At 41.5% G+C, this 288,358-nt stretch overlaps 1 protein-coding gene and 1 long non-coding RNA gene across 2 annotated transcripts; one reads left to right on the forward strand and one right to left on the reverse strand.

The window, feature by feature from the left end:
• Positions 1 to 13,362: 13,362 nt before the first annotated feature.
• On the reverse strand, positions 13,363 to 131,843 carry ATP10A (ATPase phospholipid transporting 10A (putative)). Its single transcript, XM_055702287.1, has 21 exons — positions 131,228 to 131,843; positions 88,118 to 88,322; positions 66,283 to 66,368; positions 59,706 to 59,812; positions 59,469 to 59,600; positions 56,931 to 57,064; positions 55,088 to 55,340; positions 42,590 to 42,807; positions 40,933 to 41,127; positions 38,957 to 39,515; positions 34,364 to 34,467; positions 34,069 to 34,195; positions 31,598 to 31,782; positions 29,929 to 30,250; positions 27,923 to 27,999; positions 23,728 to 23,853; positions 18,374 to 18,574; positions 16,102 to 16,182; positions 15,907 to 16,011; positions 15,361 to 15,548; positions 13,363 to 14,681 (listed from the first exon to the last, which is right to left on the reverse strand). Exons 1-21 carry the CDS (start codon positions 131,665 to 131,667, stop codon positions 13,976 to 13,978), a joined length of 4,551 nt encoding a protein of 1,516 aa, XP_055558262.1. The 5' UTR covers positions 131,668 to 131,843; the 3' UTR covers positions 13,363 to 13,975.
• Positions 131,401 to 148,182, forward strand: LOC129735369 (uncharacterized). Its single transcript, XR_008730925.1, has 3 exons — positions 131,401 to 131,537; positions 140,631 to 140,740; positions 147,606 to 148,182. It is a non-coding gene; the product is annotated as an uncharacterized LOC129735369 (long non-coding RNA).
• The last annotated feature ends 140,176 nt before the right edge of the window (positions 148,183 to 288,358 follow it).

Below are 288,358 nucleotides of genomic sequence, written 5' to 3' on the forward strand. Positions count from 1 at the left end.
AGGGCTGCCCCAAATAGTGATGGTGCTCAGGAGGATGAGGCGCATAACAATAATGGCAGCTCTGGTGGAGGAACGCAAAAAACACCCAAATTTTAGTAAATGCTTATCTGGAGATACAGAGGGCTGCCCAGAGGGATGGGAATTTCCCCATGGAGCAAGGCTTGAACTACAGTTCACTGCTGTAACAGGAGAGAATAAAACAGGGCCCTAATTTTTTGAGAGCACAAGGAAGGACCCACTCCACAGACACAGGTTTTCTTTCAATAACTGAATATGAAAACAGACCCAAAACAAAATAAAAAAGGGAAAAAGAAGGGAGTGGCCAGGCTTAAAAGCAGTATTTGTGGTAGGATGCCTTGCAGTCATGCACAGCCATGTTCTGGGTTCCTGATCTACATCACGGGTGTTTTATGGCCAGTAAATCTAGAAGTACCTCAGCTAGAAACTAATAATAATAATTTAAAAATGCACAGAAATCAGCTAGCACCTTCCTAAATCAATACAGCTGACAGCAATCAAATTATGGGAAACAGAGGGTACTGGATTTTAATTGCTTTTAGATATTTTCTAGGGAAACAAAAACTTTAAAAACTTTATGGTCTTTTACTGAGTAGATGAATAGATATGTAGTGGGTTGACCCTGGTTGGATGCTGTTCTATCACTCCCCTCCTCAGCTGGACAGGGGAGAGAAAATATAATTAAAGGATCATGAATCGAGGTAAGGACAGGGAGAGATTATTCACCAATTGTCATCATGGGCAAAACAGATTTGACTTGGGAAAATTAATTTAATTTATTACCAATCAAATCAGAACAGGATAATGAGAAACAAACCAAATCTTAAAACACCTTCCCCCACCTCTCCTTTCTTCCCGAGATCAACTTCACTCCCAATTTTCTCTCCGCTGGGGCTGGGGGGTCCCTCCGGCGGTCCCTGCCGCTCCTGCCCCCCGGGGGAGGCTCCCCACACTCTGCCCTGCTCCAGCCCGGGGTCCCTCCCCCGGGAGCGGCTCCTCCGCGACCTTCCCCCGCGGGGGCCCTTCCCCCGGGCTGCAGCTCTTCACGCACCGCCCCGGCCGGGCCCCCCCGCGGTGCCGCCCTTCAGGCCCAGCCGGCTCCAGCCCGGGCCCCCCGCGGGGTCACAGGCCCCGAACCCGCCCCGGCCCGGGCTCCCCCCCGCGGGGCCACAGGCCCTGCCAGGAGCCGCTCCGGCCGGGCTGCCCGCGGGTCGCAGCCTCCCTCGGGCACCCCCTGCCCCGGCCTGGGGTCCCCCGCGGGCTGCGGGGGGGGATCTGCTCCCCCGTTCGCCGCCATGGGCCGGGGGCACGGCCTGCCCCAGCGGGGGCTTCGCCAGGGGCTGCCGGGGCATCTCTGCTGGGCGCCTGGAGCCCCCCCTGCCCCTCCTGCCCGGCCGGGGGGCTGCAGGGTGCTGCGCTCACACCTCCTCGCCCCTCTCTCCGGCTGGGGTTGGCTTTCCCACTTTTTAAACACGCTGTCCCAGAGGCGCTGCCACCATCACTGCTGGGCTCGGCCTTGGCCGGCGGCGGGTCCATCTCGGGGCCGGCTGGCATCGGCTCCATCGGACACGGGGGAAGCTTCTGGCAGCTTCTCACAGAAGCCACCCCTGTAGCCCCCGCACTACCCAATCCTTGTCATGCAAACGCAATACAAAATAAAAAAGAAACATGGTTGTTCTTAGACAAACAGGCTGTGTTCCTGAATTAATCAGCAGACTTGAGGACAGGCAAATTAAAGTACTTGTAGTTTAATAACAGAAGTCATACAACTTTTCATGACCTGTGGAAGAAAATTGTGGAGTGCCCCCAGGTGAAGGCAGCCTGCAGAGTAACAGAAAAACAAAGGTTTGAGCTTTTCCCAGGCAGCTTCAGCTTTAGCCACATGGTTAAACATGTCCCCAGGCTGGTGGAATGAGATGGATGGCTGTGGAAACAGGGTGAGAACAGAGGTGTAAGAAGAGGGGGTGTGGTGTCTCCACAGATGCAGAGGCTGGTTACTGAGCATTAAAACTTTAATTTTAGGGTAGTGTCACTCTGTGTGTCTACTCTAGCCTTTCTTTTTCTTATTTGTGCCAAATCGCAAGGTGACAGTTGGCAGGTGAGCCCAGGATCTGCTTTGATGCCAGCCTTGTCACCCTCTCCAAGCAAGCATATGTGAAAGCAGCAAGAAGGAGCCACTGGCGGGTGATTCCCAGAGGGGAACTTCTGGCTGCAGAGGTGGTTGGGGCTTTTTGGCAGCGGGGTGGGAGGCAGCAAGGGAGCCAGGAGAGCTGCTCTGTGCCCGCTGGGTTTCATTTCACAGTTTGGATGGGAGTTGTCAGTTGGTTTTCCTCCTGGGCCAGCAGCTGAAACAAGCTGGGAGCCTCCGTCCTGGTAGTCTGATAGATGATCAATTCAGTCTATAATTCTTAAATGGGCTTCGATGCAATTTGATCTGGCCTGTGAATACAAGACACAGCCACGCTTGGTGCCAAAATGAGATGTCAAGTTCCTCTACCTTTTTAAGTGACATGAGAAATACGCCTCGGGCATTATTGCGTTGTCATGGTTTAAACCCGGCCAGCAACCAAGCACCAGCAGCCACTCGCTCACTCCCCCTCACCCAGAGGGATGGGGAGGAGAATCGGAAAGGAGTGTAAAACTCGAGGGTTGAGATAAGAAAAATTTAATAGGTAAAGCAAAAGCCGTGCACACAAGCAAAGTGAAACAAAGAATTTACTCACCACTTCCCATGGGCAGGCAGGTGTTCAGCCATCTCCAGGAAAGCTGAGCTCCAGCACATGTAACGGTTACTGAGGAAGTCAAACATCATAATGGCGGATGTCTCCCCCTTCCTTCTTCTTCCCCCAGCTTATATACTCAGCATGACATCCCATGGTATGGAACATCCCTTTGGCTGGTTCAGGGCAGCTGCCCTGACTGCGTCCCCTCCCAGTTTCCCGTGCCCCTCCAGCCCCCTCACTGGCAGGGTGTGAGAAACTGAGAAGTCCTTGACTTGGTATAAACATCACCCAGCGACAACTAAAAACATCAGTGTGCTATCAACATTGCTCTCACACCAAATCCAAAACACAGCACTGCACCAGCTACTAAGATGAAAACTAACTCTATCCCAGCTGAAACCAGGACATGCATTCATCTTGGAGGCCTGCCTGCAAACCCCCTGGGTGTTCCTAGTAGAGAGTAAACCTGATGTCTGTGCGCTGAGCAGGCTTTCAAATACAGGCACGTGTGCTGGGCTTTTATCTGTGCACCAGGAATTTGCATGGGGAAGCTGGCAGCTGCCTCTGCATGGGTGACCTTCTACCCCTGCAGGCTGGTGAGACCATGGCAGCATCTACAGCACAAACATATCTTGTGCCCTGCCAGGTCCTGCTGCATCTTGCGGCATCCTGTAGCATCCTGCTGCATCCCACTGCCCTGTCACTGAAGTAGAGCTCCTTTACTCTGGAAACCAGCTGTGCTGATGCAGAAGAAAGATTCTCCCTTCTCAACCAGTCCTCCCTGGCTCATATAGAGATGGCACCTAAATGTAAGCAGTGTGGTTTATGCAGTTTATACCCTTTGACTCAATATATGTCACTGAGGTAATTTAGGCCAGGGAGATGGCTCAGTCCCCAACCAGTGTATAAATGCATCTCCTCTTTGGTTGTAAAGAACTGGAGAGAGGCACACTGAATGCCAAGACTTACAGAGCCCTATGTGTTGTCAAGGAGAGGAAAAGAAAGAAAACATCTTACTGAAACTAAGCAGCATTGTGGCTTCTTTTTATTTTTTAATGTTAGAAACAAAATTAATCCCATCCACTATTACTCTTTCTCTGCTGGTGTGTGTGCTGTTACTTTATTGGGTCTAAAGCTTGGCTGCTTACCCTGCACTGCCTGGGAAAAGCTCTAGAAAAGACCAGCCCGGCATGGGAAACTGTTAAATCACAGGAGGGAGGGAGCAGACAAGCTTGCCTTTGTGCGATGGTTTGTTTTGGAGGTTTGTTACAGCCTGACACACGGCAGCACCCACCATGCCCAGGCATCACCCAGCCCCCGACGCACTCATGCACGCAGCCAGGACCCCAGGACCCTCAGTGCCCTTGGGCTGGGGACAGCTTTCCCAGAAACCCACCCCTTTGAAAACAGGGCGGGGGGGGGGGGGGGAAGTAGTAATTAGGTATAGGGTTAGCTAGCAGTGTGCATGCTTTTTTGAGAGGCATGAAAAACAATTTTCAATACAGTAGGGGCATTCTTCCAGATTAATGGTGGTTTAAAAATATCCTGACCTTTTAGAATGTCTTCATAAACCTGTCTTAAATGGGTTTCTTAAGGATAAACCTCACACAAATCTGAAGCAAATATAATTGAAAATATTCCAGATTTTAGTTCACACTTTCTTTTTTAGTTTTGTAAGGAGCAAAATGGGATTTTTCCTACTTGGGCACCCTTGAAGCAGAGCTTTCGCATCAGTGCACCATGTTTACAGGTTTAAAATCTCCACATTGTTTTCAAATAAATGATACAGTTTTCACTTTTAAGTACTTTCTTTTCTCCCCTTGTGCAGAATCAGTTTTGGTTTGTAGGCAACAAGTGGCTGAAAACAAAAGCCAGTGCCAGCAATAGAGGGATACAAGGGCTTTTTTAGACTTCAAGCAGTTGATAAAAAAACACACAACTAACTCCATACTGTGATAATACAGCCACTTATATTTCTCTTTGGTTTTTTTCTCCTGCTCCCAACAAACAATGGAAAATGTAAATTACTCCTCTCTTTAGACATCACTAAATTACCTCTAAGAAGTGTTCAAGAGCCTATTATTGAAACCTGAAGAAGTCTGCATGCTTCCTTCTTCTCGCTTTCAAAAATAAAAATGTTATCCTCTTCAAAACCCAGCCTGTGGGCTCTGATGGCTCCCGAAAGCAGAGCTGCCCCTGGGCTTGCCTGGCTGGAGGTGCTGACCTCTGGGCTGCACTGGAGCTGCCGTCTGCGGACTCGTCCATGAGGATGGACAAGGATGATGAACTGAATAGCTGTCCCTGGCCCAGGGCTGCCAGGCAGGAGAAACCCCATACTCAGAGACCAGTGGTGAAGGAATGAAGGAGGTGGACTGAATTTTAATCTTTTTCTTTTTTGTCAAACAGCATTTCCCCCCATCCTGTTACAGGATGGAAAACAGTGGTGGTGCACCTATGCCTGTAAAATTATTTCTGTGGTAAACCACTTCATGGTGCACAAAGCCTTGGGAGGACTCATGCCCCAGAGCTGTGCCCTGACAGCTGTGCCCTTTGCTTACAAAAATATTATATTTTGTATTTTATTTTTATCATGGACGTCTGGGACAAAGAATGAACCCTGGCTGCAGAACATGAGATGGAATTGTGGTAGTGCGACACAGAGAAGTACAATTGGCTGGAGCAAGGTCCCAGTGAATGGTTATATAAGACTGAGAGAACAGGGGACTGGGGACAGAGAAGGTTCCATGGGTGATGGGTGCTTGTTTGGAAATGTATGTGGAAATGCGTTTCCTCTGCTTGTGCTGCTGCCCCTGGAAGGGGACATGCAGGGGCTGGAGGTGCCCTGTGCAATGGGGAAGGTGCAGGCCTGCCAAAGGCTGGGAGAGGGTTAGGAGCCCCCACCCTGCCATCACCCCTTTTCTGTGGGGGCAGGTGGGGGCAGAGGTGTCCACTGAAACCTCTCGGTATTTGATGTGTCCCCAAAACCTCAAGACAGGAGACATCACTTCTGTCTTGGGTGAGCAGGAGCCATCTGGCAAGGGGGCGGTCACTGGTGGGCTACAACAGCAGCCAGCTGAATGCAGTAAAACACCCAGGGTATTGCTTAGAAAAGCTGGCACCTCTCTCTCTCTTTAGCACCAAATAACCAAAAAGGCTGGCTTTCTTGTGCCATGGGCCTTGGGCTGCCACTTAAACCAACACTCAATAGGCAGAAAATGCCGGGATTTGATGGTTGCACACAGCACCAGTGTGTTTGGATATAAATGAATGAACTCACTTTTAAGCTTCAAAATTCAGACAACTTCAGATGAACCACAACTCTTGGCACCTTTGTTGATCTTTATAATTTCCATAGGCACCCAGGGCAGAGGAGCCTTTGCCTGCAATGCCTCCCATGGTGTCATTGTTTGCCCTCAGTTTCTGGATGATGCTAAAACAAACTTTCTATTTCCATCATTTTACATGGAGCTGAAGATTGAATCCCTTTCAGCTATAATGGTTTTATTGAGTTTTGGGGGGTTTAGCAAAACAAACCAGCTATGAAGATAATTGTGTGTGCAAAATGACAGAGATCTTACAAACTGCAAACACCCAGCCCACTCGGGATAAAATTGGTTCATGCAGCTCTAACAGTACACATGGCTGATTGAAAGACTTTGTCGGAAACTTGGGTTTTTGTAAATATAACCCCGGCATTTTCATCGGGAATTTAATTTTTAAAAAAGGATGTTTGCATTTTCAGGTTTTTACAGTGAAAATCTCAAAATCCCCGTTCTTGTTCCCAAGTTTTGGAACATTTGCACATAAATAATAGTACAAGAGCAGTGTCAGCTGTTGCTGAACTCCCTTCAGGGGGCAGTTGTGGAGGGTATGAAGGACGTATCTGCCAAGATGCTAATCAAACCAGAGGCATCTCTGTTATTTTCATTAATAAAAGGGCCCTGGAGGCCACACTCACCTTTTGTTTCCAGGCATGGAAATGCTGAGCAATATCTCTGTCATGGTTTGGGTTTCTGAAGGTCCAAGGTGCTCTTTGTGGCCTCCACATTTTGGGGAGGAAAGTGGGGAAGGGTGGAAAGGTAGGAACTGTAGCCATGCAAGCCTTGCCGCAGGGACAGTTTGATGCCTTCATGCACGTAAAACAGGCCATCTGGGAAGAAACTGGAGACTTTAAAACCTACCATTTTGGAAAACACGATGGCCTAGCACAAGCAAGATACCACTGGGAATTTCAGGCCAGGAGCTACCTACCCTAGCTACAGCAGTGCAGTGTTGGGTTTTAGCACCCAAAGGGCTGTGGGGCTGGAGTGAAAAGCCCCTTTGCTCCAGCTCTGAGCCTACACCACCTCTGGAAACCCACACCCTGCCCCAGCTTGGGGCAACTGCCCAGATAATAAGGAGGAGTTGCAAGTCCAGGGACAGCTCCTTGCAGTGGGAACCAGGCACTCCACCCACTTTGAGCAGCTTTTATTTCTCTTGTGCTAGCTCTTTATTGACACCTTTTCCAGTCTGTCAAAAGGCTCTTTCAAGCATTTTGTGTTCACTGAGAGATTATTTCCATGCATGCCCTATGCATGCTGCAGCAATACCAATGACCATGCCGAATGCTGAAGTCTTTAATCTGCTTTTAACAAGGTTCCTGTTCAGTCATACCTCTCATGAGACTCCATCACAGGCAGGCGTTACACAAGACAAGCTGATGAAACAGACTTTTGACTCAGCTGAAGTCCTTCCAGGAGCAGAGGTGGCTGCAGGACCTGGCTGTCTTTGCCCGCCTTGGCTAGGATATGCTAAACCTCCTCTTGGAAGGATTTATGTGGTGCTGCACTTCATCGATCAAGGGAGATGTTACTGCATGGAGCAAACAGCCATATTTAAAACCACATGGAAGCTGCTGCTCAAAATTGAGATCGTTCCTCATGCAGCTATATAGAAAAACCTTCCTTAGAAGTTAAGTCCTTTCTTTTAACTGTTGTTTTTCCATGTAAATAAAATACAGTCCTCATGGCACTGCTACTATTTTCAACAGTGGCTTCTAAGTCTAGATTTTTGGATTTGGGGGTGGCCAGCTCCCCAGGAAACCCCAGGAAATTTTGAAGCACATAAAGCACGAGAGATGCCTCTGAATGTGTGATGTACTGCAAGGTTTCACAGCTCAGGACAGCTGGGAAACATTCATCTTGATCTGGGTGTCCAGAACTAAAGACACTTGTAAATCTTTCCCTGTCATGACCCTCTTAAGTCAGGGCAAAAACATTTTGCTGTGTTTTTGTTGGTTTTTTGTTTTTGTTTTTTAACTAAGACACATGGACTGTGACCACATAGTGTCTCCTTTGCCGTGAAGGAGCCTCAGTGAGCAGCACACATGGTGACTGATGGAGCTATTGCTAGTGGCGACAGTGCCCATCAGCTGCTGCAGCGGCCCTGGGTGCTTCAATGGGCCACTTCTGGTGGCAGCAGCAGACTCCCCATAGCATCTTCAACTGCAGGAAGCACAGCCATCCCAGGGGCTTTCTGATGGCCAGGATTCATATTGGAAAGCATGGAAAAAAACCATGGAGGCATTTATGCAATGCTGCAGGAGATTCCTGATGGAGCAGGAAGAGTTTCCCCATCATATTATCTGTTACTTCTCTTTCACGTCACTAAGAGCCCAGAGTTGTCCTGGACACTGCAAACAAATGTGCGGTCTCAGTCTAGTGAGCAGTGGAGGGTTTGCATCCTGTGTGCACGGGAGGACAGTGGAATCCTCCCTGTTCTGGCTCCTGCCCTGTTTTTTGATACAGGGAGGCTCCCTGGGACTTGAACTGGGACTTGCCCTGGTCCCTGGCTAGGGAGCACTCCTCACCAGGGCACTGCCAGCACATTCCTGTTTGCAAAGCAAGTGCCAGCCTACCTCCATGTGAGTCAGTACAGCTGTATTTCTTGACATTAGCTGGGCCTCCAACCCCACTATCCATGCTCAGCTGCAGATAACAAGCGAAATTCACTTGTGGTGTAGCTCTAGTGAGGTTTAAGGTTGGTGCAAATAAGTCCACCAGCAGCAGAGGGAGAGTGCAGAACCTTTGCAAAAGAACTTTGCAAAACACTATTGGAAAGCTCTGAAGGTCTTCTCATCTCTCCACCAACCTTGGGACTTCAGAATAGCATCTAGCAGTGCCTTTCCTTCCCAGCTTTGCTACATCTGCATGACCCTGTCTCTAGTGGCCTCCGCAGTGTCTTTGACATGTATCTGCTACCACTCCATCACAGCACATGGCCTGTTGTATCAGCATCATTCTTCTGAACTGCCATATACACTCAAAGCACATTACTGAATTTAATGCTGGACTGAATAATGCCCATGGTGATGATCAGTCTGAATCAAGAACTAGCTGCTGCAAAAATATGAGACTTTTTTTAAGTTCAGTTTTTGATGCAGATTTTCAGATGGCCAATTCCGAGGGCAGGATTTGTCACTCCTAGATGATTCAACCACATACAGTTCTGATGGAGTTTATTTTAAGCTGAACATTTTCCATATACTGCAGCCAGTATTCGTGCAAAACCCTTTCGTGTAGCATCTTTAATGGATAAACCTCCTCAAATCCTCTGTATCTGCTGTATGTGGATCGGGTGATCAGCCTACAACGGTTGGGATATATCAGTGTGGAGTGGAGCCAAATGTGAGCATGACAGTAGAAAGCACAACGAAGTGGCACTCATTGACTAAGTGAGTAGAGCCTGCAGGAGATGTACTGGGCTCAAGCACAGACTGAGGCCCTAGGCAGCATCGGGTGTGAATAAATGACAAGTCAAGGTTCAATGCAAGGTAGTTGAGGAAGTCGTATAATGGATGCAAGGGCTGTCCCTGGCTGAATAACCTGAAAGGGTCCGAGGAAATTCTACTGGCTAAAGGATGAGCTGTCGCCATCAAGGAAGCACTTCCATCAATACAGGGTGCCACTGGATTTGGCCGCAGGGAGAAGTTAACACTGTCGTAAGCTTTCCAGTTTATGAAAAGCATAGCTCCTCATTTAATGGCCATCAGGTGGTAGGGCCACGGTTCTACAGCCAGCGCAGGAAGGTGGCAAACAGGTGCATGACTGTCTGGGCACACAGAGCAGTGATGTATAGCTGGAAAGTCTTGGAAGAAATACCGGAGTGTTGTTTCGGTCCTGTTTTGACATTTATATGCCCAGTTCCAGTGCAGTGGCATATGTGGGAGATATAATTTCTGAGATGAGAGTGCTAACCTGATAGACGAGTTCTGGCTGTTTCTCAAAGACATTCACACATCCAAGAGATTTATAAAATGGATAAATCACCAAGAAGTTAGTTCATGTAAATAAGAGTAAGAAACATGGAACGCTGTGATGTTTAATTCACAACTCTCTTCTTCTCAGTCTTAATTTCAGGTGGACTTCTTCAGCCAGCAACATCAGGCAGATGTAGAAGTGCTTGCAGAGTTCAGTGCAAATATTTCAAAGAGTGTACAGGGGGCTGTTGTTGGTAATAGACCAAACCTAAGTATTGTTTTACTTGCCTCACGGAATCTTTTAATACACATTTGCATGCTTTTTTGGGATTTGTCTCATGAATTTAAAGCTTTGGTTTGCCTGAAATGACAACTGCTCAACTTCACTGACAGGAATAACTTTACAAGTTTATTTCTCTTTTATTAAAATCAGTGTATACAGCTTCAAAAAGCCATTAGTATTTGTTTAGTTAAAACGTTTCAAATATTAATAGCAGCCCCAAAATGTTGATGAGCCCTAAAGCCCAGCAAGTAACATGCTTTGATGTGTTTGTCTTCTGGCAGCTGAAGAGAGAACTGATTTGAAACAAAAAGAATTAGTTTGCTTAATATTTTCTTCCCAAATGTGAAATCTGTTTGTCTTTTTTTCTCCAAACTGTGCTTTAAATTACATTTTATTTATATTATTTTACAACGTATCTCCCAAAAGAAAATGGAGACCTCTTGCTTGCTGACATCCTACTGACCTGGTTCTGTGCCCCCAGGTATCTCGCTGTGTGGTTTGGCACGTAGAGGCCTCAGTGTGGCACATCTTCCTATCGATCTGTAAGCAGGCAAGCAGTCCTGCTGAGGTCACTGCTCCATCCAGCAGGATTATTTATTTGGTTTATTTAAGACTAAAGTCATACGTGTTTGCACGACTGCCACCATAATAAAGGTATTTTCTCTCTTAGTACAAAGGGAGCATTTACACTTTAGGCATATAAAAATATATCTTTAAGGATTTTTTTCTTTTTTCTTTATTTTTTTTTTCCCCAGAAAAATACAGCAGTTATTGAGGCCTGATTCCCAGCTGGGGTAAGTCAGCTTGCAGACATCGGAGGGGCTGTGATGGTTGTAGCAGCTGAGGATCTAGATCTACAGTTTCCCTAAATATATGACACAGATGTACTACTCTCACATTCACAGAGGCAACTTAACACAACTATCTGGCAGCACATGAGCACCTCTCAGTCCCAAAGGAACATTTTTATCCCTTACCTACACAGTCTTTGAAACACTGAAAGCCCAACAACTAAACTGTATCACAAAGGCACAGTTAGCAAGGAATTTAGGTTCTTTTTGATGAGAATATCATCAAATACAGCTCTGAGCCAAAGCCAGTGATGTCCCAGCCCTTTCTGCTCCCAGCACCAGGCAAGTCCTGTGAAGGCCTGCAGGACACCAAATACACTATGGAAAGATGTGGCAGAGTCAATAAGCTCAAAGGACCCTCACCTGCCTGCTGGGCTGCTGCAGTAACTGAGAGAGGGCACACACATGTGACATCCCTGGCAAGCTCCTGCTATGACCCCGTGACACTCTCAAACTGACAAAATTTAACCTCTTGCAAACTTGTGAACTCTGCCTACCCGAGTTCTGACACTGTGTCCTTCTATGACATCCTGTTTTACAAGCAGAGGAGCGTTTCTAACCAGATGGCAGCATCTACACGTTTCAACACGTTACTCGATTTCCTCTCTGACATTAAGACACTGCAGTTCCACACAGGTGAGTTATTTACAATGGCAATCTCTGCACAGTTTGTGTTAAATACTGCCAGCTAACCTTGCAAAGAGTTACGTGCAAAATCATCCCAACAGAGTTACTATCAACACTGAGAAGGTTGGTAGAGCAAGCAGAGATGTCCAAACTTGGAGCTGTCTCACCCAACCAGAGACACTTGCAAAGGTTTCTCCACCTGAGCTGAGTCCCGCAGGCTCCCTTTCCAGCAAGTGGAGAGGAACAAGTGCTGTGAGGGCATGGGACCCTGCCCTGCTTTAGAGGTGTGTGTCAGAATGCCCACTCCAGTGGTGCCCAGCTTGTGTTGGCACTGATGGGGCAGATGCTGATCTACCTTCATGGAAACCGAGTGCCCACCCTTGCCACCTCACTTCTATGGCAATTAATATAAAGCACAGAAACGTCAAGACATTTTCAGCCAGTAACAAATGAGTCAATAGATGTGCTTTCCTCTGCTAAAATCTACACACATAAAGCCACGTTCCCCTTTAACCAGAGGCTTAAAGGGAGAAGTTGTGCTTCAGGTACATACATTTTTTTTTAATCAATTGCATGCCTAAAGCTGTTCACAGGAGACTGAAAGAGTAAGTCCCTTAGCACCTTTTCCCTCTCCCTAGTCAATTCTAATCCCCAAATGCAGTTTGGCTACACGTGGGTGTGTCACGTTCCATGAGGGTAACATATTTTACAGGCTGACACCTCTTACTTAGAATGCTTTCATCTCCTCCTTTCATTGGCATTTTACAGTTTCATATCATCAATTCTGTCTTTGGGAAAGAGGCCAGTGTATAAATCTTTGAAAAAAAAAGGATCCCGAATGTATTAGCAAGTGACACATGGTAGGCACTGTAGCTTAATGGGCTGAAGCGATCCATTACACAGAGCGTGGCACAGAGCGTGGCACGAGCAAGTCCTGGCCTTACACAATGTGTGGCAAGCAAGGCAAAGGCCATTCAAAAACCTGCGATACAGAAACAAAGAAGTGCAGCAGCTGGTTTGTACGAGGTCATGGTGACTAGGTATGAAAGAACCAAGCAGCCTTCCAAGGCTAAACCCTTCTGAGACGTGTCAGGCCAGCACAGTGCAGCCACACACGCATGGACAAGTGGCGTTTTGTGATTTACAACCACATAAAGTTGGATCAGGCATAACCTCAGAAAGCAGTGCAGCTCCCTGCTTTCAGGACTGGGCTAGCCTGTCTTAGACCAAGCTCAAGTAACTCTGCATGGCACTGCACCCTCACAGCTGGTCATGCCCCTTCCTAATCACCAAGGACTTGATTTATCCTGGCTGAAACAACAGTGAAGGTGCCTAACAAATCTCCACCCTGCCCGTCCTCCACTCCCCACTAGTAAGCAGGGATGACTTCTTCAGCAAAACCAGCCTACTCATGGTAGTGCTCCAGCACAGAAGATCACAGACCCTCCCAGCTCAAACTCTACAGATGACACAAGGCACCAGCTCTTTGCCAACAAATCATTCCTCACAAAAACCCAGCAGCTCTTCTTCAGAAGCTGAACAGCCTGATATGAGGCCATGGCTGGCCAAATGCTAGCTACACCAGGTGAAGGGCTGAATTACTATTAATGCCAGACTGGGATGTCACTTTGCAATATGGCTGGTCATTTATTTATTGTTTTATCATGACACATAAAATGCTATGGCTGCAATATCAAAATACAGTGCCACTTATAAAATACCAGTATTATTAATGCGGTGGTAAGATAATGTTAACATTTACAGAGAGGTGTATAATAATTCGATAGTCTTGCCTAATGGTTTGCTCCAGTGACAAAACACCCTGACAAGCAGATGATGGATGGATAACAGTGCCTATTTATTATCACAGTTTTTGCTCCTTGATTACTGAATGGCCTATAATGATACCAATAATTGTTGCTGAATCTAATCCTTTTGAATATGGTAGAGAGGTCTTTTTCTTTTACAGTATGTGTCAGAATAAAAGAGAAGCATCTGAAAAATAAAAGAGACGGCATTTCCTTACAAAATGAGATGAAAAAATAAAACAATATAAATGGAACTTTCAAGTGTTTCTTTTTATATTTAAAGCTCTTATTTCAATATACTGTATTTAAACATTTTTAAATAATCATTCTGTACCTTTGATTTTCTGTTTCATCTTTGAAAACAAATAGAGTAATCTCACTATAAATGTGTGCAAATAGAAAATATATAAATATATTTAAGGCCCATGTCATAAAAAGGTGGTCTCGGAATTGTCATTTTTACAATGCTCAGCTGGGGTCCCTTTCATTTTGTCCTGCAAGTTATTTGAGCTCTGTTCTTTTAAGCCTTTGAAGTCCACATGCGAAGAAGAGCCAAGCACACACATACTGTCCTGTGTTTCATTTTGTAAACTGCTTGATGACACCTGTAAAACAGTCCCAATGCGACTGAACAATGGAGTTGATGTGATCCACCTGAACAAACTGAAGTTTGCTTGGTCAACTGCTGAGCTCCATGGGAATGCTGCTCCCACAGGCAACGACTCCATCTCTGAAGTGCCATGTCTAACTTCATGAAATCCCATGGACCTTTCCAGACTACTTGCAGATGAGGGGAGTTTGTTTTCCCCATACAACACAGCACCCTGGGGACAGGCAGCCACAGTCTGATCTGCAGTATGTTTTGCCTTTGTGTGCTCTTGGAAAAGTGACTCCCTTGTTTGAGGAGATGTTGGCAAAGGTGTGCTTTGGTTATAGGCCTTGTAGGAATCACTGGCATTTGAGCCAAGGCTTGGTGAGAATCTGTCTGCAAAGGGTTGTGTCTGACGTACTGTTTCCTTTACATTCAACTTGGTCAGAAGCTGGGTGCGGATCTCTGGGGGTAGTTTACTCAACAGGCATCCAAGCTGAAGCTGGGTTGGGAATAGTGTTCCCTGAAGGGTTCTGTACAGAAATCTGCAAGAGGAGAATGTGCACGTGAAAAGAACTGAAAGAAGGAAGTACCCAAGATATTAAGAGAAAATATCCAAGAAAAAAAGTACAACACAAAAAAAGAGAGTTTTATGTGCCTTTCTTATGTTCGAGACAAGCTTCCAGACAAAAAGCTCTGAATGCTGTGCTAGTATTTTGCTTAATAACAAGCAGTGTAATAAATCTGTGCCTTTAGCCAGTGATCGACCTTACATGATCTTTCATCTTTCCTGATGAGGAATCAAAGACAATGGGGGTCATTCTGCAGAGCAGACTTCCTACATCCATAGGTAGTCAAGAAAGTTCACAACATACTATCAGAATTTCTGTACTGTGCGTGTTCACGGAGGATGGGTTGAATCTGGAAGCATCATGGAAAACCTCACAGTAGCAAATCCCTGCATGGCCAGGAGGTTTGACCAACAGTCTACAATTATCCCACTCCTGTGGTCTATGGTCAGGAGCTGTGGTCTGTTCCTGTGGTCAGGAGCACAGAAGAGGTTAAACAACCTGACTTCATATAATCAGCCACTGAAAAAAAATGACTTGGCTGGTAAGGCAAAAAGAAAGAGGGAGACTGGAAAAAGAAATGTTCCTTGCCCTCCCAACCATAGGCATAAAGTGCTTTCACATATGATAAAAGATATGAGAGAAGATGCAATACCTGGGCAGCAATGCAACGACTGGTGATATAATGCAAGTGAAATAGAACATAGGGTCTCCCATCAGCCTTTCCATAGTCCAGTAGGGATTGGATGGAGGATGGCATACTGGGCAGGAAGCGTTGTAAACCAGAGCCACAAAGAAAAATAAAAGGATACTGAAGATGCAAGATGACCAGTGGAGAAAAGTCTAGAACAAAAAACCCCACAAAATAATAATGATTCTTTATATTCTGAGAAATTTGCTGTTATTCTGAGTTGAAGCTTCTTAATTTCTGGCACCAAATCCATGTACAGTGAAGAATTTAAAGCACAGTGAAGATTTCAGAAAATTAAGAGAATTTTCAAAAATTCTCATTATAGATACAGCACTACAAAGCTGTTCACAGTTCACAGTTTAAAACCTTTTTTACATTTGCTTAAAATGCTCACTAAAAATAGAACGTGCTGAGGGAATGGAACAACCATCTTCTGTTTTTGAAGAATGGCACTAAGAAAAGAATTACATATATGTCAGCGAGTTTCTATATAAGCCTTGGGTTCCTTACCCAAGTTTTGGTTTCAATAGCCAAATGTAGTATGATGGTGAACAGTGCTACTGTGGTGATGGGAGTTCCCCAGGAGAAGATATCCACCTCTGAATCATAGTAAGTCTGTAAAGAAGGAGACAGAATTCAGCCCATGCTGTGTTGCCAGTTCTCCTCAGAATGCTTGAAATCAAAAGTCTTAAACCAAACACTTACAAAATAGGGGATGAAGAAGCAAACCAGGCTTTGATACATAGCATCAATCATGTTCATCCAAAACATGTGTGGTTGGTACTCCTGTGGCATAAAATAAAAAAAAAAAAAAGAAAAAGACATGAGAGCCTAATGAAAATGCTGTTAGCTGGGATAAGTATTTTGAGGGGGATATTCCAATGGACACTTTTAAGGGCTTCTGCAAGTAGCTCCGTGACTTTGCCAATCAGTTAGACACCCTCAGGGATGAAGTATGAGGAGTCTACCTGAAAGTCACCCTGCTCTGGGAGGTGGGTCCTCTGCTGCTCCCCACCCCCCCCTCCCTTTCCCCCCTAGCAGAGGGTATAATTTGAATCTGACACTCAGATCAGTAAACATTTATGAAGGTGTCCAACTCTATGCACTACACTTAGACCACTGATTTCAGGAGGATCTCTCTGAGGTGTAACCATGTGTGTAAATGGGTTTTAGACACAAGCACAGGGTATTTATTCACAAGACAAAAAACAGAAAATGTACACATACTTGAAAGAAGATCCACAACAATGGTCTTCAGCAGTTAATTCACGCAGGAATATATGCTATGTTAGGAATATGTATATAAAACATAGATATATATAACACATATATCTCTGTGTGTGTGTACAAAACTGCTCACCAAGAAACAATATTAAACTAACATATTGGCTTAAAGAAATAAACAATTGAAGAGGTAAGGATGGTCATATAAAAGACCTAGATATAAGAAAAAGTACTTTGTAAATGGCAAAATATTTATTTGATTTTGGGATATAGGCTACATCTCCAACCACTGGGTTCATAAAGGCTCCTCCCCTCTATGGAGAATATTACTACAGCCTAAAAATGGGAATTGAAAGACACTAAAGAATGATGGTGTTCTTTGGCTTACTGAAATAACATGTGGTTAAACACTAACAGGTGGCTCAGAGGGACTGTGTTATCTCAATTGTTGGAGACATTCAAAACTGGACTAGATAAAGACCTGAGCAACCTCATCTAGCTTTGAAACTGTTTTGACCAGGGGTCTGGATCAGATGGCCTCCAGAATTATTCTATAATTCTACAGGCTTTGAGTCAGTGATATCTTTTTGAAAGGGATACTACCTGAAGCAGGACTTTTGGCAAGTTTTAAAAATACCTTTTTAGGTAACTATTCACAGAATATGCTCACTAGATTTCAAACAAATTCAGAATAGTCCCTAGGCTTGCCTATGAGAGGTAATTGTACTGTGAACCTGGGAGACTTCTCTCCTTGGTTTGCCAGCTGAAGACAGGTAGACACAACTTCCCAGCAAGCTTAAGCCATTACAAGATTTCTATCACCTTAAAAATGTGCAAGAAAGGAAGGTATTAAAGTTACAGATTAAATTTTAAAGTACAATACACTGGAACAGAAGAAGTGTAGAAAATGGAAAACAGCTGGGTGAAAAAGAATTTAGACTAAAGTACTAAAAAATAAGTTACACTAAAATTTTCCTTTCATTTTTCCAGGACACTGTCTAGCAATAGCGCTGGATGTGAGGGGTACCGAATGCAGGTGTACAGTTAACGGCAAAACCCACTCACTGTCTCTTCTCAGAGGGCACAATGGCAGATACTTTCAAGAAAGGCTTTTGCCTTGGAAGCAGCGTCTCAATATAAATAGTTTTGCCAAGCAGAAAGATTTTCCCACAGTACACTGTGGCTGTAATTACCAGAAATGGTTTGGCTTGGATCCCTCCTGCAGTTCCTTCTGATTTCATTGTACAATTCATGCAGATGGGGACAAGGTGTTTTCAACAGACGTTTCAACTGCTGTCATCTGCTGGTGACTACCTCCCTCAGAGTCTGTCTGTTGACCTCCACGCTTACTCCTTAAGCCACCTTTCTCTTCTGATGTTTATAAAGGGCTGGGGCCTGAAGTTCTGAGTAAGTACTGTGAGGTTATAGTGTGAAAGTCCGCACTATGCAGTGTAATCTGCTTTACTTTTGTTGTTATTTGTGAGCCTGGACCATAAACGGGGTGTTCAGCTTAGGCTGACTTAAAGCATCCAGCCTTCTCTCCTGTTACATATTTCAAAATACAACTGGGTGGTATTTTTTGTTGTTTTAAATGTACTTTTGGCATTTAGATAGTTTGATTCAGATGAGAAATATAATGAAATAATAATGACTTTTCAGACTGTTTTTATCAGTCATCCATCCTTTGGGAGCAGGGTTGGTTTTCAGCTGAAACTAAAGACATTTAGGAAAAAAAAAATCAAGAAGTTTTTACCTCCATATTCTGGCCACTTTTATAAAGCTGAGGTACAGCAATTAACACTTCAGCTGGCACATCCTTATCCAGCACACCAGTGATCAGTTGTGGAAGGGAAGAAAAGAGTAAATTAAAGAAGATGAGATACCACTGATCAACCATTGATGAGCCAGAGAACCCGCAATAGAACTGGTACCAGAAGAGAAGGGCCACAAACATCTGAAACAGAACAAGCAATGCTGTAAATATGACAAGGTATGCAGGATCATCAACAGCACATCATTGAGTTCAGAAACCATCCTGATGCCAGTTCTGAAACTCACTGATGCCCTGGCTACTTAGCTAAGCTGCAAACATTTGGCACTCCTGCGAGTTTGTGCTGCTGGAACCTCAGATCTCAGGTGTCAGGGATGACTTCACACAAAATTAACTTTCAGTTCAAGTGAAACTCTGAGGTGCAATTTAACTAACCGTAAAAAGCCCTCCCAACCATCACTGATCTCTAGGTACAGGAGTACCGATCTCATAGCACTTGCATTACTATCATGAATAAGCATTTCCATAATAATATTCTCTACTGGCTTGAGATGTTTTGGGAAGCTCTGCTGATCTTCAGTAGGTAAATGCAGAGCTTTTTTGCAAGACCAACACGAGACTAGCAGCAGCAAGAGAAGTGAAACTGTAAGGTCTAGTAAAGCTGTCTTAACTGTCCTATCTTTGTGCTTTGAAACTCAGCAAATAAGCAGTGCTGTAACAATTCTTGTCTCTCTTATTCTTCAGCTGTACACACAGCCGCGCTAGGACTCTTCATGTGGTAATTACCCAAAAAGGGACAAACCACACAACTCATTTCTTCTACAGTCTCAGCATGGAGAATCCAGAGGTTTTTAAGGCTCTGGAGAGGTGCTGATTTCACCTGGTGAGGGGGGATTTGAGCCTAGAAAAAGGCGGGTGGCTGCTTAGGAAAGGAAATAAATTCCCAGGCTTAGTCATCCTAAAATTGCCGTTTTTATTATTCTTTGTAAAGCGATTAACACTAAATGGAAGGCAATCAGAAAAACCTCAGCAACTGTTCCTCGAGGGTTTTCCCCATTTTAACCATGAAGAAGGGAAATGGCATCACCTCTCCTTTTACTTCCTCTTAACTTTGTATTATGTTCTCAAACGCTTTCAGCCAGCTGGAGTATGTTAACCCTTCATCATTTTTAGATATACAGAGGAGAGTCTAGATCTGTTCTATCTGTAAGCCAAAAATGTGGTTGAAATTTAAACATGGGGGGAAAAAATGCTATGGTCTGCTTAGTCAGTGACAACTGCTATAAGGAGATTAAGCCTGTCCTGTGAGGGGGAATTGCCACAGAATAAGAGTCAGTCCTGCTGCGTGTAAATGTACATATATGTGTTTGTATATATAGAGAGAGTATATATATGTTCAGGCAAGGTTTGCATACTACATTGAAGTAGCCTGTATATCAGCAGCAACATATATATCTCACTGTTTGTGAGCCCATACTATAAAATAACATATTAGAAATTAAACAGTAGCATTTTGGATGGTCTGGATGAGAGGACTGAGTGCACCCTCAGTAAGCTGGCAGGTGACACCAAGCTGGCTGGGAGTGTTGATCTGCTGGAGGGCAGGCAGGCTCTGCAGAGGGATCTGGACAGGCTGGATCGATGGGTCGAGGCCAACTGTGTGAGGTTCAACATGGCCAAGTGCCGGGTCCTGCCCTTGGGTCACAGCAGCCCCACGCAGCGCTACAGGCTTGGGGAAGGGGGGCTGGGAAGTGGCTGGTGGGAAAGGGCCTGGGGGTGCTGGTCAGCAGCCGGCTGGACATGAGCCAGCAGTGTGCCCAGGTGGCCAACAAGGCCAACAGCGTCCTGGCATCTATCTGAAACGGTGTGGCCAGCAGGGCTAGGGCTACCCCCCTGTACTGGGCACTGCTGAGGCCACGTCTCAAACACTGGGTTCAGGTTTGGGCCCCTCACTGCAAGGGGGACGTGGAGGTGCTGGAGCGTGTCCAGGGAAGGGCAACGGAGCTGGTGAAGGGTCTGGAGCACATGTCCTGCAAGGAGCAGCTGAGGGAACTGGGGGTGTTTAGCCTGGAGCAAAGGAGGCTCAGGGGGACCTTATCGCTCCCTACAGCTGCCTGAGAGGAGGCTGCGGGCAGGTGGGGGTCGGTCTCTTCTCCCAGGTAACAAGTGACAGGACAAGAGGAAACAGCCTCAGGTTGCTCCAGGGGAGGCTTAGATCGGATATTAGGAAAATTTTCTTCACTGAAAGGGTGGTCAAGCATTGGAACAGGCTGCCCAGGAAGGTGGTTGGGTCACCATCCCTGGAGGGTTTTAAAATACACATAGATGTTGTGTTTAGGGACAGGTTTAGTGATGGACTTAAGAGTGGTGGGTTAATGTTGGACCTGATCATCTCAAAGGTCTTTTCCAACTTAAATGACTCTATGATTCTATGAATTATTTTCAGGGTCATCTGTAGAAATGTTTCTGTAAATACATTACAGGAGACATTATCTTCCACTGGCTAAACCAAAACTGAGTTACCAGAGCTAACCCTCTTCAGTACAGTTTGCTGGGAGATGGCAATTTCATTTCAAAATTGAACAGATTTTGAAAATGATTTCCTTGACACACCCAACACCCAACAAAATTTCCTGAGTCTTTTCTCAAAAAAGAATTGCAATAAATATATGGATTTAGATAGTTCTCTGTCATTGGAAATAAACAAAATCCAGCTAATCCTAGACCTAAGAAATTTTCATCTCTAGAGCCTTGCTAAAATTAACCTGTCTTGTAAACAGTATGTCTCTGACAAAAATGGGTAGTCTGATGAAAATACAGTGAGCTGAAAATTTTCCTACCACCTCTGGTACGGGTTTCAGCAGTGCTGTCAAAGAAAACTGTACGAAAAAATGACATTTCAGTAACTAAGCTCAAATCAGATTTTTTCTCCCTGAAATTTTATTTTTTATTAAACAAGCATTTAATGTATCTTCAAATATAATGCTCCTCCTTGCTTCTGTGCATTACCTCCTTGAAAACGTAAAATAAAATTTACATAAAAATAGAATTAGATTTTAAATAAAAAAGGTTTTCCTTTTTTTCTCCCAGATGAGACTGTTCTAGGAATGTGGCCCCAGACATAATTTCTCAGTGAATGTCCAGTGCTGTCTTGCAGAGATAAAGTATAAAGGGGAAGAAGCAGTGCATGCTTGTGCAGGTAAGATTTTGTTTATATGAAACACTTTTTCATCCAGCTCAGATATTTCTAGTCATGCTATGTTTTAGTTTATATTTCACTTGTATTTTTATTATCTCCACCAAGCTAAACATCTTCTTGGATAAGACATCTGAGTTTCCAAATAGCTTTTGCAGCGACTTGGAATTTAAACATTGAGTTAGATAGGTTCTAGTGGGGAATGGAAAATTTCATACTATGAGCAAATGGGAAAAAAAAACACTTGAGGAAACAGAAAACTTGCAGAATGTTTGCACTGTAGCTGTATTGACCCTCTTGTGAAGAACCATCCAGAATAGTCTCCTTGCAAAAGGATCAGGTGCTCACATCTTTCATTTCTGAATATTCTTTCCTTAGGGGCAAGCACTGTATCAGACATATTCATGTCTGCATGCTGGATACCCCACTACAGTTTTAGAGTCAGTAGCAACAAGTATTGCTCAGAAAGCTCCCAAGGCTGCCAAAGCAGAGTCAACACAAAGAGATTTCTTCAGTTATATTCTAGCCTTGAGGCAGCAGCTTCTGAAAATGTCTTACTAAAAATGGCACGAGAAATACTCAAGGGGAGCTGTACCAAAGGAAATGGAAGATTTTACAAGACCTGAACAAAATGTAGATGTATAAACAACATCTCTGGCTGCTGATTGCTTCCAGCAATCTTATTGTCTTATGTGTATTACCCTTGGGTGTTATTATTTATTTTAATGTAAGATAGCTCTGTATACACTTCTTAGAAGTTCAGATTTGATACTCTCAAGGCAAAGAGTATCTTGGAAACGTACAGCACTGGGTGGGGGGAATACAGACGTTCAGCATCATTCAGGATCAAGCCTTAAAACTCAGGCATATGAACACCAGCATATATTTCACAGGTGGCTCTCCACTCAGTGCAGCATTATTTAAATCTGCTTGCTATTTCAGACTCAGGCAGCAGTTCAGATCGTCCAAGACCCTTCTTTCTTTTTTGTCTGGAAGGATGCTTGCATGCAGTTTCTCATCAGACCACAGAAGTTATTTTAACACGCTTGTGTTAATACAAAGACACTTTGTTAATTCTTTAACTCCCTCAAGTATTCCTGTGATGTTTAAAATTTTGAGCAAGTTATGGTCTTCCCCCAGTAAAATACCAACCTTCAGACTGAAATCAGATGGGAATTAGTTAGGCCACCAATTAAAAACAAGCCCTGGATTAGATTAAATTTGGAAAGCAACTTTTAAAAAATTGAGAGCCATTTTTTTTCTGATATTGAGGACAAAATCCAGTCTCCTGCTCAGAATTCGTAGATTTCCCTCTGGAGCAAACAGGTCTGAGAGCTCTGACTCTCCGCCTTTTCCATCTTCTTCATATCCCTTGCTCCCGTGGTGATTTGTAGGTGTTGCAAGTGAGCAGATCTGTGTGTCTGCCAGTGAGTCCCACCCAGCTGATGGAATTCTTGGTTGTCTTCTTAGGCAGTTTTCAATCAATCATCTTTGTACTCCAAGATCAATGCAAAGGGCCTTTGTTAGGGCCAAGGAGTCGAGCTGCTACTGGCTCAGTGCCCAGTACTGGACTAGCTCCCGTTTTATACACCAGGGAGGAAACGCAGACCCATAGTCTGTTCTTTACCACTGTGTGCTTCCTTTCTAATGAACTCTTTTGGTTAGTTGGAAGTGAGATAAAGCAAGAAACTGCCCTCCTAATCTCTGCCACCTGAGACACAGAGAGGACTCAAATTATCTCAGGTCACTAGGGAATATGCACAGTGATTCATAAGCAATGACAAGATAGGGTCAGGAAGAGAAAACACACTAAACTCCTACTTTGGACCAATGCTGAATGGCTTTGGCATTAAAGACTCCTGTGTCTAGCCAGCTAAATTCTGCAAAACTGATCTATAAAGAAACTTTTCTTCAGCAGTGCTTGTTATTTCTGTTACCTAATTTGCACATTCAGCAGGACACTGTAGCTGTTATGGAGTGGGTCCTGTATTCCTGCAAATGGCAGCCAGCTGTCTCTCAACTCTGCAAATTTCTTTGTAGCTTATTTATAAACCATTTGAAGGCTGACCTAATGCTCACGTAGCACAAAATAAACCCTGGAAACATGTGGTAGCATAAAGCTGCCAAGTCAAACACTTACGGCATTTTTGTAGAAGAAATACAGCACCATGTTGGCGAGTCGGGAATAACACCAGTGGCCATGAACAAGCAAGAGCTTCTCCAAATGCCGGAACCTTGGGATTGCAAAGTCACTTGCCATCACCGCCTTCAATGAAAGAAAAGTTGGAATCATTATTGGAAAGCGTTGCTTTCAACACCAGCAGTGAATCTAGCCATCTTCTCAACCCATACAGCCAATGGAAATTGTACTGATGAAGAATGAAATCCATTACAGTGCATCTGAAATGCAGATATTGTTGCATCGGTTTGGAATACCTATGAGCAAACCTGGCAGCTTGGCAGAACATGCAAGGCAACGTGGTCCTTGCCTAAAGGAGATTACAGTCTACATTCCAGATGGTGACAAGCAGCAGCAAAAAGCAAGAAGTGGGAGAATGGCTGGCAATTGCAGTTGCATGAGCATGAAGGCTCAGGGCCCGTGTGTGTGAACATCTTGGTGGCTGTAATTTCTCTCTCTGTAAAAACTATGGGGTACTTACAGGGTAAGTAAGAAATGAACTTCCAGAGAATACAATAAAAAAAGCACAATTAACTGGTTGCATCATAATTACTGGACTTTAAAAGACAAAACTATAAAAGCATTAGTTTTAATTACATTTGCAATCCTGGCTCATAACGTTTACTTGCCTGTCCTGAGATATCAGTATTTTGAGGGATTTTATAAATTGCATGTTTTCTGTAACTGTCTATGAAAAAATCACACTAGATGAGATGCCTCCAGGACTGTGCAGACTGCCAAATCACACTGACAAAATGAATCACCAGTTTCTCTCTACTTCTGACTAAAATTCAGGGTACTGTACATCTAGATGAGACTTTCTTGTAAATGATGGTGATACCACAATTGTTTCATGATCTTCCTTATCCTTAGGATTGCATTAAGATTTCATTTAATATTATTTTATATTTCATCTTCTATCTTGGTATCACCTTTCTCCTCACAGTTCAGCAAAAACATGAAGAAAAGTAAAAACTTCCAAAGGAGCGATGTCTTCATCACACTCTGCAGGGTGTATTTTTAACTGAGACAGCTTTAAATTTTTCCTAATTCGCTTTCTTGGTAAATCATCAAAAGGGCTGCGTTTTCCCAAGTAACTGTTTGTACAAGCTATTAAAACAAACTCTAAAACAGTATGCAAGAGAAGGTGTAATAATTTGTAATTTAAGTAGTAGATGTGCATAAGCACTGGGACATTTTTTAATATGTTGACACAACCTGGGATTTCTCAGGTACTGAGACACACTTCTTGTAACCTCCCTGCACAGAACAGTCTCATTTGTCTTGCAGACATACAGCTATCTTGCAGTTTGAGGAGAACAGAGCTGTGCTATGTCTGCTTCCTTGAACTCCACCCCATCTCAGCCTATTCCAATGTCAAAACAAAACTGTTAGCTTCTTTTCATTTGTGCTTCTAACACAGTACTTCGCAACACGTTGTGAGAAGTGACGGGTTTTTTTTCTTTTTTATTGCATTTTGATTACTGTGAGGAACAGTGAGGAAGATAGTGTTATCCAACTACATTTGCTTGTTTATTTTGTCTCAAAATATCCCCTTGATTTTCACATTTTTATTTTTTCTTCCAGCTTTTTCACAGGAAAAAGTGATTCATGCTCCACATGCTTCCATAGAATGTGGAAAGAAAACAAGTCAAAGAGTATTGCTGTTTTATACATCTAAATAAATGCTCAACGCCTTCTGAGTACCTGTATGTGTAAGATTCTGACAGTTGTTTACAGAAGAGAGGTCTGCATGGTTCCTTAGGACCTTGGAGTAAAGGAAGGGATCTATAAACATTTTCCACTCTGTTGAACTTTCATTTAGAAAAACCCCAGTGGTTTAATGGGTTAATGAGCAAATCGTTTTCAGATTTGAATACACCGCAAAAGCCAGGGGCATTGAAGACTGGTTATTCTAAGTGTATGAACTCAAACGAAAGTGGCATAATGGGGAGAGGAGTAGAAAAATGCTATGAGCACTGTATGTCTGCATTAAGAAAAAAAGTGATCTGAATTAATACGTAGATGTTAGGAGCTGGTAAGTTCACAAGAGATAGTAAGACCCAAGAAGTTTGGGTCAAATGTTTTTGAATTGATACGCTTGGAGGGGACCCCACAATGCCAGTCTCCTCTGGGGTCTCTGGAGCCTGGACTGCCTGCAGAGTGATACCGCAGAAATTATGCAAAGCTCTCTGATCCTGGTGAAGGCTGTGGAACAACAAATACATTTGGTATCAGCTTAATTCAAGACCTCCTTTTCTTCTGCCCTCTCCGGCCATCAAAGTCAGACTTACAGGGTCCATGGCTGGGAATGCCATATGCATAATGAGTACCTGAATATTTTTGTGATAGCTTCTTTCCAGTATAATTTTCTCCTGCTAACATGTTTGGAGAAGCATTTTTAATGGACTGCAGGCCCGAAATCTGTCTGTCTGAAGAGCGCTGATGGCCATCCATTTGTCCTGGAGATTACTTTGAACCCACTGGATGATTACAAGAACAAGTGTAATAGCTATGCTGGGTCAGACTATCTTCCCTAGTAACCAACCTCCAGCAACAGCCAAGTGAGCATGCCTTTGGAAGAGTATATGAATAAATAAAAGAAGACATGTACTGACTTTTCTCCAGAGTACTGTCCTAGTTTCTGGTGATCTGCATGTCAGAAAATGCAAAAAGTTGGCATGCAAATTCATAGCTCAGTCAAATTTTTGTTTCAAAATATTTGTGTGTTGAACCAAATAAATTAAAGCATGGAATAAAATTCTATAGCCAACCTGCACATTGTGTGAAGGAGGCCTTTTTTCCCCTTTCAAGCAAAACATCCAGCCAGTGTTGCAAAAAATGCAATGTGGGTCAGAGAACCACCCACTGGTAACTAAGTTAAGGAGCATGCTCATCTTCTCAGGTCCTCAGGATGGAAACATTTCCCACCTTCTCTGAAGCACTCTTTGACATATACTCAGCTACTCTGTTTTCTGAGGCGATCAGCCTGCACAGCAGCCCAAACACAAGGTAAGTTGTAGAAATAAGGTATTCTCCTCATCCTCTGTGTCTTACTGCCACATCTGGTGCTAAGACTGCAACTGAACTGCACTAGAAGTAGAGGAGGTAGAGGTAATAGGTAATACAGTATGTAGTACATCCTATACATATACATCCTCTCTTCTGGGGATGGGGGAAGTGCCTCTTATACAGTGGTAAATACAGTAATCACAGGCTGAATACATCCAAAAGACTACAGGGGCAAGGCCCCTTATCTTGCTTTTCCCTGTGGCAGGAAATGGGGAGAAAACCAAGACTTGGAATGCTATGTAGGATCAGTGGTTCTGCAAAGGGCTTCAGTTTTCTCTTTCTTCACTGTTCTGCTGTCTGAATAGGCTGAATGAGCAAGATGTGTGGGTGGCTGGGTTAAGGGTCACCATCACACCATGCAAAGAAGCTGCAGCATCTGGATGGGCTTGTGCAGCTACTTCACAGAAACACAGAAGCAGTACAGGAGAGATTAGAATAAAAGTCAGAATAAGTGAACCTTTGTAGAAGAATGAAGCTGGGTTAATTAGCATTGATAATATACAGCTGTGGGCTGACTTCAGGGGTGGCGGGGTGGTCGATGTAGACAAGGTGCAGCTGTGGCTGGTTCTGTTAAGTGGTTGAGAGCCAATGAAGAGAGAAGAGGAGGAAGCAAGAAAAGAGAGAGCGGGCCCTGGATGAGGTGAGACGAGGAGAAGGCAGCAGAGGGACTGGCATGAAGAGTATGCTGGTATGAGATGGTAAAAAAACTTGTTGTAGCTGGCTAGTTTGGAGAGTGCTGTGACAAACATTTATCTCCTAAATAATGCATAGCTGAACTTTTTTCCTTCTTTTAACCTCTATTTAATAAATGATTTAACAATTAAAACATATTTCTTAGAGGAATTTGATAAGTTGAATTTTCTGAGAAGGCAGCATGTTTAAACTCACTATGGACCTGAGAACACAAGCTCAAACTGAAGCTGAAAGCATTGTTACAATGTGCAACTGGGACCCCCCAGCATGACTTGCTACTTCTCCTTTATTTGTGCTGGCTATCCAAAGACAGCTTGGTCAAGCTGATATATGGGAAGTGCCTGTTCCACCCTTTCATGGGAGAGCTTTTTCAGTGAACAAGCAACATTACCTGCATGCCTTCTTGACCAGAGATCCCCACGCCAACATCTGCCACTTGGATCATGCTGACATCATTAGCACCATCACCTAAAGATGACAAGATCAAGATCTGTTGTCACTAGTAGGCCAGGAACACTTAGCAGCAGCAAAGCAAAGGAAAACCGCTTGTTATTGAGTTATTGGCTGAGTATAGTAAGGGAGATGTGTACTAAGGGTTTGGTGGGTATAGTAAGGCAGATGGTGGTTAGGAAAGGGTCCATCTTCGGAATATAAGGTTTGACATTTGGCAAAGCTGCCATTCTGATCTTTGTAGACTTTTTTTTTTTTATCATGGAAAAGTAAAAATAAACCAAGTTCCTTTCTTTTTAGTAAAACCTAAAATTCAAGTATCAGGCCTGAATGGCACAAATACTTAAAAATTGGAAGGCTAAGAAAGAGCTTCCTGGTACTTCTGCTTCTTAACTAATTGTCTGCCTGCAATCAGGTATGACTAAGAATGAAAAGTGCAAGGACACCTAAAGCCAATGACATTGTCTACACAGTAAAAATACAATAAAATTAAAAAGTAGATGAATTCTTGACTTGGATCAAACAGTCCAAGATCTTTAGTACACCCATCACAGGCAGATTTAACTGCAGTGGTTGTACAGCCACCATCTCTGGCTCTGCTTCCAATCATGATACCGCAAGTGATAGGTGACATAGAAAGGATACCAGAATGGGACATGGAGAGACTCCTTAACCTCTTAAATTTACAGGGAGTGTGCTAGTGGAAAATGAGACTCTGTTAGCTGATGACAAGACACACTTGGTTTTAAACTTCAGTGGCTGAGGTGCACATTCACATCGCACTCCCAATTTCCCTGCTGTTGGCACATACAAGAGTGGTATCTGCTCAACTGACAAAGCTGACGTCTTTGTGACTGTACAACACAACCCTAAGTTAGCTCATGTTGGTTAAAAGGGAGGATATAACTGCTAGGCTTTTAAGCCAGAGCAGGAGCTCATCAACTCACAGGCTCAAGATGCTCAGAAAGAATGAAAACACAAGCTTCCCAGTCTCTACTAGTGTTTTTAAGCATTCTGGATAATTCAAGTTAACAGCCAGACGTTTTTGACAACATATGCAAATGATTATGTCCACAGTCAGTCAGCCAAAGACATAAATTCAGTATGAGGGAGGCATATTTGGGCTAGATATAATATAGTGAGCATAAGGATTATTACAATCAGCACACATTTGGTGATGTGGATGTTACAGGAGCCTTGACAATTATTATATATATCTTTAGGGTTTCTTATGGGTAGGTCCAACCCACATGTGTTCCTGCTGCGATTAACTAAGACAGGTAGATGAAAGCTAGTGTGTTTGTGACAGTACTGCAATCGTATTTTCCACTGCAACATAAGCCTAACCTTCAGCTGGCTGACTTTTCTTATGTAAAAATCATGGAAACATGGAAGATGCTGCCAGTTTTACGACAGGTTGACTGACAAAATCTCCTCTTCACCAGCTGAGTGATTAGCTGGGAAGAAGTGCAAATGCTGGCACGATGCCAGTTGTAAATCCATTCTCCATACTGACAAGGCCAAGTCATATCCTGTGCTGTATGGCTGACTTGTGATGAAAAATGCAGAATCTTGAGTTTAAACGTGACTGGATGAAACAACACTGTGCACAGTTTTGTTCTGTGCAATACAGTGACTGCAAAATGGTTATCTGCACAGCAATCAGCTAACCCAATTCTTCACAGCTGTGTTTGGACATGCCAAAACCTCACAGCATACCTGGGTCCTGATTACTTAACATCTGTAGGAAGAAAACCCAAATACCACTCCAGAGTTCTATCTTGGTTTTGAATACATATGTTAGAGGTGTCTGACACATTTTCAGACAAAACTGGAAGGCTCTTTGAATTCTGAGGCAGCTGGAAAGTTCCTATTGCAAGTCAAAAAATCAAAATTCTCAAGGCACAGTATTCATGAAGGCAGACTAGTTTAAACTGAGATATTTACCTATTGCCAAGGTCATGGCTTTGAGTTTGTCTCTGACTAGTTTCACTACCATGCTCTTTTGGAGTGGGGTTGAGCGACAACACAGTACTGAACGGCATCGCTTGGCTAGTGCAAGAAATTTATCTTCTAGTGTAGGTTCCAGGGCGTAAGCTAGAGTCCTTCCATCAATCACTAGGCCCAAGCTGGAAAGCACAGAGGAAGAGGGTGGATAGAGAGGGGTGAACCCAACAGTCATGTTTCCAGTAGCTTCGTCTATTGTGTTGTTTGAAAATTTAGACTCTACGCATTGCAGACACTGTTCCAGCAAGACAGCACATGTCTCCTGAAAAAAAATTCAAAATAAATATGCTTGAGAGAAAAGAACATGTATTCAAATATTTGTGCTTGCTGTATATTTAGGCATAAGGAATATGGGGAAAATATTAAATTTGCTGCACTGTTAAAATTTTAATTTCTAATAATCTTCTATTCACTCTAAACACACTTAATTCTTTCAGATGTGACAGCAATGAGAACTCGAAAGGCTTAAAATCTAATTTCTCTTTAACATGCAGTATTGTATGCTAAACTAATTTCTTTTAGCTCCATCTCAGAATAACAGTGCTGGGAAATGATATAATCAGTATCAGTACCAAGTTAAATATGGTGATGAGCACCATGTACACGCCTACAACTCAGATCAAAGAGTTATGCATTGTTAAAGGCCAATTAAAGGTTGTTTAAACTGAATTCTCTCTCCTAGCCATATTCAACTAAAAGATGTTATCGAGAATATATGAACATTTTAAATGAAATGCTATTGGTCTCACAGCAAAGTATGACAAAAAGGAAAGATCATGGAAAATCAATTTACCAGTTCAGTTGATACACTCAAGAATGGAAAATGCTGTTATCTTTTCTTCCTTTTCGAAAGAACCTGGAGCTGGATACTGCTGGCCTACCTCTCCTCTGCTGATCTGAAGTTCAATTTTATCACCCCATTAAAGGACTACAGCACTATCAGTCTGGTTCCTTGTATGTTAGACCATATCAGTAAACTCTCTGTGACTGGCTGCTTGCAACAACTTGAGCACAGGAAAGATCAGTAATTCAGAAGAATTAGAAAAGGTCTGTTAGCAAGCAAGGCATTACTGTAGATGTCGTTTTCTGACTCTCAGTGTTAGCATCGAAATTTAAGTATTGCTTCTCCAGAGAAAAAGCCACCTGAGAAAACATGAATGACTGCGTTATTTAAACACTACATTTCAGTGGTGTAAAATAAAGCACAGATTTTCAATAGGTTATCAATTGTTTTCTGCCTCAACACATGTTTAATAACAGGTTGCTTTTGGAGACCTGTTAGTGCCAATAAGCTAACCTAGGGATGTTTTGAGAATGCATACCAAAGAAAGGCATTCATTTATGCTGCTATGGCATCCTTTCATTCATGGTGGAGCCCACTACACACAGTTACATGTTTTCAGTTAAGTTTGTGATACATGACACTGACTTAGAAGCATGATTCACTGAAAAGTATTCAAAGACATGTCCTACCTGAAAATTACAGATGAAGCAGGAAAAGAAGAAAAAAAAAGAGGGAAAGGAAAAAAAGCCATCAAACTTTAGTTGTACAAGCTGAAAATAAGGCAAAGCTAGTTCACAAGTAAACTTGTGTATTGGATCTGCTTACTGGTGATTCAGCATTCAAAGTGATGATTTCTTCATCGTGATCTAGTAGCTTGCAGGCATATGCAATATTAACAGCTGTTTCTTGCTTGTCTCCAGTAAGAACCCAAATCTGCAACCCAGCTTTGCGCAAGTTTGCAATGGTTTCTGGAACACCATCCTGTAAACGGTCTTCAATGCCAGTTGCACCTAAGCACAGAGAAAAAGAAAAATACTCCACATCAAATGAACAGTTAACAGTTCACCTGAAATTGCAAGCTTGGATTTTTTGAAAAGCAACAACAACAAAAAAAACCAACCCAAAATCCCAAACCCAAACAGCAGTCACTTTTATTGAGAAATAGCTAAACTACCAATGGTTGCGAGATTAGGGCACCTTTTTGGGGGTATCAGGAAAGAGGTGTGAAAAGTAGCTGGGTTAAACATCTGCATCAACAGTCATCAATAAATCCAGAATTCAAAACTTCAAAAGTTTTTGAAACTTTTGAGAAAAACTGATGCCACTTCTAGTCTCAGAGGTTCACAAGGCTGATGTATCTTTCCTTATTGTCTCTATGCTCTGTATCTTTACCATCTTTACCATTCTTCCAAATGTTGCTAGAGAAGATACTGCTGCTCCTAGAAGATAATTTCGGTTCTTAAGGCTCTCAACTGCCTTTCCTCAACTAGAAGAGGCTGGGTGACTAGAGATTTCTCCTTTTTCAAGGGGAGTGACAGCGGGACTGCAGCTTGGTGACAGCACATTAGCCTGAGGACACAAACTTTTTCCTGCCTTGTTGCTGCTCTTTGCTCTTGCAGAAAGACACTGGTTGACAAATGAGATACAGCAGAAAACAAATCATAAATCTGTTGGCCATGATATGAAAGTAAAATGTGGCTTTCAATGTATCTTTCTATCTGTTTATAAGAGACTGGGTATATTTCCTACGCTTACATAAATGAATTGTCAGAGACAAGATTTTAAAATACTGTAGCAAAAGCCACTCAGGACCAAGTTCAGTGTCACCACTGATACATCAGTGCTACACTGAGTGTCAGAGAGAATTTCAGAGAGTTTCAATATGAGGAAATGTAAGCCCTCACTGCTAGAGAATGAGAAGGTGACAGACATGCAAGTTACCTGGAACAATAGGAAAAGCAAAGCAAACTTTGCTCAGCTATTTATTATTCCTATGGTTGTTCCTTCTAAAAAACATTTTAGGAAGAGAAGTCCACCTGAAGTCTGAGCACCAGTCATGCAGGTGGAAACACATTCTTAGGGCAATGTCAGGAAAGCTATTATTATCCAAACAAAGGAAAAGATTAATTCCTTTTCTAGACTCACTTTTTTATTCCAATGACCTAATCATGACTGGTCATTGCAAGATACAAACCTCAGTATGAGGTTCTTGGGGAATGACTGAATGGGTAGTTTACTTCTGGCTAGAGCTCATTTACTTGTCTGGCCGTTCAATTTCATTTCCCACCCCACTCCACTCCCCCCCCTCCCCTCCAAGTGCAGGCAGAGCCAACAGGCACAACCATGGTGGGATCTTCCTGGCTAAGGCGGTCTCAATTACTCACCTCATGCTCCCACTTAAGTCAAAGGAGAGAAGGAGACACTTCAAGGGTCTTCATCTAATCCCAAAGTGGGTATTAAGACAGACTAAATGAACTGCACTTTCTCTTTTTTTGTCTCTCCATTGGTTATACAGAGAGACTTAGAGATGTGTAGTAGATACATCAGAAGCTGGGTGAGAAGGATCTAGTCTCCCAGACACAGGCATGTGGGCAATTAGTGAAGGTTGTTATTTCCAACAGTGTTATGGCTGTCCCAGTTTCTTTGCCAGAGGAAGCAGTTGGATGCATGGAATAATAGTGAATATACATACATTTTAGAATCTCAGTGCTTTCAGCATCTCAACTCAGCAGAGGAAGAGTATGACTTAGTTCTTGGAAGCCATTTTACATACATTGATTTTATCTGCATCATCATGAAGTACTGCAATCCCCTTCCACAGAATGCCCTGGGTGCGTGTGGTGAACCAGATAAATATGAGAGTTGATGCCTCTCGCAAATGCAGTTTATGCGCTTTTGCTTTATGAGTGTCTCTGGTGCCCCTGGAGTCATGGAAATCTCTGACATGTTGAAGTGGCACTAAGCTAACAAAATTCTGTAGACAGTTTGGGCCAAGCCCTCCTCCTGTTTACAGCAGCAGTTCCCATTTATGATATTATGTCAAATTCATCCCTGGTATTACTCCACGCATTTCACTAGTGATAAAATGATGGCAGGAGCAGGGGAAACAGGGTAGGCCTGTTATGTTAATTATATCCCATTCCTTTGTGGTGCTGCACATGACAGCCATGACAAAGTCCAAGAGAAGCCAATTTCTGTACTGTCAGAAACCATTTAAGGGAAAGAACGAATTTCATAGCCAAGCTTTCAGAATTTTTAACACATTTTCATTTCATGTTCAGCTCTCATTTCATTACCTAGCAGATGCAGATTCTTCTCTATCCGCAGTGCTGACTGAAACAGAAGTTCTTCACGATTTTCAATAGAGGATTCTGCTTCTAAATGACTTTTTAACCAACAGGCATACTCTTCCTTGCTGAGAACCTAAAAAGAATATGTGAGGGTACAGTCAATGTGATGCAGAGGCATTCATACTTTTCTGAATAAAATGAAAAAGGAGTTATGAATCAAGAACAATAAATTAATAAATGCCTTCAGTAATCTTTGTCAAGGCTCTCCTTAAAAGCAAACTAAAAGTCTGCATTTACTTACTCTTTTTGCAATACAGAGGGTTCGCAGCCCATCTACAGCATACAGATTAAGGTAATTCTGAGTTTTGCTTTGGATTTTTTTTTGATGTTTGCCCCGAGGGTCATCTAGATAAGAATAAAAAAATAAATTAGTGATTGAAAAATAGCAGCAGCTGAATGGCCTCAGAGAATAAAAACTTGTCTACAGTACTCACTGTACTGGCACTTTATAACTGATCCATTTAAAGAGCTGCTGATGTCTCCTGGGAAACTCAATGAAAACATTCCATACAGAAAAACAATCTCGTCTTTTTGTTCTATCTTTTCTGCCTTCTCTCTTCAGAAGTCGTTGTGAATGTATGTTAGAAAGACCTTTTTTTTACTCCTTAAGTATTTGTTTGGCCAGAATACTTTGAGAAATCATGATAATCTCAGCAAACAACAATGTCAGAAAAAGTATGATTTTAAATACGCTAGTAGAAAATGCTTCTTGCCACATCTCATTCTGTGCAGAAAAATTACACTTTAAAATAGCAATTAATTTTCTGCCAAGGTTAGTATCTCAAAAGAAACAGAAACAGTACTCTTTGTGTATCTCAGCGTATGTAGGTACTTTTACTGCTGTACTGATACTACCTATTGGCCTAGGTCAATGGCAGAAGTTCTGGGTATGATTTTGATTTCATGTACAAGAGAATTTACAACCGTGCAGACCTCCCAGCTATCTTCTACCTTGAACGCAGCAGCACAACTTGCACTTACTTTTCACATAAAGCCACCTGTAAGAACTCAAAACCAGGGCTAAGCATGTGTTCCTTGTCTCTGTTTAGCTGGGATTGGTTCAACGTGATCACACTGTGATCAAAAAAGAGTAATGAATATGATGGTAACACATTTTGTTCCATCTTGTTACCTGAAATGATGTCTTCAAAAGTTAAAAACAGGTGACATACATCTTTTTTACCATCTAGGATCAAGACAGGTTCATGTACAATGTACTGTAGTAGCAATCTTAAATAATATGAGTTGCAGGGTTAGTACTACAGTAAACATACAAGCTGGTAATTTTTCAGATTGGAACCATTGAGTGAGAATGACTTGCACATTATAGCAGGTTTTCCCATCCCTTGATATAATTTTTATTTTTGAAGTCTACATGTTTTTTTGGGGTATAGCATCATTTCAGGATTATAATTTTGTAATTGGAGCTGTTCCTTAATGCAATATTTGTGTTACTGGTAATTGCACAGTAACCATCCACAGAGTCAGGTGAACACCACTCACCACCAGAAGCCTGAGCACCTAAAGAAACCTACTACCTATGGTCTCCGTTCATCATTGGATGTGCTCACCTTTCTCAACTGACCATACTGAGGACCTAAAGGCACTAACTATATCTTTATATTAAGCACTTAGTACAAGTATTTAAATTAGATGGCATAAATATCTTCATGTTCAGTGCCCATTTTCCCAGTGGGCGTTCATACTCAATTTGACCTTACTATGTGTAATAAACTTACACAGCATTCTGTCTATAAACTTACACAGCATTCAGCATTTTCACATTTATCCAGCAGCACAGTGTCTAATGGGGTGTTCAGAGGCTCTGTCACAAACACATACAAGTATTAATGTTGTAGGAAGGAAGGAACTGGGAGCTTGAAATTCCAGCATTCTGGTTTTTGTTCCTGTTATCTCAACCATCTATCAGCATATAATCAGAAGTTAGAAGAGGGGAAGGAATCTCTTGCAAACAAAAGTCAGTTGTTGAGATTCTTTTTAGCTGGGATGCAGTCTCTACGCTAAGCACTGTGACCTCAGGCACCGTGTCAATGGAAACCAGCAAACAAGTCTTCTCCAAAAGCATGACAGAAAGCTAGGGGTGTGCTGCTTGCTTCATTTCCTCCCGTAATTGCTAGCTGCGGAAAGCCAGCCCAGTCATTGTTTTCTCAATGACTTACATTCACAGTTCCTGTGTGAGCTGGGTATTGACTCAAACAGTAACTTTCTTATTTATGAACATGGTGACTGTTGAGATAAAGTAAAAACAATACATGCTTGGGAATAATTTCAAGGCTTTTGAAAATAACTTTATGCTATCAGAAAACATCAGGTGTCACAGTTTCAACCAGATATACCCACAGAGCAAATAGAGTCAATTCAGAAAGTCTTTAAGTTTTGAAGCACATGGTGATTTCTGATTTTCTGTAAGACACAACTGAAGCTACAACATAGTATTTTTACTTCTGATTTTGGGCTGTTCCTGATTTCATATTTTAAAATACTATTCCCCCCAATCAGGGACGTTTGTGTCTGATGGGACCCAGTCATGACACATATGTTTGAGCAGGGAGATCACAGACACAGTGTTGCCTTGGTCCTTCAGTCTAAGGGCGCATGTACCACAAAGTCTCAAAGATGCACACTTGATGGGTGAACAATACACCTGTCCCTGAGGCACTAAGACAGAAAAGAGCAAACACTGGGATTAGCTGTCATGTCCATTCACTTACTAGTCAATTCCTTGAAATGATAAATGCCTGAATTCTCATACATCTCCTCTCACAGTCATGTTCCACCATCAGCAGAGAACAGACTGAAACCACCAATAGATCCCACAATATAGGTAATAGCCACAGCATAATCTTCTGAGGTTTTCTCTACCTGGGGAGCACCTCCCTGTAATGTGAAAAGGATGCTGTTCCCTCGGGAATTGACAACATATCCACTAACATTAGGATACTTCAAGCAGAGACGGTTAATGTGGTTCCAGGAGTGAAGCTGCTCAAGAAAAATGTCAAACATTTTTCAGACAGATCCACTGAAATGTATAGAATTTCTGAAGCCAGAAGTGGCTTAGAGCTTAGAGGGCTAGAAAACAAGGGAAACTGCTTATGATGTTCTAGTAGCTGCACTTGATATTGCTTGCAAAAGCGTAACATGCTAAAACTCATAGTTCAATTTGGGCTAAAAAACTAAAAAAAAAAAAACCTAAAAAAAACCCTAAACCCCCACCATTTCAAAGCCACCTTCAGTCTGCTGGCCTGTAAAGATGGTGGAATCCTTGTATTTGCCGAGCTGCAGAATCTGCCCACTGCCAGCACCATCTTCGGGAACTCTGCTTCCCTTTATCTGACATAGACCACCTTTGGTAATGTCACTGTTGTTTAGTTTTCTAACTGTCCTTGCTGTTTTTACCTAGGTGGGTCCTAGATCTGCCTGAAATTTGCCTGAAAATTCCTTGATCCATTTAGTGTACTGTGAATGGACACAGCAGTTTCAAACATTGTTATATGGTGACAAAATATTTAAGACTTGGCATTAAAATAATCTTTTCCTTTCTTTTTAATGGTCAGTTCTCATTCTGAGAACTCACTTTCAAACATTATTTTCTGGGTATGTTATTAGAAATTCTCAATACTACAAATTCTCTATTAGTACTTTCAAGGAAACAAGTTTCTACAGATGCTCTATATATCTTCTGTGATATCAGATCTTTACTAGAAAATTATTGATGAATACTTTGTTGTTAGTTAAGGACAAATTGCTTTTAATTTTTTTGGCTCAGATTTGATTTATAAGGCTGTAAACAGAAAACTAATACCAAAATTTTTCTGTATTTCATTAAACTAAAATTACACAGTATAAGCCTTTCACAATTGTTCACTCCAACTGATGTCAAAGTAATTTCATTGCATTAGTGAAACATGGGAAGTACCTCAGCACTTTCTATTATAGACAGGGCTCTGTCTATTCATACTGGGGTAACCTTTAAACACTGGATTAAATTCAGTGTTGAAAATGCAGTAAATTAGATGCAAACTGATGCATGCAAACTGAAACCCATGCATCTCCTCTAACTTCTGAAAGCTTACAGGGTTTTTCTTGAATCCAACTGATTACAATTAGCAGCTAATTAAAGTTGTCCCTATATCTTGTGACATCGGGGGGCTGGAGAAGTCTCCATGCTTTAGGGAAGTTCCATGTTGACAACTACATGTTCTCAGCTACATGTCTATTCCCTGCTAGTCAATTATGTATTTGAAGCCAAGATTTTTCATCTGAACAGCATGTCTCCTTTTGCCACATCCATTCTGTTTTGATGGCTGATTGATTCCCAGTGCCCTTTAGCGTCATAGTCAAACCAGCATAAATACATTGATTTATGCAAACATATTGCAGCAAAAGGATGCAAAGATTCACAAATGAAAGAAAGAGGGAAGCTGCAATAGGAAGAGCTTGGGTTTCACATAAAATACTCAAATAGCTAAGTACCACCAGGCAGGTTTTCTGAAGAAATGTAAATTGCTTTGGCAGAATTTCCAGAAATTCCTTCAAAATAAAGTTTGCTAGTAGAAGATCTTGTACAGAAATTCATTTCACTCATTCTTGTAAGGTAAGGTACCAGTTATTTATTACAGAAAATTTGCTATAATAACGAAGTATTATAGAAGAATACTTTGATGGCTGCCATTCTACCACTCCCTCTATTCACAACAAAAGCAGGCAGGTCTACTTGCTAGAGAAAGCAATAACATACGATGAGTTTTTCAGCAGTTAAGCAGAACTGCCTCCCACCACTCCCCACTCCCGCAAAGGTAAGTAAGAGGTGTACCTGAAGAGGAGGGCAGAAGAAGATCCATAATAACTGAATCTGCTCCTTTAGTGTAAACATTTATTTCATCTGTGAGAGGATGTCTGACCACTACTGACATCCTCTTCCTGATGGAATCAAAGCCCAATGTATGTAATACTTCAAAGCTTAATGTTCCCAGGTGAGGTAGCTCCACTGATACCTGGTCAGATAGCCTTCCAACCAGAGAACAGTTATACGCCCTTGCTGCATAGACGAGAGCAGCTTCATCTGGACTCTCTGCTTCGTAACGGAGTTCCCCTTCCTCAGGTCCACTCCCCACAGCCGTCCTGCCCTGCTGGGAGCTGTAGCCATTGTTATTCATCTGCGCAGAGTATGCCAGCTTTTCTTCCAGTTTTAAAAAAGTGCTATCCGTAGATGTAGATGAAAGCACACTTAACCCAAATCTGTTCACGGATTTGCTTGTAGCTAGACTAGATGAACTGCTGCTGTTAGATCCAGTCAAGCGACTTGGAGTGAATCTTCGTATGAAGTCTTCTATGGTTTTTACTGGAGATTTTAGTTCAAAGCGATCTCTAACCTTGAGAATTAAAAACCAAACCAATGAACAAAACCCAAAGAAAAGCTGTAAAAGAATTCGGACATGGATATCCAGTCTAAGCAGCCCCAACTAAAGAGAATAATTTCTCTGAGAGCAAAAAGTAATGGAATTTGTATTTTGAGAAAGGAAAGTAAATGGACAAAACTGACTCAACAGCAAAACTTACTAGAACTACAGAACTGTACCTGTGTGTGAAACGACATAAATTTGTGTTAAGAACATCTTTTATTTTTTCACATCCTCAGATATGACTAATGGATAGACCATCAATATTGCACCACCACCAGCAAGGCACCCTAAAAGCTACCATTAGTAGGAAACATTGGCATTCTTTGTGCCCATTCAGTGAAGGTAGTAAAAAAAATGTTAATGCAAAAATTTTCTGTCGAGAAGTGTGGTATCAGAAAAGTTTTATGAGAATATGCCAATGTCAACAACATTCTCAATAGGAACATGTTGAAATAAATGATTTCCACTGCCTTCTCTTTCAGCATCAAAGCATTCTGCTTCAGTTTTATCACTCATCTCAGTTTACATAAATCTTTTTCACAGATACAATGTTATTAATAGTAATAGCATATTCATAGTAATATGTATTAAATTATTGTATAACAGTGTAGCATTCCTGAAACAGCAGAACCGAGCATTCTCCAAATGTTTCCCTGGCACAAAATCATGCCATTTTGCAGACTATTTCACTTTTTATTCCAATCTGGACCAGAAACAAATCACAGAATTTTCTCCAGAATGGAAATTCCAGATGTTGGTTAGCTTTAATACTACATTCCCTTATATTTTTGTCTTACAGATCATCTTGAGATTAAGTATTTGAAATTCTCATTCATCAATGACACTGGTTTAGGCCAATTTAACCGGTAATGATAATTATTTCTCATAATGAGCTTAAGACACATCTTTTACATAATTTGAAAGTTTTAAGTGATTTTTTTCAACTATATTATTTTTTAAAACTTTTAATAAATGTCTCACTCTTCTCTTAATTTAGTCCATACATATAAAATATTCACAGACAGCTTATATTCTTTTTTGGGAAATCCTGAACAATTATGAATTAGTTTCCACGCATGCTTACACACATACATATATTTATTAACTGAATAAGTTACAGTACAAGAAATCGGGGAACTTTCAGAAGTATCTTGAAATTGTTGATGAAAGCATCTTACCTTGAAGGTAAGTGAAATAGCCAACATACACCTTTTAACTAATGCTTAACTAAACCCATTCAATCACATAGTGGTTCTAAAAGTTGCCTCACAACTAGTTCTAGTTGTTTCTTACTGGAACAGGAGGTTTTCATTTCCCCAATTTACAAGATAAATTAGTATCAATACAAAAGAGGCTTAAACTCTCTTTTGCTGTTTCTTTAACTCACCTTCTGTCGGGGCTGATTTGGTGCAGTAACCATGACTGTATTACATATAGTCAAAGCGATGAAGAAGTCAAAAATATCACATAGTTCTGGACTCAGATGGGATAATGGCTGTTCGTGGCTCCTCATGACCTCCAGATGTTTTGCACATTCATTCACCTTTTCTAACAAGCTTGGGTCAGGTGTGATGTCCTTTTCCTAGTAATAAACAGCAGTGATTAACATCTGTGATTCTGCAGATTTCCAAAGCAGCAACAGGCAATCAAAGCATCCAAAGCAGTGTCAATATCAAGAGTTTTATTGTGGCCCTGCACCACAGAGTGGAGGTGAGGAGGACTGTAAGACACTCATTTTAGACAATAAAGTTAACAGTGAACCTACCTACAGAAAACGAAATGCGAGTGTGTTACGAACATTTTCACTACAGATAATTATAGCAGCAATATTAATCTACTTTGAGGGTAGTGGATAGGAGAAGAGTTACATACTAATATTCCTCCTCCTCCCTGTCTAATTCAAGACAATATTACCTATTACTAAGGAATGGTACACTACAGAGATCAAAAGAGTGGAAAAATTAGACAGCAATGACATTCAAAGCTCGGCCTCACATCAGCACAATAAAATGAAACCATGCTAGAGAACAAAACCCATCCATATATTTGAAGGTAATTCATGAAACACAGAACACCTTCCACTCTATTTCGTCAGTACTTTCCACTTATTTAATCTATTTCTTGTTAGAGCAAACTCCAGTATTATGATAGGAGGATGCAAAAATACAAAAGATTGAAAGCCAAACTGATCCAAGGCTCTTCCTTCAGTATCTGCTGATGCTCAGCAGCTTATGAATCTGAGCAACCACAGAACCCTGTGTGTAAAAACTGCAGATTGAAATTGGACCAAGACAGCTTACTCTTGACTGAAATCATGAAGTTCCATCAGTGTAAACACCATCTTTTTGTGTCTATATTTGTAATTTGTTTTAAGGGTAAATTTGTGTCAACAGTGCACAATACAAAATCCCTAAATGAGCAAAACTTGGCTTCTCTGCTCTCTTATTACCATTCAGCTCATGTAAAACTTCCACGAATTACAGTAGTACAAAATAAATTAAACAAAGAAAAGTTTTAAGGACATAAATTCACTAGTATTTTGAAAGGTAAAGGTTTTTACTTTTAAAAATACAACATATGCAATACAACATATGCAATCCACTGATAACCCTGAAGTACGCTAAAAATTATACTACAGTGTAGTCAACAGTGTCTAAGAATTGGAATACACAGTGTCCAGCCCAGCACTTTGTTAGTTTTAAAATCCTCTGACAAAAGAGAAAAGGCATACACAGAGCAATTAGAGTCGTTAACCTCACACCTTATGCTACTCTCAGCTTCTGTAGATAAAGGGAAGGCATACATTTTCTTTTAAAAATCTAAAACAAAGGTTTTAGATTGTCTTTGCCTTTAACTTGTTCCCACAGAGAAGGTATTTAGATAAGATCTATGCCAACATTTGATTGTTTTTGTACAAACAGCTCTGACGACAGAAGAAAAAATGCCAAGATGAAGTCAAGTCTGTAAAAGTCTACCTTTCCCTTTCCAGGACACTGTTCTATTAAAAGACACAGGACACTATGCATTCAGGTCTCATGACTTACCATTGGGCTACTGAATGCAGTGTGCTTCGAGAGTATGCTTGCTCTTTTTGCTTCAGCTCTGCTACCCGTGCGCCGGTGGGTTTTGGTGCTCTGGCTTCTGTGTATTACTTTGATACTCTGATGGCTGCAGATACTATCGCGCTGGGATAGAGTTCCTCCTTTTGGAGCTGACTCGTCTTCCTCAGAATCAGGTTCTTGGTACATTGCTAAGCGTTTGGCTATCGGTAAAAATACAGAAGGAGAAATGCTGTGTATGTTCAACATGTCTTGAGAAAGAGGGAGAGGGGCACAAAGACTTTGTTCAAGGGATCTGGTTTTAATATTATACTGTGCTTTCATGGTATTAAAGATTGATTCCATTATCAGGAGATGACAAAGTCTGGTCCTAATTGAATGGTAGTATCTAATGGAGGATGCAGATAACATAATTAAAAATGTAATACAATACACTGCCTCCCTCATCATCACACTCTCTGAAAGGCAGTTAGACTCTGCAGTAACTCACTACATTCCTGGAGACTATTCGGCAGCTCATTCTCATGAAATCAACCAAATAATTGGGTCTTCACTTGCAGTCTGAGAAGGATATGCAATGCTTAGCAACATGGTTTAGTGATGGACTTGGCAGTCCTGGGTTAATGGTTGGACTTGATGACCTCAAGGGTCTTTTCCAACCTAAATGATTCTATGATTCTATGAAATGAACAATCCAGCAAATTTTCTTGTCCTTTCCAACAGAACATGGAAATTTCACAGAAAGTATTTTCCAGCAAAGTGTCGCATTTTTCCAGTACCAGTTAACTGACATCTGAAACATCCTCAGAAGAGCATGTCTATAGAGCACTACTGCCCTTATTTTATATAGAGAGATGAGGTACAGACAGCGTAAAAGCCTTGCTTAAGGTCAGGGCCATCTGCTGCAAAGTGGAGACATGAACACTGATTTGTGACACATAGCCGAGTGCTAAAACCACCCTGGAGTCCATCCCCTCCTCTCTGGACAGTATGATAGCCAGGACAACGCATCATGCAGTATCAGAGCCAGGGTACCCTCACCTGCTGCAACCCTTGTTCTATCACTATTTGTTGCAGTGAGCAGCACCTAGTTTACATGGAATGAAAGAGTTTTTCCAAATGAGATATTTTAGATGAATGTTTCCCCAGCCAAGAATCCACTACAATTAATGTTAGAAACCAGTCCTGGCAGTCTGATATACAGAAGGTAAAAAGGAAACAGAAAGAAGAGGTGTGAAACAGCCGTGCAATCCAGCCCCTCTATTGACAGGCTCTGTTTAGTTCTGATGTATAACAAATTTTTCCATTCCAAAATACCACGGACATTTAATAATCTGGGTTATTCATTAGGCAGGCACATGCCACTCCAACAGGTATCTATTTATTCCTTCATTAGGTATTCATTGAAAGGCTTTTCATTATACTCTCAAAATAATCCATACTCTCCAGATATACAGTACAAGTTATGTATTTGTGGCTCGGCTTTGTTTCGGTTCTCTGGTGTAACAAATTAGATTTTCCTAATGTCAAATAATAAATCACTAGCATGTAAGTTAACTATTCAGGCATTTAACACAAAAAAAAAAAAAAAAAAAAAAAAAAAAAAAAAAGAGGATTTTTCTTCCAAAATACTTTCTGAGAAAAATCTTGCATTACACGTAGTGAGTTTGGCATGGGATCACTTTAACTTGGCTAGCTTTACAACCAAAAAAGCCACCATCCTCATCATCCACTGCAATTTTCAAACGTATTTCAGCTGTTAGAAAGCAGCTGGAGGACTTGAAATCAGACCACACACAAGAATACATGGTCATAGCTCTATCAGTACAGTATTGTACCTCTGAGGTTTTTTCCGCTCCATTTGGAAAATGTATTGGCTCTGTCTAAAATATGGGAAGCTCTCCCTACTTGTCACCCTAACTGCATGCTCAGGTATGCAACATCCTGCACTGTGCTCTGGCTCCTGCTGGAAGAAAATTCAGGCCATGCAGGTAGAAAGGGTCATAGTGCATTTGGAGACATGAAAAAGAGACTGCAGGGCATGCTGCAAACCACTTGGGTCTCATAGCTTGAATATAGCCCTGCAGCACAGGCCCTGAAGCTGATGTAGACTAATTGTGAATGACGGAGGATTTCCTTCATTAGCATTATTTGGTGTGATTCACGCTCCTCTGTGTTATGTGGTGGGAAAGAGGTTGAGCGATGGCATGTTCAGCGCTGTGAGGGCAGCTGCTCCTTGAGCCACACAACTGCAAACAGAAGAGCACAGCACCGTCACCTTCTCCTTTCAGTGCCTACCTTGTCCTTTGATTCATACGACAGAATCTAGGAGACAGCTCAAAAAATGAGGGAGGTCACTGGTTTCCTGTGGCCCATCTGTTGCATGGTAATGACTTGCAACGAAATAAAGTTCAGTTCACCTGCACAGGCTTCTTCCTGCAACCTGTTGCATGTGCCTTGGGACAGCACAGTTCTAACCCATCCCATCACTTTCGTCCACTAATTCCCACTTCTGCTCTGTAAGGCTCTATGCATTTTTCCAGTGGAAATGCAGATCCTTATACTGTGAATTTAATTCAACTGATCATAGGTTTGCCTATATCAGAAAGAGTCTACACTGAGGGCCCAAAGTGATCTGCAGCATGTCACAAACACTGATCCAGGTCCTCAATCAAGTTGAAAGCCAGGCTGCTCACTGTTCCCTCCAGCATCCTAGTTTCCTTCCAAGGGAAACCCAGGCAAGCGAAGAAGGAGCCATGTGGACATGACAGTGTGTCATCTTAAGAGGATGCCTCAAGTACCAGAATGGAGCAGCACACTCAAGGACTTCTGTCCCCTTCACTGGGGAGGTGATGGAGTGTACATGCTGGAATGAGGCCAGTGGAAGGCAGTGCCCAGCCTGACAGCGCAAGCCCTGCAATTATCTTCTGCAGGCTCCTAGTTACATGCTGCAAATCCCAGGCTGAAAAACCATTGCTCAGGACGACACGCCAGCAAGGTTTTCTGCACTTTATTAACATTTAAGATTTAAATCATTCCTAAGAAGCATTTAATTTTTGTGCCTCATCTTCACTAAGGCTCTCAGCAGCAAACCCAGTCTAAAGGAGAGTTGGTGTGACATGTGGACACTCAGCCTCTCTCATGAAAAACATAAGAAAAGCTTGTATTTGCCACAGGGATAATCATCCTCACTGTGGATGCTGGGCATTTGAAAGGTAGACTGACAGAAGCTTCTTGTAACAGGTAATATGTCTCGACAGGGAAAGGACTGGCTACAATTGCTCTTTTCAGTTTTGCAAAATGTGCTACCCAGTTGGTCCAACTCTCTTCTGACCACAACTTTTAAAAAAGGACAAGTTTTCTTTAATAATCATACCTAATTTAAGCTTCTGCTCTGAAAATAAATCTTGAAATACATGACTCCAAAGACCCTGAACTGATTATAATTTTATTCCATGTATAAAAACTCTATGGTTAAGCAGAGAATGCACTTCAGGCACAATACAGCATTATGATTGCAAACCATATTTCTGTATTCCTCATTGCTCTTTTTTCTTTCTTATACTACATCTGAAAATATTTTGGTTGTTCAACACAGCAAAAGCTGTTTTCTAATGCAGCACTGAGCTGATTTATTAGCATTACACCAATAGCACGGTCCTTTCTAGTCTATGCAATGTTAACTATCTCTTGCTCTCTATATAGGTTTTCATTGCAGCACATTCATTTAATTGTTCCTGCCACTGAGAAAACAGGAAAAAAGGGGAAGTAGATACAAGACTAGAATCTCATTTAACCAAGTCAAATTATTTTGATACAAGTGGTGCTATTTCAGTTTATACCAAGGTAAGCTTGATAATAAAATAACAGGCCTTAGCACCTTTCAGCATTTTCTCAAGTGCAATCTTACACATTATGCAGCAAGAATTAAGTATGAAGAAATAATGAAACCTGGTTCAATCATTATGTTATGGCTAAGGTTCACAATGCTTCAGCTGTGCAAAGCGTGCTTCTTTAGGAACATGCTGTTCTCTCCACCCACTCAGCCCTCTCCGATTCAGAACCTTTTCCTGTGAACATTGTAACCTGAAAGACTTTGTTGTGGGATGCTTTTCAGTTTCAGCACTGAAAACTGATGGCCTTGATCTTTTGTCTGATAGTTTTTTATTAAGGGCAAAGACACAAACAACTTTTGAGAAACACAGCAATGCAATTCATGAAAGTCAAATTTCACTATCCTCTAGTTTGTTTTATATTTACGGCACAAAGAAGAAACAATAATTAATACTTCAGCCATGAACTCTCTTCCCTCTTTCAGAAGACAACAACACACAATAAATAAACCTCCTGTAGTAGCTGCTAAGTATTTGAAGAGACATTATTTCATTTTAAAAAGGCTTTTATTTCATTATTTTTTGGGTTTGCTTGTTTTTGTTTTATCTTCCATGCTATCTATGTTCTACAATGAGACATCCATTTTGCAGGGTGCCAGAGACACTTGCCACACTGCCAGATGTTCCACTCACTAGAAAAGTGGGACCAGGAAGCTCTAAAGGATTTCCCTTCAGGCAGAATAGAACTGCAGACCCGCTAAACCAGAATAATTCAGCTGTCACTGTGTGGGCCCTGATTTCACCATGGGATGTTCCACTTCACCCCAAACCATTGAGTAAGGCTGTTATTGAGCTATCATGAAATAAATCTACATGTGCAGTACTTACACCATCACACCAACTTTTTTCCTTCTTATGAGTGCAAGCTTATTTCACTTTGAAGTGCACTCTAGTGTCTACATAAATAGTCAAGCAGCTAGCATGCTATAAATTTGTACAAGTGTGCTAACATAATCTTCATTTACTTTGCAAGAATTTCCCTGTAAGGACAAGTATTGAGATTAGAAAACACCAAGATTTTCCTTCCTCTCCTGTCTTAGCATCCCCAAGGGCTTAAAATTAATAACCTTAAGTAGTTCATTAAGAAGTCTTTACTCCAGTTAAAAATGGGTATCATTCCTACCTTTCAGGAGATTTTCCAGAGCAACTGTAAGTGTAGGTATATGCTTAGAAAAAAGTATCACCTGTCTCTAAATATGAGTTATTCTGTCTTTACAATTTAAAATGGGGCATTCCCAATGTACTGAGTTCTATGTGTGCTAGCACCAGTTTTCTCCTCGGTTACCAATAAAATTTTTCAAAAGGCAAGAGAAACTATCAACAAGCTACACAGAGTGTTTGATCCATCCTGTTCTGCTAAAGGTTTTGACCTTTCTGGGGAAGGCCTAAATGGACTCTCCTGATTTCTGAAGATTGTCAAATTGTAAAGGTGGCAGATGAGAAGTCCCATTGGAAGCAACAGACATTTATTGAAACAGTTTTATTGATTTTTATGCCTTTTTTAAAAAAAAAATAACCCAATTCTCCAATGTGGTTGGAATGTGCAGTCTTACATTCTCTTGACTACATACAAGAAGAGTAAGGAAGTTCCACTACAAAACAGCCCCCCAAATTAAGAAAGATTTATTTAATATAATAATGTAATTTTCACATGAAAAGCAGTTGCTGGCCAATCTTCAGCCAGAAAATATAGAAAGCAGAAGAAATTCCTTCTTTCTCAGACTTAGGAATGAGGAAACTTTGCTAGGCAATAGAAAAATCACTGAGGTTTCTATCATCTGCCTGTACGCCCATAAACTTCTGTTATGTTGTCTAGATCTTTTTTCAGTGTCATTGGAAGAAAGGGAGAGGAATGCAAAGAATGAAAAATTAAGTTTTTTCAGATTTGAGTGGTTACATTCATGTAGATTCAACTCATGTTTTGTCAAAAGTTCCATACAATGGGTGGCTAAATCTAGAAAAACAGAGATCACACCCTATAGGCAAGAGAGCGATTAATTAAGCATTTGGAAAAACATCCGGACAAATGCCAGGCCACCAGCATCTGGTTGTAGCTAAATCATATAACGACTTTCAGAAGCACAGTCTGCTTTTGGGCACCTACTGTCTCTGGGATTAGCAGACAGACTTGGGGCATGGCCAGTTCTCAGAATTATTAGAAGCTGGCCACTGGCCTGAAGGGAACAGCTACGGTATGGCAACATAATTTTACATATAGGGAAATAATTCCTTTTTTTTTTTTTTTTTCTTTTTTTTTTCCCCCCTAACATTCTTTTGGGTTAGGAGAAGTAATGATTGGAAGAATAATTCTGGGATTTAACCAGAGTATAGCATCACTGGGTATTCCATAAATGCCTAGGACATTTATGAATGGGACAACCATTCTTCCACTTGGAGTGGTCCATGACATACCCTGCTCCTGAATTAACACTCTGTGAATCAAGAAGAACCTTTGAAGGAGACAACAGAACAGACAGAAGAATGCAGGTCACACAGACGTGAGGTGGGAATTCTCTTCACCTGCGTTTAGAATTCTAAGCCACAGAGAAACAGGCACGTATTACGCAACAACTGTAGATGTCTAAAACAGGTCTGATGAATTACATCCCACAAATGCTTAATTTTCTCCAGTAACTGTAAAGCTACTAGATGACTGTCTTACATACAAGTATCTAAAATCAGGTAACAAGAATCCCATTCCTATCAACATAGTCCCCACTGGGCCCAAATGGGCAGTGCAAATTCCCATAGTTTGACCCCAATCAGCACACAACCATCACCAAATATTATAGGTGACCTCACCAATAATTAATATTTGATAGAGTTTGTATCATGGAACTGTGGCTCACACTTTCCCTCACAGCCTTCACAAGTGTTCCTGGATTCCTCTTTGGTGCTAAGTTCTTGCACAGCAGTACCTATGAGTAACAACACTCTGTACTACCTCCAGCTAGCCAAGAGATTCTGTTCCACACTGGTGCAATTTATTGGCCTCTATTATGCATGTTTCTGTCACCTATTGTCTAGACTAAAACAATGCAGTACTCCTGGGCGTAGCGCCATCAGCCTCATAAGAAACTTACAGCTAATAGAGAATTCTGGAGGAAAATATTTTCTCCAGCAAATTTGTGAAGACTTCCCCTTGTTCCCTATACTACCTAAAATAAGAGTATTACGTCTTGTTCAGAGTTTCAGTTTCTATTTTAGAAGCATTTAATCACTTCAACCCTGCATAAGGTCCATATAAGCCTCTGAGATGAAAACCATGATTAACATGTCCATGTCTGATGCAAAACAGAACTCTCCCTTGTAATCATAAAGCTCACCTTTCACATGGTTTTATGGGACAAATTTCCAAAAAAAATAGGGGCACTCCCACCCCTCATGAAAACAAACCCAAATATGCCAAACCTAATACAGTGTAGCACATGCCTTTTCAGTGGCCCTCAAACCCAAACAAATTGTGCACTGCACACACAGAGAGAGGAAGAAGGGGAAAGACCAAGCTACACATAAGGGAAGTCACACACATTGCTTAGTGCACTAATAGAAGGAACTCATGTATGATGATGACAAATGCAGTGTTAACAATCCTTGTAGAACAGAAAAGAGTGTGATAACTTGTCATTAACTGTGAACAAATTTTAGGAAGAAAAGCTTACAACGCAGCATAGATAAAATTTAGGAAGACTATGCAAAATCTGTTGATTGAGTAATTAACAGAAACGCAGTGGTTCCAGATTATGCAGAAAAAAATGCCTCAACAGAAAATTAAAGTTCCAAAGTGTCGTGATTTATCCCCAGCTGGCAACTAAGCCCCATCCAGCCACTCACTCACTCCCCTCCAGTGGGATGCGGAGAGAAACGGAAAAGTAAAAGTGACAAAACTCGTGGGTTGGGACAAAGGCAGCTTAACAGATAAAGCAAAACCTATGCACGCGAGCAAAGTGAAACAAGGAACTCATTCACCACTTCCCACTGGCAGGCAAGTGTTCAGCCATCTCCAGGAAAGCCGGGCTTCATCATCTGTAACAGCGACTTGGGAAGACAAAATGCCATAACTCCAAAAACTCCAAACGTCCCCCCCTTCCTTCTTCCTCCCCCAGCTTTACATGCTGAGCATGACCCCATAGGGTACGGGATACCCCTTGGGTCAGTTGGGGCCAGCTGTCCCAGCTGTGTCCCCTCCCGACTTCTTGTGCCCCCCAGCCTGCTCGCTGGTGGGGTGGGGCGAGGAGCAGAAAAGGCACTGACCCCGTGTGAGTGCTGCTCAGCAGTAACTAAAACATCCCCGTGTTACCAACACTGTTTCCAGCACAAATCCAAAACGTGGCCCATACTAGCTACTATGAAGAAAATTAACCCTAAGCAGCACACAAAGCTAGGAAATTTCAGACCTCAATCTGCACCTGTAGGCATAACTCTCCTGCTTTGCATGAGTGTGGCTGAGCCCCAACATACATGGCCTCTAGATGACTTCAGAGGAAAATCTGACAGAACTCCATTAGCATGGGGGAAAAAAGTGTGTTACATCTTAGCCTTATTCTTGGATATGGCTGAATGGAGCTGTTCTGACTGAATTTTTTCCCCAAGAATTCATGCCTGAGGCAAACATATGGCATGAAAAACTTGAAAAAAACAGTTTTGTAAACCCATTCAAAACTGAAAACAGCATCTTACCATGGGAAGGGTCAAGAAACTAGAGTAACAGGCACTGCTACCCAGCCACAGCAGAATAACAAACTTAGACCAAACTGCTCAGAACAAGGACACCTCCATTCTGAGCTATCTGCTTTTACAGTAGAAAACAGACCTTCACCAGGAAGTGTGCCTGGATGACCAAGTCACTCCTGGACAAACTCAGACACAAAAAAGAAGATAAAGAGGGTGGAAGCAAGGACAGGGAGCCTGGGAGGAATACAGAGAAACTGTCTGAGCAGCCAGGGATCAGGTTAGGAAAGCTAAAGCCCTGACAGAATTACATCGCGCCAGCAACAAGAAAAGCTTCTATAGGTATGTCAGTGATAAAATGCAGACTAGGGAAAATGCGGCTCCTCTCCTGAAGGAAACAGGAGAGCTGGTTACCTTGGACATGGAGAAGGCCAAGATACTCTGTGACTTCATTGTCTCAGTCTTCACCGGGAAGTGCTCCAGCCATACTGCCCAAATCACAGAACACAAAAGGCAGAGACTGGGGAGAATGAGGAACTGCCTGCTGTAGGAGAAGATCAGGTTTCAGACCATCTGAGGAACCTGAAGGTGCACAAGTCCATGGAACCTGATGAGATGCATCCATGGGTTCTGAGAGAACTGGCCGATGAAGTGGCTGAGCCACTATCCATCACATCTGAGAAGTCATGGCAGGCCTGTGAAGATCCCACTGACAGGGAAAGGGGACCAGTGATGAGTGGCATTCCTCAGGGGCAGGTACTGGGACCAGTGCTGTTTAACATCTTTGTTGGTGATGTGGATGGTGGGATTGAGTGCACCTTCAGCAAGTTTGCCTACGACACTTCTGGGCAGTGAATGGATTGACAGCAGTCTTGAGAAGGACTTGCGGGTGCTGGTTGACAAGAACTGCAACATGACCTGGCGATGTGTGTATCCTGGACTGCATAAAAAGAAGTATGACCAGCAGGTCGAGGGAGGTGATTCTGCCCCTCTACTCCACTCTTGTGAGAACCCACCTAGAGCACTGCATCCAGCTGTGGGGTCCTCAGCACAAGACGGACATGGACCTGTGGGAACAAGTCCAGAGGAGGGCCAGGAAGGTGATCAGAGGGCTGGAGCACTTCTCTTATGAAGACAGGCTGAGAGAGTTGGGACAGTTTATCCTGGAGAAGAGAAGTCTCTGGGAAGACCTTATAGCAGCCTTCCAGTACCTAAAGGGAGGCTACAGGAAAGCTGGAGAGGGACTTTTTACAAGGGCATGTAAGGATAGAAGGGGTAATATCTTTAAACTGAAAGAGGGTAGATTCAGATTAGTTATAAGGAAGAAATTCTTCACTGTGAGAGTAGCAAGGCACGTTGCCCAGAGAAGCTGCAGATGCCCCATGCCTAGCTTCCAGGCCAGGCTTGTTCAAAGTCAGGCTGGATGGATGGGGCTTTGAGAAAGCTGGTCTAGTGGAAGGTGTTGCTGCCCATGGCAGCGGGACTGGAACCAGATGGTCTTTAAGGTCTCTTCCAACTCAAAATATTCTATGATTCTGTGATTGAGACCTGTTGTCTTCAGCTTTTGAATCTTAACCCATGTACAAAAATTCTGAATTCATTTCTTCATCTGAAGTGCTACTCAGAGTTTGATTCCAAAAACCAAACCAGTATGACTGAAAAATTGCTTAGATAAGGGAAGACACAGATCAGAAAAGGCAGATGCATTTTACTTGGTTTTCTTGCATATATGGCAGCATCAGATTGCTTGTCAAGTGAAAGATTTTAGAATGTTCTAATTCATTAAATCTTCAGAAAAACCTGAGGTGCAGAGCAGGATGGCATCAGTTATAACATATGTCCCAGAACCTCAGAGGGGAACTCGGATAGTCTGGTGTAAGACATAGAAAAGCAGCTGTCAAATCTTTTGCATGTAGAGCACACAGCAATGAAATGTTGATGCATTCCCTAAAACCAGAAAGAGCTGACAGACATTTTACCATAGCTAATCAAGAAAGTTTCAGCAGCAGAAAAGATAAGAGATGGTTAGAAAATCAGACTGGAGAAAAGAGGTAACAAAAGACTTGAGTGAAGAATAGTTTTTACTGTGTTATTAATCCTGATTTTAGGGAAAAAAAACCAATAAAAATTATCACCATTTATATACAGAATGACAGAGAAAGACCAAAATTCTGTAGAGGAGAAAAAAAAAAAAAAGAGTAAAATATTGTGTATAAATTCCATGTTAATTTAAAATTGTATTTGTCAGAAATTTCATACTGACTGGAGTTGCAAGAAAGCCCAAACATAGCCATATGTGAAAAGAATGACAGAAAAAAATCAGTTTAAGTACTTATTTGACATTTCCGTTTGTAGTGAAATTCACTCTGCTTTCATTAACATTTATATTGTAACCTGAAATCGTAAGAGGAAAGCATGCACAAACTTAGATTTCTGTTAAATACATTACATTTGAAGAAAAAAGATCTGAAACTCAATACTCAAATTCAGGAGTCTGAGTTCAGTCTACATATCAGCTGATGATACCAAGCTCATAAAAACACCCTTTCTGCACTGTTTTAGGTGGCAGTATCGTCATCATTCCTGCAAGGAAAAGTGTACACTCTGAAACTAGTATAAAAAAGCAAACGATCAATGGCAATGAGAAAACAAGAATGAAGAATCAGAGTGTCACAAGCAGAATTAGGTGTCCAGAAAGATGCTCCTAATTCTCTCTTCCTTACCTACAGTACAGAGGTAGGAAGTCATAACTTCTCTCTGTTTAAGTTCTTTCTGTAACACTGGGATCATAACACTACCCAAACAGCAAGTTTCTTGAAAAAGAGTGCCTTAAATGTAAGGTCTCAGTACTATTATAAAGTAGAAGAAAAACCCCTGATCCTTGCAAAATCCAAAACTTAGTATCTTTTTTCAGTTTGGAATCTTATGAACTCTCTAAAGCATGTTTTAGATTTTCCAGTCTATTTTGATTATTCTCTTATTCTGTATCTTATTTGTAAGCTGAACTTCTGTAATGGTCTTTGAGAAAACTTACTGATCTTTATATGTTATGTAGATTAAGAAAATAATTTATTTACAAATAGGAATGCATTATTGTAGCTATCAATATTTCCCTGCATACAGAGTATGATTTGAAGAGTTAAGATATGCTAGGCCAAAAATTATAACAATAAAATGTTACAGGAAAATAACACAAATTACAAAGAAGTCACAAAACAGGAATTCACTTACTAATTTTAAAACGGTGATGACACAGGGATGACAACCCTCACATTCCCTTTTTAGTGACTTTTTAGTGTTTCAAGAACATAGTACTTGGAGACATTATTTCAACTACAATGTTCATAGAACAGTGAGCATACCTTAACACAGACCTGTCACACAGGATCACTGAAAAGAATCTGACAAAGGTAACATAAAACAAGCTATTACACCATATTATGTTTCCTGTTAATATGAAACCCAGTAACTTTGTTTATATTTATTTCTCAGCAGAAAAGGATAATCTCATTCCAGGTATTAAATCAGATACTAATCTGGCTGTATGCTTAAAATTGGTATTCCACATAGCATACTTCAAACACCCTAAACAATAGTGATACCAGCAGCACTATTCAATTTGCTTACATTAGCCACATGCTCAAGTGTTTGTGTTATCAGGAGCTAAAGCCAGAAGCTTTAACTGCCTTAATATACTGTAGATGTTACAGAAGACTTGGGTAAAATTGGCATTGCTAGCTGAACACAGCCATCAAATTATACTAATCTGAAAACAGCTATTACAGACTTTGCTGAGTGGATACATGTAAATTTTTTTTAATTTTAATTTTAATTTTTTTTAAGATGACAGTAGTTTTTATATCTAGTTCAGAATGCTCAAAGTACAACTGTTAGATAGAAAACAAGATCATGAGCTCACCGTTATCATCATGGGAATACTCTATTCCAGAAACAGTGCATCTTCGGAAAACCATCTTGTTTTCAGTAAGTGTCCCAGTCTTGTCTGAAAAGATAAACTGCACCTGACCTAAGTCTTCTGTGATATTTAAAGCTCGGCACTGCAGCTGAGAGTCTGTTTCTTCATCATATAAATCTTTATCTTGATGAATAAAGTATACTTGGCAGATTTTAACTATTTCAATGGATACATACAAAGAAATAGGAATCATAACCTAGAATACACAAAAAGGAAGAGAATTAGGACAAAACAGAAGGAAGGATACAATGAATTAGTAAAATCTAGTTAGATTGGTACTAGACTAGAACATAAAGAGGCTATGTACTTTAAACATCTACTGTAAAGTTATTATGTTTGAAAGGTATTTACTGTGTTAGATGAGGAAAACCTACGGTGAATTGCCAAGCTGAAATGCATTACTCTGTCTAGAAGGGTCATTATCAAAACTTGGACAGAAGCAAATCTTTTTCAGGCTAATGAGGTGAGCTTGAAACTAGCTGGGAAAGGAAAAGAAAAAAAGCCCCGACCAAACCCAGACAGTACACTAGAATCCTGTAAATGTGAAAGAATGGGATAAATTTATTCTGCATAAACAATAGACTGTTCACAAATTCACCTTGCAGGACGGTGGGAAACAAAATAAGGAGTGTTAACCTCTTCACAGGAACAATCTTTTTGGCCTTAACTTTTGCACTGCAGATTATCTGAACGAAGAACACATTTTATAATTGCTGAAGAAAGAGATGTGAGAAGGAGTTTCTCCAGAAAAGATTTTCAATTGTTTCTTGAGGATTGTTGAAACTCCATGAAATACCTAATTTGTACCTGAGATTTTCTCTGCAGATGTTTTTCAGGACAGAAATTCCTGACAGCACACATTATTTAGCTTGCTGAATTAGATATGAAGGATAAATTACAGCATGTATATAAGTGGCAAATGTGGTTATTTAAACAAAAACTACAGTTAAAAGTTGGCATTTGAAGAATTTGGTGGTGAAATTTTTTAATCAATATCATAATTTAATACTTTATGGAGTAAAAAGTTATTTAACATCCTTTTTCATTTCTTTTCATAAAGGAGTTGCTGCCTCCAGTAATGCAGCCTCCTCTAGTGTCCCACTGGGCGTACTTCCACATGTCCCAGTGACATGAGTCTGTTACTTCTCTTAGCTTACTGCCACCTTTGCCATTCAGTACATTTCTCCTCAGGACCAAAAGATTTTTAATGGAGTTTGTTATCTAGCTGAGATATGGAGTTGTTAAGAGCAGTATCTTTTGAAACAGGTGAAAAGAGTATACAACTTATGTTCATACCAGGACACTGTACCCAAAGTGGCACCTGCAGTCTTTGAGGTGTTGTTCCACAGTGGACAGATATGAAACATAAAACTTGTTTTCTCCCAGCAAGGCCCATTGCATCCTATCTTTTCCTACTTGTTTGAAGTAAAATAAACTAAACTAAAATACTTGAGTCTCTTGGGGAATGTTCTCAGATGATTACCTTCCCTAACACCAAGGGAGCTCTGACAGCTTACTGTGTGCATCGGTTTATTTTTCAGAGAAGCTACCACCTTTTTACCACTGGGTAGGCCACTTCTTTTATTTAATTTAGCTTCCTGTTTATATATTATCACATTTCTTATAGTTAAAATTTGATTTTAAAGTGACTGAATGTACTTCTTTTTAGTGCATTATTAGTTTCCTACATGCTTTATTGCTGGAAGGGGTACTACACATACTGTAAATTTATAGCTTTATTACAGCAAACTGTGAACAGAGGTGACAGTATGTACAACTTGATTACCTGGAAAACTATGATCACTGTCAGAAATAAATATACTGAAGCTAAAACAGGAGATAAATATTTGCCATCAGGTCCTGGAACATCAAAAACTGGTTTCTTCTTCTCACCATATTGCCATACCCATAGGCCATGACCTGCAGAAGAGTTGAAACAGAGAAAAAAGCAAATTAACTGCAAGGAAAAATGCTTATGGTATGGATTTGTTCTTAGAGTTGAATTATGTGGGAAAGTGGTATTTGTCTTCAACTGTTCTGCACGACTTTTGAAGAAGGCCCCAAACCCATGGGGGTTTTTTCTGCCTTGAGATTTGGGGCTTAAGAAAGGGATTTGTCTGGCCTTAAGGACAGTATGCAAGAGTAATTTCACATAATAATAAAGTGATCTGGCTAGTCTAGATTAGCAGTTTAGGGTCTTTCTGTAATCAGCAGAGAAAATGAGTCTTCAGAAAGTGATTTATTTCAGCGATATTCAATGTGTTATAATGAAGCAACTCCATTGACTGCACTAGGTATATCACTAGCCAGCTATCACTAAACTAATTTCAGCTGGATAAAGTCAGAAGAGACTAATCTTACTGTGTGAATCTTACCCACCATGTTTACAGAACTAAAGAAAAAACAGTATCAGCAGAGTCAATAGCACGTAAGCCAAGGAACTAAGTACAGAAGGAACTCTAAGCCAGCCTTGCTCAAAACGTTTTTTATTGAATTTGCTGGTAGCTAAATAAAGATAAAGTTAATATTATTATTATTTTGGGAAGATGACAGTCTTGTTAAAGAGACAGAAAGGTGCCTTTTTAGTTACAGTGCTAGGATTTGCAGTCCTGAAAGACCTAAAATAGTATGCCTGATGCTTTTAAGGTTATAAACAAGTAAGGATTCCTGACTCGTAAGAACCGTTCAAACTGTCTTCACCATGTCAGGAATCAGAAAAAAAGGGCACAACTATACTTTAAAAGCAATCTTTTTCAGCCACATTTGACAAGGTCATTTACATCTTGATACAGAAACCCAACACTGAACTCTCAAAAAACCCCCAACCAGTACGTAAGCCAAATAAGCAAATTATTTTGTCCCTGTACTACCAATATGAGCATATCACCATAAAGATGTCTTTATTGATGTCTATGTTTTTATTCTTGAGAGCAAAACCTGGAAGTCCCATACTGAGTGCAACCTACACCAAGATTTGTTTCATAAACACCCTAACTCAGATTTTCAAGAGAATTAGTTGTTGTATCTCCACTTACACTTTCTTGACAGAAAGTAAAAAACATTGCCCGACTCTTACAGAACACAGCTTTGCATGTCTTGAAGCATCAGGCACTTCTGGTTTACAAGGGCTCAAGCAAATTTCTTTCCAGCTGTTTTTGGTCATTACCACCTCCAGCAGTTTGCTCTGGCCCTCCGCTGGTGGTTTCTACCCTTGTAGCATGGTCACCTACTTTCTAGCTCTGTCACCTACTGTGTGCCACCTCCTCCCATTCACATTCATACATTTCAGGAGTTTCAGCTGAACTGAAGCCACCACAGTGGGCACCCTGCTGCTGCTGCTCTGGGGACACCACCTCAGATGCATGCAGTGACTATCTGCAATTAAGCCTGCCATGGCACTTCAGCCCTGAGGACTGGGCTCCCCAACACAGATGCTATGAAAGGGTGTCACGAACTCAGTGGAAACAAATATGCTGGCTGAATCACAGCTGGAAATACTCATCTTTAAGAAGCTTTTAACAATACCTGGAAAAAGGCACACAGAGATGTATTAAAATGGCATAAGACTGTTACTAAACTACACCATGGTTGTTAGGAAACATTCTGGTGTTTATGCTGATTGACTCACACAAACATTACAGAAAACACAAACGTTAAGGATATGGAATACATATGCCATATATAAAAAATCATTTTGGGTGCCAAACATAAAACTCTTCTTTCTCACAAATGAATAGAAATAAAGGCTTTAAGAGTATTAACCTGAACCTCAGCATTTCCTTAAACACTACGTGAAGTCTCAAGTGTCTTCTACCTGGATTTATGCAGATTTAGACTTTTATTTATTTCTTCTATGTTAAAGCTGCAGCCTTGCGGACAGTGTGTCAATGTTGTGGACTGTGCCCTTGATTTAATAAATAGTACTGGGGAACAGCACTGTGCTAATTATGTTTATTTGCTGCTCATAAATTACTCTGTTGACTGTTTAATGGCACGTTACACTCTACCACCTGTAATTTTGAGGGGACTACATACTACCAAGTGGCTTCTTTTGGCCTTGACATTTTTGTATGCTATCAAGGGTAATAGAACCTAAGCCTTCAGATCTTGGTACTAATAGCATGTATTTGACACATACTAAGAAGCTACTTAGATGAGTGTAGATGATTTCAAAGAAGACAACACAACAAAAATTAGGAAGTAAGGAGGCAGCTTGATGGATTTCATATTTGGACAGATACATATGTTTTTGACATAGCTAAGCAAAGCACATGAAGCCCAAGAAAGTCTGATACTTCAGTTTGTACTTTTAAAGAGCACTTACCGATGGCAGAAAACAGACACATGATTAGAAGTATGAGGACACACCAAAGGACATCAGCATTCATCTGTCTTTCAAGCTTACTGCGCTTGTAACGGGGTCCATTATTATTTAACAAAGCTTTGGTCTCATGCCCTGCAGAAACAATTACATCAAATGATGTCATATGGATTTTTGTTATTATTTTAAGGAAACTATAAAAAGGCAGTATGCCTTGTCAGGCAGAAAAGCAGCTTTTACCTGCATAGATTACTATTCCTGCAACCTCTTCTGTATTTCTAATGGTACATCCACGTAACAAAAGATTTTCTTTGAACAGTCCATCCTTTTTTCCACTTTTATGTACACTGCAGAAAATTTAAAAACAGAACAAAGCACAGCATGTCAAAACATTAAGCTTGTTAAATCATACTACTCTGTAATATAACAAGCCCAGGAAACAGCTTCAAAGTTTAAGTTTTGTCAACCTGATGGTGAAATATTTCCTTAGATCTTCCTCCTGGGAAGATTCTCTGGCAGACTTTGAAAACTGAGATTACCTACCCAAGAATCCCAGACATGCAGCAGCCCAGCTGGAGCAGTACCAGTTGCTGTTGGATATATAAATGTACTGCACAAATGCTCACTAGAGATATGCAGGCCTAATCTACAGCATGTGTGCCGCCTATCTAATTCTTTGAAAATGCATTGGACTTTCTGTGTATGGGCAAATGGACTGTGCAATCACAATTAATCCAGTCCAGCTAAGAGCAGCGTGTAGTGCATATGATACTAAGGAAGATGTGCCAGGAATAATATGTGTCAGTGCAGTGAAAAAGAAAGGAAAAAAATTGCATGTGTTTATCAGTGAGAACAAGAGAAATTCCTTTCAGAAGTGCCTCGGTGACTCTAAGAAAGGCAAAATGACCTGCACCCTAATGATTCTTGTTGACTAGCACCAAAAGACATGAGAAAAATGAGGCAAAGTAATGTCTGCACTACAACTTGTTGTCTGCTGTGCATGGACTGACTCAAATTTCATACTGACAGAGAAATACAGAAAACAGCCTCATGAGAATTAACAGTCACCAGGGCAATGTTAAACCATGATAACAACAATTAAAAAATAGCATTAGAATGTTTTATTAGTAAAACAGTCGAACCAAATAGTAATTTCAAACCTTTTCTAAATGAATAAAATTTAATCGACTGCAGTATCATGCCTCAGAGAAGACTAAAGCAAAGTCTGAGATGTTTAAATGGTCTATCTTCAGTTTCAGAGCATCAAGACAATCACAATTCCAAAGTCTACAAACCAGACTGCAATAAAAAACTCGTAAAAGCTGGGAGTTGAAGAGAAATCCTGGAAAAGCATGTGCTATATTAAAATTAACATTGTGCTGTTGCAACATTGAATTTTATTGCTAGCTGGATTTCAGTATTTAAAATCCTGTGTCCCTTGAAATCTGCAATCTGGCTTAAAATTGTGCCTTTTATAAAAAGATGGAGTTCTTTTTATTTGCTTCCTATTTTCTAAGCTTTCACACCTGGGTTATATCTTCATGCTTCTTTCTAATTATTAAAATCTTTTCTTTTTCTGAATGAGGATCAAAATTCTAACTTCAGTGCATGCTCCTAGGATATCAGGCCTAAAGAAAATATCCTGAGATCTGCAAGAAGAAAAGGTTCACAGTGGTGAATCCTTTGTACTTTTCCCCAGCCTAGCAGAACTACATGCAGATTATATAGTTATGCTGCTTATGCTATGCAGCCTCTAGTCAGTGCTCTTAGTGAGTATACACACAAATAAGATCTAGATATACATTCATACATACGTATATATCTACAGACACATATACACAGTCCTTCTAAGTTCAGTGTAATATGTTATACTCACTTCCTGCTCAATTTTAAAATTAAAAGCATTGGTGTTTCAACAGGTATGCTTAGCTTTTCACTGTAGGGATAGAGAGGAAGTGATGGGTTTGACAGCTGAGGCAGCAGCAGTGATAATATCTGACTAGAGACCAGAAACAAATGGAGAAGACGTAGATAACATAATTTGTAATTCTGATACAAAACTGAAGATCTGTTTTTCATCAGGTGAGAATTTCTCCTACCCAGTCCACCCTCCCTGCTGGCCTCAGATACAAGAGCAGAGGTTTTACTTCTGTCCTCTTCTGCAAACCTCCTAAACCCACTGCCTCACCTTTTGCCAAAGGAGCTTCAAAAACGGGGGCTGCCCAACAGCCCTCTTGCAGTATGTTAATAGGTATAAGCACTGATTGCCAGCTAGAGAATTACCCACATTTGGCTGCGCTTAAACTATGGGAAATAACTGCTTAATGATTTCATGCTGTAGAAATTACCCTACTACCAGGATTCTGCCATTCCTCTGCTTTTTAAGGCTGAATTCTACATTAGCATTTCTTGTAAATCATGAGAATGTTTGAATTTCCAATAAAGTCTCCAAATGATAGTTACAATTCCTGTTAATAAATGGGACTTTTTAAAGATAAACCTACTTAAGATGTAATTGCTCTGGCTTATGATTTTATAGCCTTCATCATTTTTTTACACTTCACAGTAACAGTGGACTGTGACAGGTTTATTTCACATAGCAACCTTTACACCCAATTACTTGTGTATTTGTTCTATATAATTATATATCTGTTCATACTATCTTAGCTTATACAAGTGCCCCAAAGCAACAGAGCAACACCTGAAGTTAACCTGCAGGTGCCGAGACCCCAGTCTAGGGCTCTCACCCACAGTCTGAGCCTTCTCACCTACAACTCATCTTTACATTCATTTGCTACTGCTTTTTACTTTTTCACATCCAAATTAAGTCATTCAACTCACCTGTTGCTCACCAGACCTTTAGAAAACATGGATGAAATAAAAAACTGTGAGAAAGAAGCTGGCATGGGCTGGAGGAAACTCAGTTTCCTTCTTGCCTGCACTCATTCCCAGTGACTCGCTAACAGAACATACATGTAAGACAACTGGGCACTGATGACAAAAGGAAAAAAAAATTACAGACATAAAGGTCTAGATTAAAAAATAATGAAAACTAGAGTTAGATAAAACTGCTCACTTTGATAACAAACCTCCCAAGGCTATAACTTTATGTCTGGGTGGAGGGATGGCTTAGATCCCATTTCTAGCCCTGCAGAGATATAAACCTTAAGCTTGTTACAGAGGCTGAACAGTCTGCTTTCCCCTCTCTGGATTCAGGCCAGTGTAACTTTGGAGGCAAAGAAGGAAACTTTTCTCTTGTCGGTATTTAAAACAGCGGCCTGCTGAAGCTGCTCAGACACACGGAATGTGAAGGCTAGTCCACGAGGAAATGCCACGGCAAGTGCAGGTGCAATGCTCTTTTTCTCTGCAATTTTTCACACAGATGACACTACAAATATGCAGTATCTAAACATCTAAAATACACGTGCACCACGAATTAGGAGAAATGGGCAGACCATATGCAGTTAGCTACTACTTGGCTACAGCACTGTGAAAGTGATTGTGTAAAAATTAGTCTCCTGGTTTAAAATAGCAATGCAAAAATATGTCTGATGGTAGCTCACTTCAGCCTTCTATTTATATTTTTCCTTGTTACGTGTTTACCAGCACTAAAGGACAAGGTGACGTATCAAAATTGTATTCAAAAGAGAGTATTTTCACACTCTGGTTTCTCAAGTATCTTACAAAGCAAATGGTAGAGCTGGCATTACTTTCCAAGGCTTGACACTCCCAAAGAAAATATTCAGCATCTTAAACACAGTTTCAGTGCACATCATCAGTCAGAATCTTCCTAACTCTCAATTCTGATGAAACTTAATCTGTTTTTTTTTTTTTCCCAGGAGAGGTGGTGTCACTATAGTACATTAAGAAAACATCACTATATAGATTTATAGATTTTTTTCCCCTCAAAAAAATTGTAACCTGATTTTATTTTAATTTGCTTTTGTTATCTTATGACAAGCTTTGAACTAGAAACACACAGATGTATTCTTATTATTATAATTCATTGCTATAGTTATTTTGTATGATCAGATAAAGTTTTCTGTTCTTGTCTAATAATAAAATTCTTACTTTCAGAGAAAAGCTGAAAAGCCAGAATGCCTACTATTACTTCTCTTCTCTTTTGCCCATATACACACACAGAGCTAGAAACAAGATTTTAAAGCCTCTTTTGTTATTATTGGAACCTCGCATGGGATTTTTGAATGTTGTCCATGCATACTGCACATAATCTGGCTAGGCCCTGACAGGCAGGAGGCATGTTAGGTTTTATTCTATTCTTTTTACACAGAAGACTTCTTCTAGGGGAAATACAATGAAGAAGTATGCTTGGGATATCTGAGGGTGCAGAAACCGCAAAACTGAAATAAAGCAAGCACCCGAGTAGAACTGGTAGTGTGCCTGTCTGTCTGCACACCCAGAGTGTGTTCAATGGAGATTGTGCCAATATAACTGAGGAAGTCACATGTAGTAACGTGCATGCTATACTTTTACAGATATAGGATAGGACCAGGCTCATCTCAACACATTTTGCAATATTGTTGTGATTTTGTATTATCATGTCTCCTTTTACACTGTCCTGCCTGTGCTACATTGGTTTTCTGTAGTGATCTTTTTTTCAGAAGAACTGCAGGTAACAGAACTTTCACATGTTTACAACACAGAGACTCAGAAAGACACACAGACTCTCTCTTCCCCTGCCCGCCCGCCCCCCCCCCCCCCCCCCAGCTCCTTGAAAGATTTGTCAGCACAGACATTAGAACTAAAGGAGCTCTTTATATTTAAAACACAAAAAAATAGTCTTAATCGAAACTGGAAACCTACTAACTGGTCAAAACTTCAAGCAAACCTTGACAGTAATGTCTCAGCACAGCTTTTACATATGGATCTCTTGCAAGTCTATTATTTCATAGCATCCCTGTTTAAGTAGCTCACTAACATTTCTTTTCAGTTGAGCTTTTACCAGCTGAGAGCTATCTGGATCTTTCTTTCGAGCAGTGACTACTGGTAAGATTTTGAACAGGAGTTAAGATCTGAGTTTGACACAGCAATGACATTTCAATTCAGATGTGCTAATTACTATTCATCTTGCAAATGTTTGATTTGAAATAGACCCATGATTTCATGATACTAATGAAGGAAATTTAAAAAGAGAGGGGGAAAAAAGCCTTATCCCATGATACATTAGGACACTGAGAGTTTACTTGTTGAGGGGTTGGTCCCTGCTCTTTACTTCAAGTGCCCCATGGTCCATTAGTTGTAAATTTCTTGCAGCATAGCTGATGAGACCTGGACATCACCTGATGCTTTCTGCCAGATTCAAAACTGATGTCTTGTTTTTTTGCTGTGTCAAAATATATTACAGCATTTGTGAAACATTAAAATATGAAGAAGATTAAATAGAATCAATATTGAACAACAGTCTTCCAAAAGACACTAGCATGTTTTTTGCTACGTAATTCAAATGGTTCTGTAACTTACACACTGCAGAAATTTTCCACATGGAGTACAAAATTAAATATATAATGAAACACCAATTTATGCATATCTTCTACAGTGTTCAACCGCTGCTCAATATTTTGGGGACTAAGATTCACACACATGAAGTGTGTTGGAATAGCTGCCAAACTTTCCACTTCCATATCCGGAAATGTCCTTTCTGCAGTAGAGCAGGCTCTCTATTAAATGTAGACAGTTACAGACTCTTGTGCAGTAATGTCTAATACTAAAACTTTTACCTTTAAATGTACTGTAGGGCTTTGTGCTGCTAAATAAAGGAAAACATTTTCCCACACTACAACCTGATGTAGTTTCAAAAAAACCTGTCGTGATTTACACCAATTGACAGTACATCCTACACAACCTGTGACATCTGAGAGTAGTAACTGAAGTGGTAAATAGCATTACTATAAAAAATTCCCCAAGCTCTAGCAATTTATCTTGAGCCATTTAAGCAATTCAATACTGCTTATCACTATTAATCAATATGGGTAATAAATCATTGTATTCTAAACAGAATTAGTGTCTGTTTAACTCTCTTCATTAAAATTTAGACAAAAATTTAAATATCCTGGGCTCTCACTCTCCATGTGGTTACAGGTTGTAGAAAAATGTCATGCAAGAGTGCATCTCCTAAGTTACCATTATCAGCATGCCTACACACTACAGTCCTGGCTATGTTAGAAGCAAAGTGCTTTGCACATACTAAATCATCTTTTTCTGAGGACTTTCTCCAGGACTGATTGGCCAGAGATGAGAACCCTATTAATACAGTTCAGTTTGCTTAGAATTAAGACAAGTGGACGTAGGTGATTCTGCTTGGTGATGCACAAGCACACCCACTGTGTGAGCCAATTGTTTTATTTTATCTGAATGACAGGAAAGGAATACTGCCATACTTGCAAAAGTACCAGTTTTGCCTTCCAACAGACCCACCTTCATAAAAGTAGTATACAACAGACTGTGTTTGTTTGTTGGCTCTCTTGGACCTGTCTTCTATTTCCTCCCATTTCCAGATGGGCTTTTTTGATCCATGGAAAGAAGGCAGAAGAGTATCTATAACTGCACTACTTCATGCATTCATTGCTGGAGTGTAAACCGAACAAAGCTAACAACTAAATCCACCCTAAGGAATGGAAATGTGAGGCTTCCATCTCACTCTGAAATCTCAAATGAGGATCCTCTAAAAGATCTTTAAATATGCAGCCCGACTTAAATGTGAAGATGCAACTTACAGAACAATGCCCAAAAGAAACCTGCTTTTTTTTTTTCCATATTAAAGGAGTGTATACTGAAGGATATTATATGAAATACTCACATGTAACCTCGAAACCTACTTAAGTCATTGTTTGGCTTCTCACATTCAATGACACTGGTGAACTTCAAGGGGTCAAATTCTGAGTCCTGGAATAATAAAAGTGTTAATTACTTAGGGCAAAGACTTGCAAATTACAGCCAAAATAATTTTATATTCTATTTTTCATAATATGTTAAAGTCCATTTTTTTCAAAGGCAATTAAATGAATGACACTGACCACTGGCACTGAAAATCAAAGGCACCTGGACACCAAAATTCCTTCCAAAATCTCCCTTGCAAGGATGACTTTTTTTGTTCTACCAGTGGAATTAGAGAAAAGATGCTGAGCCCAGAAGTCAAATGAATTTGGTCTGGGAAGGCTCAAAATATTCAATAGTATTTGATGTTCAGCGAAGCTACTGAAAATCTAGGACATCATAAGTCAATATACTGCTAATTATGAAAAAGCTAATATGAGCTTTTGAAATATTAGCAAGACTTCTTGATTGCTTTATGTCAACACGATAAATTAATCTACTACAGTAAATACACACATATAGCAGAATAACTTTTTCCTAATTAACACTTAAAAACTTCTTTATTCTCTAGCTCATTAGTCTGAAGCTGGTATTTTTGCTGACTATCTAAGTTTACCTGTAGCTAGCACCTTGTTGTGTCTGAAGAAAAATATCGTATCACAGCATAATTACTTGATTTTGTTAAATAAAAATCAAGGTTCTCCCTTCTTTGCCAGACCAAACAAACTATGCAGTGAAATCAGAGATACCCGGTCCTGGTGCTGCTGAGAAGGCTGTTTGTCTCCATCAGTGAGGACTGCTTTTAAGTAAACTGCTTTTCACACCATTTAAATGAAAGAACAAATTGTGAATTATTATATTATTAAGCTTTCAACAGTAATAATACTGCAACTGTTATGTTTTGTAATGTTTTTTCTGAGCAGCTGTAGACCCCAACCACTACTTTTCAGAACACGGTACGGGAATAGCTGACTAAGAATCAGTAACTGAAGGACAGACACAATCTTATTGCCAGCCTCTCTGAAACACAGCTGCCTTTTTTTTTTTTTAAAAAAAATATATTGTCTCTACTCAGAAGAGGTGATTTTAAATAAAAGATAAAAGAAACTAGAGGATATGTCAGCATCACCATCAACGCCCTCCATTTTTCCACCAGCTACACATGCAAGAAAAAAAGACTTAGAGCATACAGGAGACAATTCAAACCACCCACACCTGACACTTCGGGAAACCTTTTCTGTATTTTCAAAAAACAAGAGATGATAGAACCATGAAGATGGGCTGTCACTTAGAGACAGCTACAGCCCACTGGAGGAAAGAATCACTTTTAGATGTAGAATTCAGCTTGTAAACAAGGGGGGTGGGGAGTGGGGAGTAAAAACAAAGGACAGCTCTGAGCAAGGAAGATTGCTATGCTAAGAATCAGACTCCCTGGATTACATTAAAGTGGGCAGACAAGCACCTGAGCCTTAGGAAGAAATCCAGATGATCTCAGCACCAAATACTGTTGGTTAAGATCATTAGATATTTCTCCTGGTCAGAAGAAAATGACAGAGTTACAGTGCTGTAGAATAAGGAAAGACCAACTGACATCATCTACCAGAATTGTGCAAAGCATTTGACACTGCCCCTCGTGACATCCTTGTCTCTAAACTGGAGAGACATGGATTTGATAGATGGACCACTCAGTGGATAAGGAATTGACTGGACAATTGCATTCAAAAGGCAGACTGGGATCAGGTTAGGAAAGCTAAAGCCCTGACAGAATTACATCAGGCCAGGGACATCAAGGGCAACAAGAAAAGCTTCTATAGGTACACTAGTGATAAAAGGAAGACTAGCGAAAATGTGTCCCCTCTCCCGAAGGAAATAGGAGAGCTGGTTACCTGGGACATGGAGAAGGCCGAGATACTTAATGACTTCATTGCCTCAGTCTTCACCGGCAAGTGCTCTAGCCACACTGCCCAAATCACAGAACACAAAAGGCAGGGACTGGGAGAATGAAGAACTGCCCACTGTAGGAGAAGATCAGGTTTGAGACCATCTGAGGAACCTGAAGGTGCACAAATCCATAGGACCTGATGAGATGCATCCACGAGTCCTGAGGGAACTGGTGCCTGCAGGTCCTGAGAGAACTGGCCGATGAAGTGGCTGAGCCACTATCCATCACATCTGAGAAGTCAGGGCAGGCCTGTGAATTTCCCACTGACAGGGAAAGGGGACCAGTGATGAGTGGCATTCCTCAGGGGCAGGTACTGGGACTGGTGCTGTTTAACATCTTTGTTGGCAACACGGACACTGGGATTGAGTGCACCCTCAGCAAGTTTGCCTACGAACACCAAGCAGTGTGGTACAGTTGACACACTGGAGGGAAGGGACACCACCCAGAGGGACCTTGACAGGCTTGAGAGGTGGGCCCGTCTGAGCCTCATGGAGTTCAACAAGGCCAAGCGCAGGGTCCTGCATGTGGGCTGGGGCAATCCCAAGCACAAATGCAGGCTGGGTGGAGGACAGATTGACAGCAGTCTTGAGGAGAAGGACTTGGGGATGCTGGTTGACAAAAACTGGAACATGACCTGGCAATGTGTGTTTGTAGCCCAGAAAGTGAACCGTATCCTGTGCTGCATCAAAAGTATGACCAGCAGGTCGAGGGAGGTGATTCTGCCTCTCTACTCCACTCTCATGAAAACCCACCTGGAGCACTGCATCCAGCTGTGGGGTCCTCAGCACAAGACAGACATGGACCTGTTGGAGCAAGTCCAGAAAAGGACCACAAAGATGGTCATTAGGCTGTAGCACTTCTATGAAGACAGGCTGAGAGAGCCCAGAGAAGAGAAGTCTCCGGCGAGACCTTATAGCAGCCTTCCAGTACCTAAAGAGGGTCTACAGGAAAGCTGGAGAGGGACTTTTTACAAGGGCATACAGTAACAGGTCAAGAAGTAATGGCTTTAAACTGGAAGTGGGTAGATTCATCTTCACTGTGAGGGTGATGAGGCACTGGAACAGGTCGCCCAGAGAAGCTGTGGATTCCCTATCCCTAGAAGTGTTCATGGCCAAGCTGGATGGGGCTTTGAGCAACCTGGTCTAGTGGAAGGTGCCCCTGCCCACGGCACAGGGATTGGAACTAGACGGTCTTTAAGGTCCCTTCCAACCCAAACCATTCTACGATTCTGTGATTCTCTAGGTGACTGAAGTTTGATGCTGGACATGCTTGGAAGTATCTAGTTCTACAGAGGTGCCTAAGACATCCTTGGGCTGTAAAATAAGGCAGATATTGTAAAGCAACACATTCACTTCCTTTGATGCTCACTCCTCAGCTGCTCACTTCAGACAGGCAGAGACACCAGCAGTCACAAGGAAGGAATCTCTGGCTAGAACAGAAATCACGAAGGTTTTAGGCCTTGACATCTGAAATCTGTTACTACAGCTCCTAAAATGTATATACTCTGCCTGTATCCTTGCCTCCAGCAGCCAAAAGGTTCACATTACAGAGACATACAGTAGCAGCCAGAGCTACATGGCAGCTGGCTTTACTTGAGCTTCTTGGAGAAGGTGAAGTTCTCCCAAGTCACACCAAAGCTTGTTTTTCTGGGAAAGCCTGTGCTGTCTGCGTAACACCTGCTCTGCTGCTCCAGAACATGATCTTTTCCTTCCTTGCCCTGGTATGTTCCTTGGCAGGAAAAAAGAAGCCTCAAACAAACCTACAAGAAAAATAATCCATATACACTGCTCAAGGTATTTAATAATATACTGTCTGCCTATGGACTGTGTTAAAGAAGAGTCACCACTGTAACTTAAATTGCATTTATAAAATGAAGATACTGGAAAGGGAAACATTTCTTGTCTTTTTATTATAACATACTATATATAATACAGTTAATTTAGCACAAATTTTCATTCAGTGGTCTTAAAAAAGAAACAAAAGAAATCTTAACATCTTTGATGAATGCTCCTGCGGGAATCCTAAAGACACCTAAAAATAAAACCCAATGTAATAAAATGCAGCTTTTCTATCGCTGCTGAACTCAGCAGAGAGAGCATGGTCTCAGTGCTGTAAGGATACATTAGCTTCTAAAGCAACTGGAAGTTTGCAGACTGAATTCCCTTTCTGCTAAGAAAGCCTGTCAGCAAAGCCAGTGACTTTACAAATAAGAAAAAACCTACTAAAAATCTAGAGATAAAGTCTTCACAGAGAAGAAAGATCCTGTCAAGATCAGAAAGGACTAAACCTACTCAACTTCTTCATTGCTACCATGCAACTACCATGTAGTCTTTCTCCCTCCTTTGTTGGATTCTTTTCATTTATAACTCAGTTTTGGAAATAGAAGTTCTTTATTTTTAAGTTTATCGTCTGTGTATTTGTATTCTGTTACAATTAACTTGAAATATGTGATTATGGTCTTTAACCAGATAATATCTGGGAAGTGAGAAAATCCAATTAAAATAGTAGTTTATGTAAGGAAACAAAACTGCTGAATTCTGATTTATGGCAGAAACTCTTTCATTTATTAATAAATCAAATAGTTTCATCTCTTCTCTGTGAAATGGAAGGGTAGATATACATTGTATATAACAGCTGATGACACTGTTTTGATGTGAAAATGCCTTCCAGTAGATGAATGAACAAATATATTAAACAGTGCCTGCATGTGACTGCTTTCGGTGGTTATAAAGAAGCACAAAGTTAACATAAGATTTCAAAATGATCAATATTTTGTTCCTTTTTATGCTGATATCCACACTTCAGCAGCAAATAAAACAGAAACTGTGATGCTGGTCTAATATATTAACAGCTGAGAAGCTACAGCTAAACAAAGTTAAAGTCAAAAGTGTTGATTTCACACTGCACAAATCAAGATTTGTGCTGTTTTCTGGGTAGAAGTCCATGAAAAAATTAAATTCTCTGCCACTACCTTTAATTCTTCTCTTTCTGCATCACTGTTACAACTCAGAATACAAAATCAAAATATGGTTGAGAATAGCTCTTCCCCAGACTTTTGTGCATCAGTTATCTGATGTGCCTGATTTTCAGTGTCATGCTTGCCACTTACAGAACTGCTGGGCATTAAAGCGGTCCCAGCTTCAAGAGGGATGAAAAGCTCCATGCCTAGGCAGACTGCAACCTGAGTTGAGGCTTTCCAGTTCCTGATTTCCCTGAAAACATGACTGATTTGGTGTTCTTATGGTCTCCCAGTGCACACCAACAAGGCCAGGTTACTCACAAAAAGCAGCTGGAGGCATTTTTTTTCTTTTCTGAAGGTACGTATCGTATTTATTATACAGTACTTCTGCATGTGTCCCAGACTTGTGCCTTGTGCACCGCTGATTTGAACAACTGACTTTCTGGTTGATATAAACCTGGGAGAGATTCACTGACTGCAAATAAGTTCCCCAGTGAACTTCACAAAACTGTTGGATGGCAAAGGCCAGGGCCAAATTCTGTTCATGTCATTCATGTATTTCTGTTAAAAAACTGTCCTAGTTTCAGCTGGGATAGAGTTAATTTTCTTTTTAGTAGCTGGTATAATGCAGTGTTTGGGATTTTGTATGAAAATAATGTTGATACCACACTGATGTCTTTAGTCGTTGCTAAGTGATGTTTATACTAAGTGCAGGACTTTTCAGTTTCTCTGGCTCTGCCAGCCAGAGGTCTGGAGAAGCACAAGAACCTGGGAGTGGACACTGCCACGACAGCTGACCCGAACGAGCCAAAGGGATTTTCCATACCATAGAACCTCATGCTGAGTATATAAACTGGGGGGAGTTGGCTGGGGCCTGCAGATAGCTGCTGGGGGACTGGCTGGGCATCAGTCAGTGGGTGGTGAGCAGCTCTGTTGTGCATCACTTGTTTTTTTTTCCTTTTGGATTTTATTCTTCTCTCCCTATCTCTTCATTACGATTGTTGTTGTTATTATTATATTTTATTTCGGTTATTAAATTGTTCTTACCTCAACACAAGGGTTTTATTTTTTTCCAAATTCTCTCTACCCTGTTGGGTGGTGGTGGTGGTGAGTGAGCAGCTGCATGGTACTTAGTTTTGGGCTGAAGTTAAGCCACAACAACAACAACCTGTTCTCCTTTTGCTACAACATACATTTTACTTGCCATGACTAATTCTAAGGATAAGTCCCTGTAAAATAAAGTAAGGCCAGGCTTTGCATAATTTCATAGTTCTTAAATATTATTATCATATATGCAATCTTATCCCATAATTTCCACAAATAATATAGAGGTGTTCTGTGTTGATAAAGAATAATCTTTCATGTCGAGCCAACCAAGTCTATAATATAGGGAGACAGCTTGCATTATGAAGAGGCAGCATGCATGTTTCATGTGTTACAAAGAAGCAACCGAATAGTGACTGTACACGTATGATGGGTAGCTGAAAAGGTTATTCAAACATTAGTGATTTTTGATGCTTACACTTAAGACAAGTATCTCACTGCTAGGTAGTGCTTAATTTATTTGAAGCACAGACTGGTCATTGTTAAGGCATTACAGAAAAACTGTGTTTGAAAGGATACTCAGAAATAAGAAATCTAAAAGAAGGGCCAGAAAGGATTATGCTAGTTTCAGTGAGTGTTGACTTTGAAAAAAGTCACTATGAGCACCATGTATGTTAAAGTCTATGCAAAGTCAAGCACATTCAGTTACGTTAAAAGAAAAAAAGAAACAGCAACCAGAACTCAAATGTTTTTACTCCTGCATTAACACTCTAAGGCTGCAGACAATCATATTGCCACTCATGCTTCTCTCCCTCCAGGCCAATCAATTTCTAATTCTCTTTGAAATGGTGGAAGAGCAATGGTCTATGAGATGGATGATATTTAGAAGTCAAGAAATGCAGATTTGACTTCCATGAAGTTGAAAGGAAACAGAATCCTTGGTTCCCTTTGTCTTGAGCAAATGGGACTAGTGTAAATCCCTCTGCCCATGCTATACACGCTATCTTAGCACTTACAGGCTCTAAAAAACTAATACTTTCATTCTTTTTCAAATGTTAGGTATTGCCTCTGCTTTTCTAACAGAGTTAGCATGGATATAAGCATCATCCATACAGGCACCAATCTGGTTTTCTGCTGGTGTTTCAGATGGATGCCGTTCCTCCTGTTGGATTTGAATTTCACATCACCATCATGGTATCACAACAACGTCACTCTACAACAGGGCTCTCGAGCTGTGCTGCCTGCACACCGGCAATAGGATGCAAGTCACTTCAAAAGAGTAAAACCACAAGATATATCTGGATGCCTTTGCTCTGGAGAATATAGGGAATGGTTGGATGGTTGGTAAACACTGCCTGAAATACAGAATGACCATAGGCCTGCACGTAGGGGATGAGAAGATAAAACTGGTGGCATGCCTCGTCCAGTGCTGTGTGGCCCAGCAAGACACCAGGCACCTGTTGCTGTGACCACTATGGCACAACATCATTCTTTTTCTGTGGGTAGGTCATAACATGTGAAACAGAGGTTTCAGTCATTTCTTCCCATATGGTCTGAGAGTTTCAGAAATACAGAAATAAAGAAATACACCATTTGGTCAACCATTAATGCATAGAAACATTCAGGTGTATCTCCCCATTGGAGTTGTTTGTACCCTGCATTCAGAAGCCTTCGGTGACTAAACGTTATCCACTTCACTCTAGCGGTAAGAATTCTTTCTTACCAATATAATTTTAAAAATGGGTCTTGAAGGTTTCTGCATGTATGAAGTGATGCACAAGATACATCAGAGGAGTGAACACCACTTCTTGCTCCACTCTCCTGCCATAGTAATATCAAATCAAAATGAAAAAAAAAAGAACAAGAGGAAAAAAAAGAAGGGATTTAATTACATAATAATAAACAGAATTTCCTCAAATACCTGACTTCAGATTTTGATTTTGTCAAAATGCCCTTAGTTCAATGCCTTCCTCTGAAAAAAATGCTGACCCTTTAGAAACTCAGAGGTATTTCTGAGAGCTTAAAACTTGTCAAAAGGACACACAGTGATACTTACATTAGATATGTTATATACTCAGGGATTCCACAGAATATATTTCAATTCTTCCAGAGTCTTCTTGCTAGGAAACTGTTTAACAGCCTATCCATAAATCCTACTTCTTCCAATTTCTTAACATTTAGGGAAATTAATTCTTACTCTAAATGAAGCAATGGGAAGGCTTATTTTCCTTATGTAAGCAAACTTAGTCATATTGCAAAATCCTGTTAAATATTGATTCCTTCAAAGCTGAATTTCAAATTAAAGTTAAATTGCAGATGTAAAGGGTTTTGTGACTAGGCTTTAACAATGCTTTACCTGTTAAACCTGATAAAGAGTTCCATTTAAAACAGTAACTTAGGTCTGCAAGAATTGGGCTGTCTCTCTGGGGAAGCACAACAAACACAGGAGAAGAAAACATAATGGAAAGGTGTTTTATTCAAAATTTTCCTTAAAATAAGCCACTCTCTGTTATCTCTCAGGTGAATATTGAAAAACTTATATCCTAAAAAGGTATACTGTTGAGGAAAGGAAAATGTTACAACACCTCTACAGAGTGGGAAACCCGCAGGTAGACAGACGAAGGAACTACAGAGATCTGTCACAAAAAAAGGAGACTGAATTTAGCTTTCTCCAACATGACTTTGGAGCTTTAGCTGCAAGATAATTCTGAATCTCTACAGTGAAATGCCAACCTTTCTGACTGCTGGCAACCTCACGAAACTGTCATAGCTCAAGAAGCAAAGCATGCTGCTCTGCCAGATGACTTAGTTTGACAATTACACAGTGTTCAAACAACATATTCCCCTTCATTAAATGCGTGTGGTATGGGTGATTTAATGGCCTGTTAGTGATATTAATAATGCATAGTTATTAAAATGTTTTCCTTTACTCATCTGCCCTACTTTACTGCTGCAGAAACCTGAGTCTGATGTTCAGTCCTTCCTTTTAACAGGACAGCATGAGTACCCCAGGATGCCCTTGGGTGACACTGACAGTTACCCACTTATCACGCTGTGTTTACTGGCTATGCTGGGGAACTTATCCAGACTTCTCCCTGCAGTACAATGGCTAAATGAGGGCTCTGGGACTTGTTTTGGCATGTATTTCTGGAGGAAACAAAAAAGGAGAAATGAAGTCATGGAGACAACTCAAAAGAAATATTTAATAGACAAAAATCTGCCTAGAAAAACACCTTTCCAGTTTGAAAGCTTTTAAGTGCAATAAGAACACATCCTCCTAATGCATTGGTCCATCCTATTGTTGCTTTATATAGCAGTACCCTGCATTTACCATATAAAATTAATCTGACCTTTTATTAATGTGCAACTGGAATTACATATTGATTTTACGTATCCAAAGCATGCAGACTGTTTATAGACTAAAAGACTGAAATGTTTTAATGTCTAAACTGCATTAGTCTCTGACAGAATTTATCTGTGCCACTAATTCACAAGAAAAGGAAGAAACAGTTTGATCTATGCTGTTTAGGAACTAAACAGATCCACCCGTACATCAGAATTTAATAGCTTTGTTTTCCACACTGACAACTACTACTATAATTGGATTTTTTTCAGTACTGTTTGTTTAAATGGAACTGAGATGTTCGCTATTCAGAGTCACTGGAAGAGCTGAGCAAGCCAAATACACATTAGGGGGGATGGTCTTCCTCTGGCTGACTTAAGTAAAAGTTTTCCCCTTTGTACAAAATAGTATGAGGGAACAGCACAATACCCGGCTTGCAGGAAAAGAAATGTGTTGCTTGCAAGGCCTAGGAAGACCTCAACAATTATATGAGAGCCAGCTGAAGAAACTGCTGTTAGTCAATCACAGGACAAAACTACCAAAAAAATGTCAACAATGCTGAAAATACACACATGCAAATTCAACATCCCTTGGGATTATGGCTATCCTTAGTAATGCACTGAAAATTACAGTGGTGTGAATGACTTCGTTCATGGACTATAGCAGCACTGGAGAGTGGTAAGAGAACAGAGTATGTCAAGGCTGAAATATGGACCCAGACTTGGACAGTTAAGAAAGTGGTATCTGACTGTTCCAAAAGCCAGTCACTGAAATAAATGAATGGCTTCATAGTCTGTCTGTAAGAGCCACCCTCAGCATTAGCTCAGCGCTTCAACTAAACCACAAATCCAGCCTCTCAAGGGCTCACAAAACTGTACAACCCACACTGCTCCTCCAGAAGCTTTTCACTTCATGCTCACAGACACTCAGCAAGATGTAACCCTCCCCACCCTTCAGTGCCTTCCCCTTTCTGGAGAGATTTTAGAAGTCTTTCTGATGCATTTTTTAACTGCTGGAGAAAACTTATTAGTGGCAGAAGCATTGCACGGTCATTTTAATTTAGCAGCACAACAGCTAGCTCAGCTTCTGAATATACCTTGGCCTGCTCCTGCTCTAGTCTGGGCTGCTGGCCAGTCTGACTTCTTGTGGGATGCAGTTCTGCCAGAAGAAATGGGAATGGGAAGGACCAAGACCCTTCAACCAGAAGAGGGAAATGCCAAACACCTCTCTTACATCAATCCACAAACAAAACCCAGAACATCAGAGTCCTGACAGAAGAGACAGTGGCTGGTAATGAAGGGTTTTCCTTATGAATGGTAAAACCTAGCAGTGGTAGCTGTAATGCGAGGACGCAGTTAAACACACGAAGGCTTGATGAGTCCATCTCAACCTGGAGACAGGGAATCTGGTTAAAAGTAGCTTCACCTTGCAAGGCATCATGTTTAAGAAACATTTCTAGGATGTGGGGGAAACCTGTAACATAGGGCAACTGCCCAAGGAACTGAGAGACTCCAACACCAGCCAGTTGCAGGAGAGCACAGAGGGAAAGAAGCAGTCCTAATGAAAAGACACTTTTTTCACCAAATACTACAGGGCAACACTCATATCAGCACTATCACAAGTTTGTCAGCCTTTCCATGAGCATCTCCATCATGAGAAGGCTATATAGCCAAGTAAAAACTCCCTGAGCTGGACACTGGCATCCCATCTTCACTTGGACTTGTGTCTTGTATCAACATGCACTATCACATACCTGCTTTATTAATGCTCCTAACACAAACATGGCATTCAGAGCACACCTTCTCTGCTTAAACCCTTGCTGTTTCTGTACTTCCCTTATAGCTCTGTGGAGAGGGTGGAGGGGCAGCTGTGAAGGTTAATAGTCAGTCTGAGGGCAGCAAGGCTGTGGCTGGCATGCACGGTACCTGGGGGAAGTTGGGATGGTTGCAGAATACTTTGGCTAAGAGCTCTGCTCTCTGGTCTGTCTAGTCTCATCTACTATCTATTTCACTGAACGAGTTCCTTCGTGGTCAACATGCTAAAGACTTCAGTAGCAAAGTGAAAAACACCTTTTCAAAAAATCAAGGAATTCAAGGGTGATTTTTTTCAGACAACAGCTGATTGCATAGATCTTATGAAAAGAAATTCATGATGGCCTTGCCAGTTCCAAAACCGGACAGCAGAACCGGGAAATGAGCTAAGGGGGACAAACATGTATCACTGGGGCCGAGACTGAGGTTTGCTACCCTGTTCAGCACTCTAGCCAGGCTCATGCTTCAGGCACGCACAGTGGTTACAAAGTTCCTGTGCAGCCTTCAGTAATCTGTATGCTTTGTTAAGTGTGGAATTAAAAGCATACATGAATATGACCTGTTGAATCAGAGCACAGCAGAACAGCAGAGTCTATTACTCTTGTACAGGCTTCCCTCGCCAGCTATCTTATCCTCTGGGTAGATGTCATCTACCTGGACTTCTGAAAGGCCTTTGATCCACAACATTCTTGCCACTAAATTGGAGAGATATGGGTTTGATGGATGGACTGTTAGATGGATAAGGAATTGCCTGGATGGCTGTGTCCAGAGAGTTACAGTCAATGGTTTTATGCCAAGTGGAAACCAGTAATGAGTGGTATCCTTCAAGGGTCTGTACTGGGACCAGCATTATTTATCAATGATGTAGACAGTGGGATTGAATGCACCCTCAGCAAGTTTGTGGATGACATAAAGCTGAGTGGTGCAGCTGATAAACTTGAGAGTAGGGATGCCATTCAGAGGGACCTTGACAGGCTTAAGGGATGGACCCTGAAGTTCAACACTTTCTGAAGTTCAACAAGGCCAAGTGTAAGGTCCTGCACCTGGATCGGGGCAATCCCCAATATCAATCGAGACTGGGGGATTAATGGATTGAAAGCAACCCTGTGGAACAGGACTTGGGGATCCTGGTGGATGAAAAATTGGATATGTGCCGACAACATGTGCTTGCAGCCCAGAAAGCCAGCTGTCTCCTGGGCTGCATATGAAGCACTGTGGCCAGCAGGTCGAGGGACGCGATTCTGCCCCTCTGCTCTGGTGAGACCCCACATGGAGTACTGCATCCAGCTCTGGGGTCCCCAACATAAAGGACATGGACCTGTTGGAGTGGGTCCAGAGAAGGGCAATGAAAATTATTTGAGGGCTGGAACATCTCTCCTGTGAGACAGTTGGGGTTTAGCCTAGAGAAGATGAGGCTGCAGAGAGACCTCATTGAGGCCTTTCAATATGTAAAGGGAGCTTATAAGAAAGATGGAGAGATACTTTTTACTAAGGCCTGCAGTGACAGGGCAAGGGGCAAGTTTTAAACTCAAAGAAAGTAGATTTACATTGGATATGAGGATTATTTTTTTACTATGAGGGTGGTAAGACACTGGAACAGGTTGCCCAGAGAAGTTGTGGATGCCCTGTCACTGAAGTGTTCAAAGTCAGGTTGATGGGGCTTTGAGGAACTGATCTAATGAAAGATGTCCCTGTCTGTGGCAGGGGTGTTGGATTAGATGGTCATTAAAGGTTCCTTTCCAACCCAAACTATTCTATGACTACATGATTCTTATGTAAACATTCATTATTATAAGCATTCAATAAATGTGAGATGTGGAAGTGCAAACAATGACATCGAATGTCAGGGATAAGACCAACAGGTAGAGCATCAATTAATAAAATAACTTGTGTAATTTTTCTTCCATGTCATTATCAGCTATCTGCCTTAACCAAAGATCATTGAAACAGCTTCCTGTGAAGCACCAGGAGATGCTCCATTGCTTTTTGTTTCTCAGTGGCTGATGTTCCTACCTCCATGTAGTTAATAGCAGGACAAAGTCATTTTTATCTCTTCCTGTTACACTGCAGCAGCTTGTAAGTCAGATCCCCGTCATCTCAGCCATTCAGTCCACATTGCTATACAGGTATATGAGTATACTTAGCCATCTGGGGCATGGTTTTGAATCTGCTATTCAATCAAGTCAGGCCAAAAATATAATAAGCAGACAAGCTTATAAAAGTTAAATAGAGGCTTATAACAACTTATAAGTGCTTTCTAACCATGTTGAATGTTAAACATCAAATTCTCTTTCTCTTAGAAGCCAAAGAGCTAAGTGTTCCCTGCTTTGGTGTAAACCAGTCCATTACTGTGTCATTAGTAAGAAAGCTGAATTAGTGTATTAGCACCGCTGTCGGTTAAACTCCATGCACTACTGATGTTTTTAATTCAAAACCAAATGGAAGTATAAGCACTATAGTTCTGTGTGAACAGTATCTTCTCCAGTCACGTACCTACAGCGCAATCATAGCTTGCTCTCTCACAAGAATATACACATATGTAAAGTGTTTGACCATCACAGAGTCATAGCAGACCTTGAAAGTATGAACCTGAGTATAACCAATGAATGGAAATTTTCATAAGTTTATTGAAACAACAGCTTTGAGACATACACCAGTCACTTCCCATGCAAGTAACATTTTAATGCAAATTTTTACTGGCCTCCATGGCTTTATCAGTACTAAAATGTGTAAAAGACTTGGAGGGTAGCAGGTGGAGAAAAGAGAAGTGGGATGAGGGTTCACATCCTGGATGTTGAGATAAATACAGGAGTTCCTCATTCTGCTGCTCTGCCTTTTCTGGCAGGAAAGCAGACCCCTTTTCCATCTCAGTGCTTCCAAAGGAAAGTGAGCCCATACCATCATGGCTGGGGTTACACATGGCTTAATAAGCCAGCTCTGGAAAAGAAGGTCTTTCCATCGTTACCTAATCACTGATACTGCCAACTGGGGCTGCAGTATCAGAGACAAATGTAGAGTGATGTGTTTCCAGCTCAAAAAACTTGCCCTAAAATCATGAGTTCTCAGCGTTATAGGACAGATATTCCAGATACTTTCTGTTCCCCGCTGACAGGCCAATGTATGGCTAAGGAATAAACAGCTCCAGAAATAAACTTTTGTTCAGTAAAACTGAATTAGGCTAAGAGACCAGAAAAGTCATGACCAAAAAAATAAAAAATAAATAAATTGGAAAATCTCTCTTTAACTTGCTTTAAATGTAAATGTTTACTTCTCTATAACAGAAAAGCAGTATAGCATTTTATTTTGTCTGCAAACCTCATGTTTTCTAATGCTTTTTCAGAGAAACAGCAGAACAGACAGATGCTGGACTATCGATACAGGGAATGAAATGTCCTGCCTCTCTAAAGGTCAGATGCAGTACAAGTACTGGCATAATATATTTCCTTACATGGATTTGCCACTGTTCTACCAGTGCTGGAAGGATTACCCTAGGGATGGGAGGTCCTTCACAGCCAAGACACAAACTTTGATTCATCAAGTTAGCCCCTTTAACCTATATTTAAGCACAAACCAAACAGCATTTTAGCCAATGCTAAAAGTGAAGTACTCGGCACTCTTCAGAACTGGACTCTTCCTCTGCTCCCCACAATGCTAAGATTAAGATGCTAAAACTTTTCACTTACAGTTATTCAAATTCTTTGACCCTCTAATGAACCTCTCTTGATTGTCAAATTTGTGGCCTGGACACCTGCACAATGGAAACTAGAAAGAGACAATAACCTTGCTCACAGCTCACCAAGGAGGAAGTGAACCATCATCCTTTTTTATTTCCCCATACCTCCAGTGTGAGACTGCTGACTAAATGCCATGGTAAGCCAGCAGAGTGAAAAATTGTTCTCAGCCTTCCTTTAGGACTTTTAGCTTGCACAAGAGTTAGCCACAGCACTGACTTGGTCCTGCTCTGCACCAGGCTGCTCTGCATGCAGCTGCTCTATGTTTGTTTCTCTATTAGAGAGACAGGAGTTGCTTCCTCTTCTAACTAGATGTGTCCATGGCTTCCACAGAAGTCATCTCTGAACACCGTACTACCCAAAAAAAGAGACAACAATATAGGTGTAGAGCTCTTCATAGCAATTCAACCCTCATCACAGAAATCTACTGAACATTCAAGGCATGACCTCGGACAAAGGTCTTAATGGGATGTAACATGCTTGCATTTTGCACTGATAAACACAAGTATTCATACAAGATTTATTTCTCTAATATCTTAAGCTAAACTGTAAAACTAAAAAAAAATAAATTTAATATTCTGGTAGTACATAGGGAAAAACATTGTTTTCTTTTGGTTATTTTTTTTTAACTCTCTTCTCCCTCAGGGAAATCTAATTTTGGCAACGTGTGGGACAGAGCACTAATCTGCTGTTTTAACATGTGCATATCTGGAATTTTTGAGCCACTTTTCCTAGCCTGGTGAACCTTCTCAAAATGTTCCAAAAACAGAAAGGCAAAGGGATAACCCCCAAAAGATGCAATATAGACATTCACTATTCTTGTGGCCTGATTCTACCCTGTTAAAGTACTTTCAGTATAAACAACATTGAGTATGCTGACCAGTTCACATCTACTTGATTATAACATTGTACCATTCCCACTAATTAAAAGTGGATGATAGCATGAGGGTATTAGTGGGATAAGGCCTGACAGGAAGAGTATAGCTATGCCCATTCTTGTGTTACTTTAGACTCAATCAGACCCTTCGAGATAAGAAGCTTGTATCAGCAGCCGAGTTGTAAACTGGGTCTGGGAGTTGTCCTAGCTTAACTTCAACTGTTCTCTCCAACTGGGCTAGTTTAACCAATGCAGATGGCTACACAAGAAATCTCAGTTTAGGCTAAACCTAAATTTGAAAACTGCTTTCTTTCCTTTTTTTTTTTTTTTAAATGGAGAAAAACAATGCAAAAGGAACATCTACACTGAGATACCAAAGCTGCCCTGTGAGTTGTATGCATGCAATTAGCATGGGTTGCCCTTCCCAAAGTGAAGCCTCCAGCCACCAACTGTCAGACTTATAGTTCAGCCCTTCTAGAAAGTGGTCTTCTCTTCTGGACCAGTTTCTGCCTAGGACTCACAGGGAAAGAAAGAGATGGTATAAATGGCTTAATGCTTGGAACATGGAGCTGTGGAACTGTTCCTTAAGTCCAGCTGTTCCCAGTATGCTTCCAGGACTATGCAAGAACAGGAATAAAAGCTGGGTCTGTCAATTCAGCCCAGCTTCCAGGCTGGAAACTGATGAGCAAAAGTGCCTGCAGTAAGCACAGGCTCTGAGTTTATAGATATTCCAGAAGGGTTCACATACTGACTTGTGAGGAAATTAGACTGATGTGGTGCTAGTCTGCATGCAAATGAACCCTTCCAAACAGGCAGACACCAAATTCAGATGTGCTTTTTAAACAAAGTAAATAAGCAGCCACATAGTAATTTGCAAGGCCTATCTAAACCTGTTTAATCACGCTAATACAAGCTTGTTTTGAACAAAGGTCTACTCTTAGGAGAAAAAGAGAAGGGGAAAAAATTGCATCCCCTAGCCCCACCAGCTCTGAGAGGGATACATGCACCTTCTCACAGGGGATGGAAGCTGCAAGATTTAGCTTAGCTTTCAGCTCAAGTTTTCCACATAAACACCCAGGACGTGGCCAGTGGTTAATAAACCATAAGCTGCTCCAGAATCCACAGTGAGTCTTTGTGGATTTTGTTAAAAGGCATACTGAGTAGAAACAGTGGAGCAAGGAAATGTAAATGTTTTTCATGAGTCTAGATTCATACTATCAAAATATCCTAAATCAAGTTTATGAATCCTGAAAGGGAGTTTTGAGCTCTTGCAGCCCAAGCTGTATCTGCTTATCCACTCTGAAGAGTGGCTGACACTACGTCTCAGATGGATGGAAAACATTCCATAAGCAACTGCGGAGGGTGTGGTGGCACAGCAGCCTGCAGAGTAGCACAGAAAACACATTGATTCCTCCTGCCTACTGTGTCTCTGATTAGATCCAGTGCACCAGAAATGGCTGCTGTGACTCGGCAGCAGCAAGGGTGGGTTAGAAATTAGAAGAAAACTGGTGGAATACCAAGAAACACTCGTTTTTTCCAAGAGATGCTTACTGGTCACTGTTAGATCACTCACAGTGGGATTTAGCACAGTGCCTTCTCCAAGCTGCACTCGCCAGCGTGTCATGCTGCACACATGGATCTGATCCGTGTTTCAGTGTGAAGACAGTCCACTATCCTTTTGGCTTTAAAAACACAGCATGCAGAAGTAAATTTCTGACCATTTCAAACACTTCTAACAAATCCTGTCACTGCAGCAGCTGGATAACAAGACTAGAGTATTTAAAGTCTCAGAGGAAAAAATGTCAAGGCCTTTGAAAAATCTGGTTTTTCTTGACTGACTATTTTGAGTATAGAACAACGAGGTATACATTCAAACTGGTATCTTCAGACATACAAGCCACAGAGGGACATATCAGTGACTCTTCTTACAGCTTGTGTATTGATAGAATGCAGAATCATGTACAGAAAGTACAGGTTTATGTCAGACAGATCACATTTGTTAACAAACACACGAAGCTAACAAGCAGTGTGTTCCCAGTCTACTATAAATTACTCAGACAAATCAAAGCAGCACTAAAATTAGCAATATTTCTGGTCACTTGCACTATAAAGGAAAACAGTTTCTTGGAATTCACAAGCAGAGAGGTCCAATCCAAGCCCACAAATGCTGATCTTGGATCTTCTGAGCATATACTTAGAGTAAAATAATGCCTGCAAAGCACTGGAGGCAAGGATATAGAACAGCTTCAATAATTGCTTATTGTTGCTTCAAGAGTCAGGCTAAAAAGAGATCAGAATGGTACTTTTATGAACAAAGGTTTGGAAGGGGGAAACTATAAGATCTTTTACTCTCTGAAACTATGGACCTTATATGCTGCTAATGCTGAAGAGAGACACACAAAGATCCTTCAGAGCATGCTGGCAGAATGGCTGCCCTTCCAGAGGACAGCTGTACTGAATATAACAACGCTGGTCTTGCTGGCCTCCGAAGAGAGCATTTGGAGAGAGTGCTGTGGTTGCAAGAGGACTGCCCAGCACACACCCCGCTTCAGTGACTCCAAATTGGCAACCAGGCTCTCCATGGAAAGCAGCTCAGCACAGACCTGTGGGACTGCAATTTGCATGGGTGGGCATAGGGCAGGGAGACAGAATAAGGAAAACATAGAAGTGGCTTAAAAAAACTGTTCCCACCCCCGCTCTTTTCCCATGCCTAGCAGAGTGATGGATATAGAAATAGCTATCCTTCATCGAGCTGCTTCACAGGCACGTGCTCAGAAGTTATCAGTTAGTTCATTTAAGAAACACAGAAAGGCCAAGCTTTGTAACACAGCTTCTTTTAAATGCTTGAGATACTGCTGGAGACATTATTCAAAGACAGCTATTGACAGCTGATACTTTAAGAAGAAGCTTCCAAAAAATTCTGTTTCTTGTCCCATGATAAGCCACATGACCAGGCATGTCATTCTGTAAGGGAGGTGGGGAAAGAATTTAGCAGTGTGGGAAAGACAGGGTCAGGACTACATAATCTATTTGTTTTACTGTTTGAACAACAGGGCTGCAAAATGACACAGAACCAAACGGCTATAAACAAAACAGAGTTTTTCTGCTGAGTACAATGGTAATATAAAAATGTAAAAGCATTCCTGTCCAATGCATGAACAGGCTGGGATGGACGTCCTATAAAACACTTGGAAATTAACTTCTCTGAGGTTGAGTAAAAGGATGGTCAGTATTTGGTGCAACAAAACTCCAGTCTTGCAATGTATTTTATGAGATCCATCAGTAATCTCTCTCCAGCTGTGGAAACTTAAGACATACCTAGATAGGAACTGTGCTTCACTTCAAAAAATGGGCATTACTTTGCTATTCCATGTAGCTGGCTGTGGGCCTACTATTGATCCAACATTTCCCAAGTAGTTTTCTATCCTGCTGCTGAGTGTCTCTCAACAGGGCAACACCTTCAAGAACCAGTAAAAGTCTACCCCTACTAGTATGGGGTGAGGAAACTAATGCTGCTGCATGAATTAACAGCATGCTCAGACAGGTTTTGGCTAGGACTTTAATGAGGATGGCAAGTATTCTGCTGGATAAATTATAGGATGATGTATAAGAGAGGCTCTGTGATGCTGCAGCTGCTGAGGACTCGGTACTTGCAAGTGTGCACTTTGCCTACAACCTAGTTGACGCAGGAACCTGGGCTTGGGTATTTCCTGCTTTCTTAGCTATTTTAAGAGAGGGGAGGTAGTCACATGTGGTTTTCTTACAAACCCTCTTTCAATACTTTACTTCTTGGGGCCCAGTCTTGTTTTCATTGGAATGAATGAGCTTTCTGTCATTGACCCCAGTTTAAACCCTAAAAATTTATTATGGACCTCACTGCTATCGTAGCTAGGCATCTTGTGACCTAAAATTTATTTTAAAAAATTATTTATCCACGTATTTTGGAGCACAATTCTGAGATAGAAAAGTTCCATAATCATAATACAAAAAATTAAGATACAGAAGGAGGATGGGCCTGAAATGCAAAGTGTGTTAGGTGTCTACAAAGCTGACTGTAAGCGATTTCCTCAGTAAAGCAGGGTATGCTGAGCAAGCCAAGCCACGTATACCCTGATGTACTGAACGGTCTGGCACATAAACTTAGCTTTGCCTTTCTAGGTGGGCACTGTCTCCTCAGCCTTCTTCCCTAATGTGACCCAATTCAGTCTTTGAGAACCTTTAACCCCTTTGAGGAGGAAATGGCACTGCCACTTCATTTCCATGCAACAGTCTAAACGTTACAGGTCTTGCCAAACCATACAAAACCCAGACTTGAAGTCTTTAGCTGCCTGGTTTTGATCAGCAATTTAAACCTCAGCGAGTATGCCAAACACGAGATTGCAGGGATACTCCCTCCCAGTTTTCCTGCTGTATTAATGCATGCATGTGTTCATTGGCTAAAGACAAAAGAGTGACTCCACAACTGATGGCTCAGGCACACATCTAGGCGTCACAGCTTCCAGGAGCAGGGGATTTTGTAGGGTCAGCAGGTCCCCTCTTAGCTCAACAGCTTCCAGCAATCACACTCCTAGTGCTGAATTGTGACTCTGACACCAGGAAGCCAGGGATACAGTATAAGGAACTCCTCTGGGCAGCAAGGCTCTTGAAAGTCAGTCTTGTGGTGATCTGTACTTGGACGCATCAATTCCTTTCACTGTGTTTACCAACACCTCTTGCTGTGTCAGATGGTCTTGGATCACAGAAATCCAACCATCTGCTGTGGATGAGTGGAGGAACTGGTACCTTCCCAGCTTCCTTTGAGACAGACCTGTGACATGCCCTTAGCTTATAACAAACATGAAAAAGCATCTCTGTTCAGTAGCCTATGCAATCTATAATTTCTGCCCTATATAACGTGCCTGAGGTCATGAAGGAAGTCTACGCTGGCAGACAACTGGGATACATCATCTGAGTACCTCCCTGGAGCTCTACCCACTGGGTGAAATTTCCTCTCAGTGGGAACAGGATGGGATGTTTGAAAGCAATTCCAAAAGCTTCTTTGAAACAAACGGAGTTTTTTAAACTTTTGGCCTGTAGCTGATTAAGCTTCTTGCCGTGGCAGGAGCTGCTGTGTCATGTCTAAACTCTATGTGGAAATCACTGATGGTTAAACAAGTTTTTATCTCATGTTTTTACATGCTACTCAAAGGCTCTATCTATCATAAAGAATTATCTGGAAGACACATTGATTTTTATCCTATAGGTTGGATTGCAACTTCAGTAATGCTGATCTACCTCAGTACAAATACAGGCTTTTATAGTTACTTTTGATGACAGTGGCAAGGACAGCAGCTCCCATTGTTTGCAAAATTTCTCAAATGAGGAGAGCTCATAGGAAAAAAAGATGTAGCTGTGCTCTAGAGAATGATGTTTTTTTCCTGACAAAATACAGGAAACCGGAGTTAGCTGGCAAGAGGGATGGGAGAGGAGGGCATAAAAACAAATACTGTTTCAGGAGGATTATTAAAGTGTGTAAAACTTCAGGTAATTTCCTCTAATGCTGCTGACAGTAACTGATCTGGATTTTGTTTATTTAAAAATAGTGCTGTTTGGGGGAGATAAACACAGTGAGAGAGCAATAAAACAGTTTTTCAGCACAGACACCTCCAGAATACATGCATGCTGTCCCTTTAAATCTTACAAGCTTTAATGCTCCAAGTGCTGGAGGGATATTCTGCAATAGAGTTTCAGGCAAAATTCCTAATTGAAACTGATCTGGTTTACAGGCAGGAAAAGCAGTTGTTTATATTTAAATATCTTCTCACTGGGCAGTTAAAATGTGTTTTCAAAACTCAAGCTACAATAGAAGCCATTAGAAATCCCCGTTTTCCAACCGCACACAATTGCCCCAAATAATTCCTATTCAAATTCAGGGGAAAATTATGGTCAAAATTCTGATACTATGATGAGGTCAGCTGTTGGCAAGTGCTAGTATTTTAATGACAACCATAACAGTAATTCATTAACACTACTAGAACAAGCAGATTTAGCTGGTGTAGAGTGGGTTGGTAAACAATTTACTTACCTGAAACAAATTCTTACCTTAAATGAGAGTTAGGAATGGTGACTTACCAGCTCTAAGAACCTCCTCACCACCTGTCTTTGTTTTAAGTTAGTTTCACCATCCAGGTTAGCTGTTTCTATATGGCACAGCCCATCGGGATCACTTGAGGAGAGCAGCAGTATGTCAGCAGGTATAATTTCATTACAGCGAAGCTGCACAAAGTCTCCAACTTTCACTTCTTTCCAGTATCTGCTTATATATTTCTTCTCATTCCTGAAAAAAAAAAAAAAAAAAAAGACATTTACAGGACATATATATAAAAAATTAATACATAGACTGGCATGCTTCTGTTAAGATCTGGTTTGATTTGTAACAGGAGTATAGCGCCTTTGGAAGGTCCTCAGGTACTCTCACGTTACGCTGGGAAAAGGCAATGCAGAGTGCCAGGAGGCCACTTCCCACTGACGCAGAACCACGTCCGAACTCCCAAGAAAGTCTTTTAAGGCCCAGAGGAAAATATGTTGTTAGACCTGGCTAAGCGGGGTAAGCGGGAGCTTCAGGCATTCTCCTTTCCCTCCCTCCATGCTTTGAGCCATCTGTCTGACCCCACGAACGGGAGGGGGCTGCTGTCTGTACTGGCTGAAAAGGAGTCACCTTCAGGGCAAGGGGGGAACTGAGAACAGTCTTGGGTGCAGGACACCTGCTTGGCACAGCTCCTGAATGTCCACCATCCAATGCTCCCTCAGATAGCTTCCCCTTGTTCCCTCTTTCTAACAGGGACAAACTTTGTGATATTGGGATGAAGAAGCCAAAAATCCCTAAGTACAAGGAATTTCCACTATTCATCACTAAACCTAGAATTACAAGGGCATGTCATGTGGAAAAATGCAGTTCCAATAACTCTACGGGGAAAGGACACTGTCATTTGTTTTAAATATTTCGGCAGTATTTCCATTCTAGCCACAGCACCATCTGTTACATAGCTAATTGCTGCTTAGTTACACTTAACCTTTTACTTTGGAGTGCAATTTCTTTGTCAGCTCGAAGACTTACCCGACTGAAACAGCAACGTGTATGTTGTTCATTTAGATACAACCATTAAACCTCATTTGATTTTTTTTAAACTTCTTGAGAGCAAGAGCAAAACGGAACAGGTGACTGCTTAATTAATTTTAGCTAAAATTCAAGGTTTTATTTTCATGAGACGCACAGACTCATGTGCTTTCTTGGCATTTGTGTAAATTGCTTTCTGTTGTGTTTCTGAAAGAAATTAATTTCAAAACAGTCACAAAATTAACTTAGTAAAATACTTACTGAAAATGGGAATCTGCTATTCTGACACTTTTCTAAGCTGTCAGAAGACCTTTTGCTGTGTGAGCACCTAGATGGCTGTCAGCGCTGGCACTGTCACCGTCACCAGAGACAGTCTCCTGTGACAGCACTTAAACTGGCAGAATGGGATTCTGATAGGGGTGGAGAGTGGTAGCAGCTATTTAATGTTCTTTAAAGTATATTATTTTAAAATACAGAAATTTCAGAAGTAACATGAATAGATTTGTAACCAAACAGAAACACGCAAGTCCTGTCAATGTTGCTACTTTGGAGTTACTGATAGTTACGCCATGCCTAGTTTATCCTTGTCATGCCTTCACTGCTGTCACAGGAACTGGTAACTTAATTGGCTTTTATGCATGTATTTAGCCCAAATCCTGAACAATAACGTGTCAGGTAGCACAACAAGGATGTATCAGATCAGGTTTTACCTCCCAAAATTTCCTCACATCCAGTTTATAAAGGGAGGAATGAAAATGATGGCTGTGATTTCTAATTTGATAAAGCCTGGAATGTATTAAGAGCCAAGTATAAAAACTTGGTAGTCGAACAAAGGCAGGTAATACACACACTAGGTGCTGAAATTACCCAGTTCCTTCACACTCAGGCCACAACCAACATTTAACTTTTCCTGCTAATGAGTATGAATTGCTTTGAAACCCAGTGTGCCATAACGTAGTACAGATCATCACACCGCTGATCTGAATGGTGTGTTAGCCATGCAATATGTAACTCCAAATCCCTTTAGGTGTGGCCATTGCTCTTAAGCCTTTTAAATTTAACTGTGAAACTGGGTGATGTTCAAATGCATGTACAATGAGTAGTAGTATAGAAGTATGATCAGGATAAAAATAGCAAGTAGGCCCATATTACGTTATAAGAACTACAATTTTTTATTTAACTTCTATTGTTTAAAAAGCCAAGGCTATTTTAGCATTTCCTTGTCTTTCACATGCTTAGCAACTGCCACAACTATACACACTGTGGCAGGAAGGGTGGATATCAAGCAACACAAGGCCAAATGGCTCTGCTGGGATAAATGTAGTCGTTCAGCCTGGAGAAAAGAAAGCTGCAGGGAGACCTTATTGCAGTCTTTCAATATATAAAGAGGGTTTGTAAGACAGACTTTTTACCAGGGCTTATAGTGACAGGACAAGGGGTAACGGTTTTAAACTGAAAGAAGGTACATTTAGATGAGATGTAAGGAAGATTTTTTTTATGATGAGAATGGTGGGACATTGGAACAAGCTGCCCAAGAGACACTGTGGAAGCCCCATTATTGGAAGTGTTCCAGGTCAGGATGGATGGGGTTTTGAGCAACCTGATGTAGTGAAGAATGTCCCTGCCTGTGGCAGGGGATTTGGACTAGGTGAGCTTTAAAGGTCACTTCCAACCCAAAGCATTCTGTGATTCAGTGAATCTATGAATGCAAGACCTCCTGCACACACACCAAAGCCCCAGAGAAAAGCCCCCTTCATCAGACACACAGGAACAATTTGGCCCAGCATTTCACTTGATCAGTTCTCTGCTAACAAGGGCCAGCAGTGGATGAAAATTACTGTCTGCATGGAAGATTAGTTCCTAATCCTCTTCAGCCAGGGTTGCTCTATGTCCTCTAGCACAGCTCTGAAGTCAGACTTGTCTCGCTGCAGCCAGTGACTGATCACTGCAAGTATTCTCAGTAGAGTGGCATGATACCACCTTTAGATGGAGCAGTTCAGATACTAGATGCACTATAAATATATCAGTCCTTTAGAAGCTTTCCATTAACATCCCTAGCCTACTCTTCTGAAGAAACAGGTCCGTTTGCATCGAGACAACTGTCATACCTCTAGCCAGTAAAAACACACAAAGTGACCCCGTTAATACAGTTACAATTTTGCCATTGACTTCTGCAGGGACACTACTTTGTCATCCAAGTTTTATATCAGCTACTAAATGTTTATTTTTGCTGTTATGTTGTGCCAGTAAATCGCAGAAGTTATATGATCTAGAGAGTTAGGAATACCAGACTTCTTATAAAAGAAAGGTTGTCTTTAAAATTTAAGCTCTCCTTTGTGTTTGTAAGGTGCGGCATACAAGTGTGCTTGATTTAAATTTTATTTGAAGTTCAGGGATTTGAGCAGTTTTGCCTCAGTGTGTCCTCACAGACATTATTCTTCCAACCCCTCTTCAGAAGGGGCCCCTTCTACATCTTTAACGATGTACATTGCATTGGCCTGCTGTGATAGAAAACCTGAATTAAACACAATATATCCATGGGTGGGCATTATGTGCATGATCGTGTTTGGTGGTGTTTTCAAATGGTTCTGTACACTTTTCAAGTTCAGAGCAAACACAACATTTAAACAGATGCTTCAGCTGAGCTCTCCACAGTAAGGGCCATGGAGGATACCAGCAGTTTTACACACAGGACTGGAATGCATACCAGATCCCAGGCACCACCTCCTTGCACCTGTAGATATTTAGGTACTGGAGACCACAACCTATGCACTTTTACAGAACATCAACAAAATGCCGCAATGTGGGTACTTGTTACTCACATCGTGTATGAAAAGCCAGACATAAGCGCACAACGTGCACTTGCAGCCCAGAGAGCCAACAGTATCCTGGGCTGCATCAAAAGCAGTGTGAGGGAGGTGATTCTGCCCCTCTGCTCTGGTTTGACCCCACCTGCAGTGCTGTGTCCAGCTCTGGGGCCCTCAGCACAGGAGAGACATGGACCTGTTGGAGTGGGTCCAGAGAGGGGCCACGAAAATGATCAAAGGGATGGAGCACCTCTCCTATGATGACAGGCTGAGACAGTTGGGGTTATTCAGCCTTGACCAGGAAGACCTCATTGCAGCCTTTCAATACTTAAAAGGGGGCTTATAAAGAAAGATGGGGACAGATTTTTCAGTAGGGCCTGTAATGATAGGACAAGGGGTAATGGTTTTAAACTAAAAGAGGGTGAATTCAGACTAGACAGAAGGAAGAAATATTTTACAATGAGGTTTCTGAAACACTGGAGCAGGTTGCCCAGAGAGGTGGTAGATGCCCCATGCCTGGAAACATTCAAGGTCAGGCTGGATGGGGCTTTGAGCAACTTGATCTCATTGAAGACGTCTCTGCTCACTGCAGGAGAGTTGACCCAGATGACCTTTAAAGGTCCCTTCCAACCTAAACCATTATGTGATTCTATGATTCCATGACACTCATCCAACAGTCAGCACAATTTTTCTTGGCAGGGTCCTGTCAGTCCATTTACCATTTTTGAAAGGTGTTTTTGGAAAGGCTTTCCTGTCTCTGGTCCTTAATGTACTAAAATAATCTGCAAATTTTGGTGTCTTTCCTCTCCTAATTACCCAGATGAGAAATTAAGGTTTCAAACACAGACGCCTTGGTCTGTGTCTCTGAGACCTTGACATTTATTCTTGCTTTGTCCTGACTCCATAGCTATTGTGTGGTCAATGACAGTCCTCTGCAGTCTCGGCACAGGGCTTCAGGCAATTCATGCAAAGGACTCTTCCACAAAAGCTTTCCGAAAGTTTAAGTACACATCATCAAACCTCCTGGAACATTTTGCTGAAGGGCTCAAAGAATTCTAGCCAGAACATAGGGCTGTAGGCAGAATCTCAGTTAGTGGGTCCAGCCCCCTCCCACTATTGCAGGAAACCCTGACACGGATATTTAGCCCAGAAACTAACACCCCACAACTCAATTTCCACCTGTTCTCACTTATCACAAGGCTGGAGACAGATTTTAGTACTGATAATAAACTTAAGGTTGATGCTGCAAGAATCCAAAGCTGCAAACCATGATGAATCACAGGAAGAGGTCAGAGATACTAATTCTTATCTTTCAAACCTGAAGAGTTAGACAAAAGTCTTCCAAATCAATATGCTGTCATGAACTACTGCCATTCTGCAAAAGGAACAGATAGATAGTGTTATTACTCTCCAGTTAAATCACCATGATGAACTATTAATTTCAGACAGCTATGCCCACCTAAATGTAGTATGTTGTGTTGAGCTTACATATTAAAAATGTCCATCCTCCTGCACACAACCTAATCTTTATCAACACACTTGCATGCAACGAACTTGTCAGCTGTGGTTTAAACCCACAGTCACATAAATCTTCAAACTCCTCTCTGCCACTATAGGGAGCAGAACTTGCCACTGCGCTCACTTTTCTGAGCATATCTTTACAGGTAGACATTGACTGAAATCTAAAGATGGATGGCTAAAAAGTCAGCTGGTGCAGGTGCATCAACATCATCACTGTTGCTACCCAATAGCAAACGTGGCCCTGGCAGAAGTCAAACTCCTCTAGAAGTTAATGTTCTTTTGCAGCAACGAAGTGCAATTATCCCTGCTTTTGAACATACAAGGGAAAGTCGGCAACAACCTTTCAAGTGTATGAACATAGAGAAAATTATTGTAATTGGTATTAAAATTTTGTATTAGCTTACCCACTGCATATATTTGGCCTGTGCTCTGTTTTGAAGCAGAATAGCCTGCAGGTTTGTGCCAAACGTCACTTTGTATCTATAAAATGCCAAAGATTTCAAACTGTCTCTATTTAAACATTACAAAAATAATTGCTTCCTTCTTTTGAATAGCTTTTAACTGTTTTGGTAAAATAAGGAATTAGTCAAATTTATTTAAAGGGAGATAACAAAACTATACACACACAACATTTAAGAGGAATCTTCCTTTGCTCTTCTCTGTCTTTCTGTTTCCTTAAAGTTTGGGGAAAATATCACAAGCAACTGGGTAAAGAAATGTGGAGGCCATGCAGCTGTGACCTGTTCCACCTGTGCAAGGTCTGCATACTAGGAATTTTATGTTAAATCCAGAAGATGGGACTACTAGGTAATAATTTCTTATTTCATATACTTCTCCACTGACAAAAATTACAGTTAATGAGTGAGAATGGCTGATGCAGATTTGCTACACTAATTCCAGCGAGTGGCTGGGGCACCTGTGCTTCTATGTAACACTACCCTAGCTCAGTCCCAGCACAGACTCCTATATTAATTTCAGCGAGGGTTTTACAATACATTTAGCAAACGATAGAGGATGTTCTCTTGTACCTTTTGGGTTGTTCAGTCTGTTCTGTCTGGCTTACACAGCATACCACTTCCTACACAGGTTGCAGCTGCAACCCAGAGGTTTTTAAGCCTCTCAAAACATCCAAATGAAATGTTGTTTCCCAGTCCAAGCCCATCCGCTGACCTGCTTTTGAAGTAACAATCGTCTTCACTTCAAAAGAAATCAGACTCCTTTTGGCCTTCCCTGCCAGCTGAGGTTGGTCATTGAACCAGTGGGCTTTAAAAGGAGCACAGCAATAAATTAAGTCTGTGGAAGAGGAAAAGCCCTCCACAAAAGGCAGGTCAAACAGTTGTGTATGTACAAGGCATATTTTGGAGCTGTTCTTGATGTCAGCCAGGTCCTTCCTTTCCTTCTCAGGAGGCAAAAATAGTGGGTTAGTGCAAAAGAACGTATCAGGTAATCCGTGGTCCCAGTGACTTAAACCATGTACAAATCAGTTGGCTACAAGAGCCGTGAGAAGTCTCCTGCTTAGGACCAAGCTAACCAAAAGAACTTGGGGCTAATTTGCAGGCTGCAAGTAGAGCAACTCCTGAAGGAGAAATTCAAACTATAACACAGGTAAGTGTCACATCGGCCAAACTATCTTTAAAAAGGCTCCAGCATCTAGCCGTTTCTCAACAGGTCCTTCATGCTCATACGGTTTTCCCAAATTTTCTGTTCTTTCCCTTGTCTGGGCTGGAGCCCTTGCTTTCAATCCTCCACCTCTTCTGACATCCCTGCAGATGTGGAGAGAGTTCATGATAACTGAGCCCATAGCACTCTATGAACACTTTGGTGGCTGGCAGAGATTTTGCATAATTCATCACTGGCTACAAAAGCAGAGCTTGTGGACAGCACTGAAATATATGCAAAAACTGCTGTGTTACAACCAGTACCAATTATGATTTGAAAACTACAGGTGTAGTAGATCTCGGAGTTTAAAAACAAGAGCCATCTGTGAGACCAAGGCATATATTACACAATGTCTGAACGCATTATGTATCTATGGAAACGCATTGAGAACAATTTGGGTACAATTACAATGTTGTGGCAGAATGAAGGAAAAACATGTAGCATAAGTTAATGCCAAAGGAGGTTACATAATGCCCAGAATATGTCTCCATTCCACACAAACGATAACATCTGTTTCTATTAAAATAAATCATGAAGAGGCTCTGAATCTGATATTAATCAGAAAAAACAGATTAACAGAGTGTGTTCTTGAGAAATGTTGAACATTGAAATGAAGAAAAAAATCTCCTCATGAATGAAGTTTCTATATAGACCCTTTAATCTTCACATTATTTTAACAGCACTTCAAAGTTTTCTTGTTTTCATGGACTTCAAATACTCTTTTTCTTTTTCGGAGGATTAGCAAGTACAAATGTATGTTACAGTTACATGAAGCAAATGTGTGTGTATAGCAATGATGAGGCATAAAGGTGCCTTTTATTAAATTCACACTTTCTAAAAACTGCTCATTTTTCTGTTACAAGTCAAACTTCCTATGAAAAAAAATTACCCAGGAAACCTCAGTGATTCAGGTTTATAATGTGGAAGTAATAATTCAGCTTCTCTTGGCACTGTGATCTCCATTATACATCATGTTGAAAGAAACCTCACTATTGTTCATTATAATGAAACATTTGCTATTCAGAATAAATTATTTTTCAGCCAAGAAACTTGTTATTGTGATAACAACATGAAACATAAAAGTGGAACATGTAATGAAACTTTACACTAACTGCAGAAAGAAAACACTGTCTTCAAGAACTTGATTTTAAAACCCAAAAAGTGTTTCAGAGACACAACTAGTATTATTTTTTTTAGTGGTATGATTCTCGACACTGTCAGAATCTTAATTAATTGTTAACAGGAGTTGCTCTGCTTGCAGCCTGCAAATTAGCCCCAAGTTCTTTTGGTTAGCTTGGTCCTGAGCAGGAGACTTGTCACGGCTCTTGTAGCCAACTGATTTGTACATGGTTTAAGTCACTGGGACCACAGATTACCTGATACGTTCTTTTGCACTACCCCACTCTATTTTTGCCCCCTGAGAAGGAAAGGAAGGACCTGGCTGACATCAAGAACAGCTCCAAATTAAAGATTAAATTAAAAATCCAAATTTGTCAGTTTACTGTCAAAAATGTTAATGAACTCCTATCACTCTTCCAGTAAACATATATTGGGAGAAAAGACTGACAGTTGTTTATACTTAGCAGGATGGATAAGTGATGGTTAGTATTGAGGCCTTCTAAATGGATATCACACAAGGAGGCGGAAGAAGTGGAAGAACAGCCTGGATGTAGTTTGCATCTAGTCCTACAGACATTAAAACCCGAGAGTTAGTCACCTCCATACGAAAGCCTCAAAGCTTTTGATAGTTTGAGACATGAGAACTTCTGGTCTGAAGAAAGTAATGCAAGAAGTGCTCATCTTTAGATGTCGTCTTCCAAGTATCATGAAATACAACCCTTGCAGTTCACAACACTGCTTACTGGTACCTAGAACAAAATAACACAGACACAAAGGAGGCAGCTACCTCACCAGAGGGTCCACAGCCAGGTAAGGTTCTCATCCAGAATTTCAGAGCCATCACAGATAGTAGGATTGAATATTCATATTACAGTGCTGCTCCAAGCCACTGCAAAAAGATTCAGCTGAGCTTGGCACTCTGCAAGTATGGGAGGAGAAGTGATCCCCCGCCTGACGGAAACCCACTCAAGTAACAGATACCTAATGACACAAATCCCCTGTATCTGTGCCTGCTGCATAAACAATTAAATAAAAAGAAGTAATTCATCCCAGGGAGATCATAGGTGCCAAAATTTGGTAAGATGTGAGTTCTGTGTAGAAGCCTTCCAGGGCCCCTGTCTTCTAAACTAATAATTAATGGCATGAAGACACTTAGGAAAACTGAGTGCCTAAAATTCAGGTGCGAGCCACATGCATAAATCCAGTGGACTAAATCCTCCATTCAGTGGTATCCCACTGCATTTAAGCCAGTGCTTAATTTAAGCCAGGTGACCATTCCAACAGAGCTCTTCATACCTTAACGATATATAACATGGCTCTGCAGAGTTAATGACGAAAATCCCATTCTGTAACAGAATCTGACACCTCAATGGGAATTTTTTTTTCCTTCCTATTGCTCTGGTTCTATGCACCTGCCTCATTTGATCTACCTGACCTAGGCCATAAAAATGCATTAATATATTCACTACATATACACAAAAAGCCATTTGTAAAGAACTATTAAAAGAAAAGTGCTTCCTAAGTGCAACAGTTTTTATTTGAAAAATAATTAGGTCTTTTAGTTGAACATGTAACAGTTGAAAGAATTTTTATTAGGAAAGGCATTTACTGCTAATTATGTGCACAGCTGTGATGGAGTTCTTCATTGATACTGATACTCAGTTTGGGAGGCTAGTCTTCTCCACATAACTGGGCCATACAAACACATCTCCTTTAAAGATCTGAAGATAACATATTATCTAATCACTGCACAAAAGCACTCTAGAAGTTAATATAGTTCAGCTATTTTATGTTAACAAGACAATTAGTGAAAAGAATATTAATAATTCACTTTCACATTTAACAGGTAAAATCAGCATCTCAGACTGAAGTGTTCGATCTTCTCCAGTTCTTCCTGAAAATTATAAAGTTTTACATTTTCCTGCCATTTCTGCTCTTCTCTAGGTAACATCCATCCATGACATTCATCTCATCTGGAAGCTCTCGTTTGTTCTCATCTGGACGTCTAAAGTTCAGGTTGAGGACAGGAAAAATATTTACCTATCTGAATACCAGCTGAGATCTCAGTGGGTTCCAGAGTGCAATGCTCACTCGGAACAACTAAGATTAGCCTTTGCATGTTGTTCCCTCTAAATTTCTTCTGGCTGCAATTCCAGAAATTAGCTTTAGCCCATACACCAGACTTTGCTACTTCCAGTGCCACACAAAAACTGCTTAAAGAACTGGTAATGATTTTTTAAAAAGTAGAAAAAAACCCCTTTTGCCTGTAATATTATTGGAAGAATCTTGCAGAAGAAAACAAAGTTGGATGCTACTATATATTTAGAGAACATGTTAACATTTTTTTCTACTCTGAAACTGAGGTGCAAAGCTGTGTAATATGTGGGTTACTGATTTGCTAGGATATTGGAAGTATGTATTCATTTGTAAATTATGAATTTTCTTTAACTCTACAGTTACTAGAGATCTACTTCCCTCCATGTGAGGACATGCATTCAATGGAGATTGTATAAACAGGGAAACCTCAAACTCAGGCATACCCAGGCACATCTCTGTTGACACTGAGAGGTACAAAGGGAGATTTAAGGTGCTATCCTGAATAACACTGTGGTCTATCTCCACATCTATTCAGTTAGATGCCTGCACCAAACACCCCCAGCCAGGTACAGAAAAGAGGGAAGTTTTACCTGGCAGTCCTGGATGCCTACTGGCTAACAGGCAAAGCAAACTGGACACATCTGTCTGCTTTTGTGATAGTGATGGAAGAAAGGTTTGGCAGGATTTGTATGCAAACATTGACCTTACCTGGAATGCCAACCTGTGAATAAAAGAGGCCCCAGTATATTCAAAAGTCCAAAATGTGTATCACGGTAGCACCTGACAAACCTTTGTTGATCAGATGCTGTATGCTGCTTTTAGAACCCTGTCACTGGTATGATGACTGGCTGCCCTATGCCCCAATACAAATTCCCAGTGGGGTGAGGCAATGCTTCAATTGTGAGCTACTGCCCACGCACCATCACAGTTATGTCTTCCTAAGTGGCTACAGCTCTGCAGAAAGGAGGTCAGCAGTATTGGGGTAACTGGGTTCTCAGAAGTTTCTTCCCTGTTTGGAGGAAGAGAAGGGTCAGCTAAGAAGCTGAGACATGAACATAAAGATCTTTTCACTTAAAGCCTTTGTTTTTAGTATTTACTATCGTTACCTCTTCTTTGTTGCTATTTGTCCATGCAGTTTCTTAAACACAAGAGCTATGAGACTTCTCAGAAAAGACATCTCTATCACAGTAGCTGAACCAAACCTGGAAGAGCTGGAGGTTATTGCAGTGCTCTCACTAGTGCTTGTACTGGTAGCCAGAGCCGAAGAACTGCCTGACATTTTTAATTTATACCTACAAAGTCACTTTATGAGAAGCAGTATCAGTATAAATCCCTGGAGAGCCCCTATCTAAAGCATAAACATCTATCTCCAGCATCAGTACATCCCCAAGAGTGAAGGAGCAGTAAAAGGCATTACAACTCTGAAGAATCCTAATTCTTCCATGTAGCTGGCAGGAGAATAGGCTTTAACTTGTACTTCGGGCTGATCTAAAAACCACAGTTGAAGTTTTAAACATAGTGCCTTATCTTAGGCTGTATGTAGCCAATTTCTCTATCTTTAGCTGCCCTCACAGGTTATGTAGCCTTGTTTACGTTTCTGGATCACTGCTTGCCCCAGCAAGACAATACCACTAATGCAAGGAAAATCAAACAGCCTCAAGCTCTATCTTAGTACTAAGATGTTTAAATTACCATATCCTCAAATGAAAAAAAAAATCTGAAAATCTCTAAAATTCTGGTATAAAATAATAACAAGGTGTTTCCCAAGAATGCTTTCTTAGTGAAGACTGGTAAGACCACATCTAAACTGGGACCTAGAAGCACTTTCCAATATTCATGACTGAGTACACACACTGGGTTGGATCCTGCCTTAGTCTGAAACCAAGGTGTGCATAAGTCTGAATTTGCTATGTTCTAGGTCCTGATGCAGTCTGAATTCAACCTCACTGAAAACTCAGACTGTTTTACAAAAACTCACAGAATATGAAAATGTTCCTCACTTCCATCAGAGAAGAATTAGAAGACCAAACTCCATGCAAATCATATGCAGTGATATGAATCTTTGAAGGTTTGAGCCAAAACAAGTATGTCTACGGATGCAAATTCTATATTTAAAATTCTTGGTGAAAGTAAATAATAGAGATCTATATTGAAGAAGTGAGAACCACAAAATGCAAAATTCAACTATTTAAAGGAAATGTAGGATGCCTTTAGAAACATTTGAGTAGTTCAGATTCAACAACTTGATTACTGTTGGTATGCACATATAAAAAATTCAGGGTAAGAATTCATTTAATGTTTTCAATGTCAATTTGATTATACTGAAAGCCCCCGTTTTCACACTATCTGTTGCTTCCCCTGAATTCAAGATGTTGGTCTTCTCATTAATATTCTAAACTTGCTGGAGCCAGTCAATGAGTGTAGTTGAATATGAAATACTAAGCTAGAATACTACTTTTGTTTTCACAGAGATAAATGCACTCCTTTCCTGTCACACTGATTTACAATCAAAATGACTGAATTATAGTCAGACCAATGGAATTATGAGACACAGTCAGCTAACGAAGCCAGTACACCTCAACCTGTTAACACAGTTATTCAAAGACCTTGTAATCAAAGAGCTCTGCAGGGAAGCAAGTAATCTTTGCCACTTGTCCACTACTACTGAACTATCATCAATAAAATGGGCAATTTATAATGACTACAGCATCAATATAAATTTTGATAGCCTGTTTCCATCAGTTTACTACACAATACTTTTTCACAATGAAGTGTATCTTTCCATAATAATTTCCATAGTAATTATCCATACATTTTAAAATCACTGAGGCAGTTATAACCTGAATATTTTCAAGACCTTCCTTGTTGATTGTCAGATGTGTACATATTTCATGGAATCACAGAATCATTTAGGTTGGAAAAGACCTTTAAGATGATCAAGTCCAACTGTTAACCCGGAACTGCCAAGTCCATCACTAAACCATGTCCCTAAGCACCACATTTGTACACATTTAAACAAAAACATTTACACATTTGAACATTTACAGACACTTAAAAATATAAAATATTCTTCACTATTGCCCTATTATGAAGAAATAATGTCATTTCTGAACACTGTTTCATGGAAACTCCCTTTTTAATTCATTTTCAAGAATTCAAAATCTAAGTGGGCCAACTAATAGAAATGGATATTGTGCTTTGATTCCTTTTACATGAAAGGGTTACCTCATCAAGCTCAATCTTTCTAGGTAATTGCTAAATAAATTATTTGCAAATATTATTCTTACAATTAGAAAAGAAATGCTCATGCATGGTTTTAACTTATTGTTCACTGAACTTCAAAACCAGGCTACAAATCTTGGCCCAGATTTAGCAAGGTACCTGAGTATGTGTCTAACTCAGGCAGAAAAATACTCTTTCTGGCCAAACTCTAGAAATAAACCTTATCTGTAGCTTGCATTCATACCTTCCTTGGGGTGAAAATGATAAAACATTGAAATTCAATAGCCTACAGAAAAATAAATTTTAAGGTCTTTACAGCAGCCAAAAGAAGAAAGTGACTGGCTGCGAACAACTCTGCTTTTGAAACACCCTGAAACTCAGCTTAGAGCAAGCGATTACAAAGAGACTACTTACTGAAAGGGTTTGAATCATGGAGGGGGAACAGCCTAAAAAAGCTTCTGAGATCTGAAACACCTCAGCAGGTGGCAGGCCACCCTGGTTGCGGGCAGAAAAAGCAGCACTCAGCAGCCTGGCATATACTGAAACCAAAACATTTGTGTCACAACTGCTAAGCAGAAGCTAGCTTAGAAAGGCAGGAACATCAGTTTTAAAACTGAACTTCAACCTGATCTCTCAATGTGCTATTCCAAATTAAACCAATCTAATCTTGCAGATAAAAGTTGCAGACCTAACATAAGAAATTTTTACCCTGAACCCTTCCTCTACAAGTCTGTAAGAAATTCAAAAAGACATTAAAAATCTGAATCACAGCTTTTTAGAGATAGTTGAATTTTAACACATTCAAAGTCCAGTTCTTAAACTTCCTTTGTAGTGATATTTTTCATTCCTTCTCCCCCCATCATAAAAAATCCCACCACATCTTAAATGTCTGCCTTTCTTTCTCTCCTTAATGACAAACTCTTATTAAGACACTCATTTGAAGTCTTGCCTCCATCCTTTTTCCATACTTGTTCTGCTTCAGTCAGTTTCCTTCTCTGTCCTCAGCAATTAATGACTTTGAACTCAACGGCTCCTCTTTGCTACATCCAGTTGGAAGCTAAATCCTCTCCAGAGCACCCATCTCATCTAGCTTTTGCTACACCTCTGTAGATGGTGACCTTTTTTGTTAACGCCTCATGACTGATCATGTATCTTTTTTTAGGACTCATCTAATGGACAAAACGTTTCCAAACATTAAATGGATTGCATTCAGTTCTGTAACTGTAAGGTTAACTAAGGAGAATTTTTGCAAGGAAGACACCTTAGCTTGTAAAGCTTCTAAAACTAAAAGTCATGACTGCAATCCCCCTGTGATGTGGGTCTCACTCATCAAAGGAAAATAATCTTTTATCTGCAGGCACTAATTTAGACCAGGCTGCTTTGTAAATGCATAGTACAAATTCTGAAAATGCTTTCCTGATTATCCTCAAAACAACCCATTTCTTCTGTAAACATATGGCAAGAGTTACTTGTGTCACCAGGACAGAAATTCAGTCTAGACAGCTTCTAATATACAGCAGGTCACTCCATCAGCATGCTGCCAGCTTGCGTGCTGCCTACAGCTTGGTCTGTCTATGGAGACAAAAGCCATACAACATTGGCACTTTCAGAAACCCCTGACCTACTCTGGCAGTTGAGCTGTGGTATTGCAGCAAGAAAGCGGTGTAAAAAGATGTATAAATTCTTCAGGGTCAAACTAAATTTTGTCATTTTAAAATTTTTTTAGTGTAATCCAAACAAACACATTTCCTTGACACTTTTAGACTTATATTCATTTATTCTGCATAAAAATAAGCAGAATGTTTTATGGAGGACAGGAAGGCATATTCATTCATTTTTTGTGCAACGTGAGAAAAAAAAAATTGCTATTAGCCCAAAATCTTGTTTGAGAGCTCTACATACAGAGTGTCATTTTCCTTCATCTTTTCAAACAGGACACAGTAGAAGCACTGACATGATCTTAACCTGAGAGGCAACGCTGTAAGCAGCTTCAAGTTCTTCCTGTGACTACAGAGCATGCCTTCAAAAAATCCAAGCTGATAAATTCTAAAAATAAATGGAAACCACTGTGTTCTCCAAGGGTAAAAGTGTCTGTCACATACATATTACTTTCTAACACACAGGTTACTATGACATATTATGACATGAATAGACTCTGGAGACTGTCAAATGAACCATGAGAAAGGGTGGCATCGTCTAGCAAACAGGTTTCTACAGCCTAAGCTACTGCCATGTGCTACTCCATCACAGCTGGCAACCCACTGGAGAAGACCAGGCCACTGTAACACACTGTTCACCTGACTTAGGCTGAGTGAGCCCCAAAGGAGACTTCTGCAGGAAACTATTTGGCACTTTTGTGCAATGGAGCTACATTTGGGAAAGGCACCTGTGGAATCAAACCAGCTGAGTTACAATGCAACTAATTTTCAATTCAGGTTAAAAGAGGGCTTCTAGCCCTACACATTTGCCAGTCTATAGATTTATTTTTGACAAGGAATATGAAAATGTTCTCTCCTTTCTTACCATCTTTATATCAGTAAGCAGATCCCTTTCAGGCTGGGTTTACATCCTTTTAGGAGAACCCTGATTTTACACGTCTCAGACACTTATGAGGAGACAGCAGAATAGTCTGCTGGATGGGTCAGAGAGATGAGAAGTACATGAGATGCAAGAAGAGGTACATGAGAGACGTACATACAGAAGAGGAAAGTGTGAGGTATACATGGAGGAAAGCCTGTAAAGAAGATTAAAAGCAAAGAAAGGCAACTAATGGCCATTTGAAAACACAGAGCAAGGGCTGCTAAGGAAAACTTAGCAGAAGTTCTGGTTTTGGAAAAAAACAGTCAGCAATTTGAAAATGGGGAGAAACTAAGGCTGGCTGGTAATAAAAGGTTGTTGATTCTGTGACTCTGCTTTTGCTGGGGACTGGAAGTTTTATTGCTAAGGCTGCAAAACTGGGTAGTTACTGGACAGCTCTGTCTTCTGGGTCTGCCATATTAGCTTTGGGATTCTACCAGTTTGTGGGCCACAGTGGTCTTTGGAGGTGCAGACTGAAATAAAATCACATGCTGAATCCATGTTGAGGGCTGCACTCTTGAAGTGACTTTCAGCAAAGCAGACAGGAGACGTTGAAGAGAATCTCAATGGACTATTCACATTCAGTTTCATACATGGGGTATATAAGTTTTTAGAGAGAGACTACAGCAAGATGTTGTATTTTATTGTTGCAAAGATCCACCTCAGAGCAGTGAGACTTACACAGTTTCTCCTGAGAAATCTAGGGAGGGAAAACAGATTTCCTTATTTGTGCCTTTCACAGCCAGCCTTAGTTCACTTGGTACAGCATCTTGAGTTCTGTACATTTATCGACATATAAAACTAAAGGACCCAGTAATATTTTTGTATGTATGATATGTACAATACATCCTATTACACTTTGTTATCAATCACTTCCACATCAGTTCATTTGGGAAACATTACAGAAACTGTGTAGATCCATTTTTCCTGCTTTGATTTAGAATTCATTTGAATTACATTTTTTTTAATCAACCTGAAAACTTAGGATGATGACACTGAAAAGTCTTCCTGAAGGATGAAGGTAAAATGATATAATCCATAGTCTGGGATTTTATAATCAGTATGGTTTATCACTAGACTCTTTCTATTTCTTATTAGAGTGAATTTCATGTAAAGAAGTCTATCAATTGAAAACTAAAGAGCAGACTGTATCATTCTAGCTGGTCAACCCAGATAAAGTACTCTTTTTGTCTCCTTCAGCCCTTAACAGAGAGGTAAGTGAAGCATGGCAGCAGATGGGAAAGCAGGAATCCAGCAGAATCCCAACTTTTATCTTTCCACATGCACATAGTTATCTTTGAGTCAGAAAGCCTCAAATGATTTAATCTTGGAGTGGACTTAATATTCTGCACTCAGTTTAATGACCTTAAACTTCAACACTGAGCTCAGCAGAGCTCTATCTTCTGACAGGTATCACTAAAGTTATCCAGTATTTAGCTGGACTCAGGTGCTCAGGCTGGACTCAGTATTTCCCCAGCAAAACATCCATGACATTTCAAGCCTCAGAAGCCCAGATTGGACTTCAAAACCTGTTTATATCAAGTGATTAGTTATTTGAGATAGCATGCACAGTACAGCTTCAAAATGAAAGGTTTTTAATACTGGTGTGGGAGTCATGCAATCCTAGGTTTACTGCAGATTCTGAATCTGTCCAGCATGGCAATAAAACTGAGAGATCCTTAGCCAAATTCCAGCACCTATCAGCTACAAAGTTCTATGTTTTTATACATAAACTTTTTTATACATATGAAAGTTTTATCAGTTTCAAAGTTCTTAGCAAAAAAATGCTAGTGTCAAACTAGTGACAGACTGCTGGTTAGAACTGACCAGTCAGCCGAAACCAAAGCAAGTTGTGTTTGGCATGAGGTCAACACCATCATCATCTGAAATCCAGTGAAAATGAACAAAGATGTCTCCTTGTTTTATAAAACGAAAAAAGTATGAAATAGAAAACAATCAAAGTTGCTGTACCATAAAACACTGAAATACAGTCTTTTAAAATCATGTAATCTCACTTTCAAGAAATCTGCAGAAGTAGGTATTTGGTTTGCATACGCTCCTCAAATATCAGACCTCCCCATCTCAAAAAACCTTGGACATTTTAATGATGCTGCTGTCATTTTGCTTTCAATGGAAACTTATCTTAATGCCTTAGGATAGACAGAATGTCTGCATTTCAATAGAGAATGAAATACTATATAAAAGTATCACTAAATCTATTATTTCTGGTCTAATATAAACTATTACATATAAATCAGAAAATACAAAAGGTGTTTCCCTAAGATTGATCAATTACTCTGAGTAAATCCAAGAAATGAGCCAAAGTTGAAGTCCAATAATAAAGTCTACAATCTATGAAGGTAAACTCTGATTCCTTCACGGTAAAAACCTATGACTCCCTTTTACGCAAATACACACACTCCTTTCTTCAAGCAGAATCATACACTTTTCTATTTTTTTAAAATAGCTTGGTGGAAAAATGAGAAAAGAAATAACTGTCTGGGGACTATTTTAACTGCTAACATGCCTCATTCCACTCTATGCCTAAAGTAGATAACTTAGCAGGGTCACTGTATATAACTTTGTATGAAGGAATAACTCTCTGTAAATAAAACCACTGACTGTATTGTACTGATTACTATTTTATTTTTTACTAATTATTATTTGAGTTTTGACTAAAAAAACATTCTATTGCATTCTATGAGAAACTGGAGTTTATGGAAAGATGTGGATTATTATAGTGGCTTCTTAATTGAAGTGACATGATGAGAGACATGAGTCTGCATTTGAGTCGCCAGTGTAACAGGGGATTATACAGATATACTCAAAATCCTCACTTTTTTTTTTTTTTTACTTTAAAAAAGAATTGGGTACTACAAGTTTCAACACTTGCAATCATATTTTTAGGGTGATGGTGTAACATTTGAAGAAATACATTAACTGCCAGAATGAGTAATAATGACGAATCACAAACCTCTCAAAGAGTTACATGTCAAAATTCTCACCGATGACAACTGCAGATTTCTGGCTGGCCTCTCTGGCAAAAAACAAGTACAGAAAAACACCTACAAGGATGTAATTCTAAATGTGATTGCATTTCCAAAAGCTTAAAAGTACAAGAAGAAAAGAGAGTGCGTAAATGCCTGACTGTTAGTGCTGTCATCAATGTAGTGTTTCACGAAAGCTTTCTGGAAATGTTACTTTTAATAGTATCAGGTGTAAAGAGCAGTGTAATATGGCTTATAAATTACTCAAAGGCTGTTGACATAGAATAAACGACAGCATATGGAGTAGTGAGGGAGAGTCACAGAGGAGCGCTTGATTAACTCCAGTTTTAGTCACCATCAAAGCTAACGATCTGCAGGCAGTGGTATGCACCATGGTAAACTAGACATATCAAACACACAGAGTACGGGACCTACTGAGCTAAGTTATCTCCTATCTGCAGAGAGAGATTCCTAATTCAGTGCTTCTGGAAAGATGCACAATACCCAGATTAGGTGTAAGATTTCTTATTACTGTAAGTAGCACTGAAGAACCCTTCTCCTGAAAACCCTTTGGAAATTATGTGCATGAAGAAGAAACAGGGAGCTATTAAATATAACACAGAAGCATGGACTTGTAAAGTGTGGGAGGAAGGAGGCTGTACTATCCTCTGGTCAAGTCACAGGTCCAGATGACATAAAAGATTAGGATGTGAAAACACACTGAAGCTCATGTGTCCCACTCATGCTAGATGAGGGTGTGGATAGCAATACTATCTTGAAACACACCAGCTGAAGGTCAGCACAATTTGTAGCTAAACACAGAGATAATCCCATCGTCTAGCAGGGATTTCTACTCCTTTTACCGCTCTATTTGAAATATTGCCAGAGATCTCAACAGTGGAATGAAAGGGATGAGAATCTGGGCAGAGTTCAAAGAACACAAACATGGAAAGGTCTTTATAAGGAAATATAAAAATAACTATGTTGTACAAGTGCATTCAAATCATTGCAGAGATGTGATAAACTTACAAACTGGGATCTGTTATGTGAAAGAGGGAAAGCACACTTAGTGTGGTACAAAGGGGCACAGACAGAACAAAATAATGAAAATCCATCAGGTGTTTTACATCTGGCCAGCAAACACATTAACATAGAGTACTGGACTGGGACTACTAGACCAAAACTGCTGTTGTGCCCAAGCAGCACAACATCCACACATGTTCAAAGAAACTTGTATTTTATTCACACTTGAGGAAGGGAAAGGCTGGATATCCCCATGGCTCATCCTGAGCACTAGCATAGCAGAGGCAGTGGTACTTCATGTTTTCCCTGCACTGCTCTAGGAGGATACTGCAATGGCTTTGCCTGTTCTGAGTACGGCTGGGCCCTCTTGCTCACCACGGAGTGCTCACCATTGCCTTCCTGTAACAGGTGACTGACGCCTCCAATTGCTCACACAGCTGCTGGTGTGGCTGCTTAAGTCAGGTCAGTTAAAAAACAAACAAACAAACAAACAGAGTATCACTATTAGAAGCGCTGGAGCTCATCTGGATCATTTTGACTGAAATGACCTACAAAGAGACCTTAAAAGCAGTTAAGCTGAGCATCTGAAGGGGTGGAAGAGGGTCCTGGTGGTAACCACCTCTGCAGGGCTCTGCTGCAGCTAGAACAGGCTGTGTAACCACACTGCTGTCCCTGCTCAATGTTGAGGGGACGTTTCTGCTGGAGAAAGCAGTTCTTTCTCCAAGCCTGTTCAAGCCCTCTCAGATGAGAAAGCATCACAGTTGCCAGCAATTGTGGTGGCCTGTCCACTGCCCACTAAGCTAGGACTGCAAACTACCTGACACTTCAATTGCTATCAGCAAATATGAAATGTTCCTTCTTGTTACTAGTCTGGACAGGATTAAAAGAAAAAAATAAACCAATCAACCTTGAATATGAAACTCTACCATGTTTATGGTCCCTTGCCTCACCCAGTAAACCAAGTATGAAATGAGGAAAACAGAAACAACCTCCCTGACCCCTTCACACACTCCCAGACTTACTTTTCTGGGGGTTTACTTGGCATGTAGCTTAAAAATAAGGTACTAAACAGAACTGCTGAGTGAAGATGTCTGTCATGGACAAGCACCCTGTGAAACTGCTAGTACAAATCCAAACCTGACCAGAGCGACTCCCACTACAGCTACTGTCTGAGAGCCATGACCTTTCAGCGATCCAGCTTTGTCCCTAATGTGCTGCAACACCTTTAGAATGGTCTGCTAGGAGGATAAATGAGTTTAATGAGTAGTTCCATTCTGGGAGACTGCCCCTGCCAGTATATTTCTGGGCTGTGTGGTTCATTTCTTAAACTGTAATAATCCTTACGAAAAAGAAGGACAATTCTTGGCTGCAGGGTGGATACTGAAAGGTGGTTTTCCTAAATAATAAATTAAGTCAGTTTTTAAATAAGTCATCGTCTTCTCCCTGGATAAATATTTACTCCTCCCAAACTAATATTAGGTTTATGTGTCTCCCAACAACTTTATTCTGTTCTGGTTTTCATTAGTTCTGAAGATGGCCATGATACAAATCTGATAGATAGCTTCAGGGGATGAAAAAAACCCACCGAAACAACAACAACAAAAACCCCTTGGGCTTCTATTTTCCAATAGAATTAACATGTGTTAACTCAGCAGCCAGGCACAGCCCACATTTTAAGGTAAGCAATTTGAAAATGTGTCATATGGTCAGCTGAAAGAGCCCATCGGAGCTTACCATCAGGCATTGCTGCAATTCACAGCTCCCCTCTCTAAAGAAGGGAGGTCAATAACAACCAGAGGAATGGAAATTTGATCATTTAGCCTTGAATTTTAGGACAAATGAGAATTTTTCAATTGTTATCTCTTCTTTCCTAATACTGGGAACTGTAAGAGCAGATAGGCCTGGTTTCAGCAAGCTTTACATGCAACAAAAGCCAAGCAACAGCAATGTAAGTCAAGTTAAGTTCTCAGAGGCTTTTATGATGAGAGTTTTGAAAATAGGGTCTCTTGTTGTGGACCAAGTACAAAGCTCTACTTGTTTATTCTTTCTTCCATAGAGTGTGTGCTTAGTTGAAATAGAACAATGAGCCTGAGGAAACATTCCTAAAAAAAAAATAAATGGTTTCATTTTTTTATTATTCAAAAAAGGGGAGAAAAACAAACATGAAATTTCAGTATACGCCCGAGAGTTTTTTTCCAAGAACACTTGTATTTGTTATTAGATCAGTAAGTATGCTTTGCTGGCCACATCAAAGCTCTTGAATTTATCTGTGATCAATCTGGGGTAAGCTTGTAAGAAAATACTTCTTTTCCCCCATCAGCTAAAAAGAATAAGCAGGAAAAAAAATATCCTAGACATCAAACTAATCAAATTATACATGTTTTTAGTCTCTAGCAGCTCCTTAAAAGTGATTTTGGACAACAAAGCTGTCTGCTTTAAGATTACTTACAATTAGAAATATTTGCCATTTTCTTTTCCTTTCAGGAAAGCCCCAGTGCTTTATCCCAAACTCACTGAAGTCGCGGAGGTTTTTTTGCAGTGATTTCTGTGTGCTTTGGAACAGGTCTCTGTTGTGTTCAGATTTCTGCCAAGCAAAAGGCTCTGAACTAACCCCATCCTCCCATGCTAGAATGGATGGGAGTGAGTTTCATTCTCACTGTGCTCAGAATATCTTGCACGATGTTTGATACTGCAAATTTTCCATATATTAATAGCTGATTTGCATGAAAACTAAAGGCAAGATATAGTCCTTAGCAAGTAGTGAAAAAAAAGAGTATCGTGCTAAAGTAATAAAGCAGTGTGTAATCCATGGTCTGGAAATACAACAAATAGATAAATTTTATTTACTCTACTTGTCCACATTACTTCTGATTCTTACACTTTTACCATGCAAAAAGAAGGAACTAATTTTGCATCCATTAGAAATAATGGGACTTGTGCTATTTGGTCCAACCAAAAGACCCTAGATTCTTTTGATGCTATTCATAATTTGGATTATCAAGGATAGATTAACATTTAAATTAAAAACTTGTCTTTGTAAACTGAATAGATAACATACAACTATGCAGGAGGAAAATCCAACCAAATACTGAGCTTGTGGTATACTGTGAATAACAGGGGTAATACTGGGTTTCTATACCATGGGTCCATTTAATTAAGAAAGTGGAGGATGAGAAGTGACCTGATCAAAATTTGTTGACAGCTACTTGGGGCAAAGCTTTCTGAGAGAGGTGGGCAGGCAAGGGAAGAACAAGATTCACTGGTGAAGAACTACATCTAAACAAAGTTCAGATAGAAAACGATGTGCAAGTTTTTCATTGTACCATCAGGGCAATTTCAAAAAGGATGTGGTGGATTTGCATTCAGATGAAATCTTTATGACAAGATTTTGTGCATCGAATAGCAACATGAAAACATGCAGAAATCTTTTAAAGAAGTTGCATCTTGTGCCATGAAGACGACATAATTATCAGACACCAGTTATCTTGGTATCACTACCTGTAATCTATTTTCCATGATGCAATGCCTTTAAACTTTTTTAGGCTTTGATCACAGCATAAGATTTTGTACCTGGAGTGCCCAGCTCCAGCATGGAGGTTCTGAAACTCCATTTAAATGACCTTATTTCTAGTGGTAGATCAGAAATAGGAACCTGCTAATTTGTAGGAGAATGCCTTTCAAAATTCAGCTTCCCCACACCCTTTCCCCCCTTCTTAATTAGGTAAGCAATAGTGAAATTAGGCTTTTGTAGATTGTGATTCTTAGAATTACTGGGATGCCTCTGCAATCTGAAAGGTTAGAACAGCTTTCTTCAAAACACCTGCTGTGTTATTACTGGAAATAGTGCTTTTCTACAGCAATTCACATCCTAATCACTTCCCATCTGAGGAATGTCTGACTATCACTGTTATTCCTCAAAAGCTGTAATGAAATTGAAGCACAGTGTGAAAATAAAACTTTTACAGATAGTTGGTACACTTCCATTTTCTGTTTGTTTATTTGTCATTTTTTTCCCCCCAAGAGAAAGCAATTAAGAACTCTTCGGAGGAAAGAGGCTTTGCTCACCATCCTTACCTGTTGAGTAAGGATCCCTCCATTTGAGACATGCTGCACAGCTCTCTTTAAAGAAAACATGTACCTCATTCCTTCCTACAAGTCTGCTCAGGTTGTATTTACAGAATAAACTTAGAGCTTCTCACCCTGAAGAAACATCAAAAACCTTTTTTGCAATGGGGTGACAGCAGTAACTGTGATAACAGAAAGACTGAGTACATTTTAATATTTTTTTTCAGTAGAATGCACTAAATTAGATTTTGTCTACTTGTTATTATTTGCAATATTCCAAAATGGCACCAAAAGGTGCTGGGACAACAACTTGGCTCAGATGGATCAAAGTGGATGAACTGGATAGGTTCAAACAAGCAGATCATCTCGTAGTCTTTGCAGTTTGGAGCAGGCTTCAGTCCCAAACAGCAGACATCAGGAAATTTACCATTTCGCTTTTCCGAAGTGATAGCAGAGGTTTTTGAGGTTTGTCTTATTTTTTTAAGTGCAAGCATTTTTCTAGTGAAGAACAGATCCAGCATGTTAAGCCTATTGACAATAAGCTTGTTTTTACCTTTCACAGAATATGCGTAATGCCTCCCACATCTCCTGGGATTTGTAGATGCAGGTGGAAAACTACTGCGGGGAGCAATTCAGGAGAAAATGTCCAAGACCACATAGGCAGACTCAGAGCTGGGGAAGGGAACAGACTCCAACACTACTGAGTCCCAGCATTCATTCCTATACCTGAGTCTGCTATAGTCCAAACCTCTTTATAGGCCTGGTAGGAAAGATGTCTTCAGTTTTTTTAAGGTTAAATCTTGTACATGTGGCTCTTCTTTCTGGGTCAGTGAATAACATGCATATTCTGTTCTGACAAAACAACTTCTTTTCCCATCTTATTTATAAGCATGCCCTCCTTTCCCTGCCTCCCCTCCACCCCACGAAGAGCAAAACAGGAGAGAACTAAAGGCTTGGAAAGAGAGTTTTTCTTCACAAAACAATATATCTCTATCAGCTCTTTAGCAATGTCTCTTTCCCTTCTACATGAAGCAGAACACTTGTATTGCTCAAAATAGCCTAATGTTTACAAAACTATTACAGAGGTACAGAAGACAGCAGGGGCAATGGACAGACTCTCAGAAGTACGTGTCCTTTTCAAACATCTCCCTATTTTATGGAAGATACCATTCTGCAGAGATGTTCAGTGCTATTGAAAATGGAAAAGCATTTAAAGTGCCTATATATCTGACAGAGGAATTCTTCCTGTAGCATCATCGAAGTCTTTGCCAGAAAGACTTTAGCACTGACTATTTAGAAATTTCAACTTCTTAGTTACGGATAACCATAAACAGCATTTGAGTACTATTCAGGAAATGTAAGGTCTCCCAAGTAATTTTTTTAAAGGATACCATAAAGGGTTAACTTCTTTTGGCAGTAGATCTGAGTGGATTCAGATATGCCCACAGCTTTTGGAAGCCTGTATTTTCTTGGGCGAGAGTGGTGGCAAAGGACATGGCCAGAAAGGCTCCGTCTGCTGGCAATACGACTTTGACATTAGAGGGCTCCCTTGGCACCATGCTGGCACAGGGCTGGGGGTGGCCTGGGTCTGGACTTCTGCCTTGCTGCTGGGTTTGCTAGCTTCAATCACACTTGATGGGAAAAGCAAAGTCTCTCCAGTGAGAAATGAAGCATGACAATTGTTAGAAAAACAGCAGGTGCACTAACAAAATTACAGGACTTCTGACAAAACTGGGTCTATAATACAGCACAGGATTTGGTGTTGATGAGCAGCTCAGTGATACATGTACGACAACAAGAAGATCTGCCCCTGAGAAAGCACATCCCTGGCTTGTATAAAGCAACGGAACAGCAGTAATTGGGCTTAAAACTTAGTAACATTTCGGCTAAAATTCTTAACAAAGTTTGATATTTACAACAAAGTCAAACAAGCAGGTGACAGGTTTGTTAGTAAGACCACCTTTACGCACATCCACATCCACACTTCTGAGGAGACAAGGTTTTTATCTCACCTTATTTCAGCTGTCCAGATGCGAGGGACCTCATCTGCTTTACTTGCCTAGCTGTCTCCACTGCAGATGGCAAGGTGGCCAAGGGCACTTCTGATGGTTGATTCTTCCCAGCAGAAGATGAATAAGAACAACAGCTCTCTGGAGATGCCTGTCTTTCTGCCCAGGCTAGTAAGGAGGCAAAGAGTTTGTGGGACTGAATGCCTAATATCCAAACAGCTGAAGCCAAGCAAGACAAATCTCATCTTGCTCTAGACGGTTTCAGAGAAAACCAAGCAACTTCAGCAGTTTAAAGGTAGTTTGGCTGGTAGATACAGAAGGTACTTAATGCCTTAATCTCAACCTTTCTGGGAATCCCAGTTTTCCCTCTGATCAGATTGTCATGTGTAAGTCCTTTCTTTTGCTCACAGAGACACAGAATCACATAATCACATAATGGTTTAGGTAGTCCAACCCCTCAGCCATGGGTAGGGACACCTTTCATTAGACCAGGTTACTCAAAGCCCCATCCAACCTGACCTTGATTACTTCCAGGGATGGGGCATCCACAGCTTCTCTGGGCAACTTGTTGCAGTGCCTAATCACCCTCATCGTAAAAAAATTTCTTCTCAATGTGCAATCTAAATCTCTGAGTTTAAAACCATTGCATAGTCCAGTTCTAGGGAAGGTAAGTGAACACAGAATTTGGCTTAATGTTTCACTTGTTTATCACCACTTCCTCTGTGCAAGTTTTCCAAAAAAACACACCCCATTTTCAGTCTGATGACATTAAGTGATCCTTGTGTCCAGGTATTTGCAGAACTCCTCATTACCTACAGTAAAAATCTGTGAGACTGTTACACAAGAAAAGTTTCTCACCTGAAATATTTTCAGAATATCTGCTAGAGATAGTTTCAGTATTACCCTTCCTTGCTACAAAGTCTTTTTTTATTTGATCTTTCGAACAAATATTTCACAGGATTATTTCTAGCTAAGGAACATGATGGAGGACTTGTAATATTATCTCTTTCTGCACATAATTTGTCACTGTACATATGTTCTAATTCTGCATTGTTCCTTTCCTTTAAGTTCTTCCACCTCTACCAGCTGGCAACTGTTCCTGTGCAGTAACATTTTTTCAGTAAAGAGGTATTTCTGAAAGTGGTTATTTCTACACATGGCACCTCCAAATGTTTTGCTTTGTCTTAACTAAATGCCCATCTTTTTTCTTGACAATGCCCCCTTAAAATATTTTTTATTTCACAGTTTCCCTGAGAATCATGGGAGAAGTAGAGTGATTATAATCCATTTACCACATTAGTGTTGGGACTAATCAGATCCTTTTAGATGGTAGATACAGATTTCTTTATGACCGGGCCTGTAGTTTTTCCATAACCTATTTGTTACTCCATTTTAAGAGATCTTGAAATCAAATCACTAATAATGCAGAAATCCAAGGGGAAAAAGAACAAATAATCAAGCTTTTCTACATAAGATAGCTGCTTTGAAAACCCCTGAAATGAGACAATCAAGACACTGAACTTCCATTCAGTTTTAAGGGGAATCAAATCACAACAAAGACCTTTTTTAAAAGTCCCAGGTCAAACCACAAAAATCCTGTGAGATAGATCATGCTGTTCCCCTTTTGCAGACTATGACTTTGACGCACAGAAAGGGTTATGTAACTTGCCCAAGATCCCATCGAAGACTCTAGTGGAGATCTGCTGACTTCCCATGTTTAAGATTCAACACCATCCTCTTTCCTAAAATGCTTGAAGGCCTTTTAGTAATTCAAAAAGACACTAGTCCAAACAAGAAAAGAAAAAAAGAGGGCAGAAGGGCACATGACTCTGGTGTAGATGGGATATTTAACAGTGCTCTGGATAAACAGGAAGGATATGGTAAGCACATCTTCATCCACTGATGCCCTTAAAGACCTGAGTTGGGGAGGATACAGCTTGCCTTGGGACTGCTGACTTTCTCTCACAGGTGATGTTCCCATCTTGCTGCGGGGAGAGTTCATGTGCTTGTGAAGCAAAATTAGTCTGTCATGATACAGAAAACTGTCCATCAAAAAAAGAAATCAAGGGCGGGATGTAAATCAAAACCATCACACAGAGCCCTAGTCTACTTCCAGGGCTCATTTCAAGGCCCAGTTATAAGCACTAACAGTTCATTTTTCTGACATTAGAGGTCAGAACCACATTTGTCTTTTGCCTTATTTTTTAATTTATCTTAGCATTGGTCTTATCTTAAGCGGCCTTCTAATAATCACATTTTTCCTATTTTTTCCCCAACTGTCTCTCCCATAGCTGACCTCTACAGTATTAACTGAAAAGCCGTCAGTTTGTCGATCTTGCAGCCACAATGTTTTGTCCACAGCAGCTGGTAAGAAGCACTGTTTTTCTGAAAACATGCAAGCAGAAAATAAAATCAAGAATGCTGATGCAAAAAATAACTTGTTTTGGCAAGCTCAAGTATCTTGTGTATGTGTATCTGCAAGGTATTGGTAGCAAAGTTAATTTCTACTTCATCCTAAATATTGCAGAAGAATAACCAAAACAAAACACAAACCCCCCAGATACCAGTGCTTGCCAAGTGGGAAAAAAACCCAAAACACACTGGTGGAAGAAAAATATTTACTTCCCAGCATCTAAAATTGTTATGGGCATTAGAGAGCATTCAGTAAAATGCCTTTTAAAAAACACACTGAGTGTTATTTTAATAACTTGAAACAGGATACAGAGCCAGTGCTACTTATGCATGAAGTCTGGCTCTATTCTTCCCTCTCCTAGCAGGATGAATTAAGGACTGCTTGTACCACCCTTGCAGCCTGATCTTCTTGTCAGCCATCAGCCCTCTCTGTGCCAGGAGAGTTCAAAGCACAACTTCAGAAGTAAAGTGCCTCTCCTAGAAACGTAAAACCACGACCAAAAGTTCGAGCTGGCCAAAGCATAATCCCAGGTCATGGTGAAAAGACTGAATTTCCACTTTCTTGGCTATTTGCATTGCCTGCTTTCAGTACCATGAAAACACTGTGGTTATTTTGGCCATCAGTTTCTCAATTCTTCAGAGGCCTGGGGAAAAAGACCCACCTCTGCTTTTGTAATGGCCACCCATTCAGTGGCTGTTTGTTGTCTACTATTCAGAGGTTTGTTGATAAATAGCACAGTTATGCAAAATAAGACAGCTGTCCCAGCATACAAACTGCTAACTTGCTAGTTACGAAGTCACACTTTCTCTTGGCAAGACAGCACAACTGTCACCCTGGCCGTTTTCTCCTTGTACCCACTCTGTCGTAAAGCAAACCAACTGAGGTGTACAAAACGCTGTTGGCTGCCTTTACAGAGGAACAGCTGTGACTCCATTCGTACACATTTTAAGATTTATTAAGCTCCCAATCATCTTTTTAATATTTTCCCAGTCCAAGGACTGAACATTTGATGGTGCTATCTATAGCTGCAAACACTTTAACCTCAATTTTTCCTCTTGATTAGAACATTTATGTAAACAAGTTCACAGAGTCCTCTGAGGTGCAAAATAATCTTGAAACTCAAGTTAGAGACATCTGAACCAACTGCTGTACAGCCAGCTTCCCTCTCAAAGCAGTATGACCGTACCAGAGCATTACGTGCCTTACACAGACTAGTTCACAAGCCTTGCTGAGCAGCTCAGAGACACTAATCCCAGTAATGCCACAAAGGGCTCTGCCCACACTGCCACACTGCCAATACAGACCTCCTTGCCTCATGGCATAAATGTGCCTTTGAGTTCCCTACAGAAATCACCAGGGATTGCCCTTACAACAGGGATAGATGCAGAGAGATGTCAAGTATGAAAGCCGGCAAAGTTGGTCATGCAAGGTGATCCTGTAGATCACATGGTGGATGTCAGATTGACCAAATTATTTTAGAAAGCGAGGGGAAAACTCATGGCACAAAGAGAGTTCTGCTGACTTCAAGCAGGGTGAACATGATTCTGGAGCACAAACTACCTACACAGCTGTGGCACGACAGGTTGCTTTTTTGAAGCTTTGGAAAACTAAGAATGTTATGCTTCCTTCCTAAGTATTCAAAAGCAGCTTTTTCACTTCATTTACGTTCTCAGTAAAAATGGGTTCAGATGCAGAAATATGGTAGGATAACAACTCACAGTAGCACTTGTTTACATCTGTTTCACTTGCGTATCTTAAGCCTGTATCCAGCTTGTTTAATTTGCTTTCCAACCCCAAATTGTGAGTCTTCTAGTAACCTGATCTATGCTGATGTGGTAAATCACACCTATTACATTAATGTCTCTAAAAAAAATTATTTCCTCATCCAAAGTTACTCAAGAAATACTGCTGTCATTAACTGCTAGTAATGAGAATCACGGTTTACCGTCCATTTGGTCAGAGTTAAAATGAAACAACTCCCCAAAACTAAGTGGTCATGTAATTTGCATCTGTATTTACTGAACATTCTTACTGGCTTTTTTCAGTCTAAGGACAATAATTAGGACAGGGTGCAGGGTCCCACGCACAAGCACCAGATGTGCCCCATCCACAGACAGAAAATGGTTAGCCATGTGAACTTGGCCATGTTCAAGCTGACAAGCCTTGCTAAGAGACAGCACAGCAGTAATGGCCCATATTGCTTCCAAAGCAGCAAGCACCTCTGCATGGTGCTGTGAAGCTGTTCAGATTTACCAGCTGGGACAGCCCCACTTCAAGCTGAACGTATACCATATAAACACACTTTTTATGGCTGAATTTTAAGGACTGGCATTCATGCAACCAACTGCATAGACAGAAAAAAAATTGCTTCTTATTTGAGTTACACTTGGGCAAAAGGATGAACAGAGTAAGCTTTCTAAATACACAGTGCATAGTTTCTCACTCTATACTGCATATCACCTTAGAGCTCCCACTAAATATGTACAGGTGTGTAGCACAGAAATAAAATTTACAGGGAACACTGACTGGTGTTATGATATTTTTATATTCTGTATGACCTCTGTGGAATGAACTGCTGTGGAATCTAACTGGAACTAATGAGTTACAAAAGCAGGTCAGAACAGAGTTAGACATGGATGAGGAGACATCCCATGGAAGTGCTGGACATCCGGATATATATTCAGAAAGTGGAAAAGTAAGAACTCTGCTCCTAAATGATCAGCAATCAGGTCTGCATCTAGTTTAAATACTGCTTGACTAGCTGGGGCAATGCACCATTGGTCTTAATCACTTCTGTAGATGTGGTTGTGTTTCTAAAGTTTCTTCCAGTGGTAAAGAGTAAAGAACACGTATCCTATTTTTCTTGCTTAAAACTTTTTGGTAGGGTGCAGCACTAGGCATGCTTTCTGTAAATGTGGATAGTGGTTAAAAAAAAACCAAACCAAACCAAAAAACCAAAAACCTTTCTGCAACTTGACAGATAGGACAGCTGAAGGGAATGTTATTATGACAAAGAGGCTGGATTCACTGCATAAACCAGCTATTTCTAGTGATAAAGCATAAAGGTTAAACAACAGAGGATGAGATTGCCAGATGTAAAATAATAAACTGGAAAGTTTCCAATTTAGAAGCAGCAGCAGAAGAATATGAATTAATATGCAAGGACCAATCAGCATTATAAAAATTCTCCAAGCCAAACCAAATGCCATTGAAAATAAACTCAGGAACTCTCCTCCTCCTCTTCTGCTCCCTGCATTCCAAGAAGGATTGAATTTAGAATAACCATGGGGAATTTTAGAGAAATCTTACACTAAAATGCTGAACAAAGTCTTTAAAAGGTAGAGACACTGTATGTGCTTCAAAGACACTATTTCTGTCTTTATAACACTAGATTCTTCTTCAGTACTTCTGTTTGAAAAAAGAATAAATCTTTTGGGCTTAATTTTTCTCATGAGTTTTATCTTTAGTGCGATTGGTAATGATCAGTGTCATCCTTTAACAGTTTTGAAACTGGGGTAATAACTGATAATTTCTACCTGGCTTATTAACTGGAAGAAAAATGAAACACAAAAAGAAACCCAACAAAAAAAACAATCAACCCAAAATAAAAAACATATCAACAACCAAACACTTGGGAAATACAAAAAATTAACTGGTTGTTGATTTTTCATCCTTTCAGTGCTAGCTTTGCTAATATACTGTCAGGCTGGAGATCCTATGCTTCAGTATTCTTTGGCAGATGGATCTTACTGGTGTTCTACACATTCTTCTGGCATGAGCTGGCAGATGCTCCACTCCAGGAAGAAAAGCTATTTCACTGCTAATAAGTCAAGTTATTTTATAACATGGTAGAACTTAAAAAAGCATTCCACTGGGGTATTCCTGAAATTGAAGAGATATCATGGATTGTTTGGTCCATGACAAGGGCTATTACAGACTTATTGGACTCCTGGGAAATGGGTGTGGCAGATTAAACATCAGCACTACTGGACTGATGGTTGGCTCAGCTGTGGTACAGCTTTTCTGTTGAACTTGCATTTTGGAAAGCTCCCACAGGATCATGGTGCTTAGGGCCATGGTTTAGTGGTGGTCTTGGCAGTGCTAGGTTAATGGTTGGACTTGATGGTCTTAAAGGTCTTTTCCAACCTAAATGAATTTATGATCCTGACAGAAACAGGAGCTCCCACACACACCTACGATCCCACGATAAAAAGCAGACAGACACAGGGAACTGTACTGAAAATAAATAAGGGACATAATGTAAGATAAAACCAATAGGAGACTATACATTTAAGCCTGAACAATCAGGAAGAGCAGAGTGTAAATGTTGCAAACAAGCAGATGAACAGGACTTCGGAATTTCAAGACAGCAAACAGTGGCACCACATCTTAGGGTGCTGCCCCTCTTCTACAGCTACATAGTGTCTGCATGTGCCTGTGCTCCCTATGGGTGGGCACTAAAATTCCAGCATCGAAACTGGCAACCAAGGGTAAACCAGCAATACTTAAAAAAGCAAAATAATTTGATCATTTATCCCTCTGATTCAATCCCTGATCGCCTAGTAATGTCACTTGCAGGTTTTAACACCTGATCCAACTGGACGTGAAATGTAAGCCCAATGTGGTATTTGTGAGGCACCTGGCAGTGAAGCCCCACTTTCACTCTTGTAACAGCCATGATTTATGTGAAACACACAACTGCCCTCTGCATTTTAAGAGACAGAGCTTGGAAAGTGGTTTTAGCTGACCTAACATTTAGGTACATCCAGACAAACAGAAGAATTAGGAACATCTTACCTTACGTTTCAACAGTCCTCCCCAAAAGCTGCCATCTGAGATTAAAGAGCAAACAACAACCAGAAATACCAAGATTCCTCACATTATGTAGGCAGCCTGAAAAACTTCAAGGGAATGCAAATGCCATCAGTTATTCAAAGAGGAAAATTATTTATTGATAACAACTCATCTCTTACATTGTTCCTCAGCACTGAGATAAATGATATATATACTTTTCACAAGTATGAACAATATGTTCATGGCTAATGCTGAAGGCAGAATGTGGCAAGAGTTGAAACAGTGGATACTGGGTTATGACCTTCACCTTACAGGTGAACATACTTGCATCTGTTATTCTCAAAGTGTAGTTCTTAAATCATTAAATGTATTGAGAAGGACAGGCTCCCTTTCTACAGTCCAAAAATCATACGGAGCATTAAGAGGAATTAATATCTATTCCCACTGAGCTTACTAATGGGATTCATCTTATCTGAAATCAGCTGTATAAGCTAGTTCAGCTTCACCTATGTCATCACTGGAGAGAGGTAAAGACCTCCTGATTCAAACTAACCTAAGGTAAGTGTCTCAAACTGGAAGGATTTCCCCCTCCTCCTCAAACTGTTCAGTGCTCTCCACAGATCGTGGCACAAGTGTAGATGACTTAGACTGTTGCTAAAAGCAACATGAAATAAATCTCACCTCTTGTCCCAGAAAGAACCTGAATAGGCTCCTTCAGGAAATATTCTCCTCAGGTCACAGACAACCTAATCAGCACTTTGGAGGGTTTCCTGCCAGCCAGCTACAATCAGCAGCTCACTACTGTTTACAGGGAAGACAACTAATGGCATATGCAGAAGAGTTAAGACACAAATCAACTCAGGAGACAGGCACTGCCACCCAAACATCTCTGATAAAATATGAACATAAGATAGCCAAGAAGGAAGATCAGAATGCTTTCAAGTGTGCAGATAAAATCAATATATGTATTCTAGTCAACTGTGTAAGATCAAGTTTTCACAGCTTTGCAGGTGTACAGCAGAGGGAAGTATAGCAAGGGGATGCTGACAATGAGAACATGGGAACTGTGAAAAGTGAGAAAAAGAAAATATGGAACCCTCAAACGTTAAGTGTGGGCCCACATAAAAAAAATGTACTACAACTGCAATATCAGGCTTAGGTGGATTAGATTTCATTTCTTATTATCTACTTTTGCAAAAAACATATTATGTTGTTCTAACGTGCTTAATGAACTTCCTGCATCTTTAAGGGTTTGGCTGCTAAATCTGCCTGCTAAAATTTATCCACTGGCATCTCTTCTAAGATGTCTTGCTCCATGTCTGGATTTTGAGAGAATCTGAACACTGCTCTCAGTTGTATTTAGGTGACTGCTATTCAGCACTTTATGTGTTGTCTTAGTATTTTGCGAGATTCCACAACAATGCCCAATGACTTGTTAGTGAACAAACAGGATCAGCTAAACAGCCAAAACAGCCATATTCAGGTTGTTACCAGAAGGTAGGAAGGTGAACAGTCAAGGGGCAAGCATATAGGTATGTGGCTGTTCAACCTAGAAAAAGTCTAGCGATAGCGAGCGTAAGATAACGTGCAAAGGTAAAACAGCTATGGTTACAAATGCTGTCACTTCAGAATGGACTTTCTCTTCCTCTCCAAAAGGTCAAAACTACAGAAATACCAAATATTCTGCAACAGCGTTCACACCCACAGTGTCAATATAGTAGCAGCACAGATATATAAGAACTGCAGTGCAGTTGTCAGTCAAGCATTTAAACTCTTCCTTGAAGTAGGTCAGTATTTCCAGGCAACCAGAACATAAAAACAAAACAAGTGACCTCCATGCCTATTATAACAAATCTCCAGCAGAGTCTGGGTTTATGAAATGACTGAGCATGATGCAAATGTTGGCCGCTGCACTGAAGAGACTGGCCTATTTGTCACTCTAGAGAAACTGTGATCAGACAAGAACAAAATTGTAATAAAACAGCAGAGGAGATGGACAGATGTTTCCCATCCCTGAAATGCGTGCCTTGCCCCTGAAAACACATGCCTTGCCAGTTCAAGACTGTCCTTTGACCAACGTGTCCTTAAGGATGTATGCTGACCATGGCAGAGATCTTCACCTGCAACAATTTCAAAACAGAATAAAACATTGCTGCCATTGGAGCAATGAACTAGATGGTAGTTTCCCCGCTGGTAAGGGTTAGGCATCCTCAGAAGTCCACAGCACAGAACACCCTATTAGCTGGGTGGCTAGCAGCTTTCTATGGACAGGCTGTGTAACGATATCCTAAAAATGGCGAAAGAGAGAAAGTTGTTCCTTGCAGCTCACATCCTGCAGGCACTATAAACTCTCGGTTTGGGCCCCCCTCATTCCCACTTCCTGGACACACAGCAAAGATTAAACCAACTCATTCAGAAACATGCAGGTCACCTTCCTCAAACTAAATCTGAAGCTTGCTTTATCAAATCTTTCAGAATCAAAGATATATTTGTGTATGCACCTTTCCTCAGTTGAGCTCAGTACTTAGAGCTACTCAAGCTCCTAACACCGCATGTCACTGTCATGCCCTTTGCACCTCCTCTCCCCTGCACACCACCACAATCCCTACCCAGGAAAAGCTATAAGCTAGCACCTTTCACACATCTGCGTTGTGGCTGCATTTTGGGTCAACTTTTGTGCTTGACATACATCAGAGGAAGATGCTGCCCATACACCTACGCAAACTTATCACTAAGAGGTCAGTGTCCTGGCTTTTAGCATCAAGTTGGCTCCTCACTTTATGATTATGCCATTCATTGAAATGCACTCTCCCTGGCCCCACGTATGGAGACTCCCACTGTCTGGCTTCCACATCCTGGTGAGACAAGATGAAGCAGAGTGTATTGCTGCAGGGTAGCAGCAGGCTTTGGATTGTGTTTCTGCTGTGGATCTCTTCTGGGTACAAAAATGACTGGCCACTAACATACTTGCGTTAGTGCCAGCTCCCAAGTGAAAAACACTGAGGCTGAAGGTCGGCTGTGGAAACTGGTTCGCCTCCCCAACTATGTGAAGTGAAACAAATTGTTCTGCTTTTCATGAACTTAATTGCTCTCAATATATGTGGTTGCTAAAACCAAGCCTGCACAGCGTAAATCCTGCAAATTGGGCATAACCCTGAAGCCATGTGTTTGGCTTGCCAGCTGCATTGTCCTTACTGTGTACATACACAAAACGCCCACACGTACCCAAAAGGTCTAGTATTGCAGGGAGAGAGGAGAGGCACCTCTTACACTGTTCTTGGGCAGAGTGACTGCCCTGCAAATGCAGAGCATGCTGGATTACATGGCAAAGGGAGATCAGGCACTCGGACTTCTCCTGCTGCTGTTGTCAAGGTAGGCTGCCTATCCACACACGAGTTGTGTAAGCCTGGATGAGGCGTCTGAATTAAATCCTGCCCAGCGACAGGGACACTCCTTCCTTCTCTATTTTCACCTTCCTTATCAGCTAACATTAGTCAGGAGGAGGAGGGAAAATCGCAAGAAGCTGCTTAAGTTTTTTTCATTCCTGGGAGTCCTCCAACACTCCCATAGTAAAATTAAGAACTCCCAGGCAGAGCTTGAGAGCACTACTCTAATAAGTACTTCTGGAGGACTGGTCTGCTAGCAGAAGGAATGCCCTGGCTGAGTTATGCCATGCTAACTAACAAGCAGTTCCACAAAACACTGATCTATAGCATGATTGTCATGGTTTTCAATTCTCGTTTTCAGTTCTGACTAGATGACATGTGGAAGGTGGAATCTGGAATCACAGTACCAGGCAGAGCTGAACAATACACACAATTACTTCCTCTTGTATAGTTTCTTTGGAAATGTACTCTGACAGAACCAAGTGGATCTGCTATTCTTTTGGCCACCTCTAGTTATAATTATGGTCTCAAGGTAATACTGACACATGACAGCAAGTAGATCTGCGTATAAGGTGGCCACCTATATTTCTGGGCTGTGGTCTGCTTAGCACAAGTTATGGTGTCTCTCCAGAGTGCAGCATGCACCTGCAGAAATTAGTTTGGGGACATCACTAAGTCTTTCAGTGGAGACTAACATCATCTTCTTTGGCATTTAGCCAGAGGCATATTAAACAGCCTATAACTGCTCTCATGACAGCCTATACCAATGAAAGAGCTCAATAATGAGGCATTTTTCTTTTCCAGTAGTGAAACTCAGGCACTTGGAAAATCTGCCCTACACTAAATAGCAAATAAACAGCATACTTGTAGATGGCCAGACAGATGGGTTCTCCTGTGCATTGCAGCTGGCTACGTCTCAGCTTAGCACAGACGTCCCTTGCTACTAGGATAAACTACTACAGAATGAAATTGCTCCCTATCAGTCTAATAGAAGAGCCTCTACTACATCTCCCAATGAGTTTACTTACCGCCAGCCCAACCCAAACTGAAGCGAAGGACAAAGACACAGTAAGACAAACAGAGCTGCACCTCTCGGAAACTCAAGGAGGGAACACTGATGTCACCAACAGATTCAGCCTGCTACTTTCTGCTTTCAGCTTTCTGTGCACCAAGCTCGCTCACTCACAGAGGAAATTGAGTAATCCCAGGTAGTTTCCTTTTGAATCACATTTAGTGACATTTGTGTTCTGGAAGGAATGAGACAAACTTATTCTGTTGAGAAATGTCTTACCCTGCCAGCACGTTTTGGGACAAGAAGCTACTCTGGTCTATTCGGGTAGTAGTGGGAGATAATCACAACCCATCTCCCCAGAGACTGGTGTTGCCAGCAAAATAAGGCACCTAAGAAGTGAAGTGGTTGCAGGGCAAGTCATCATGTGACTATTTTAGAGGCCATGAGTGGGATCTGCTCTGCCCTTGTGAGGGTTTGGTAACACTGTTGTATCTTCTGCCTCCATGGCTGGAATTGCTTTCAGTGGCGGGTTGACAGAGGGTGACAGAGGGGAAGAAGAAGGGAGTGTATTTTGGAAATTTTATGAAACATGTTGCCCACATCAAACTCTCTTCTCTCCTCCTCTTGAGTTTTGCAGAAAGAAACTAACATTTAATGTAAAACAGCCTGCTTTGATAGCTGCCTGAGTGCCCCATTAAACATTTTCCACACCTGAGGGGAGACAAATATCCAGTCGTAAATTCCAATTTGTCTTGAATTTTCTAAGTCACAGGTTGACAGAGGAAGCAGTTATCACTCCCTGATCAGCATGCAGAGACCATTACACTCTTTAGCAATACTGTTCAATGGCCACAACAAGAGTTAGAGAGTAGATTTAAAAAGCAAAGCCCTTTGCTTTTTAACGTAAGGCTCCTAGAAAAATGGTAGCAGAGATTATTTCAACAACACAGCACTGAATCAGTAACAAAATGTAATTCCCTGCTGGATGAGTGCCATTATTTGTTGTGATTGTAGTTATCACTATTCATCTTCTATTTACATACCATGTAAATGTATACCACACTTTGTAAAAGCACACTGAAAACAAAGCCCCTACTTAGAAGAGTTTTAATACTTCTGCTCCAGTGACAAATTTAGTTGTATCAAATACTTAGGAGCGGCAGCAGTGTGTGCATCCTGGAATTACCTGGAGCAAACATTTACATGTATGATGCACAACTCCAGCCACAGCTGGTGAGCACTGGAGGACAGTAATCGCAGAGAAAAAAAATCACCCTTCCATCCTCCAAGTCCAAGATAATAATGCAGAATAGCCAAATAAGTTTTCACCATTAAGAGTGCAAATTTTTAACCTCCACTCTTCAACCTCCATCCCTGTGTGATGGAAATGAGGAAGAAAAATAAAGAGACACCAAGATGATCACAGGTTTGCAAGTATTATGTACACAGAACAATTTTCTGCAGGTGTGGCTCTAATGCCTTTGGAACTTAAAACAACTAAGAAAGAGTTTTGGCTGTGATCCAGCATTCCTAATTTAAGCGCCTGCACGGAACCTAAATTCTAGGTGTCCTGTGAAACTGTCCCCCTAAAATAAGTGCCAAATTTCCTCTGTATTGCTAAATGGGAGAGCTGCCCTTAAAGGCCTCCAGAGAGAGGCCCCATTAATTTCTCTTGGCTAAGAAACCTTCCCTCTTTGCCTGTAATGGCCCTGACTGCTCTTACAAGCAGACCTGCAAACTCCATCACAGAGCAACACAAGCCTGCAATTCTCTAGCATGTTTCATTCTTCAGCATACACTGCCAATTCAAACTCAACAGCTTCTTCTCATTTTATTCAAAGAATCAGGTCTTTTCACTTGACACCATCTGACTCTAGAAAGAGGTATCTTTTGAGGGACTCTCCCAAACATCCGGAACTTCTAAACAAAAGCTGCCTTCCTTCTGTGAAAACAAGCTGCGTCTTTCTTCAAGCTTTTTACTTTAGGTTGCATCATCCTTTACTGTTCTGTTGTCCACTAAGTGTTGCCAACTATGAGCCACTGAGTCATTGATTCAGCAGTGGCTGTATGAGAACAGGTCATCTGAGTCCACTGGGCAGGCAGGAGGAAGGCAGCCTGGTCTGCACACCAGCGCACCAGTGTCAAGCAGTCAGCCTAGCAAGAGCACAGTATTTTCCCCCAGACTGGATTACTGACATGATCGCCTGAGTAGGCTGTTCCCGAGGAGCTCGAAGTGGATACTGCTCGCACGCTCTTGAACCTCCTCCTGATAAGCTGGCCTGAGTAGCAGTAGGCTCTGCCTACCCCTGCATTCTCTCTGTCCTGTAGATCTTGCATCATTAATTGCTACTTGAATCAAACAGGGGACGGGTACTTCAGCAGCCAGGAAAGAAGCACATGGAGGATATATGACAGAATATACAGGATCTGATTTGAGTATTTACTGGGTCACTAAACAGTGTATAACATAAGATTGAGGTCTTTTCTCTGCTACTGCGAAGCAAAAGTCCCCGTCTTAAGCTGCTGATTTATAATTCGCTGTCATTTGCTGTAGTCTGCATTTGAACGCTGTAGTCCATGTTTGAGGTGGCTCTCTTGCAGCTTGTGTGAGGCCATCATGGCTCAGAGGACCACCCTGGCACCCAGATACATCCTGTCTCACAGAAGGCCTCTTTCAGAGCTACAAAGTACTGACCAGGAAGAGAGGAGTTGCTGCTCTCTGACAATCCTAGGGGAGCACATCACTGAAGCTATGTTCATTAACCTGCCACACCTACACAAGCATCTCTATCGAGGACAGCATTTGCATCAAAGTCTGCCTCCACAGCACCACAAGGAAGTGGCAGAGTGGGGAGGAGAGAGAGTGTCTGGGTTGGTCAAAAGGAGGTAAAACTGATCAGCACAACTGATCAAAAAGGTCATCACCATAAAACGGCGGATGTGGGGAGAAAAGCTGTTATTTACTACTTCCTTATGTGACATTTATACTTCAACATTTTTCCAGAACAAGAGACTAAGGAAACAAGGTAACAGTCATGTCCAGTCACTTCTGTTTCTCCTGGCATGACACCCTTCTGAGAAAACAGCTTTTCTGAACTCAACGCCCAGCACCTTTCATAACCTTGATACAAATCTCTCAATCTTGGTTCCCTGTCACTCAAGTTAGTGAGAATCTTAGTTTTTATCTCCAAAACAGCAAGTTTCTAGTCCCATCTCACTCACTGGGGGTGGAGCATGTTCAAAAGATGACTCGGTGAAGTTTAAAAAAGGCTAAAAAAGAAGAAAAATTGGGCAGATTAAAAACATTTAAGCAAATTATTTTCACCTCCTGTTTTGTTTTTATTGTTTTAATTGTGGGAGGGAAGCTTTTCCTAGGGACTGCTGGAAAGTGGAAATAGGTGACCTGCTACTGGGGACCAGGCTTCTGCAGTGAGCTGTAAGGACACATTGTCCAGTTCTGCTCACAACCAGAAAGCTGTCCCTGAACAGGTGATGGAGCTCTTAAGATTCCGTGTTTGCTGCCCCACAGGGCCTAGGCTGACACACGCCTGTGATGCAAATGTAAAGTCAAACTACTCCCAAATTTATCTGTCTAAGTATCACCCAATAGCAATCTAACCTCTGCAATAAAAGGAACAATTCTGATTTTTTACTCTGGAACAGCACAAGCATTATAAAGGGCAATGCACTTAGCTGGGAGTCCCTTTAAAAGAGCACAAGTGGTATTAACACCAAAGGTACACCTTTTCTCATAGTCATGTCGACTTTTTTGGCAGCAGAGAGGGGTATGGAAAATTGCAGGGAGTAGAAACATTCCAGAATATCCCAGTACTGGTATCTGTTAATATTTTGAACAGCTTCTGCAACAGGTATTTCTTCTTTCTTTTCAATCTAGGAGATAAGAGAGCTTATTTCTAAATGGATTTTAGTTGGTAAAGGCTAGATTAACCATCTTTATTATCACTATTTTATTTTACTACAAGAATAGCCTCTTACTAGCCCTCCTACCACCCACCTCCCTAAACACCAAAGCGTTCAGAGTTAACGACAACTATAGGCAAACAAGGCACTAGGCACAGCCTTAGGTTAGAAATGCCTACGTGTGTGATTCGGCTAGGTTATTTTCGATTTAGTTTACAGAAATAAAGCCATTTTACTTGTGTTCCCATGCATGTGTACCTACTGGTGGGGGAATATCCCTGGGTGAGATTTCTTGTCCGATATGATTTTGTGAAAAAACAAGCCGAGTCACTGAAATGCAGCCTTTTCAGAGTTCTTTTTATCATTTTATGTTATTTTTTTCCACATGCTTTTCTTGCAGTAGGAGAGTTACTCTCTGCCTCAATGCTTACGTCAGCCCAGAGGACCCCTCCCAGCCAGCCCGTGGAATCACAGTGTAAGCTTCTTGGCACGTGTTTCATTTCTGTTAAAACTTAGAAGCACCAGAAACAGAACTAAAGTCTGCTCTCTCAGAAAACGTATTTTTCTCTCAGTCCCCAGAAAACCTTAGCCTTAACTACTATGTGATTACTATCTAGCAATGAGAGAAAAGCAAAACAAAATTACTGTAAAGCTGGATTCTGAGCACATAAATGATGGTGCAAAAGTAATTTCAGTCTGATTTATGGATACCAAGTGTTCCAAATGCATAGCCCAGATCATTAAAAAAAAATATATTCTGAAGGAGACAAACGACCTAACACTCCATCCATTGGAACACTGAGAAACAGCAAAGTCACAGGGAATGATGACAATTGAGACAATAAATAAAAAGCAGTCACTTAAAAGTAAGCGTTCAATGGAAAGACTGCCTCATTCTTTGGAAAAGCAAACAGCTTAGGCTCGCTAATCCACATGTCATGAAACCCCACAGACCTAACTCAAATGCAGATGCTTCTGACCTCCATGCTTCCTTCACTGAGTGAAGATTTCATAGATTACTTGACTGAGGCCTCACATTACTATAAACCAAATTAATGCCTGAAACTACACACCAGTGTAACTGACCGCTCAACACTGGCAAGTGTTTGCATAAAATCTTGCAAATCAAACACATTCACTTTGCCATGCACTGTCCTTCCTTTAAAGCACAGAACACTAACAAGCCCAGAGCACATGTGTAGACCTATAAAAAATGCTGCTTACTCATAAATCAGTGATTTACTGGGGGAGCCCAGCAACCGCAGGGGACTCACTTCCACCTCAAGGTACAGGACCGTAGGAGCTCCCGCAGTTCTGAGTAAAGAGATGGAAGGCACCAGCTCCAGGAGCAACTGGAAGTTTCTTCATGCTTGGAGCGGAAAGGAAAGCCCTCTGCAAGGGACCTGCTCGCTGCCCTGCTTTCACACTTCTGCTCGCCCACATCCTCGTGCCTGGTGCCAGCTGCCGCCGCCACAGTGCCCCCCATCCCCGTCCCCCACCTGCACCGCCTCACCTGCTGTACACCAGGCACTCCATGTGGTTGATCTCCTTGTCGGAGAGGTAGCGGCTGTAATCCTCCCACAGGTCCTTGATGGCAGTGACCGCCAAGATGAAGAGGACGGGGGCCAAGGCCAGCTCTGGCTGGAAGGCGTTGACAGCCGGCACGAAGTTGAGGAGCGCAATGAACACAAAGTAGACATTGGCCAGGCGGTGGAACTGCTCGAAGAGGTTCTTGGGCAGGAAGGAGAGCGCCGTGTACTTGGTGGTCTTGAGGCGGTTGCAGGCCAGGGCCGTCCTCTTGGACTTCTCCACCTCGGCCTCAGGTAACAAGTTGGAGCGCACCACCCGTGTCTTGCTCTCCTTCTTCTTCCTCCGCCTCCTCTTCCTCTGCCTCTCCTTCCCCTCCGGCAGCACCTGGGGTGCCCCCTCTGCTGCTGCCGTGCCCTGGGACATCGCTGCCGCCCCCCCAGCCGCCCCGGCCCGGGCAGCGCGGGCAGCTCCCACGCCGGGCACGGCCCTATGTTATCATCCTCCGCCGCCCGCCACGGCGCTCCTTTCCTCTTCCCCTCGGGGGGGAGGAGGGCCCTCACACCCGCTCCTAACCGCTCTGCCGGGACCTCTCTCGCTTTCTCCTCCTCCTCGGCCGGGGAGGGGACGTGGGCAGGCGGCGGCCCGAGCCCTCCTCCCGCGGGCCTCGCCCCGTCCCGCTGGCGGGCTGGGCCCCGGGCCGGCCCCGGGCGCGGGGGATGCGGCGGCCGCCGTCCCGTACGCCATGGCGCGGCCGCCGGCGGGGCGCGGGGGCGGCGGGGCGGCCCGCGGGGAGCGGAACGGGAGCGGGGAGCGGCGGTGCCGCACACAGCCCGCCCGGCCCGGGGCGCCGAGCCGCCAGGGACGCTTCGGCGGCTGCTTCTGACTTTCAGCCAGGCGCGGGGAGGAGGACCAGGAGGGTCTGGGCGTAGGATGAAAAAATTCCCGCGGGAGCGCTCCTGGCGCCGCACCGGCCCGCGCCCACGCTCCAGCGGGAGTTTGTACCCGCTGGCTCGTGCCACAGCACCGCGCGCCGCGGGCGCCGCCGTCCCTGTGCGCAGCGCGGGCGGCACAGCGCGACGGCCGGTCCCCGCTCCCGCTCCTCGCTCCCCGCTCCTCGCTCCCCGCTCCTCGCTCCCCGCTCCCCGCTCCTCGCTCCCCGCACACGCTCCCCGCTCTCTGCACACGCTCCCCGCACACGCTCCCCGCTCTCCGCTCCCGCCCGGTACGGGCGCGGTGCCCGGGGCAGCCCCGGGCCGGCCGCCGGCGCGGAGGTTTCTGCGGAAAGCGGTGTGTGCCGCCCGCCCCGGGCCGCAGCCTTTGCGTGGATGCCCGTGCGGGTCCCTCGGGGCAGGGGTCTCCAGCCAGGGGTGGCAGTGCCTGCACCGCGCGCGCGGCGGCTCGCGCTCCCTGCCCGCGCGGGGGGTGGGGGTGGGGAGCGCGATAGACGGCCTTGAAATACGGAAGAGAGAATAAACCAGGTTGAAAGACTTGGTCTAAAGTCACAAGCACATGAATGTATGCAGATGTTTCAAGATCAAGTAATACCAGAATAACGGAGGTTATTGCTACCAGGCGGGACGCGAGTCTTTGCAGCATCGCTTGAGGTTGGGGTTTAAGAGCAGTTCTTTTAAATATGAGATTCCTCAGGCAGCACAAAAGGTTGCTACAGGTCGCTCCAGGCTGCGCGTTTTGTGGTGTGACCCTTGGTCCTGATCCTGTGATATCCCAAGGTGGGATCTTGCTGCATTCAGTAGCGAGCCCCCGATACTTCTCAGTGAGTTTCTTGTTATCATGGAAAACGGGCACAAAGTGTGGACCTCTCATCTCAAAAGGAGGTCAGGACAGGACAGGGGCATCTCCTGGGGAGAGGACCTGGGTCCCACATTTAAGATGCTGCCATGACAAAATGCCTGAAAACTGCGTGAAAGCTGTTACCTGAGTCTCACAGCCTGTAGTTATAACACAGTGCTGCGCCTTCATCCTTTCTTTCCCCATTTGCAATATGTTTGTAGTTGCTCGGAAACGTGTAGATAATTATGACCCCCTTTCAGGCCCTGAGGCACTAGGTGAGTGCTAGTTCAGTGCACGGCCTGATATTAGTACTGTGTGAAGCCACAAACCCTTTACCGATCCTGCTGTCAGCTATGCTGATGCTACTGCAAGGTTAGCAGGGATTTCCTGGGTTTCCCAGCTCATTATACGGAAGCAACAAGGTTTTACTTTGTGCAAGGGGAAAAGGGAGAATTGGCCTGGGTTTCTTTGGTAAATCTGCTCCTTACTTGATAAGGGAAAAAATACAAAAATGTTATCCCTTACAGACAAAGGAGACAAATTAAAAAAAAAAAAACACAAACACTACCTCCCAATTTTAATTTTCTGTGTTTGTTTTTTGCCTTGATTAAACCAGTTCCTGACTTGCTTACACTTGGGGTTAACTTGGGGTATGCGGGAATGAACAAAAATCCTTTTCCTGTGCTTTAGAAATGCCAGAATGGGATAAGGAGGATACAGTATGACTCTGCAATGTTCCCAGAAACCAAGCTTACCCACCTGAAGGCTCCTTGCAGGCAGCTGCAGATACGCCAAAAAGCAGGTTGCTGGACTCCACGACTTGCCTCTGCGACCCACTGTTTTGTGGGGCTCTGGTTCACTCCTGGCTCTCAGGAGCTTGAGCAGCGTTGAGGCTTCGTCTTTTCTCTGGAGAGCCCTGTAGCTTGTTTACACAATGGTTGGTGGTTGAGAGGAGAAGCAACAGTAATCTTTGCTCTTTTCTGATGTCAAAGCACATCACCCCTCAGAGCAAACTGTTCACATCTGTATCAGTGCCACGTGACTCACAAGTATGGCATGTCTGAGCCCAAGGAAGGTGCAGACACCAGTGCTGCGGGGTGGTAGGAACCTGTGCTGGGAGGGGACACGAGCCGGTCGCTGAGTCACTGAGAAACAGGTGAGTCCACCGCACCCTGATGCCATGCAAGAAATGGTGTGTAGATTAGGTTTTGCACTGTATGTTCAGCAAACAGTAACTGAAAGGGAATGAAGGATTGGAGATGTAATAGCATTAAATTTTAAATCACAATGCTCAAGGCAAGGTAAGAAAAGACACATGCTCACATAACCCTTAAGCTACTTGTTTAAGGAAAACACCTGTGTACTGGCAAGTATGCAGAGCCTAACCTGGGATGAACTGTGCTTATGCTTTGTGATACTGACTGAACCTGTGACACCAGATATCCCAAAATTGTCAGTTACAACCACATAGCTATGCGAAACGGTCTATAAGTCAGTGGGCTATATTTTAAAACCTGTTTTATTTGCATTCTGTTTTGGAGTGCTCAGGGTTCTCATTAACAAGCTTTGTTCCACAAAGGAGTAACAGGAGAGAAACTTAGTTTAAAGATATTAAACAGAGCGAAAGTTCTTCTGTAATCCCCAGCTCGCATAGCTGAGTTTTACAAATAGATACAGCAGCAGAAAGATAACAGTTGGGTGAGAACCTCTGTGTTTGCTAAATCCTTAATTTCAAAACAGTTTAAAGCCCTTGTATTTGAGCACACCAGAGCCAAGGGCCACCCTTGCAAAGCTGCAGTATAAATAAAACAGTAGAAAGAATGTAACACCCCACTGGTCGAGAGCTGAAAAATTATTGTTCTCCTATCATTGGCTTGGACTTTCTCTGTTGCTAGTAAACTGCTTTCTTATTAATATAGGCAAGCTAAACTATCACAAGGCAGTATCACAAGAAAATTTTCCCATTGACTGTAACAACCTCTCAGTCTCATGAAGAATCCTGTCCTGGATGTTTATATTAAAATCAGAGGACCCTTAATGTGTGATACGTAAAAACAAGAATTAGCTTTATTATAAAAAGCCTATAAAATCTGGTGATTGCCAGGCTTTTCTAGCCAAAGATTTTGGCAATGTAGACACTCCCAAGAATTTAATCTTTCCCTTTCTAAGTAAAACTGTGCACATGAGATTTGAGAAAGCATAACCATTTCTATCTGAATTCATAGTTGATCTCTCTCCGCCTACACAGTCCAAGTATGTGAGGTTGCAAATAAGAGGCAGGCAGCAAATTCAGCTTTCAACTGGTACAAAATACACATGCACAAGTCTGGCTCTACCTTTCAGATTGCAAAATGACAAGTATGTTGCTTTTGTTGTTAACTGCAATACACCAGCATCTCTTTTTTATGGGGTCTTCTGGAGGAAAGGGGGTGGAGGGAGTCTGGCTTTAAATCAGTCCAGATGATGCATGGTCCCTGCAAGGTATCACCCTCTAGGAACATGAGCTAACTGGAAAAGCCTGAGGACCCAAGAGCCAAGGGCTAATTTTACTGGATAACCTGACCTAAAATGTGGGCCCTTTACTGTCTTTCAGGGTCACTGGAGCAAAGCACTAAAACTGAGGTATGCCTGAGGATTACTCTGTGTTCTGACTGAGCAATCCCTGCCATCCATTGATGACCCCTTCCCTTGCAGAGCCCTTCCTTTGATGTCACATGGATGCTTCTGATTGTCCTCCACCTCACGGGCCAAACCATTCTGTGTTTTGCTGGCTGTCTGTTCTCTGATTTCTCCTGCCGTTAACCTGAATTCAGCCTCTGATGCCCAATATCTCTTGCATGTCAAGCTTTCCCTAGAACCTTTCCCAATGTCTGACTTTTTTCTTCAACAGCACAAATTTTCTTCAGATCAAGGACTAAAGCTGAAAAAGACAGAGGCTCTAAGCATTGGTTATGCTGATAATATGACTAATGAGCTCATCTTTGATAGCCTAGACCATTAAAAGCTGAGCCTTTAGGTATAACCTAGCTCTTAAGGCTAGAAGGAACTATAGAATTGTCCAGCCCAAGACATTGTATTAACCTGGCCTTTTAGATCCCACATGGCCTACAGCTTGAAATCATTATCAAGTTATTATGTGAGCAGGCGGGTTCCTTAGAGATTAGATAGCCATTTCTTTTATCTTCTCAGAGTCATCAACTCTGATTATATTTGAAGTATTTCTATGGTTTTGGGGTTTGTGGGTATGTGAGAATCGCAATGTCAACCAAAAAATGTGTTTGGCCTGGTAGTTGTGTGGAACAGTTTGAGAATGTACCTACCTGAACCCTAAGGATGAAAACCCCATAGGCAAGGAGGAAGGATCCCAAATATATTACTGATGTAATAACTCATTATCTGACTTGTCATGGCCTTTGAATGCTTGGAGTTGCCATTATTCCATTTCAACAATTAACTTCTTCCTATCATCAGAAGATGAAACAAATCTAATTTTAACATATTGTCCAATTTACTAGGACACTTTTGTAATATTTATATGATCCTAAAATAAAGATTTCTCATGTTGGATATGGTCAGAAACATCTATCAATTTACCCCGATCCTCATAAAGGGTCACCTCTCTGTTCCAAAGGACTTATTTTAATATTAATATGCTTAATATTATGGAACCACCCAGAGGCCTCAGTCAGAATCTGGGACTTTAAGAACTATAAAAATAGCTGTAAAGACATGGTACCACACATCAGACAAAATCTGTTCTGCCCTTTGCAGATGAGACATATCCCATCTGGCTCTCTGTAAAGCGGACAGGTGTACATGTTTCAAACTAACAGAAAGAAGGCAAGAGGTTTTCAGTGTGAACAGCATGTTAAAAGTGCCAGAATGGGATAAGGAGAGACAACACAGCCAAAATGCCATAATTCTTCATTTCCTTCCATGCTACAGGAGATACATAGATACACACAGACAAGCGCATGCATGCACAGAGGCATATATGACCTTAAAGGCCTTTTCAAACCTAAATGACTCTATGATTCTGTGGTTCTATACATATGTACCACAAGCAGCTTCCAAATCCTGTTTGTTTCTCAACAGCCAGAGTGTGGAGATTTGGGTCCCAAGGTGAGCAGGAGCCATGTGTGAAAGACAAAGAGGGATATTCAGTGTTGCAGCATTAAGGGAAGCGGATCTTGTGCAGGGCCTGAGCAGTCCAGCTAGACTTTTTCAGTGCATTGGTAAGACATTATTGAGAAATGGTTTCTGCCCTTTGGAAGTGAGAGCAACATTACCAGGACCTAACAAGTCTCTCACATTCTGCATGCCTTTCACTGAAATGTTTTTCCCATCTACTGTGCCCTCAGGGCACCTGCATCTTGCATCCTGCCAGCTACATGTTGCAGGATCTCCTGCTCTAGCACACCATCAGCCTGAGCCAGCTGTTCAGCCCCATCTGCCCCTGGCAAATGAGTCAACTGGTCCCTGTGACGCTGCAGGGACTGGCGACAAAGGATATGGAAATCTGTACTACAAAGGATATGGAAATCTGTACTACATTGTAATAAACTATATAAGAAACTAATCAAGGTGTAGCAGAGTCTGGAAAGTAAAGAAATAAAGCAATCAGGTAGCTGTAGTTAGCTTATAGGGATAATTCTTGTGGAAAATACTAGTCTGCAGATACTTAATGACAGTAATATTTGAGCTGTAAGAACTAACCATATAGAGCCATTGATCAGCATTTAGAGATTTCAAATCTGGAACTTTCCTCTAATGATCTCACATGACTGAGTTATTAACGGTGGAGAGAAATCATCACTTTTAGGGCACCAAGAACATCCTGAAGTGGGTTAGTAGGTAAACAGGTCAGGTGAAGCTCATGCTCAAAAGCACTTACTGCTTTCCACTGACTGTAGAAGCCATAAGTCACTAGTGCAGAGGAAGGTGTTTCTCTGGTGGTATCCAAAGCTGGGGGAGGTAAATTTCCCCTTAAAGTCTTGCCCAAGCCAGTCCAGAGCACAGAACAACAAGCTCTCCACCATGAAAGACAAAGTTAAACTGGATGGGGCACACACAATAGGAGATGCATGCAGGAGAAACCCCAGCCTGTCATGATCCTGCGGTGATTCATCTGTGCCTGGCACACTTGCCAAAAAATATAACACACCGCAGCAAGCTGCCCCCTTCTGCAGTGGGAAAGCAGAGACAGCTCCTTACCCACCTAACCTCCCCACTTGCAGAAATACGTTCTTTTCTATCAATGCTTTAATGTTGAAGGCATTTACTGGGGAATAACCATAAACATTGCTTTAGTCCATGAGCCAACATACTGATTCACAGGGACACTGCAGAAGAGGAAATGCAGGAAAATCTATGTAATTAACTGCAGGAGTAAAAGCAGACAGACGCTATTTATAGAAAACGCAGTTTGGGAGGACACAAAAGTTAATATCCTTACTGCGACACTGCCAACTTGCTATTTTATGGTGAGCCTCACAATATTTGTTGCTGTTCTAGAAACTGCATATCCTTGTATAATTGCGACAATCTTAGCTTGCTAAGGCAAGCAGCTGTGGTTGGAAAAAGCTCGAAAGTGGGAACCTTAAAGCAGAAAATAAATGGGAGAATATAAAAAAGATGCAAGTTTATGTTTTTGAAGACACTGTGATTCTTAAAGCAATTCTGTGAGTTTTTTAATCCTGGCAATTTTTAACACCATGTGCTTGGCAATGATTCTACTCGTATAAAAGCTGTTGTACGATTTCCTGTACACACGGAGTCAAAAACTCAGTTTCACATCTCTCTAAAAAGAAACTACTGTCTAAGGATACTGTTCCTGAATACCAAATTGGATGTCTCTTCAAATTAAGGGGTATTTAATGACCCATTATGCTTACATTTTGCTATATCTAGGTTTCTTAAAAAACTTCTCCCCAAAAGGCTAATTAGAGCTGCTTGAACGAGTTTTTACAAGGATTCGTCTGAGGGGAGCTATGCCATCACTGGAGAATTAACAAAGGGAAGTTGGGGCTCTCCTGCTATTTGGTTGTTAGTCAGAATTGCTTGAAGAGAAAGTTCTGCAAACCAGTATTACCACATGGTTTGTTTGCTGGCCAGTCATTGCGGTCAGATTTGTCTTTGGATTTTGTGACTCTGCAGGGTGAAAATAAGACTCCCGTTCAGCTGGGATGCTGGGTACGCAGGGGAAAGAGGTGGCTGCAGGCTTTTTCTCCTTCTGGGAAGGTGATGGCCACTTTCAGTCTGCTGCAGGTCTAGGGCAGTGCTGATTGATTGTCTGCTGCCTAGCACTGACTCAGAATGCCCAGGCTTAGTACAAAATGGTGTAAATGGGCTGTAAACAACAAGATTTGAAAAGGAAAGGAAGAAAAAAACCTCAACAGCAGGAGAGTGAAAGGGTGACTTTGCCGCCTTTGGGGAACTCATCTGTAAGTAGAACTGAGCAGAAGAAATTCTGGTTCATTGAGCCTGACTGCTGTGTTTGAAACCTAATAGCCTGAAGAGCTTTTGCTGAAATTAAGGCAGCATTCTCTGTGGTACCTGCTGGGTTTGTCAGGAGAGTCGTGATACTGCTTATGGGGAGGTTTGCCCAGTCTGCATTTCCACTTGCCACAGCAGCAAGGGATGCACTAGGGTCTGGGTCAGGGAACCGCAGCACTCATCCCTGGTAGCTGGGGCCCTTCTAGCTGCTTGGGCAGCTTGCAAGCTTCTTAAAGTGTCTGTTCATATTAGCAGAGAAACTGTCAAATTCAGTATTTTAGTAACTTGCATCCTGAAAAATCCTTCAAGTAAAGGAATGGTTTGGGATCAATTCAGACTATCTACAAAATAATATATATATAAAAGTAGAAATATCCCTGTAATAGGGCAACACAAGTTCCTGACTACTTTTGCTTTTAATACCTATGACCAAATTTAGTGGTGAATACCAAGATCCAACTATACAGTTGTTTGCTACTCCCTTAAAAATTCTAAGCACAGACTGCTAAAAGACCACATACTTTAAGAACACTGTGATATATGTCAAACTTATTGTCTCTGTTTATATTATAGGCCACTGACCATAAGAAATAAGTCATCCTTTTGGTCTACTAAAGCTAGTGAAATTCAGTGGAGACCTGCTTTTAATAACCGTATCTAGTTATTGTGTTTCTGCAATGCTAAATAGACCTGACCTGGCTTCTACTGAAGTTGGTTCAAGAGATCTCATGAATTCCCTAGAATTTCCCAACAGTTTAAAAACCGATAAAGATTCACAGACACTTGTTATTTGGTTTTTTTTCCTAGTGTAATAGTGAAATTGTATTCTCTAGGTATAGTGATTCATCTTACTGTTCTGTAGACCTCTCTATTGTGTAGCAAGCAATAGTTTGTCAAGGTTGTATGGCAGTTGAGTCTATATAAGCATCATATACAGCTAGGTACCAGTGGGGAATGTATGTCACAAAAACAGCTGAAAGGTGATTTCTAATTCAGCATTCACTAACGCAATAAACAGACGTTTGTATGTCAAAGACAGTATATTAAAATAGGAGGGTAGGCTTTTAACTGACTAGCTTTTCCCGTGTTTGGAAAAACAGAAAATGAGCACTGGCATTCTTCTGGAAGTAACTCTCAGTTATGGAAAAAAATGATTATTTCTTCTTCTGTTGTCCAGAAGCTGAAACTTCCAACCAGTTCCCCATGAACAGTAAGTACTTCCATGATGCTGCGCTGGCTTTACTGGCTTGGGAAATTGCTACTTCTTTTTTGTCAGCAGTGTCAGTGATCCATTCCTTACTCCAGTCTTCCTTGCTGACCTTAATTTAAATGGGTTTGTATTGTCTGTGGTTTTATATTATCAGGTAACACTACTAAGCCACGCATGACTGAGACTGACCATAAATAAGCTATATATACACTATACAGCACCCACCATATGAACACAATACACATACATGTGTGTATACAATACCCATTGTATGTATACACGTAGTCTGTGCATACATACACTGGATCTATCTTTGCGTAGTATATAGAGATGTAGTACAGTGTGTAGTAACAGTATCATAATCTGAGAGATTTCATTAGGGCATTTCTTGTCTCTCTTAAATCAATTGTGTTCATTAAGCCACAGCAATAATCTCACACTGCAACTCAAGCTCCTGTATGGCTTGCAAGAAAAGCGCTGGACCTGAGATAACTAATGTTTTTAAATAAATAATACATGGGAAACCAGAAGGACTGCCAGTGAAAGGGTGGTGCATCAAAAATAGTTAGAAGAAATCTGAAGAGCAGCCAGCATAATAAATTTAAAGGGTGGAGGAGATCTGCAATGGCAACACCATGTTTTGATGAAAATAAAGCAATTTTTACCTGTAATGAAGCACTAGCCCATGATTTTTGAAGGCTCATGTATTCAACAGTCACAGGCTGCCTTTCAAGTTTACAAGCTAATATATCTTTATATTAAAAAAGGATATCTCTTATAATGCTCTTTCAACAAAACACCAGACAGCTAACACAGCAATGAAAAACAGAGGCTTCTCTTTTAAACAAAAAAAATTCCAAGTTTATATGGCTAGAATTAGAAGTTCATCCAGCAAACCATGGTGAGCACTGTTTATCCGTAATATGTTGATCTTTTTTCCACTATTATTCACCCTCTGCTTGGTTGCAACATGAAAACTTCTCTACTCTCTTGCACTTTCATCCTCCTTGTCTGGTCTGTTGACTCCCTCTCTCTTGGCACAGTCCTTGGCCAGATCAGCATGACAAACTGTTGCAAGGTATGTACATCAATCAGGGGAGTGCTGAAGTCTGATTTGCAGCCAGTATAGCTGTGCCAGCAGAAACCCCTAGTACGGATTAAGGCGTATCAGCAAAAGTGCTCTTTTACAGGATGGCTTTTTTTTGTTTACCCCCTTCCTCAAGAGGGCTGCAACAACGCTACCAGCAGAAGCAGAGTTTTCCCGATCTAACCTGCAACTGGAGTATGAACACTTGGCTGGAGTATAGCCTGGCAGTACCAAGCTACCTCATACAGCACTCATAGCATAAATTTGGCTTTCTGCACTCCGAAGGTCAGTGTTAATAAGAATATCTCCTGAAGTCACACCATGGCCTGGGCTCTCTCTCCTCATTTCCTCACTCATCGTTGTCCTGCTTTGCCTCTCAAACACATCCAAGACTGTATTTCACCTCACCACCATTTGTTCTGTGTAGTCTGATCTTTACTGTCACATTCTCCACACACGTTCTACTATCTCATGCCAGCCCTCAGAAAATTACCTTCCTATTAGCTAGATATGAGCATTTTTGTACCAGACTGCTAAAGCAAGGCATATAAAAATGAATCTTTTTGTTCCCTAAGCCCCTCTAATGTACAGAAGAAAAATAGTACGTTTGGGTCTTTTTTATTTGCCGTCTGGTATTTGGAGTGTTGGGACTTATTTTCAGGCAATCAGGAATATATTCCTGCTTTAGTTTTTATATGAAAACTGAGATTCTCAAGTAATAACACAATCTGAGTATCTAGGGGTTTAAGGATTATTATTTTTTATCACCTACTTTTTGCTGAACAAACTGGTTCAAATCCTGCAGTACTTCTTTGTTCTCTGCCTAAAACTAGTGAAAACCACCTAACCTCTCCCCAGCTCCCAATGTTCAGGCTGTGTCGATGAGGGGAGAGGGTGGCAAGTGGAAGTACCCAGACCTCAGCTGCAGTTCCATTGCCGGTGGCAGTTTATTCCAAAGTGATCAACGTCTCAGGCAATGCCATCAGACGTGAATAGTCACCCTTCAGCTTCAGTGCTAAGGCTCCATTCACCACAGGGCAGCTCATTTGGGAAGGAAAAGATGTCTCATCCTGTCAGAAGGACAGAGGAGCTTCTAGTTCTGCTATGCATCCAAAGTCACCCTGGGAGGTTACACTTGTGCTGGTGTACTGAGGAACTGACATCAGTCATGACTAAATATCTAAGAACCCAGAAAGTAATGAATGCTTTGTGAGGAGCGTTCAGCTATTGCCATGACAGAGCGGTCACTGATTGCAGGGGCTGAGACCCTACCTTTTGGCAAGTGTGTATGAAGCCTTGAGGTTCTTCTGGGAGACTGGGAACTTGTGTGAGAATGTGTTATTTCAATATCAAGCGACTCAATTTGCCTAATAAAACAGATGGAGCAACTATGTAGATAGTACAAAGTTCGGTCAAATTGTTCCCCCCCACCTTTAGCTCCTCTGTGGATCAGGGCCCCATATGCCATCCTGGGAGAAGAACTGTCTTCTTTGACTCCTCCACGCTTAAGAGCAAAGCAGAAACAAACTTTGGGCACAAGCATCAGTGTATAGTCACCTGGAATGCTTACTTTTTAGCTAAGGATTTGGTCTCCAATAGTGCTTTGTTTTGTGCCACCTACCAGTCTTTCAGGCAACGTCTGGCCAATAGTTTGGAGCATAATATGTACCAGGTATTTGAGAGGGGAGTATGAAGAAGACAGCTTAGCTCTTCAAATGTGAACAGGACCATCCTAATAGCCTGCAGAGATTGGGCCCTGTCCCATTTGATTTATTATTATACAAGCAGCCTCTGAGGCTGAAATTTTTCCTTTCACACTTCCATTTAACCCATGTTTTTTATCTCTTCCCTTTATATCCTCTTCTCCACCTGACTAGCTTGCTTTGTTCCCAGAATGAGCCAAGAAAGTAATTTTTCCTACCTGCAGACAACATTCACCCTAATTCCCATGGCCATGCATCGCACAGCAAAATTAGGCAGTACACTAGCCCCTGGCAGGTACCTGCTCCTCAAAGGATAAATAAAGCTCAGGAAGCACCAGCTGATGTCTGGCTGGACAGACCAGTTCATGAATCTCTTTACGGGTGGAATATTCTCTGCAGTTCATTGACCATCACATGAAAAAGCCACTGCTGTGCTCCATTTTTACATCACTGACAATTGATGGCACAGCTAGGAACTCTCATAATCTCTCTGCTCCAGATGTTTCTCTCCCCTTTTTCCTACTATATGAAATCCTCTTTTTTCCCTCTAATGGTGGTTTTGATCACCTTACAGAAAAAATTATGTGGGACTTGTTGATTGCCCTGCAAATTAAGGCATCCAAAAGACCCCAAGAGAGGGTCAAAATAAAGCTTTGAGTTGGTATTTAATTAGCATTTATCAACAAAGGGATTTTAAAGCAAATATTAGTATAAGCTTACTAAGAAAGGGAAGTGTTTGTGTAATGTCATTCCCACTCATTTTCACCTTGAGATATTTTAAGGGTTGATGACCTGGAAAAGTAAACAAGTGGTAAGTGCTGTACAGACTGTGGGCAGTGGGAAAAAGTTTGTCTAAATTCAGTGTTGTGACAACACTGTGATAGAGACATCAGGCGCTGGTGTTCCTGGAGTGTAGGTGGGCGGTGAGTCACTTATTGCTGTCCTGACATGCCATAAGTAGGTGGCTGTACTACGTTGTCAGAGCATGGCCCTTCAGTTTTTATTCCATGAGAGACATCACCATTTAAAAATGGATTTATTTTGGCTCACACTTGAATACCCGGTGTCATTTTTCACTCTGGGCAGTGAACCGCTTAAAAACAATACACTTTAGACCTGTCTACTGCCATTTACCAGTCCCATAGTCTCAAACCACTTTGTCTGCTTCAATGCAGTGCAAGTTGTCCGAATGTGGACACTGTAGCTGGAAGCAAAACTGCAGCCAAAACCTACCTTTGAGAAGCAATGTGCTATAAATGTCTTTTATTACTGGTCGTGCTACCTATGACAGAAACCATACATGGGAAAAGGTGTAGGAAAAACTTGTAAGCAGCACGATGGGTAACACACTTATCTTATTCCAGACATTATTTTCTCAGAAGACTGGAAAAATGTGCAGAGGCAAGAAATGTGGTATTGCTGCTATCTAAATGGGAGTTTAACATTGGCTTCCCTGGAACTGGTTTTTGTTAAAAGTGCGAAAATCTGTCAGAATTATTGACACAAAATATTGAAAAGAAACTTCGGAGTTTATAGTTCCCTCCAGTGCACTGCTGCAGTAGTCTTTTGCTAAGGAGCAAATACTGCCCACTAACAACCATGGTTTAGCTTTAGGTAGTCTTGTGAGGAGCAGGTAGTTGGACTTGATGATCCTTATTCCAGCTTATGGGTTCCTTCCAACTCAAGTTATTCCATGATTCTGTGTGGCTGAAGGGGCTGTTACAGAGCTATTCCATGAGGGCTCATTAACTGAAGGTCTTCTATTACCATTATTAAAAATGAAACATTCATCCATACTAACGTACATTTTTGCTTTTATTAATTACGAATCTGGGTAATTTTGTCACAGGCCGGACAAAGCCTCCCAAACCTTAGGAGAAAGCCCTGGAAATGTCTGAATTGTTAAGGTCCAAACCAGCCAGCCACAATATGGCAATCTGAAGGACTTTGTAGTCACGCTGAAAGATACCTGTTCAAAACTGTCATTCCTATTTGAGAGTCCTCCCTCCTCACTCTCCTGCACTCTTAGGAAACTGGGCATGGACCCCAAAAGCAGCACCAATTCTGCAGCCTCAGCAACTTTCAGATTCAGAAACTGGTTATCTGGCTTTGGGTTGATTTTTTTTTTCTCTTCTTGTGGAAGGAAGAGCTTGTATTAAAATTTCTTTTTCCTTCCTATTCTGTTCACTAGAGAACTTTCCTTGGATATGCCCAGACACAGGCCTGTTTTTTGTATTTCAGCCAACACAGTCTGGTCAAAGAGCTGCTGGCCTTGATCCAAAACGGAAGGGCCTTTCCCTGTTCCCTAGATATCCAGCTCTGCTGCACTGGTATCCTGGCTTCCAAGGGCTTCAGGCATGGCCACTAACTCTGAACATATTCAGCCTTCCCCAAGCAATCTCTTTTTCTCTTCTATTTCTTCCTCCCAGTTTCTCTGTTTTAGCATATACCACAATCACTTTGCTACTCCTCATCAATCCAGCCCAAGCCATGAGGCAGTTTGCTTCTTCCTGAAAGCCACAAGGATCTGGCCTCCTTCTGTCTCTCATGGTCCTTGTTTCTCTTGAACTCAATGAGTTCACTTTGTTCCCTCTCTCCTGAAGAAAAAGCCCTCAACAGCTTGTACCTACACACCTCTTCTTCCTAAAGCTTCCTAGTTCAGCTAACAGCCTGAGAAACCCACAGTTAAATGGCTCTGTCTTTAAGAAATAGAGGCAAATTTTAGTTTGGTACAAGTAGTCACAACACCATTAATGCTAATAGATTTATACCAGGGACAAAATTAGTCTAAATTGTCTGTTTTCCATTTAAAATAACTATCCAGAATAGACGACGTGCACTCTGCCCAGCCACATAGTTCATTCATCCTCATTGCCTGTTGTGGCAGAGTGTTCTTCTTAAAGAATTCAGTAATAAAAAATGTTTCCATTTCTATTAATATGTAATTTTTTGCAAGTTTAAATAATTCAGCATACTTTTGATAGGTTTTCGAGGATTAGCTCTTGCATACTGCATTCTTACTTTAGTAAAAGAAAGACTGCTTATGCATATTTGTTGTTATAGTTGAATTTGCTGCTAGAAATAAATCCGTACAGATACATGTTATTTTGAAAATCAATAATGTAGAGATTAATATAGAGTGAATATTTAAAGTTTTGCTCCAGTTTTCTGTCCAAGGCTACAAGTGAACATAAATGGTGTTTGGAATAAAATTAGAAAATTACATTAGACTAAGAGTGAAAGTGCACCTTCCTTACCTTTCTAGCATTCAGTGTGACAGATGTCATAACAAAAATACCTCATTTTCTGAGATTTCTTTTCCAACTTTTCCGTCACCTGGAAAAATGCAGGTGATTTTTGAAAATCAGTTTAGTGACCAGGTAAGTTATATGCATGCAGAATTAAAAAAATTAAATCCTGGCTCAATTTATAGGCTGCCTCACTTTCAAGAACAAGCTTTGCAAGCTACCCGCCTGTCTCAAGGACAGCAGAATACAGCATGGCCTCTGCCAAGAAAGGGAGTCTTCTGGGTCATGGTTGAATAATTCCAGTCAAGGAAGTTTCCACTAAGTCTGCTTTTAACCTGCATCTGCTCTGTAGGTCAAATGGGGACTCTGTCTTTCAGGCTCTGAACCTAACCGCACCCACACACCACGGTGGAAGAGGTTTTGTAGAACAATTTTTTAGAGTTTTGTTCTTTGTTGTCACCATGGATGACTGACAATGTATGTCCTTGCTCTATCACTAGTGACAGGGTCTACCCAGGGCTGGGTCACCTCCCTACTCTACCCAGTTTTCTGCTTCATCTCGTTTCCCAGTTAGCTCCTTAGGTGTTGCCTGGTGTGGGGACCACCTCTTGCTGTGGGTAAGTGCAGCATGTTGCGCAACGGGTACTTAAACTTCTTTGGTACTTAGAGTTTGTATTTCAGTACCACATTACACTGATTTGAGAGGTTAATATAAAAACATAGTTACTGTTGGAGCAGGTAGGCGCTCACGCTCATACATAGCACTCGTGTGACATTTGTACTGCTCCTTCCCTCCACAGCCTCTTGTCCCTGTTCCTTTGCTGCAGGTCACCTGAGCAGTGCATGTGAACAACTGCCTTTGTCCTGATACAGCGGGGGATCCCTTGGTACTTTCTTCTGCTAACCAGCCTCAGCAGAAGAGTGGTGACAAGCACTGGGGCAAGGTGGGTTGGGAACACCCCAGGCAGCTATGTCTGGCTGCTATGTGAGCTGGTACCTAAGCCCTGTGAAATAGTTTTCAGCTGTGTTTGTACCACATCGTCTGGAAGCAGCCTGTGGAGCAGCAGAGCTTCAGAGCCTCAGGAAGCTACAACAGCAAATGAGTTTCTGGTGCGCGCAAGCTGATGGTTTGTTACCTGTAAACGTAAGAGGAAAACAGACAGGAGAGCGTGGAAGCCAGCTGAGCACCCAGCAGAAGTCTGGAGAGAATCACAACTCACACAGTGGTCCAGAGAAACCACCACAAGTACTTCAAGCAAAAGGGTTCCCCTTTTTCCCCTCTTTTGCACCTTTTGCAAGCACATGGACCACTGACTTCAGAGTAGTCCTAGTAATAATTTAGTGGACATGGTGATTTAGTGAACAACAGTGAGAACAGAGGAATGTACAGCAGTGGTCATCCAAACAGAGATGGCGGGGGGCGGGGGGGGGGGGGGGGGGGGCGGGGGACCCCAAACATTCAGAAGACTACTTTTGTAGAGAAATGCCACCATGAGACATGCATGTATGAATCTAACCCACTGACAAGAGTGGACAGACCTAACAATTCGTCCAACAGATCACCCAGGATCTGCTTTGATAATGCAAGAATTTAGCCATTTTTGTGCAAGATGTTGGCTGTGGTGTGGGGGCATACAAAGGATAATGAAACATTTAAAATTCAAGGCTGTCTATGTAAGAGGCAGTATAGCATGAATGGCCTCATTTGAAGCAGATTCCCGTAATGAGGTTTGAGAGGAAAAGCTGTCAGACAGCTAATAACTACTTATAACCTTGTGTTGATTTTGAATTCCTTCAGATTGGTATACACAGCAGAATGTTGACCACATTGGGTTTAAAATACATCTGACAGGACATTATTAGAATTCCCTCTTCCTTCAAGTATTTTATGTCCTCACCTGAAAAACTAGAGGGGGAAAGTGCCATTCAAGGAACAAACTGTTGCACTCAGGAAACCCTCAAACTCTCATATTCTCGCAGGACATGGCTAGGGCAAAGAAATCAGTGTTTGCATTTTCTTCTACCATGCCTGTAATTCCTCTTGCCCAGGGTAAAAATGCAACACACCTCTGCTTCTGTCAGACACCTCTACCAAAGTCAGTGGGTGCTGACACAAGCTATTTTGTTATCATTAAAGTCCATATAGCTTTGCCAGCTTGGCAATAGTCTGCGATTTAGAACGATAAGTAGGCTGGAGTGCCTTGATATTTACAGCACAGTAGCTATTTTCCTTTAATTACAAAATCACTATGGCTACATTAAATCCCAGATGCTTCTTGTTACCTTCCTGTTCCAGTTCACTTCAGTTAACACCCTGAGTAGTACATCTTGACTGAAGTACCATTTCCCTTGTGCCCTTTTTTTTCCCACCTGAAGTATTTCCTCATAGTGATCGTCTGCTCATAATCCAGACCAATGCAAAATCAATAAACTGGAAGAGGGGTACAGTGGGCTTCGACGTAAGGGGGTGTTAGTTATATCCAAGGGGCTTTCCAAACAGAAAAGGTCACTCCCCTTCTCTTGGTGGCCATCATCTGCTGGGAGGCAGGCTCTTGCTTCAGTGCATTCACAGTCTTAACAAAGCGAGTTGGATTTTTTAAACTTTGGAGCATGGTGGTAGTGAGCATGACACCTGCATACAGGAGTGGAAGGTGGGAGGGGAGGGCAGCTGCTATGTTCTTCTTGTCCTTCTTTGTTCCTTGGCTGGTGGATATTAAGGCTTATAAACACAGACTACATGGATGGTTTCTGAAAAAAAAAAACAACAAGCAACCAACAACCAAACCACCCCCAAAGCAACCAAACAGAAAAAAAGCCGCAACAGAAAGTAGCTTCTCAAGTCAGTGCAAGCTAATTATAGCAACTGTGTGCCAACCTGTCATAAGGCCCACAGCGAGCAGACATGGCTTCAGGGTGAAGGACCTGTGGTGAGTGTTTCTGTCTCACAGCTATTTCCCTGGCTCACAGACTGTAACTGTACGCTGTTGTGATTGAAGCCAGGAAAAAAAAAATCTCTTTCCTGTCTGGTTTCTACATTATGTGAATCTCAGAGGCAAACCAGAACTAACATCATGGGTCCCTGGGGAGGTCAGGCTAACGAGGTCAGAGAATGATAAGCATTCACATTTTGCTATAATTATGATTTATTTCCCACATAAAATTCACTCATCTCAATAAAGATGCATGGACTATTGTTAGGCCTACATATACTGTTTCATACTCATCAATAAAATGGTTTTGGGGGCATGTTGGGGATGTAGCTTCTCTGGAACTAGTTCAGTATTTAATTCCTGCTAATGTACACTATGAGATTGTGTCTAATTCAATTTGCAAAAACATAAAGTGCCATTTGAGGGGAGCTCATATATAGTTAGATGAATGTGTAACCCAGATGCCTCTGTAATTCCTTTTGATGTCATTAATTTGATTTGCTGAATTGTTATTTACAGACTCTAGTTCCATCTAAAACAGAATAAACCTCAGAGAAGGAACCACAGTGAGTGCTTTTAGGAGTTTGTTGTTTTTCTGTGCCATAGCACTGAAGAATACTAATGTCTCTTCATATCTTGTCTTCAGCCTTGTAACTTCATTAATATCATTACACAGAACTATAACAGCACTGGCAAATGAAAACCAAAACAAAACCAAGAATACCCAGAGAGATTACTGAGACTGGTTTTGTTCACTTAGGTATCGCTGTAATCCAACATGTGTCAGAATCAGTAATAGCAAAGTCAAGAGAATTTAGGTCTCAATGTATCACAAGTGTAACTGAAAAGTAGTGTACCAATACATAGCTTGGGGCCTTCTGACAGTCCATTTTTAATTATTTTGTGTAACTTGCCACCTGTGTCATTGCCCAAGCTGCCGCAAGATCAAGCACACAACAGAAGCCAGCCCAGCCTTTTATGCAGCCAGACAGTTTGGTATATACAAGGGTTCCATTTTTACATTCCCAAACTGCAGAGCTAACCTAAATTTTGGAAATGTTCTCTGGTATTTTGCTTTCTTTATTCTATTTCCCTGGAGGCAACATTTAACCCTCCCACCCTGACTGGATCCCATTCAGCTGGATTAATCTCAAATCTAACTGTTATTAATGAACTTGAACTTGGAAAGCAGTTTAGTCACAAAATGGGCTCAGGCAGCAGCAAACTCACCCTCATGTACAGCAAACAAGTCAAATGAGCAGAGAAAAAATGCTGAGGGTGCACTTGGGTGAGTTATAAACACTGATGAGTTGAAAGTATAGAAACACTCCTTGGAGATTCTGGGGCAATTTCTCCTCTCGCGTTCAGTGATGTCACTGGAAAAAGTGGTGTTAAAATGCATTTGTAGAGCAGAACAATTGGTCCTGAGGAACGGCACCCACACAGGGCACACTGCAGGGAATTTTTACTTTGGACTAGTTGTAGCTTTGTCCAGTGGTCTGAATGCCCATTGGAGGCCATCGCAGTATGACAAGAAAAGCATGGTTGGTGGCAAACAGGAGATTAGCTCCAAAAGCACACTTTGGAGCTGAAGTGCTAATGTAGGTGCACCCCTGAGGCCTGGTGAACAAGGTGCCCCCCAGAAATTAAATCTTTACGTGGGAAGCTCAGCTGTAGCACTGCAGTTTCCCAGGAATTAAGAGTGGGACAGATGCACTGGTTTAATAAAGTCAAGATGTAAATAACAGGCATGAAAAGCAGCCAAAGAATGTGCAAGAAACAGAAGATGGTAACAAAACAAGTCTTAGCTGAAAAGGGGGTAAGTTACTCAGAAATAATTAAAAATGTGTGGGGAAAAGCAAAATACAAAGGAAATATTTTCCTGAACATTTAATATCTTCTTTCCTCAAAAAGGAGCGCTGTTTAAGAAAAATCCTGCTAAAAGAAATTGAATGGGAAAGGCTCCACCTACCCTTTATAAACATATAGCATCTTTTCTTTACATAGGATATGTGAGTGCAGAATTTGTGAACATAGATAATGTTGCATATTTTTCGTCTGCTTTGCCCCTCATTAAATGGTAAGCACTGGAGAAAGAAATGAGCCTTATCTGGTTTGCTACCCGCCTAACCATTATCAGCTGGCATCAGGTAAAGAAATGAGCCTGAAAGAGTGAAGGATAGATGCAGATGCTGGAATCCAGCGAGGTCAAAGGAGTCACATGGATGAAAGGGATGGGACATTTTCTTAATGCTTGTTTTTAAATGAGCAGCTCTAGTGTCAGAACAAGCAGCAAAGCATGCTTCACCTAGGGACCTGTGTCTCATGGCTGGATTCTCAGGTGTCTAATAAAAAGTAGATGCGGTGATGTGAGTTTCTTTCTCTTGGGTAGGCTATTCATGATGTCTCTCTATCACGTGCGATTTCTTGTGATTGATGAGTTGAGCTCATTCTAGGGGCCTCCCCTCAATGGGTGTGTTTTTAATGATGTCTCCCTTTACTTGGTAGCTTATTTCCATAAAACTGGTTGGGTCTTAGTATAACTGTGGTTTTGATCTTCATGTCAAATTTGATTGAAATTAACTAAGTGGTTTAAGGATTAGTCGGGTGGTGCTGGTAAGGAACAAGGGGATACACGGGACCAAACACTCAGATACAAGATCGCAGAAGTCTTGTGTCCTTTAGAAACCAGGTTGAAGTAGATAGGAAAAAGCTCTGAAAGAACATTATTTCTAGATTCTTGGCATTTTTCTCTTTCATTTTAATTCTGTTAATAGATGTTGAATGAAAAATTAACAGTACTGCCCGAAAAAAGTGCAGCTGCTGCGTGTCATCAAATTTGAATGCTTTGCAGTAAGTTGTTTGTTCTGGAGTTTGATAAAGAAGCTGAATTTAACTGTCTCCACCTTTGGGATCCTCACAGAAATTTGAAAGTGCATTATTTAAGGATGTTCTGAACAAAAGGAGGAGGAGGCTGCTGTCATGGTACTGGGAATTGGAGAAGAAAGTACCTGCTTGACTGAGCTGCCCTTTTCATCCAGAGTAGTGTGAGACAAAAGCAGTGAGTCAAAGCCTGAGCTCCAGATGCCATGTGCAGTTGGAGGTGGCTTCCTGCCGAGTTTCCAAAGCAAACAAGGAAGAGCAAATCTGCGTGGCATGAAGTGCAGCCACACAGAGAGGCAGCAAACAGGGTGGTTCCCTTCAGCGTGGAAGGGAATGTTAAGTGCTTTAATGTAGTGTTGGTTTAGCCAGAACAGGGCCTGAAAGGAAGAATGTAATTTGCTACTCTGATCTTTGAGACTAACCAAGTCAGTAGTTCAATAGTATTTTGGCTGGCTGACACAATACTGTGTTTGTACCTTCCTTTAAGACACATCTCCATGACTAAGAGCAGTTTCTGATATTGATAACAAAGCTAGCACTGAAGTAGACCAGAAGTAAACTCTAGCTCAGCCTGGCTGGGGCCAAACAGGCGCAAATGCATTTGGCAATAAACTTTCAACGGCAAAATCTGCAGATCCATGCAGTTGGCCATAGTGGGTGATAAAAGATGATGACTTTTAATCTCCAGGAAAGTGTATTGAGATTGCATGTAGAAAACCTCTGGAAATAGGGTGAAATACCCATTGGTGTAAAATGCCATCCACACCTAGTATAGTGAAGGAATAACAGTCTTGAAAATAAACACCATCTAAAAGATTTTCTGTCATTCAGCCTCCTTGTCCTGTGTGCTTAGGAACTACAGGAGCTGTCTTTTATGAACGCTAAAAACGGTTCCTGCCTTTCACCTTCTTTGGTGATAGGAGAGCCAACTGCCCTCTTACTCTGGCTGCCACAGAAACACCCAGCTCTGGTTCACAGCTTGGAAACCTCGGTCCTCATTGTGAATTTACTGCTGAGGAGTCTGGTTACAAAGAAAAATAAATGAATATATCGGTATCGGATCCATCCGGGAAATTTCTAAATAGGACTGCACCTTCACAGGCATGACTCCGGGGGATCGCAGACTGAAAACGATGACTTCAGTTTGTTACAGCAGAGGTCTGGGTAGCAGGGAAGCAGTACAGGATAACAATTTGATATCTGAGACTGTGATTCATTCAGAGGCCATAGCTCTGTTCTCTACCCTCCTCCGCCTTTTATCCATTGAGCTAAAAAAAAAAAAAACAACCACAAACTTAATGAGAAACAAATGTTGCTGCTGAGTTGGTCTGCAGTCAGAAGCCAAACTGCAGAAAATACTTTGTTAGTGTTTCAGTCCCTTTTTTTAAAATTATAAATAATTCCAAGTTCTGTGCTTGTCCAGAAGTTCCAGAACATCGTCACAGGACCGAGCCGTGTCCCACATGCAGACTCGAGCAAGAAAAGATGCAACTGAAGGCAACAGCATATCCTCTGGGATCAGTGTGAGAACCTCCAATGGCAGACTCGAGCATCTTTGAATACGTAGTGGAACATATGTTACTTATCACGCATAGCAGCACTGGTCCTGCAAACCAGGTACCTACGGCTCCCTGGTGATTGCTTACTGTGACTGCACGGGAGAAGGGGGAATCCAGCAATGTGCCAAAGCAATGTGGTCTGGTTTCCCGTGTTGGATACCTGTGCTCTCTACAGAAGTGTGCAGGATGAATCTTGGGGTTTGAAACAACTACCACATGAAATGAGGTGCCTCTTAAAGCCAAGCAATAATGGGCACCTTCTCTGAGGTTTGGACAGCTCTCTTGAATCCCCACAACGATTCAGGTGGCAGCCGCTGAGTATAGCCAGTGCCATTTCTTAGGGGCCTGGAGGGGGATTACTGACCTGCCCAACATGGCTATGGAGAAAAGGGTCAGAGGATTTAAAATTGTGCTGAGCCCCAGCTTTCAGTTCATGCTCTTTTCCTTACCTTAAAAAGTACCAAAACAGCAAACGTGCTCCAAAGTAATGTTTTATTTTTTTTCTTGTTTTGGCTAGACTCACCATATAGATTCTAACCATGCATATGGTAAAAACAATGCCCACTAATTCTTCCCGGCGCATATATGTATATACATTTTATATATATATGTGTGTGTATATGTAAAATACATATTACCAGTACTTATATATCTAAGTCTTCAGTACTGTTTGAGAAAATAATTATTGCGGAACCCAAAAGTTATTGCATCAATCTGCCATTCTGTCTGTGTGGGCATTGGCTCTTTACTTTGTTAAGAATCAAAGAATAACACACCATTATCTTTAAACTACAGATGTCGCTCATGTTTTTATTCCCGCTCTTCTCCTAATACTGCATAGCACATAAAGTTTTAACTTGTGCACATTGGTGCCACCTGATCTCCAAAGTGTCTGTATGTTTTATTTCTATAGCTCTGTCTGCTCAGAGATTGCTTTTTTATGGTGCAGCATTTTAGAGTGGGTCCTGTTACAAGGCAGCATGAACTCATTTTAGACAGGGTGTATATATATATTCTAAAAATACACATTATGCATACGCGTGTGTGTGTGAGTGCACGCATGTGTGTATTTGAAACAGAGCTGTCAGTTTCTGAGAGTGGAAATATAACTGCAAGTGTGGATTCAGTATATTTCTTCCAACACAATTATATGAAGATGCAGAGACCTGTTATAATAAAAAAGCAGCCACATAACATTTTAGGAGCCTCGTAGGTTAAAGTATATTTCTGATTAATTTGTTACTTAAACAGCCCTGACTCTTCAGTGTGAATTGGGGATTTAATAGCAGCTCCCAGCTGAAATTAGTGGTGTTTGCTTGACTGAGCATCTCGTTCAGCTTTGAAAATTTTAAACCTGGTTGTATCCCTGATGGCCTTTTGGGATCTCCAAGGAACAAACCCAACTGTCCTTGCTAACATCCCTGCTCAGGGGAAGGCAGACAGGTGATGGCACCTGGTGATCAAAGATGCCAAAGTCATCAGGGAACTCTACAGATACCACTTTGGGAGCTCATTCACAGATACAGCCTGGAGCAGATTGCAAGTCAGTGCCATCTGTGTAATCTCAGAGATGTAAGCAAAGCTGAAGCCAGCTAGATGAGAACATCTAGCTTTTCTAATACATCACAGCCTTAACCACAATATGGAAGTTTGTGCAAGTCTGTCCTTGCCAGATTGTCAACCTCAAGTGACAGCTGTCCAAGCAAAGGCTTGCAGAACTGTCTAATGTGCTGCAAAGAATCCCATGCTCTTTCATCCACCTTCATCAGCCAACGAAAGGGCAGAAGTCCAAAACCCAGATTTCTTTTTTAAAAAACAAAAAAAAAGAAATCCTGGCAGATCTAGAACATCAACATCCAGGCATAGACTAATGGCATAACCGAGGGAGGGGAGGGTGAAAAAGGAAACTGATACCACTGTTCTCCCCACCTCCATTTTCCAGCTGCTCCAGGTAGCAGTCCTCGCTTGGCTGTCACTCGTCATCCAGCAGCAGCAGACTGCATTGGACCAAAGCCTTCCCTACCATCTCTGTTCAGTACTGCAGTGGCATTGCCCCTAGGGGGAAGTGGTCATGGGTGGGTTATCTCAGAAGAAGCCCTTGCCTTGCTCTTCTCTGTGTATTGCCTCAGATAGGCCACACAAAACCTAAACTGAGCAGTCTTTCCCCAAAACCAGTAAGACACTTTCTGGAGGGATCACCAGAATGATGTCTCTCCCAGAGCAGAGCTAGCACATTAACAGCTTGGTCTTGTGTAAGGCTGTTCACAAATACATATGAAAGAGTTTTGCTAAAAAAGTGATCACACACATTTCCCTGACAGAAGGTACTGAGTCAGAGAGAAGACAGGCCTTGACCGATGTGTTGCATGCTGATAAAGCCGAAGGCAGAACCCAGATCCCTCCCTTCAAGACCCAAACTTGTGCTTAACCTGTTGAAGACCCCACTGTCTCCATGAAGCAGTAGCTCACTCTGAGCACTGAAGAGCAGATTATACTGGGAAACACCTGCATTTTTCAGATTTTTCTCTTCCCTGAAAAAAGTAACATTATACTGTCTCTGCAGTGGCCTGCTAAAACAGCTCTGTAGGGTAAGCTCTGTAGCTGATACTACCTGCATTTTGACCCCATAACACTCTGTGCTTCTTCAACCTCTTTTTTAGCTTCTGGGTGGCGAAGGAGCTGAGAAAAGGAACTTTATTACAGCCCAGAACTGTATAAAAATATCTGTTCAAGCCTGTAGTGAGAGCAGCTGGGCTAGGCAGAAATATGAAGCCATGCCTGACAGCAAGTGTACCCTGTATAGTGTCACACAGAGAAGAGCAGCCAAGATTCCCCCAAATTATGTCTGTGACATAGCACAGCACCACACAAACCCTTACTGACTTCATGCTGGCTGTGTTGTGCCTAAGGATCTCTGTACTGAACTTCACCATGCAACGCAAATGTGCACAGAGCTTCCAGTGGTTTCTGTTACACCTGCAGCACCCGTCCACGCATGCATGCTTACCTGCAGGTAGGTATCATCATTCATTGTGGCCAGACTATATGGCTTGTTCTGGGAGTGCAGGCAGAAGTCCAAGCCCTGCTTATGCTTGGGTGGTTTGCTCTGTAGTGAAGACAAAGGCAGCTCTTGGAGCCCATCTAGTCTTTCTCAGGAGGAGAGGAAATTCACTGGGGAAAAGCATTGCAGCTGATGCAGGAAAGTGGGATGCAACTCCTTAAGTCTTAGTAATTCCCTGGGAAAGGAAGCACCAGTGATGATGCCATAGACAGTGCAGGAAGGCTGTAGTTTGCTCAGTCAACTTGTATTATTTCTGCACTCACCCTCACTTTCAAATCATTGGTGTCCATGGGGCTCTGAGGTCCCCTAACATTGAGAGCAATTTGGTTGCAAAGCACCACATCCTTTCTTCCCTCAATTTTTTATGAGCTGCAACCTTTCATGAACAAATATCTCTTTCACAGAAGGTTTTCAATGGAGAAGCATGTTTTACACTCTTATTTTGATCAGCATATGCCTGTCAGGACTACTGAATAAAAGCCTCGATGTTTTCTCAGGTTGTTCTCTGAGAAAATTTGATGCTGAGAAAAATCAGATCGTATTTCTTCTTTGTTTACACTGATGGCTCTGACTTTTCATGAAGGGGCAGTGAGTTAATTTGAGGAGAACTTTGCTTTTAATGGACAACAGGTCAGGATGTCACACAACACTCTTCCTCTGCAGCTCCACAACAACTGGATAGGAGGAGATAGCTCTGCCCACCAGCCCTCTAGCTCCCACGTGGTCAGATGGAAAAGTGTGACTTGTTTCAACCTTTAAATAGTTTGGAAGAGAAATTTCAGGCCTTTCATTCTGCCCATACTAAATGTAAAGATTTGCACAACAAGCAGTGTCCTTCTGGAGAAGGAGCTACAGAAGCAAACAGACACTATGGTTAGGATGACTCAGGGTGGCTTTAAATGTCCTTCACCCTGGGTTGTGTTGTCTGTGCACAATTCTGGCTGTTAGCAGTACACTGAGACAAGGGTTTCCCACTCCACTGGAGAAGAGCCTGAGATATTCACTGGGCATGTGCAGCCATGGGTTGCTGCCAGGGTTGCTGGCATGTTCAAAGTGCTTCAGCTTGTGCTGAAATGCTGGCAGCAGCCGCAGTGGCAGCAGCCACTGTCTTCCCTCCTGGGAGCTTGGCCTGTTCCCCGTTTGTTTACGCCTTTGGACCCCGGCTTGGCTGATAGTATTTCTCAAGACAAAAGTCCTTGCTGTTGCACTACTCCACTACTTAGGCTGTCAGGCGTCTAACTGGTGGGTTTGGTAGGGGTGGCTTTGGCAGGAGTCTTGCAGCTGGTTGCTGAAGAGGCAGAGGAAACTTGTTACTTACTAAGTGAATGTTTTGGGCCTGAGCTGCAGCTGGACAGTCCTCCAACACATGGGCAGAAAATGTAGAGTTGACAGAATGATGCTCAGCCCGTGCTCCAGTGAGCAGAGTAGAGATGGCCACCTCTGACAGGTGCCTTCCACCTGTCTCACCAGGGACTGCTAAAGTTCACCCTGAGCTCTGCAGCCCAGTGACCACAGCACAAGGCAGGTAATAAATTGCTCTGGCAGCTGGGGGTTTAGCAGGCAGCACTTTGCACAAGAAATACAAGCATTGCTTTCCAGACACTTGCTCTGTTTCCTTTAGCTGCAGGAATGCCATCCTGACCAAGGGAAATGCAAACTATGTGCAGAAACAAAGGGCAATTTTCTTTCCCTTTGGCCTTTACAGCAACAACTGTAAGCTACTTCACACCCTGTGCTGAACTCATGGGTGCATGAGAAGACTACAGCACCATGGTTGCATACCCATTGGCTTCCTTAGCTTTTGAAGTAGACTACAGGCAAAATGACTTTTTGCATGGGTATGAAGCACAGTGCTGTTGCATACTGTTTCAATGTCCACCCTTCCTGCTCCCTCCATTCTTTCACTACCCTCTAAGGAGGGTGGCTGGACCTGTCCCACAATCTCATACATCAGAGTCGCTGGAAGGGAACCTTACCCAGCGTGATGACAGGGATGTTCCCAGCTTCCTGTCCACAGTCATATCCCAGACCACCTAAAACAAGGCTTCTTCTACATCGGTGGGGAGAGATAAACATCTTTGTGAGCAGGGAATCTTCCCAGCAGTCCCACACCTCGATTGCAGAGTGATCCTTCTCCAGCTGTGCCTTGTCTCTCTCCGATGGCTGCAGAGGGATGCCAGCTGACCGCTTTAGAGAAGGCAGCAACTTCTAGAAGGATAAATTTAGATTAAGCCAATCCTCTAGTGAGAGCATAAGCTCACATAGCTGTCTGGTCCTTATGTTTTAGTAATGTCCGTTTCCCCTCTTTGGCTGAAAAGCACATAGCTCTCCTACTCTTTCTGAGTGATTGCTCAAAGACTTTCCTCACTCTGGGTGGCTGCGTGAAAAACCATCCAGCTGAGGGCAAGAAGGGGAGGTACAAGGCTGGCTGAAAGGAGAGGGAAAGAGCTGGCACCTGGGACAGTGGCACAGGAAAGTAGAACAAGAGTCATTCTCCACAGAAAGATATATTTATCCTAAGCTGGTATGCAAACACAAGGCACAGCTGTTGGCTTTAATTATGGAGACTGTGATTTGGTAGAAGTCTCCATTCATAACCCTGGAATGGAGTATTTTCCAACTTTTTTTATTGCATTACTGTCTCATTAAGGATCTTTGAACTTTAGTCCAGAGGAACTGGTTCAGAAGGCAGGCTGTTTAATCACAAACCTTTTTTTTTTTTCATTTTAAGCTGAACAATATCAATGCAAATATCCTAGTAAGAAAAATTTCAAGTGAGTCCCCAAGGTATTAGTATACAAGTACAAATTAAACCAGTAATAAACATCAGGCGAACCTTATCTGGGTCTAGAGACGGCACTTGCAGTAAATAACAGATTGGATAAAACTACCTACAGTTCAAAGACCAGTTTCACTAGAAATGAAACAACCCAGCAATAAAATAAGACCATAGAGTGACACAGTGTGAGCTGCTTAATTGTCAAGCATTTTAGTTTAGTTAGGATTTTAGGGTCTGAGCATTTGTGATAATCATCTCCTTTAGAGCTGCTGCTTTTATTAATTTTTTTTTTAATGTAATGAAGGAGTTGCTCTCGTCTACCGAGCACCAGATGTGGGTTGCTTATATGCAACCATGGATGTTTTATTTAAAAGGAGGTGTGAAAAGCTTTCATGTATTAATATAGATGCTGAAGGGGAAGTACAAGGTGTCTGCATACGAGGGCTTGGCTAAAGGGGAGGGTTGTGTTTTGGGGAAGCCAATTGCTTGGGGATGCTCTTATTCCTTTTACAGCCTCTATGCTAACTGGTGCCTTCAGCTTTTTTGGCAGACTCCAGCTTGTATGCACCCTGTGCTTTGCCATGGTACACCTTGGTGCAAGGAAACCGTCTAAGACCTCCATTTATCATGAGCAAGGGGCAGAAAGTGCTCAGGAATGAATGTGGTGGCTGAGCAGTTTCCCACATGAATTGAGCGACAGGGCTTTTAAGTAGCATCCCCTGTCATCCCTGCCCCTCACTGCACAGGGAACCACCCTGCCTTCCCGCCCCATTGCTTCCCTCACTTCATATGCCCTGCTCAAAGGGCACCAATTTATTGATTTCCAGACAAAACTTCTTTTTCCTTCTGAAACATCTTTGCCTAAATGAAGGATGGTGCTCCATGTAAAAGGCAAGAGAAAAGGAATCTTACAGAGAAACTGGGACCCAATGCAGAGTGCAGAAGACAAGAGCAAATCTGCTGCCAAACGTTTCTTGGTACTGGCCAAGTTCTTGCAAACCCTGACAAAACAAGCATATGCCAGCCTGTGTATGATTCGGTTTGTGAGAAGGAGGAGGGCTCCAATTCTGCACACATTCATATATGTGGGCAACTTCTTGCATCTGTGGAGTGCTGGTGAAACTACTTACAGTTGTAAAATACCTTTAATGTGTAGGAACTGGGCCTTTTTATAACCACATTGCCTTTGTTATCTGCTGGGAAATCTTCATGCATTAGTTTCTCCCTGCTCTCTCAGAAAGGCTACACAGCCGCTCAAGCAATCTCTACTGGTTTTCCCTCCACTCTTCCTTGGTCTAGTTTCATGTGTTAATGTACTATGGGGGATTGTGACAGGGGCCAAGGGGTAAAGTTGCTCTTCATCAAATTCCACATCTGAGTTACAAACAGCCTGCAGACCTGGCACAGCACAGATACGAGACCTCTGTGGCAAGGCAAGTCAGGAGCACTCTCCCCTCTCTCCTGACAGGCAGCCATGCACTTCATTCTCGGCTGCACTCCCTCCGGACCAAAGCCTGTCTCTGACCCTTGCTGAACCTCTCCAACCCTGCTGTCCTCAGCTGACCCTGCAGTATGGATTTGCTTGCCTTTCCAAGAGGTCTGTTGATGCACAAAAGCAGCTTGGTGACAGACTGAGGTAGCATCCACAGCATGGAAAGGGAGACGGGGATGGGGAGAAGCACTTGGTGCACAATTAGCAAGATTTTATTGGCAAGACTAGTGTCATTTATGTGCAAAACAGAAAGTCCACAATAGGTCTCCACTGTTGTTTTTGTGTGAGCAAACACACATTGCAAGAACCCTGTAAGGCCCACAGTGACAGAAAATGCCTTTGAGGTGTGATTCAGCAGCCTGTGGAGTCTGATAACCCGTAACCTCCAATGCCCCTTGTCTGTAAATTGAGCCTGTGGTGACTGGGCACAAGGGGCACTGCTCAGACCTGGGTCCCAGCCCTGGGCTGGGATGGCTCCTGCCTGGCCCTGTGAGATGGGACCCAGCCCAGCCTGGGGACAGGGACTGTGGGGGAACTTGCTCCCAGCCTTCCTGGAGGAGCGCCAGCCTGCTGCAGGGAGGGACTTGCTGCTCTCTCCTGGTTCGCATCTCTGGCTATTAGCTTTGTAACTGGATGTTTTGATTTTACTTTCCAAAATGACTCTTTCATTCACCAACACCCCCACCCCCCCAACCCCATTGCGAACAACTGGGAGCCATGCATTTTGCTGCTGTGGGCAGAGCTAGATACTCCTGCGTGGTGCTAACTCAAGCTATTCAAGTCTGAATGCAAGTCAGGTCCTATAGCTGGATCCACCCCAGATGTTCAGAACGTGTCCTAGCATTCTCTCCAGGTGGTTGGATTAAATTAGTGGATAATTTAACAGGAGTGCTAAATCTTTATGGCAACTAACAAGTCATGTGCATCTTTATCTTGTAATATTTTTATGGCAAGTTTGGAGCTCCTAAAAGCAGCTATGTTATTTCCACACCACTGTAATAAAATTTCTGTTCCCTGTGGCAATTACAGGGCAGAATATTCAGGATTTCTTCCAGGGTGATATCTGGGTTTGTATATTTCTGCAAGTTGTTATAAAGGGTAGATTTTCCAGGAAACCTGTTGGCTGGGTGATAGTGTGACCTGAGCATCTGGGATGAACAAGCAAGGATAGAGTCCTGGGACTGGTAGGAACATAGCCCTACCTGTGGTGAAGGATAAAGGGACCTTCATTTTTCTCTGAGGTGAAAGACAAACACCCGCCTACTTCGAAACGCCCTTCCAGTAGTAGGATTTCAGATAAAAAATTGTCAGATAGAATTTCTGATAAAAGCCTCCGTTTTCTTCTCTGCCAGCAGCTTCATCTAGATGGCTGGCCCTGCGATATCTGTCTGTTCTAATGATCAGGCACTTACAGGCTAAGTGGTGCAAATTTTTACATTTCAGACTTCTAATGCATCCAGGAATGTAATAGAAAAGTGTTCCTTTTAATGTCCTGTCACAGGTAGAAGTGGAGAAAACCTGAAATTAATTCTTAAACTCTAATTTTATGTCTTAGCATAGCCCAGATGAACCATCCATCTCTGACCATATTATGTTAAATACTTAGGTCTTCCAGGACAATGTAAGTCCCCACACCCTGTCAGTTCTCATGTGCTTAAGAAATATGTTAAACTGAGTATTTCACTGATATTTGTGGAGAAACACTTCTACATGTTGAACTCTGTGTGAGTGATGACACTCATTGATTCATAAATATCAGCTAAGGTAACTGTTCCCCACTTACCAGTCTTACCCCTGGTAATCTTCAGCTGTTCCTTTCTTGTTATGTAGAATTAGTGAAGCTCATTCCTTTTTCTTTTCATGGCTGTAACTGTGGAAACTTACTTTTTTATAAGGGTTTGCTTCTTACATCCATAGAAGAGCATAGTGAGACTGGGTGAGATCAACTACGTATTTACTTGTTCGTAAACCTTAATTTGAAGAGAACCATGTAGTCCTACATATTTACCTTTGCACTAGGTTGCATTCTAATACTTTACTCAAGTAATGTCCTTAAGCAAGCATTGCCCTTAAGGCAGGGATATAAGCAACTTGAGCCATTTGATCTACAAATCAAAGATATTTTGTGCAAGATGTTATGTACAAAACAGCTTTTGCGTTTTTTTTAGAGATGATGTATATTCTCTCATTGTCTGCTGATACAGTAACAATATAGTCAGAACTGAAACAATATGGGTAGATGCTTTCCCTGAAAATACAGAGGAGCTGTTAGCAGTCATGTGTGTGTTTTATAATGCTCTCTTATTTATTTCCAGCATTAGACATGAACAGTGCTCTGAAATCTGTATATCTTTGTGCCCTACAAAGACATGATGCCAAAGCATCAACATTTCTAGAATTTAAGAAAACAACAAAGTCTTGGGAAGAGGCTTGCTTCCTGTGTGCTTGCCTTGCTTAAAGAATTAGATGGGTTACTCGCCTCATGCAGTGAGGGTCAATTCTTCCCTCTGCAACTGTCTGCTTGAGTGGGAGTCTTGCCTGGGGAAGGGCTTCTGAGTTTTTCTGTTCAGAAGGAAGTTATTCCTTTTATTGGATCAGAAAAGCATGCAGTTCTGTGTGCAGCAATTAAATATCCCTCTCACTGTGCAAGAGACAAACCATCACTTTAGATTAGTTCTCTTTTAGATGTTTTTCCCTTTGCCATTAGAGTAATTTAACCATATCCCTGCCTAAGAATCCTGATCTGCTCTACATCAGGGGAGCGGGTATGTGTGTACTTACTGAATATGTGTCATATGCTGTCCTGCCACAGAGCATTAGTGAGCGGTGCTTTTACATAGACTGCAGGCCCCATTTTGTTATCAAAAGGCAAAACATGTGCATGTAGAAGGAGGGAAAAGATATATGAATCATGAAAATTTTGTATCTCTGAAATGTGGTTTTACAGCTGTCGGAGTACATGGAATGTTTGCAACCTATTATTGCCGTATACAAAGTGGTTCCATAGCCTGAGGAAGAACAGGCTTGAGCTGCAAAAAAGGCACCCATGATTGTAGTCATGCCCTTTCTGCACCAGCGCTGCACTTAAGAAAGCAGAGCAATTTCACAGAATCACAGAATGGTCAGGGTTGGATGGGACCTCCGGAGATCATGTAGTCCAAACCCCTGCTAAAGCAAGGTCACCTGGAGCAGGTTGCACAGTCATGTCCAGGCAAGTTTGAATGTCTCCAGAGAAGAAGACCGCACAACTGCTCTGGGCAGCCTGTCCCAGTGCTCTCTCACCCTCAAAGACAAGACGTTTTTCCTCCCATTCAGACGGAACTTCCTCTGTTGCAGTTTGTGCCTGTTGCCCCTTGTCCTGTCGCTGGGCACCACTGGAAAGAGCCTGGCCCCATCCTCTTGACACTCACATTTAAAATATCTGTAGATGTTTAAAAGACCCCTCTCAGTCTTCTCTTCCCCAGGCTAAACGGCCCCAGCTCTCTCAGCTTTTCCTCATAAGGGAGATGCTCCAGCCCCCTCATCATCCCTGTAGCCCTCTGCTAGACCCTCTCCAGCAGTTCCCTGTCCCTCTGGCACTGGGGAGCCCAGCACTGGACCCAGCACTCCAGATGTGGCCCCACCAGGGCAGAGGAGAGGGGAAGGATCACCTCCCTTGATGTGCTAGCTGTGGTCCTCCTAATGCACCCTCATTTCAGAGAGCGGATAGAAGAGGACGAACACAGCTTTCCAGCAAGTTGTGGAAACAAGTTGAACAGTGCCAGTCAGATTAACCAGGCCCAGACTAACTCAGGCTTTGGAAAAATGTTTGGATGTATCACTCAATTTTGAAGGCCTTCTAAAGGAGACTGGACAGTGGTCCACTGGTCTTCTTGTGGATCCTGACAATTGCAGTCAGGTTTTCCCTGTTCTGACATGCACATGAGGGTGAGATTAGAAAGCAGAAGATGTATCAGTTTCAAAACAAAGGAATTTTTTGTCCAGCAGCTCTCCCTTCTAAATAAGGTGGTCATTACCAAATGCCTTGAAAAATTTTGGGATAACTTCATCAGCTGTTCACCTGCTGACACTTTTACAGTGAGGCCTTCGTGAACTCATGTTTCTTGCTTTCTATTTTAAGTCACCATATATGAATCCCAAATTTTAGATTTCAGACTCACAGTTCCTGTTGTGGTGGTTTGTTATGATCTAAAGGTCATTTCATCAGTGACTTAGACTTGAAAATAATCTTTCTGTTTTGGGAACACTCCTGGTTCCATTGGATTTCCCATTGTGAGGCAGATTGATCTTATTACAGCTGGAGTTGATGGTAAGCCGTAGGAAGTGGCTCTCAAACCAGTGGACACCTTCTGCTCAGGAGAAAGAAGAAACTCTCTGGAAGCATAAATACTGTAATTTGGTAAGTGCCAACCTCACATTGCATATGTTGACAGTTCCTGACCACTTGAGGGTCAAGGAATCAATTACTACAGAAAATAGTTGACAATTTAAGCTAATGAATAAATTTAGGGTCAAGATCCCGTCAACTGGACTACTTGATGAATGAATTTAACTGAATGCATAATTTTCTCAGCTTCATTGAAGAAGTGACATAGAAATTGGATTGCCGTCCATCACCAGAAAAGAAAAGAAACACAGGCTGCATGAAACCACAATCACTGGTGTCAAAGACATATGGAAAAATTTCACTCCAACCTTTCAGTATGTTTCTGGTAAAAGAAAACGTGAAGCAGAAGAGTAGGTAATGACAGTACCAGCCTTAAAAAATAGTTCTTGCCCTGTGCAAATGTTCCATTTTAGTAGTGAATCTGACCCAAACTCCATCCTATCTACACACAAAAGATCTTCCCTTGAGTTAAGTTGTGCTTCAACCTATGCAGCATGCAAGGCTGTTGGGGGAGCCAGTGACACTCAACTTTCAATCCTGCAGCTAGCCCAGATGCCGTGCAGTTGGGCATGTGGCAGTTTGAGCTGGACTTAGTAGTGTGCATGTTCCCATCTGTCCTAGGTTGTCTCACTGAGACATAATGAAGCTGTATTGTAAAGCAGAAGGTTTCCATCTGCAGCCAAGGTTTGTCTATGAACCTGCAAACTGCTCCTCAGAAGATCTGTCAAAGCAGACTAAGCCAGCCTACTGTCAGTATGCTTATATTCAATTTACAAGACTCTGAAACTTCCCACCTGAAAACATTTAAGTGTCCAGCAATCAAACTTGAAAACTTTCATTATTAAGAAATTACAGTCTTTATGCCCTTGTACTCCCTCAGTCATCCTTAGTAGCCCCCTCAGCAAGTCCACCTGCTCCTTATTTTCTTTAACTAGAATGGCATGAACTCAAACTCAGAGTGTTGTGCAGACATTACACATCAGGACCACAGCAAGAAGCAGAAATGGACAAAAAAAAATCTGTTTGTCAGTGCAAAAATAAATGACATCTACATGGAGGCAGAGAGTCTAGGTAGATCAAATCAATCTCTTCACCACTCTAGAAATCTGTCAAAATAGGATGCATACAATAAAGATAAAATCAAATTCTTTCTTACTTCCTGGGGTGGCTGCATGTGTTTCTGCAATTCAAAGTCAACATCCAAACTACAGGAGTTGCTTTTGGTTCTCCAGAAGTGTAATTGCTGGCCGTCTCCATGTTCCCTTACAGCAACTAGTTGAAAACCGTGTAGCTGGAGCCTTTTAACAAAGCCTCTAGGTATTTTATTGCAACCTACAATGCTTTTATGAAAAAACATCCTTTCAAACTGATTTCCACAGATGGATTTTTTCCTTGCAGAGTGTAGATTTGCTTGTTTTACTGGGAGAGGATATTTCCATCTACTGATGATAATTGCCAGCCTGGACTAGGCAGCTGCAGTGTCTGGCTTCAGAGGGCACTGATCCCTGGGGTGGAGATGCCTCCTGTTTTATATATGTGTACATACACATGTATGCATATGTGCATAGCTCAACAGTGTGAGGATGTGGTTTGATGATGTGTTAAAACTCAAACACCTCTAGTACTTGCTGAAAAATGCCCTTAACCTACAATATGAAATGCCAGTTGTGTACAAACTTCTGCCAGTTTCAGATGTGTTCAAAGCATTTTGATGGATTAACTTTCTGTCAGTAGACTTTATATTGGATCAGTATTGCCTGTTCACAGTTATTTCAAAGCTTTTGCTGTTCTTTCTTGTTCCTGCTCATTGCCACCCAGCATCATGCCCTCCAGTTGCTGCAGGTTTTGAGCCCTGTGCTTCCACTTTCTTTTTGCTGTTTTCCTCCACCAGGCTTCCGTTAGATACATCTGTCTGCACTGAAACTTGCTCTGCAGCTGTCATCTGCAATGCACTTTGCCTTGGTGGCCTTTATTTGAATGAGACTTCATGTCTTGTGTTGGACCACTGAAAGACTTTGGATTATCCAAAGTACCTAGTGCAATAGCACCTTAATGACAGTGCAAGCCATCCCGTGCTATATATATAACATTCTTATCTTCCTGATCCAGTCTTGCCCAGTGGAGTCCAGAATGGTTAGAGATAGAGGTATTAGTATTAGTCCTGCCAGGGCTCTGGGTAGGAAGGCTGTTTTGCAGCAAGATGCCACTTTCTGAACCCTTGTTTCAGAAATGCTTCAACAGGGACAGTGAGGGAATGGCACAGAGGCAAGGCCAGCTGTCCTTAGAGCACCTACAAGAGGGCTGAGGTTATCAGTGGCCAAGTCTGGCATCGGGGCAGGGAGAGCTTGCCCGTACTGCAGCAAGCCTGACTGCAGCATGAAAGGTGAGGAGGGACCATTTCCTGAGCACACTGGTGGTTCAGGAACACAGCCAGTCCACCTGATCCCCCAAAAAGGTGAAATCCAAGGATAAGGACCACAGGGAAAGAAGGCCCTTGAGGAGAATGGTCGGGTGTCTCAGTTCCCAGGTGTCCGCAGGAAGGTCCTAAAACTGAGGATGGAGCTACCAGCCCAGGTAACAGGCTCATTTCCCATGTTTTCTCCATGCTCTTTTAATAATTTTGTTTCAAGGACAGCAAAGCACTGATACCTCTGCTACTTCTTCACCTGCTCCTGTCTACACAGCTTCTGATCTCTGACCACAGCCAAGTTCACAACAATGTCTTCTGCTCCAAAGCATATATAACTGTGCCTCCTTACCTGTCTGGAGAGTTTCCCTGGGCCCATTCCAGCTGCTGATCTCAACTTCTTGTGGGAAAGTCTGCCTGGCTCTCTAGTCTCAGGTTCTGGGGAAATCTAGCTTCTCACTGGTCCCAGAGGTGTTCCTTTGGCTGGTGTTGCGAAAGTCACATATCAGCAATTAAAACACCTGAAAGTAGGGGGTGGGGGGGGTGGGGTGTGTGTGTGTGTGTGTGTGTGTGTGTGCATGAGTGTGTACACACATACAGGCACAGAAGCAGCGATGGTTTGACCAGAAGAAGGCTTTGATGAAGTGAAACTAACCTGGGCTTCTACTTAACACTTCCTGATCCTCACCAATCCACCTCAGTTCTTGTATCACAGGTCACACAGCTGCACTGCAGCCCAGCATGGTGCTGTGTTGCTCTCATACCAGCTCTGAGATAGACAGGCTTCCCTGCGAAGGTCTCCTCATGCCCAGCTGTCCAGAATCTTGTTCCCAGGAGAGGCAGTCTGGAGACCAGGTCTGCCTGTGCTGGGAAAGACTGCCCCAAAGCATCCAGAGGCAGCTGGTGTGCGCCATCCCTGTCTGCCTCTCACACATGCTCAGGTGGTGAATCACAGGCATAGTTTGGTGATACCTTTGCAAAAAGACAGCTGCCCACAGAGCTAGCCCAGGCAGCCGAGAAATGCTAGTGGCAATTGCCCTAAAATAGCCCAGGCGAGGAACACAGATAGGGAGAGGGTGGTGACTGGTTTCATTTTCTTGTTTGAGGAGAATAGAAACCTGTGGCTGAAACCAGACAGAAAGGTCCAGGTGTGCACCTCACCCTGGAGGCTGGCTGCTCTGTGGTGGCCCAGCCGTATGTCTGCTGGGGAAAGCAAAAGCTGCCTGGGTGGCCACGGGGAGTGTGTTCTGGGTGAATGCTATTCACAGCCTGAAGCAGAGGTTTCTGCCCTTGCTGTTGTATGCTATATTTGTGAAGTGGGATGGGCGCTGGGAGATGCTTCAGGTGGTGGAGGCATAACACTCTGTACAGGAAAGTCAGCCTGTCTCTTCAGCACCTGATATCCTTTACACCTCTAATCATCCTCTTCAGCCACATTTTCTAGAGCAAGTCTGTAATACAGCACCAAGTCTGCTGCAGACTCTATCTAGGAGTAGCAGAGCTGAGGTGATTCGAGAAGCACTGTAAGGTAACCAGAAGGATTTCTAGTCCTAGCTGCTAAGCTGTCTCCCTCCCTTCTCCCCCACTGCTCTCTCCCATGTTTTCCAGGTGCAAAGTTCTTTCTTTTTTTCCCCACGGTTTGCACTTTCTTTTAATTAAATCCTTGTAATCTCTGCTTGTACTTAAACAGTGTTGATTATTTCTAAGGATGGGATATCAAGGATTGCAGAAAGCCTGGAACAAAAGAAGGTGCATCTGAACATAGCAAGAAATGCAGGATACGCAGAAAGACTGTTACTGCTTCCTTCTCATTTCTGCACAGTTCAGTTATAACCAGCAGCCCCAATGAGTGTCCCATTAAGTAATTAGCCAGGATATTCCTAAACCTCAGTGGTGCACAGTGGTACAAAGACAGCTGGTCCCATCTGTCCAAGTCTCACCAGCTGTCTTTTTTCCTGGTGTCACAGATATTGTTTAGGACTACTGTTCAGGTTAAGGGGATCCAAGTAAGACAGTAAGGATTAAATTCCTCTCTGACTCTCCATTTTGTCTGATGATCAAGTACGCACTCAGAACCACATAGATGCTGCAAAAGTCATTGTAACGGATGAGCTGTGGCAGTGTATGAGGTTGCAGGGGAGCCAGATAGATGCAGTGTGGGACAGCAAGTGGCACAGCTCTGCCTTATGCTGGTGTAAAATGACAAGGTTCTGTGATCTCACTGCTTTGGCAGTGACCTTTTGCAAACCAGCCACACTGCTGCAGCTTGAGCCAGGTCTGCTGAAGGATCCAGTAACACACAGCTCTGGCACTAGGGCTGCTGTGGCCTGAGTCACAGAACCTGCAGAATTAGATCTACAGTTTACTGTAGTTTTGTGTGTGTGAAATGCCTGAATTATAATATGAACATTGCTTTTTTTCCTTTCAACTATAGAAGATTTTTCCCCCAATTTCATTCCTTACCATTCTGCTGTCTCATTAGTGTTAAATGTGCTTCTAATTCATTATTGAATGGGATTATGCTGCTGTAATTTATCCCTAATCCACACAAGTTTTCCGGAGTAGAAATACACCCTTCCTACCTATTTATTACCTAATTGCACAGAGAATTGTGAACAACTGCATACCTGAACATGACACAGTTCACCTGTTTCCTCAGAGGGGCTCATTATCATCCCTAACTCTTCCCTGATCCTGAGTTTTAACTTTCAGGCAAGCTCAAAGAAAATATCATGCAAAATCCTAGTTTTGCAGGATTGCTTGCGCCAGCATCAGGTACTACACCAGGAATGTCTGTTGGTTCTTTGTTTCTTGAGGATCACCACCGAGACAGGTCTGTCACCTAAAGGGGCAGCAGGACCCTGTTTGTGCTCTTCCAAAGAGGGAACTGCCGTTACAGGCACAGTAACCACCTGTGGCTGTTACAGTCCTGCAGAAAGGTTAGGCAAGTAGTTTCTTCCTGGTCATCTCCATGTTCCCTTCCCATGCTTGTTGCCAGCTGATTCATCTACTTCTTTGTTGTTGTTGGTTTTGCCACTGTTATCTAAATTTAAAGTAAATTTTTCTCCTTTCCCTGCTGGGTGTAGATTAGGTAGCATTTGGAGAAGATTTCTTTGGAGTTGTACAGGTGATCTATCATTTATTCCACATCATTCAACACTCCATTGATCAGGGCATAAGGGTTTGTCTTTCCTGTGAGTATTGAAGTTACAAATATTGGAATAAATAGACAAATGGACTGGGATATGTTAGAGTCAGTGTCCTCTTCTTTCTGCATTAATGCCCCCCTCCGTCTTCCTCAGGTCCTGAATAAATTCCCATTTCTACAATTATAGGAATAAAAGGGGGGAAAGTTTCTAAGACCCATTTTTTCCTTATTGCAAACTATTTTCATCTTGTCTGCATCACTAAACGATACAAATAAAACTGGAGCTTTGCTCTCCATCACTTGCCTTCCTTTCTCTGGATGGCACTTTTCATTTCTTGAGATCTGCTTGTCCTCTGTAGCAGTTTTTCCTTCAAATGAGGTTCTAATACTAAATGGATGGTTGGGGCAATGGCTTACAGCTCGATCATAAGTCAAGGATGTTTAATGGATCATGCCCAGTATCTGAGGTAGAAGGAAATAGAAGGCACAACTAAAAATGAGATCACCTAGTAACAAAGTATGGCCATATACGGTGTAGCCTGTTTACAGTGTACATAATCCTGTCGGTGTACAAATCCTGCTCTGTAATTCACTGAACAGTCCTAAGAAGTTTCATGAAGACAAAAGTAATAGAATTATAGAAGTCTTCAAAACACACAAAATGTGATCAAGGGGATTTTCCTGCACAGAAGTTAAGCTAATGAGTTTGAATTTGGACAATTTGTAACACCCTGTCCTTTCTACTCATTTTTATCCTGGCTACGACTAATAGTCATCTGTCTAGAGATCTCTTGTGATGTAGTCACATTATTATTTTGCTATAAAATATTGATTGGGTATTCAAGAACTGCTTAGGTTGTGGGAAGATTTCTTCAAACAGTTCTTTGTGAATTGAGGAACATCCCATCTAACTGTAGCTATGAAAGACTTTTAACCATGATAGCAAAGTTGTAACTACTCACGTAAGAAATCAACTAGTTTAAGGAAACTTCAAGGAACACAAGGAATTGGTATTGGTCATAAGAATTTTTGAAGCTCTCTACTCTCTGTCACTCAATGCAGAGGGAATCCGGAGGCTAGCTGATCATATTTCCATTCCTAAAATTATCTGGAGAAAGATCTCTTTGGACACTGTGTGGCTGATCCAATGCTAAATCAGTTTTTCTGGACTTTATTTGTTTTCCTCCTCCAGGACCAAGCCCACTGTTACTACCTTTGCCCTTTCCCCCTCTGTGTACCGTGCAGGGGGATAGGTGCGTATGTTGTATTTATATCCTGGTGTTATCTTTCTGCCCGTACCATTCCTCTCTTTTGTTTTTTCTTCCTACCCTCAAGTCAGTGTACAATATCAAGTACGTCTGTTGTTTATTGATTTATGCAGTGCTCTGAGTCTACCCTACAGAAGCCTTTTACAAGCAGGGAACGCTTCATTTGTAACTAAATACTGGGACTTCTCAGCTGGAACACAACAGCCATGTAACAGCGCCGGTAACGCAACTCAACAGCTCTCAGAGAGAAACCAAAGAATACCATATCTAATTGAAGCAACAAGGGATTGTTAACTACTGTGGGAAGAATGTAATTGCTTATGCTGGAAACCAGCCAAGACACTAGGGTTAACGTTTCTACTCTTACAAAATGCACGCTGGGACCTTTAAATGGCTACCGCTAATTATAATCGCACCAAATGATGCTGCTTAAACCACCTTTTACTATCACATCACACCATCAACTTTATTATTATTAATGAATCCTTCAGACTGCTCTTCTTGCAGTCTGCGACACAACAAAATAATTCACAGAATGGTAATAAAACTGTACCCAGAGTGCTTTAAATCAGTGGATTGTGCATGAAAAAAGTTCAAAATAAATACAACTCCCAGTTTCAGGTGAGGTTTATTTGTAGCAAAATTTAAAACTGTCAGAAAATATAACCGGAAAAGCAAAATAGTGCAAATGAGTAGGTGGATTTGGCTTGTGAATTTAGCTCTACTGTCCTGAGTCTGTAAAGAAAGAAAGCAGAAATCTCTCCTCTATTACGTTGTACAGTGACTGAAAAATTCCTGTAAACTTTGGGGAATAAGGCAGCACAGCTTGTGTCCATCTGAATTTTATCCATCAATTCCTTCCCACTCACATATGAAGAAATGTGTCTCTGTGTGCCCCAGGGAAGCTTATAGCCAGAGAAGGCTTTGCACCTTAACATTTTATCTTCATGAATGCATTTAGACCTACATGACCAAAATGGTTGCATTTTCATTAACTACCGGTCAGGTTCAGTGAGAAAAATGTGACTTATAATGCCTATGTTTGAAAGATAATCACTGGTGGTACACAGCAGATGCCTTTAAATGTGTTTTCCTTTCCTACTTCTCCATTAACCACCATTTAATGGTGTATTGCATAGTTTTAGATTTAAGTAAAAAAATACAGCTCTTTTGAACTCTATCAGTTATTTTAAATAACAGCTTGTGCAGGAAATAGTTGCCTAGAAGCACAAGGAATGCAGACAGAGATGTGTTCAAGCATATACTGTCACCATACTCAAATCCACAGCTCCCACAACTTTCACTCAAAACTTCAGTGGCCAATACCTTTGGCAGCAAGCTCCAGAGCTGGCAAGGTGGGGCTTCTGCCAGACCCAGGGATGGAAGGGCAAATCCCACCATCCTGTTGTTCTGTGGAGCCCTCGCTGCCCCTTGCATAACAGCAATTCCAGGTTTTAAAGCTTTTCAAAGAGCCAGGAGGGGGGCACCCTCGGGAAACGTTATTTTGGCTAAAGGCAGTGCTTCTGAGCCTGTCAGCGGATCACGTGGCAGCTGGCACAGGGCAGAGGGACAGCAATAGATGTCCACAGTTCGTGACACTGCTCTGGGTATAGTCTCTTAAACTTGGATTTGATGTCTGGGCTGGTTTGGGGCTTCTGCAAAAAAGTTGTTCAACATGATGCATGCAAGTATGTGTATTGGCTCTAATGGGACCGCTGCCGTGCCTGAAGTTTAGTGTGTCTGTAACTGCTTGAAGGAATGGGGCTGTAAGGTTTAATTTCACAAGGATGTCACTAAAGGCTTCTGCTAAAGCAGCAGGCAGGAGGGAGATCTGGGTGCTGACAGCCCTTCCAGTGACTCACTGCAGCATCTTTAACAAGTCACTTCCCCCACAGCCCAGTCCCTGTCTGTAGAAGGAGCATAACAGAGATTCACACTCTCACACTTCGAAAGCAACACCCAGAGTTACTGGCTTGCTTTCCTGAGGACACTGTCACAGCAAATCGGGTGATCTAATAGCAAGCGTTCTAACAGATCAGATTATCTCTCCCTACAAGTGTTGCCTCTCTTGTATCTTTAACTGATCACGTCTACGACAATACTAGTAATACTAAAAAGAGATTATCCTGAGATCTGGGGAAAATTTGGTCTCCATCCCACTCTCTTGCTCTGTTATTTTCAAGGTACCAGCCAGAAACATTAGTGTGTGCAAGTAGCATCTTCCCCTTCAGTGGGTCTAAGTCTATGATATTATCTCATGTACTCACAGACTTTCTGAAGCATGGGTTTGTTTTATATGTGTGTTTTTATAAATTATTTTCTTTTTTCCTGCAGAGCTAAGAGAGCTCTGTGATGAACAATAGTTCTGTATTTGCAGAATTTATATTACTAGTAGTTAGAAGGATGAATGTTCCAGTCTGCTGAAGATTTTGAAATCTGATTTGTTTCTGAAGAGGAATAAACGTGAATGTTTTAAGGCTTCACAAAGAAGGACTTTGGAAAAAATGCTTTAAATAAATACAGAGAGTTCAACAGAGTGCAATATTTTATGTCAGTGGTGACTTGTTTTTCTATATTAAAATCTATAATAAAAGATAAACATAATTGGAGAGGAAATTCATTTGTGTAGTTAATGAGGCATTTTTATTTATGAGTACAATATACAAATAAAATAAAATGTTGCATAGTCCAAGAACGTATGGCCCCATCAAAGTTTCTTTATCCAGTTCTCCTGGGAAGGATGCTTAAGCCGATAAATATTGTCAGCCTCAAACACACAGATATTCACAAGCCTGCCTCAGCTTGCAGAGACGAGAGGTTGTTAAACCCCTGTTCTTAATAGCTGTTAAGCTGAGCTCGACTTGGAATTCCCTGAGGTGCCATAAACATGCAACCCCCATATTTTCAGGCTCAGTTTCAGGCTGTGTAGATAGGCAGTAGCTTTCCCAGCACTGGCACACTGCTGGGGGATGCTGCAGGCTGGTGGGGACACTGGGGCAGCAGCAGTGCCTGGCTGAGTGTGACAGCAGGAGGGTGTCCTTGGTGTCTGTGGACTTATTGTCATGCCTGCTGCAAAACATCCAACTTTTGTGATACATGGCTGTGGGAAAGATGTGTCGGAGAAGCCACGTGGCTGACACCTGGAAATGAATATGACATATCCTGGAAAAAGATGAGGTTTTGGGAGGAGTACAGATGTTTGGCCACAAATTTGTGCTACTGCATGTAGATAAAATACTTTTGGAGGGAGCCGTGAAGTTTGGTGTTCTGCACCAATGTGGAGCTCCCCAAGGAAGAGCTAAAGTTCCTCCGGTGCTGACTCATGCTGCCCAGGCTGATGGAGCTTGTTGCTCGACTGACACGCTAGTAACTTAATATTGTTTTTCAGTTGGATTTGTCGGTTATTAGGAACTTAGGCTAAAAATATGCTACAAAACTTCTATTATTTTTACTGCATGACTTTGCATTAGGGTGCTTTAATGGCTGCTTATGGACAAAAGTAGATTAGGAAACCTCATCTGAGTGCATAAAGTCCCTAGAACCAGGTTCTGGTTTTGGTAAATATCAGCCATTTCACACTAAGTTAATGCTGAGGCGTTAATTCCTTATTGTTCAGTGTATGTTTTATTTTATCTAAATAACTATCTAGAAAATATCAGAGAACATTTGCCTCATAATGCAACATCCTGAGACACCTACTGCAACAAGAAAAAGGAATAAGAAACAAAACTGACAACCTATACAGTATAAGTCACACAATACAAAGTGTACAATGTCCCTGTGCATAAACTGAGATATTTAATTACCAACTGAGTAGATTACACTGAACTACAAAAAGCATAAATACTTGTGGAGATAAATCCTGGACTAGTTCCATGCAATAACAGCTACAGAGATAAGAAGATGAAAATTTGTCACCTGAGGTGGCTTTTTGTTATTCCAAATGAATCATTAACCTGACAACTTCTACCAATAGAAGATGCAAATGTTCAGAGGAATCTCATTTTTAAAATGCTGTTTACAGCATTAAAGCCCTTTCAGTCTCCAGGGAGGGAGGTGTGGTGTTATCATTATGAAGTGCCAGACAAAGGGTACATGCTCAAGAAGCACACAGAGCCAGGAGGCGGTATCACAGGTACCTTTCCTCCCAGAGGGATGTTGCTTCAAGCTGAGGAACCCCAATAACCAAATTAATATTATCCAACCATTCCAAACCCACCAGATTTGCAGGGATTTCTCCACTCTTCACCCCCCCATTTTTATGTTTGAAGTTTTGCAGGCAGGATCTTTACGTATCCAGCTAATTCCTAGTGTGGAGGTAATCTAGGAAGCAGGGTAAATGATTAGTCTGTGTAAAGAGACGTGTGTCTTGCGATGAGCTAACTATCTTCTCAGTAAAGTCTCACACAGAGGCAATTTCTTTTCTGTGAGGAAAAGTACCTTTTGACTAGATAGCTTTATTGCTGCATAACTGAAAGGGGGACAAGGCACCGCAGGTGTATTTAACATGTGTAGTGGAAATCAGCCCCACGGGTGAGGGCAGAAGGAACGACACTTTGACTGACTGCATCTGGGTACATACTCCCTGTGCCTCAATGTCACTGTGATTTCCCTGCAGGAGTTCGGCCAGTTCTCCCTGTATATGCGGTCACCTTTTCTTGCAATGGAACCCAGCTGAAGTTGTGCTCCTTTAAGCAACTGACTGCAGTATAGTGTAAATCTCTCACCCATATCTTGTCGGGAGGCTTTCTTCTCTTGGTTTTCCTTGGTGGAAGAGTGATCTCCATGCTTGTGCTGCTGCCTCCTGCACTCCATACCTGAGCTTAGATCTTAAGGGTTTTGGATATGAATTGTATTTCTTCCAGGTTTTCATCTGGAAATCCCTCAGCAAACTTTTTGCTAACCTCTTTTCAGCTGTTTTTCATCCATGTTTCCATTTTGCTGCTCCAGATAACTTTGGCCATTGAAACCTGGTTTGTAACATTACATCAGTGTCTGCTATTAAAGAATTGAAAAGCAAGATTACAGACCTCTTTAAAATGATAGGTCCCTGGAGCACTCAGCCAATGTCCCAGCATGGCAAAATTGGCTGCAAATGCCTCTTCCTTGCAACTCCACTGTTTGCAAATTGTGCTGGCAGCTCAGTGACCCAAGAGAGCCTGGAGATCTCCCGCCCCACAAAGCCAAGGCTCAAGACACTGTGTGGGGAACTAGTAAGAAAAATTATGCTTTGCAAAGAGTCTGGATGGGACCCTGTTGTGCCTCTGACAGATACTTCTGCTTGGTGATGTCCCTGAAGGGGAGCAGAAGTTACCTGGGCAGTGCAGCATATACCCACATCTCACTGCCTGACATGAGACATGGGAGAGGTGAGGGTGTGGGCTTTTCCCTTTGCCATCACCATGGATTGTCTTGTGAGTCAGGCGTGAAGATCTGGGAAAGGACAACACTGGGTACCTGTAGCTTTATTCCCACAACTATTCAAAAAAATGGGAGGTGGTCATTGGGCCCAAAGGCTCTCCAGTTGTTTCCCTTCATTTTGGGGCATGTAAAGCACTGGATAGGAGCTCTGCTCCTCTGATTCCCTCCAGTCAATTGTCCTCTGTACCTTTGCCTCATGAATAAGTTGATGTTGTAAGGAAACCCATCTGTCTGTGTCATCAGTTTCTTATTCAAGCAGAAAACTTATTCCAAATTCAGCTATTGTTGTGTTTATACAGCAATCATATGGATCATGGTTATATTTCTATATCTGAGTGTAAGGTAGAGCACGCCAATTAGCTTATGCTATGTTTGGGTTGGGTTGGGATGTGCGATCAAGTCTTGGGCAAAAGATCTGCAGAGTTCTTTGGCACAGAAATTCCAGTGCTCTCAGTGAAACGTAGGTGCCGGTAGAGTGGATCTTGCTTTTTTCAGACAGTTAGAAAGGGCAGATGCAACACGCTCATATTGATACAACCAGGCAGTTTCTGCACAGTTATATCAAGAATGACTTCTATTTTTCACAGCAGTTTTATTCCAGATAGTGGCTGGCACTGATAAGCCACAGTAATTTTTGCCTAAATTGCTCCTGTTTAATTACATAGCTTGGATTACAACTACACATGTATTTATTTTTTTTTTTAACAGATTTAGCAGGAGGTCTTCCCACTTATACTTTAGAGGTATTGACAGTGTGTTTTTCATCAAATCCTAGATTCCAGATCAGAAGGTACCAGTACAATAATCTAGACTTTTTTTTTATAACAAGTCAAAGAAACTCAGATACTTTTTCCTTATGAGCCCCCAAGCATCTGTTGTATTCTCAAGATATTTCTTAGAAACAAATTAAATTAAGGATCACATATGATGAAGAATCTATCACAGCACTTGTTAATTTGTTCCATAGTTAATTCTCCTAATGCTTAAAAACGTGCCTTATTTACAGCTTGAGAGCTGTAAAGCTGTATCTGGCTTCTGGATATCAGCACGTTTTTTAACTCCTGGAGTATAGGGTAGCTGTCTACAGGAAATCTTTTTTCTATATGGGTTCTTGGAGATCATGATCAACGCCTTTTGGTCCCTTAAATAAAGTTAATAAATAGGGCTCTTTAAGCATTGCACTAACTTTTACAGACAACAAATTGCTTTTGTGGCCCTCTTCTGAGCCTTTTCCCATTTTTCAACATCATCCTCCCAATGCATCTATCAAGCCTAGACACACTGGCTACATCTAGAATAGCAAATTAATCGGGAAACATTTCTGGGCACTTGAACTTGATTGCCCCTGGTGTTAAATTGTTAGCACAGGCTCTGGTGTGGTTTTGGCCTGGATCAATGGGACAGATCGGCTCAGGCCAGACAATGTCTGAGCACTGTTTGGGGTTAGCACAAGCCAGTAGCCATTCCCAACGGGCAGCTCATCTGCAGCCATTGTGGTTTAGAAATTAAGATAGTTTACGGGCATGGGTACGGACCATTTCATACCAACCAGCCTCAGTGCTAGTGGGTAGCACAGGGCACTTGTAATTTACTGGCAGAGACGTAGGTGGTTGGTAGTCTGGGGTGGCTTTTCCATGCTGTATTTTGAGAGGGGAACACCATCTTTTTCCTTTTTGTCATGCTTCACACCTCCAGATCTACACCCCTTGCTGCTCTGCTGCCCTTGAGGCTTGTAGTGATGTTATTATCTACCATGTTCCCCCAAATATTACCATTGTCAAGGATCCCAGGATATTGGATTCTTCTTCTTCTTCTTCTTTTTTTTTTTTTTTTTTTTTTTACAATAAGAGGGTAACAGGGATAAAATTTGTATTTCTAAAGGCATATTTTTGAATTTGACTGTGTATGATATTTGTCAGAGCACCTGTTAAAAGTTTAGGTGAGCTTTCCCAGATAAGCATTCTGATTTCATCACAGTGTATCACTTCACCATTTTTACTAGAAATTATTTTAGAATTTCTTCCAGAAAATAGTGCTAATAAAAAAGGCAAATGAATAGCATTGTGCCAAAAAAAGATCTTTCTGGGAACTCCTAAAAATCCTAAAAATTCAGTTGGGGAATGTTTTGCCCTGTGTCATTAATTTTTGTGCTGTTTCAGATACCTTACTGGTAAACCTTCCTTTGGCTACACTGATTTCACACATCTGTGTTGTTTTAAAATGGAGTGCTGTACACTTACTCAATAAAAACCTCAAGAAAGTCTTTTTGGTCAGTCTGGCAGTGGGAAGGAGAAAATAAAACCTTTCACAGAGGACAGTAAGTAAGGGTGATGGAGATAAACAGAATTCAGCCAGCTCTGGATCTCAGCCCTCTGGAGACTTTCTCTGTCACTGGGAGAAAAGTATGTGAATTGAAAACCCTCCTACATTTGTAGAGAGGCCTTTTTAGTGATAATGCAAATATGTTGGGCTCTCCCTCAGTTGCAGAAAAATTGAATTCCCAGCCTGAAGTACTACTATTTTTTTCTCTGGCAGTTTCAAGATCCCAGCTACATTTTCATCATTCGTCATCACGCGGAAGGTGCTTGTGTGTCAGCTTCAACACTATCACATAACTGGTTAAGTCAATGCCTATTTCACATCATCTCCTGATAGTTTTAAGTGAGGAGTTAGGATCTTCTGAGGATCTTAATGGCTGAACAAATGAAAAACTGTTCACCTCAACAATAAATTAACTCAGCAATGGGTTTCTGTGTCTCTGCTAATGCTGGACCACAGAACGATCTGTGGGACCAAGATCAAGAGGAGTATGTTTGGAGACAAAGTTCATAGCTTAAATTAAACTATTTTTACTTTACAGTTGACTTACAATAAGCTAATGATTTTGGTCACACGACAGGTGGCAAGTTTTAAAGACACGCTAATTTATTGATTACAAACTTATCACCATACCATAAGGTATCTTGGCGCAATGTCTCAGTCCATATCTAATCTGGATTGTTGTCTGCTTCAAAGAATAGTCATGTGTTAATCTCAGTGAGGTTTTTAAAATATATATATATATGTCTGCATTAATAGCATTAATGCTATGGTTGTGGTACTCGGTTGTTTCTCAGGTGTTGGATCATGACCACTTGGGGTGCATATAGAGGGGAAGGTTCAAAGTGTTAAAGAGAGGATGGTTAAAGTGACAGAGGTGCAGCACCTCCAGTACAGGGGATCAGAGAACCCTGAATTAATTTTGCTGCCAGAAAAAGCCCCGTTCCTCCAGGGTGGGGAGGGATTACACCTGCGACCAGTGAGGAGGAATGGTCTGCTGAGCAGCAGCAGATACAGGGACATTGTAGGAAATGTCAAGACCTCCAAAGCAGGGCAACTGTGGTGCTAGTCTGAGAGATCCTGAGCTCACCTGGATTTGAGAAGCCTTGTCATAGATATCAAATATGTCTTTCTGCTTAACAAATTATTTCTTCCACAATCCTGAAAAGCAAGAATGAAACCATATCTGCAAATAAGTTTACAAATGCCAGAAAGCCCCTGAAATTCTGACACAGCTTCATCAGAGCTCACCTCCTGGTCTCCTTATCTCAGCCTGCAAGACTTCTCTGTCCTCTTCCTCATTCCACTTCTTTCTTTTCTCCCCACCTCAGCTTGGCAGGCTTTTGATACCAAAGGTTGCAGGGGTTTTTGCTTTCCTTTTCCTTCCCCACCTATCCTGCCTGCTCTCTCCTCCTTTTCCCCTCTCCCTAAAGACTGCAGAAAAGCACTGCAGCGGAGGTGGTGTGGCTTAAAGGTACAGAGCCCCAGTGAAAGAAAGTGGAAATTCACGCTCTGAAATTTGTGAGAATCCTTTGCATGTCCTGCCCTTTGCACCTTCGGTAAGCGAAGTGTGTTTTATATTGGCTGCACGGCTTGGCTGTGTCCCAAGGACAGAACAAAGAGCCAAGTTAGAGTTCTTCAAGAGATCATTTTCAGGCTGGTGGAATGTTCCCACAGAAGGGATCGAACTAGAACAGGTTTTAAAGTTACTTTTGGGTGATGAGGAGTCAGGCAGACTCTTGGAAATTTGCAGAAGAAATGGGCATTGCTAGTTGTGCTGAGTTTTTATAGCTCTGGAAGTTTTACCTAAACTAATTTATCTCTTCTGCTTTTGTAGCCAACTCTGTCTATGGTCTACTGGTACTTCTTGCCAAGAGGAATACTTAAGGATTTAGTGTGCATATTACAGCCAGGATGGCACACAAAACCCCATCTGAGAGCTTCTGAAATATGACTGTCTCTCACAGTCTGCAAAGGTGCAACCCCCTCCAGCTGAATCAGGGGAAGCTGTGCTCCCACCATGTCAGCAGGTGTTGGCCTTTTGTTGATACTACTGTTTGTTTTCCTATTCGGGGAGCCAGAAGAGGAAACTGCATTGTTACAGCAAAGGGTGATTTACCACTCCTGCTGTCCAAAAAGTGATCCACCCCGTGGGTCGCTCGGATTGCACCCCTGAGCGGCTGCAGCTTGGCAGTGACCACGCTGCTCCTGCAAAAAACAAGCGATGCAAAGCGGGCGGTTGTGATGGGGAGGTGGAGACATTTTAACAATTAAATAGCACCATCTGCAGGCCCTGCATGTCTCACGCCCCCACACCAGCATGGCAAGTGTGCAAACACCTCAGTCCTCCATGCCAGTGGACCCTGCCTTTGGCTGCTGCCCATGATGGCACCTGCAGCATGTCCATGGATCCGCTGGCTCTCCTGATGGCAGTCCGGGTGGCTGTGCTGCTATGTGTGGCTGCAGGCACAGGCATGGTGCCTTTTGGACAGGACTGGTGGAGACTGGTCTGTGCAGGCAGTGAACGTGGCCTTGGAGCGGTCACCTTGAGGTAGGCTGAGCTAGGAGGGTGTTTGGCTAGGACCTGACAGGCAAAGCACAGTTCGAGGTGTTGTTTTCACAGGAGAAATCTTCATCTTTGGTTATAGCTGCTCACTGGCAAACATCAGCAAGGGCTTTTTCAGCTTCCTTTGCCCACTGGTCCAGGGCCAGCAGGAGCACCCACTTGTGCTGTCGCAACATGGAGGCTGTCTGACCTGCCCTTTCCAGGAAAACCACCACCAGGAAACATGTGTCTAGTGGGAAGAAGGATTCACCCCATGACTGTGAACATGCTTGCTTTTAGGCTTACTTTTCCACTAAAAGGAAAAAAAATACCAAACCAAAAAAACTAAAAACCCCCACGCTCCTCCTGCAGTTCACGGGTGAGAGACAAACCCATCAGGAGAGAGAAAGTGAATGAGACACAAACTGATGTTGTAACATTGATAACTTTCCCTTTAAATCACAAACTTTTTTTATTTTTAAGCCTTCTGCTGCTGGCACATTAAAATGTCTGCTGAATCCCTGACTACTCTTAAATCATCAGCACTAGGTTGTGAACATTTTTCTGCTGATACTTTTCTTTTACTAATAGTATCTCTGCTGTCTTATAGGAATCCTGCTAAAAGAACCATGACTGATTTTTTTCCCCCTCCTTTTTTTAATGCTGAAGGTCTACCTCTTTATTTTCAATAAAGCATTTGCCTGAAATCCACCTGGGGAATTTTATCTGCTGCCCAGCTGCATCTTTCCAACAAACACGCAGAATGAAGGCGAGTTTAGTATATCCTCCGGGTATAATACCAATAGCTCCCTAAAAAAAAAACCCACAAAACCAAACCCGACAAAACCAAACACTTTAAAGAAGTTGAGTACTTTAGTAAAAACTGCATAAAATGAGCCTCTGTGGAAGAAGAGAAACACCTGCGGCTCAAGGTGAAAGATGCTTTGCACTTGGCCACCACTGTGCTGTGCCCCCTCCCACCAGCTTGGCTTGCACCCAAAGCAGCGCCCACCTTCCCCCATGTCTGGGGGAGTGGGTGTGTGTTTTGACCTGATCTGTGCTGGAGCTCACCACTGATGCTAGCAGCCTTCTCACCTTCACAGCAGTCCTGCAGCAGAGCTGGCAGTGGGATCTTTGTCCCTTGAAGGCTGGCCCAGTGGCCACCATCACCCAGCCTGCCCTCCTGCCGGCTCTGGCCACCCAGGAGTCCCACAAGGGACACAGGCACACAATAGTGCTGCTGCCTGCAGTGAGGGCAGCTCTGATGCTCTCTGCACCCAGCTCTCTACACCATCATTGTCCCAGTGACACCACCTTGTGATCAAGGTTACAACAGTCTGGGTCTTCCCTGCGACGACCTTTAACAGTACCTGCTTCAAGGGGTGTATAGGTGGTGCATTGCATAGTGGGTATCTTGCTGCCGGGAGAGACAACAGAACATTAGCTGCTGTCTTGGGAGTGCCCTATGGCTTCAGGCACTCCCAGGATTTCTCAGCTCAGCTATGTGCGACTGCAGTCCTTTTGTTCAGATCAATACCTAAGCCACAAAATCATCCTTCTCTAGTATGCTGGGAGTCGTATGCTCTGAGGATGCACTACCATCCAAGCCTGTGACTTTGTACAGTCAGGCAAATCAGAATTATTAATGTAAGTAATGAAACTATCTCAGAGCAAGCTCTGTCCCTGATGACCTTCTTGCATGAAAACTAAATGAAGGATTTGTAACAAAAGCAGAAAAATACTTTGAACACAATATTGGCTTCCCAGTTTGGCTGAAGAGCAGAGGAAGTATTAATGTATTGTAAAGGGCTCTGGTGTGACATCATGGGGTACAGGATGCAGCCGTGGCCACCAAGGTTGAAGTAAGAGGAACTCCAAGAGAAAGAGGCATGCCACGTTGGTGCTGGAAATGCTGCCATGCTGGCAAGTAGAGGCTTCAAAGAGCAGAGCAGCCTGTGTGCCTTCGCCATACAAAAAGGAAGCGAGAGGAACAAACCCCCTAATCACTCCTAAGACGGGTTGTGGGAGAAGCTGCATGACAGGTACCTGAGAGAGCAGGGGTGACACTTGGTGCTTGGTCTTTTCCAGCAGTGTTCAGCCACTGCACTGGTCAATGTGTAATGCAGCCAAATGCTTTTCAGTAAGGGTTGGACTAACTGCTCTGTAAGTAAGGAGCTGGTGCCCTTGTGTGCATGCCACTGCCTCCTTCTTGCCAGGTGAAAGCGGGCCAACAAGAGTACAAATGATGAAGAGTGGTGAAGCTTGCCCGTGACACAGAAGCCTTGCCCTCATCCAGCGATGGCTGTTTGCTTGACTGCCTGGTGGGAGTGCAACTCTGGTTCTGAGCCCGGCAGAGCTGCGGGCAGCCCACACCTCCAGCTGCCTGCCATTTCTGATCGTGAGTGTGACAGCAGCTGTAGAACAGCATGCTGTGTGCAGTCACCTGGCAGCAATCTCTTCCACAGGTTTTTACAGCCTAAATGAGCTAGGCAAGAGGGAATAACCTGGATTTTACTCTGCTGGATGTGGTGCAATTACACCAGGGATTCAAACACTTCTTAGTTACTACCCAGCAGTTCCTGCAGAAACTGCCGTTCCTCCCTGGGCAGCTGTCTGCCCTTACTGGCAGGCAGGGATTCCTCCAGCCTCATATTCCCCAACACATCGAGCTCTCCAGCCTTTATTGTTTGAAGCCTGGATGGATTAATCGGAGACTATCCTGGAGACCATCACCAGCTTTGCAGAGCTGGAGGGGGAGCACTGCAGCAAGCTCTGAGCTGGCAAGGCTGTTTCCCTGGGGAAATAGCTGTGGCTCCTGCTGCCCTCCTGCTGGGTGCTGCTGCTCAGGGAAAGCATGGCATTACCTGCCAGCACCCTGTCCGTGCATTCGTATTGTTAACGGGAAGCCTGCAAGCAGTGGCTCAACATAGCCAGAGCATGGTGACCTATTCCCTCCTTATCCTGCCAGGAATACCTGGCCTTCTCTTGCTGGGCTGAAAACTTCCAAGTCATTTTCCAGGGCAGTGCACACCTGCAAAGGTTGCACTGGGAGTTAAGAGATGTGTTTCCACTGCGCAGTCTGGGTACAAACCCAAGCCATTTGTGTTTCCTTATTTGTTCATCAGTGATGAGGATTTTCCCTCTACACACAGCACCAATCATCGCTTGAACTCAGCAGCAGATTCTTTTGGCCCATAATGGATTATTTTTTTTCTGGAGGGATAGAGACATCCAAGACTTGGACACTTCTGCTCATGCATCAAGCTAGGCAGACACAAGAGAACTCAGGTCCAGAAGGTGGTGGCAGTGGCAGAATACAGCTCCCGTCAGGTCTTACTAGCTTGGACATAGCTCCACTTTAACCTGGCTTTCCATCTTCTGAGCAGAGCTGTCTCAGGCTCAGACAGTTTGCAGACCACACAGACAGCCTCGGTCCCTCTGCATCCATACACAGAATACAAACCTACGTGAATGGAGAGTCTAGTGCTTGGGTCACCACCCTCCCTGTAATGACATGTGTTGTGGAAAGGTGTCACACTGGAAACAAACCTTGCTAGTGAATCTGATCTACATTTCTAATCCAAGTCAACAAAGTATGCTTTGTTTACCAAAAATGTGCATAACGCTTGATCTGTTTTTCAGTTTGGATCCTCCACTGTGTTCCCTAAATAGTTGAAGAAGAAAACATTTACTACTCAAAAAGGAATGTTTCGTTGCTTGCAACTTCATTAATCGTTGCTGGAAAACATTCTTGCCCATTTTGAAGTAAAAATATCATTACCAGAATGTGATAGATATTGAAACAGCACTGGGTTGCAGGAGGGTTAAACTGAGATGAGAGGATTGTGCAATATGCTGTTGTGGAAAAGCAGCAAACTTCACTTTTAGTTCCAGCTCGCCAAATGATTAGAAGTGCAATAGAGCAGAGATTTTTTCTAAGATGGACCTCATTTTATGCTGAATATTCAAAAGGCAGAGCTGTGAAATTCAGGCATTTCCAAAATGTATGGTTGGGTTCTGCCTTCAGAAATGCCTAATAGCAGATTCCTTTTCCTTTGTAGTTTATGGGCTGTGATAGTGCTTTAGACCTTGCCAAATACAATATCACGGGAGGGTAGAATTACATGTTCTATGACTTGAAAGACAGAGAATGCTGAAAATATTAGCATTTCTTTCCTATTGCACCTGAAGGAATACAAACTTCTTCATTCATGGAGCTGGAACAGGAACAAGGAGGGACTCAATCCCCTAAACCCAATATGAGTTTTGGAAAAAGAAAAAAAGAAAAATTAAGAGGAGGCACCATTTCAGTGCTCTGTTTGTTTTTGCTACTCTTCAGAATTTCTTATTAACTGTGAGTTAGATAGAAAAGAGAGGATTGAGGTACTTAAACTAGGGTCAGTTTGCTCTAGGTCAGTCTCCCCTCCCTTAGCAGCTGCCCAGCTGTGGAAAGGTCTAAAGCTGATTCTAACTCTGGGTCTGCACACACAGTGGGCTTTTTGAGTTGCTGGTTTGAAGTGCTTGCCAGCCCAGAAATGAGGTACCGAGAAGTCAGAAATAACAGCCCTTGCTTAGTGGATGCAGGAGTCTTAACTGGGTCTGGCCTTCAGCTCCTCTTCTGAGCTGTGAAAGGCCAGGACAACTAAAATGACAACAAATGATACTTAAAGAGGAATTCAGCAGATGTAGGAGGCAGGTACTGGAAAATTCAGGCATGTGAGCTGAATGGTCTGAGTAAATGTCATCCATATTCTTCACTATATTTGGCATATTTAGATGGTGTCAGAATATCAGGTGTTTTTTTCTTGCAGAATTAGGACAAATAGACCTGAATATCCACTGGGAATTAGCTGAAGTTAGTCATGTTGCCCACTGCACAACAGGAAAGCTCGGTAGGATATTAATGACAGGGTAACAGAAAAACCCATTTAGAAGAAAGAAAGAGACTTAAGTTACAGACAGATAGCAAAGAAGCCAGACAGCAGCAGCAGCAGAAGGCAGGGCACCAGGGCAAACTGCAGTGGCAGATATTAAGGTTACAAAAGGCAATAGTGATAAATCCGTTGTTGTAAGACATGTATGTATTGGAGAAGGGACCACGTAAGTTGCTGTCCTGCCACCTGTAAGTCACAAAAAGGATGCAATACTTAAGGTCTAGATTCACTAAGGTATTTAAATTTGTAAGTGCTATTTGGGCAATGTTAATTTTAACAGGTTTAGGGCCCTTTTTGCAGAAGGCTGAAACCTGTCTACTTCTGAGGACACAGCCACGGACTACATAATCCACATCCATTGAGCAATACAAAGGCTGGGCACCATGTGTAAGTGTGAAGAAAGAATAGACACTTCGCACATGAGAGTGTATGAGTTTGAAACCCCACTGAAAGCATGCAGTTTAAAGCACTCTGAGAGAGATGAAGTCCAGGTATCACAATCTGAGGTGCAGTTTGCAAAGAGGTCATGGAGCCACCATTCCCTGTATGATAGCTTTGCTCAGACACCTCACTGGTGCCCACGTTGCTGTATGCTACCCCCTTTGACTGCAGAGCAAGACCAAAGCAATGGAAAGGGAGATGCATTTTTGCTGCCAACATGGACAAAACAGTGGCTCTGATGTGATTAAGGACAGCTTTTCCTTGCCTGCAAAAACTCAGGTATAAATATTCACATCTTCATTAGAAGAGCAAAATGGAGGTATTGGACTTGAAAGGTTCTTGCATGAAAAGGCTTGAGATATGAGCACGGCCTGTACAGAGAGATACACCATTTTGGAAAAGGACAGATGCTGCTGTGTGTTTCTAGCTGCTCCCTGAAGAAACACTGGAGATGAGGATGATGGACAGCAAGTGGGTAAGGGTACCAGTGTCTGAGAGACACTGTCTGGAAGCCAGCAAAACAGCAAAACAGCGGCTGCTTCTGAAAGGCGACTCCAAATTAGGCAAGACTGCCTGTATGACAAACAAACAAAAAAAGACATTAAAAAAAAAAGATATGGCTATCAGGATGGACGGTTTGAGTCCTGCCGAGGGAAGGCTGCTTTTCATTAGCTGCTACTGGTGACACAAGTAGCAGCCTCATGGGAAGAATAAGACTCGAGGAGAGGGCTGCAGCAGACTTTCTTATGAGTCCTGTGAATAATAAATGCGAAGAAAGAACAATCTGGATTTTGAAAACAAACTTTTGGCAGAAGAAATGTTAGATTCATGTGATGCGAGGCTTCTCTGAAAGAGGAGCTGGTATGGGCTGGATACACTCCAATTTATCCAGAGGGGAAATAACCTTCTGCTAGCAGGATTAGAGGGGAAGGCTTTAAAGTGAAGAAAGGGGAGGAGGATACATCCTCCAAAGACAAATGAGAAGTCCATAATAAAACACCAGAGCCAGTGTCACATACAGAAGGAAAGGAAATTTGGTCTTGAAAGCAGAGTCTGTTTTGGATCTCAGCTGTCCTCCTTCCGAGATGCTGAATGGGATGCAGAGAGACAGATAAGCGGAGTATTGCACAAAGCCAAGCCTTTTAGGTCCAAGCAAATGATATCAGGTTGGTACTGATAAAAAGCTTTTCCATCAGGTCAGTGTGGTTTAGAAATCATTCCTATAAACATCTTCTAACATTATAACACAGATTCGTTAGCTTACTTGCTTCTTCTTCTCAGCAAGGGATTCAGGGACTGGGAGTTACAGATGGATGTTTTATGCCAACAGTAAGACACTTGCCGGTCAGACCTCTGGCACACTCTTAGTTTCACCTTCAGAGCTTGGATTTCTGCAACACATACCTTAGACAGGAGATTTCAGTATCTTGGAAAAATTTGGTTTCAGGAGATTTACTGAAAATCTGCATTTCTCAAACACAACGTTCTTTTCTACCAACATTTTCTTAAGGTGCAGACATCTGCCTTAAACAAGGCAGACTGCAAAACGTCTCACAGAACAGCTGAATGACAGAAATTCAAACCGGATTGAAACAAATTCCAGCTAGATCTCAAGCTCCCCTTCATTTCTTGGAGGGTTCCACCTGCATTGCTGCACCTACTGCTTGTAGATGGTCCTGGGAAAACAAGCACCTACCCACTTAGTGTGAGGCATTTCCTGGCCCCGTTTCATGAGTCAGGAGACAATCCTGATACCCTCCAAGACCTCAAGTATGCTTGAGATGTTATTTAAAGCACAGATCGTTCTCATTTACCCTGCCAGATGAGGTCCATTTATTTGGTGTGGGGTCTTTCATGGTTAGGTATGTTTCACTGAGGTAGCCGTATGGGATGACAGATGCTAGGGCAGGTATACGAAGCTGGGCTTGTTCTGGCAGTGCTGTTGACATTGGCAAGCAGAGGAGGAACCATTAAAATATTTGGGCAGTGTAGGCATGCTGCTCTGAGGCTGTTTCTGTAACGCTCTTGGTACATTTAGCACAATTTGGGAAGCAGTACACTAAAGGAATGTGAAACAAAATTCTGTGTGCAGTGAAGTTATGAATAGTTAATGCAGCTGGATGGAGAATGGTAATTCCTTTTCATGGAGGAGTTTGATATTCGCTTTCTTTCACATTCGGAATCAAAACTAAACATCCTGCAATTCTCCATGCAGTGCCAGAAGGAGATCAGGGTCCTGGCTGGGCCATGCGGTGAACCGTTTGGGAAACATCGACCCTGATGATGCTGCTGTCAGGAGATGCAAGAGTGCATGTTCTGAGGACTGTCAACTCTTTTTGCTTGGCTGCTTAAACATTAAAAACACCTACAAGAATAGTCCATCTAGCCCAATATCCTGCCTTTTTTGTGGTCCACAGCAGATGCCTAGGAAGATAAGAACCAAGCAAATGTCTCCTCAGTACTCTCCCAGGCCCCAATAATCTAAGAATTAGGAACATTGTGAGCCAGAACTGGCATTTTTATTCCAGGTAGTCCTCAGTGCATTTGTCCTGATGCATTTAGCATCTGCAGCATCCTGTGGCAAGGATTTCTGTAGCCGAACCGCAGCTGGTGTGACCAGCTATTTGCCTCTGCTTGTCTTGAACCTGGTTTTGCCTGCAGTGCTGGGATAACAGCTGTGCTGATAGGACAGGAGATCTTCTGGTGTCTGGCATGCATGCTGCAGAAGCCACCTCAGAGCTGGGTGTGTGTCTTCTCCTGTTTACATAGTTCAGACAGACTATGGTTTGTTTCTGAATACAGGAAGGAGAATATTGTAATTCTGCAAGGCATCATTCAGGGAAAATTCTGAACATGTATTGTTTCTACTGCTTTTACATTCTTGAGGTTCAGACAACAAAAGTACAACCATAATAAGGTGAAAGAGAGGAAAGGAAGAGAGAAGGAAAGGAGAGTAAAGGAAGGAAAAGAAAAGAGGAGAGAAAAGGAAGGGAAAGGGAAAAACCAGCCTATAGCAATCTACGTTGAAAGTATTGCAACAACGATTTACATAAACATATCCTGTTGACAGTCTACATGGAGTATTGAAGAGTTATCTGAATCTTTCAACTGATTTTTCATTATTTTTTTATCACATCACTAATCAGTTCCTGTGCCACTAGTAGCTACACTGAAGATTTCCCGCAATATACACTGGTGCCCTTGGCACAGACAAGACTGCGCAGGGAAACGCTGGTAGAGACTGCGTGAAATCCTGGCTCTGCTGGAAGCATGGGGAATGGTCCAGGCTGGGCTGGTGCAGAGGGGGGAGGAAGGTCAAGAGACAATCTCTTCCCTGTCATGGTTAACAAGAGGTCACTGTCGTTCCCTTGAGGCATTCCAAAATCATGATCTGCCTCTTCCAAAGTAATAGGACTGACTCAATACATTTTTAAAAATGGGTTTTGGTCTTTTGGTTTTTTTTTCATGAGCCAAGTGCTTTCTGGACTTTGGGGGTTTGCTTGCTTCACGTTTTTGAGCTTTAGTCTGCGGTTCCAAGGCATAGAAAAGGACACCCTGTCCAAATATCACCCAAAAGCCTCGACCTCTCTCAGGCAGATCAGACCTTAAGATAAGCAGAGAACATTATAATGTTTATGATAAAGCTGAGTTTTATCTCCACTGTGTGCTCTGCATGGACTCAGAAGGAGTAGATATGCATTCCCTGGAGCACATGGTCCAGGAGTGATGCTGGTTATCCTCTGGTTCACTGAGCCCAGTGTCCTGCAGCCAGGACACCACTGAGCCGTAGGCAAGTGGGAGGGGGAGGCTCCACTTGTGCATGGACGTCAGACATATGGATGCTTCTTCAATGCAACATGCAAAATCTGGCTCTTGGGCAGAGGCGTGCCTGACTCCAGAACAATGACACTTAACCAGCAGATCTCCAGAAATGAGATGTTCTAATCCCTATTGAGCTCTTTTGAGAAATATCAGGAAGCAATTTTAACCACATGGAAAATGAACCAGTATCTTACTGCAAAGTCCCATTATGAATCAGTAATCTACATCAGAAACAGCAGGGACGTGCCAAAACCTTTCCCGAGAATGCAAACAGAAAATTAGAACCGATGCTTTACCACGTTTTGTCTTACCTCTGCACAGCTGGTCCCTTTTTCTACAATGGCTGGGTATACAAAAATAAAAAGGTTGATTGCAGGAACAGCTTGGTGGAGTGGGGAGAGAGATTTTTGAACTGCTTGTTAGTTTTTATTTTTTTGGCTGAAGTGGATGTAAAAGTTAATCTGCGGCAAAAGGTCTCACAGCAGGAGCATGTTTGCGAAAATCACTCATACCAATTAATTACTGAAATTTTTGTAGCAGCATAATTTTTCTGCTCTAAATGAAAGAAGAAAACCAATTCCTACATTCACCACAGACTCGTACGTATTTGGGAATGTGCTGGCTTTTGTTGTTGTTTTTTAATAAAACTATAACTAGCTTACTGCTGCAAAATAAAACAAATGTAATAAAAAAAGAGAGTAGTACAAGGAAGTGCATTGTGGACAATGAAATGGAGGGCTTGATAATAACTATTACAAGGAAAAACATGTCAATAAAGTAGTTCATTACCTCTGAGCTGACAGGGAAATCTTGATTAAATGATATTTTCCTATTTAAGCAAGGAAAGGAATAAATCAATACCATTGACTAAAATACACTTTATTTATCAGAAAAGAAAAAATGTGTCAGATATTATCTTTAAATACATTGCACACAATGCCCATGCAGCCAGAGCGATAACCACAGCTGTAAAAAGAGACATCTCTTGCAATGAGTTATTTTTCTGGCTGCCGATTGCTGTCTTCTTGAAGAGGCTAGATGGTTACACACTCTGATTTAGGAGAGTTCATTAATGTACTGCCCTCATCCTTTTCTCTTGCCAGCTTCTCCCTCATCATCATTCTCTTTAAATTGAATGATACTCCATGAACATACCCTGTGCGTGCTATAGTATGCATCTGTAATTTGAGCACGTAGACAGGGGGAATATCCTGGTGGGCTGAAAAGGCCTGCCTTACTTGGCTTTTGGTGAATGTTTCAGTAGTGTTGGCTTAGGATATAGATGTGAAAGCATAACTCTTTATTACTTGTGAAGCTGGAGAAACTGTATTTTCAAGGACAGTTTCAGAGCTCCAAAACATGGGGCTTTCCTTCTGCTTTGTCTTGGTTTTAGCTGATGATGCTACTGCTTTTGTGTGAAACAGAAAGAGATACAAAATACAGCTGATCTACAATAGCTCTGCCACATAGGCTGAAGGGGAGCTGGAAACTGGGGAGGTCCTCATGGGCAAGCACCCGGGCAGGTGACCCAACTGGGGACCTCCAGTTCCTTGTCTTGGCAAGGTGGACAGGAGACAGAGGGACAAACAAATAAAGCTGGCAGGACTCAGCACTGTGCCTTTCTGCCTGGCAAGGAATGTGTCAGCAGAGTCCTTGCTGGACTGTCTTGGACTTCAGCCATCTTGAAATGCCTTTGGGTGTTTTAGGAGCCTCAGTTATGCCCTGCTCACTGGAAGGAGTCTAGGTTTCCTTCAGCTAAGTGAGGTCAGCCCTGAGCTGCTCTTCAGACGAAGGTGGAATAATGCAGCTGAGGAGGCATATATTAGAGACACATTAATGACATCATATAAAATAAATCTGTGGTGGAAAGGATAGTTTGCTGTATGTATTAGAAAAATTATACAGAGTGCATGTAAGATTTCAAAGAAAAATAATCTGAAAAGAAAGCATTCAGTATATGATTTAGCGGTGTCCTCTTACCTAAAAAACTATAAATAGAAATATTGAAAAGGGAATGGCAACAGGAGCTGGTGGAACTAGCAGAAACTCAAGGATCAGCAGTGTTGTGGAAGGACAAAACCTCTTCAGCAAAACCCTCAGGTAATACCTGTGGGTTCCATGGGAGACAACAGGGTTTAGAAAAAGTCGGTAAGATTAAAAGGAAATGCTCAGCTGCTTTCCTGAAGGGAAGAGGGTGCTGAAAGTTAAGCATATACCTGCAAGGTTTTGTCTAAGGCTTTAAATCTCTCCCCTGTGCTGTTCCCTCTCCAAAGCCTGTAAACATTACTGATCAAGAGAGTATTCACCAGTTCCTTTAGATAGATTAACTCAGACTAAACTTCAAGGCTGATCCTTCATGATGACACAGGGATCTCTAGAGACCCTTGAATGCTTACACTGTAGGAAACCAGCAATGATTACACTTGGTTTTTTGTCATCCCCTTATAATTTATTAAAACAAAGCCCTGCTTCTTCTCCCCAAGTCTTATTCTCAACACTCTGGCCTTTCTAAAGAGGGCAGGTAATTATCAGTGGTCATTTAACCTCCCGCTGAGTTCTTAGATTAGCTTTTGTGTCTGTGTGTTGTCTTCTGTACCTCAGTACTTTCACAAAATAATCAAAATAAATCATTACTAACATCAGCAACAGCAAAATCACTGCATTGTAATCTTCATTAGTACTATATCTCTAATAACCTCCAAGCTGAGGTACTTTAGGCGGAGAACGATCCTGCTTTCATGGAAATCAGAGGCAAGCCCACAGACAGTTGCTCGTCTTGTTTATGGAAACGGGACCCTATTTCTTTTAGGAATGAGTGGAGCACTGTTACCAGGTTATTTCCTGAAGCCAGGAAAGCCCGTTTCAAAGCACATATCTGCTGGCAGATCTCCATCAAGAAAGCAGGTAAATTTCCATGTTTAGTGGTATTCTTTTTAAATGTTTGTTGGGAGAAGGACTGAATGGGGAAAATATTTGTCCCACCTCCTTGTGTTATGCATCCTTGGCGGTTTCACTGCTCAGCTACAATGTGGACAAAACCAGCTTGCTGCACCTCATCCGTCTGTTGAGGTGAGGCTGCAGAAAGTTCCTGTTTTTGATAGGAAAGGCTGCCCAAAGCAGGAACAAGACCCAGAGATTCATACACAGCACAGCACTGCAAATCTACCCTTGTTGGGAAGCCCATGTTACTTCATGCTCCTTCCTCCTCTTCTGCTGTGTGTGGCAATTCTGCTGAAAGTCCTTGCAGGGAGGATCAGCGGAGTGGCCAGGATTAAGTGGCATTTCAATTGAATTTATGCAAACTGAATGAGCAAAGGCGAGGAGAATCAAGATCACATGCTCTCTGGCTCTAAAATCTGCACTCCATGTGGTGGCTTCATTTGGAAATGCATTTTTCATATGTCTAATTGAAAGAACTGTTCTATTAAATTGTTATTAGATGGAGAGGTTTGCATTATGCCATGATTACTAGGGAAAAAGACAGCTATAGTAGCTCAGAAAGGTATGCATCGTATTCATCAGAAATGTGGATTACAGAAATAATTAATCTCTTGTTTTTCCTTGCATTGTGATTTCTATTTTTAATTTCTTGTCAGTACATATATTTTTTAGACTGGAAATTATGTCTTGGTGGAAGAATACATCTACACTTTTAGCAAAATCAACCTCTGTTGCTGGGGAAAAGACCAGCAATTTTCCCTTCTTCATAATAACATTAAGAAAAAAAACCCAACTCTGAAAGCAGCACACTGTGTCAACTTACGAGTTTACTTAAAGCTTATTTTTCTTTAAAAAGCAAATAAGTTGTAAAGTAACTTTGACAGAGCCCCTTTTCCCAAAAATCTTGTTTTTCCAGAAGAGTTATCAATCCAAGTCCTCTGTATGAGCCTTTTTAGGCTTTTGAGATTCGTTAGACACAGTTACCTAATAGCAGTACTGACTTGTTACGAGCCAGTGCTGAAGCAGATAAGGTATGCTACTTGATAAGGGAAAAGTGAAAAGTTCTGCACCTCCATAGGCAGAATCAACTGAGTGCCAAAACAGGAGACAAAGCACAGCTGGCTACAGGAAAGGAAATGAGATTTCAATGAAATGCTGCTACCTGGGTGTGCTTCTCACCAGCATCACACTGCTGTGGAAAATGCAAATCTGGGCATATAAGCAGATGATGCTGTATGTAAAACGAGTGAGGTGATTTTTCCTTTTTTCCCCATCAAAAGAGCTGTTTCAGAAAGACTTTCTGTATGGCTTTTCAAGAAAAATGAGGGTAAAAATTAAAAATAATTTAAAGGAAGACAAGAGTGATCAGGTCAAAGAAATGATGTATGCGGTATGTGAAGAAAGACTGAAGAAAGCTGAGTGTTTGTCAAAGGAAGCCTGAATGGGGATGTTGAAACAGCCTCCAATCATCTGAATGTCACTGAAAAAAAACCCAAAAAAACCCAAAAAGCAAACAAACAAACAAAAACCAAAACCCCCCAAAACCACCTGTAGACTGGGCAAACGATAATTAGGTTAAACATCAGCAGAGGAGATTGATCTAAAAAAAAAAAAAGTATTGTAATAGTCATGCTAAAGAGTATGCTTTTTAGGGACATACAGATTGTCCATCAAAGGATGCCTTAAACACCAGATTATATAAAAGTCTGTCAGGAATGATATGGGGTCTCAGCATGAGATTAGGACAATGTTAATGTTAACACATTAGATGTGAGCAACTAGGTCATCAAATTCCATTTGTATGGTCTGCAGGAAGATACAGGTTAGTCAGGACATCTAATTTGTACCTATAGCCCTGTATCAACTATATAATGAACTAGGTGAGACTGGTCTCCTTTCTCAGTCACTTCTATTATGTGCTTAAATTTAGGTACCGGAGTGCCCCCAACAATAGCATAAAAGCAAGTGAAGTCTTCAGGCACTTTTTGTATATGCTCCAGACTCAGAACTGTTTGTGCCTTGGCTGGAGTGACTGCATCAGGAAAGCCTGCAGCATTAGCCTGTTTCTTTAATCTGGTGTAATAAGCAGAAGAAATGTGAAAGAGTAATGTGCGGGAAAGGGAATGCAAATCAGAGTTCCCAAGCTGGAAAGGGCTCTGGGGCTGGGAAGCGACCTGCACATGGAGCCAGGCTGACCTGCCACTTCCTCCGAAAGAGGGAATCCAAGATAATCCCAAGGAATTTAGTAGATGAATCAGATCAAACTTAACTGAACCCACCAAGAAATATTTCCCCTGCAGCATGTCTGCTGCCTCTGAGAACCCAGTCACCTGTAAACCCTGATGCTCAATCCTTTTCTCGCAGATTGAATTAAATTCAGTTTAACTGAATTTTCTGCCAAATGGAGACATGATTTTTGGTTCTAGACAAGCCTTTTACTGATATTTAGTCATCAAAGCATTTTCTTCCAAAGCGATCCCCCTCAACTCCAGCAGCTTTGGGCTGCTAGTGGAGCCTCATCAACAGAAACCTGGTGGTAGATGAGTAAATCAGCATTTTGCCTTGATGGGGCTCCTTCCTCCTTGCCTGGCAGGAAGAAAATGCAGCAGTGTAGATCAGGTTTTCCCAAACTCTTCTCTGATAAAACCCTTGTGAGGACAGAGCATGATCCCCTGGTTCAAAGACCACATTTGTTTTTATGAACTTGTCTTATGACCAAGTCAGGACACGGCCAAAGTAGGTTGTGGTGGGAATGCATTTCAAATATAATGCGGGATGGACTGTGGATGGAGCTCCAGGTGTGTTCAGCTCAGCTTGTCCCTGTGCATGGCTGTCTCTCGTCTGCCTCAGCAGTTTCTCTCCACTCTACAGGATGTAGCTGCTAACTTCAGCGATGCCCACCTCAGCCCTGTCAGCACTCACCATAAGAACAAGCATTTTAATTTAAAAGTTTCCTTCCTGGAAAGTGTTTCTTCAGGTGCTTTCACTATTGATCCAGTCAAACAGAAGAGATAAAACAGAGTGAAAGGACATGCAGTGCTTCTGTTTTTAAGATGCTTTAAGTCTATTTTTGTAACTTTCAAAATTAATTTTATGAATCACCTGCTGAATTTGGTGTATAAACTTGTTCTCCTTTCTTTGACCTATGCTTGCCTGAAAACTCAGTTTAACATGAGAAGAGAAGAGAAAATGTACTGATTTTTCTTGGGGCATTTTATAAGACCCTTTGAAAAAAGTTCCTGTCACAGGGGACCGGCCGCGATGGCACCATGAAGTGTGCACAGCAGCATGGTTTACGTGGGCGATTCGGGGTGGCTGGCTGGTTTACCTTTGGTCTGTGATGATCCTGACTTGGGACCTGGCACACCCAAACCAGCGCACCAGGATTATGGGGTGTCATGGGCACTGTGGTGAGCCACAAGGCAACATGCATGGGATGGCAGCTGCCTGCCTTCCTCACCTCCACTTAAACATAGTGGAGTGCTTGTCTCCTGGTTTGGCCAAGGGGGCTTGGGGCTTAACTCATGTTACGGAGCCAGCCCTTCCCTTGTGACATTATTTCTGTTGCAAAATACTATCAGACCATTTACAGCCTAGATGATGTATTACCAAGAGCCACTTGCTCTTGACAAAGGTTTGATATGACCAGTGTTTCCTTAAAAACCTGGCATGATGGCACCAACAGATGACCACAGGATAGATAACCAAGGAAAACAGGATCCCAGAGGTGGTCACTAACTTAAGACGTGCTACAGATTATGTCAGCGTTAACATTCATCATAGTATATTTTATTCCCTGCTTTTTGTGGGGGCAAAGGCAAGGTTGGGTGACAAATATTTATCAAATGGTCATCAGTTCCTACAGAAGACATCTTACAGTGTAGGCTGTTCCTGTTAATTGTTGGTTTTAAGTGATCAGAAAATGTTCAGTAATCTTAGATTTGTTATAAGAACTTCTATTTCTTCCATTTTAATCTACTATTCTCTTTTATTTAATTCTGCTCCTACTAGTCAGATTGGTCTAACAATGTGTAGTGCATCAGTAGCTCACTAATTTGCAGTAATGATTACAAACTCTTTTGAAAATAATTACATTTGCAAATTAACAAGTAGATAAGCAAATGGAAATGTGCAATCAGTCAAAAGGTGTGATCAGCTTATTTATGTTGTCATCCCTGATTTGCTATTTATGACAATGCTATCTTTCTATCTGTTGTACTAAGACAATTCTTCATGGTATGCTAGCTAGCCCATGCGCTGTAGCTAGGAGAAATGATGCTATTAATAGAAGACTGCAGTACCTTCCATTAAATCTTAGCTGAGAGGTGGGGAGAGCCTGCCAGCTTCTGTTGCAGATTATAAAGTGTGCAGTCTAGCAAGTGCATATTAGCTAGATGCAAGTGCAAATATCTTGCTATCTATGCCAAGCCCATTAAAATGTACAGACATTCCCTTTTTTTGCCATTGCTGCTGCCATAACAGAGAAATAAACATGAACCATTTGGTAGAAGCCATAGCAATGGTAAGGACTTCTATCCACACTGTCACCATGATCTATGGTAATAATTGTTATTAAACAAACTTAATTGCCAATTTCCATCTTTGAGCAACCATGGCATCTTAAACACGTTCCAGCTAACATTATAAATGGTGGCAGAGCATGACCAAAATGGACTGCCCATACAGAGGGACATCTCCTTTCACGCAGCAAGATGGGCAGCACTGACAAGTCCCTCTGTGGCAGCAAGGCCTGCCAGACACAGCTGCCCAGGGGGCTACAAGGTGGTGGTGCTGGACCACTGCAGCAGTGGTCTCCACCACCTCTCTGCCACCAGCCATGAGTGCCCTCCCACCACAGCAACTGCACAAGCTGCCTTCAGCCAGTGGCATTGGCGTTCCTGGAGTCGGTTTCTCCAGCACTGGATTTGTACACCTCTGGGGGCATTGCACCAAGCAGGACCTGAACAGCAGGAGCCACAGGGCTGGTCTCATTTATTGCAGCTGCTTTCTGGAAGTGCTCAGGGACTCAGCAGTGCCCTGGCAACTCAACGCACCATCTCCCTAAGGGTCTGAGCTGGCTTCAAAGGCAGTTAAATGGTTCCAAAGCAGCCTACGGTAGCTATTTTTTACTGAAACACAAAGGTGAGAGAATACATGGGGCAAAAGATCTGCAAAACCTCCAGTTTCTTTATTTCTAGCTTTTGATTTTGGGAGTAGCTCTGTTGTGCTAGGTGCTGCACAAACTCATCGAAGTCATAAGGCCTCTTTTGCAAACAGCCTCTATTTTCATACTATAAAAGTTGATTCAGGTAATCTGTAAAACACAGGTACATATTTTCTAATATTTTTTTCTTTCCTGGCTAAAATATTAGATCCATTATTCAGAAAAAAACTCGTGGTATTGGTTTACAGGTTAATCCATTAACAGGGTTGAAATTATTAGTAATTTTTAAATTCATCCTTTAGCAGCTGTTGTCACTGGTTTTACCTGGGATGCTCTGCTCCTGAAATAAAGAAGATGACCTCCTAGGGCAACATGCCAAAAAGGTTTGTTTGTATTTAAGAAAACACAAAGAGGTTAGTGCTAGCTTCTTTCTAGGGTTTGAAGATGGAGACAGACTGCCAGACCATGTAGGGTATAGAAATGTAGGACTATCCTTCATAGCCATCATCCACTATAATTCTCAGTGTCACAACTCTGCTGTCACACTGCTCACCCCTATGTACTATTCCCTGCCATGGAAAGCTATCACAGAAGCATCAGGTACTGGGCAACCTGCTCTGACTTTGAACTTCTCCCTGATTCAAGCAGGGGTTGGATCAGATGACCTCTAGAAGCCCCTTCTAACCTAAATTATTCTATGGTCTTGTGTTTAATGGCCTCCCCTCTGTCGGGAGACAGTAAGTCTGCAATTGCACGTGCTGACATCTAAGCTGCTGCACTCAGCCCTGAAGTTGGGTTTTGCAGCTGCACCCGTTGACTGCATTTATTTTTCACTGAGATCTTGCAGAGTTAAAAAGCTTGCAACAATGCAACTATCCAGGGTCCATCCACTGGAAAGCAGATAGGTCTCGGTAACAAGAAGACATGAGTATTAGAAACTTCCAGCTATTAACATAGTAAAACCTGGCATGACAGGAACAGGCTTAGGAACAGCAAGGGGTGGATCTTTCTCATGACTGCACTGCTTGGAGGTTCAGTTATTGACTGTGAGATGAGTCCCACAGAAGTTCTTGGTGAAAGGGTGTGCTGAAGAGCCCACTGAGAGGAACCTCCAACCTCTTCACTCTTGCAGTTAGGATAGGATTCAAACCAAGTCAACAGAGATGAAAGCTTTCCTTTTTTATTATTATTTTATTTTATTAAGTTTACTTCATAGAACTGCTGATTGTAACATTGTTTTAATACATTAATAGACCTGTGAGACTTTGGGCTTGATCACTTTGCAGAGGAAGTGGAGGAAGCCTTTAAACCTCTGCCCCTACATGGAAGACTAAAAAAAATGTTGGGTACTTGCAGCTCTGCTATTTTAAATAAGGTTAGTATTTTTCTAGCTGCTTATTCCTAATCTTTGCATATGAAAAAGGTTAATGGGATCATTGCAAGATCAAATGTTTATACTGCAATGGATTAACCTTTACTACTAACTCTGTTTCTTGCAAATGTAAACTGTATTCGGTATGGATACCTGCTAACTACACCATGGCAATATAGACAACAGTTCAAGCCTTCATTAACTGAGTACTAAATTACAGTGATAATTTAGTAATTTTCAATCATTTCAATCCTTCTATATTGCTCATTATGACACAAGCATAAATGACACATTCAAACTTCAAAAAACTTGAGTGAGAAGTAGGAATTACCATTTAAACCCACTCTGTGAAGTTGACCTTGATATAATTTTATTCTGCTTTCTGGTAAGAGTATTATAACTATCTGGGGAGGAAGAGATTTTCAGCTTAAAAACATTATTTAGTTGTGGCATCTTTATTTCTTATCTAGACCAACCTCTTTCTTCAGTCTCCAAAATGTATGCTACAAGGACAATGAGTGGTGGAGACTTTTCTCCCTTTTTCGTGCTTCTGCCTGATTCTGAAGGATAAAGTGGTGGCTTTGTGCTTTTTTACCACTAAAATGTAGCTCTAGAATAGGATCAGCCACCAAGAGAAGGATCATCTAACATCAACGTGGATGGGAAGCCTCCCATGATGGTCTGGCCTTTGCAGGGACACACAACCAGAGAACTCAGATGCAGTCAGCCTCCCTCCATGCTTCAATAAATTCCAACTGCTGCACTTGTTCCCTGCAGTTACTGGGAACCAAGAAGCCTGCATGTTCTGATCAAGGCTGGAGGCTGCTCTTAGCTATGCCAAGTTTGTGACATTACGATCTTTTAATTCTTTGTGTATTATGGATTGCTCTTTCGGGCTCTCAGAGTCAATGGTTTTCTGTAGAGGAGTTATAGGGGACTGTATGAAAAAATTATTTGTAAAAAGGTTGTAATGATTGTTAAAAACAAAACAAAAAACAAAAACCAAAAAAACAACCAAAAAAAAAAGAGGGAAGTGTAGTGGAATGAAGCTGGGTTAAATATCATTGATAATATACAGCTGTGAGCTGGCTTCAGGGACGGTGGGCTGGCTGATGTAGAAAAGGTGCAGCTGTGGCTGGTTCTGTTAAGAGGTTGAGAGCCAATGAAGAGAGAGGAGGAGGAAGCAGAGAGAAGAGAGAGTGTGCTCTAGATGAGGTGAGGAGAAGGCAGTAGAGGGACTAGCATACAAGAGTATGCTGGTATGAGATAGTAAAAGACCTTGTTGCAGCTTGATAGTTTGGAGAGTGCTGTGACAGTTTTCTATAGGTTTGTCTTCTGGAACTTCAGCCTGTTGCTTTTCTTTATATTTTCATTAAAAAGTATACTTGCTGTAAAGTTGGGGAGGAGAAAAAGAACAGGGCAGGTTTACATACATGAGAAATTCTTAAAGAATGACCATTCCAAGGGCTTTGTTCCACAGTGTCTCCACCCAGGCTCCATTTCAGGCAGCCCTGTGCAAAGTATGGCCCCAACAGATAATCCTGGAGACCAGATGTTGCTGAAGATGTGATAGAACTAGACAGGAAGAATCTGTTTCCTTGTCTGTTTGAGATGAATTTCTGGTGAGGCTAAACTGAAATGTAGAAGCCACAAATCAGCTCACAAACAACATTACACTTCATTGCTAAACAGCATTATCCTGGGGTGAAGGTGGACTTATTGGTTAGTGTCAGTTTATGGATTCTCAGTTATCAGTGTGACTTTAGTTATTTTATATTGCAGGGGAAAAATATTCCTTCCTTTACATATATAACATGAAAGAGAAAATAAAACCAAAATCAAAAACTAGAATAGGGGTTGGTTCACTTCTGGAAAAAAATGACACAAGAAAGAAGACAATGAGGTAACAGTATTGAAAGAAGATGCTTATGAACATCAGAAGTGCCATGTGGATTAACTCTATCAAGCTTTTTGGCTAAAGAATAGAGACAGAAAAGGAAGTACAACACATGAAATTTTAAAGCTTTTGTGCATCTTCAGTCAGGTACTATATTCTACAGCTTCCAAAGTTATTCAAGAAGTCATATTTCAGCTATATTTGTTCATTTGCAAGTGTTAGGACATATCTTTAATAGATTAAAGATGCCACAGCATGAAGCACCTAAGGAACATATCCAGGAGGGTAAAGCAAAAAACCTTAATGTGTATTTATATTGTTCATCATTCTTAGCTCTGCATCTGATGCCAGGGCAAACATTTAGCTTTGGGTTGCACTAACTTACAATATTAAAATTTCTCCAGAGGAAAGGTATTTCTTAATGAAGATATTAAACCAGCTCCTGAGTGAGCTTAAAGAAAACCTTGCCCTTATGCTTCCTTAATGTGCTCAGAAGACCTTGCCTTTGCAAGAGACTTATGACTTAGACTCATTTTTGGCTGTAGACTAGTGGCAATGTTGAAAAGGATGAGTTTCCGTAGCAGAAAGCCCACTGAGGATTTTTTGTGCTGTTTAGGGGTAACACATGCCTCATTATTCCTTAATAATCAAAGAGATGCTACAAGCAATCTGGAGAACATATTTTCAATCTTTCAGACAGAAGCTGGTAAGAAAGGCCATATTCCCTAGCTCCCCAGACTGTTTGTTTCCACTGTTTTGAGCCCTGCTAAAGTATTATCTTCTGTATGGCCTTCATTGTTATTGTGGAGTTCCACCATAGCACAAAAATAGCTAAGGATGTCATTCTTAGGCTTTAACCAGCCTTAAACATAACTTAGGCCTAAGCCAAGGGTTATGTCAAAGGCAGTGCTAGTCATTTTAAATATGATTCCATGCCCTTGGAGAAGTTCTGAGGTACTTAAGGTGGCTGAGGAGACATGTTTGTTGTACGTCAAACTTCCTAATGAATAAGGTTGTAGACCTAAACATGTTGCGTTGCTAGGAAAGGGCAGAGCACCACTGTGCATCTGTCAGTTAACATCTGATGATAGGTAAGGTCACATCATCATGGAGCAGGAATTAGAGGAGCGCTGTAGGCCTTGGCAAGTGACTGAGTGGGCGCTGCTGTGTGAGCATACAGCAATGGGGGACCACGCAGGACACTGAATGAGTACAACCTGACCTGCCTACGTGTGGTGTGCACTTAGGAAGGGGCGTCTACACTGGGCTTGGAAATTCTTAAAAATATGTTCTTCCACTCACCTGACTTACTCAGGTTTGGCTCAGGCAGCTACCCTTTATCCATCCTTCACATTGTTCAGCTAATAATTAACATAGGACAGTTGTATTTGTACCCTTTGGTAAAGATAAACCACTGAGTCATGATCATATTAGAGGGAGACAAGTCCATAGTATTACTATGGTTGCTTTTAAGTGTTCAAGAATGACCAGAGAGATACCTGGCCAGCCAACAAATATGGCTATTTCTTATCATCTACTGAGACAGGTTTATAATCCTTCATTTACTATGGGTCTGTACTGGGAGGCGACACAGAAGTTTCTTGAATGGTCTCCAAAGGATAGTCATGGGCAGTTAACTTATAACATAGACTTGGTCAGCAAGATATTCCCTCAGCTTGATTTTAAAAACATATCAAATTCTACTTCAGATTGCTTTAACTTCGGTAGATAGTAAATTACTCTGTATATAAGAAGATTTGCAGTGGGAAAGCAATCTATTTTGGCTGACTTGCTGATGTTGGAACATCTGATTCTGGAGCTCTTTCTTTCTGAACCTGACCACAAAAGTAAGCTGGAAAGCACAGAAGAACCCAATACTGTAGGAAGAAATAGCCCTAGCATATCCCTCTGTTCCTCTCTCCTTACTTACCAGTCCCTCTCACCACTTCTGATGGTGTCCAAAACAGAGATGCACTGGAATTTTCTTGGTCCAGGATGAGTGAAACCTGTTTAAATCTGTCCTCTTTTGTAATTCTTCTCACCCTTCTGATTTGGAAGAAGCAGTTTGCAACAGTTGTTATCATCTTGCAAGAGAAATAAGAGGATTTATAACTATTAAGATACCTGCTGAGAATTCCTTCAGAGAGTTCCTTTCTCTTTTTACTATCTAGATCTTGAGCTTGACCATTTTGCAGGAAAATAGCTGAAGAAGATCTTTGTCTAGAACTTCTTTCAGAAAATTATCTTTTTTATTTTTAACGATTGTTTTATTTTTGCAAAAATTTTTCTTCTCTCCCCAAGATCTGCTACAAACATTTTAAATGGACTTAGGGCCAGATCTAGAAAGCATGAGTATTTAAGGAGGATATAAAACCCCAGAATCCTTATAAGTAAGAATAGCTTGCTCCATGGCCACCTCAGAGCTGCTGAAACTCATTGGACCTCTCCCTCTTTGACTTAAAAGCCAAAGTTCCCCAGGTCTGAGCATTTCAGGTTTGAATATGCTTTCCTAGCTAGAGTGCATATGTTCATCTTTCCTGCCTAAACCCTACTAGGAGCCAGGCACTAGGCAGAGCACAAGTCCTCTGAGGGACTTCTCATGGTGCCACACATGCACACACAAAATGTGGCCCTCCACACAAAGCCTCAGTGGCTACTATACTTTTAAAAAGTCATCAGAGGAAGAGGAGTCATTGCTTATCTTGTATATAAGATAAACCCGTTTCTGATAAAACCCCTTTCCCAGCTTAAAGGAGTCCAATTCCTGACATGGTGCCCCAACCAGGCTGGCTGTAAGGTTTCAAAACCTTGTTTCTAGTTAGACCCTTGCAGAGATGCTCATGCCTGCAGACAGTTCGGATATCTAAGGGACTCTAAGGTGGGATTTTCTTAGAATTATAATGGAACTCTGTGTTTAGCCCACAGGAACGAGACTGATACATAAATTCCTTAGATAACTGAAAATAGCCTGTGTTTGGGCAGCCTGTGTAAGGGGGACCATACAAAATGCAAAGAAAAGGGATTCCTGAATCATATATCCCGATCTCCTTCACTCTCTACAAATGTGCTGGTGCATTTTCTGGCCAAATTAGTCATCAATACAGAAGTATTATATTAGAGGTCACACACACAGAGCTTCACATGGTGATGTGTGTAATCCTTTCATCACGGTATTTTACTGGGAAAATTACAAAAGTGAGATGGCTGATGAAGCGTAATCGATTCTTAGACTGAATAATATGTTGATTTAGTTTATGTTGTTCAGCAGTTGATGCGATATGCCAGGATAGCAGCATCCTTGACTTAAAAAGTAATAGCAGTAACTCATGGTAAGTGCTTATTGTTATGGAAGATCAAGACAAGGCTGTCTGGTAGTCAGTACATTTGGGGAACTTCATTAGGAGGATAGAACATAACAATTTATGGTGAAAGATAGGAAAAAAGGAACCATTTCTTCACTAGTAACAGCCAAGCATAAAAAATGAGGGAATTCTACATCACATGATTTCAGTAGCAGTAGGTAATTTGTGGGATTGTAGGTTGAAAATGAGCTAGGGGAGGTGACCTGGTCCAAACTCCTGCTCAAAGCAGGGTATGCTATGGGATCAGACCAGGCTGCTCAGGGATTTGTCCAGCTGGATCTTGAAAACCCCCTGGGAGGGAGACTGCACAACCTCTTTGGGCAACCTGCTCCACTGTATGACTGTCGTCATGGGGGAAGAGCTTTTCCTTACACCCAGTCTGAAACTTTCTCATTTCACTTGTGCACATTTGTATCTCATTCTCCCACCCTGCACCACTGTGAGGACTCCATCTCCTCAATGACCCCTTGTAGGCACAGGGGGGACTGCTAGGTACCCCTGAAACCACCTCTTCTCCAGGATGAACCAACCCAGCTGCCCTTACCTCTTTTCAGTCTCCAAGAATTCCAAGCCCACACTGCCTTGGGGGCTTCTGAAAGCTCCCTCCAGTTTGTCCATGTATTTCCTGCACGGCAAGGCCCAAAACTCAATGCAGTATCTAGATATGGCTTGGTGAGTGCCATATCCTTTCCCTTAGTCTGTGTGCCATGCCTCTGTTCATAAACACAGGTGCTGTCAGCCACCTTTGCTGCCAGGGCACACCATGGGCTCATGTTTGGCTTGCTGCCTGCCACCATCCCAGGGCCTTTCCCAACAGACCTGATCCCCAGACCCTCCACCTTTTTCTGGAGAAAAAGCCTAATGATGACCTGATATCAGGCTCCTGCCTTGCAGATGTTTGTCTTTTCCACTGTCTTCGGTGGAATAGAAACTGTCATCCTAACATGTGTTCCTCACAAAAGGTTAATTTAGTACCCTTGACTGTACTGGGATGACTCATGTGTCACGAGTTAGTCATGTGCATAAATGTTTTAAAGATCACGCCTGGAGCATGTACTTGGGATTGGAGGGCTTTTGATTGACAAATTTATTCTGTTCTCTTTCTTTAAATATTCATTTGTTAACTTAAAAATCTACTTATTCATACATTACTCATTAAAATATGAATAAAGTTAGTTATAAAAGGTCTAACCTAAAAAAAAAACACCCGCTTTTTTTTTCAATTCTTTTGCAAGCTCTTAGGAAAAGCGTTATTCCCATTTTATCTGAGGGATGCTAATGATTAACAAGGTTCATTATTAGTGGTGTATGCTGATATTTTAGCGCTTTGAAAATGAAAAATCTTGGCTTTTCATCAAAATGATTAAACTGTTATCTTTGTCCACTTCAAAATCCTTTATAAAAGATCATTTATTAGTAATAAAGGATTAAGACACTTAGGAATGATGCAAGGACATCTTAATTTTCATTGCCTAATAAAGCAAAGTGTTAATTCTCAGTTTCTATTTTTCACCTTGTTTTTTATTCTTGAATTTCTATCAAGGTCTCTCTATAATTCACTTCAGCTGGTAGCTAATTCACCTCGTTATTGCATCTTCACAAGTGCATCCTCCCACCAAACACTGCAAAAACTTAATATGCTGGGTCATCTTTGCAAAAACCTTTCTGAGTTTGATGATTTCTTGATTTATTGAAGCAAAATTTGCTGACAGAAAACGATTCCAGCTTTGAGATTAATTTACCCAGGGAATCTTTTGCATTAGTAAAGAAATTGATAGGACCTGTTTGGGTTTTTTTTTGCCAGATAGCTGCCGTTGACTGGAGATATATTTTACCTCTGAGAATGAAGTCCAGGTACAAGATGAGCTTCATTCTTTTTGATGGCAGAAAAAGGTCCATTTCCTTCCTTTTCTCCCCTCTTCCACTTCTCAAGGAGTTTAACTGAAAATGGTCAGACTGAGGAAGGAAAGGGACTTCTACTGAGTCACTGAGTTCCTTCCTTCCTCCCTTCCTCCCTTCCTCCCTTCCTCCCTTCCTCCCTTCCTCCCTTCCTCCCTTCCTCCCTTCCTTCCTCTTTTTGTCTTTCTATTCCATTTTCTGAGCAATGCAAGTTGCTCCTCAGTTGTGCACTGAAGTGCAACCATTTCCAGAGCTGGAACAGATAGTTATTATGGTGCAGCTTGTTTCAGAGAGCATAAGGGGAAGGAAAATATTTGGAAGAGAAAGAGGAAAAGTAAAGAATGTTCAAGGCTACAGAAAAGCTTCTGAAAGCAGAGAGAACTTAAATAAATTCTAAGATTTTTCTGGCTTATGGAAGAGGTAAAGAAAGTGACTTGTATGATTCTATGACAATTAAATATAGGCATATCTTAGCCAGGATTGGACAGTGAATGATAACTAATAATCTATATTAGAATTAAAATCTAAATATTTAGGCCTTTTCTTATAGAAAAAGTGAAGTGCATTGTAAAGAATAGTAGTGGTATGACTGTGAAGCCTATTTGCAGACCATGACTGCCCAGTTGGCTCTATAATCACCTGCCTGCCAGCGACACTTTGACAGTGAGAACATAAATTAATAGTTACAATTTCCTACACTGGGTACAATGTAGTTCACCAACACACTTTGGAGCACCATGTCTGACATTTCTGTATGTGGCAAAAAAAAAAAAAAAATCAATTGTGGCAAAAAAAAAATAAATCAATTGTTGCCCTTCTTAATGCACCTTTTTTTTTTTTTTTTTTTTTTTTTTTGAGAAGGAGGAGGAGGGTTAGCATGTTGTCAGGGCATGAGCAGAGATCTTCCCACTTGTAATCTTGACTATGAGTCTGAGACATAAATCTCATTATACAGGCATGTTTCTTTTCCAGCTTTGCTTGAGCTGGAGGCAGTACGATGGGGCATCCATGGCAATGGCAGCACCAGAAAATAGGCTTTGTCTCCCTGTATGGAAAATAAAGCCTTAGAATTTATGACTAGAGGAGAATAACAGTGCATCGTATAACTTTGGGGCTCCCACCTTCTACTTAGTTCTGTGGAAGGAAAGCTGAAACTTAGGTGGAATTTCACATGGGCTTTGCTGTTATTTGAAGCTTTTCGGTTGGAATTAAAAGCATGGTCATTAAAATTTCATGATGCTCTTCCAAGAAAAATGTTCTCTGTTTAGTAAAATAATTAAAAGCCTGCATGATCTCTGCAGTAAGTAGCTATGGAGGAAAGAATGGGAGTGCTGTAGAGGAAATGTGCTTGCTTTAATCAGCATTACATCAACCAAGTGGGATCCATGCAGGACAACTGCTAAAAAACTATCATTTAATAGAGCCGCACCGTTTCCAGACCCTTGGGGAGAGCTCAGTGCTACTTTACATTTCAGACACACTGTGTTTGGGTCAGACCAGAGTAAATCTAAACCATATCCCTCCCCAGGGTGCTTATATCATTCTAAATAAATAAAAAACTTCCCACAACAGAGTATAATATATCAGAAAACCGCTCCTCTGTCAGCCTTCAAGGTATTTCTGTCAGCCTCTGTGCTATTTTAAGCTCCTATATAGGTGGCAAATGCTCAGCTTGGCACTGAATCTCAGTGACATAAATGCAGCATTTCAGCAGCAAACGCTGGTGAAAGGGAGGGCAAGGGAGCTACGGCACTCACTCCTCTGTATAGAGAAAGGGTTTATTTTTAGATTCTTTATCCATCAACCGCTACAGCCCTCTCTACTCCTTTGAATGCAGGCAGGCTACTCTGGGTATGAGATTGTATGTGGTGGGCACTAAAATTATACTGGTGGCTTCTAGAAAAACTCAAAAGAGAGCAACAGGTTCCACCATAAGGAACAACTTAGAAATGTCTAAAAATGCAAGAAAGTGGAAGAAGAGGTTTGTCATCCAACCCAAAGGCTCCCAGTAGCTCCTGGATATAGTGCTGAGGCTATCTAGATTATACCCTGGCGAACTGCAATATTCAGCAGCCTGATTTCTAGCTTTGCCTATTGCTATACTCAAATTAATGACAGACAGTATGTTCCAGAGCTTATGCATCTAACTGCAGTGGTTCGCAACAAAAGCTGCTTCCCCACAAAAGCTGCTTCTAAGTGTCCTATGGACAGCATACGGCACAAGTAATTTCTTGTGCAAAAGCTTCAAATCATGGGTGTGTAGAAGAGAAATAAAGAAGGAGCCAAGTTCCCAACACACCTTGTTGGAAAAAACAATTGCTTCTGAAAGCTGATCATAAGCTGTTGTAAGAGGCATTTAACTTGCTTAACTTACAGAAAATCCATACTTCCTTTCTGCAGGATGGAAAACATTCTGCTCTTTTTGTAAGCATGCCCTGCTTGGTCCACAAATTTGAGATGAACCTGCAGAGGTCTTTGATCCAGCAATTTCTCTTAAGCAATATAATGCTTTAATTTTGGTTCCACATATGAGCAGTCCCATTAAAGTCTCCATAAAGTAAAATGAAATCTTAAGTGCAGCAGTACTCAACATTGTCATAACTAGGGAATGCGGTGTTTCAGATTGCAGGTAACAGGCTGGGAAATGTTTCGGTGTATGTTTTCTTGTGTGGTGGCACCTTTCTATTTATTATTTTGGGTACCAAGGCATGCATGCCCTCTTCTGCACTTTCCTCAGTACACTTCACAAAGTTTACATTTCCTGAGGGTTTTTTTCCTAGCCATGTTCTCCTGTCACAGCCTACAATTTTTGTTTTGAACTTAGTAGCAAAATGCACAGTAATTGGACTGCAGTGGCATATGATGAAGATTTTAGGTCTGCTTTACCTCTCTGTCACCAAGACCTCTGCATGACCCAGCTTCCACAATCTCTGCCTTCCACACTGCTACCGACTCTTGTGGGATGTTAATCACATATTGTTTCCCTGGCTCTAATCAGGAGGGTCTAAAAAGAATTACCTATTCCTGTCATTGCTGGAAACTCTGGGTATCATATGGCCTATACAATGACACAAGTCTCACTCCTGAAGAAAGCTCCATGGACAGACTCAGGGAGGGGATTTTCCTTAGAGCCCATGATATTTGTTGCATGGGTCTTTGTGTGCAGTTTGACTGAAATGGGTGGACACTTTCCAGAAAGTGTATTGGTATAATATGTGGTGCACTTATTTATTATTAGCTATTGGGAACTTTAAATTAGGCAACTGTTTTTCATGCTGCCCCTGGCTATGTTCCCACTACTGGCACAAGATGCTATAGCAAAATGCCACCTCTCTTAGCTAGAGAGGAGAGTTAGTTGCTTGCATGCAGAGGAGAGGAATTCAGCAGCTTTGGATAGAAAGTTCCTTTTTTTTCTAATAATGCCACTTCTAATGTCTTTGCAAGTCTTCAAATAAATGAAGTTGTAAGGCTCATTTCTAATCTCAAGGACATATATGCATTTCACAGATCTTAGTTCTTACGCAGGAATTTTATGATTTTGCAGAAATACCACATTCATCTTGATAGTCTAGTGTGACTACTGACCCAGGGAAACTGCTTTTCTGCCTCCTCGGAGGCATCTCAAGACCAGGAAGTATGCCTTTATTGTACCTGGGATATTCACATGACGTTACTCTGAGCTGCAAAGCTGTATGTACATTACCATGCTTGCCCAGAAGGCAAGCAACAAGAAAGAGAAGGATTTTAGATGGTTACTAGGTATATGATTTTGTGTATATGATTCTAGGGAACTGATAAATATCCAGAGATTTTACAAATATCAACTTATTTTCTGAAGCACAAGCAGGTATCTTTTTTCACCTAGTTTCTCTGAACAAGTTCCTTTACTGTTTATAGTGATTAAAGTGTGTATATATATATATATATATATATATATATATATATATTCCCCTTGCAGTGAATTCACAAAATTTGGTCTTTCTAGACAAATTGTTAGTGTAGGCTGCATGTTGAGGAAGTAAAAATTTTTTACAAGCCCACAAACATTTGCTGGAGTTATGCCTTACTTCTAGCCATTCTCTGTATCTCACTGCCTGATTCTCCTGACAACCTTGTGTACTCTTGCACTGAAGGCTCTCTTATGTAGATCAAAATGTAGTATTCATAAATTACTCCAGAAAAGCTCCATTTCTGTATGTGGGGTTTTTTTCCTGCCTGATGCAGCCAAAGATGTAAGAAATACTCAAGACTCTGTTGTTCATGGCAGGAGCCTGGCTTATTATTCAGCCAGCACATTCTAGCCACAAGGTATTATTTCAGTCAGTGTTCCTAATCAGTGCAAAGTCTGAAATAAATTAACCAATCTAAACTCATTAAAGACACCAGTACAAACATTAAGAATATTTATGAAATCTTAAAACCTTCTTTCCTCCAGGTTAAATATTTGTTATTCGCACATGCGTTCTAAAATCATCTTTGGCACAGGTATTTGGTTTGTTTTCAGTATGAAACTCATTTTCACTTGCCATCATGGATAATCATAGAATTATAGGATCATTTAGGTTGGAAAAGACCTTTAAGATCATCATGTCCAACTGTTAACCAAGGACTGCCCCTAATCATAATTTTTTACTCCCTTTTATTGCTAGTCATACTTTTTTAGCTTTTTAAGAAGCATCCCAAAGTAGAGTCAAAGAGGTGTTTATATCATGTAGTGCCCATCTCAAGGTATGAGTAACGAATAAAGTGAACAGTGAAAAAATGCCATGGGTTGATTGTTTTTACAAAAATATTCAGTGAATATTTGTGGAAGTGGAGTTGATTAACAAAACTCAGCCTAATTTGCTAGGTTCTATCACTGCAAAATAGGGCTACATTTACTAGGGGAAATTTTTCTCAAAATTTCTTATTGCCTAAGTTCTATTTTTCACACTCTAAGTGAAAATAGGTTTACATTTGAAAATGACAGTGCTGGAAACCAAGTTGCCTCAGGTTCTTTGCAGAAAACACAAAAGGCTCATGTAATATATGTGTCAAATTCATCACCTTTTGGCTTTCCTGTCCAACCAGTATGACATATCAAAAATGCTTATCACTGAGGGGTTTTAGCAGCAAAACATCTCATAACTCCTAGTGACTCCAAAACAAAAAGTGATTGGAAGCTGCTAATTCTTTCTTGCTCTGACCTTTCAGATTTCCATATTTATCTTAATTTCTTATCAGAAAACCGGTAAACATCCGGACTGTTCTCAAAACATGATTTGTGCTGAAATGTCTTTTGGTTTAGATCAAAGAAGTCAGATTCATAGATTTGAAACAATGTTGTCTTTTCTTTCTTTCTTTTCCCAGTTTGACCTCAGAATCTTCCCACTGAAAACTTTTCAATTTAAGATCTCTCTACAGAAGTTTTAGTTTACCTGAAACAGCAAAAAGTTCTTTGTCAGAAACGTCCTAGGTGTTCACTGAAACACCGATGTACAAGGGGTAATATCCTATAGTTTGTAGATGAGATAGACACAATGATGTATCTATGTTTAGGAGATGAAAATGAAAATTCAGAAGTCTGTGATTTTTTTTTTCTATAACCTACCATGGGATATGCATTAATGGCATTTTTAAAATACAATAAATTTCTTCACAGGAAGGATTACAGGAAGCTAAGAAAATCTCTCTTCTGTCTTTGTGTTAGCCATATCTCCCTCTTCTTTGTGTCCATCGTTAATATGCATTATTTATCAATTACAACCTTCTCTTTCCCCCACCTCCACCCCATAAAAATTCCCCCGATTTCAGAAATCCATTCTCACTTCAAAAGGAAGAGTAGTTTAAAGCACAGAAGAAAACCAATTAGGTGATCTGAAACTTTCAGAGTATAAAGGTATTTCCAGAATATATATATTTTTTAAAAAGTTTGCTAAGGCATTATGGAGAATAATAAAAATTTTCATTCATTTTCCTTTGGAATATAGATCATATTGAATGTTGCCATTCTCGAAAGACACAAACAAAAAGCAATTATGTGAAAGTAAAGTAAGTGTATGGTCAGAGTCAAGTAGCTCACTGATCTGGACATTAAAAATATCTATGTGCACATAAGCTTGACAACTGATCGGGCGATATTGGCACACAACTCCCTGCATTTCAAGTACTATATAACAATAGCTTCATCTCACTGACTCCAACAGCATGAATATATCACTACCAGTCAAGTGACGGAACATTACTGATCCACATAATTTCTGTCCTTCATTACTCATTCTTAACCTAGGTCATTGAGGTGGCATGATTACAGAATATTATGGTTCTAGACTGATCTGTGGTAGCTCTTATAAATAACTGGTCTGATTTTCTTAAGTTGCTAGTTTGGCTTTTTTTTTTTTTTTTTTTTTTTGTGAATTCTCTTTCCAACCTTATTTTATTTCAAATGATTGGTTTTATCTAATTTTGTCATCATGGCAAACATTGTAGGTGATTACAGAGACATACCGTATCTAAAAGACCAAGAAAAAAACACCATTAAAAAAGAACCACTTTCCCTTTGATCAGCAACCCATAGAAACCTGCTGACTTCTTTCAGACATTATAGCTCTTTTAATTAACTTAGCACTGGCTTTGCTATTATACAGAACTAAACCACTGCAAGAATGTTAAGGCGATAATAAACATCTCATTTAAATCCACTAAAGAGAGAAAAAAGTAATTTACAGCAAGATCTCTGTCCTTAGTTTACCCTTTTGTGTCAAACATTTGGAGAACATTTGGGAACTGACACAGTTTTTCTTAGGACAGAAAGAGGTCCCTCTGGAGGAAGCAGACTTGCTTATTGAGTGAGATGAAAAATATCAGTTCTTTGCTGCCTAAAATCTGTTGCAGAAGCTGGAATCAGCATTAGCTTGCAAGATTTCCTGCTTTTTCATTTTCTTCTTTTAGTAAATATAAACCCCAGTTTTAGAATTACAGCAACCTTCTATTTTTTATTATTATTATTTATTAATTTCTCACATTTTTCATCATTTAAACCTTGATACACTGCTGACTTTTAATCTATGGAATTTCAAAAAGAAGGAAAACTTGACTCAACTGGATTTCTTCTCACTGAAAAGATGGTGTTGTCTCTATAGTACTGAGGAAAAATGGTCTCATGTAAACAAGTTTGGTGTTTATCTTTTAGCAAAGAAGAAAGGAGGAGTTTAGAGAGGGTTTAGGAAAAAGCACTAAAAATAATCCAGAAATCTAGAAAGCCTGCTTTCCACAGCAAGGGAATTAAGAAGTTCAGTTTGTTTATTTGTTAAAGAGTAGTTTGAGAGATTATTTGATCGAGTGTGCTAAGTACTTCCATGAGGAAGCGATTGCTGGTGCTGTATAGATCATTCATCCTCTGAACTAACAGCAAGAGGCTGAAACTAAACAAGTTCCAAATGGAAAGAAACGGGAATTTCTGGCCATGGTTGTGCCAAAACACAAATGGACGTGATAGAATCCAGGTTGTCTAATAACTGTGAAATGCAAATAGATATAGTTCTCAACATTATGCTCTAACTTTGTCAGATTTTGTGGCCATGATGAAGGCAAGTAGACAACTAAATGAGCCACTCATGCTCAGACAATACCTCCTACCATAGGACTGTAACTCCATTTCATTTTTTCATCTCACATGATAATAATTACATTTAAACTGCACACTCAGAAGGAACTTGATAATCAAACATGAGCTTTAAAATGTATTAGATGCTTTTCCCTTTCCTAACTTTCTTTTTTTTATTATTTTTCAGTGGAATTTCTATGCCTTGACAGGCTACATTAAGCTTAATATTCTATCCTTAAATACTGATTTGTAATGAAGAAGCTCTACAGATTGCACCTAGACTTAGCTGTAGGTGCTTACAGCAGCATCCCTCCCAAATCCTATCTGCCATTCATCCCAATCAAAGTCCATTTCTTTTCACACCACTTCACTTTAGCTGGCTAGCAAGGACCTAGGAGCTTGGAAACACTCTGATGCTCTAGGTAGGGTGCAGCCATTGCAATTAGAGGATGGAAAACTGCTCTGCAAGTGCACAAGCATACTTACATGGTGTCTGCTGTGTAAAAGAAGCTGGGGACTTCCTGAAAAAGAGTTTTTTTCCAGTGAGGGACGAAGATCCTTTTGGGACTGATGCTGTTAGATGTGGGCTACAGAGATATGTCTGTTTGACAGGCACTAGGCAGTGCCCCTCCGGGGAAGCAGGTAAAAAGGCAGCTTAGGACACAGCATTTGTTACACAGCTCTTTGAAAGCTTGAACTCCTTCAAGATTTTCAGTAAAGCCTTCTTTTGATTATGCGTCATGCTAATCTACTCAGGGGACAACAGCAATTCTATATGATTTGGGACTATCTAGTTAGTCTCAGCTAACCAAAGCGGTTTCAATTCCAGATTGAATCAATCCAAAGAGGTCTGAAAAGGCTTGCAACAAGATGTGCCATGTAAATTCCAACAATGAATAAATCAGAGGTAATTGTGAGCTGTTGCTGGATACTCTGTGAACAGGAAAAAGAGCTAAATTAATCAAGTGCACTATTCATTGCAAAATTACTTTTTCAGTCTTTGTCATGAAGTATTGTGCAGTAGGAACTGTCTGCTCTCATACCTTCTGGTCCCTAATGCAAACAGTTTTCCAGGAATGGGGTAGGGTATTGCTTTACCCTCACTTATTTGCCATCCCCCCACTCCCCCGGAGTGTCATTGCAGAACCATTGTGCTTTCCGATGCTGTGTTAATGGCCTTCACTGTTGCTGACCTAAAACTACTGTTGCACTTGGTGCTTTCATTTCTTCCATCTCGCTTGCCATAGCTCTAAACCGCTTGCTTGAGGTGGAGGACAAACTGAGCTAATCCAGGCTCCATGGTGAGACACATACCTGGACTCTACTAATGAATTTATTTGAAGTTCTTTCTCTTGCTGCTTGCTGTTGTTTAAAAAAAAAAAAAAAAAAGTGACATTGTGATGTTGGTGGTGATTATGGGCTCTTGTGGGAACATGTTTTCCTGTTCAAAACTTAAAGGGAAGATAGATGTTTTCAAAATGTGATGAGGGTACCATGATTATTTCACTCCAGCAGCTTCATTCCATTGAAATGATGAAATTGTCAAAACATTGGCTCAGCATACTTCTTGCTTGTATACATTCACTCACAAGGTGTAAGAGTTCAATGCAGAACAGAGTAAAGGAATGTGGTTAACTGAGTATCTTTGTGAGTCTGTAAGCATTTGCAATCACAAGAAAAATGGAGGGGGAAAAGAAAGATTCAATCCTGTGTGCTTTGTAGGTATTTGGTAACATACTGGACATCTGTTAATGTCTTCAGTTATGTGACTCTGGATTAATACACCAGCTTTCAAATCCAAGTATGAACCTGTGCTTCCAAACTGTTATTGAATAAACTGGCTATCTTCCGCCTTTTCATTTCAGTGCATCATTGGCTCCACACAAACAAGTTACAAACCCAAAAGTTTTTGGCTTATAAATTTGTTAGGAGGAGAAACTTGTGTGTGTCCTACTTCTGCATAGGCAGCTTGATTTGTACAATACGCCGGCATGCTTCATTGAATCCAATCCAGTTCATAGTCCATTTGGTATGAAATAAAACCAGAAGAAAATTGGCATTTACTGTCACCTTTTATCTTCAGGTTTCAATGGGGTATCCTAAATATCTCAGAAGACCCAGTAAAGCGTTACAAGGACATTCATCACAGGCACGAAATCACTGAAGGCTTTACACAAAGACTCTAGTGCCATAGAGGTTGTCTCTGCCGTATGTACTTCTTGCTCTTGATGGTAAAAAAGAGCACGGGAAAGACTGGATTTTTATGTGAGAAAAGCAAGAACAGGAAGGAAGAGCAGTAGGTAGTCTCTTCTGCAGCACTTAATGTTTCAGTCTTGGAGGCCCAGCCATGTAGGATTATGGGAGAGGATTCCAGAGTTGGGACTATTTTGGCATCCTGAGAATGCCAGGAATACTCACTGGCTGTTAACACAGATTAAAAAGGGAGAGGAAGAAAAAGAACCTTTACTGAGAAGATGCAGCCAACAACAGGGAAGCTATTTCTATTCTACACACCTTGGTATTTAGAGCTTTGCATCCAACTTGCTTCTGGCAACTAAAAAATACATAATAAAATTAATAACAGTTCATTGCCACCAGCTGCTCACAAAAAATAGATGCATTTGTCGAGCCATTTAGTCAGCATTTATTCCTTCCCAGTTATACCTCCACTTGAGCGGGGGATATTTGAATAATGAATTGCGTATTTGACTATGAAGTAGGACAGATATAAATCAAATTATTCTCTTTAACTACTGCATTTTACTAAGAAGTAGTTGCACAGTTAAGCACAGGAGATTTAGGAGAAGCACATCCATGAGGAAAATTCAGGTTTGGCTTCATTCAGTTGGGGCATTTCCTCTCGGTAACATCCAGCGTGAGAGACATGCCTATGTGCGCAGGGAGGACAGTCCCTTGCCCTGCCATGAAACAACTGGATTGGAACTCTGTCTTAGGGATACCCCTGGATTTTGTCACCTTCCTAAATCTTTCCTTTCCTCTTTACAGCAGAGAGACAATAACACATCCATACCTGTGAGCCCTCTGCCAAGGCTTCTCTACAAATTCTCATCTGAAATGTTGTGGGTCCCCTCGCCTGAAACATGATGCATACTTCCACTGCAGAAACATTTTCATGTTCCTAAAGGAAAATCGCATGAGTTTCTAAGCCTATTAAAAACATGATTTACATGTGCCATAACATTCAGGGTAAAAAAAATCCCCTTGCCCAAAAGCATAAAATTCTGTCTGAATATAGAGGCCAGCGAACAAGGAATTTTTCCTTTGACCTTTGTATAAGAATAGCCAAAACAGCTTGGTAAACGAAGCCTTGGATACTCTTTGCAAGACTTTAGAATTCCCGTATAACACAACCGGCAGAAAATTGATAGGTTATTCAGATAGTAAATTACATCTTAAATGAAAAACAAGCTGTAAACATTCATAACTTAGAAGAAATTCACAAGACCCAAGAGAAACTATTTTAGGTACATTTTTACTTCAAATTAAGCAGTCATATAGTGACTAGAGCTATGCCTGCAACTTACATCACATTAAAAAAATTAAGTAATACTAGCAAAAATGACAGTAATACATTTTGACAGCTTTATTTAAAGATCCAGGGGGTTGGAAACAAACGGTTACAGCTGGAGATAAATATAGTCCAGGTAAAAGATTATGGCAATAAGGAAATATGAAACATCAGGATAGGAAAGAGTTGTAAGTGGCAACACCAAAGGCTGGCTGCTTTTCTGCAGCCCCCGGTCCCCTGGCTGGTCAAGGAGATGCCTGAGAAGCGTGAGCTGCAGCAGGTCACAGCATGGTGCTCCCATGAAGGAATCCCCTGAAGCTGAGCCAGGGTGGCTTGTCCCCCACCTTGCCACCTGCTGCTATTTTTCAGGAAGAACCACAGGGCATCCCCCTTGGCCACCTGCTTCCATGGAGTTTCTGTGAATTTTTAATCAATTTTGATCTGTTTGAAATCGACCAAAAGGTTCAGACAATGTTTGGGAGGCAGGAGAGACACAGGCATACAGGCAGTGATCAAATATATCTAATTACCTTAGGAATGCAGCCGAAAAATTAATGCCCCAAGGAAGAATTTCATTTAAAAGCTGTTTTTCTTTTGTGCTCTGTGGTTCTTTGAGCTTCTCAGTCTTGGGTAAGTTTTAAGGGGAAAGGACGAGCACAGTTTCTCTTCTCCAAAGCCTGGAGAATTGAATGGATCCTGTCCCCAGTTTGCTGATGAAGGTGTTGAATGTGGCCGTCTTCCAATACATTTCAGGAATGGCTACACATTTATGCAAAAACAAGGCACTACTTTGCTGCTTTTTTTTTTTTGTTTCTCCCCTCCTCTGTTTTACATTGCAGTTTCCTCAGGAAATAAAAGTTATGCAGATCTGTGTGCCCGTGCACATTTTCCTCATTTGAGGGAGGGATCTGGGTCTCAAATATAGTTGTTTCTATGAGGTTTATAAAAAATCCATAGTTAGGAAAGTAACAGTTGTGAGGGTCCAGACTTTAACAGGTGCATCTCACTGTGACTCAGATATCTCCTACTTTCATTATCTTGCTGCTTTCTTAAGAGACTCAAGCTGATTCCTGCTGAGAAAGACAATTTTTCAAAATTTTCTGGCATCTGCATTTCAGAGGTTGGTGATGCCAGACATTATTGAGAATCTCAGAGTTTAGTGGGACAGAGATACCCTTCTCTGCTTTGGAATAGTGATTTCAACAACTAGGAGAAAGTGTCGTGTCAAGCCCGTGCTATAAAAGTCACAGTCAGATTTAGCATTAAGCAAGACTGAGTGATAAAATGATGTGTTTGTTTGAAAACACGAGTTTGCCACTATGGAGTAAAGTTACAAAAGATATAGCAAAGTTATTGAGTTTATGCTTAATATAAGAAACTTCCTGTGCAGCTCCAACATTGCTGTGGCTTTCCAGATCAGCCCAAGCCAGCCTCTGCAACCTGCCCTGGGCTCGGCATGTGCTGGGGAGCTCCCGGAGCTGGGTCTGTCCTGCTCCTGGCCGAGGCTGAGAGATTAGGCTAGAATATCCTGTCCCTGCAGGGCTTTTTATCTTTTCTTATGACCAGGCATAATACTGAGTTCGTGTTCTCCCCCTTTCTTAGGACTGCAGTTCTGATTCACATTTCTATTGTAAACTTTAAGCAGCAGAGATCCGTCTTTAGGTATCAGGCTGTTTTCTTCTCTTCACTGAGTCCTAGAAATATGACAGATAGATACAGCAATCAATAGACAGATACACAGATCGATCCATTTTGTCATGAGATATGAAATGTACAAAATTTATAATTAGAAATGTATAAAATTTATAAATAGAAATAAATTAGAAAAAAATCTTGTTATAGTCATGACTCTACATATGGCAATAAACATAAAGGATGACAGATATGAGCATGGGCTATTTGGATGGCACAGCTTTTCCATATACTTTGTGTAATAGTATAACAGAGGTTAACCACGTTGCAGTTGAAGTAGTTTTAGGTCTTTAGTTAGAATGTAAACACACAACACTTCTGACTACTATGAACACTTTTATACTTGTGGGCTTTAACAGGTACAGACCCTGATCCTCTACATAATAATATGGTATCTGGTTGAGCATTAATTCTGCTCCTCACTGTGGTTTGAACAAGACGGTACGGCCAGGCTGATATTTAATGGGATTTTAAAAATGTCATTCAGCCACAGTAGATGGCATTTTCTCTGAAAACTGGCTAGAGAGGTTTAAACCGTAAAACTTTTGAAAAGCATAAACTTTGCAAGTTATAGTTGTATACAACCATATAAGGGATATCTGTACATGCAACACACCACTAAATCCCTATAGGAAATAGAAGCAATGGGCACTGAGTGTGTTTGCACTTCAGACGAAATGGCTTTCTGGGGTGGGGTATGCCATGACATGCTGTTGTCTCCCCTAGCTGATTATGACAGTTTTCATATCATTGCTGAACTCCTCTGAAGGAGGAGATTTTAAGTGCCTAAATAAATATTAGGATATTATAGTATAATTCATTTAAACAATCAGTCAGCTAGCTGATAGCTGATGATAAAGTTGAATTATAAAGAAACAGATTCAGAGTAACTCCTGACTTGTTAGCTGGGGTGCTCACTGGTTAGTGCAAGTGACTGAATAGTCACATTATTAGAATGGTGGGACATACTTTATGTGCCTGCTGGAGTGGGTCTCTTGGGCCATACAGACACTAGGAGGCCAAGGCGTGTATCCCACGTAGGCTTTGGTTTCAAGCAGGTGTTGAGACTGATGCTCAGCACAACCACAATAATGATGTCTCAAGCTATGCAAAACTTTGACATCCCTGGCCTTTCAAGTACCTAAGCACTTAAGTAGGATTTTTGTGAATGCCACTCTTAAATGTAGGAGCTTATCTTTAGATCATTATTGATGCTAAAAACTTTGTTGCTGACCTTTAGCAACTCTATCACAAAGTACAAGGATATAAAGGTGTGGAGTATGAATTCAAGCATTTCATTGAAATCATGTGTATCAAGTAATGGAATTTCAAGAAGTGTACAATTAATTACTGAGCTATCTGAATGATGAATAATTATACCATTACAAATACCCATTGCCCAACGCATTGGCTTGAAGTGTTGCTGCATGATGAAATATGCAAGGGGACTGAAACCCTGATGCTTTCAGGGAGATCTTGCATAGATAGTAGATAGATGGGGACACAGAATACAGTTTTCTTTGTCATGATGGAGCAGTTTCAAGCCCTCCAGCAGACTGTTGTTAGACTGGTGGAAACAAAAGCCTGAAAGACAACGTGGTTGTCACCTATGCTGTGCTGTAAAAGGGGCAGCACTGAATGGATGCTCAGCTCCTTCGCTGCCACCTCACAGTACCTATCCTCCACATGACACCTGTTCCCAAGCATCTCTGAAGCAGCACTGCAGGGCAGAGCAACTGTTGGTCTGGCTAACAGACCCAAATCAGCTGTTACTGGCTAAAAATGACAATTGCAGCACTCTTTCGAAGGCAGTCAGTCAGCTAAACTTACTGTGAAATGTGCTATATCTGCGCTTAGCACGCTGCACCACAGTGACTATTTTGATTGAGCTTTCCCAGTCCTGAAAACACAGGCAGCACCTGGTGGTGCACAGCCATGCAAATTTCATGAGTAGGGAAACAGCATATTTTGGCACTTCACACTGACACTGGCTTAGTGCATGCTCTCACTTGAAAAAAAAAAGCCTGAGAGAGAAAGGTAGGAAACCCAGATGCAGCACAACAAGGAAGCAGCAAGCCTAAGTACACTGGAAGCTGGCATTTTCTGAATGATATGAAACAAAAAGATCCTATCATACCTTTTCCAATGACATATGACACATAATTACAGACAGTCCATAGGGTTCCTCTGTGTAGCATATCTCCCCTAGTACTGTGTTTGGGGGTGCTCCAGGGGGTGCCTGTGCCTGCAGGTCCTTGAGGTCAGCCATTTGGGTCCACACACATAAGCCTCCATATTTTCTTTAGACCTGACCCTACACAGTAGCAGATCTGGCTTTCTCCAGTTGATTTTGTGATTAATGATGGTATGGCAGAGTGATTTACTTAGGCAAACTCATTAAAAACCAAAACAGCCTATGAGAACATGCTACTACATAATATAGCATACCTGTGAATATGCACCATGAATGGGGAGTATCTGTGGGAAGTTTATGAGGACCTTTAAGTGCTTATACTACTCTTCCTAAAAGCTTCAGATGACAAAAGAAAAGAGAAACCAGCTATTGCCAGGGCAGAATTGTTCCCTCTATTTTACAGCTGAGCAGCTGAGCAGAAGGTTGGTTGGGCAGCTTGGTCGAGGCCAGACATCAATGCTGTGACTGTGAGGTGTTGTAACAGAGGTCTTATGAATTCCTGTCCAATGCAGCCATATCCTACACAGTCAGCAATAGCGCACAAATGTGTATGGCAATTCCAAATATCATCCAGGGCAGCATGTGTGTACAGGAATAGCAACACTGTGAGGCCTGTGGAGATACTGATGAGAAAACCAGATTTAGAAAAAAGAAAACCCTTTGCTTTTTGTATTCTTCATTTTTATAAGTCAGAGTTTATTTGTTTCCTTTTTTTCTTAGTTTGTGTTTTCCCTGGAGTACTTTCTTTTCATCTTTTCTCTCTGCAACAGAACATTTAGTTCTCAGTAGTCTCGTTACATGATTCCATCAATAGATGTTTCTACTCTTGATGACTGAAAAGTGTCCAACAGCAACCCATCGATCATGTTTGTGCAAGAGAAACTTCAGAATACTGATTTTTCAGGGCACAAGTAGTTATTATGAAAAGTAAATACTGCTCCTAATTGAGCCTTAACTTTTTGTAGCATCTGTGCCCAGTTACAATTTCTGGAAAAATGTTGGCATCTGTAGATTAAAACGTAATGATCTTGGGGAAATTTAGAAAGGAGGCTGACAAGATTCTTACCGGCTTTATTCTGGCACTCAGACAGCAGAAACACTGTAAAGAATCATCAGCTTTTAGCTCTGCTTTCCATCGTTGTGTTTAGTATTCCTGTCAGAGAAATACCATTTAGTATTTCTCTTCTCTTACATGTCTCATTTATTTGCCAACGTTTTTAGCGATGCAAGTCTTGTTGATACCTGCGAGAGGAGAACAATCGGACGACTGGTGCAGAAAGTACAGTTGTAAATGATGTTCATGCTTTCCATTAGGCTGCCTTTAGTTCTGTCAATAAACATCAGTTATGGAGATGTTTAGAAAGCACGCTTTCCAAAATATACAAAAAGAGCTGCATCGAGGTTACACCCTACTGTGCTGTTCAAGCAGCGAAGAGTATTGTCAGTAGGGGCTGCTACCTATGGAAATGGATTGTGCTCCTCAGAAGGAGAAATTACATGCTGCAAAACCGTAGGAATGCGTGCTTCCTTCTATTTTTGCTGTCTCTGGGGCCTCTGTGCACACTCCAAAACAGTTATAATAAGTAACTTGAGTCCCAGTACGCCTCATAGAGAAGCATAATGAAGCTGGCTGTTTAAAAGCTTGTCTGGCCTTTAATTAGCTCTGCTGCAGAGCCAAGCATACCCTGCCGCAGGAAGGAACAGCCCTGTACATGTTTGGAGAACGTGACTTCCCACCCCTCTGGCTGCAGATCTGGGGTCCACTTGCTTACATGTGCCCCCCCCACAGACATGTTGCTGATGCGGCTGGGGTCCCCAGGGCACCACCAGGCTGCCCAAGGGGGACTGCACCGTAGGTGGCACTGAGGAGGGTAGCACGGCTGCTCTCGGGAGCATGGGCAGGGTCTGCTCCCATCTCCTCTGACTTGGCAGCTGAACACTTAGCAACATATTCTGCTTAAGAGTTTCAGGGAACAACTTTCAAAGGTCTTTGGACTGAAAAAACAAACACCTGTAGAGGTCTCTCTTCACTTTGGTGAGAGATTTATCTCTGCTCCTCCAAGGCACTTGCCTGGAGAGTAGGCTCTGTGCTTCTCTCCAGCAAAAGCAAGCACAGTGGTAAAGCTTTCTGAAATACTGTTTTGCAGGTTGAGTTAATTCATACAGAATCTTTACCATTCAATTTCTTCTGCCATTTTTGGAGTGATAAATTCACAACATACAGCATTAATCGCCAGGCAGCTACATCTAAATCATGTAATAGCTAGATGCTCCAACAGGAATTGACAGCTGACATGTACCTAAAGTGTTACTTACCATGGCCTGAAATTGAGGGAATTATGTGACAAAATTAAATGCTTGCATGCTTCCAGGCAGCAGCTCCAATTTTCATAAGGAGCAAAGGAATACAATTGCTGCACAAAGATTTACTGCATGTAAGTCTGATCAGGATGTTATACCTACAACATACTACTTCAAACTATGTCACCAGGTATGCGTGTAAACACATTCATCTTGATGGATGTCACAACTTGACTAACACAACCAATAACACAATGCCTTACAGCAGCAGTATCTCTGGGGAAAAAAAACCCAGCCACCCAGTTTTCTTATTCATTTAACAGACAGCCATTTAAAAATACTTCTTTGTAAAATTAAGCATACAGGATTCACTTAACAGGATTTTTTATCCATTACAAAGAGTTTGAAGGCAATTTTATCACCCTAATTCGGTAGATCTGATTATTTTTTTTTTAATGCTTTAAAGGCATTAATTTGTCAGATTCTACCAAACAGAATCTGTAGCAATCCTGTGCTCTGTTGCATGACAAGTATATTTTGTAAGTAAAATTGATCTGTTTCTTTAAAAGGCATTCCTGTAGGTGGACTCCCCAGTAACAGCTGAGAAAGTGGAGGAACTCTATACATATCAGTCTGCTTTGCTTTCCAAACTGCCAGGTTAGCAAGGATCAGGTGATGGTCTAATGCCTTATGCACACTCAAAATATCTTTCCAGCAGGGGGATGTAGAATTCCAGGTTTTTATGGGGTGCAGGACTGGTGGGACACTTATTTTCCTGTGTCACGAACACCAGAGTAGATCTATTTCAAAGAAGAACGAAGTAAGAGCAAAAAACAAGAAGTTGGACTGAAGAATTCCCAAATCTAAGCAACTGTTAAATTGCTTCCCTGTGTGTAATCTGAATAAATGATGACAGTGGATGCTTTTGAATCACTTGCCAGATCACTGCCTGGGAAATGACTGGGGCAAGTATTCCTGAATCAGTTCAGAGTAAATTATGGATAAAAAGTGAGATAGCATATGGATGATTTAGAAACTATTTGGCCATTATGTGGCTGGCTGAAACAATGCAGAGTGGATCTGGCATTACTCTGGAGCATGTTTTTTCCCTGGTATGAATCAATTTAAAAATAAAGTAACATTAAAAAAAGAAAAAATAAATAAAATTGACTAGGCACCCTAGAGCCTTTAGACCAGCAATTGTAATTTCTCTTATTAAAGTAGTTCAGTGCCAGGCACAGGGAGGAACCTGAGCCCAGGAGCCCAGTCCAAAGAAAAAAAAATGCTTTGGATTTTAAAAGACAAATTGGGCATTAATGCCTGCCATTGAATCTCACCTGGAAATCCACAGCCTGCTTCTGTGAAGCCAGCCTGCTAGATCCCCTCTTTCCAAGAGGACCATGGCATCTCTATTCCTCAGGGAGTTGCAGCTGTATTGTGGCAAGGGCACTCTCCTGCATGCTTCTCTGTTTTGAAGAGAGATGAAAGCTGGCTTGTCTTTTAGGGCAGAGGACCTAAATATGATTAATTCAATGAGGAGATCAGCCAGAGCAGCTCAAGGCATGTGGGAGCTGAGCCAAGGGCTATCCCAGCAAATTGTGAGTAGGAGTTCCTCACCTGCTGCCTATGAAGGACCTGAACTTCAGCTCAGGTAGCAAATACCTTCTCTCCACCAGCCTTTGTCCATTCCTGGCTGGTGTAAAACAGCAGCATTACATTGAGTCACATAGGCTTCCAGATTACACACCTGTGAAGCTGGCATCTGCCCAGGGCAGGGAGCGTAGGTGCAGCCTTTTGAATCCTTTTTGTTTCCTCCTGAGCTACAAACCTGGAAGAGAAATAGATTGGGATAATTCTTCTTGAACAACTAGTTCTCAGATTGAATTTCTTCTTCCTCACACTTCCCTCCATCCAGTCCCCCACCTACCATGTTTCCTTCCTCACCCAGGGATTCCTGGCACATGAAAAAATGCTTTTGCAACATGCAAGTTGGAATTTGTCCTTCTGCTAAAAAGCTGCTTATCATACTTGATGTATGTCAGTTGAGAAAGGAAACATTTCCTATTTCATTATAGAAAATTGCATTCAGAGATATAAAATAATCATACAAAACAAAGTGGCTGGTTAAGCCAATTAAGAGATTCTAAATTAAAAAAAAAAAAAAAAAAAGAAACAAGCTGTTATCAATATACCAATGTCAATTCTCACCAGAGCTTTGAGTTATCCAATAATAAGCCTTTTTCATGGGGTCTAGTCTTGCTCTCATTGAAGTCAATGGCAGAACTCCCAATGATACCAGGAGGAGCAGAATCTGGTTAATAATCTGCAAGCTGCTGGTTCAGTAAGAGTCATAGTAATTACGCAGATGGCCATATAAAGAAGTTTAGTTGGAAGTAATTTTGTGTTAAAAATACAAAGGAAAAGATAAATATGGAAGAGAAATTCTGTTGTAATAGGAAATTACTGAGGGCTTAGATTTCACGGACATAAGGTGAGAAATCATTTGACATTATAAAGCGTGGTGGACAAATTGTAGCAGAATTACATAATGTATCAACATGGGCATGAAGAACAAGTCTGTTGGAAATTATACCTCTATTTTGGTATTAAGATAGAATCTTACAGGTTTAATTACATGGTGAGTTTTGCACTGTTGGAAGCAACTGATTTCAGTTGGGCTGTGAAGAGTATATATTAGTATATTACTGACTTATTCAGATTTGTGTTCCTTGAAATAGGGAGCTGGGTTCAAAAGAAGGGAAATAAAAAGATAGAAAATTGTGTAGATCTTAGGGTTAGAAGGAACCAATTTAAATTGCTGCAGGGGAATTTCAAGTTAAATTGGGTAATAGTTTGTCTCCAGAGGCTGTGAAATCTTTGTTAGTAGCAGTCTTTAAGAGAATGTGTTAGGCAAACATTTTTCAGGCCTGTCAAAAGAAGAAGTAGATCCTGACATGGGATGGGAAGACAGACTCAAGAATCTCTTGAATTCCCTTCCAGACATCTTTTCTATGAATCTTTCATTTTTATTTTATTTTTTCAGGCAGATGATTTTCTCTCATCTATTGGTCACATAATTTTACTCACTGCTGCTGTACAGAGTGTAATGGCTCTTATTTGGCTTCTGATTTGGTTTTAAAAGCATTATAAAATAAAGATTCTCTTAATCACATTTATTACTGAAGTGCCTAATGACCAACAAAGAATGGTGCCACTGCACTAAGTGTTATACTCAGCAAACATTAGAGGATCAGCACCTCTCAGGCTTTTGGACTAAAAAGCATTTGGTAGTTTGTGCAAGCGGTGAATCACCCTCATGCTGCATAGTTCATGCGATGTCTTTCTGCTCCATTTGGAGAACTCTGTTGCACTTCCTATTTTCTTCCTCTGAAAGTACTTACAGTGTAATAAAATCAGTGCTTTTGGTCAGTGGTGCAGGTTTGACTGTTCACTGAGCATATCCCATTGGAGCTGAGATGCCTATGTTGAGAGGTTCCTTACCTCTTCTGTAGATGAAAGAAAAGGAGGAGATTCAGGAGATGGTTTAAGTCTTGTGAGGTCTGTGTTGCCTTGCAGAGGCGATTCCCCTACCCCTGCCCCCACAGAGTATGAAGGGAAATTCAGATGTCAGACCCCCTGACTTAGGAATTCTAACCTGGTGTTAGGTTTTTAGATGGATTTAGTGTTCAAATCGCCTCTGTAAGAAGTTTTCTCAATTTCTTCAACAGGCTTTGTGGCTTCTTTCTTCACAGGTGAGGTTTCTATTCTCAATCTTTTATCAACAATGTCAAGTGCAGACCTTGTTTTTTCCATGCCTGTCATGAAGACCCTATTGACAAACACTTCTGCAGCAATTGTCTTGCATCATCATCTTTCTACTCATTGCCATTTACATTCATTCTTCGCACAGCCTTTTTGGGTCTGGTGAAATTACCCAGCAGGCAGGAGCATGCATACTCTCCCACCATACAGGTATAAGGTGCCAAGAAGAGATTTTGTTGCCAGTGGGACCTTATCCCCATGTTAATGTCAGCAATGTGCCATCAATTAGGCATTTTCTTAGACCATAAAAGAATTGTGTTGATCTTCCACTATTGTATTGAAAATCAGAATTTGCTTTGAAGGACTGGGCTGTCTGTGGGAGATGGTTCACATCTAGCCCAGTACCTCTATCAGATGTGATTCTGTGCTTGGCTGTTTCCTTTTAACATCCCTCCTCTCATGTTTTGAAGGAGGGTTCGCAGGCTAGGTTCACCTTTTCTGAAATTAGCTGTTTTCCCTCCTGTGGTACCATATGGTGAAGCTCATTGCACAGACTCACAGAAATTAGCCTGCCATGAAACATGAGAGAACTAGTTCATCTTATTATTTTGCCTACTTCTTACCAGTACACACACCGTGCAGTACAGCAGTGGTCAGCCACCTACAAGTTGATTCCGAACCAATCTGAAAAAATCTGACGTGCTTGGAAACCACGATGTTCATCATTTGCCACAGCAATTGAGAGAGAGCTGTGAAACATCACAGCCTCACAGAAAATAAAATCAGGCCTCTACTGGAAGAGAGACAGTGGGAACAAAATACTCACGGCAGATCAGTTGCTTTTAATAAATACCAGTAAAGCTGTAGTGGGCTTCTGTTGCTACTAATGGACACCCAGTCAAAGCTTGGCCAATGCAGCCTACTTTGATATGGTTTCACTGCTCTTAATGCCTGAGCTTGCAGTAAAGATAATGTGGTAATACCTATCCATGCTGAAATCACACCCTCAAATGCACCATAGAGCCTTCTAATGATAAAGATAATGAGCCATCAAAATTGAGTGGCTGGAAATTGTGAAGCCTCTTTTGTTGAAGGCCTTTAAATGGAAGCTGAATAAAGAGCTATCTGGAATGATGTAGTTACAGATGATCTTGCCTTTGGGCAGATAGATAAAGTAATTGACCTCTTGATGTCCTGGCCAGGCACATTTTTTTGACTTTATAACCTTGCATTTTCATTGGGTAACAAACCTTGCTAATCTGTTTTTCTGAGACTCTCATACTGCCTCAGTGCAATGTTGATGCATCAATCTTCAGACTGACATCTGAGCACTAGTAATGCCTCCTATTAAGTTTGCTTGCAAAATTAATTTCTAAAATGACATTATTCTAAGATCGCTCTGAATGTAGCAAGTCACCTCGTCTTGCTGCCAGATTTTGTAGATCTTTGGCTATCTTTTCATCCAGAGAAAGCCTTAAAATGTAAAGAGCTATTGTCAAGGATGGCAGGTCCATACTTTTTGAATTCAACGGGGGAAATATATCTCTACTGTTGCCGTGGTTTAACTCCAGCCAGCAACCAAGGACCAATGCAGCGTCTTGTTCATACCCCCTGCCCCTGGTGGGATGGGCAAGAGAATTGGAAAAAAGGTAAAACCTGTGGGTTTAGATAAGAACAGTTTAATTAATGAAATAAAGTATAATAATAACATTATTATTATTGTTGTTGCTGTTGTTGTTTTGTTGTTGTAATGGAAAGGGAGACAACAAAGAGAGAGAAATAAAACCCAAGAAGGACAAGTGATGCACAATACAATTGCTCACCACCCGCTGGCCAATGCTCAGCTAGTCCCTGAGCAGTGATCAGCTGCTCCTGGCCAACCCCCCCCTAGTTTATGTAATGAACATGATATTCTGTGGTATGGAATAGTCCTTTGGCTAGTTCAGGTCAGCTGTCCTGGCTCTGCTCCCTCCCAGCTTCTTGTGCCCCTCCTCACTGGCAGACTATGGGAAACTGAAAAGTCCTTGACTTAGGGTAAGCACTACTTAGCAACAACTAAAACATCAGTGTGTCACAAACATTATTCTTATACTAAATTCAAAAACAGCACTGTACCAGCTACTAAGAAGAAAATTAACTCTATCCTAGCCAAAACTAGGACAAATGTATAAAATTTTGCAGGCTGGATGAGTGTGCAGACTTCATGTAAAGAATTCCTTGCCCTTTAAATTCTGTATACCCCTCTCTCCAGCCTACCTACAGAATTTTCCTGGTGACTTCATGTAGTTTTGTTACAGGAATGAAGGTTAAAACTATCGTTAGAGTATGACTCTACCAGATTTAATTTTACCCATTTCCAAAGCACTTGTTCAACCAGGTTTCTGATTGCTGTTATAATTAATTAAAATGGTAGTTGGTTGGCAGTCTAGAAAATGCTTCTATAGAACAAATCAGACAGAACAGATCTACACTTTCCTCCTGGACTCTGCTTTCTTTGGGTGTAGTGATCCATACATAGACCTTGATGTGGCAGCAAATTCCTGCTGATTTCCTTGGGAAGAGTAGCAAGTCTGAGAATATATTATGATGAAGACATCTTTGAAATAAGTTCTGTGCAAATAGACAGGGTTTGTCTGCATGGGGTCCTGCTCTAGGTAATGAGATGCAGGACCCTCCTCTGCATTTCTTTCTGTGAGAATGTATCTTCTGTTGAGCCAAACAAATCTGGATTTATGCTTCATTGTGTCTTCTTATTAGGCAAGATATTCATTATATTATATGATTTAGATACAGCCTCTGAATAGAGAGAATGTATTCCTGTCTCAGACTTGCTCTTTCCTTGGGCATTTTAAAAAACCGTTAATATACAAATTCAAAATTAAAGATAATATGGTATTTAGGATGTAACACTCCTTTGTGGTTTAACCTGTTATTATTTCTGATTATTCCACTACATTATGAGCTTACCCAGAGTAGAAGAGAAAAACATCTTGTCTTCCTGACAAGGCAAAGGAGAAGAAGAAAATGATTACACAAAGGAGATAGTGGGTCCAATTCTGCCTCTGTTATGCTGTATTTGCACCGCTGTTATTCCAGGAATTTCAGCAAAGTTATTCTGAATTTACATCTGTGTTGCCAAGGGCAGGATTTGGCCCACACTGTGTAAAGGCTGCATCCAGTTGTTATGGCAACAGGAGTTCTAAAAATTGTGGAAGAAAAGAACACCAGGTTGTTTTGATAAATGATGCATTAAAAGTGACTGCTTTTTTGTAGTTTCATAGTTTTAATTGATGCCTTTTTGTGTGGAATCCATTTTTGTTGATGGACACATTTAGCCAAGATGCTTCTATTAAGGCTTTAATATTCCAGTGGCCAGATATCACATGAGAGATGACCAGGTTAGATTTTAGAGAAAGATGAGTGATTGCTTAGCTTAAACTTATATGACAAACTTATGTTCTGTGCATTCCAACTGATGTCTGCACCAGCTGTCATGCAGCAGCAGAAATCAACCTAAAGCTGATGTTATCACAGTGACAAGAAGGAAACCAAGTTTTCAACATCTGAAGCATTCTATATTCTGAAACAGGCTTGTGGGGGGCAGGGGGGAAAGTTTCTGTGAGTTCCTTTACCTGTTTCTTTTAACATCCTTGCCTGGAGATATAACACATCTGTCTGGTCTGTGCTGGGCTGAACTTTGAGGTCTGGAATCCATCCCAGGCAGCCCTCCGAGTTTAGAAATCATTGGGTTGGATTTGCTTAATTGGCTGCACTAGCCCCTCCCTGACAGGTTAGCCTGCCAGCAGTCATGTCCATGGGTGGAGAGACCTGAATCACATCCTCCTGGAGATTTATGGGTGGCACTGATTAAGCAGCAAGTGTGGAAATGAAACACTGGGAGGCTAAAGGCAGCCGCACCTAACATGGCAACAATATTTAGGGAACTGAATCTTCTTCCCGTTACCTAGACTGGACAATTATACAGCTCAGACATTCAGCTGAGACCAATGTTAGTCTTGTTTTGCTTAAGATGTCTTACTCTGTTTTTCATTGAGTAATGAGAGTTTAAACCCCAACTCACAACGTAGATACCTGTACTGTAGACAACTTACTGCCCAAGAACTGGTGCTGAATTTTGTACTCAATTACAGTTTTCCAGCTGTAACCCTAACACCAAATGAAACAAGAGAAAGCAAGGGTTTTAGTACTGGGGGGGGGTTTTGCTTTTAATTAGTGTCATTTCCCATCAGCTCAACTGAAATCAGAATAAAATTTCTACTGATTTCAGGGAGGAGGAAGACAGAATGCATGTGATTTAGATATATAGCTCATTAATGATAACTGTGGTTCCCAGTCTTCTTAAGCTTGTTTTGTTTAAGCTGTTTAAACATAAAGTATCTAAAGTAATATCTACACTCTTTCCATTGTCATTGGAGGGAGAGGGAGACCTGCACAGGGTCTCTTTGCCATTATTAACTAGTGAGCCTGACTCATGAGACTCATGAGACATTGTTTATGTCCAGAACAGCTTCTGGGTGACCAGAGTTAGGTGAGATTAATTGCCCTGAATGATTGCAAAGAACTGGTACAATAGCTATTTGGGTGCCCCATTAACACCAAGTTCATAGGTAAGTGTGAGCAGACAAGAACAGCTCCATGCTTACACCTGGAGAAACAAATCTAAAATATTCACAGGAATTTCTATTGAGAGCTTTTAGGACAGGTAGATAAATCTGCCAATTAATTGATAAATTAAGTTTTCAGATAAAATCATTGTTGTGGTTCTGATAAATATTGATGATTAGAAAAGGGACATGAACCTTTCCTGAGGCTGGTTTGGCTTCTGTGTTGGTGTCCTGCAGTGAGTGTGATCAGCAAATTTCAGGATACATATCAATCAACAGGAAAAAATAGTCACCAAAACTCAAATTCAGCAAGACACTTGAGCACACAGATTGTTTTTTACTGGAATTTTTCCTGTGCTAAAGATTAGGCATTTGCTAATCAGAGCCTAGGTTGCTACAAACTATAATCTGCAGCATTACCCACAATGTTGTTCTGTTTTTCAATTGTTCTACTTACCTGGAGGTCATAGCAAAGCATTGCTGAGAAAAAAAGGAAAGTTAACTCTTACAAGAGTTATGCTCAGTGCAGCTCAAGCACTGTCTTGGAGAAAGTTTCTTCTCAGAAGCCAGGGTTTGAACATCCCTCAAAAGGGTGTCATGCCTGTGGCCAAGCTCTGGGGGTTCATGGGTGAAGCTGCCACGTTGCTTGTGCACTTGCTCATTGCCAGAAATTACTGCCCTGCTGGAGGAGCTACAGAAACCAGCATGTCCCAACTCCTCAGCTCATGCAGTTCCTCAGTACACTCATGGGAAAGTAGCCTGCACACCACCTGCTTCCATCCTACCATGGTCTGTACAGTCAGCCCAGCTGGTGCAAAATGGCCTGGAAAACCACAGCAGCGCAGGCAGGAATGTGAGCATGACCAGCACGTGGGAACGGAGCACCAGAAACATGTTAATAAATCAGCCAACACTTTTGAGTTAAACTGTTTGATCTGAGCAAGTGTTTGGTTTCTTTTGCCTGAGATGTGTGCATGCACACATATTCAGAGGAATAACTCATGTTTTAGAAGGCAACGAAGTTGAAAACTACATTCCAGTGAAAGTAATAATGGCTGGGGGCTGCCGTAGGATTATCATTTTTAGCTCTTAAACAGTGACAGTACATTCTGTGCTGTAAAATAGTGAAGGTAACATGTAAGTGCTGCTCAGATTAAATAGCTGGGAAGAAAATACATAAATCCGCAGCTTTAATGAAAAGAAAATGTGGAGTTGGTTGCAGTCAGAAAAACACTTACAGTGTCTTTTTTGTTTAGTCTGGTCAAATATAGGATGCAGATTTAAAAAGTTGTATCTCACAGGAAGCTAGCACTGGCCTTGACTACACTAAAGCTGCTTTCAGATTTGCAGAACAGGTGATGGCTTAGCTTATTTTTAACCCATGAAACTCCAAAATAGGATGATATTAAACAAATCTCAGAGAGTGTACATAAAGCAACAGAACCAGCTCCTGCACTTTCCTCCTGTTCTCACACTCAATTGCACACCTTCTGATAAAATCAGAGGTAGCTTATTTACCATCTGATGTGTTATTGGGAAGCTGCAGTTTTAGCTCAAGAGAGGAGAGACAAAAATGAGCAAGACTGGACTGAGCTAAAATAGTAACGTGAGCCTCTCAGCAGCAGCTGTTTAGCTGAAGTTTTGTTTTTCAAGGATCTTTTCTCTGAAGGCAACATCGATTCCAGGTAGTCTGGAGTAGTTAGAAGAGTCATAATGTTTCCTTCTTCACTGGAGAACAGTCAGAGGGGAAAAATGCACCTGGAATGGGGAGCAGACATCAGCATTTCTTCTGTTCTCCCCATAATGGGAGATGTTGATTGAGGCAGCAGCATGAAATACTGCCTTGGCACACAGAGCAAGCACCTGAGCTGGTGAAGGTCCCTCTGTTGGGAGCACAGGGACAACTTCATCCATCAAATTGTGTATAAAAGAATAAAAAGAATATACATTCTTTGCTTTTATGTTTGCAGAGCTGTTAAAAATTCATTGCCCCATTCTCCAAAAAAATTAATCAGGCATGAACTGAATGAACTGAAAAGCGTGTTTTACATTGCACGTGTATATTGAAGTGGAATTGAAAAGTGGTCATAACTCATGAACTAAAACTGACTTTGGTGTGGCCAGCACACTATAATGCTGCATCCACTTCCTTGGAAATATATGTGAAGATTAAGCAAACAGAAGAGTCTTTTTAAAAACCCTTGCTGTCCCCTAAGAGATCTTGTCAACAAAGATCAGGTTATAGCTGACCTGTGGCATCACAGGTTGGGTTGGAGCCACAGACCAGACTGGGGGGTTGAGGATGAGAGATGGGGTACACATACTTGTTGTTCTTTCTCTGTCGTCTGCAGAGACACGCAAATAGGAAATAGAGCTAGGTGATTACTGAGACCCTCAAAGGATGTCCACTTAAACCTACTGATGGATTTTGTGTCTCTGGAATGAAAATAGTTGAGTAAGAACAAAGCAGCATGATGGCAGAAGCTGATGTAACTTTCTCTTTCTTGCTGAGAACATGTATTGTGATACAGAGATCAGGGAATTAAGAGCACATGAAAAAGGTACTTTCCATAAAGAAGTATATTATGGCCATTTAGCAAAGTTAATCATTGCAAGTATTAAAATACATAAAAGCAAACAATGAAATATATTAAATTTGTGTCATTTCAAATTAGATTTAAATTTCAAGAGGACATAATGTGACCAAGTATTTTGCTGCCAAAAATAAAGAAGATATCAAGTGTTACTAAAATAGTTGGAAATTTGTATAACTTACTAAGTTATGTCGACTCCAGTAAATTGTGGTCTGTGGTCAATGGAAATACTATAAGCATTAAATATTACAAATGTCAAACTACATTAAAGCCTGAGATTGATACTTCTTAAAATAAAGATAGATGCACAAATTAGGAAGTAGTAAGATGATACTTTCAATTATTTCAATGAAAACATTTAATCTAATAATTCAATGAATTTTGCTGTTTGTTGTTTCTCAATGACATAATAATCACAAACTTGTCAGGAATTTGATTACTCCATTGTTGACTGTTGACTGTACTTTTTAGTCTCATTTTATTCATGGACTCTTTAGATTTGTTCTGATGGTGTTCTCTTAATTTATGGTAAAGGGTTTCTTGCATCTGAAGCTACTTCAGAATAGATATTTTGTGTAAATTTCCCTTAGCTATCTTTTTATTCCACACTAACTGCCTCCTTCTATTAATTTTCTTATTCCACCTAATGGCTGATTTACTAATCTGAAAGGATATCCTATCCCAATCTTCTTCAATTCTTATGACAAGTAGTCTTAAGATTTGGCTTCACCTGGACAAAAGTGGAGTTTTGGAGCAATCATGACTGACTCTTCTTCATTCAGAACTCATGTTTCTGAAAGATTTCAACCACAAGCTGTTTGGCCCCAGGTATCAGGATGAGAAAGTTATCCACCTGATAGCTGCATACATCCTTTCTTCTTGAAAGAAAGAGCACAGCATCTCTGCGAACAGTTGTGTAGACACTAGTAGTCCTGAAAGGGAGTACTCTGTATTAAAAGTATCTGTGGCCACAGGAAAAGTTAAAAGAATCTCTGAATAATGTGCTGATTACCAGGTAATAGTTAAGGCTTCTTCCTTGGGGTTTTCGTTTTAAAGATTTACTTGTACATTTAAGAGAACAATCTTGTAGTACCAGATTCCAACACTTGCACCAGGAAGGTCCATCTCCCTGTACCATAGCAGCAGTCTGAAATCTGCATCACCTTGTTTCTTCCTGCACCACAAGGCATCTCTTCATTTTCTCCCACAGAACTGATTTTATGGTCCACATATGCCAGAGACTGACCATTGGATCCATCATCTCCTGCCATTCAGGATTCAACATGTTTGTTTAATTTAATTTATTCTGAGACATAGTTAGAAAGTACTATCCCAGATTTACAGGTTTGTGCTATTTCCTTCAGGACCTGATGGGAAACATTATCCTCCCCCAGGCTCTGGATCAGACTGAAAGCGTGAAATATCCAGGGAGGAAATGTTGTTAGGTGGACTGGCAGAAGAGGCTGCAGGCACATATCCTCATGGCTTCACAGGAAAAATAATAGTTGCTTTATGTCTTGCAGTAGGACTTGAGGAAAGGTGGAAGGAAAGTTATGGAAAGAGTGGCAATAAGACTTTGTGTCTGGAAGTAACGGGACAAAAAAAGAGTATAAAAAAGTGTAAAGAAGCTTTGCAATACATGCCCCAGCACTGATTCAGCCAATTGCCACCGCTAGGAGCTTCCTTGCAGCCAGCCCAGCTGTCCCAGCACATATTTCGCCCACGCACCTGCTGTAAGCCAGGCTCCCCCTGCCCTACCCTCTCCATCTGTCACTGCTGCCTTGGGAGGAGGGACGGGCTCCTTCAAATGTGCCGCCAAAATGCTTTTTATTACTTTTAGTAATTTTGAGAAAACGTGGGGTGCTGGCAAGGAAAACTGCTGTGGGGTGCTAGTTCCCAAGGGGAGACATGGTGCTGCTGCCTGGGTTGTGGGAAGCTAAAACCTCTGGGCAGCTTTATAGAGAGGGTCCTCTGCTGAGAGCCAAATTGTGTCCTCCTGTTGCCATGGGGATGAGAAATGCTGCTCTGCAGAGACAGCAGCACACTGGGGACCAGGGGGAAGAAAGATTGGAGCCTGCTCCTCTTTCCCAGACACAGCACATGCTTGTCTAAAAGGAAATTAAAAGTTTGGTTTCCACCTATCCCTTAAACCTGAGATGAAAACATCCTGAGAGCTGTATGTTTCTCCTCCCAGACATTCATCCTGCTAATTGATAATTCTGCAGTTGGTGACAGGAGGATGATTTACAGCCTAGTGCAGTATCAGGCTTACACTGCTTTGTTGATGTATTGATGCAATATATTATGGAGGCAATATCCTGCAGTGAAATATTGATTCAAAACATGGTTGTAACCAGCAGCAGCATTACAGAATAGCCCTGTCTACCTTTTTTCTTTCTTTTTAATGTCTGGCAGATGAAAACATTCAGAGTGATACCATTATGGCATTGCTGGTCTCCTCAAAAAGAAAAGATCCTCATTTCTTTGAGAGTCACTCTTGCACCAGCTGCCCCCTCCAGCTGGTGCACCAAAGGTGTTTGATGCTGTCCCCACTGAGGGCAACCGAATGGTGAAGGCAGGCTCTGGCCACCACCTACTTGACAGCTGGGTGGACCAGGTAGCATTTGCAGCCTGGTTAGTGGGGGGCTGCCAATGCCTTTGAAACAGAATAGGCTGCCTGACCCGTCCTGTTGTATCACCAGCACGGTCTGTGTTTACTTGCTCCTTCCTCTCTCCCTGTCAATGATGAGCAGTGTTTGTTTTCAAGTGGGTTTGCTTTTCCACATTCTCAGCAAGCTAAGTGCATTGCAGCCACCCAAGTATATCAAGCAATAAGACTACATTAAGAAAGCCTCCTAGGGAAGGCAGCGTACCACAGTGTTGAAATTAGACAACATATTGTACAACACAGCCTCAGATATTCAGATGAACATTTTTGCTTGAGGTCCCGCAGGTATAACCAAGTCTGAGCAGTGAGGAGTACAAACAGCTGCAATCCTCAGAGGCCAGTGGGCACACTGCTGTCACCAGCTACTGATGTGTAAGTCAGTGACTTTGGTGCACCTTGAGGAAAAAAGTCTCCTACCCAAACAAAATAAGTTTTCTCATCAGGGAGTAGAGCAGTGGCTTGGAGGAGGAGCAGGATCTGACTGCAGACTGCCACAAGAAGATTTGCAGAGGGGAATTAAGTGTTCAGGTATTTTTCTTTGGGGTTTGGTTTTTTTTTTTTTTGCCTGACTATCGGCACAGATGTGCTGGCATGCTCTGATGCAGAGTACTGCCTGCTCAAAAATTATAACAACTTATTTTCTGGGAGAAAATAGCAATGAGTTATATGCAATAACTGTTCAAAGCTTGTTATAAATCCAAAGAGCCAACAAATAACTAGACTACCCATGCATCTAAGTCCTCTGTGTGCCTCTCAGATACAACAGTTGTTTTGGAGCAGATGGAGAACTGAGAAGACACCCAAAGCTAAAGGGAGCACCTGGCATCCTTTCTAGGGACTGCATAACCATGCATCTTTGGGCTGTGTACATATAGCTTGTCAGGGAGCTTTACAGGATGCAGCTAATGGCATTAATGAATTCCCCTAGCTCTATGATAAGGCCTATCATACAAAAGAAGCATCCAAGAAAGAAGGATCTGTTGGAAACCTTATTTCTTGAGTAAGACACAAAAACAAAAATCAAAACTGTGGTCTAGAAAAGACCACATTCAGGCTGTTCACTGTGTGTGCCTGGCAAGTACTGCATCTACTTGCTCCCAGTTTTGAGAGGGTGACAGGAAATTTGTGTGGTTCTAAGTTGAGGGATCACCACACAAAAAAAAAAAAAAGCCAACAAAACAAAACAAAACCAGAGAAAGAGCACGTGTTCCCTTTTTTCCATATACTGAAAATATACTGAAATTAGATCAAGAAACTGAATGCTCCTGTGGAGGGTGATAAAAGGGTCCTTAGTAGCCTGGATTGCTAAGGAAACACAGAAAGTACAATGAAGGAGATGAATTAGATCTATTAAGCACTTGAAATTATTTTCAATCAAAAGTGGTCTAGTATCCAGTTACCAAGCAGGGTACCACTTACAGTACTATGCACTTGTTGGAAATTTTCAGGCTAGCTGAGAAATGCTGGTGCATATATTACTTTTGTGTCTATTTCTGGCTATGTTGCTGTGCAATTAAACTAGAACTCATTTTTGCTCACCTGAAGGATAGGGTAGCAATAAGTGAAGTTAACTGTACAGTACTTCTATGAGGATGTTAGCATTTGCAAAACATTTCCTTGCTGGACTCTCAAAATATAATTTGATGTTAGTTACCATCTTCTGAAATAAGGCAAATCTTAACAGCAAGGAACTAATTTGTGGCTGAAATTTCACCTTATCACCTTAAAAATAATGACAGAATCTGGCACATAACAGTGTATATCCTTTGCAGTATGTCTTGATAAAAGTTTCATGTTGATAAGTTGCTTGGGCAACTGGCCAGTGCTCTCTGCTAATTGTAGAAGACAGAACATCTATTTTGTAATAGACTTGGAAAAAAAACACCCTCCAACATAAATTAAAAGATGCTAAATAAAAGTGGGTTTGACTTGTGTTCTGAAAGAAGAGAAAGAAAAGAGGAAGCAGCACTGACGCTTGAACTTCAGAAGACATACATCTTCCATTACATTTTACTTTGGTTTCTTCAGATTTCTAAACTGGAGATCAGGGCAAGAATTTATCACTTTTCTGAATGCTTCCATTCTGGAGAATAGCCTTAGCGGTAGAGCACAGAAAAGAAACATTGTTGCCAATCTGTGCTGAAAATGATTTTTAACCAGACAAGAAATTATTGAAAGGTTTCTTTTTATGCAGAAAAACCACTGAAGGTACTGCTTGTCCTGCCGCATTTGTGTGAAGTAGGTTTTTGCCTGTACATTTTTGGTTTTGAATTATAGCTCTCTAGAGCACTATGTAATGTTAATTCTTTTTTTCCACAGTAAATCCTGGTTAAAGTGGAGCAAACTTAGATCTTTAGCTGTTAGAATGAAACGTTCTTCTTTGTTCACTGGAGACTTTTCCTGGAGTCTTTGCTTCCTTCAACCACAAAAATCAAAGATCAGACTCTAGATAGGGCTACCTAGTTAAACATTGGTACAGAGAAATCTGCATCCTTCAGTAAGTGTTTTGGAGTGTGGTGGTAAAAAGCAGCATTTTCTTTTTGGTAGGCAGAAGGCTGCTCACTGAGGAGGATTTTTCTTTGCTATGTCTGCTTCTACAGAGCTAATCAGCTAAAAGAGGCCATAAGACAACCTGGATTACGTTGCAGTCATTGACAGCCATAACAGCTTGTATATACTATTAATCAGTTTGTCACACATCTCAGTATGCACTGAAAGTATTTTGATAGATGCAGCTACTACTGTATTCGGAGCTGACAGAAAATGGGAGATGCAGGGACTGTGCCTTCAAAAATACAGAAGTTCCCAGGCCTATTTCATCTAACATGTTACTTTTCAGTTGAGAAGCAGTGTAATTCTTATGAAATTGTTCAGTACTCTTCTCGTCCTGGATATTTTCACCTTGCTTTTCCCCTATCTTAAGAAGGTCAGAGTAATCTAGCTCAATAAATTCATGTCAGGTGTAACTGAAAGAGTAAAAGATCGCTTGTACACAAGTGGTCTTCAGAAAGTCAGGGTTTCAGTAAGGAACAACTGGTGAGGAGCAGAACCATGTAAAAGAAAGCTTGTTGAGGGGTGGGATGTTGCAGAAGAGGAGCACTGAGCTTGGTCTACAAGAGATGACTGGGATTCGGAACAACGGACCTCAGTGATAGGACTGAAGGTTTTTACATCTGAGGATGGACCTTGGAGAACAACATAATCCATCTCCATCCCAAAGCAAGACCGAATTATGTGTACATTGTTTCTGATGAGCGTTTGTCTAAGCTACAGAAATGGGAACTCGACCGTCTCCTCAGGCCACTTTTTCTACTCCATTGCTCTCGTTATCACTAGATACCTTTTTAGTAAGTCTAAATTGTATTTTTCTTATTGCTACTAAGGTCTCTTGCTTCTTATCCTATCTATCACATGTATATGTGGAATATTCTCTCCTGTTTCCACAGTCCTTTAAACATACTTAGACTGCTCCTCCAACTCTCCTCATCCTTAGGCTAAACAACTCTTGTTTCTTCCAATTCTTCCTGCCAGCATTGTTCTCTTGACCTAAGATCATTTTGTAACACCTTTCTAGATTCTTTCCATTTGATCTGTCTTATTCTTTAAGAATGCCTATAGAAACTGGATACTTTACTGTTGAAGTATTTCCAACAGAAAATACAGCAGATAGACATCAGCTGCTCAAAGCCAGGGAGCAGTAAGAACAGCTGCTCCTCAAGAGAAGAGGAGGCAGGAGCTAGACAGCCTCTGTCACAAGCAGGGGGAGCAGAGCAGGTCTGACAACACTAATAAAGGTCAGGTCGCCAAACAAATCATAGTGATGAGGCAGGTCCCAGTTCAAGCTGGGAATTTAAGCCTGCATGTCAGGATCATGAGGGAACTTGGCAAGGCATAGGCATGGATGCCACAGAGCTTATTGCAATATGCAATATGTCTACTGATTCTGCTTTTTCTGTTATCCTTTTGTAGAAGGTGTTTGTTATCACCAGAATAGAACACATATTCATGCAAAAATAGCATACTTTGTTCCAATGGCTGATTTTTAGAGAGCGCCATTAGAGAAAGAAATGTTCTCATTTAACCTTAGAATAGGAAAACTATTTGACTTAAACTGAAAATCTTCAAGTCCATTTCTCAAATGCAATGATTATACATATGCTTCCATACAATCATTCAAGACCTCATCTCCTCACTCCAGCTTCCCTCCAGAAGAAAATGCTCATATATCGTAGAATCACAGAATCTAAATGATTTGTTGGAAAGGACCCTTAAGATCATTGAGTCCAACTGTTAAACTAGAACTGCCAAGTCCATTGCTACACCGTGTCCCTAAGGGCCACATCTAAATGTCTTTTAAATACCTCCAGGAATGGTGACTCAACCACTTCCCAGGGCGGCCTCTTCTAATGCTTGACAACCCTTTCAGTGAAGAAATTTGCTCTAATATCCAATCTAAACCTCCCCTAGCACAACTTGAGGCTGTTTCCTCTTGTCCAGCCACTTGTTACTTGAGAGAATACATCGACACCCACCTGTCTACAACCCCTTGCCAAGTAGTTGTAGAGAGAAATAAGATCCCTCCTGAACCTCCTTTTCTCCAGACTAAACAACCCCAGTTCCCTCAGCTGCTCCTCATAAGACTTGTGCTCCAGACCCTTCACCAGCTCCATTGCCCTTCTCTGGACACGCTCCAGCATCTCCATGTCTGTTTTGCAGTGAGGGGCCCAACAATGAACACAGCATTCCAGCTGTGGCCTCAGCAGTGCCGAGTACAGGGGGACAATCACTCCCCTAGCCCTGCTGGCCACACTGTTTCAGATACAAGCCAGGACGCTGTTGGCCTTCTTGGCCACCTGGGCACACTGCTGGCTCCTGTCCAGCCGGCTGCTGACCAGCACCCCCAGGCCCTTTCCCACCAGCCACTTCCCAGCCCCCCTTCCCCAAGCCTGTAGCATTGTGTGGAGTTGTTGTGACCCAAGTGCAGGACCTGGCACTTCTGCTCGTTGAACCTCACACAGCTGGCCTTGGCCCATCAATCCAGCCTGCCCAGATCCCCCTGGAAAGCCTTCCTGCCCTCCAGAAGATCAAGACTCTCGCCCAGCCTGGTGTCCCCTGCCAGCTTACTGAGGGTGTACTCGATCTCCTCATCCAGATCATTGATGAAGATATTAAAGAGAACCGGCCCCAGTACTGAGCCCTGGGGAACACCACTTGTGACCAACCACCTGCTGGATGTAACTCCATTCACAACGCTTTGGGCCCAACCAACCAGCCAGGTTTTCATACAGCGAAGAGTATGCCCATCCAAGCTATGAACAGCCAATACCTCCAGGAAAATGCTGTGGGAAATGGTGTCAAAGGCTTTACTGGAGTCTAAGTAGACAACATCCAACAGCATTTCCCTCATCCGCTAGGTAGGTCACCTTGTCACAGAAGTAGACCAGGTTCATCAAGCAGGACCTTCCTTTCATGAACCCCTAATGACTGGGCCTGATTCCCTGGTTGTCCTGTATGTGCTGTGTGATGGAACTCAGGGTGATCTGCTCCATAACCTTCCCCAGCACCTAGGTCAGGGTGACAGGCCTGTATTTGCCTGGATCCTCCTTCTAGCCCTTCTTGTAGATGGGTGTCACATTTGCTAACCTTCAGTCAGCTGGGGCCTCCCTTGTTAACCAGGACTGCTGACAGATGACTAAAATGACATCGAAAGCGCATTAAACAGGAGTCAGCCCTTTGAGATTATTATTTAGGAAACACAAATCCATTTAGCCAAATGGTCTGATGTTCCTGTTGGACCAGTCAAGTGAATAGGATTTTGTATCTGACAAGCTACCTCAGATGTGTAATTTTAAAGTTTGTGAGCATCAGCCTTAGAAAGGTATGCACTTTGACAATGCTTGTTCATATTTTTCTTCCCATTCCTAGGCTGTCCTGGCCTGCTAAATGCTTACTGCAATGTGGGATGGGTACACTTAACACAGCACTTACCATTCCATTTTAGCAAATAGATAGATTAGTCCTTAAAGCTCTGTCTCAAGGCCTCAGGTATCTCCTCATGCCTTCTAAATGATTCCTCATTTACTTTCCCTTGTGAGTTCTTCCTCCTCAGTCGCACTCCCTGCTGTCTCCTCAAGTAGCAAATTCGTTTGTATGGTGCCAAATCTATGTGCCATAAAATCAACTGGTGATCTTCAGAAACTGCTAAACCGACCTGAGCCTTTACCAGCAGGCTAATGCCTTTGCACCTGAATTTGGAAGGAACACCAATATGCCTTTCTACCACCTTGTATCATAAAGACATTCTCATTGGTCTTGTGCTAAAAATATCCTCCATAAACTGCCTTAGAAAAAACTCTTCAATGATTCACTGCTGTGCTCTGAATTGCTCATAACAACTGGTCCCCAAAAATGTTAATGATGAATTTATTGTCATGACTATCAATTGAAAGTCCCTAAACAAATTCTTTTGTCTTGTCATTCTTTGTGTCCCAAAGTTAACAAAGACACTGAAAAATAGTATCATGTTCAGAGGTAAGTTACAAGAATGAATCAAAATATGGACAAATGATATGCACTTAGACACTGAAAAGGACACTATGAGGCAGCTTAATCACCTGCTATAAATACCTGCACTGGAACATAATACACTAATGGAAAAGACATACTGAGAAACAAAGACTTTTTGCAGCTCATGGAATGCAAATGGATGTGATTAGAAAGGTGGGGTACAATTACCATCAAATGATTTGCCAAGGGATATAGATATATTCTTAGTCTTTTAGAGGTACCTTCTAGTTCCAGCACAAGTTCTCGGAGTCTGCATGAACCATGTGGGATTCTGCCGGCAGAACAACGAAGGATGTCAGGTCTAGTGCCCTGTAACTGTCCTTTTCCGAGGTCCCATTTTAATTCATTGGTCTTTATTTTTTCCTGGCTTTAGTCAGTCAGTACAAGTGTAAGCAGTGAAAATAACTAAGTTTTCAAGTCTAGAGTAGTAACATTTCTGAATATTCATTCTTGCAGAGACTGTTGTTCTATCAGTGTCCGTTTCACACCAAGATTTATGGGATTTAATAAGGAAGATGATTTATAAGGAGAGCTATTCCCACAGTGAAACCAATTTGTTCTAAAATGCCCACTAGAGTCAGGAATGATTATGAAAAACAGCAGAAGATGATGTATTTTTGACTTCTAAGTCATAAGCAGAAGATAGACAGGTGGTGTATGACTGCCAGAGGAATCATGGATGCAAATGTAAGCCATTGCACTGTAGCTACTAGCAATAAAATAGCCCTGCATGACACAGAGTAAAAGAAGAAGGAGGAGGAGATCCTCCAAGCACAGTGCAGACTCCCCTGTAGCTCATGGAGAGCTATGCTGAGATATCCACGCAGCAGCCTGTGGACAACCCCATGCTGCAGCAGGTGGATGTCCCCTTTATCTTGACCTTGTCCTGTCGAGAGAGCAGCCGGGTGCTCATCTGGCAGTCAGGCAAGGTTAACCCAACATATATAGCTAGCACTTTCCAGTTCCACCTATGGACGCCTTTTACTGTAGGGCATTGCAACATACATAATTTCCACAGCTATAGTCAAAATAACTGCAATCATCAATTCTTTCCATACCTTTACATGTTCCTGTCAGTTCTGTGTATTAAGCCAAATCACAGCAAAGAGACCTTTAGGAAGAAGCTTATCAGGATCAATTTGTCCTTGCAGTACATCTCTAAATTTTAGCCAACTCCTCAATTCCCTCACATTGTGCTACATGTTCACTGTGTTTAATTACAGGCATTAATACATTTCTCAGTATGAAACTTACTTGTGACTTTTACTTTTGACACTATATAAGTTAGGTCTGATAGTAGGAAAAAGGAAAACCCCAAACACTGACACCGTTACGGTTAACAACCCAGTAGTTTACCAAAGAAGCTCTGTACCCTAATTTGAATTGATCACCTAAATAGTTTCATTACAGGATGCTAACTAAATCAAGCCAGTTCTTTCACAGCGGCCCAGAGAAATTACTTTGCTGCTCTGTTTATGAAGGTAAAACATCCGTACATTTTGAAACTTGCTTGTGACTCCTGTCACTTTGTTATGTAAATTATAAATGTACCACATACTAAACAGAAAGGTGCATGCAGAGAGAGAGTGCAAGAATATAAATTAATCTTTACAATTAAGAGGAACAGAGATCCCAGTTAGCTAATTCCTTCAAATTAGTTCAGTTTAGACTTAAGTTTACGGCCCCTTTCATTGCAAAATTCTTGTAACCCTGAATTCAGTGTAGAATTAATTTTGCAGTGTCATGGGAAAGCAGGTAAATGTAAGGATTTATAACATGTTGAGATCTTTTTACTGAAAAGTTAAAAAAAATATTTCAAATGTCTTTATGATTTTTTTTTTTTCATTGAAAGACATGTAGACTTCTCCCACACACTGTTTGGTGAAGTCTGTCACAGTGGGAGGCTAAAATGTCTGTCAGGGCAGAGTGCCTGCTTAGCACTCAGTGTGCAACCCTGAGCCCAGGATAAGGCGGTGGGGAAGGGGGGGGGGGAGGAGGGCAAAAGCCTGGAAGGAGAATGAGACTCCCAGTGCAAGGGGCTTCACCTGTAGAGATCAGGCAAAAAGTAAATTTACATGGGGGAGAAGTCAGGTGGTGAGAGTTTTTGGGGAAGACAGAGGGGGCAAAAGAAGATGGAAACTGCAAGGGCTGAGCAGCAGGGTCATAGCAATCTCTGATAAGTCTTCATGTGAATAAACCACTCCTTTCATTGAGTATTTTTTGTAAAAGTGGGCAAGTCCCATGCAAGGGGAGAAGCTGGAGGGAGGGAGGTGAACAGAGAAGGGGAAGCACTGATGGCAGGCAAGGCAGGGGCATCTCCAGCATGCCGCTGGGGGGGTGCCGGAGGTGATGCAAGGAAACGTCATTCTGTTTTCTTGTTCCAGTGCCTTGTCCTTTCCTCAGAAACCAGTTAAGTGGTCTGTACAGGTGTTACATACTGGCTGGAGCCTTAATGTCTCTTAAACTCAAAAATGTAACATGTGTTAAACTTCTGTGGCTGAGGCTACTGTCAGAAAACACCAGCGCTTAAGCTCACTGCCTCTGAAATAATCAGTATCATAGCCTCCTTAAAACCATCCTTATACAAAATAGGTCTTAATTATGCACTCACTGGATTTTACAACGGATGTCTCCAATAGTCCTTGCACTAGACTGCAACAGCTTCACTCTGTTTACAAAAATGTCGTCTGCTGGGAGGGCATGTGAAAACCAAAGGCATTTAATGAAGGGTCTCTAGCAACCTTGGAACAACAGAGTTTTTGTCTCCTTTAGATCACATTACACAATCTTCTTTATCGTGTTTCCATTTGCATCAGGGATACACCAGCCTGAAGAGTGACCTACTTTCTCTGCAATATTTGCCTTGCTTTTAATTATAGCAATTATAGGGCTCTGATCATTGGCATAGTCCCGAGAATGTTGACTTTTTTTCTTAATGTTATTGTTATATAGATTACACAGACTCTTTGCCAGCATGTTGCCCTTTAATTATCCAGCTGAAGATGTTGCCTGTGCCACAGACAAGCAGAAGAGCTTTGTGTGTGGGATCTTTGAAGATTTCTCAGGAGGCTGCTGCACAGCAATTGTTATGCATAGACTCCTTCAGGGGACAGGTACGGCTGTATGTTGCTCCTGAACACCCTCTTCTTTCTTATACTGTTCTTCAGTGCAGTTCTTCTTTCAGTGCAGCCTTTTTAGCAAGGTTTATAACACAGACAGAGCAGCCTGGAAACCATCAAATGGTTGGCACGTCTCTCAGCCTACATTTCACAGAACAATTTTTTACTGTTTTTAGATAGATGCATTAGGAAGTTCGTTCTTTATGCAGATATTTTATGTCTTTTTATTAACTAGCTTATTAACTTTTTTCTGTCTATTCTGTCTTTATTAACTCACTTCACCTGACAACTAACCTAAGGTAATTATACTATTAGACAACAACAGAACAAGTTGCATGCGGTTCAAGAGATTAGGAGGGTGAACCAAGCTAGGCATGGTAAAGCATGGTATGTAACACCAGAGAAGAAAGGAGTAATGCTTTTCTGCTTCTTAAATTGACCCAACATTTCCTGGTTTCAGAGTAATCAATATTTAGGCTTAGAAAAATAGATAGTAGTGAAGATTACTTTTGCCGAAAACACACTAAAGAGGGAAAATATCCTTACATCACAAATTTCATAGGAATGATTGCATGGCTTGATTAATGGGAAACTGTTTCAAGAACTTCCCTCTGGTAGAAAATGCCATCGTTACTGCATCAGAGTCCTTCTTCCCTAGTCTCAGTCCTTGCACCTGCTCTGTCCTGGTTTGTTATTAAAGGATCTCAATTAAACAATGAACCAGAGACTTTTTGCTGAGAGTTGGATGAGATCTGTGTTGTGTTCTGGTCTGGACAATCAGAAAGCCACTGGCGAGCCCAGACAGGGAGGGTGCAGCTAGCTGCCATCTGATTTTACAGGGGCTTTTTCTTATTGTCCTTTTCTGAAGGAGACTCTACATAGGTATGTGAAAATCCTTGGTGTCCTACTTCAACAATATTACTGGGCAAGAAACAGTTAACTGAGAATGTTTTAATATTTTCAAATATAATTGAAAGATGTAGTAAATATATTATTGGAGCTACATCAGAATCACTGGTACCTCTACACTGTCTGATAATTTAGTTCCCCAATTCACCCCTGGGTGAACTGATCCCATAATTGCTCATACTGCAGAGGTGTTAATTTGCTTATGGGAACTTGCATTTGGAATGAGCCAATATGTTCCCATTAATAAAAACAAATGAAAAAAACCCAAAACTCTGGGTTTGCTTTTGAGGGAAGTCCAGCCCAGGGACTACTCCCAGTGGGCAGTGTGGAAGAGTCAGTCCCAGGTTTGGGTCCCTCTGCCCAATATACTTCAGTGCTATCAGAGCAATTTTTGACCTCCAAATACACACCTGCCTTCATACCATGCCCCAAGGCATAGATTGCATTCCCAATATTCCATGCTATAAAAACATCATCCTGGACGGCTGAAACACAGCCCGCAACATTTCAGAAATTTGCATCTGCAATAAACTCTATATTTAAAAATACCCTATGCCTGATGGCTATGATGATAGCTCACGCATCCCTGGAATGACCCTGGGCTGTGTGCTTTGCAACACAGACTTGGCTGCTTTTCTCTAGCGGGGACTCAAAGGCACTCTGCTCTAGTCGCTCCACACCACTTGGCAGGAGCTGAAGATCATTTCTGAGAGCAAACAATTTTTCTAGTGTAGGTGCATCTGACAAGGGGTCCCAGCTGTAACCCTGCCTCTGTGCCAGCTCTAATTCTTACGCAAGATGAGCAGGCCATGTTCATATAAAGCTATTCTTGTTCTGGCAGCCCCTGGGACAGATCTCAGGTGCACCAAAATATCTTGCTTGGGGAAGGCAGGTGGCCTAAAACTGCCAGGTCACATACAGCTCGGTACCTCCTGACAAGACCCTTCAGGTCCTTCCTTGAAGGACGTCCATGGCCACTCTCATCCCTTGCCCACCAGTGTTCAGGCTTTCCCAGGGAGATGAAGGGGCAGTTGTGATTAGTACAAGCTGTCCCACTAAACTATCCGATTTTATGACTTGCCAGACTTCTACCGCCCCACCCCACCCTTCCTTGCATCTGAATTTGCTTTTTTTGCTGTAAATGCATGCATGCCATGCAACATGTTTCTACTCATCACTGCACTACTGCAGCGTCCCTCAGTTTTTAAGTAGCGATATTATATAATAAACATTAAAATCCTATGAACACGGCAGGAGGCTCCTGACATTTGTAATTATATTCCACAAGGCATGAAATTCTAATTGTGCTCCACTGGTGATTCTTTTTTTTTTTTAACTGGAAAGGCATTTTTTTTTGGTTGATTTCATGCCTATAAAAGCTGAGGAGGTGTATTCCTTTAGGGTGCTGTGAAAGGTTGACCGCCTATGCAGACATAACAGGGTGTAGACAAGGCTCTTTGTAAATATAGCAGAGCAAACATCAATTTTAAGTAACGCTTTTCTTCACAGGTTGCTTAGGTAGTGTCACAACACACACGTAACAATACGGGGATAAATTCTGTTTCTATCACAGCTTTCTCGCCAGAAGGGAAAACAAAACCTTTACAGATATGGACCCCACTGTTAGCTCTACACATTAACTAACTGTAAAAATGCAATGAAGGTAATTGGCATAGCAAAGACTTTTTGTGGTGTTAAGTGTTAAAATGTGTTAGAAATCTAAATTATTAAATTGCTATCTGTACACACAAATTTGGTCTGGTTTAAGTAGTGTGTGTGTATAATCTTTCCATTTAATGGTGATTTCCCTTTCCTTACTTAACCTGTTTATGAGTTATTTAAGCATCACCGAAGTAAATAACTCTCTAGACAGTGCAAATATCTTATTTCAGTTTCATTAAACCAGTCTAAATATAGTCCATATTTGAAATACTGTGGTGTTCATTTTGGACAAACCTTATACTGTTGAGTGAGATAGGCCAATCTCTCCTTTATTTATGGATATGATTTCATTTGTTACTAAAATAAAGCTATTTTAGATAAGCATTTGTAGTCAGAGATACTTGACAATGTTATTTAAGATGGGGACAGGAAAAGTCTGAACTATGGCTCTGACCCTTTCATTCCAGAAACAGTCTTTCGTGGAAGATCTTGTTATTTCTGCCCCTTGATGGGGAACTTTGCCACTGCCAAAGTTCCTGCGTCTCGTCTGCCTTAGCCCTGTGGGCTCACCTGGGCTTGACAGATCTAAGATCTCATCACAGGAAGTCAAAGAAACTTATTTCAGAACAGTGCATTATTGATTCCATGGCAGAGGGAGGGTGTTCAGCAGTGTCGCTTTTGTTATTTCTTTTGCAATTCAGGGAGTTCTGCTCAGTTCAAATCCAAGTTCCCTAACCCCAGCTATGCAGAGGTAGGAAAACCCTGGAGCTGTACATCAATGTCTCTCTATCAGTGACATCTCTGAATGCTGCTGCCCGCAGACTGGTCTTTTTTACTGGACCAGAAAATGCAGTAGATTAGTGACCCTCTGACTCCAAGCATTGCCCTAGAGCGAGAAGAAAACTTTGTTAGCCTCAGCTAGGCTAGCTGACCAGGTCCCATTTAATAGCTATATTGTAAATGATAATTGATAACAGTCTCCCTGGTTGTACTTTATCTCAGTTATTATTTTACTTCTTTCCCCTCCCTCTCTCAAATTCTAAGAGCCTTCTTTTACTTCACTTTATGCTTTCACTTTTAGAAAAGCATTAAGTTTCTCTCGGTTGGCACAAGAATTCTGGAAGAAACTTGGGGGAAGAAATTACTTCTTCTGGAAGAAATTACTCGGGGGGGAAAAATACTGGGACAAGAACTGGGAGAGTCCTGAGCACAGCCTGGGAATGCTGGGCAGCTGTAGCTCAGCATGCAACCAGAAAATGCAGCCCTTGATTGACATGGTACCCAAAAAACCGAAACAGTGTAGATTCTGAAGTGTCTTTCAGATGAAAAACAGTATCTACTGAACTTCTTTGGAAAGCCAGCCCTAAGAATTGCTTTCCACACATCTGTCTAACTTAATTTTTACTAGAGAACAGACCAAAACAATTCAAAGAGGCTTGTAACATCTTGTTCCTTCCTCACTTTCTCTGAAGTTTTAATGGACTCTCCAAAAAGGAATAAAACTATGGGAAAGGAGACAGGGAAGGTTAGTTCCCAAATTACTTAGCATGTTCTTGCCCACGTATTTCTTAGCTCTGGCCTGGCTTATGTCTGTGCTACAACAAATGCTCTGCAGGCTATTTGACACACATGGGCTCTGTTAGCTCTGTGGTGAGAACCATCCTCAAGTGTGCTTTCCAACCTCAGTCAAAGATGAACTTTCATTCTGGCAGGTTTCCATTTCAATGGATCGATAACTTCCATCTGGCATCTAATGATCCTGCTACTCTTGCTGCATGGTGGAGATGGAGAAGAGAGAAGTGGAGAGGTCTGCCAGGAGCGGTGGCGGTTTGAGTCAAGCCTCTCAAGTTCCAGTGTTTTTTAAGAGAGGAAAGCACATATCCAAAAGGGATGTTTCTGAGCTGCCTTCCCACTGTGGGCAACGATTTATTCCAGTCAGTAGCTGCTGACACAGGATTGCTAAATGGTACCAAATTTCTATAAGCCCACTTTTTCTAAAGCCTCAGTGTTGGCGGACCATTTGAAGAACTACAGATAATATGTAGCTGAAAAGAACCTATAATGGTATGAGTTGCTGTAAAAAATTTATTACAAGTTTGAGATGGTTGCATTACTCATTAGCGATATTTCTTAGGCTAGAAGCAGGAAAACTTTTACAGCCCTTCACATCATCATATAATGGCTGTCCCAACAGGTTTTCAAAAGAGGCATTAAAATCCAGTAAGGCCAGAATCTTTGTCAGTCTTTTCTCTCATTCATTTCCTAAATATTTTGGAGCCCTTACTAATACCAGGCAAGGGATAGTCACCAATGTAGCGTGAAGTTACTTCTCAAAGTGATGAATACAATGGCCATTTTCTGGGAAATAAAGGTGTTCCCTGTGCTTTTAATGGGAACATACACTATAACATAAGTAAATCTTGACTAAAATAAGAGCTTTTCTTTTTCTGGACAGAATTTGAAATAAGTCATGGAAAGTACCTTTTTATGTGTGGCTTTCTTTCCATGTTCAAATGAATGGTAAGTTTATTGACATTTTTCAACTTTTACATTCTTCATACACACACCCCCCATCACCTCCCGTAGTAAAAAAAAGGGACAATATAGCTGTTCAGGGGAAATGTTAACAATTTAAAAGTTTTGTAATGCAGATATTGAGGAGAGGACTTCTCTTTAGCAGAGCAATAAATATTAAGATTAGGCTAGGGAGGCAGACTGATAGTGCTTCAGTTTACACCTGTTGCAGCGCACAACACTTTATCCAATTTGCTTTCATTACCACCCCCCTTTATAAATGAAGAAGCCACATACCTCAGTATTTATAGGTCAGAGCTGCAGGTCTATTTAGTGACATTATGAATACTGTAAATCAAGTCATATCGTAAACTATGAAGGAGGCCAACAGTGTAAAAGTAAAAACAGAGATAATTTATTGCCAGGTAGCAAAAAAAATATTTTACCTAAAATGAATGTGTTGAGAGGGTAGAAGTATGATTAACATCCTCAGGTGAAGCAGAGCCTTCTGTGGGCAGCCAGGAGTGATGAGAAGAATCATTGGTGTGATTAATTTTGTCCATTTTTCTCTTGTCTGTCTGGAAAAAAACCCCAACCCAACAAACAAAACCTACCCTGGAAATAAACAGTGCAATTCCATACAGTTTTGCTAGAGGACATGGAAGGACAAGGGACACAAAAGACCAGAGAGAGCATCAAGCACTTGGGTGCTGTGTTGTAGCCCTTTTAGAACAGTTTTGTGCAAGCCCCTTAGCAGCTGACCATGAGCTCCTGTTTTAGGCTGTTCAGTTTTCCTCCAGCACTTCCCAGGTTCATCCATCAGCTGCAGAAAAAGAGGTGGTACAAGTGTTTCCCTGCCTCCGGACTGTGTGTAGCTGCATGCTCTGAGGTACAAAGTCAGTGGCAGTAACATGAACTACCTGATTTGAAGGAAAACTTCACAAGCCAGAATGGTCTGATTGATGCCTCCCTTTCCAAGAAGGATTTTGTAGAGAAAGGGGAACAGCTCACTTCAGGCAGCTCCTGAAAACTCCTTTTCAAAGCTCCTTAGGAGGAAACAACTCTCTGCAACAGCATGGATGGTGCCAGTAGGAGAAATAAGAACATTTGCTGTAGATTTTTCACTTGCAGCAGCCTTTGTCAAGTTGACATAGATATGTGTGAGGCATGCACCTGGCCCAGGTAGTTTTGTCTGAGATTAAATACTACAGTAATCATCTTGATTATAATTTTTGCTGCCTGGATTTCTGGGCCATTTTTCTTACTAGGGGTTTGGTCCTTTGGTCCTTTGAATTCAGTATTGCTCTTGACCTTAATTTCATGTTTGGCTTCCTGTGTTAGCATCTCCTGCTGTTAACAGGAACATCTATATGATACTTTATCCCAGACATAGCACCATCCCCAAACCTTCCTATCACATTATGAGCCTTCATGGATAGCCGTATCGTAGCATATCTCTGTCTTACTGACAACTGTACAAAAGTGAGTGCCTTAGGAATCCCAGTGTTGGTTTTACCAGCAGTATTGTATGCTTTAAGAACTGAGCCTGCTTCTGTTTTTCTTGTAATCTCTTTAAAGAATTGGATTTAATTGTCATGGGCAAGGTAGTCCTTACATCACCCCAGAGAGTAATATTTGTTGTACTTAGAAAACTACTACGCCTGAAAAAGATAAAAACTGAAACCTTGCTTCTGCATTATTTTTCCAAAAGTAATTCTTTTTGGTGGGTTTGGACTCTACATTTTTCAATAATAACTGCTGCTGGACATGGCTAGTTTCAGGGAATGTTGAAGTCTGGGAACACTTAAATATTGGATTTTTTTATTGAATGGCAAAGCCAAGCTGGAAGTTGTCATCCTAATTGGTCATAGTGGAATTATGAAACATGTTTTCAGAAGAAAACTCAAAGCTGGTGAAATTTAGCTAAATGTGCGCAAGTAGGGTGTGTTCTGTCTTTGCAATGTACTGTCATTGAATACGAGGCACTGAGTAGCCTTTAAGGAAGGGAGCCTCTGTTTCCAAAGTGGAGCATGAATTTCATAGCTGTTATTTATAGAAAGATTTATAGAAAGATGCCTTAAATTTATATTCATGTCTGGCTAAAAGTGGAAATTGTTTATGTTTGTGAAATACAGCTGCAGCAAAAGGGGTAGTGTAATACAGGTATTTCCCTGCCTCTGAACTGTGTGTAACTGCATGCTCGGAGCTACAAAGTCAGTGGCAGTAACATGAACTACTTGATTTGAAGGAAAACTTCACAAGCCAAAATGGTCTGATTCATGCCTCCCTTTCCAAGCAGGATTTTGTAGAGAAAAAAGAGCTGCTGTGTGGTTATAGCAGAACTTTGAGTATTCAGCTGGCACATTTGAAAGATCCTTGAGCTTTGTTGCAGACCTTGTCAGCATTGGGCCAAAAAATATATCAGAAGCTATTGGAAGTTTAATTCTTTATTCTTAGTATATTCTTGCATTCCTCAGGTACAGAGCTGTATTTTGAATACATTGGGCTTTGAGTATCTAGGTATCTGAATGTAAACGTGAAGGTGCAAACAAAGGGGAAAATTAAATGTTTGGGGTGACATAAGGTGAACCTAACATGAAGCAAAAGAAGACGCAAGACAAAACAAAAATGTCAACAGTGAGTTCTCCTAAACCACAAGATTTTCTCCCAAGTGAACCTGGGAGGACAGCAACTGCTGAAGGCATCCGAAGCTAGGCTGGACCTGTGCAAATCAATGCCAATATCAATTGAACCTGAATAAGCAGTCAAGATAGTTCTTTTCTGTGCACAGGGGCAATTTACAAAGAATTAATTGTCTGAATATTAGACCTCTGATGGCAAAACTGGAAGATATTTCTGGCAGGAACTGGAAGCTGTTATTGACCAATTAATGGCAGTTGATACTGAGACTGAGTGATGATTGCCACTAAAAACTGGGGCTCTGAGAAGGAGTGGGCACTCACTGAGTTAGCATATGACAGCACACTGGAGGGAGAGCTTGATGTGTTAGTGGGTAGGGTTGCCATTCACAAGAACCTCAACAGCATGGAAGAATGGGCTGAAAAAAGCCACAAAATTCAACAAATTAAAAGACAAAATTATGCACAAGAAGACTCCATGTAAAAGCACAGGTAGGGTGCAAGGGACTAAGGAGCAGCTTTGCCCAAAAAGACCCAGAGGGACCTGGTATACGGCAGGCTGAACATGAGTCAGCACTGTGACGGTGAAGACTACCATGGACTGGGCTGTATTAGCAAGAATATAGACAGCAAGTGTTTATTCCTTTCTACCTGGCTTTTTTTTGGGGGGAGGGGGGGATACTGTGTCCAGCTTTTGGCTTCCCAATGCAAGAAGGACATCAATAAGCAGAAGTGAGTGTGTGGAGGACCACTGTGATGGTTGGGGAGCACACGATGAGTGGTGGGACACTGAGGGGCCTTGGCTTGGTCAGGCTGGAAAAAAGAATGCAAAAAGAGGAGTTTAACTGCTTTCCTTTACTTTGTAAAGGGGGCTTGTAGGAAAAGAGAGGTGGATACTTTCCAAAGGTGCAAGGACAAGAGGTGGTGGTCACAAACTGCCGTAAGGGAAACTTCACTTGGATATAGAGAAAAAAATTCTTCCTGTGAGTGTGATTCAGTACTACACAAGGTTGTCTCAGGATGCCATTGAACAGCTTGGAGACTTGCAGCACCTGGTGGGAGAAGACACTGAGCCACCTCACCTAATTTTGAAACGAGTCAAGAGAAGAAATTATAAATATGTTTGAAATACTGATAGTCTAAGGAAGATGGATAAGTAGCTTTTCTCCTCTTGGTCTCATAAAAACCCCAAAGACTGTCAATGAAATAAAAAGTGGCAAACTCAAGACTGATAAAAGCAGAGTTTTTCCTGCATTATGAATTATTAGCTAAAACACTGAAGTTACAGTTTTAAAGCATTGATACAGGTGTCTGCAGAGTTACAGGGAAAAGTAGAATAAGAAAGGTTTTATTAGTTACAGTGCCAGAAAAGGGAGATCAGAAGAGAGATAGAATTCTACATTTTCATTTAAAAGAAGTTCTAAATGTCTGCAACTCACATGAAGTCTATGTCAGGGTAACTTAGTCCTCAGTTCTCTGCTGCAGAATTTTTTTAGAAGTTACAGACAGGAATTTGTTTTAGAAAATCCAAAACAATCCCTTCCAAAGCAATACAAAAGTGCGCACAGGTTTTTATAAAACAGGACCGAGCTTTTCCTGCAGAAAGACATGATATTCAAATCTAGACCATATATTAAAACCCTAAAACTACTAATAAAAGACATCAAATAACAACCAAAGTTTTCTTTCCTTACAGCTAACAGCCATGTTCAGAAACTTTCCTTTTTCCATTAAATAATTGATTAATCTGAAAGGACTGAAATCCTTCTGTTTCTTTAAAAGCCACGCTGAGATCATAAACCGTTGCTAGGGAATATGAACAGAGGTGTTGCTGAATTACATGAAAATGTCACGTACTACTTGCAAACATGGCCAGCAGTGACGCCTGAGTCTACGTCAGCACAAGCTTTGCCTTTCCCAAAATGAACCGAGTACCTTCTCCTCTGAGAAATGCTTTTGCTGACTCCACCCGAGCCCTGAGGCTCAGGAGTGCTTCCTAGTCCTGGATGGGGTTTCCTGGCCCCACCACATGTGGCTAAGATCTGAGTCCTTGAAGGTCCCCAGGTTTCTTGAGCTTGAGTTTTCATTAGGTGGAGGCCAGGTGTGGGGACAAGGAAGGACAGGAGCATGATCCTGCAGGTGCCCCAGTCTGCAGGGCTCCCCAAGACCACCACCCAAGGGTGTGTCCCCTGGACCACGTTTGCCTAGAAGGTAAGAGAAGCCACTATGAGGTATTCCTTCCTCCAATATAAAAATAGTGCAATTACTCAGTTTAGCAAAGAATTTCAGCACAACAAATTTATGGATGCACATACATCTGAAGAGAGCATAAACTATTTAAATCTAGACTAGGGCCATTTGGACAATTGATGCATCATTGCATACATGGACTTTTCTTCAAAGTGCAAAGCTTTCATACACCGCAAAGAACTGTATGAAAGAAGTAGCAAACCAGAAACCATTAACAAGTAATTTGATTTAAAATTACAGGCTATTAAAAGCTTACAGATCAAAGTGTTAGATTCCAGGTATATCTGAACAAGAAGGCAGAGAGGTTTTTTTCTACCTATTTGATACTGCTACAAAAGGCAAACTAAAAAAAATGAAGTTGGGTAGGCATTAGACCTGTAGCACTGATGTTCATAACCAGTCTGATGATGAAAGACCACAAAATGTTATTGAATTTCATGCATGATGCTTTCAAAAATTCTTTCATTATCTGTTTATTGGCCTCAGTTAAAGGTCTCTGCAGAACTCTGCACACTTCTACTGCAGGTTCTATTAAAAATTACAAGGAAATTATAAGAAGCAGTAAATATTCAAGTTGATATAAAAACTATGAGATTTAAAACTCACTAAAATACTGCAATAAACTGCTTTCAGGATTTCTCCTGCTTCTTGTTTCAACAGCTCTCTGAACTGATGTCTGAAATAGTTAAATTAAAATTTATAGAATTCAAAATGCCTCAAGACTCACATTTTTGCTCTGATTCTTGGACATACTGCACCAGTTTAATTAGCTATCTAACAGCAATTTTCACAGGAAATTGGAAATAAGAAGGGGAGCACTTCACAAGAAACAGGCAAGAAGTTTGCATGTGCACTTATGAAGTATTGTAAACATGTCTGGAATAACTTACGTGCTCTCCCATCTGCTCTACAAATGATGTCTGTTCATACCACAGCCTTGAAACCACTTCCTTTAAATTGCCACATACTTCACTTCACCTGAATGAATACTTCTTTTCATAACTGGTAACTCACTCATTTCCCATACATATTGTTTTTAAAATGTCCGTTTCAGGGAAACATATCATTATGTCAAGCCAAACAACATCTCTCAGAATTTTCTATTAATGAATGACTCTATAGTAACAATGTTAGTCCTACTGAAAGATAACACAATACATTAGTTAACATTATAGCAATTTCTTCAGCTTTTGTGCTTAATAATTGTGCAGAATTCCTTCACTTCTAATTTCTTTTGCCCACCAACACCATAAGCTATCTAGTCCACACTCGTTTGACTTCTGATATGTCCTCACTTGACCTATATCAATATGCTTTTGTCATTCAGTTTTGATTCTCATTGACTTAGGAGACTTCTGATAAACTTCAAGATGCCAAAGTTTCCCAGTTTTTACTGAAGATGTTCTTATTTTTACAGTCCCTGTCCTTGTGGAGAGCATTCCCTGGAGAGAGATGTTTCGGGCAATTGGAAGACTCAACATTAGGACATGCAAATGTTTAAATTATGGCTTGCAGATCAATGACAAGAAATAGGACATCTATTTCTGGTAACATTGTAGATTTATAGTTATGAGTCAAGGCTAATGCAAGGTGAACTCCTCCCTTTATGATCACTGCCACAAATGCATTAGCTCATCCGTGAATTTAAAAATCGACCTCCAGACAGTTAGTTGGCAATTTGGCACCTTGCTTTGATTGTATACAATTTAACAAAAGAACATCCAGCACTAATTCAACAGTAATATTGCTTCTGCCTTTCAGGAATGATTTATTCATTTGGATATGATGTCCAAATTGTGTTTTCTTAAAGAACGATGTTTACTTTGTTTGCGGTTTATTGTATTACTTCTCAAGGACATGGCAAAAGTAAAATTGTTGCTACTGATTATTAGGTTGAATGTCCTGAATGATGGTTCTCTGTAAAGAAAATCCAGGGGGTGGACGGGTGGGTGGGAGGGTAATTATTGCACCATGCTTTCTGACACTTCACAGACTGTCTCATCTGGAAGCTACTGTTCCAACTGTCATCTGTATAAAACAGACAGGGGTCTTGAACACCAGCACTGCAGACCCCGAAGGATCCACTAGACCTTTGTGCCGCCTCATTCTTGCAAGTGTAGCGTGAGCATCTCAGCACTTCTCAGGGATTACCAGGCAAGGGGCTTTGCCTTGCCTATGTTGAGCTCCCTTTTAGTGCTATAACTACAGTCTTGTGCTGTTGTAGTGTTACAGCTGTTGTTTTCCAGTAAAACAGGCTTGGGCTTGTTTAACCCCTTTGGTAAGCTACACTGATGGACAGAAATATATTGTACTGTGTTTCTGTACAGATCCCATCCTTACCCTTGTCCTGGAGGAAAAGGCTTTGCCTGCAATGGTGATGTATAGTATGGCTTACTATTACGTACAAGGTACTATTATGTACAATGTTGGTTTTGTTTGTTTTGTTGTTTTTTTTTTTTTTTTGTCAGGGCATAGCTAAGAATTTAGATAGTGGATTGTTGCGCTTATATTTTCACATTAACAATATGCTTTTTTTATTTTTAAATCATACAGTATAAGTGTTTATGCGTTGGAGACTCCCTACATTATTGACATTTCCTTAGTTATTAACCCTCTTCTTGGCTTACTTTTTCTAGCTGGGATTTTCACTGGGTTTAGCCACTTCCTGGCTAAATCCTGTGGAAATTCATGCCTATCTATTTATTGCCCCTAGGACTGTCTTGGATGTGGGCATCCAAGTATAAGCTAACATACGTTCCCGTCATGCTTTGTAGCCATAGTCCTGCTGGATACATGGTGGAGAGCATTTCAAAAGGATATTCTCTGAACAAGATGGTTACCTGCCCTACTGAGGAGGTCATGCAGCTGTAGGTCTAAGCTGTAAATATCTCTGTATCTGTGTGTCCTGGTTCCAGCTGGGCTAGGGTTCAGTGGGGTTAAACCATGACACTGTGGATCTTGCACCTACTCAGTGAGCGCTCAGCTCTCCTGTCATTGTGTGTTGGGTCTGCATAGCCGTCTGGACCTGAAACAAACAGCTTTGATATCTTCTTGGGCTTAGTTCTCTCCCTTTGTTTCCAGATCAGGCAGATAAGTGGTCCTATCAGCGGGGGAAAATCCAGCCAACAAACCAACCAACCAAAAAGTTTAGCATTGCTATCTGACTCCAGCAAATCAGCTGTCAGTGATGGATAATATAAGGTGGTCAATCAGGCATGTTGTCATTTTACCACAGGCAGCGTTAGGGTTTCCAGAATAACAGCAAACAGTGCTCCAGCATTCTGCTGGGGCTATCACTGTGACATTTGATTTGAGAGCCCAAGCTATAGATATGTCAGCTAGACATATTTACCCTCATTAATTAAGCCTTGATCCATCAAAGAAGGGAGTTAACAGACTTCATTGTAATATGGATCTGTTTTACCATCTCATGATGCAATCTTTGCCGTGTGAGCGACCTGAGGCTTTCCTTCTACCGACTTCCACAGACAGCCAGTGGGGTGCCTGCCCACCAGTCTTTCATTTGGCCTCATCAAGCATTTGGTGGGGGGGGGGGGGGTAGCTGGCGAGACAGTTTAGCTACCAACGCAGCGGTATTTAACAGTTTAATTTAACAGTTGCAATTTAATTTAACAGTTGCAGAGTGGTGTTGGATGGAGTTTAGCTGGAAGAGTAACAAGATATTACTGCTTACACACCTCTTTGAATGTCAGTCTGTTCAATGATGCTCTCATTACAGGTAAAGCTAAACACTTCAAGAGTTTTAGTCTGGAGTAGACTGATATTTCTACTGATTTCCTAACGCTGGTGCAGGTAACTAACAAGATGACATCTGAAAGGAGGCTGCACCCCGGATAACAAGGCAGTTTCTGTCCTGGACTTGCACTGTTGCTGTACACATTCTCACATTCTCTTTCTCCGATGGCTGCATTTGAATAGAGAAAACCCATAACATTTTCACCCAGGAGCACTCTTGTTTCCATGGTGCATTGACTAGCTCCTTTCCCACCAATGTTGCTTATATGTGGCAAGGTGGATGAGAGTCACATAAGGACAGTGATAATGTTTCATTTGAATCCGCTGAAAGACAGGTTCAAATCACAGGTGATTATGCCAGCAAATTTCATTATATTAAAATTTTCAGAGAAGGACCACTGTCTTTTTGAGAGAGGGAGAGGGAGAAAGGGAGGGAGAGAGGATTAGTGCAGGTTTCTTTCTTTCCCTGTCTTTCTCGCTCCTTTTCTCCCTAATTTTCATTCTTTTCCTTTGGCTGAAAATTTGTGGGGGATTTCCATCTTGAAGAAACCTTCTCTTTCCCCTTTCTGCTCTCTGCCATTTCTCAGGACAGTCTCTTTTATTCTGTAGCCTTCTATGTCTGTAATCTTCCAGTATCCAAAGCCTCCTCCTCCCCATAATGTGCATAATAAATCTGCACTGCTCAAAACTTGTCTGGGGATATGTGAAACAGCTGTCAGACAGGAGCAAGGAACGACTGTGGCTCACCTCAAACCTGCTTTATTACCTTAGCTAGGAATCTTATATACTACTTACATTTCCTCCTCCATAAAAATTCTTCTAAGTCATTGTACAACAGAAGATGGGGAGCTCAGATGCAAAAGCTTTGCAACAGAAGTGCATTTGTGACAGCCTGCCTTTGCCTTACAGTTCCACCAGCAAAAAAAAGTAGAAAGGGGGCCAACCATATCAGACATTCTTCAAATATTATGGAATTAATATCTTGATTGCCTCTACCACAGTTTTAAAGCTAAGACCAGTGTGAAAGGAAAATCCTACTACAATTATTTCCATCTTTACTTTTGCTGTAGATGTCTTTTTATTCCTGCAGACTGGTCAGCTTTAAATTAGCAATGCCCCTTCTGCGGCCACAGCCCTTGTGCCAGGCACAAAGATGGCGTCTCCATCCTGTCTACCTCCTAAGGCAGAACTTTGTCCTGGGTCCCTTCGGGCTTTCTCTTGAACCGGTTTTGAGACTTCTGTATGAAATTGCATCGAGCTTCTAACCTGCCTTTAGCAACCACAGTAACTGCTCTGAAGGCCTTTTGGTCCCAAAAGCTCATCTCAAAGAGTGGGAGGAATGAGAACAGTGCACACAACTCTTTCTTGGAGAAAGGGAAGGTTTGAGACTGCAGTCCCAGGCTTGATTTAGGACTTTGCAATTGCAAGTATGTGTTCCTCAGATTTGTTATTGATTTTGTGCCCTGATGCCCAAATGAATTAAAATTTCCCTTTTCCAAAACCTGTTAGAGAGGACCTTTAGATGATTTCAGGAATAGTGCCCTAAATTGTGCTCTGAATACCCTCATGGTAACGGTATACTAGGGATAATTCCACCTCTGAGGCACTTACTATGTGCCAATGATAATCTGGATTGCCTAGAATACAGCTTCTGTTTTAAAAGCTAACTTTTAACAGAAAGCATTTACTCTGTGCAAATTCAGTTCAGTTTTGTCTACTGGACATGGATGTTAAATGTCCAGCCTCTATAATCAACCATTTATTGGAATTGCAATCGAGTTATTTTAACCTAAAAGGGATTTAGTAGACTATAAAAATTACTTTTCTAAAGCAGGGCCAAAGATGACACTGTCTCATACTCAGGTAAAATTCCTGCTGACATGGAGTTTTACCTCTGTAAGGACTACAGTGTATGCTCAGGCTCTGGCAAAATGGCATTATTAGCAGGCTGCCGGTTTAAAAAGGAGATCTGTCTGAATGGGATTAAAGATCAAGTCCCCAAGCCCCTGCCTCATGTGGGATGCAACAAGGCTGTACTGGATGACACTCTTCTCACAATGTTTTAGTTTTTTGTAAAGTAACTCATCAAATAGTAGTTTGCTACTAAATCATTTCACTGGGGACTGCACTGATTTATAAACTGTAGTGGCTGCATTTTTGGATTTGTCCAGCTGCTGCCACGTATTATATTTGAAAAGCCTCCGGCACAAATGACAACAGTGAGTTTTTCTTCCTAAGAGCATTAGATAGCAAATCTAAAGTGTGTGTTTTAAGGAAAACGTGCTAAACAATCTTTTCACCCTCTCATTTATTCAAGGCTAAATCTTCTTTCGCATTCTGTCATTGCCTTACTGAACATCACAGCCACATCTGAAGATCTTGGTGGTCTTCTCAAGCATAATACATTTGCTAATCTCACCACTATTTGTAAGTAGTGTTTATTGTAAAAAGCTGCATTGGAGTAACAGTAGAAGTTGAATCTGTTTCATGGATCACAAGGCTGTAATACAGAAAGGGTTAGAACTACCCTTTTTATGACTCACCTCACTGCTGCTTGGACCAAGCAAGCAGTACTTGCTGTACAACGAGGATAGGAACACTGAGTGATCGAACCACTTCTCAGCTAAGATGGAGAATCGCTGTGTCTTCATTTTAGCAGGTAAATTCACCATCCTCCCATAGCTTCATTTTCTTGCCTGCTGTCTGTAGGTGTGCTTATAACTCCTGTGTGGACAAAACTGTTCAGAAAATATACCTAGATACTATTGCCCTTCAGTTCTAACAGGCTGCACTGCTGTATAATCAAATGTCTGTCTAATCAACCAAAACTAATTAAATAGCAGCTTTTAAAATCATATTGATTCAGCTTTACAGTTCCCTCACTTTTGTAACAAGATAATGCTAAGCTTAACTTTTTATATAACTACAGAAAAAAAGTGCTTCCAAAATCTATAATTAAGTCAAAATAAGAGAATCCAGCTAAGCCTTTTTTTTAGCTTTCAGAAGGCCAGAGGTGCAAGTATAGATGGAGAAGAGCATTTTCTTCTCCCTTGGGAAACTTCATACCAAGAGTTCACCTCCACAGTTTGAAATAAAGTTTCATCGTAAAATGTGATTAGGTGGAGTATGAAGTTGGCACAATGTTTGGGAAATTTTTAAGCCTGTTTTTTCTAGAATCCAAATCTAACTTCACCTTGATTACAACCAATGTTTTGTGGGAAGTAACTAGTGAGGGATACTGCTGGCTAACAGAGGGAACAGGACCTGGTCCAGCAAGGTTTCACTTTAGACCCTGACATTACAACAAACCCAGGACACCCTCTGGCCACAATACAGATTTGCTGGTTTGACAGATCAGCCCTGCAAGAGGGCTTATCGGCAGAAGAGTGCTTAAAGCTTCTACAGAAATGTGTGGTATTACCTTAAAGCCAGTGTCAATAGATAGGGGCAGGCTGTGAAACTTATGCGCAGAGGGCCAGGTACTTGCTAGCTTGTGCAAGCAGGGAAACTGATGATGGTGGTATAATGAGGAATGTAACTTGCGTAGGGTGCCAGCAGAGCAGCAGCAGACACAGGATGGCTTAACAGATCGATTCTCCCCCCATCTAACAAAGTTTGGCTTCATTCTGTGTGAAAGCAGCTCTGTGATTCTTGCCTCCAATTGACTTCATGACTTTGTTTCCAAAGAGGGTACTTTTTCAAATAGCAAAAAACGGAGAGAAACTCAAAGTGCAAATCTCCACAACTTGCAGTTTAAGAAATAAAAATAGCACATAGATATACAATATGTATCGAATAATATGCAATATAACATGATATATAGCATAAAATATATACCGTACATTGTGTGTTCTGCTATATGATATATGATTGTATAATTTATCACATGCCATACCTCTTATATGGTATTTAATATGTTAATAAAAGATATTGTATTTTATATATTACATTTCTACATGATGGCAGGAATCATTCAGCACATTTTAGGAGCTGACTCAACCAGGAAAGAACAAGCTAAAATTCAGCCCAATGTGCAAACAAGAGGAGCTGAAATGTTTTTCTCTAATATTTCTTTTAAGTGAGAAGTGCAAGGAAGAGCTGATTTTGTTCTCAAAGAAAACCTTGTAGAAAGGATTAGTAATCTTGAAGAAACAAGTGAACAAAACCCCCCTCATAACAACAGGGGATTCGTAGAAAATACAACGTAGAGACCATGTCCAGGGTGCTGAAAAGAGGTAGGAAACTTACCAGACCCTCTGAGTTATTGTGATATAGATAGATAGATAGATAGATAGATAGATAGATAGATAGATAGATAGATATAACCTTGTGCTGCTTGGGGTGCAGAATGTCAAACCTCTTCTGCAGTTAGGTACATAATGCCTTTCCTTATAAAGTACAAGAGTGGTCAGACCTTTGTTTCAAAGCCCTGGCAATGCTGCAGAATGTTAGTATCTCCTTCCTACCTTTTTAGAGGTAAGATTTCATTTTTACCAATTCCTTTTAAAATCAACATTTACTGGATTTTGGAGAGCTCAGTCTAAATTCAATCTGCTCTTAAAGGAAGATGGGTGTTTCAGGGAGTGCACCAGCTTCTATCTACTAGTGCTGTGTAAGCTAGAGGGACTATTCTTTTTTATTTTTGAAGACTCTGATTTATGCCACATACTTACACACTCATTAGAGTGAAGCCCAGGACACAAGTCCTCCCCCATACTGGGTTGCTTTAACAATTAACTTGTAGAGGCATCCACCCGTTCTCACTTTAGCATGTCAGTGATTGATTCATTTTGTAAGGTAGTGGAGGGGCTACCAGGTGCAGGATGGACACCCACGGCCCCTCACACACAACTGGGTGCCCCCAGCTGGCAGAGCCCCATCTCTCTCCAGGGTCCACCCCAACAGCCATTCCCCAAGCCCCTTGCCTCCTCACCAGCCTGTAGTCACCCGTGGCTGCATCCCTGCTCACGCACCCACAGCTCGCACAGCCCCATCTCTCTGGTGCTGGCCCTGTGGTCCCAGCCCCATGGCAGGGTGGGTGCTCAGCCCTCCTTCACATGGGTGCAGGGTGTGGGGAGCCCTTGCCCAGGGAAACCATCTGAAAAAGAGTTAAATGAGGAGACAGGAGAGGCTGTGCTGGCCAGCACAGACATGGCCAGACAATGGACAGACTAGCATTTGCTTACACACCACCAGCCCCTTTTATCCCATTTTCCTTCTGTTTCCCCATGCTTGTTCCTCTCCAATACCCCTTGACCCCTCCTTTTCACCACCTTTGTTGCCTCCTCTAAACATCTCATCCAAAATACTGTTCCCCAATACAGAGTCTTGTGCTTGCAGGCATTCACCTCCCTGTGAGGTAACACATCTGTCAAGTGACCAGGGCAGAGCCTCTCTCATGGGCTCATCTTGATGGATGTCATCAGTCCATGGGATGGCTGCTCCCAGTGATACCCAGGAGGGGCCAGGGCAGGGGACACCACTGGCCCCCCTGGGCTTAATGAGGCTCACACCCACACCTTTGGGTCACCCTGCTCCTTTCACAAGTCTTTTTTTTTTATCACACAACCTAACAAACTTTTGGGTAGACCCGGTAGATGGTGAAAGCATGCCATGGCCATGTTTATTTTGGAGGTCCTCAAGGAGCTTTACGCCTCATTAGTCTGCTCGCTGGAAGCAGGCAAGCAGGAACCTGGAGACTGAGACCCCTTTGAGAAATGGGGAACATTTTGTGCATGCCAGTTGTGTGTAGATGTCTGAGTCAGACCCTAGAAAGCGGTTAGCCTGCTGTGGTTTCCCTGGAGGGTCTAGACCACTTTGAGATCCCTCTGGGGGCAGGAATGGGGCAAGTTCCACCACAGCCACTAGGCTGTGTGATAACAGAGTGAATTGCCAGAGGGAGAAAACAAGGCTCCAGAAGGCGGCAGTAAACGCACTAAACCAGCCCATGTTATTTTGTATAACTGAGAGAAACAAAAAGGTCCTTAGGCACTGTGAAAGCTGGCTATCAGGAGTCAGGTTTTGATAACCTTTCAGTATTGATTAATCTGTTACTGTGTTCATCTGAAAGAAAGCCCACGGCTTGTTTAGGAAATGGCAGCATTGCAGCCTAGTAGTGTCCAAAATACCATATCACTATCAAGGCTAATTTAACACTGATGAGATCAATAGGGTTCCTAGAGCTAGGAGTAGATGAGAAACGTGGCTCATTACATGCTGCTCTAGTTCTCCATGGGAAAGAGGGAAAACATGCAGTAGGGTAAGAGAAAAGGGACTTAGAAACTGTGGAGCCCTGAAAATCAGGTAGGTACTTTTGGCTTGCTCCAGTGAGTCACCTAAAGCAACAACTCTCTTAAAGAGTGACAGAAAACTGGGAGAGGTTCCTTTCTATATCTGACTGAGTTGCACTCCTTGACTGGAAGATCTTTTTTTGGCTGTTATTGTCAGTGTTGGATCGCTTTCCCTTGTCTCTTTCCCTCTCTATTTATTTAAGCTGCCAAACATACAAAAGCCAAGTTTTCTCTACAAAGGCAAGTCTCTGTGCAATCCTATAATCTTTGGTGGTACCCACATAAGCATCACTTTTATACAGAATTGCTTCTGGATATTGTCCGGTAGATATTGCCTCCTGGCATGAAGCTTTAGAGTTAGACACAAAAAGGCACCTTGAAAGAGGGGTGTGATGATGCTCACAAACTGCAGTGCAGCCCAGCCCCCTGTGTTGCATGCCACACATGCCTGTGGCATGCAAGGGGAGACATGGAGATACCAGAAAAAAATCCAGGCAGCAAGGCCTGCAGTCAGCATGATCAGTGGGAAGTAGCCAGTAGGAAACACTAAGGGAAAAGAAGAAATCCTGGTTGTCTCTGGGAGTTAGGTAGCTTTGCCAGCCCTGGATGGAAAGCACAGACCCCCAAATGCAGTAGCTGCATTCTTTTGTTGAAAGTATCAAATGAGGTGATGGGAGAGTGTGTGGCTGATACCCTCAGTTTTTCACAGTTTAAAAAGTGAGAACCTCTTTTCATATGTGATCTTAATAGCTGAACTAGCAATCTATATAGCAGACTAATAAAGTGCTCAGCAAGAAATTGGGAGCAATCAGTTCCCTTCCCTCCCTGCCTGAAAGACTTCAGCTTCATGCCCCAGCAGCATGGCCAACCAACAGTGACAGCATCACATTCCTCTGTGTCCTTTCTGCCTCCAGTCTTGAAAATTTTCTTGCAAGTGACACCACTATGGTGCTGCCAGAGAAATGGGGAATGGCATTTCTTTCTGTCTCCACCTCTGGAACCAACCAAGAATAATACACGTGGTCCTTACCTCTTCTTGCAATATCACTAGGCTCTGTGATGTTTTGAAGGCTAAAGTTTGGTTGAATTCCGGTACCTTGTAAGTTAGACAAGTAAAGACGATCAGAAGAACAGCTTAGGTCTTCTGGTCTCTACCAGAGGATGCTAGCACTTCCTGAACAGGTCCAGGGGTACGATAAGTTGACTGCAAAGTGCTGAAAAGATTCACACAACCAGAATATTCCCTTCAGGGTTGCAGGCTCATACCCAGCCTGTCATCGCAGTGATAAAGAGGGAACTTCAGATGGCCACTGAGTGATTTATTTAGGAAGTGTTTATTTATACATTTCTATCTGGCACATACATCATCGACAGTCATATTTCATGGTGATGGGAAAGACACTGTGTAATTATCTCAACCAGGCAGTCATTTCCTCCTTTTAGAGAAAAGATGAAGAGTTCTGAAGTCAAAAGCATGGCAGGCCTTCTTCCCAGAAGCACTACTCCTTTCAATAGTAAAAATTTATGTAGTTAATGAAAATCTTCATGTCGAGAAAGCTAGCTGAAAAATGTGTTTGGACTGCAATATTTTTTGCCAAACACAAACAATTGTCAAACACTCCAGCATGAGATGGTGGCAGTTCCAGGCAATATAAGGTGATATTTTTGTACCTTTTTAGAGATGCCTAGTTTTTTATCCATCCCATTTAACTTCTCAGCAATGTCACACACTGACCCAGAGACTGGACTTGGTGACCTCAGGATCCTTTCTAGCAAGTTAGATCTAGCAGGCTGGGGATAGGAACAGCACCAGGGCTCTGCCTCCCTCATTAACTCTTGTCTCCCTACTCCTGCCAAAAGCTTTGGAGCTGTACTGGAAGTTGTGGTCGTTCTTCCCATAGGTACCTCATGTCAAAGCATCCCCACAGTCTCTGAAACTCTGGGGCAGAGCCCCACTCCAGCATCAGGGAAGTTGCCCTCAGACTGGCCAGCTGCTGTGTGCCAGACCCTGCCCCACCAGCTGTCAGTCCACGGGGTCCTTCCCCTCATGGGACCCCTGGCTGAAAAGGGGCTCAGGCTTCCCATTCCCATCATCTTGATTATGTCATTTCTTTTTGAGTCTTTCCTCCTAACAGCAGCTCCTTTTCAGGTCATAAGCATATGCATAGTTTAGAAGAGTAGGGTCCTAGAGACTCCCGGGGCTTTCTGAACACTGCAGCCATGGCACAGTATCCTGAAAGAGAAAAAATGCCCTGAAAAAATTAACATCAAATTGAATTCAGGGATTTATGCAGGAGTACAAGGCCTTGTCCTCAATATGTTCCATGGAAGCTAACTTTCAATCAAGTAACACAGGCAAAGTTCAAGCCGAAGAAAATGAGCTCAAATAAAAAATGAACAGAGCTCAGCTAAAACTAGAATCAATAGAGTAGCAAACTTAATGACCTGTTCATCTTAGTATCATGTAATTGAGCCCAAATGATATTTAAGCAGAAAAAAACTGGCCTTACCGTTTGCTAATAATTATTCACGTTCCAGTAATGAGGCTACGGGAGTGTTCCTTTAAATGCATGTCGTGTGTGAGCATTAGTCCCCTACTCCAAGTAAGGGTAGCTGATGAACTCCAGCCATGAGAAAAGAATAAAATACAAATTAAATATTTAATGGCTTTAGCAAATGCAGTGGAAGTAGATACATAAATTACAGGGGAAAAAAAAGAATCCCCAAAGTAAGAAGAACTTAATTCAACAGCAGCCTGGTTTAAGAGTTTCCAGTCTCTTTTATTTTGGAGAGTTTCACAACAATGACATATCCAGTGCAGTAGCTTGTAAGCCCACATTTTTCAGTCAGTTTTCATGAAGCAAAAGTGTAAGTAACATTAAATGAAGGTGCATTGCACTTACACAGTACAGTTTGCATGCTTTTGGTCTGCAAGTAATTTCATATACAGGTTTTAAGACTCACGATAGCTTTACAGTAATTAGCCAGTAATACACAAAATTAAGAAGCATTGTATCCAGCCACAGAAGGGTATTTCCTTGTTTAATTAACAGTGATGTTCAACTAAACTAACCAAATAATAATGCATGAAATACATAGGACTGATTAGGGAAAGAAAACAATGTTTTAATTTTTGAAGAAAACCTACACATCTGTCTGAGATGATCCTTTTCCTGATGACATCCTGCTTCTTTCTGTCTTTGGAAGCTAGGAGGATAATGCTGAATCATGGTGCAAATGAAAGAATTACTTAAATTTTAGTAGATTAGTGTTCTGCTCCACCTTTTTTTTTTTTTTTTTTTGAGTGATAAACATGTTTCTGTGTGTAGCTAGGACCAAAATTATGCTCTCTGAGGTTAGCAAGCCTTTGGATTGATTCCAAGGGGGTTTCTGCCAGGGATTAATTTTGCAATTCCATTGCATCACTGGCTGAGCTTTCCCCATTTGGAAGAGTAACTGAAGTGTCAGTACATAGTCTCAAAACTAACCAAGATACAGTTCCACGGCTGAAAGGCACTGTTCCCTAACCGAGATGTAGCAACTGACCGTGTTGGCTTTCAAAGCCCATTCAAACATAAAGTGGAATTGATTATTTAAATCAACAGGAGCGTTAGTGGAACTGTTAGTGGAATATCAGGTTTCAGCCATCTGTGACATGCAACATTTTGCATTTTGAATCACATTAAAATTATGTGGTAAGGGAAATAAATGTTGTAACACTAGATAGTCAACAGCAAACCATTTTACTTCACAGTGCTACAGCTGAGGAAGATAGTTGGTTTCCACACCCCAGATGAAGTAAAACAAACTTCTTGTAAGGAAAGCAACTTTTTCAGAAGTACTAATCCAATTGCTTGCACTTATGCAAAGATACCCATACCAGGGCATCAATATTTTCAATACACTGTGGACCTGAACAATCAATCATTCTATCTGCAGCACAGTTTCTCTCTTTTAATCAGTCTTTCAAGGTATCCTTTCTCTGTTTGTTGTATAGATTAAAAATAATTAAAAGATAATGCTGCAGAAATGAGATGACTGTAATTGCTTAAAACTTATTCCATTAATATCTGTATTCCTTTTCTTCAGCTGGTCTTCATGAAATGCAATATATGGAGGGCTGATTTGAAGGGCATGCAGTCATTAAGCAGAACTAGTCTAATCAAATCAATTTTCTATTACACTTGCCTTTCAGTATGCTGGAATTTTTTACAATGTACGTTTCAAAAGTCTTCATATTTCTGTAAATATTCTGACTTGAGTCATGAGGATAAGTCATCGTTACTTATCATTTGAACAATTCTTCATTTAGAAGAACTTTGTTTATCTCTGCTTCATTTTATTATCCTGCATTTTCAATTTTATATAGTATGGACAACATCCAACAAGAGTTTTTCCAGCAGAGCTCTCAAATACAATCCTGCCTCTGTTATGAAACACTTCTGTGGTAAGCTTATTAGTTGAAAAAAGTAATAATAGAGAAGTACTGAAGAACTTTCATGTCCAAAACCTGGGGGGAAGAAGCTGCCAGCAAAAAAGGCTGCTTTGACTTTAGTCTGAGTGACAAGGTAGAAATGACTGAGGAACTATACCTGGCATATAATGTGGCTAAGTGAGACTGTGAAGTGCTGGAGGTCACTATTCCCAGGAAAGAAAGGTATAAGGGTCAGCAGAAAAAGGTTAGAGAAATTCACACCTTTTCTGAAGATAATGCAGAGAATTGCCTGACAGATTGGGTACTTGGAAAGATCATCTGAGCTGCTTGGGAGTTCAGGTCCAGTTCTCAGAGAACATAGACATCATAATATGGCAGAGCAAGAAATCTGAATTTTACATTGGAGGCTTGTAGCCTACACTGTGACAAATTATATGTGTTGGATAAATTATTATTATTATTATTATTATTTAATTTGTTTGAGTTGGTAGTAAGTTTTGTTTTCTTTTGCCTTAAGTACAGCCAAGCTGGACCCCTTTCTGGCATTTCCTGGGTATTTCCAGCTCCTTTCTCGACTGCTATCCTTAACAGAGGTTTTTCTTTCCTGTCTTGTCCAAAGGAATCATAATCAACTCCTTGTTCCAAGCTAGCTAGCACTGGACGTATTTTGCTTACATAATATGTCAGGAGTCTGTCATGGGGTTTTGTTCCAGGAACTTTTTTTTTGATGGGTAGAGGCAATTGCCAATGGTCTGGTCATTAGGGCTTTTCCTAGTATATTATATATTAAATAATTATATCTAACTTTCTCTGCAGCACTATGTTATGGAACAAAATATTTCAGTTTCTGCATTGGGGCTTCTACTTTTTCTATCAAAATCATCCAGTGTTTACTCCTAGGAATGCTCTCTGACATATTTTTGTCCAGTATGTCACATTTCTCTAGAATCTTTAACTGAATCAACATTTGCTGGTTGAAAAAGTATCTTGTTTTTGAAAAATTCCAAGCTGCAGCTATTTCCACTTTTTTGAAGACACTTTAGACATCTGCAAAACCATCTGGAAACAGGGAGAAGCAGGTGTTTTGTAACTTCAGTTCTTTCAAAAAAACACAATATAATTGAACCATCTATTTTTACTACATAATCTCCAGAAGTGTGGGTACTTCCATCAAGCACCATGGTCCACAAATCACAGGGCTTTGAAACAGTAGTTTAGGTAAACCGGTACAATTTTTAACTTTTAATTCTTTGTAGAAGCCCTGAATTTATAGACATTCACAAAATAAGCAATCACAACAGGTTTGCTTATCATAGACAACCAGAAAATGTGTCAGAGTGAACCTTACTTGGGTTATAATGCTGCTGGAGGTACTGTGCAAAGGTTTGCTGTATAAAAGTTAGGTAGGAGGGGAAGGAAAAGTACTGTACTTCTCCAAACCTTCCTATGTTCCTAGGAAGAGTCAACATTCCATTTTTTCCAGGTACCAGGTATGAACACTGGATCTGAAATCATGACCTCTCTCAAATCACTGGAAATCTTGTTGTTAACCAGGATGGAGCTCGTATTCAGGGTTTAAAACATATGTCAGTCACTACTGAAATGCACAGCCCTTCTATCCAGCTTAGCTTCTAGTTGCACTAACCACACCCTGTTGGGTTAATATTGCCCTAAAAACAGGGAGGATCTGGACTTGCCAAGGAATGAGAGAAGTTCTGCATCTTAATACCCAGTGTGTTAGTGGCCCTGAAAAAGCTTGCCTTAAATGGAAAAATATTTCTATGAAGAAAGCTTGAAAAGAAATGGGAAAACATTAAAAGTTACAAAGGAAGTACCAAAGACACTCGGGCATTGATTAAGCAGTCTGTTTTTATTGAGCAAATCCGTGAGTGCTAGTACAGTGGAACTAATGAATGCATTGACGCGCTGTGATCCTCTGTGGCCTGACGGAGATCCCTGCTGCAGCATGAAATGAAAGCTTCTGTGTCTGAAAGCATAAGCGGGTTCCATCGAGCTGGATTTCAGCCCTCCAAGTGTCCATCCTACAGATTCAGCCCTGTGGGAAGAGAGTCTCGCTCTTGGTACTTCTGGAAAATGGTTACTTGCTTTCTTCTGGAAAAAGCAAGGAAGTGCTTCTAGTCATCTCCTCTGTCATTTTTGCGTCTTTCACTTCCTGGAGCCTTTCCTCCTGCCAGAGAGTAAGTATGAATCAAGACATCAGCCTGTCACAGCACTCTCCAAACTATCAAGCTGCAACAAGGTCTTTTACCATCTCATACCAGCATACTTTTCATACAGTCCCTCTGCTGCCTTCGCCTCACCTCATCCAGGGCTTATGTTCTCTCTTCTCTTACTTCTTCTCTTGCTTCTTCCTCCCTCCCCTTCTTCATCAGCTGCTCTCCCTTCACTGTCTCTCAACCACTTAACAGAACCAGCCACAGCTGCACCTTATCTACATTGACCAACCCGCCGCCCCTGAAGCCAGCTCACAGCTGTATATTATCAATGCTAATTAACCCAGCTTCATTCCACTACACAGCCTGTTGTGCTGAACAAAATGGAAGCATTTTTCCCCCCAGGATTTTCATTGTTCTCTGTCTAAACAGTCAAGGAAACTGCCAATTCAAATTGCAAAGCATAAAGTAATGGGTCAGGAGCCCTCTTAACTTTGTCTGATAGCACCCAGCATGGCAGGTTGTGGTCTGTGGCTTGGATTTGGGAATTATATGCTGCAAACAGTAAATGTCATGGAAAGTTGACTAAAACAGGATGAATTTTGAAAAAAAACCAACCTCAATAGCATCTTTTGTTTGTCCATAATGCATGAAGAAAGATTTTTATACAAATAATTTACCATAGTCATAAAATAATATCTAACGCTCTTGTCAGGCAGAGAAAACAAATTTGCATGAAGCACTTTGATGTATTTGTTAACTGACCCCTTTCCTACTTCCTTTAATTAGAATTTCATATTGGTAAAATGTATCATTTTTTCTGATTGCTATGTACCAAAAAAAGAGGGAGAGTCATTTTAGAACAAGCATTCACACCTGGTCTATATATAGCTAAATATTCTACACCTATTTCATAGCTGCCTTGCAGAGTAGATTAGAAAAAGAGATAAATTACTGCACCATTTATCTGACTTTTCAAAACAACACCTATTTCCCTAGTGAGAAGGAGATGGAATAAGAGAATTGTAGGCCTAATTTATTTTTCACTGTTTTCCCTCTCACGCTGTCTCTCTAAGGACCTTATATTGTCTTTATACTATTTAGAAAATGAGCAGGGAATTAGGGTTCATATATATTACTTCTTTCTCTAGACACAGTTCTAGAAGGTGAGTGAAAAGTCACAGAAAAGGCTTGGGCTCAACATTACTGCTGTCTGTCTCGGTGAGATGGTGTGTCAAGCAGATATTACCACTGATAGGTGTCCTCCCTTCGTGTCACAGTGTCATGACATCTTAAAACTTAGGCCAACTGCACGAGCCTTCTATGGGGGCTACCTTGCCCTCAAATTGCTGAGGCACCCTCCTACCTGCCCACCTTGCTGCCCCCTTGTATTTCCTCCCTGCAATAAAACCATTTCCTACTGCAGACCATTTCATTTGATTATTGCTATTTGTAGCCACAGGCTACTTCCAAACTTAGTTATTAGCCTAAGAAATGGGAGAGGGTTGACTTCTACCTCTTGGCTGGACAGTCATGAAATCCCATCAGTGCACTCTCTCCCTTAGCAACTTCCCACCCCGTGATGGCAGTTTAACCTGGAGGAAAAACGACAAGGAAAAGGGTTTCTGTGAAACTGTTTTGGTCAGCTAATAGAAGAGAGTACTGCAAGATTTTAGCTTATTAGAAATACAAAGTGCACTTGACCGCACACATCTCCTGGGAAATCTTTGCTAGCTTTCCAGCACCAGGTTGTACCATTTCATAGCTGGTTAAACAGGTCTTGCAAATTTCTTAGAACCGATTTGGAATCCTTGTCACCAGTGTGTTCCCTCTCCACCTGAGGCACTTGCTGTTTCTCTCTCTGGATGCTACTTAGATGACATCACCTTCCGACACGCTTACCTGAGTCTCATCAAAATATTTATTTAGAATGAACCAAGCCATACCAGGTATTGCAATATTCATGGGAAGCGATGGCTCAGAACTCCGTGGGACTTTCTATCTGCTTTACTTCAGATTTGCTTCACATCTCAGACACTCCCTAGAGACATGAGGATATTTCCAGGGGAAATGCAGCATCTTATAAATTGTCTTCACAGTCTTTCTGTTCTTAGTTAAGAGGACACATTTGGAGCAGATACAAGGGTACTCCAAATTTCACACGGTGCATACAGACCAAGAGCAGAGAGAGGGAAAAGAACTAAATTCACCTCTGAGTTAATTTGGGCTTTTGGCATGCCCAAAGTGAGATGGGCATTCACACAAGCTCACCAGAGAGTGAATCAGTTCCCAAGTGCTGAATAGCATCTGAAGGACCTTATTTCTTTTAATTGGCAATACTGGAAGCCTAGGCCTCTCACAGAGGGGACAAATTAGATGCCCAAAGATAAGTTGGTGTCCTGCTTTCAGCTGAGATGGAGTTGATTTTCTTCTTAGTAGTTAGTACAGTGTTGTGTTTTGGCTATGATGTGAGAGCAATGTTGATAGCACACGGATGTTGTTAGTTGTTGCTGGGTGACGTTTATAGTAAATCAAGGACTTTTTGTTTCCTTGGGCCCTGCAAGCCAGAGGGCTGGGGGAGCACAGAAAACTGGGAGGGGACACAGCCAGGACAGGTGACCCGAACTAGCCAAAGTGATGTTCCATACCATAAGATGTCATGGAAGGAAGGTGGGGACATTTGGCATTATGGTGTTTGTCTTCCCAAGTAACCATTACATGTGATGGAGCCCGGCTTCCCTGAGGATGGCCGAACAGCTGCCTGCTCATGGGAAGCAGCGAATGAATTCCTTGTTTTGCTTTGCTTGTGTGCGCGACTTTTGCTTTACCTATTAAATTGTTCTTATCTCAACCCTTGAGTTTTACACTCCTTTCTGATCCTCCTCCCCATCCCTCTGGGTGAGGGGGAGTGAGTGAGCGGCTGCGTGGTTCTGGGTTGCCGGCTGGAGTTAAACCACAACAGTGGGGTGGGGAATCTGAGACAAGGAGCCCAAGGACCAAAGCTTTATCAAATGCTGAGGGAGAAAAAAAAAAAAATCACATGAGGCTTTTGTAAAAAGCTGCTCTTAAAAATGGGTTCAGGGACTATAAAGTTAGGCTGTAGAGATGGCAGCTTGTCTGTTTAAACCAGTTGTCTTTCTGATAAGGCTTTCATGTGCCTTTAATCTCTCTTGCCTCCCAGCCCCTAGAAGTTGCTGTGCCTAGGGCTCAAATTATGCATATATATTTCAAAGTTTGATGGTTTCATAGGGTGTGTGGACAGAATACGAGGCCTTAGGCCCTGAAATAAGACCCAGCACAATTTGAGGATCAAATATTTTGGGGTCTGGGTTGTAGATTTTCTGTAAATCTCCTTCTACCAAACACTCCCAGGAAAACTTTGCAGTGTTGTTAACAAATGCCTGTTTTGGAAAGGCTGGTTAGTTGAGCCTGTAGATCTATAGACAGCTGTAACACAAAATTATGCAAATAGCCTTTCCTGCATTTGAAGTTCATTAAGAACTTTCATTTTGAGTGACACCCACCTCTGTCATAGTGGTGTAATAGACACACATTCACAATTACAAACCTTTCACTTTTTTGTACTCCTATTTACTTTATAAAGACTTCTCTTTTCAGAAATGTTTAGTGAGATTTTAAAATCTAGATTACTGCTTTGCCAACATTTTGTTGCATATTCATAACAGCTTATGACATGATGCCGACGACTGAATTAATTATTTAGTGAATATTTAGTGTGACACTTGAAAGAATGTGATGAAAGTGCTAGCTCTAGACCCTATTTTAAGAACTCTTATTAATGAGTGTTAGAGGTACCTCAAGGTATGCTACAGTCCTGGAGAACATGTAATACAACAAAAGGAAGTGGAGCAGCAAAACATTAAATTCCTTATTTTCCTTGTATGATGTTGAAGAGACAAACTCATTTATAGGTGCCCGTCCCTTGCTAGCCTGCAATAAAGAAAACTTTAGTGTATCTAGAAAAAAGGTAAATAACCCACTGACACATCTTTACACGAAGTCTGGAAATGTTAGATGAGACATTCCACTTTTTAGCCATGCATTTTCTCCTTTGTCCTTTCTTTCTTTTCCTTTCCTCATGCCTTCTATGGACTATTTCACATAAGTATTGCAATTAGACATTGTGTATTCAGTCATCTAGTCCAAAGCCTTGCTAATTCTGCATTCTTTACAATAAAAGGCATTTCCTAGAGGATTCAGGTTTAGTTCACTCCAGCACCAAGTGTGCCAGAGAGTAGATCTTCCACCATTTCCCATAGGAATCCACGTCTCAGCCTAATACAACTTCTGTGATGTGCAGCTTAACTTTCCTCAGACTAATTCCATCCCACTGCTTCTGGCTATAAACCTCCACAGATTTAAAGAATTTTTCTTCAGACTTACAATCTTTACACTGCTACTGTTCAAAACACCGTGTTGATTTCTACTTGACCAAGGCTCTTTATATTTATGACAAAATTTTCTGAACAGGATACATTAAGATAGGATTTTGAGGTAGGAAGCTGGTGTTGTCCCTAAGTGCTGAGTATGACTGCAGGCATTGCTTGGATCTCAACACTTTAATAAACTCAGCAGTGAGCCTTTGGTTAGTAATTCTTTTGGGGCATCCACGTTGCTTTCAGCTTTCCCTCAATCACATCTCTAGGGACTGACACTACAAAAGTGGACATCAGAGGGAAATCTTCTACCAGGTGAAAGTGAGGGTGAATGCCACTGTAATTTTTCATGCATTTTCTTCAGTTTCTTTACGTATCCCAAACTTTCAGCTCTCTATGGAAGAAAGCAACTCAATTTGAAATTATTACTTACTTATATTTGGGAAAATGTCTCTTGACCTGGTTTGCTCTTTTCTTTCCAGAACTAATACTTTCCTTCCAACACACATCATTCATAACAAGAAGGCAAGTACAAAAAGGCACTTTCCATTCACTTTTCTATTTCTAAGTTCTGATGAACTTCAGTTTCATAGCCTTCATCGTTGTCCTGCTTCTGAGGGTTTTCTGCCACAGTCCAAAAGGGAGAGTACGTGAAGTTGTGATGTGAGAGGTGCTTAAGGCAACTTCAGAAATACACGCTAAGATTAATGTAATGGATTTATTCATACTTTAACTCCTTCATGAAAGAAAGAGGGTACAGTTTCAACAAACAATTTTCTTCTTTAAAATCTTGACATTTGAACACCTAGAAGTTAAAAATGTGTAAAAAAGATGTGTAAAATTAAAAGGTAAATCTTATTGCAAATGGATTTTGACCTCTGTGTCACTCACTATCTGGACAAGCTACTCCCACACTGCAGAGCAGACAAGGCGAGGAAGAGAAAGAAATGGGACACTCACCCAGAAGACAGCTGTGCAATTCCCAGCACTGAGTATTTTCAAATTAATGCTTGCAACAATTCCATTGATTTGAATACTATTACAGCATAACTTTAAAAACAAGGGTTGAAGAATGTAACTTGAAAGTTTTCTGCATCCTAGGAAGAAAGATATTTAGAAACAATCTCAGTAGTTTAGCATGAAATCCCTCATCTGCAGACATCTGGAGTGTGAACAGATATTTTTAAAAAGTCAGGAACATGAAACTTCTGGCAAAAATACTCTTCAAAGGTGATAACAGCAACTGTGAATGAATACATAGAGATGAAATCCTGTCTGCAGCCACTAGCACTACTCCTTTGACAGTCACTGCTATCTCAAAGAAAACTTAAATTTTTCTCTGCAACTGAGGGTGAGATCCTCCAAAAGTCCAAAGAATGGCATTAATCAAGAAAGAGGAAAAAAGAAAACCACCTCCAAGTCTTAAAAAGGAGCTGGTAACTTGCCAGTATTTGATAAGTGTTTGTAAAACTTTCCCTCTCAGCACATTTTGCAATTCTAAAAGAAAATAAAAAGTTCTTTACTTGGCACTGCCCCTCTCAAAACATTCTCCCTGTTAGATAGCTCTTGGGATCTACTAGACTAAAAGGTGTCCTGCATGCTCATGGTCTTGGCTGTACCGTGATGACAACATCCTCCCTCCGTAGCATAAGCCATGACTTCACCCAGATACTCTGATCTCCCTGCTGGCTACAGGCTCTGAACCCTGTCAGGGAGTTTCTAATGCAGTCTTGGCTTCTTGGCATCCCTCTTGCCATGTCTGCTGGGCCTTCTCTGTTTCTGTGACTTGTCAAGGTGATTAATATATTAAATAACTGGGCAATTACCTGGCCGATATTATACAAATAAAGAAATGGAACAGAGAAAATGTAATTTCCCAGGAAACAGCCTGGGATGACATTATTAGCTCACATTATTATAGGCGAGCAACAAGTACTTGTTGCTTAATAAAGCAGGGGCAAATATTAACAGCTGCTACCAGAAGAGCGCACTGCTTGCAATAATCAGAAACAAGCTGCTGATGGGCTGTGTAATAGCATTACAAATCAGTAAATCAGTAAAGAAAAGCTAGCACTCTTTCTGACAGGTTGGTGTAGGCAGAGATGAGATAATTATGACCAAATAAACACCACAACAATAAAAATTCACAGGGAGGGCAGCGTCAGGCAGAGGCAGGCTGCAGTGCAGAACTAATGAGCAAATTGTTGCTAAAATTCAACTCTCTTTAGCTGCAAAATGGAGATTAATTTGCTTTGTTATAAGGCACAGCTATTAAAAACCTCACAGGCCTACAGACACATTGCAGTGCAGAGATGGTGAAATGAGATTTCTGTGTCAGATTTGTAGTCTTACAATTATGCATGAGGCTTTTGCATATTATTTGAGAGGCTGAGATTATTAATGATTAAGAATCATTTATATAGCCTTTGAAGTTACAGCTCCTTTTACAAAACTGGTTAAGATGTGCTTGCTCTCTTTTTTTCTCCCTCTTGTCTCCTTCTCTCTCCTTCCCGACATGTGTCAATAGATGAACAAATATTGTTTCCTCCACTTATCCACAGTATCCAACAGCATTTTTAGGGAAGTGTAAAAATCACATCAAACTGCCAGCCCTTTGAGGTCTACTCATCATCAGATTGTCTATGTTTAGTTGCTCTCACATGTTTGGAAGCTTTTCAGAAATATCAAACATATATTGTAGCAAAAGAGTCAGCTACATGGGATCTTCTAGATACGGAATGCAGATCAACGTCATCATACCTCAACATCACATTGCCTTCCCAAGCCTTTGCTGTATGACACACCAGGCTGGCAGACCTTACCAGGCAGACACCCAGAATCACAGGGTAAAGCTGGGCTAGGAGGGATCCCGAAAGGTCACCTGGTCCAGTGTCCACTCAGAGCAGTGCTGGTTTCCACATCAGCGCAGGCATTGCAGACAACAGTTGTTTACAGGGTCTTCCACGTGATCTTCAAGCCAGTGGTACATACATGTGGATGCTCCCTCCCTGCTTTGCCCTTGTGTCAAGCTATTCTTCCTCAGTTCTTGGCCTTTTTCTGGTCTTCCTTCTTCACCCTTTTATTTCACTGTATACCAGGGATGAGGTCACTTTTTGTTCTAGTAGCATTAAGTCCACCTTGATGCCACCCCATTCTTTCAAACCTTTCTAGGTATACCAGCCACTGCTATCAAAGATGTTATTTCTACCCCATTCCTTTGCCTTTCTTTCGTGTGTTTCCTTTAAACTCTGTTTAGACAGGAAATAAATTGAGGCAGCTTCTGCTACATCTTAAAATCTCTGTAAAGTGTCATAGGATATCATGGTGTCATCCAGCAAAAATAATAATGAGGCTAATGACTTCTTCTGTAGCTGTCATACTTACTGTGTCAAGAACTCAATTTTTAAAGACTAAGAAAATGAAATGTTTTTCTTGACTTCCTGTCAAAAACATAGAATTTCAAGTGGGTATGAATTTCATTTATTATCATTATTTTCACTCATATAGGTAATCAATCTGCAAAAATGTTAGATATGCAAAAGCACATTAAGTGACATATTGTCAGTTTATAACCAGTTTCATACTGTTAAAATAGTGATTTATACTGTGTCTGCTGTAGCTCTCATATTGTGGTGTCTCATGAATGCCTGCAGTTAACTGCATTAGCTTAATAGCGTTGCCTGCTGATTCAGGACTTATCTGTTTTCTCTTTGAAAGGTTTTTGTTCACAATGGTTCAAAAAAAAGAAAAGGTGAAAAAATATTATCCATTTTTTTTGCACTTAACAAAATTTTTTTGTTGGTGTTTGTTTTTTCATAATTCACTGGGAGATAGCAGGGTGCCCCTAAGTTTCTGGAAGCATTTACTTGTGGGAGTATACTTACAGAAATATGTTTTTGACTTCATACGTGTAATTTCATTGGACTTCATGAGTTGGTTCCTGTATAATTGAGAAAATTGAGTGGTCTGTAATATATATACATAGAAAATAGGCTTGAAATCATAAGTAAGTCTGTTTACTACTCAAATAAACTGGCAGTCTTCACAGAACTATTTGCAAAGCTTGAAGAAAAATTATCGAAAGTTGAAGTATGAATTTTTTTAGCCCTTCAGGATGATTTTGTACAAAAGCAGAACACAATAACATCTGTCTAATAATTAAACTTTCATCATTATACAAAATAGTGAGAGATAACTTCAAACATACATGAGAAATGGCTTATTCTAGTAGATGAAAGCAAGTCTTGCTGTTTTCACATATCTGATAAAGCATCTTACATAACAGAATGTAGGTACATTTCATTCCTTCTTCTGTGACTAGCCACAGGATCATCTGATTATACAGCTGAATGAAACCAGAAGAGGCTCTACACTTCATTATGAAACTCACAGTTGGAACCTTTTTTTTCTTTTTTTTTTTTTTTTTTTCTGTTTCCAAAAATATGTTTGAGCATATCATAGGAGACCTGGAAAACCCCTCTGCAGTCCTCACACAAAAAAATAGTATTTATGTGTGAACTAGATATTTGGTGACTTTTCTAGTTATGAGCACTATTAGAGTTGTACGCATTACCTGTTTGAAGGTCTTCAGCAAAAAGCATGGCAGGCAAAACCATTTCAGGATGACAAAATGAATGTTCTCATGATCTCGTCTGGCCTAAACATGTTTATTTTGGTTTCTGCATTGCTCAGGAATTGTGCTTATCACAATCCTCCTGCTTCATTAGTTTTGTTGTGCAACCAGCCACATTAATGAACTTGGTTCAGTACTTCCAAGACATTTAGGCGTCTATTTCTAGGCAGGCTTCAACCCACTTCAACTTCAGAAAAATGAGATGTCTAGATACAGGCTGGGGGATAGCCTTCCTGGTGCCTAATTTGGTGAAGGGCTGAAACTGGAGGTCTTGACCATCAGTGATGGAGTCACAGAGTTGAGAATGGAGAGAGGAGCCTTCCAAACAGTATACTTCCTTCTTTACTATCTCTGGTCTACAAAGCTGGTTCGACATTATCAAATTAATCGGTGCCAGAAAGCATTGCAGGCCCTGAACAAGGCTCGTACTGACAGTCTGGACCAAATTCCTGGGCACAGCTCAGATCACAGCATGGCCAAGCAACCATTCCTGAAGGGCAGTTTGCATGCAGCCACAGTATTTTGGGAAGTAAGAGTGTTATTAATGTGCACTTGGCTCTTCCCTGCCATTTGGCCTCAGTGCCTGAGGGTGGTCCTTAGCATATGTATTTACTAGTACAGACACAGTCTAAATGAGATGTAATCAATGGATTGAATAGCACCAGTTCCTTTTCCTTAGCCTGGCTGGTTGACCAGTTAACCAAAACTGAGTAAGAGCTTGCAACCTGTTGTTACACCACTGGTTTCTAAACTGCTTACCTAATTCTTTCCTTTAAATTTTCCTTGGCTTACTATCAGAATTGTACAAGTCATCCAGTGCTTAGAGCATAAACCAATCTTATTTAAAAATAAGAACTGACCAAAGATAGACCGTGATGTTGAGAAATCACTCACTGAAAGATCCTCTTCGATTTCAGTAAGACATGTTAAAGAATTTTTCACTCTTAATATTCTTATTAAGTTTGTACCATCCCTGCATATTAATTTAATATGACCCAGTGCTAACCTACAGATGAAATTGTCATTTTAATTAATACTATTTGTCTTGAAATGCATATACATAAAATTTTATATAACCTCTGAAAACAGAGGAACACTGTGTTCAGAAATTAAAGCCAGCAATGTCAGATCTGCCCAGTAACTAAATAAAACCAGTGAAAGAAAGAACATGATGTGCCTTTTAAAACATAGGCATGCTCCTAGAGCATTACTTGATAAAATTTGAAGAGCAGCACTCTCTCTATATACAACCAGGTTGGCAATTAAGTTATTTGCTGTGTGTCTAGGAAAGCTTCCACCACTTATTTGTTAAGCCAAACAATTTTTTCAGGGTTCCACACCCTTTTGAAACGGTATGTGTTGAACCCATCAGTCAATATCGACTCCCCTACCATTTATCGTGTTTAGAAAAGCTGCTTTGGAAGCTGTTTCATACTGTAGCAGACAAGCAGCTTCAGCCTGTAAATCTCTTGCTAGCTCACTTTTAAGAGTTACATATGAATACATTATGAATTATGCTTCTGGATTGCATTGTGTATTGCTCTCCAATATATATACCAGCTTCTGTAGCCACCTCTATAATCTTAACCCAGATGTGATCTGCAGTATATTTACTTGTCTTATAACTCACTTGTAAACAGACAATCAATCTTGGTCCAACAGAAAAGCCTGAAGGCACACTGAAGGCAATGCAAAGATTCTCCATATAATATTTAATATAAATCCATTTTGTTCTAGGTGAAAATATTAGGGATCAGAAAGTGTCCCAGGGTTTTTCTGGGTACTTATTGCAGGATGTTTGCTTTTGTTCTTAAAATGGCTCAGATATTTGGATGTAATAAGTCTGTATCCTTCTCCTCAGAAATTTCTGGACTATGCTGTGCCTGTGGCTGCAAAAGATGATTTTTGCAAGAGTCCTTAACTAGTGTGTTGCACCCACCCCACCTCATGCCCTACAAGTTGAGCTTTATGACTGCCTAAAAATCTCCATGTGATTGCTAAAGTCCCTCGTCTGCTCTTGTGCTTCACCATCACACTCCACTGAGGCCTTCAATCTGGATTTGTTTTTATGGGTTCAGGTTTTTCTGGAAGTGTTCTGCTGCACCATACACACACAAACTGTTACCGGAAATCTGAACTTTTAAACCCAGAGTATGTATCCGACAATCGGCCCTGTGAATTCATAACTGTAGTGAAGGGAAAGCCATGAAACAGCTTATTCAGTCCATTGAAGAGGCTTTTCTCTTTCTTTTCACTGTTCTGGCTATCATTTCTCCCCCTCCTCTTGCCTCCAACTTCTTTGTGCATTTGGGATTGATGGTTACTCAATAATGAAGAATTAGGTACCTTCAGGAAATGTGCCACTTTCCTTATGATTTGTTTTTTCATATGTATTGTAACATTAAGTTTTCTAAAAAGAAGACATGCTGGAAAATAAAGGCATACAGTGCAGATTTTAATTGCGTTTAGGTAGTGCCCCAGTCCTGAGTGGATGGCTGGACTAGTCCTGCTGTTGGCACAAGTATATGCTAACATCTTTGCAGAATGCTAGGGAGGCAAGCAGTGTGCTTACATTACAAATTGTATCCCAATCCCAATATTCTATTATAGATTTGACACTTAGCTTCTTTGCAAAACTCTTACTTCCTACCTCAGTTACATCAGTGTAAGAGGAGTGGCAGGCTGAGTGAGCAACAACTTCCCAGTTTGAATCTTAGCATTTTTCCTTCCTCTCCCCCACACCCTTCTGTAAAAGCTACACAGTCTTTATCAGGAAAGGGATCTTTTCTATCAAATCTCTTTTAATGTCTTTATCATAAAAAATCTTTACTATATTTCATAAGAAATATGTGAAAATTATGGAAAACCTTGCAATGTTGGAGTCAGGAGCCATTAGTATACATGACTGTACATAGTGCCATTGTGCCACTTCAAAATGGTGTTCAAGTTGGAAAATGCTCTTGGAAGTTACAAATCAGGTAAACAGAAAGTCAATTTTATACATAATTGTTAAAGCAGGCTGAGTTTCAAACTAGTAGTTTATCCATAAATTGTATCCTAGATACACCAGAAACTTTCTTTTATTATGATAGGACCCTCTTGACAGCACAGTACAGTAGTTAGCTGGGGCAAAAAATCTTTGCATTTCATTCAACTAAGGGAACTGCAGCAGAACTTAATATAAGTATCAGGATCAGCCAGAAACCAAGTGCGCTTGATGTTCTTTCCATTCCCATGAACAAAAGCTCAAGCAGC

This window comes from Falco cherrug, chromosome 2, assembly GCF_023634085.1.
Source record: "Falco cherrug isolate bFalChe1 chromosome 2, bFalChe1.pri, whole genome shotgun sequence".
NCBI lineage: Eukaryota > Metazoa > Chordata > Aves > Falconiformes > Falconidae > Falco > Falco cherrug.

What these genes read in the sequence shown, in the direction of transcription:
- ATP10A (XM_055702287.1), bottom strand. Translation starts at nt 131,667, where the DNA reads ATGTCCCAGGGCACGGCAGCAGCAGAGGGGGCACCCCAGGTGCTGCCG. An exon ending in GAGTGCCTGGTGTACAGCAG is followed by an intron (nt 88,323 to 131,227) that starts GTGAGGCGGTGC and finishes TTTTTTTTTCAG; the next exon opens with GAATGAGAAGAAATATATAA. An exon ending in ATTTCTTCTACAAAAATGCC is followed by an intron (nt 18,575 to 23,727) that starts GTAAGTGTTTGA and finishes GTTCTGTTTCAG; the next exon opens with ATGTTTGTGGCCCTTCTCTT.